The 288,358-nt window shown below is 37.9% G+C and overlaps 1 protein-coding gene across 3 annotated transcripts; it reads left to right on the top strand.

Moving 5' to 3' along the window:
• The first annotated feature begins 79,858 nt into the window (after positions 1–79,858).
• On the top strand, positions 79,859–243,617 carry LRRC4C (leucine rich repeat containing 4C). Of its 3 annotated transcripts, none has more exons than XM_042958575.1 (4): positions 79,859–80,816; positions 220,106–220,157; positions 220,414–220,475; positions 241,091–243,617. In XM_042958575.1, the coding sequence occupies exon 4, from the start codon at positions 241,133–241,135 to the stop codon at positions 243,053–243,055; it is 1,923 nt and encodes a 640-aa protein (XP_042814509.1). In that variant the 5' UTR covers positions 79,859–80,816; positions 220,106–220,157; positions 220,414–220,475; positions 241,091–241,132; the 3' UTR covers positions 243,056–243,617. The 3 variants fall into 3 exon arrangements, with proteins under 3 accessions (XP_042814509.1, XP_042814508.1, XP_015393007.2); XM_042958574.1 differs by having other exon boundaries at positions 220,409–220,475; XM_015537521.2 differs by lacking the exon at positions 79,859–80,816 and adding an exon at positions 130,787–130,858 and having other exon boundaries at positions 220,409–220,475.
• The last annotated feature ends 44,741 nt before the right edge of the window (positions 243,618–288,358 follow it).

Below are 288,358 nucleotides of genomic sequence, written 5' to 3'. Positions count from 1 at the left end.
GCATCCCAATATTTTATGTTTTAATGGTATTTTTCACCACAGAGCTCATGGACTCCAGTAAATATTCCATGAAGTATATAGCAGATACTATTATTAAATATATTTATTCTGATATAATCTCAGCAAAGAAACTTACAGACTTAAAGTCACAAGAAGGATAACAATTAATATGGATTATTTCAGTTAATCATCCCAATAAGCAACGGTCCTTTGGTATAGTTATTTTTATCTTACGCATCAGGAAACCCTATCATAGAAATGAATAACTTGTCTATGGGCACACAACTATTAGTTATACTGAAGTATGAAGAACCAAGTACATAAAAAATAACATTTGTGCTCAGTTCTCTCTGACTCAAATGTTTAAACACTATATTTTACAGTTCTCCTATTAGATTCTAGCTTCTTGCTTTGTTTTCTCTATATTAATGACTATGTTCTTCAAACTGGTAAGAATGTAACTGTAAAGCTTTAAAAAACAAACCAAGAGCAAATGTTTCTCTGAAAGATTTAAAACACCAACCTCCAAAAAATTCTTGCTTGATTACTATCTAGATTTGAATCTTCTGATTCTAGTTCTATTTAGGATGGCTGTATAATTGTTTTTTTCTTGAAAACTCCTACTCTCTCAAATTTTAATTGAAGCTTAGCCTCCTCTGTGAAGCCTTTCTTGATCTCCTAAGGGAGGAAAAAAGAGAGAAAAATAAACAGTCCTTTTTCCTCTTATATGACTCTTGTATCTTGCACACAGCTTCACTAAAACAAACATAAATGTTTGCACAATTATTTTTCTTAGAGTCTGTAGATTCTTTGGAGAACATTTAAAAATCTTCATAGCACAATGTTTCTGAGACTTCAGCCTCCATCAGAATCATCTGAATGAACCCTGTCACCCAGGGATTCCGATTCACTAGGTCTGAGGTGGGCCCACAAATGTGCATTTCTAACAAGTTCACAGTTGATGTTGATCCTGTTGGTGTGGTCCACAGTTTGAGATTCACTCATGTATCAGCTGAAACATAAAAACATGTTTAATGAACACCTTGCTTTAGACTGATCTTTATTCCTCAGAACAGGTTGCCCATAAGATTTCCATATGGAGACTGGTGATTTAATAAACATCGGGTATGAAGCTCATTCCCACACAGAGAGATGGGAGGATTATAAGAAATTATAGAAATATACTTCAGGTTTTGTCTTCCTCTCTAATCTCCTAACCTATTATTTCACACTGCAAGTAGGAAGTAGAAGGGCAGACTGTTACCTTGGGAAGAATCTTTAAAAAGGCACTTCAGATTTCTGTTTCTTCTCCTTTGAGTCTTTAGGTACTTTTGATGTGTTTACCAAAAATACAATACAAAACTAATTTTAGTTTGCATTTTTTTTGGTGGGGAGGTAATATCATAAAATAGAAATTAGACTTGGCTTTTAAGTACTTTATGGAGGCCACTAAATTTGAAATAGTTGTCTGTGCCTACACGAAATTAAATTAATTAATCAGTGTTCTTCACTAAAGTCATTTCATATTTTGTATTATAATTGATTTGTTATGTTTTATTTAAATGACCAAAATGGCCGATTGGGATATTATTTAGGCCCAGTACAGTGTTGCTCTCCTCAAGCTTTGGGTTTGGGTCTCTTACAACTTCCATACCTTTTTCCATATATTTTCAAGGTACTCTGATCCTTGATTTAATCTCCTGTCCTGTTCAAATTGGTTTTCAGGGAAGGTTCTAATGTTACTATGATTTTAAGTCACACTGCCTCCCTTGGTATTTGTTGGAAGTTTAATTCCTCATTTATTTCCATAAGTGTTTATTTACTTATCTTGAGAGAGAGAGAGAGAGAGAGAGAGAGATCACAACAGCTCGGAAAGGGCAGAGAGAGGGAGAGAGAGAGAGAATCCCAAGCAGGCTCCATGCTGCCAGCACAGAGCCCATCACAGGCTTGATCTCACAAACCACGAGATCATGACCTGAGCTTAAATCGAGTCAGACGGTCAAATGACTGAGCCACACAGATGCCCCTGCTTCCTCATTTATAATAGTTGGATAAATCAAGACTTTTGTCAAATACCTGTCATTAAAGAAATGGCAAACACACAGATGCACATACACACTAATATATTTTACCGCTAACTCCATATATTTATGAATCCCAATTTCTTATAAGACCTTCCTTGAATCCTGCAAAATCAAGTGTGACAGAGGATTTATAATCAGTTATTATAGCACAAGCATGGCTTTTGTGTCCGCTACTTATTTCTGTGTCCTTTCACAATGAAGGAATATAATCAGAATCATTAACTCCACATTGGAAGTGACACTTTTGGCTACCCAAGTCACCAAATCTGCCACCTAGGGCGATGTCTGACAATGTAGTCATTGAATAAAACATATGATGAGACACTATTCTGCAAGTTAACCAATAATTAATTCTAGAAATATGTTTCTTTTAATATTACATTTCTCCTCCATTAATTCTACGGTAATTAATACCATAATACATTTAACTACCCAAAAAACTACCTTTTAAAAGAGACATCAATATTAAGCAATCACTTTTGGAATGACCCCACATGGCCCTAATATGCCTGCAGGGCAAAAAGTCATAATTTAATTGTTCATGAGAATGAGAATTTTTGATCAGGTACTTAAATTATATTTATGATAATTTCCTGTGATTACTCCTGAAGTTAAGCAAGAGACATAACCCATGTCCTAAACACCAAAAGAGGATCCAAACATCTTTTTTTTTTTTTCAGTTGTCCTGTATCAATCCATTTTTTGCTTTGTGATCTGAATAGGTTTGCTTTATAATGGGGTGTCAAGACTTAAAGTTTAGGGCCCTACAAAATGAATCCAGAGTAGAGTGCTCAAGAACCTAACGGGCCCAGGTTAACAAAAATGCCATCCATCTGTTGGTGTTTACTGAGTTTATTACAGGTCATGGAAACTAAACTACTTCCTCAGGTTTTCATATCTTTGCATGGCAGCGGAAGTCTCTCAGTCACAGTAGCATTGACATGTTGTACTGGATAATCCTTTGTTTGGGTTATTTGCCCTTTGCATTGTAAGATGTTTAATAGTATCACTGGCCTCCACATATAGATACCAGTAGCACCTTTCTAGTTGTAACAACTAAAACTGTTTCCAAACATTTATAATCGTGCCCTGAGGAGGCAAAAATGTTCTAGTTGAGAACTGCTGTATTAAAAGATGTATCCTCTTGTATGTTTTCCTCTCAAAAAAACTTCCAGATTCTTTTTACAATTTATGCATTGTTTCCCTGGGAATCTTCAGGATGTGTATTCCAGAATTTCTCTCAGAAGGAAAAATATAATATTTCAGACTGGAGGCTATTCCAATACAGAAAATTATTTTTTAAAAAGTTATATTCAGATCACCAAACTATGAATTTGAAAATAATCAAATTTAGTACATTTCCTTATTGTTCACACCCCCCAAAATGTAACAAAATTTAATCTGATGATACAGTTTAAAGGAGAGGTTACATATGTAGCCCACAGAGAAATCTATACCAACATAACCCAAACATAAATGGGAAAAACGTTATTGATGGCATAAGTTAATCAATAGATCAGGAAGTGCCAATAATAGATTTCTTCATCATGAACTATACTGCATAACACACACAGCATTGCCATTACCGTTATCAAATAATGGGCTACAGCTTCCTGTTGTGTAGTTTAGTGATACAGAGGGACACCACACAAGAGTAAAGGTAATAGCCTCTGAGGGACAAACATGTGTCATTAGACTTTGCTAAGATTTTTCAAATTAAGGCTGCATTACATCCTCAGAGGCCAATCAACAAGAATTTCCCATTCTTGTGGCTTTTCATTGGCTTACAGTCTCATTGGCTTCTCTCATCCTATGCTGTTTATGAAACATTAAACCCCGGGTCAGGGTTTGTAAGTGTCATTTTAGAAATAAGATCTGTTAATGATATAATTTGATGCTCAGCGATCATAGGGACTTGTTTTTTCTTTGGGAAAATAAATCATGGACAAAACAACATGATATATGTGTTGCAAACCCTACATGATGTATGAGTTGGGAACCCTGACCTTTCTGACCATGTATTTGTTTTGTTCTTCGGGGAATCTCTAATCTTCTCCTGTGACTGACTCCTTTGTTAACTACAAGTTTGTATGTTTAACTAGTGTAAGAATACAGACCACTGTGTAGGTAAAAGACACATTCAACTCCACACCCCAGGTATACACATAGACATTGAAATGCCCAGACTGTCCCTGCTTCTGTCTCTAGGTGCTAAGGAACTCTCACAGACTCCCCTGCTCACTTTAAGGTCGGTAACTTCATCAAGTCCCGTACATGCCAAGCACCGAGTTACAGCATCTGGCTGCAAAGCTGTTTAATCTCTCTGGGAGTTTATTGGTTTAAATCCATGACTAACAGTCATATAAAAAATATGGCAAAACCAGATGTCTTTAAACTCCTATACTTTCTGAAGCTTGAGTACATTTCTCTGCATTTTCTCAAGCTTTCTCACGTTCCGAAGAAATTCAAACATAATTCTTCTCTGTTCTGCTCTATTCCTCTTTGTGTTTCCATACAAAGGCACCAGGGATTCAGATCTAGAAGACATGTACTCAGTTTCTTGACCTGGAAAACTTCTAAAAAGTTACTGTGCTTGAGGCTGTTACTATACTACAGCTCCATTTCAGCGTCAGAAGAGCTGACAAGAGGGTTTATCATGAATGGATACTGTATTATTTCTGCCTTGATTTTATAAATCTCTTAGACCATATCTCTACAGATAAAGCATATTTGTGAAAATGGATCTGAGAGGTAAAAATGACAAAACACGCCCTTAATTATCCTTATCATATGACTAATAGTGACTTGGTTCATATTGCTCTTTCTTGCGTAAGAGTATTAGTTGATAAGATGCACAACAGTCTTCCAGGACTGTCCTAAAAACATTAAATAAGTCTAGTCACTCAAGTTTAAATCACTCAAGTTCAGATAATTACTTCTATTGTCCCCATTTTGAAAGGTGATGAGGTACGTAGAGATTAAGGGACTTGACTAACGTTCATCGCTAGAAAGTGAAGACTGGGACTTGATACTAACCTCCCTAGTTGTAAGATTATGCACTTAACTCCCATGCTAGTCTTCCTAAATGCTTCAAATAGCTCATCGGGAACTGTCTGTGTATCTGTATGCATACGCATGTGTCTGTCTATATGTGATGTTATGCATGGTCAAATGAGATATTAAAAATATTCCAGAAACTTTGCTTAATGGTGGCATGGTCACAGGAAACATTGTGCCTTCAAGCATTTAAACTTCATTAGAACCTGCTGCATATTTGATTTTTCATAACCACCTGGTTCTAGTTTGGTGGTATGCCACAGAATGTCAAATCTTGGCAAAATCGACTGCACTTTTCTAATGTGGATCTGCCACTACTTGTAGGAAACAGGATACATTATTAATCTAACACTGAGCGCTATACTCATTTCTTCCAAATACTGTGTAGTGTTTGTGAAGGTTTGTTGATTTGTGTTTTGTCATTGTTCTTCCCGAGCTGTTAAAGAGATGTTTCATTTGCACCTTTGTTCAAACCCCCAAATACCTCAAACCTTACCTCTTGGGAATTGGTTGCCTCTATTTTATTTATATAGTACTTCAGTGAAGTAATGCTTTGAAGAAGGGATATTGGATTTTTTTTTTTTTGCCAATGTTATTTTTCCACCTCTAAGATGATATGTTGGTAATAAAGTGGAAAGTGTATTACCATGTATGGCTACAGACCCCTAAAGTTAATATCCAATAACTCAGTCAGCTATATATCTTAGAAACCCATCTGTTAACCTGATTATATTACCAGTAAATTCATTTTTGAGGTATAATTGACATATTACACTATATTAGTTTCAGGTTTACAATGTAATGAATTGATACACTGCAAAATGATCACCACAGTAAGGCCAGTCTCCAACTGTAACTACAAAATTGCAAAAAAAAAAAAAAAAATTTGTGTTTTTTTTTTGGTTGTGATGAAAACTTTTGGGAGATACTCTCCTGGCAATTTCCAAGTGTGCACTACAATATTATTGACTACAGTTATGATGCTGTACAGTATATACCCATGATTTCTTTGTTTTATACCTGAAAGTTTGTACCTTTTGACCCCCTTCACGTGCTTTGCCCACACCAAACCCTCCTCCCCACCAGAAACCACCATTCTGTTCTCTCTATCAATGAGTTTTGTTTTGTTAGTCGGTTTTGTTTCCTATGTTCCAAAAATAAGTGAAATCATGCAATGTTTGTCTTTCTCTGTCTGACTTATTTCGCTTATAGTGTAATTCCCTCAGAGTCCATTCATGTTGTCACAAATGGCAAGATTTCATTCTTTTTTATGGCTGAGCAGTATTCCATTGTATATATATTTACCACATCTTCTTCATCCATCATCCAGTCATAGACAGGTGGTTTCCATAACGTGGCTCTTGTAAACAATGTGGCAGTGAACACAGGGGTCCAATATTTTTTGTTCAAATTACTATCTTTGTTCTTGCTTAAATGCCTAGTAGTAGAATTGCTGGATCACATGGTAGTTCTGTTTTTAATTTTTTGAGGAAACTCCATATTGTTTTCCATAGTGATTGTACCAATTTATATTCATACCAACAGTGTATGAGGGTTCTTTTTTCTCTACATCCTCGCCAACATTTGTTATTTCTTGTCTTTTTGGTAATAGCTATTTCAACAGATAGGAGTTGGCATATCATTGTGGTTTTGATTTGCATTTCTCTGATGACTAGTGATGTTGAGCATGTTTTCATGTGTCTTTTGGCCATATCTGGATGTCTTCTTTAGGAAAAAAAAAATGTCTATTCAGATCCTCTGCCCTGTTTACTTTTTTTCCTACTTAGTTGTATGAGTTCTTTACATACTATGGATATTAACTCCTTATCAGATGTATGATTTGCAAATATGTCTTCCCAATAAGTAGGTGCCTTCTCATTTTCTTGATGATTTTATTTGTTGTGCAGATTTTTAGTTTGATTTATTCCCATTTGTTTATTTCTGCTTTTGTTGCCTTTGCTTTTGGAGTCCTATTCCAAAAAAAAATTATTGCCAAGACCAGTGCAATGGGATAAATTCCCTATATTTTGTTCCAGGAGTTTTGTGGATTCAGGTTTTCTATTCAAATCTTTACTCCATTTTGAGTTAATTTTTGTGTATGGTGTGAGGTAGGACTTTAGTTTCATTCTTTTGCATGTAGCTATCCAGTTTTCCCAACTTCATTTGCTGAAGATACTCTCCTTTCCCCATTGCATATTCTTGCCTCCTTGTCAAAAATTAATTGACTGTATATGCATGAGTTTACTTCTGGGATCTCAACTGTTTCATTGATGGATATGTCTGTTTTTATGCCAGTATAAAACTGTTTTGATTATAGTAGCTTGCAATATAGCTTAAAATCAGGGAGCATGATGCCTCCAGCTTTATTTTTCTTTCTCAAGATTGCTTTTGTTATCTGGGGTCTTTTGTTTCTCCACAGAAATTTAGGATTATTTGTTCTACTACTATGAAAAACTGCCATTGGATTATTTTTTGAGACATTTATTCTGTCCTGTAAGCACCTGGAATTTTGATAAGGATTTCATTGAAACTATAGATTGCTTTGGGTAGTATGGACATTTTAACAGTATTTTTCCAATCCATGAGCATGGAATATATTTCCATTTCTTTTGTGTCTTCTTCAATTTCTATCATCAATATCTTATAGTCTTCAGTGTGTATGTATTTCAATTTCTTGTTTAAATTTATTCCTAGGCATTTGATTCTTTCTGGTTCAATTATAAATAGGATTGGTTTTTTTTAATTTCTCTTTCTAAAAATTTGTTGTTAGTGTATAGAAATACAACAGATTTTTCTATCTTTATTTTGTACTCTGCAACTTTATTGAATGCATTTAGTAGTTCAAACAGTTGTGTTTTGTTTTTGTAAAGTCTTTAGGGTTTTCTATATATAAAATCATGTTCACAAATAGTGACAGTTTTACTTTTTCCTTTCCAACTTGGATGTCTTTTAAATTTTATAAATTTTTTGTATTTATATTTTGTTATTGTCTAATTCTTGATTTTAGGAGAAAAGCTTTCAACATATCACCATTGAGTATGATGTTAGCCATGGGTTCTTTATGTATGATCCTAATTATGTTGAGGTACATTCCCTCTACACCCACTTTGTTGAGAGTTTTTATCATAAATGATGTTGAATTTTATCAAATGCCTTTTCTGCATCTATCAAGAGGATGATACGATTTTTATTCTTTACTTTGTTAATATAGTGAGCCCGATATGGGGCTCAAACTCACGAGCCGTGAGATCATGATACGAGCCAAAGTCAGACACCTAACTGACTGAGCCCCCCAGGCACCTGTGTAATGTTCTTTTTAAAAAAAAAAATTTTTTTTTGTAGTGTCAAAGATGGTGTCCTTTGGCCTCTGTTCCTGAGAGCACCTCTGTAGCCTCTAGGTGTGTGGCAAAGCTCAAGTCTGCTCCTCAGGCTGATGTTACAGGGCAAGTGAATAGGAGGACTGTAAGTGTGTTTCAGTCTGTTGTCTGTGCAGTGTACCAGAAACTTCTGTTCAACTGCAAGTATCTTAGGAATCTCGGGGATCCATAGAGTTAATTTCTACAGTTTTTCAAAAATTAGCATGAAAGGAACATAAAGAACTTAAACTTAGTTCTTTGCCAGCTGTGTGACTTTAGACCTTTTGCTCAACCTCCTTATACTTCAGGTTTTCTCATTTGTAAAATGAGGAAATTGAAGAAGTGATCTCAAAGTATTTGGGGTCCTATTTTCCTTCCCTCAATAAATTCAAAGGATGCTAAAATTTAACACGTGATAAATGAGCCAATTAGAGAGATAAATACATTACCTAATCAGATTAATAGTAGTAGCATTTTTTACAGGATGGAGAGAATCTTGGAGAGATTTAGCAAATTTCCTCCTTTCTGATGTTCCTTCTTGCTGGGCTGGCTGGGTATGAAATGAGCTCCTGCTAAAAAGAATGTCTGAAATCTGAGAGTAAAATATGATAAGAATGTGGAAAAACTTCATTAAGAAATCTTAAACTTTCTCCAGAATCTTTGTTTTTGTTTTGCTATTTACTAATATGCTTTCTGTTTTCCTAGCACATATTAAGCATTCAATAAATTATAGATATTAAATACTTTTATGATATGAATTTCTATGGAGGAAACTTGAAGTAAAAATTAAACAAATGATTAATTCCATTTAAAAATAAGCAATTTGAGTACAGGCATTAAAACCATTTTTCTTAAATCCACATATGGATTTTCAGATTCTAACATGGGATCTAGCATAGAATAGGAAATTAATGAGTGCATGTTCAATGATTGAATAAGACTAATCCTACCTATGAGAGTCAGTAAAGTCATGATAATAACAACCACAACAACCACAAGCATTTATTTAGTAACTTTTATGTATATTAAGCACTTTTCAATTGTTATCACAAAATTGTTGTGATTCTCACTCTCACCAACAATGAATGAGAATTATCTTTGGTCCATCTTTTTGCCAGTGCTTATTATTGTTAAACTTTTAAGTTTTTGGTAATCTTGTGAAGGAATAATGATATGTCCTTTGTGTTTCATTTATTTTATGTTGGATGCTAATTATTAGAATATCTTCCATAAGTTTATTAGTTATTTGGATTTTTTTGTGGAAAGTGCTTATTGAATTCATTATCCATTTCCTATTGAGTCTTTTTATCTGTTGATTTACAAAAGTTTTTATTATATTCTGCATAGTAATCCTTTGCTGATTACGTTGAAATTGTGTTCCCCATTTCACTACTTGATTTTCACTCTCCTTGGTATATTTTGGTGAACAGAATTTTTTAAATTTTAATTATCAAATTCATCAAATTTTCCTTTATGGTTAATGCTTCCAGTGACTAGTTTAATGAGATATCATCCCTGTCCCCAAGGTCACGAAGATTTTTTTATATTATCTAACACATGCTTTATTATTCTGCCTTTCAAATGTGAGTCTCTATTTATGTGAAATGATTGTAGTATATGATTTGAAGCAGACATTAATATTTAACTTTGTACATAGGTCACCCAATTGTCCTTGCAAGTTTTTAAAGAATCTGTCCTTTAATTGGAAAGATCATACATGTGTGTTGGGAAAACTATGACACCAATACTAGACCTAGAAGTCCTCCATTCACAAATAATAGTTGCACATCTACTATTCCAGCTATTATTGACTGGGTTATTCAAACTACTATAAAAAAAAAATCCCAATTTCTCTGGCTTAAAAGCAATCCATTATGGGTCAGCAAGGATTCTCTACAAGAATTGGTCAAATGCCCCTACTCAATCAGTCAGAAGCCAGATATCCAATCCCACCAAATGATCAGAGGTCAGAAATATTTGGTGAATAGGGGTAATGAAAAATAATCTACTTTGCTGATCATAATGTATATAGCTTCCCATCCCTCCGGTCAGCAACATATTACTCTCTCTCCTCCCAGGGGAGGCAATTAAAAAATCCATTCCAAGTTTATGCCATCAAGCTCAAAGTCCAGGATTATGGGTATGGTAGGCCGGATGCCTTGCCTCTCTATTCCACTCCCCTCCTGCTCACCAAGTAACATCCTTGTCCTAATCTCTGGTAACTGTGAACATGTTATGTTACATTGTAAAAGAGATTTTAAGATGTAATTAAGATTGTAAACCTTAAAGATATTACCTACTGGCCAAATCTAATCTCAAAAGCAAAGCACTGTCTCTAAGTAGAGGCAGAATGGTGATAATCCAGAGCAGATTAGGGTGTTTCTCTGCCTAGTGCCCATTATCTATCAGGGGTTTCTAAAATCTATTAGACACTGAGAAGGCTCTTAATGTCCTTTGATTAGGCCCTAGGGTTGCTGTCTGGTTGGGGTCCTTGCTTTGCATTCCATATCCTCCATGGGCACTGAAAATTTGACCTCCTTTGCAAAGTTTCCTACTGTTTCCTATTGGTGGGGTCATAAGGTTGTTTCATGTCTCAGTCACAGACCTTTTGTCTGGACTGATAGCTTCTTTAAAAATACACCTGTTTTAGGAAACTATTTGATTCCATGTTTTTTTGATCCCATGAACCAAAGGCCACATCCATGCTTCTTTTAAATATATACTACTTAAATTTCTAGATATGCTTCTAAGACATATTTCTGTATTTCTGTTTCTTTATCTTACTCCTCTGTCTCCACCCCTCCCCAGCCTACCTAATTGTGAAATATATGAGCCTATCAGACTCAAGTGAAAAAGCAGTATTTTCCTGAGCCATGTTGTCCAATTTGGAATCTCTACTTTCATTATGTCTTTTTCTGATCCATTTGTGTTTCAATATTCTAGAACTAATTATACTTTTACATTTCTGTGAGGCCATGAAGGGCAGAGGCTTGGTGTGATTCACCTTGAATATTCATTTTTTAGCACATAGCTTTGTAAATAGTTGTTGGCTCACTAAGGTTATATTAAACTCATGATAGTATCTGAAAGGGTTAATAGGCCCAACTGCTTATTTAACTCAGAAAGGCTTCAGTTGCAAAAACAAAAGAGTCCACCATGGTCTATAATCATTTACACTCCGATTAGGGATTTAGGCAATTGGGAGGTTGTAGTAAATGAATTGATCATTAAAATAATGTATGGTTACTTGGGCCAATGCTGCAAATTCCATACCTCTGGATATAAAGGAAATGTTTTTCTGCCAACAGCATTGTGAGAAGTGTACAAAATATAGTGTCTAGACCTTTCCTATTCGCAAAGAACCATCCCAACTTTGCAGAGCAGACAAGGCCAAAGCATATATTACCCCAGCTGGAAAAGTTTGAATAGAATTAAGCTACAGTTTATAATATTGGGAAGCTGCCTGCAATTAAAAAAAAATTAACACACAAAGTGACAAGTACAGATGCAATGTCTGTAGAATTTTTATGCGATATGAAAACTAATAATCCTGTGCTTCAGTTTTTGTGGAAAGAATGCCTGTAATCTATTTTCTAATTTTTTTTCATTAATGTCTTTGTGATCTAGCAAGCAGCACTTCTTATGCAAAAATGAGTGTCTCTGTGTCTGAAGGTTGTATTTAGACAAAATTCTTCATAAAGTCAGTGTTCAGTGGCAATTAAATATGACTCACTCCACGTTAAAACTTTGCAAAGCATTTGCTAAAATGAGCTTACAAAGATCCATTTTAAAAGGTGGGCCTATAAAAATCTGGAATAGCAGCAATGAATTGAAAACAAATTTTATTTTAATGTTTTTATTTTCAGTTATGTATTGCATAATTTTATTTTAAAAACAATTTTTCATCTCTTGGAAAATACAATCTCGGTGAGCCCCATGTACTGTATCTTGCTCTCTTGTAAACCCCATGCTAGGATGATTTTACTAAAACATTTTACTAAAACAGTTGCCAGCTTTGTTTTACCTCTTGATGCAGAGTGTGGGCTGGCAGAAGCCCTCTCAAAATGTTACTTTGATTTTGTGTTCTTGGGTTTTTTAAATCACAGCTTGATGACCCTGAGTCTTAACAGGTTTGTTTTGAGACCCTTCTTCAACCTTGATATTCTTAGTGAATTTTGTAAGGTTGTTTATAATATATATTAAGTAAAGCCATTGTTGTTGTTGCTTGCTACTTTATTTTGCCCCTTGTCCCCCATCCTTTGCTAATTTAACTTCTGAGGATTGGTACCTTGCTCAAAATAACACCCTCCATCATCATCAGTCTTATTGCAAATGTAAAGAGCTTCCTATACCATCAATAGTGGTAGTTTCAGTGTTCAGTAGTTTCAGTTTGAGATATCACAAATGGTATTTAACTCTGTCTGGGCATTTAGTTGGCATTTTGCATCATGTGTGCATGTGTGTGTGTGTGTGTGTGTGTGTGTGTGTGTTCCCATCTAACCAACATTAATAAACCCTACTGGCCAACTCAGCTCTGTCTCTACAGGTGCTGAATTATGTGGGTCCCTGTAGGACTACATTCATCTTAGCAGGCCATTAAACTTCTTGCATCCTTACTCAGATACAAGAAATCTAAAGGTAATCACTTTTATAACTTCTCATGGATGCAAATCTTCTTGGAGCTATAACGTGCCATTTTGTTTTAAAATAATTACTTCTGCTTCTCCCTATTAAAAAAAAACTGGAAACAACCAGATCAATATGGAGTGCCTATGAAACATTTGGCAAGTCTGCCATTTTTTTTTTTCATTTTCTATTTGGTATGTACATCTTGCCTTATACTACAGTTTTGGAGATGGTGTTTAGGTAGTTGCTTCCTCTGTTTAGTCATCCTGGTAACTATTTAAAAACTACAGAGTAAAATGGTATCATAAGAAGAGAGAAAATAATGGGGAAAAAAAGCTTGGGTCCTTAAAGTTCACTGCTCCCTGGGAATCAAAGAGAAGGGCTGGCAATAGTAGAAGACAAGGCTGATTCCAGCTCCTATCCTCATGTGATTATCATGTGGAGTCAACTGGTATTCACCTTGGTGACAGGCTTGTGTCCTGATTATGACTGTATCACTGTACATCTAGCCACAAACTTGGTACATAATAGTTATCAATATATTTCTATTGAAGAGATGTAGTAAAAAGCAGCCCCTCTGCCTTTTTCTTCTTATCCATTAACCATTATCTTGTTATCTCATTAACCATCTTATGAAGCTCACTTATTTGCTAAGACAGTGTAGATACTTTGTTTGCAACATCTAATTAATCTTACCACATCCCTTAAGGTAGGCATTATTATCACTCTACTGCAGACTAGGAAATTGTGGCTCAGAGGGATTGAAAGACTGGCCCAAGGTGATACAACCATTAAATGATAGGACATGGATTTGAAACCTTGTTTGCCTGTCTGCAAAGCCTGTGGGACAGCTATATCTTTCATATTAGTACTGCAAATGGCAAACTTATCTTTTAGAGCAAAATATGACATCATGGAAATCTCTTGTTTGCACCAGACAAAAACCTACTAGGCTAGCAAATAAATAATCACAGGAATTTTATTATAAGAATGCATAATTTTATTCTGAAACCCAATGATGGCAGACATTCAGTTATTCCTCAAGAGAAGCCAAAATCAGGAATTGGGAAAACCCAGGAAATGAGATCATTCACTTATAAAGCTTTTAGTCTAGAGGGAATACAGGGGTTAGGTGAATAATCACACAACCACATGTAAAAGTGTCGTGTATTAAGGGCGTTGCAGGAGAAATCTGTGGGGCTGTGAGAAAATTTTGATTCACCCTTGCGTAGAAGATTTCATGTGCCCTGATATGAACATTGAAGACTAATTAGCTAGGATTAAAATAAGTAAGAACATTGCAACTCAAAATTCTCTTCCCTTTCAAGACTGCACCCAAGTTAGTACTTTCAGAAGATCTTCTTTAATCCTCCCAATGGAAATTGCATCCCATTTTTTGCTCATCCTTTTATTTCACGCCACAGTAGTGCAATTTATAATTATTTGTTTATGTGTGTTGATTTTTAAAATACCTATTTCTCCCACTCTTCTATATTATTAATATAAATGCCTTGGCCACGTTTGAGAAGGTACCTGCCTTAAGGCAATCATCTGTGACCACAGTCATAAGTCATGAATAAAAACATTGCTGCCCAGGTGATCAGTGGTGTGCAGGGGTAGAAGGTGCAGTTTACATTGAATATTTGAAATTTTGAATATTTGTTGAGATTCCACTTTAGCATTATGCTGAAGACTTGGGATATGTATATAAACACAGGCAAAGCTGCCCTTTCAAAGTTCACAATCTAGCAGGAGGAGCCAGATAATACCCAAACACATTTGTAACCCACATAATATTCCAGAAGATAATTGCTGTGGAGAAAGGGAAAAGGGAGCAAAAACAAGAAGTTGCAATGATAAATTAAGATTGTTTGGAAGACCTCTTTGAAAATATGATATTTTACCAAAAAGCTGATGGAGTTAGGGACACAAGATATGTAGATGACTAAGTCCTCAAAAAAGGGAGGTTCATGACTTGGAAGACACCCAAAGAGCTTTACATGCAATGCTGTGGCTTCTACCCTCTGTTTTTTTCATGTTTCCCCTTCTAGCTAAGGCCATTTTGCTTTTCTTCTCTTAGGTCTTTCCAGATTGCCAGCATGGCCATGTTGTAATTCAATGTAATACAACAGAGATGGTGACGGCAATTTTTCAAAAAATATTAGTGTACCATCAAAGTCTTGCACAATTACCAAGTGTACCATCAAAGTCTTGCATCAAAGTCTTGCACAATTTACAAGTGTACCATCAAAGTTTTGCACAAAATACAATTTAGTGGTGGACTCTTCTGTTATGAGCTAAATGTGGACTAACTACTGACACTGTTTCCACCAAATCAATCAGAAAAGATGGAAAAATGAGTATATATGAACTGGTATATGTCTATACTATTCTATAACAGAAGTAAAGAGCCAATAAAACTCTCAATATGGTACTAATTAGTTAACCAGTGTACTTTCATAAATGTATTCACTGATAATTTAAGTAAGAGGTTAACTTAATGTCTACAATGTAGTTGGTTCTATGTTAAGCATAAGAAATACCATGGAAAACAAGGTTGCCACATAAATGGAAATAAAATGTGTAGTGAGGATGCAGATATTAAAGAAACATTTGTAGTCTCAATTTCATATCTATGCATTGGTTCCCAAACCAGATAACCAACTCCTTCTGGAAGGAGCTGTGTGCCTCTGTATCTCAGAAACAGATATGATGCAATGATCACAGTGAGCACTAATTCAGTTCAAATTGTCAATATATAATGATAGAGCTAGCACTCATAGTCAAAACTCATCTAGTTTACTTAATACCCTCTACCACCACCATATTGTAGTGCTAATAACACTAAGAAATGTAAAAAGAGCTACATGAGATTGTAGACCTAGTTAGTTTCAGTGTTTGAATGTGAAATGAGAATATCTGGGTACTATTTGTACTACATCATCCCATTGCATTTGTCCTCATTCTTTCTCCTCCTCATTAAAATGGCTCAGTCAAGAGATGTGTGTGAATGTACATAAATTGCACACAGACACAGAGACATACACACATGATTTAAATAAACCTTGCCTATTATAAACCTTGCCTGTTTATAAGCATAATGTGAGTAAATATTATTCTTTTAAAGTTTTTGTCTAAAATCTTACCATCTGGGTGAGCCATATTCTCACAATACCCGTAGTTTAACACCATCCATCCTTCAAATTCCATCCTGCATCTCACCTTCTTTGCAAAGCTGTTCCTGAAATCCTAGCTGACAATATCTCCCTGGAGTTTATACTTATTACTTATTATAATTCAAGTAGCACCAAGCCTAATTCCTTGCACATAATCAACATTTAGCAATTAATTCTGAGTTAAATATGTATACAGTTTAGAAGCACCTGGGGTGGCTTAGTCAGTTAAGTGCCCAACCTGATTTCAGCGCAGGTCATGATCTCGCGGTTCATGAGTTTGAGCCCCACATTTAGCTCCACATTGGCATTGTAGAGCCTGCTTGGGATTCTCTCTCTCTCTGTCTCTCTCTCTCTCTCTCTCTCTCTCTCTCTCTCTGACCCCTCTGTCAAAATAAATAAATAAACTTTAAAAATATGTATATAGTTTATGACCTAATTAGACCATAATTTTCTCAAAGGTAAGAAGCATATTTTATACTGGTTTATTTCATCCACAGTTTCCAGCACAGCTGTAAGTAAAGAGACACTTACAAGACTTTGTAACTGGAAATGACCTTCAGAATAATATAATTTAGCCTCCTCATTTTTATAGAAGACAGAACATATTTTTAACAAAATAAGACTTTTTCTAGGTAATTAAGCTAGTTAGCTGTGTTGAGATTAAAATCCCGGTCTCATATCATTCTCATATACCATATTGAATTCCTCAATTGATATTCAATCAATATTTGTTGAACTGAACTGAACTTTGAAGTGTGTGTGTGTGAGAGACTATGTAAGGTGTATTTCTACTGAGATGAATTTAAAATATTATTGATAGTATGTATCTGGTTGCAAAGTCAGATATAATAAGTAAAATGGAGAGAGGTCTATACCTCATACAACCCACTCAGGTACTTTAAATAGAATAAATATTTGAAAAAAATCATGATGACAATGAAGATAGTTATTCTCATCGTGTCAAGACTGGCATTTTTGTTCTGCATCATGAATATCTGACAGTCGTCAGCTTGAGTCACCACCCATGACATTTGCTTCTCTTAAATACTATTGTTAAAAAAAAAATGTTCAACCCTCCTCCTTTCTTTGATTTATACATCACCCTGCTTAAAAAGTCTTTCTGAAGCTCTCCAAGCTTGCTTTCAGTTCTTCCTTAGAAGTCATGTGACAGGAATTTGTCAAGAAGAGACATTAAGAAGGGTGTACCATATGGTAAAAGAACCACAGAATTTAATAAAGGCCAATGCCTTTCTTTTACACAGGAGAAACAGGCACAGAATGAGAAAGCACCCCTTCTCAGGTTACATAGTTGGAAGTAGAACTGGAGAAAGAACTCAGGCCCCTCTTTTCAAGTTTTTAATGCACGTTCCCTCATAGGGATGAAATCAGGAAAAAATATAGGATGAGTAAATTCTGGTAGAGATCTTATTTTGTATACTTTTAAATCATAGTATATGTGGTAAATATGGTATATTGGCTTTAAATAGCCAATTACATTTTGTTTGTTTATTTATCACCATTTAAATTTTAATTTTTCCCACATACTTACCATGTGCCGTATACTTCACTCCTGTGTCTAACTCCAAATTTCGACGTGGTACCTGGTACCACTTTCCTTCTGTCTAAAGTACTTCCTTTAACATTTCTGTATTGCTTGTCAGGTAGTGATGAAGACTTTCACATTCTGTATTTATGGAAAAGATATTATTTTACCTTCACTGTGAAAAAATATTTTTGTGGGATATAGGATCCTAAGTTAACAGGTTGTTGGTTGTCTTTTTTTTTTTTTTTTCCACCAGTATTTTACAGATGTGGCTTCATTTTCTTCCATTTGTAATTTTCCCAACAAAGAGTCTCTTATCTTTTCCTCTATAGGTAATTTTTTTCTTTGCACTGCTTGTAAGATTTAAACTATTTTTTTTAATTTTCTTTAATCTTTGTTTATTTTTGAGAGAGAGACACAGTGTGAGCAGGGGGGGAGCAGAGGAAGAGGGAGACACAGAATCCGAACTAGGCTCCTGGCCTTGAGCTGTCAGCACAGAGCCGGGCGGGGGCTCGAACTCACGAACCATGAGATCAAGACCTGAGCCAAAGTCGGACACTCAACCGACTGAGCCACCTGGGTACCCCAATGTATCACTAGTTTTAAGCAATATGATTATGATGTCACTTTGTAGGTTTTTTTTTTTCTCATTATTTCCCTGGGTTCATTAGCTCCTTTAACCAGTAGGTTCATAGTTCTCATTAAATTTGGAAAAAAATATTAGTTATTATTTATGCAAGTTTTTTTTTCTGTCCATTTTTTTTCTGTCCATTCTGTCTCAATTCTGAGACATCATTACATATATTTTACGATCCTTAAGTTGCCTCATAGCTAATGGATGCTTTGTTAACTTCCTTTTATTATTTTATTTTATTTTATTTTATTTTATTTTATTTTATTTTATTTTATTTTATTTTATTTTCTATTTTAAAATGGATAGTTCCATTCTGGATTGTTTATATTTCTATGTCTTTGAGTTATATTTGCATCTGTAATATCTAAGGTGGTTTTAATCCTACCAAGTGTATTTTGCATCTGAGATAACACATTTTGCATCTTTAGAAGTTCAATTTGATCATTTTTTAAATTTTTATTTTATTTTATTTTTAAATATGAAATTTATTGTCAAATTGGTTTCCATACAACACCCAGTGCTCATCCCAAAAGGTGCCCTCCTCAATACCCATCACCCACCCTTCTCTCCCTCCCACCCCCCATCAACCCTCAGTTTGTTCTCAGTTTTTAAGAATCTCTTATGCTTTGACTCCCTCCCTCTCTAACGTCTTTTTTCCTTCCCCTCCCCCATCAATTTGATCATTTTCATATCTTCTATATCTCTTAACATATCCATGCCTTTCATTTACCTCCTTGAACATATGGAGTATATTTATAATAGCAGTTTAACATCTTTCTCTATTAGTTCTTTCATCTAAGTCAACTTAGGGTCTGTCTCTATTAACTGATGTTTCTTTCCACTATAGGTCAAATGTTCCTGCTTCTTTCCATGACCAGTAATTTCCTATTGGATGCCAGACATTGTAAAGTTTATGCTAGTGGTTGCTGGATTTTTTTCTGTTATTGTTTCTTGCAATATTTGTGGTCTTGGTTTTATATACAGTTATGTGGTATAATTTAATTTCTTTTAAAATTTTCTTTTTAGTTTATCTACTGGGTGCAAAGCAGCCATTAGTCTGCAGCTCATTAGACCTCACTACCGAGGCAATACCCTTTGTGGTCACTGCTCAACGGCCCATTTGTTAGGAAGTCTGCCCATTCTGTTTGGTGGGAACATGAACTTTTCCTCTTGTGTGAGCAACAGGGATTTGTGCATCTCCTCCTATCTGCTGATTCTTCTTCCAGACTCGGTAGTTTCCTCACACTTGTGTACTAATCAGTACTCATCTAATGGCTTACATGGAAACCTCGGCAGTTCTCTGGAGCCCTCTGTACGACTCTCTCCTCTCTGTATTCTGCATCTCAAATTCTAGCCTTTTTGCCTCCCCAAAATTGAAATACTGTCTCCTCAACTCAAGAAGAACAGGAAGCTCTTGGATTTCTTCTCCATGTACTGTGGCCTGGAATCTCTCTCCAGGTGGTCAGTTAGGAGAGTCATAGATATCATCTCATTTGTTTACCTTCTTTCACAGATCACTGTCCTACACTGTCCGTGGTCCACACTGAAAACTAGTGTATCTAAGTTGAAGCTGCCATAAAAAGTACCATAGATGGTGTGGCTCATGAATAAGAGGAACTGATTCCTCATAGTTCTGGAGGCTGAAAGTCTGAGATCAGGATGGTAGCACAATCAGGTTCTGGGGAGAAATCTCTTCTGGGTTGCAGATTGTCAACTTCTTGTTCTATCCTCATATAGCAGAAAAAGAGAGCTCTGTGCTCTTCATTCTTTTATAAGGGCACCAATTCATCATGGGTTCTCCATACCTATGACCTCAGCCAAACCTAAATACCTCCTAAAGGCTATGAATCCAAGTACCATCATACTGGGGATCAGCCTTTGACATAAGAATTTGGGGCAGAAGGTGGAGCACAGACCCTCAATGCATAGCACATTGCTTCATATGTTTTATTCATTTTTATCCATTTTTTATTTTCTGGATTCTCTTAACTTTTTATGGATACATAAAATGTTTAGGATTGAATTCTATTTTTAACATTTTGTTTAACCTAGAGAGTAGCCAGCTTAACTTTCAGCAAGTGATACTTTATTTTTTTAACTCTCATTCTTAGGCTCTCAAAAATGTGTCCTATTAAGTGTGGCTTGGGTATTTTCTTCTTCTTTAATTTTCTTTTTTTCCCCTAAATCCCATAGGCATCATTGTATCAGATGGGGAAAGGCTTTTGCAAAGCTACTAATTAGGTATATATATATTTTTAATTCTGACTTTGATTTTCAGCTAGACAAGTTTTAGAGGACATAAAGGATTCGTGAAAATTAAGTAGAAGACATAAAAGTCTAGTCAGGTGGACTGATTCAGATTGTTTACAACTTTATTGCTGTGTGAGAGAACTTGGATTATATCAGTAGAGAGTGGGAATCCAAGAGGTTCTGAAGCAGGAAGGTCTCATCAAACCTATACATAAGAGGATTAATTTGGCTACAGGGTAAACTGAGATGTTGTGATTGGATGCGAGGATGCTTGGAGGGTAAAGCTCATTCTAGGCATGAAATAAAGACTAGAATTAGCACTGTGATGTTTTGTATACAAATCCCTATTAAATTAAGGGATGAATTTAATTGACAAGCATTGAAATTAACACTGAGTCCCCAGTACAAATGATGGATGGCTTTGGGGAAAAAAAAGTGTTATCTCTACTGAGAAAGCTGAACTCATACTACTGAACTCATACTACTGGGAAGTTCAAAATGAAATGACGGCTTATTTCCCAAGCAACCAGGATGTGACATGCACCTCTGTCACCTGGATCTGTTCCCCAGAGCAGAGGCTTGCTGGGGAAAGATGGGATGTTAGGCTTGCACAATGCCACTTAGTAGTGCTAAGTTTTTAAGATGAGCACACACATCTAGACTATTTTCCAGTAACAAATTACTTCTGTATCACTTGCCCACGACGTTCCTTAAACCTACATGGCGCATCACTGTGGGGAAGAACATCAGCTTTACTTTTTCTCCTAAACATTTTATCAGATTGACTTGTGTTTTTTTGTTAAACAGGAGATTAATTAAACTAGCTCTTTAAATTGATGAAAATCATTAGCATGAGGCAAGTAAAGTATTTATGGTTGTGTGGGAAGAAGCATGAGCAGGAGAATCAGTGGAAATTCAAACCAGCCATGAACTCATATTTGGGAGCTTTCAATAAAAAAATAAAATTATTTCTCTGGTCCTTTCCCAAGGCCATGTCTCAAAAGATGATCACTGTGAAAAAGAAGAGCATGGAGTATTTTCTAAAAGGTAAGGGGAATTTTTTTTATATGGAAACAGAAGGATGCCCCATGATTCTCTATAGATGCACATGCATTTTGGGGGAGGATAGGATGATAGGCACTCAATGAGATCAGTGTGTGGGACCACTGAAATGATGAATATTGATCAATACTGGGCAGGTAGCCCAGTATAGGAGAGAGAAGGCTATATTAAGAGTTTGGAGAGGACAGCTTGATTTATGTTCCCAAATGATCACCTGCATGAGCCCAGGCTAATCACCTCACCTCTCAAGACTCACTTTCCTTATCTATAAAATGGGAAGAACAGAGTTAATTTGAGCTAAGGTCCCTTTTACTTCTAATTTCTCTCAATTCTTTGTTTCATGCTCAGGGCATTACGTCCTTAACGTGTAAAAGGACATTATATCCTTAACATGCTTTGTGGGCTTTGTAGAACTCAGTAGGGAGGCTTGTGTATAGATACACTGTGAAAGAGTCTCTATGACTTTGTGCATATGAGAGAGAGAGAGGAAGAGAGGAGGATGCATTTTCCATTTTTCCATTTTTGGTAAGATATACATTTGTTAAGAAACTATTTTTTGCTGGGTAATGGAGTTTTACAGAAGGAAATAAATGATTTGTGTCTATTAAAGAAGCAAGGGCAACAACTGCACATTTTTGAGAGCCCCATTAAATTGTGTTCTGTTTCTCGCACTGTCTCTGTTCATTTGGATGAAAACTGAAGTGCACAATAAAAGGCTGAATTAAGTGAAGAGCTAAATGAACCAATTAATTCTTTTTTTCCTCCAATACAATGAAGGTGCAAACAGAATGTAGAGTAGCCTGAAGTTGACCCTTGCATATCTTTTAATGTGACTTTTTCTGAAAGGCACAAAATCTGTGGTCCTGCTCCCCTCTAGTCTCAGACCTGTACACAATACTCAAAGTAAAGGGGCTTTGACAATAAAATATAATTATGTTTTTAATGAAGTAACAGTCACATTGAATACATGAATTTTCTTCAGCCCCCTATGTTTGGCCTGACACTGGTCTCTAATATTCTCAACTCTACAAAGCTTTAGCGTAGGACATTTGGCTTCCTCAGTTGGTGGAGCTTGCAACTCTTTATCTTGGGGTTGTTGAGTTCAAGCCCCATGTTGAGTGTAGAGATTACATAAAAATAAAATAAATTAAATAAAATAAATAAAACGCTTTAGTGTGAAGCTTAAATTTCTTGATAATATTCTCACCTCTAAAGGGCATCAATGTAATCCTAAATTTCTTGATAATTTTTCATGAATTTAAGAGACAGCAGTAGAATATATGGTTTGCCGTGTATCCATAGAATATTGGATTCAAACAAAGTTGATGTTTAATAAGAGCTTTGTGACCTTGAGCAAGTTATTTAACATCTCTGAGCTACGGTTACCTTAGCTGCAGAATGGTACAAAACAAATCCTTCCTTAGACAGTTTTTATGATTACCACATAAGATAATTCATTCCAAATGATTAACAAAATGTCAAATTCAGGTAAACACTCAGGCACTCAGGGAGTAGATGCTGTCCTTATTTTCTGCCCTATTCTTGGGAATACATAATAGAATGTCTTCCCCGTGGTATCATGTAATTTGCCTCCAAGGCAACAAAAATATCCCTGGGACCAAGGGACACTCTAGAACTGATAGTGGCAGTCCAGAGTGTATTATTTTACCAGGATTCTCTCCCCTTCTTTCATTCTGTAAGCATGCACAAACTCTTGCATACGCACAATGGGATGTGATCTCCCAAGGGCTCAGGCAAGAGGACGGTATGGTGCATCAGACTGGTCAAGTCTCACTTCTCTCCTTTGCAACCAGACACTGAAGCCCTTCCCACCTCATTAACCTCCTCTGAAATGTAAATAATAATAACACCAATCTCAGAATAATTGTGAGGAATAGATGAATTAATGTAAGTATCTCTTTTTAAAAAACGAACAAAAATGTTGAATATATGCACACTATCCCGGGAACTCCCTTCAGTGCTTATGATACTAACTTTAATCATCATAGCAACAGAAGTATGCTTGAGCTGGCTGGTTATGTCATAAGAATTTCAAGAATCTTCAGTATTCAAGGATTTTGTGAGCTGTTTGTTGATGGCTTCTAATAGGCATTGGTATGAGTGTTCACACCATAGGAATTGGCAGAGGCCACGTCACTGAACAACCCTGTGAGGCAGGTGTTAATATCAACCCCATTTCATGGCTGAGCACTGAAGAAGTAACCAACTTGTCCAAGACTCATAGTTGGTGAATGCCAGAGCTGACATTCAAAGCCCATGCAGTCTGACTTGTAAGTTTATGCACTTAAACGCTGCATAATTATACTATGTGTTTTAAACACTGCAGAGTAAATGCTCAATAATTTTAGCTTAACCTTGAGAAAAGCATTTCCTTCACTGCTCTTCTGTCTTCTTCTTCCCTCTTCTCCCCCATTTCTCAAATAATCTCTGGTCTTGACCTTGGGTGTGCAGGAAGGAACTATGTTTTATTATTGTTGTTATTATTTCCACAACACATTGAAATCATTAGAAGAAGTTACAGATTTGGATCACCAAGTCTATTTAGTATGCATGGGTTTCAGTGGTGGTGCAGTATAATTGTATATTGGCCATTGTCTGAGCTGTTGGGAGCAGGGATGGACATGGTGTTTGTGAGAATGCCCCCCATCCCTGCTGCAAATGAAGTCTCTAAGGAGGAAGATGGAGCCGCTATTTCACCTTTACTTACCTCTGCAGAACGTTGCTATGTCTAGGGCACCAGAAGTACACTGGCTCCCAGAACAACTTAGTGGTGTCATTTCCTCCTTGAGTCTACATAATTGATTGTAGTTTTAGATCTAAATGGCCAGAGAGTCAAGCTCAGCTGTGCCACTTGTGAGCTGTGAGCCCTTCAGGAAGATAAATATGCTAAATCTGTTTCTTCAACACTAAAATGTGAAGAGTGGTAATACCTATTTTTTCTGGCTTGAGATGATCCTTGAAGATGATAATGCAATGTAAGAGTTGTAAACTAGAAAGTGATACTCAAATGTCAAGGCAGTGCTTTTAGCAGAGACCATGGATGCTACACTTTATGGAAGTCTTCATTGTCTTTCTGAAGTCAAGAATCAGTGACAACATCCACAAACAATTACTGAGCACTTTTGTACCAGACTTTGCAATGAGCTGGGGACTCAGGACAAGATGTCCCTCAAAATTCTTGACTTCAAAATATTCGTAGATCATAAAGTTAAACAATCACATATAGATAAATTTATAAATGCTGGAACAACGTAGAATATGGAACAAGCAATTCTTCCTTCAGGTGTTTGGTGTCATCAGAGAGAAAGAGACATTGGAGTGCTCAGTATAAACAGTAGTATGGGTATTCTAGGTAAAGACTAGCTAAGCCTAAATTCAAAGAGTTAAAAGACCTCAGTTGATTTAAGGAAGTAAACTGGCCTGAATAGACTGTACAGTTCTTGCTGGATACATAAAATTATTCACTTTGAACTTCTGACGCCACCCCTCATTTAATATTTATCTTCCAGGTTCACTTTGGCTTGTTAAAGACATTCTTTTCATACCCAAAGTATCTGGAGGTAGACACATTCCAGATCTGGCGATACCAAGTTTTTATATATAATAAAGGCTTCAGTTCCTTCCCTTTATTTTTTAATTACAAAAGTAATGCATAAAACATCCTCTTATTGCCTCTTATTGAAATATTCAAACATAAATAAATAAAGAAAACATTAAAATCTTCCTATCATTCCCACTTGTAATTTCTTTTCCAAAGTTCATTGTAGGTAACTCTTGATGGACATTCATCCAGTACCATTTAGGCTTTAGCGTGTATGTCTACATAGACACTTAGTAACCTATACATGTGGGTTCTTTTATACTCTCAATTTCTCTATTTTTCTTTTTAATCTCAGTTTCTTGCATTCCTTTTATTTAACTATATTTTTCTACAACTTTCTTTTTCCCCCAAAATATAGATTGTAATATATAATATACATATATATTATATATATATAATATATATGTGTATATATATAATATATATATATATTATATATATATATATATATTATATATATGTAATCATTTAGAATAGCATTTAGAATAACGGTGTAGGTCTATATTATAATTTTTTCAGATGTTATTTCATGTTATCATCACTAGAAAAATGTCATAGACTCTAGGTCTGGAGTTCTCTCTTGTCCAGCAAGAGAGTGGACACAGGATTGAAATGCAAGAGATGGCTAATGTCCAGGAGAAGACAAGAGCCCCAAGTAAGGGTCCTTGCTCCATTTTTACTAGGATCAGAAAGCTTACAAGTGTGATGGACGTACACAAAGAGACAATGAAACTGTGAACATTAACTCATGGGCATGAGGGAAAAGGAGTTTTGAAGATATGTGGTGTTAGGAGTCTGGGTCAATGCAAAACAAAATCCTGGTGCAGGGTGGAAGGATGATTACAGCAGACATGAGGAGCCACCTCTGTTTACCTAAACTGGCCTAGGGGACAAGAAAGATAGAGCATGCTACCTCAGGGTCAATAAGACACCTTTGTTTTGCTCATTGGCTCCACTCTGGGCTACTTTGCCCTGCTGAGGTCTATAGCCCTGTTTACCTGTTTACCTATTTTGGTCCTTCCTTCCTGTGAAAGCAGCTTTCTGCTATTGTACTAAATTGGAGGGTGCTTCCACCCTGAATACCTGATCGTTTTTACCTAATCTTGGATGTTTTCATCCTGAGATTTCCTATTCCTATACCTTTTTCCTATACTGGGGGCCTTTGCCCTGTTTACCTAATCTTGTTTACCTAATTTTGTATACATTCATCCTGTGGCTATCTATTTCTTTATGCCTTGTTAACCCATTAGTGGAAGCTCAGGGAATTCCTAAGCTTATTCCCCACAGAAAAACGCCACATAAACATTTTAACACAAAGAGGCTAAAATTTAAAGAGTCTCTTTTCCACTTCATTCCCAACTTCACACTTTTTAAATGTAATAAGTATGCATAATTTTTCCTTCTAGAAATTTCTAATTCTTACACATAGATTTATATCTCTCTATACGCACACATGTGTATGTATAGAATGTTACACACATATATAAAAGTTTTAAACAAATTGGGATATTATAAACAAATATGTGTTTCTTGCTTAAGAAAAACTAAGAAATAGAACTTCGAGATCTTTAGCCATCACTCCATATAAATAACCATATTGGTTTTAATGGCTAATTGTATCCCTATCATATGAATGCCAAGTAATTTTTTTGTCCAGTCTCCTATTAATAAATTTTGGTTAACTCTGGATCTTTACTGTCATAAATATTACTATATTATATACCCTTCTATTCACAAGGCTTCATTCCTGTGTAAATTTGTCAAAGTATACATAAGCCATGTTATACTAATATGCACTTCCAACAGTAGTGAGGCAGTTTATCTATGCATTGTTTAATTGTGTACCATGTACTTATCTTTCAGTGACCATTTTGTGAATACCAATTTTCAGGTACTATTCTAGGCAAGGGACGGGGTGGTAAGTAAGGATACATTACTACTGAATTTATGGAGCCCGCATTCTATTTGACAAAAAGAAAAAAAAGTGCATAAATGGAGATATGGATAGCTAAAAAGATGGATGGATGGATGGGTGGATAGATAGATCGACTGATAGATATAAAAAGCAAATTACATAGTAATTTAGTATCATTAGCAATATGTAGTATATAGATAGGGTAAATAAAGTAGACATCAACTGGGGAAATGGAGCCATTTTAAATACAATTGGTCTCACCAGAGAGATGTTTTTAACAGATGCTTTAATTATCACAGTTAAAGGAGAATTACAAAACTAACCAATGATGTCAGTATTTCATTATTATTTGCTTCTTTAAGATAGTGATATGGCATAATTTTTATAACTTTTTTTAGCCAATTGTCTTTATTTTTCTATACAAAGGTTCCCCATATTCTTCACCTATTTTTCTCTTAAATTACAGATATTTTTCCCACTGGTTTATAAGGTTCACGCCATTAATTTTTTAAGTGCTTATATTAACTTTTCAAGGCTTAAATTTATCCCAAATTTATGCATTAATATGCCATAAATAAAGCTGAAGATTGTTGATTTTGTATAATAATACTCCTGAATTTTTCAACTATATGGTCCACATGTAGAAAGGCTTTTATATCTTTTTTTAATAATGATTAAATTGTCTTGCCTTAAAAAAAAATACCAGTAATATAATCTCTATCAAAATCCAAAGCATAACACTGAGCTATAATTTACAAAGAAACACTCAGAAAAAACTCCATATTATGGTTCAAATATACAATGTCATCCCTATATTTTTCAAGTGCAAGGAACATCAATTTATATTTCTTTTTAAATGTGAACACCAACCTTGCCACTCAGGCAAAGCAAAGTCGAGATATGAAAAGTGATGTATCAACTGTGATGACTGTCTTTGCTTCTGTCATTTGAACTCTGAAAGAAGATAAAACAACAAAATTAATAAAAATTTTATGTTTTTTATAGTTCATATATTTTAAGTTAGGAAATAAATGAGAAACATCAGGCATCAGTTGGTTTTAGGGTTTTCAACAGTTGAGTTTCAACAACCTGATGCTGTGACACCAGCAGACAACTTGCAAAAGAGCCACTGCAAGTTCAAGGTTTTCTTAGTTTCTTTTGTGTGACATCTGCTATAAAAATGTTGTATACCTAACAGGAATATATGAGCTTATGAGATGATCCCTACTGGTAGAACCTTGACCTTCAAATCTTCTCCTGCCATAGATAAGTCACCATATGGATTTAATTTGGGGCTTTTGAAATTCAATTTTTTCTCTCCCTATCCTCTTCTGTATTTATGAAAGACAAACTCATTCACCCGTAGTGAAGGGGAAGCAGAATAAACAGACCTGAGATTTAACCCCACCTATACTATGCATATGTGTGTCATGATATTATACAAGTTGGTTAATTCCTCTGATGTATGCGTTCTCTTTTTTATAAAATATAGGTAAAATTCCTATATGGTGGCATCGGAAGAATTAAATGAAAGAGTTGCAGTGTACTTGTGGGAGTGCCTGTGACAGAGTAAACATTCAATAAAAGTTATTAGGACTACTTTCATTGTATTTATTACTTTGTATCCATGTATGTATTACATTACAATGGATATATGTAATAAAAAATTTAGATTTCCAATTCTCTCTATATATCTCCCATCCCAATTTACCCTACCACTGTGGGGTAATATGCATTCCTTAATCACAGTGTCTTTAGAGGATAGCAATTTTCAACAAATTAGGTAGGTAAAACTGGGTGTACAATTACATCCTCATCTAGCACTGTCATTTTCTTATTTTTTCCTGTTTCTTATAGTAATGCAATGCAACAAATGCTAACCCTTGAGCTCTATATTGGCTCAATGATGAACTTCTCATGTTTCTGCCCATGGGAACAAAAGATAAATCTGATGTCCATATGCATAGTTTCTCTCACCTGTTAGTTGGGTACACTAAAAAATAGTAGAATAGTATAAAAGTAGAAATAACCATGTGCCTGGGCAGAATGGGTAGGGAGATTAAGTGGACAGTTACTTAGAAAAATAAGAATATGCTAGAACAATAGAAAACATAAACAATTATACTGAAATTTTTTCTCAAAATGTCCAGTTACTCATTTTAAAACACCATAAGAAAGAAAGAAGGACCTACATCTGTGCAATCTTTGGATTTTTGCTCTTTGAACCAACATATGCCAAATTTCTAAGTAAATTCTAGGTTCCTCTTTACTCAAAGTATTAAAATCACCTTTAAATTTTATGACTGTCCAAAAGCACAGTTATCCTTCACTATTGCTCTTTAGAGAAAGCTCACCAAAAAGGAGAAGACATTAGTAGAATTACCATTGATACAAGGAAGTTGTATTTAACTGTATAGTCACCTAAAGCACTTCCAGTGTTAAAAGTAGTACTACATGATAAATAAAAAGTTTTTTGCCAATGACCATATCATATTACTGGTGATCATGTTTATGTTAAGATCTATGATTTTGAGAAAAAGAGCTTCAGTATAGTGAGTATGTCCAGTCAACCAACAAGTGTGCTGCTTATTTCATGCAAGATGAGGCTCTTGGTCTTTGGTGTAAGACAGAAAGCAATACGGTCAGGATACTTGATTTATTGAACATCTATTCTAGAATATTAAAAATTTTATATCACATCAATTGACATTAGAGCTCCATTAAGTTTTCTGCCCCATTTCAAAGATGAAAACAAAAAACAAAAACAGGCCCACATGCATTGAGCACTATTCCAACTAACAAATGTAGAGTTGGAGGTGTTTTTTATTCTAAATCTCATGCTATTTTCACTATACTGTGGGGAGAGAAGGCATTCTGTAATTTGGGATGGCCACTCAACTGTCCAAAGTAAGTACAGCGTACCTGACACAAACTTCTGGATACAAAGAGATTGCTGATGGCAAAGTGATGTCTATCTATCCTGAAGCAATCTAAAATATCCAGTTCCCACAGAGTTAGATAATATGTTTCTGAGAGGACTCTGGTGTGCAGAAACACTACCTGTCACATTAGACTATAACATCTACCTTAATAAAGAGGAGGAAAAGGTACAAAAACACCCTCTGGTCTTTGTAACTGGTTACTCATCTTGAAGCAGGAATAAGCAAAAGGTGAATGCAAACATTCATCTCTGGCATTCTGGAGGCCCCTCAGTCACTGGATGAATCGCAGTTCTGCTCTACTGCAAACCTATAATATCAGGAAACCCTGTCCCTCTTTATACACTAGCGGCCAGAAATAGCGCCAAGCATTTTTCCATCAGACGCCCCCCCCCAAATTTTATTTTTAAGGAAGGTAACACTGAATACATGAGATTTGTGGATATTCCATACAGACCCCTAGAGAAAGTTTAGGTAGTATTAATTATTTCCCTGGAATCATTTTCATTTTGGAAATCAATTCCCAAATGGTTTTGTCATGGGATTGTTATCAAGGGAAGTTTTCTGAGGAATGAGATTAGTGTGGGTATACAAGCTGAGTGAGTGTTAGTTGTTAGGTACATTTCAGTTATGATTTTGATCACCAGGTTGCTGGTTTTTGATTACTTCAGATTAAACTTTACTTAAAACCACTGTCCTTCCAGAAGTCAGTAGCATATATCCAAGCAGAATTTTAGTTCCATGAATGCTCTATAAAAGTAAAACAAAAAGGTGTGGGGGGTTGGGGGAGAAGAGGGATTTCTGTAGTCAGTTGAGTTTGATAAATACTCCAAATACCATCTCATCTCATCTCATGGGGAATCACAATGCATAAAATTATGTTAAATTCTCTTAACTTCCCTGTAAAATGTTTAAAAAAAGGGGGGTGGCAGGGGGAAGGGAGGAATCTGATTAACTTTATTTAGTTAAATGATTCCAAAACTTATTTGACTATTAGACCCTTTTTTTCACATCAAACTTGTTTACTGTTTTAGAACATGTTCTTTGAAGGCCTGGACTAAATTATTATGATAGGTAGAAGTTGAGCTAAGTCTCCAAATAGTCAAAGGTTCATATGGAAAATATAGTCAAAAGTTAAGTTACATAAGCTCAGCTTAAAAAGAATTTTCATGGGAGCCTGGGTGGCTCAGTTGATTGAGCATCTGACTCTTGATCTTAGCGTAGGTCTTGATCTCATGGTCATGAGTTCAAGCCCTACATTGGGCTCTGTTTGCACTGGGCATGAAGTCTACTTAGTAAATAAGTAAGTAAATAAATAAATAAATAAAATGAAAATGGAAATGGAAATGAAAATGAAAATAATTTACAAAACCATCAATTGCAGAAACGTAAAATGTATGTGAAAGGTTTAAGGGTAAAAAATATAAAACAAATTTTCCATAGTTTAATGAGTTATGCAGCAGTGCAATGCCCAGCCTTAGGAAACCCTGAGTTGTACATATGTGGAGAATAATGTTTAATTCTGGCTGAATGTAAGAAAGATGGCATGAAACTGAAGTGCTTCTCAGGAAAGAGTAAACAGGATGGGGAATGATATGTGAGTTTTGTCATATGATGAACGAACAAAAGATCTAGGGTTCAAAAACATTGACATGAGAAAACTTGGAGCCACCATTTTGTTTTTTTCAAAGCTACCATAATAGCTTCATAGCTGATATCTCAGCTTCCATTCTTCCCCTAACCCAACCTCTATACAGGAGCTAGAGTGACTATTTTTCATTGCAAATTACATTGTGTCATCTCCCTACTGAAAATCTTCCAGTAAAATCCACAATCCTTACCATGGTCTATGAAACTGTACCAGTCTTTCCCATGGTTGCCTCTGAACTGTCTTCTTATTCAACTCCAATGCAGCCTGACTTTTTCCTTAAGTTTTGAAAATTCCAAGCACATTCCAACAGCCAGGGTCTTTGCTCTTCTGATTCCATTTGCCAGAGGTGCTTTTCCAATAGCAATGTATGTGTCTCTCTACTTCATTCACTCCAGTCTTGCTTCAGATGCCCACTCCTAAAGCGAGAACTTCCCTGACCACGCTCCTCAATTCTTTACTCCCTTTCCCTACTTCACTTTCCTGCCAAGAACTTAGCTTTAACTGATATGATCTTTTACATTACTTCTTTTTCCTCTTCATATTAATGGGAGGAATGTTAAATGCTATCAGAGATAAGCCTTGTTATTTTAGCAGCATAGTACAGTAGTAGATAGCTTTCCTAGTTGTACAAAATCTGAATGTTGGTGGGAGCATGAGGTGGGACTTAGGGTCTATACTACACAGGCATTCAGAAACCAGGACTGACATCTTTGACTTGTTGCTTTCACATTCACCCTGGCATAGAGCCAACAGAAATTGAAGGGAGAATAGATAGCAAGTGGGAAACATCTATGAGCCATACCTGCAAATAGTACACGCACTTCCTTTCACAACCCTTTTTCCCAAACACAGTTTTATGGATATATATCACTGTGGGGAAGATTGGGATCTGCAGTTCAACTGTCTGGCAAGAAGGAAGAGTAAAGAGGTTTGGTGAATAGCTACAGAGATTCCCTCATAATCACTCAAATTAGAAGATAATTTTATTAAGGCAGGGATTTTGTATTTATTCATATTATACCCTTTTGCCAAGGACAATGCCTAACGTATAGCAGGTGTTCAACAAAAATAAATAAATCTGAAAACCTAGTACATAGTGCTTAGTATGTCTCAGGCACCATTCAGAATGCTTGACACAGAGCATGTTACAAAATGACTCTGTGGTAGGTGCTATTATTGTCACATTTTACGGATAAAGTTAATGAGGCACATAGATAATGGGGAAGTTTTCTGAGGTCTTAGAGCTAGTAAAAGTCACAGTAGAGATTTGAATTCAATTCGCCTAGAACCAGAACTCATGTTCTTAACTATTTAGGACACAGCGCCATTCTAGGTATGTACTGAATGAATAAATACACAGTAAGAAATTTCAAAAATTTAGCAAGTTCCTTCTATTTTAGATGGATATATACTCAAAAAAGTGAGTTCTTTCTTGCTGCAGGCATATTATCAGAGTCAGGATAGCATCATAAAAGGAGAGAGAAAAAGAGATTCATACCCTGGGTGGACATCTGAACTGGGAGCATCCAACAATTAATAACTGCAATTCTAAGATTCTCTTCTCTATCCTGGTCATATAATATATTTTCCACACTACAGCAAAGCAAACACAATTGGAATTCATTCCATTTTTATTAAATCTTAATTCTTTATTTTCTGTTGTTTTGGTATTTCATTGGGAATGATGCTTGAAAAGCCCTGTAATAAGAAAGTTCACCTTCTGTCTTATATCCTAATAACAGAGGACTTATGTGTAGTAGAGTTTATAGACTGAAAGAGAAATGTTAAGCCTAAATTCTAATTCAGAAATCTATTTTTGTGATATACCTTTAAATGTCATCCACAAAAACCCCACTTCCTTCTTGATATAATATAAATACCTATAAAGTGAACCTTCTTCTAGCACAGACACAGGTCACAACCTGACTTCTGTGTTCATAGTAATAGTTTCTGCAAGTAAAAGAATGTAACACAAGAAACAGGAACAATTATGAGACATTGCAATGTATAAAACTTTTCAGTTTAGAAAAAGGTCGTGGACTTTTTGGTTTGTATATTTTTAAAATGGTATATAACATGTCATTTATGAGTAAAAAAAATCTATGGTTACTCCATTGTTTTAATAGTTATGAATACATAGAATATTGTGGACCAAATACTGATTAATAATCCACAAAGAATATTAATAACTCAGTGAATGATTTCAACAATTTCCAGTGGCCAAATTACTGCTATCCTACTGATGTTGCTGCTTCTGTTTTTGTTGCTAATTTTCTTCTCTCGCAATTTTACTAGGGATATAGAATGTAGAAGGACTTTGGACCATTGAATTATATGTCGCTATAATATTGAACCTTTTGAAAGTTTTGGGTCTGAAAGGGGATTCAATTCTTTCAAAATTGAAGAGAGAGGAAAAGTACTTTTGCTAGTAACTCCAAGGGGTTGTCATAGCCAAGATATCATTCCCATTTAGGAACGGTGTCATAATAGTGAAGAGTGAGCCCAGAGTAAAAGTTTTAGACAATGCTTTCAGATTACATTCTCATGAGTTATAGCTGGTGATCTGTAGCAGAGAACATACTGAAATGAAAAAAAAAGTGGGGGGAAGAAAAGAAGGGGGAGGGAGGAAGGAAGAGACAGAGAAAAAGAAGTAAAGTAAAAATTTGAGATAGATACCCCTAGTTAAGTTGATGTTTTATTATACCTCACTCTGCTGACTGGCTGGGTGGCTGGTTTGCTTACTTGTGTGTGTGTGTGTGCGTATATATTTTATATATATATATATATATATATATATATATATATTATACACATATTATATATAATATATAATAATATAATATATAATATATTATATTATATTATATTATATTATATTATATTATATATATTACACACACATATTATATATATATAATGACTTCAGTTTTCTTGTGACTTCAGTATTCTGCTTAATGCTTTGTTCATTGTTATGCATATAATTTCTGGATTCTTGCAAGTAACCACAAAATATTGGGTATTGAGACACAGGAAAGGAAGGATATTAAAAAGAAAAATCAGATACCCTAATTAATTCACACTGAAAAGTTGAATGAGGAAAGATGTAAGATTTCTTGTGGGTTTAATTATTTCCCAAAGACATATGTTGAAGCCCTTACCCCTAGTAGTTGTGAATGTGCCCTTATCTGGAAATAGGATTTTTGCAGATATCATCAAATTAAGATGAACCTATACTGCATTAGTGTGGGCCCTAAATCCAATGAGTAGTGTCTTTATAAATAGAGGAGCATTGAAAGATACAAAAAAGACACACAATAGAGGGAAGACCTAAAGATGGAGGCAGAAATTGCAGTTGTGCCGTCAGAAGCCAAGGAACACCTAGAATTACTAAAAGAAGAGACAGAGATTCTTCCACAGAGCGTCAGAACGAGCAGGGCCTGCCCACATCATCTTTTTTGGTAAAACTTGAATTTCAGACAAACAGTGCATATATTTGAGTCATACTTAATAATTTTTCATTGTTTATATGAGATTCAATTTTAATTTTTCCAACTTTTTTGAGATATAATTGGCATATTGTGTAAGTTTAAGGTGTACAGTATGATGATTTTATAGACATATATATTGCAGAATGATTGCCAAAATAAGGTTAATTAACACATCCATCATCTCACATAATTGTAATTTTTGTGTGTGGTGAAAACATTTAAGATCTACCTACTCTCTTGGTGTGCCTGGGTGGCTCGGTCATTTAAGCGGTTAAGTGTCCCACTCTTGGTTTCAGCTCATATCATGATCTCACAGTTTGTGAGTTCAAGCCTTGCATGGGGCTCTGAGCTCACAGCGTGGAGCCTACTTAGGATTTCTCTCATCCTCTCTCTGCCCCTGCTTGGCTTGTGCATGTTCTCTCATGCTCTCTCTTTCTCTCTCAAAAAATAAATAAATAAACATAAATTTTTTTAAAAAATATACTCTTTTAGCAACTTTCAAGTATATAATACAGTATATTAACTATAGTCTCCATTCTGTCCATTAGATCCTCAGAACTTATTCATCTTATAACTGGAAGTTTGATACTCTTTTCCTGGTATCTCCCCATTTTCCCTACCCCTTAACCCATGGTAACCTCCATTCTACTCTGTTTCTAAGAGGGTTTTTTTTTTTTTTTTTAGATTTCCCATATAAGTCAGATCATACAACATTTGTCTTTCTCTGCCTGACTTATTTCATTCAGCATCATGTGCTAAAGGCCCATTCATGTTGTTGCAGATGGCAAGAGTTTTATTCTTTCTCATTGCTGAATAGTATTCAATTGTGTGTGTATATGCATGTATATGTGCATACATGTATATAAATATATGTGTGTATCCGTGTATATGTGAGTATATGTATGTAATATGTGTAATGTGATATAGACATTTAGATATAGATATAAATATAGATATAGATATCTTTCACATTATCACATTATCTTTCTCCAATTCACCATTCATTCCATTCATGACATTTAGGTTGTTTCAATGTCTTGCGTATTGTGAATAGTGCTACAATATTTATAATGAACATGGAGATACAGATATCTTTTTGAGATCCTGATTCAATTCCCTTCATATATATACTCAGAAATACAATTGATAAATTGTACAGTAATTCTATTTTTTATCTTTTTAGAAAACTCCATACTGTTTTCCATAGTGGTTGCACCATACCATAAGTTCCTACAACCATGCACAAAGGTTCTCTTTATTCCACATCCTCCCCAGCACTGTTGTCTCTTCCTTTTTGATAATTGCCACTCAAACAGGTGTGCAATGATATCATATTATGATTTGGATTTGCATTTCCCTGATGAGTAGTGATGTTAAATATCTTTTCATGTATCTGTTGGCTACTTGTGTGTCTTCTTTGGAAAAATGTCTATTCAGTTTTCTTTGACAATTTTTTAACTCTATTATTTGCTTTTTCCTCTTGAGTTGCAGGAGTTCCTTACATATTTTAGATATTAACCCCTTATCTCATATATGGTTTGCAAATATTTTCTCCCATTCAATAGGTTGGGTCTTCATTCTGTTGAGTGTTTCTTTTGCTGCACAGAAACTTTTTACTTTGATTATTTCCACTTGTTTGTGTGTCCCACTTTTTTGCTTTTGGTGTCAAATCCAAAATATTGTTGCCAAGACCAACATCAAGGGATTTCCCCCTGTATGTTCTTCTGAAATTTTATGGTTTCAGTTATTATGCTTTAATTTTTAATCCATTTCAAGTTAATTTTTGTGATTGGTGTAAGATAGGGGTTCAGTTTTACGCTTTTGCGTGTGCATATCCAGTTTTCCCAGCACTATTTATTGAAAAGTCTTTTTCCTACTGAGCATTCATGACTGCCTTGTCAAGCAGTAGTTGACCACATATGCATAGTTTTATTTCTGGGCTCTCTATTCTGTTCCATTGGTCTATGTATCTGCTTTTTATGAGATTACCATGTTGTTTTAGTTAATAGAGCTTTGAAGTGCCTTTTGAAATTAGGGAGTGGGGTCGGGAGTGGCTCCTGAGTGGCTCAGTGGGTTAAGTATCTGACTTGGTTTCAGCTCAGGTCATGATCTCACGGTTTTGTGGGTTCAAGCCATGCATCAGACTCTGCACTGGCAGCTCAGAACCTGCTTGGGATTCTTTCTTTCCCACTCCCTCTGCCCCTCCCCCACTCACACTGCCTCTGTCTCTCTCAAAATAAATAAATAACCTTACAAACTTTTTTTAAATTAAAAAAAATGAAATTAGGAAGTGGGATTCCTCCAGCTTTGTTCTTCTTTCTCAAGATTGCTTTGGCTATTTAGGGTCTTTTGTACTTCCATACTAATTTTAAGTTATTTTAAAATTTTTGCAAAAAATTCCATTAAAACTTGATAAGGATTACACTAAAATCTGTGGATGGCTTTGAATCTAATATATGCCTAGTATACTGGCATATGTCTAGTATAAAAAATTTTTTTAATGTTTATTTATTTTTGAGAGAGAGATACAGAGCATGAGCAAGGGAGGGGCAGAGAAAGGGAGACACAGAGTCTGAAGCAAGCTCCAGGCTCTGAGTTGTGAGCACAGAGCCTGATGCAGGGCTCAAACTCACAAACCATGAGATCATGACCTGAGCCGAAGTGGGACGCTCAACTGACTGAGCCACCCAGGTGCCCCATCATTTTAACAATATAAATTCTTCTGGTCAACAATTATATGATATCTTTCCATTTATTTGCATCTTCTGCAATTGTTTTCATCATTGTATAATAGTTTCCAGTGTACAAATCTTTCAACTCCTTCGTTAAATTTATTCCTGAGTATTTTATTATTTTTATGCTATTGTAAATAGATTATTTCCTTTATTTTTTTAGGGACTTCACTGTTACAATATAGAAATGTAACTGATTTTTGTATGTTGATTTTGTATCCTGAAACTTTACTGAATTCATTTATTAATTCTAACAGCTTTTGGGTGGAATCTTTAGGATTCTTTTATGTATAAATTATATCATCAGCAAAGACACAGTTTTACTTCTTTCTTTCCAATGTGGATGACTTTTATTTTATTTACCTGTGGCTGGGATGGGCTAGAGCACATTACATGGCTCTTTTAGAATGTACAATCTGACCAAATTTGCTGGACTTAACTCCAGGGGCTCCCAGATTTATGGCCAAGAGGGACTGGTTTGTGGGCCACTTTAGGGTCCACAGCCAAGATCAAGGTCTATAGGTCTAGTATGTGATGCATGGACAGGCATGACTCCTCTCAGGTCTCTTGGCATATGCTGCTAGTGATAAACCCAAAGCCAGATGGGTCCTGTACTTGAGTTATCTGGAGTCCAGAACTGTTTGTGTTTCAGTGGCCAGGGCTGTGGTCAGGGACTCAGCTGCCTGGTTTAAAGCCTGATCAGCTCTCCTCAGTCTTGGATTTCACCAAAGTTTCATAGTCTCCTACCTGGATCTCAGAGTTCCCATGAAGGCACTTTTGTCTGTGCATAGATACCAGATCTGTTGCTGAGAGCGGGGGAAGGAGGGGACTTGTGTGAAAGGGACATTTTATTTGTCCATTTTCCGATATCATTCCCCACATCTGGATTTTGAACTTCGGGCTTCCAGCCATGTGAGGGAATAAATTTCTGTTGTTTTAAGTCACCCCAATTGTGGTATAGGTACCCCTTGCTTTTTTGAAAGTTCACATAATGCCATGCTGCTTGTATGAAAGCCCTTACTACCTGTTTTTGCTAACCAAAAGGAATCTGAAGAGGATATTTGCTTTTATGAAAAAAGGCCAAAAATGACAGTAGTTCTCAGCACCTCAGCATCAAGCGACCATAGCTTTGAACTGTGTCTGTGAGCATTTGTGCTTGTTTCAATTTATCTTGCGCATCCATTAGCAAAATAGCAAGATGTGTCCTAAGGTATCAGAAAAGCCTAAGAGAGATTATTTATGTTTTTTATGTGAGAATCCAAAAAAAAAAAAAAAAATCCTTACAAATTAATGGTAATCACTTCTTCACTTTACGCCATTTCAGTTTCCAAAAGATTAGAACACTCTGCTTAGAACACTAGAACATTAGAACACTCCACTTCCGGGGGCACCTGGGTGGCTCAGTCGGTTAAGCGTCCAGCTTTCATGATCTCGTGGTTCACAAGATCGAGCCCCACGTCAGGCTTCGTGCTGACGGTTCAGAGCCTGGAGCATGTTTCAGATTCTGTGTCTCCCTCTCTCTCTGCCCCTCCCGCATCCATACTTTGTCTCTCTCACTCTCAAAAATAAATAAAACATTAAAAATATTTTAAAAGAGAACACTCTACTTTCAGATAGCGGAGGAAGCCTGTACTGTGTTATGGCAGTCCAAGGAAACAAATCACTGCTAGAATGAACAGTATTCAATTTTGAAAGGCCACATATGTAGAGAAAGCTTCATCAGAATACTGTTTCTCCAGTGTTAATTTATATGTTATGGCACTTGGGCTAACGCTAGCAATCTGATCTTAAACTCTACCACATAAGCAACTGCAATTCATATATATTCATAACGCAACTGCCTCTTTTTCATTAAAATAATACCAAAATGGTATAGCTTATTGGATTTGGAGAATAACAGTATGCCAAGAAAGTAACTACCAAGGAGCCGTGCAGCCTCTACTTGAATACTCAAATGAACAATAAACTCACTACCTTTAAAGGCAGTCTCTTCCACCCTTGGATGTTTTGTGGCCTAGACACTTTTTGTGTTAAGCTGAACCTGCATCTCCTAACATTACCATGTTTGGTTCTCTTTCCATGCCTTGAGGCACAGGAAACAGTAGTAATTGCACTTTCCAGAACGACCAGCAAGCCTGATTCCTGGCCAGTGCCCTCCAGCTCTGTTCTTCCAGCAGACAGACTCCACACCCTCCTATCCTTTGAGCATGGCTCACGTGACTTGGTTTCAGTTCACAGCAGGGCTCCGGTGGCTCCCCTCGTCTTGTTTACATTAAGCAGGTGCCCTGGCATTCAGCTCTGCATCGTTTTGCGGCTAGTCAACGCAGTACTGGCTGCTGTTCTCCCGTGACATTGCTGCATGGCTAGCTTGCCCAAGTAAAACAAGGTTTAATTAAATCTTAATGTTGCACCCGGCTCTTGCAGAACTGTTGTTCTCGCGTCCTTGTGCTATTAGCAGAATACATAATGAGAGCAGAGCATATGAGCACAGAATCAGTCCCACTTATAAAAAGTACCATTTAAGCACTCACCCACAATTTCCTTTCACTAAGTTTACCTTGTGCCTTATCAGAGAGGTCTCAAGTTTTCCTCACTGACAAATAGACTTCTGTTTATGGCAGGGTTTGTTCTTTTTGAGTTATGAAAGTGGCATCGAAAAATCTTAAAATACATTAAGATCTCTCAATGAAAAGAAGCACTATTTAGTTCAGAAAATTTTGAGGGTTTCCCTGCTATTACCTCTTTTACACTCATGAAGTGTCTAAACCAAAACTACTCGTCTTCTGAACTCTACAAAAGCTAAATAGCCCCATAAGTTATTCTGTTTCTGAATGGCTGTCGTTTCTCTCTTGTTTTTAATTTATGAAAGAAATCATCATCATGGTTATTACTCTCTGGGAAAAAAGTCAAATAAAAAGTGATACCACCCAGGAATCCCTGAGATGAATAATTTTTCCATTCTGGTCATAAATCCCTAGGAAATGTCCTGTATCTCAATTGTTAAATGTTGATCCAATGAGAGTTATTTCAAGTTAACTGTTATTGCCTGCCTTGGAGAAGTAGAAGAGGAAATACGATAACATGATGTTATATATGCATGAAACTTGTCAACAACTTCAGTTGTGTCCAACGGCTAAAGACCAAAAAAAAAAACAAAAACAAAAAACCCGCAATGTGGACTTTTTTGTACCATATCATTGAACTGATAATGTTATGAATATGTTATTTCTGGCAATTCACCTCTCACTTTCTCAACCTTTTCACTTCACATAATACCAATTATTTGCTCTGTTTATTTTGTGATAAAAATCAAAAGGCATAGAAGACTTTCTGGACACCAGACTTCTGATTCCCATGTTAAGTACAAATATTTTAGGGGCACCTGGTTGGCTCAGTTGGTTAAGCATCTGACTCTTGATTCCAGCTCAGATCAGAATCTTACAGTTTGTTCGAGCCCCACATCAGGCTCTGTGCTGTCAGCACAAAGATTCTCTCTCTCCCTCTCTCTCTGCCTCTCTCTCTCTCTCAAAATAAGTAAATAAAATTTAAAAATAAATTAATTTTGGGGGCGCCTGGGTGGCTCAGTCAGTTGAGCGTCTGACTTCAGCTCAGGTCATGATCTTACGGTTCGTGGGTTCAAGCCCCACGTCGGGCTCTGTGCTGACAGCTCAGAGCCTGGACCCCGCTTCAGATTCTGTGTCTCCCTCTCTCTCTGCCCCTCCCCACTCTCGCTCTCTCTTCCTCTCTCAAAAAATGAATAAACATTAAAAAAATTAAAAAAGATAATTTTAAAAAATAATGTTTTAAAGCGGCTACATAGTATGAACCCCACTTTAGGTAAAAATACTGTGGTACAGAATGTTGAGAGGTCTCTTTTCAAAGCTTCCAGGCCATGGAAAACTAAAATATCATGTGTGGGTGTAAATGTCCTCCCTTTAGTTCTTCCTATGCAAACTAAATTCTTTTAAAGTATATGTGAAAATATTTCAATCTGAGTCATCTACAAACCTTTGTGTCTATTTTTTTTAAATATTTTTATTTAAATCCAAGCTAGTTAACATATAGTGTGGTAATAGTTTCAGGAGTAGAATTTAGTGATTCATCACTTACATATAACACCCAGTGCTCATCCCAACAACTGCCCTCCTTAATGCCCATCACCCAATTAGCCCATCCCCCCACCCGACACCCTGCCAGCAGCCCTCAGTTTGTTCTCTGTATTTAAGACTCTCTTATGGTTTGCCTCCCTCTCTCTTTTTATTTTATTTTTCCTTCCCTTCCCCTATGTTGATCTGTTTTGTTTCTTAAATTCTACATATGAGTGAAAACATACGATATTTAATTTTCTCTGACTTATTTTGCCTAGCATAATGCATTCTAGTTCCATCCATGTTGTTGCAAATGGCGAGATTTCCTTCTTTTTGATTGCTAAGTAATATTACATTGTGTATACATACCACATCTTCTTTATCCATTTGTCAGTCGAGGGACATTGGGCTCTTTCCATAATTTGGCTATAGTTGATAGTGCTGCTGTAAACATTGGGGCGCATGTGCCCTTTTGAATCAGCATTTTTGTATCCTTTGGATAAATACCTATGTATCTATATTATGTGTCTGTTAACATGTATAAAGATCACGATTATTTATATATAATGACTGATACCACTCTTTAAAAAAAATCTCTAGTACATTCACAACTAGAAATTGGAAGTATAAAATGAGAATAAAATCTGAATTTCTAAAAGATGTAAAGTTTTCATAGATCAAACATAAAAGCAATCAACTTTATTATTGGTTTATTGCTTTATTCCTTCATTTTTGCAATTGTCCCAGAGTCAACATAGAGTGCATTGAAGTCAATTTCCTGAACTGAGCTTGGAATATTTTTTGTTTGTGTTTGATAGACTAAACATCTAAGAGCTGTACAGGCAACAGCAGTGTTATATAAGAGTCATCTCTAATACCTAGCCCAGTGTAAGGCTAATTTCTAGTAAATATTTATCAAGTGAATTGCAGACTGACAGATGGATTGACTGACTAAATCAATGACTATGAAAATATATTCCATGCACTGAACTAAGAGTCAATAATTATTGTGAAGCCCCATAGTTTTGATTAAAATTATCTTCTTGATGATGACAAAGATGGAGATCCTCTTCATGGTAGTTCATTTTCTACAAGCAAACAGCAAGACACAGTGAATTTGAAAGAAATCTGAAACACTGAGATGTCCCATTTGGATCTTCCTATTTATTCATGGAAAATTGGATTCATTATGTGAACAAGGCATCTCACATGTGCCCTCCACAGGTAGTCTCTGTTGAAAGGCCAACTGTGGGAATCAGCAACTTTATGTGGGAATCCGTGGAGAAATCAACAGACTTCCTCTGCTATTTCTTATAACATTGTAACATTTCTTCCTCCAGCCATTGCCAGAGGCACCCCATAGCTGTAAGACTGAACCTCAGCCCTCCAACACAGACCTTCTCCAACAGCCACATTCAGCATGGAAGGTTTTCCAACAGCTGCCCCAAACCTAGAAGTCTTATATTTTGCACTTCCAATACACAAGCAAATCTTAATGGGATTTCTTCTAAAATACATTTCTAAGTCCTTTCACATTTTTCATATACATTTCTAACACTGGGTGTGAGTCTCCATCACTCTTGCCTGGATTTCTGTACTATTCCTCAACTTTCCTCCCTGCATTCAACCCTCACAATTCATTTTCTACACATTGGTTTATGTAATCTTTTAAAAATGCAAAGCAGATCAGTGATACTCTCTTCCAATATCTTAGAGAATGTCTATTAAACTAAAAATTAAATCCAAAAATGTTATCAGGAGCTACAAATCCCTGTATTCTTTGTTTCTTGCCTACCTCTCTGATTCCAGTATCTTACAGTATCTTTCTTAGAGCACTCAAGACCCAGCAGTTTCCTGTTTGCTCCTTGAACATGGAAAGTGTTGCAAATTAATCTAAGCTGAATTGGTTCTGCAAAACACCTAGGCACTATATGTAGATAATAATAGGGAAAGAAGCCTGAACTAGGTGAAGGTTAGTGATCCCCTCAGTATTATGTAATAGTAAAGCAAAGCCACTGAACTAATTTTGCCAAACACATATTTTTTAGACATACATGCTTGCATTAGTGAATAAACACAAAATAGTTTCAACAACAACCTCTTCTAAAAGTGCAACAAAGTTATATCTTTTTGTTCTTTGAAGTGCTCTGAATGTCACCTTTCAGCAGAGAGCATTCTAGAGGATGCTCTAGTATACCTTTGAAGTTGGATTAGTATACCTTTGAAGTTGGTATACTAAAGGTATACTAAAGAATATAAAGAATATATAGAATATAAAGAATATAAAGGTATACTAAAGGTATACTAAAGAATTAGTATACCTTTGAAGTTGGATCAGCAAATGAAATGTTATTCTAACTCATGCCTGGACAGAGAACCATTTATGGATCAAGCCTGGGGTATCTCCCTTAACCTAAGGATATAAGCTTCATGCCCCATTAGAGTCTTAAACTGTGTTAAAATAAATATGAGGATTATCTCAAAAATATATAGGTCAATTTCACATATCATAATTTTTATCAACAACAATAATAAATACCTTTAATTTTATCAATAAAGGCCCATTTCTATTATTCATAATGCCAAGTACCAACATATTTATTTGCCAACAAATACCAGTTTAGTATTTTCTAATATCAGATCACCTGGTGTTGGTTAACAGAAGGACTAAAGTCTTGGTAGCTATTGCTGGAGTGTGACTTTTCTTACATGATTCTAGCAGATGACCTCTGGATTATGGGTGTCTGATTGAGACATGTTATCTCTTCTTTCCTGGAGTCAAAGCCTAAGAAGCTGGAACTTACGTGAAATCATTCTATGTACCCTAATAATTTTAACATTATTTCAGGAAGTTTTCACTTGTTGCTGGTTCTATCTATAAATTTATGTAAACATCCTTCCTAAAGCTCTTCACATGGTAGGCTCCTTCTCATTCTTCAGGCCTAAGCCCAAAATTACCCTTTTGAGGAGGGCTTCCTTTGCCAAGCTATCCAAAGAATAGTGATAGTAAGCACAAAGTAATAATAGTAACCACAACTATAATAATAGGTAATAATGTTGACCACTTCCATGTGCCATGTACTAGGCTACTTAATGTACATTTATTATCTCACTTAATCCTCAGAACAACCCTATGAAGTGGAATACTTATCTTTATTTTGCAGATGGTGAAATTGAGGCACAGGATCTTGATGACATAATGGGAATTAGCAGAGCTGGGATTTGAATCTAGCGAGTCCCAGTCCAGAGTTCACCCGCTTTACAGTTAAAGCAACAGTGACTAACCCCACACTAATGACTATCACAATATCCTGTTTATTTTTAATAGTTTTTACCATATCACTAAGCATTTTTTATTTACTTAATGTTCTTTCTCACCTTTCACCAAAATATAAATTTCTTGAGGGCAAGCACCATGCTGTCTGTTTTATCATTCCATCACAGGATGTAATACTTTTCCTGTTACATAGTTGGTACTTAATATGTTTTTGCAAAACTGAATTAGGGTAGTAGAATACAGGTACAGCATTGCTAATTATGTTTCTCTCATTGACCCATATCAATCCACTGTCAAAAGGGAAGCCATAAGGACTGGATTTACTGAATCTATGACATTCTCCACCACCTGTGAGTTACGTCTGATATCACAAGAACTCCATCAGGGGTTTACTATGGCATATTTTAACATCTGACAATGTTATGGAGAAAGCACTCCTCAGATTTCATCTATTCTTCATAATATTGCCAGAGTGATATTTCTTAAATCAGAATTATAGGCAATTCAATAAGACAAGAAAATGAAATGAAAGATAGAATGATTGGGAAGAAAGAAAGAAAACTTTCTTTGCAGAGGACTTTATTTATTAGAAGGTCTGAAAGAATCAAAAAGCTCCTTTCTAGGAGCTTTCACTAATAAGTGGTAAGAGCAAGGTTGCAAAATACAAGGCTAATACACAAAACTCAATCTTTTCCCCATATACCAGCAATGAACAAATGGAATTTATAATTAACCACATATTACAAAAATGATATAGTTAGGTATAAATCTAACAAAATATGTGCAAAATCTATATGAAGAAAACTAAAAATCCCTGATCAAAGTTATCAAAGAAGAACTGAACAAAGGGACAGATATTCAATATTGAAAGAAAGGCTCAATATTGTCAAGATGTCAGCTCTTCCCAATCAGATCTATAAATTCACTGCAATTCCAAGGCCCCTGGGTGGCTAAGTCTGGTGAGCGTCTGACTTCAGCTCAGGTCATGATCTCGTGGTTTGTGAGTTTGAGCCCCGCACCAGGCTCAAACTGTCTGACAGCCAGAGGCTGGAGCCTGCTTTGGATCTGTGTCTCCCTCTCTCTCTGCCCCCGCCCCACCCGCTCACACCCTCTCTCTCTATCAAGAATAGATAAGGATAAAAAAAATAAATAAAAATTCCAATGAAACTCCCAGCAAGTTTGGAAATTCCCAACTGATTCTCAAGTTTATGTGAAATGGCAGAAGACATGGAATAGCCAACACAGTGTCGATGGAGAAAAACAAAGTCGGAGAACTGACACTACTCAATATCAATACTTACTATAAAGCTACACTAATCAAGACCATGACATATTGGTGAAAGAATAAACAAATAAAATAGAGAATAGAGAACTCAGAATAGAATAGAAACAGAGAATAACAGAATAGAGAGCTCAGATATAGACCCACATAAATATAGTCAACTGAACTTTGACAAAGGAAAAAAGGCAATACAATGGAGAAAATGTAGTCTTTTCAACAAATTGTGCTGGAACAACTGGACATCTACATGCAAGGAAAAAAAAAGAAACAAAAAGAAAAAGAAAAAGAGAAAAAGGAAGAAAAGAAAAAGAAAAGAATCTAGACAAAGACCTGGCACCCTTCACAAAAATTAGTTCCAAATGTATCATAGTCCTAAATGTAAAATGCAAAACTTTAAAACTCCCAGAGGATAACATATGAGAAATCCGAGATGACAGTGGATATGGCAGTGACTTTTTACACAAGGAACCAAAGGCACGATCTATGAATGAAATAAATGATAGGCTGAACTTCATTCAAATTAAAATTTTCAGCTCCAGGAAAGACACTGTTGAGAGAATGAGGCAACAGGCCACAAATTGGGAGAAAATATTTGCAAAAATCACATCTGATAATAAGTTAGTATATAAAATATAAAATATAAGTTAGTATATAAAATATATAAAATACAAAAGAACTTTCAAAATTCAACAGTAAGAAAACACCCCATTAAACATAAGCCTTATCAAAGAAGATATACACATGACAAGGGGCATCTGGGTGGTTCAGTCGGATGGGTGTGTGACTTCAGCTCAGGTCATGATCTCGTGGTCAGTGATTTCTAGCCCCATATCAGGCTCTGTGCTGATGGCTCAGAGCCTGGAGCCTGTTCACATTCTGTGTTTCCCTCCCTTTCTTTGCTCCTCCTCCGCTTGTGCTCTGTCTCTGTCTCTCAAAAATGAATAAACATTAAAAAAAATTTAAAAAGGAAGATATACAGATGACAAATATATGAAAAGATGCTCCCCATCATACGTCATCAGGGAAACGCAAATTAAAACAATAAGGAGATACCACTACACCTAATAGAATGACCAAAATTGAAAACACTGGCAACACTAGATGCTGGCGGGGATGTGGAACCATAGAAACTCCCATTTATTGCTAGTAAGAGTGCAAAATGGTACAGCCAGTTTGGAAGACAGTTTGGTAGTTTCTTACAAAACTAAATCATACTTTTATCATGTGGTTCAGCAATTGCATCAGGTGGTATTTACCCAAAGAAGTGAAAACTTAGATCCACCCAAAAACCTACACACAGATGTTTATAGCAGTTTAATTCATAAGCAACCAAACTTGAAAGCAACCAAGATGTCCTTCTGTAAGTGAATGGATAAATTGTGGTAAATCCAGACAATGAAATATCATTCAGCACCAAAAAGAGATAAGCTATCAAGCCATACAAAGATATGAAGGAAACTTAAATGCATATTTTTAAGTGAAAGAAGCCAATCTGAAAAGTTTATGTATTCTATAAATCCAATTATATAACATTTTGGAAAAGGCAAAACTATGGAGACAGTAAAAAGACTAATGGTTTCCAGGGGGTAGGGGAGGGGAGAATGAATAGGTATAGTGAAGAAAATTTTTAGGGCAACAAAACTACTCTGTCTGAATATGCAATGGTACTTCAGTATACATTTGTCAAACTTCATAGACTTTACAACAAAAAGAGTGAATTCTAATGTGAACTATGAAATTTGGGTGATAATGATATGTCCATGTAGGTTGATTAATTGTAACAAATGTACCATTGTAGTGTGGGATATCCATAGTGGGAGACGTTTGGCATGTGTAGGGATAGGAGATACATTTCTCTTTATTTCCTGTTCAGTTTTGCTGTGAACCTGAAACTTCTCTATACGATAAGAATTATTAAAACAAACAAACAAACAAACAAACAAGCAAACAAACAGACTACATCAGAATTTCTTCACCTGCACCATTTTAAGGATGGTACCCAAGCTCTTAAAGCTAGCATGTGATATCTATCTCTCATAAACTTGTCCCTGACCATCTAACCATGCATGCTAATTTGTTACACCCAAACATTTATGTGCACACACACACACACACACACACACCCTTAAGCCACCTCTCACACTAATCAGTTAAAACTTCTTGTTTATTTAAGCAAAGATGTAGTCTTATGTATAGGCTCTCCTCTCTGAATGGTGAGATTTCGGCTTTGCTTTGATTGACTAATGCCTACTTCTCTTTCAAGCCTCGTTTCTTCAGAAGCCATTCTTGATTCTCCTCCAGTCTTATTCAGGTGTCTCTCACTGCACCCAGTATGTATCTTCTTTCATTATAGAACATGTGATATTATTCTATAATTGTTTATATATGTGACTGTATCCTTCAATACAAGATGAGTTCCTTGAAGTAGAATCTGTGTTGTTTTAGCACAGTTCTGTGTCCATAGTAGGTGTTCGAGAAATATTTGTCGGATCATTTTAATGAGGGAAAAGAAAGGTGGAGCAGTAAGTGCTGATCCCAGAGCATTCTCAGGACTGACAACCATCTATGGCAAACTACCCTTCAGGGAAGGTGTGTGTCATTGCTGGAGGCATTTTACATATTTAATGAATAGGGCCAACTTCATTCCCTGGTGATGTCAATATGGCATCTTTCACCAGCCTGAAAATCCTCTGGCACTGAAAATACACAAAGTCTGGAAGCTGTTTATAAGACTGAGAAGGTGAGTCAATAGACTCTGTTCCAAGTTGGCAAGAAGGGACATAGTCCTAAACATCTAAAGCTCCATAATTCACATTAAGCTTCTCATTAATTTAAATGTTAATGTAAATGTAAAATATGTTGTATTGATTTAGAACTATTTTTGTATGAATATTGCATAACTGAGCTTTCTAACAGCAGAATCCAAAAGGACATCCCTTCACATCAGCTTACGATTAAGAAAAAAAGTGAGGCTTTCTATTTTTCACTCTCTTTTTATTGTGTAAAATCCTTTGTTTTAGTTACAAGTTCTAGCTATGAGAAGCTATGAGAACTTCTGCCTTTGAGTGCAATTGATTTGGACAGTCTTGAGCAAAAAGATCAATTTCTGAATCTCTTCTTTCACAGTAATACACATATAACTTCAAATATGTATAGAGATTAGTATCTTTCCCATGTCACTGAGGAGAAACCTAGTCTTTATGACCATGCTGGCAATTTCACTCTAGTCTGTTAGATTTCATCCAGAGTCTCCTTTCATTGGGATTTATGTTTCCTTAAAAGGAAAACACAATTTTCAAAGAATATCTCATTATGTTAGGCTCACTGTAATGAGTGATGAGATTGATAACTGGAAATTTTTGTATATGCTTACTTACTCTGTGCTGGAAAGTGCTCATGGGGCACCTGGGTGGCTCAGTCATTTAAGCATTCGTCTTTTGATTTTGGCTCAGGTCACGATCTCATGGTTTGTGAATTTGAGCCCTGTGTCGGGCTCTGCTTGGGACAGTGTGGAGCCTGCTTGGGATTCTCTCTCTCCCCTTTCTCTCTACCCCTCCCCTGCCGGGGATATAATATAAATATTATATATTTATTATATATATATAATATATATAATATAAATATTATATGTTTATTATTTATTTATTTTTATTTGTAAAGTGCTCATGTGATCCCTAAAGCAGTACAGAGATGTGGCTACTCTCATTACCCTGTTTTAAGGATTAAGAAACTGTCCCGTGGAGAGATTAAGCCTTTCCTAAAATTCCACAAGCAGAAAGAGTGATGTCGCTTGCCCTAGGACTCAGGGTGGTTTGACCCCATGGTCTTTCTCATAACCACTAAGCATTTTGGGTCTCAAACCACACAATGCTACAGACACATATAAACCTAGAACAGTGCATTCTGTTTTTAAGAGATGCATGTAAGCATACAGTTGAGGATTCCATTATACTACTGAGAAGCTGGGTGGGTGGGTGATATCCAGAAACCCGGTTTCTAATTTGTGGACACCTTGTTTCTTACTTCTTTCAACTAAACATTGTGAAATTTGAATTAATTGGTTTGTGAAGCTTCTTCCAGCCCCACATTCTATGACTTTGTATAATGATTCACTTTGTTCTGATCAACAAACCCTCTGCCCAGTTCTTCTCTTTACAACCACCCACCACGATGCTTTCTTGCATCCAATGCCTCTGCCCCTGCAGGCAGCCCCACCTAGCTCAGTTTTCTGTACAAAGATAGAAAGTAAGCATCCTGCTATCAACACATGTCTTTGAAACATGCTAAATATCAGGCAGAAAACTCAGGCTAAAAGATGGATAAGGCATTTTATTCCCCTGAACGTAGAAATGAAATACAAAAATCATAGTCCTGGGAAAAAATCAGACAAGGCCTTCCTATATCAAAATTACATTAACCAGTGCATTCAGAGGCTCACATAAATAACAGGCCTAAGAGAACCTGCTGAAATGGAGTATTTACTGGCCTAGTGTGGCCAACAAGCTTTGTAATATCAAGATATATGGGATAGGAAGGAGGACTACTCTGGAATCACACAGACCTGCTAACTTGGCCACCTTTTACCTCTTTCTGGGAAACTGACTCATGCCTCAGTTTCTTCACTTATAAAATTAAGCTCCTACTTCAAAATTTTTATAGGGTGATTATGAGGTTTATCTGTAAAATAATGTAGGTAGCTTATCCATGTCAGAAATCTGGTACAGGTTTATATGAGTCTCCATTGTTCTAATAACCAAAAGAGCTCATGGTTTAGTTTTTAAATTATCTTTGTAAGTGGTAATTTCAGCTATCACTCAGTTCCCAATTTTAAAAATTGCTTTGTTTTTTGCAAAACAAGACATATGAAACACCAATTAGGTATGGCTATTTCACCAAGAGACATTTCTCCCCTTTGGGAAGTACCTGAGGGTGTGGGCAAGTCATGGTATAATGACAAACTCTGTAAAACAGCTTACAACTTGCCATACTTTTCCAGCTTCTTCCCCTCAATATTAGGGCAGCAGAAAGATAGACAGAAAGTAAACCAATGGTCATAAGGTGCCAATGCATCATGAATCCTAGGAGTTAAAAATAAAATTTTATTCAGCTCCCTGAGATATACAATTGATTTTTTTACAAAATCAATAGATGAACCTGAAAGTAATTGACTACAGTCACCTTAGTATCATTTAACTATAAGTAACTAATTGTCCAGCAAAGATTGAAGCTAGCAATTAGGAACATATGATAAATTTATAAAAATTCAGGTTTTTTCTAGCATGATAGTTTTGTTGCTGCAACTCTCTCTAACCATTCTATCTACATCAAACCACATCTTTAGAAGAAAAGTTATCACAGAATTCAAAAGATGGAAGGGGCCTCAGTAGCAATTTTGTACAAAGCCCTTATTTTTTTATGTGAAGTGATTAAGACCTAGTGATGATTGGACACCCAAAATTAACTGGCTAATTATGGCAGGATTATTAATTGAATCTAGTTCCAGTTCTCAATTCAGTGCCTATATTTACTCATTTTCTTGTTGCTATATCAAACTGAGAAATCTGTAAATTACAGTGTATATTTTATAGTTTTCTATGTTCATTTGACCATTAGGTTTGAAATAAAGTAATAATTATCTGTATAGTTGGAACTCATCACAGAAGGATGAGGTAAGAACAAGAAGTCTCTCAAATATATGTTCAAAAAGGTACCTATAGATAAAAAGCCTATGTATGGAAACCAATTTGACAATAAATTTCATAATTGAAAAAAGAGCCTATGGCACATTTCAATAATACAATCCAATGAATATTGACAAAAGAAGACTAACAAATCTAGGATGGGTACACTAAACAAACTATATATATACAACTATATATATGCAACTATATGTATACATATATATATAATGCATATGTATCATACACATATATATGTATTATATATAGACCCATATATGTACCTATATATATGTGTGTATATATATATATATATATATATATATATATATATATGTCTATATCTATGTGTTTATGTTAGAAAGAGGAATATTTCATCAATTCATTCTATTGGGTGAGTTTGGCAGGCAGGAATGTCTACCCTAAATTTGTTCTCATTCATATAACATGGTTTAAAAATATATCTGTGTTGTCTCACTCCAGGTGTAAAATAAACATCATCTGCCGAAATCCCGAGCACTTCTTTAAATTCTTTGGGTTTTCTCAGGAAGATCAGGACCTGTTGGAGAAATTTTGATAAGGTAAGTTCCAAGCTACTAATCTATTCTCTCGGGGCTTCCATTCTAGCTGCCCAAGTTCAAAACAAAGTGAGGTTTAAGAAGTCAAAAGAACAGGCAAATGGAAAGATGGATGCCACTTTTATTAATAATGCAGATAAGGGGCGCCTGGGTGGCGCAGTCGGTTGGGCGTCCGACTTCAGCCAGGTCACGATCTCGCACTCCGTGAGTTCGAGCCCCGCGTCCGGCTCTGGGCTGATGGCTCAGAGCCTGGAGCCTGTTTCCGATTCTGTGTCTCCCTCTCTCTCTGCCCCTCCCCCGTTCATGCTCTGTCTCTCTCTGTCCCAAAAATAAATAAATGTTGAAAAAAAAAATTAAAAAAAAAAAAAATAAATAAAATAATGCAGATAACATCTAAGGATGCTGTTTCAATGCTTGGCTAAAATAGATTCTGTAACATTGAATCAAGAGTTAGATAGATTCACTCATCCAGGCCCAGGAAGTGCTGGGCCACAGCAGGCTCCTCTGATATGGCAGCCTGGCCATTAAATTTCCAGCATGAAGTAGCAGATATAAGTCAGCCTGCACTAAAGATACAGGTGAATAGAATAGGTTAAATGATAAGTGACAAAGTCTTGCTCCTGACTTCACCAGACAAATAAACAACTCTAATGACCAAGGAGAGGAGAGAGTAAATAAATGGAGTAAAAAGAAGCCAAGAGGCTTTCTATGGTGGAATTTTCTTCAGATGGAAAAAAAATAAGAAAAGAGAATAAATATTCTTCCCTCATACCACTGAAGAATAGGAGTGACCTGTAAAACAGAAGAAGGGTCCATTAGAAGTTGCATCAGGACTTTATTAAACTAGTAGCACACCAAGAGAATTTCTCCTGGGTGATGAAGACAACCACGGCACTCTGATCTCTCCTGCTTTAAGGATATTCAAACCAGATTCAAGGAAGAATTGTTGCCAATGGTTTGTTAGAAGTCACATGTTTTCAGAATCTCAATGGGCGTGTTGTCTGTATTGTCATAAAGCAGATAAGTATATGGTAGACATCTGCATTAATGGTTTTAGTTCATAAATAAAGCCTACTAGATAATGTTTGATTTTTCAAGCATACTATTAAATTATTCTTTAAAGAAGGTGTGGAAGGAACAGTTTAGGAAGTAAGTGAGCTTAGGTAACTCCTCAGGGTGCTTATCTCAGTGAGAATTTATAATTGTAACTTAATGAATCATCAATGTTACTTGGCTTTATGTGTTGGTAAAAATAAAACCAAAAAATGGAACTTATTAAAAGAATAGAAAAAGAACTATAAGCTTGAATGTAAGAGTAAAATAATAAACCTGGTAAAGGATTTTGAACAAAGCCAACCATCTGTAGACATTCTTGGTCATGGGATCCACTTAATACTTTCAACTGGATGATGCCTCTAGAATGAAGAAATGCTATTTCATTTATATTTATGTTTCTTCATCTGAGATTCAAGATCATGCAAGAAAAAATTTGATTTCTTTTGGTCATTTGAGTTAGTCTGATTTTGGTGATATCTTTGCCCTTTAGCTATACTAGCTAAGGATTAGCCAAGGAAAAAATATAATGGATTAGAGCAACTTTGTCTCCTATAATGGAAGGACGGTCATCTGGATTTACCAATACACCATGAATACATATCATGGGGAAGAATTAATCATCAAAAATGAGATAAGGTATCATCATGAAAGAGGAGTCTATATTTGATATTAGTTGATACTCAACACTTCATGGAATACATGGTGTATCATCTATTAACATGAGTAACCCAGAAAAATGTAAGGGGTTCACTGACATTTAGAAAGCTGATTATTAGCAAAGTTCTCTTTCATATATCCTTAAAGAATGATAAGGAATGTTGGGGTGTCCAGGTGGCTCAGTCGGTTAAGCCTTTGACTTCAGCTCAGGTCATGATCTTGCAGTTTGTGGGTTCAAGCCCTGTGTTGGGCTCTGTGCTGACAGCCCAGGGACCAGAGCCTGCTTGCTTTGGATTTTGTGTCTCCCTCTCTGCCCTTCCCCGACTTGCGCTCCCCACCTCCCAAAAATAAACATTAAATTTTTAATGAATAAAAAAAGAATAACAAGGAGGGTTAACTAAATTTGACACTCAAAACTTATACTTCTGTAAGTTATTATGAAAGTATGATTAAATCTATAAAGGTCCTGATCCTATCTTATATTCACTCTGAAAGGAAGGGCTATCCCTTGTCATCAAACCTCTGCTCCTACAGGGAATACGGACTTCTGATATTTAAAGGAGGAGCCTGGTTTCTCCCTCCATCCCATTCAAGTGTGGAATGGGAGCCCTTTTGATTTAAAATATTCTGCCAGCTATATTTAACCAAAAAAACAAAAACAAAAAAACAAAGAAACACAGCCTAGTGTTGTAATCTTGACAATGGGTATCTAAAACCATGCTTGAACTAAAGAAACCACAGAAGACAAATGGGAAGGAAAATTTAGTCATTGAGAAGGTGATCTCAAGAAGGGACATGTAGAGTGGTCCAACGACATTTCAGTGCCTAAAGGTTTGGAAGTCAGGAAGCATGACCATAAATGCACATGTTGAGGAACTTGTTTGACGTGTCTGCTGTTGTCAGTGAGGTGTGAATTGGATAGAAATGAGGCCATGCGTGTAATCTGTTTTCAGCCCTACAATTTGGAGCCATGGCTTCCTTCTGCTGAGATGCCAGATTAGATACCCAGCTATAATTATATCCTGGGGAAAGTAAAAGCCATTCAGTAAAGGGACTAGTCCCCCAAAACAAATAAACAAAAATATACTGAAAAAGAGAAGAGAAAGAAACAGTAAGGAAATAGAAATACTGGGGCTTCCCTGGGGAAGCCAAACCTAAAAATCCTTCACAAAACAAAGACCTTTAGGGAGGGATAAAGTGGTCCTAGGTCAGTAGGGTTACCTGCTGCAGAAAGGGACAAATGAAAAATCCTAATTTAGGACCCAGAGTTTAAGACCTAAGATTTCCTCCAGATTAAGTACAACCAAAGATGTGCTCATTGCTGATGTTAACAAATGTTCATTGAAATAAATTATTTGAATGGATAATTAGATTCATTATAAATTGATGAGACTATTTTCTAAAATATACATGTTTGTCCTTCTAGTTTAGAATGAGTCAATGAGTTTTTTTTTCCTTTTTCTCATATCCCCAAAACCTTAATAATATCATTCATTTAGCATATTAGGAGACAGAAATGAAAAATAAAATCACAGGTAACTAAAGAGAAAGCTTGTCCATCCCTGGTAGACCTATCCTAAACATTATGACCTCAGAAGTTCAAGGCTATTTGGTTTCTGGGCACCAAAAAACCACAGCATAATAAAATTAGATGATAGTGAAAACAGCCTAACTTTAATTTTTCCTTGAGATTTGTCAACTTTCTAATCACATTTAAACCAGTTAGTAAAATGATTGGATAACAGGTTCTAAAGAAGAGTTTGTATCATCAGGGAAATATTCCAAGAACCTTTTGCAAAAATATATTAAAATCTTAGGGGAGATCAGAAAATATAACTACCCCTTGGATTAACTATCACAGCTCTTCCCTTATGTTGTGTAGAAGTACTGGCATGCAGACTTTTGTCGCATTTGGAATTTTTATCTTAATAGGAATTGGCCCTATCAGCATTTAAGTCTGTTTCTGACTTCTGCTTGCTCATAGAAGGACTGAGAATTATTGTCTTCTATAAAGGTGGTTAAATGGACAGAGCAACAGATTGTAACAGGCTTCAAATAGTCTTGTCAGGTTTGTGATTCATATACAAAAACTAGACATCTATGCGGTTAAGTTGCAGTGACTGTTCCTTTATGATTGACATTTTTATTTAGGAACAAATAGAGTTCCATTTATTCCTGGAAACATATCTATAAATTAGATCCTCCAACGTCTAAAATGAGATACGTAATTTCAAATGAAACAATATTATTGCCTCAATCTAAAAACAACTAAAAGGATATTTGCTATTATCACATCCATGGGAATTTTTCGATAAAAAAAATATAGCTTTTTCCAGTTTGGGTTGTCTCTGAAACGTGGCTGTATTGGTAGTGACTGAAATAGTTATTAGATCTGATTCATAGAGTTCTTGGTAATAGAAAAAGCATGCCCACATTGTCATGACTCAGGCCCTAGTTAACAAATTCTTATACCATACATCTAATGATATGAGATGTCTCCTCCTTGGCCTTTAAATTGAAAACTGAATTAAAACACCCAGTGATGGCAAGAGTATAAACAAAGAGCATTTTTATAAAATGTTATTGAGAGAGTTACTTGGTGTAACCCTTGCAGAGACCAATAGGGCATTCTATCAAAAGTCTTTAATAGTCAGACTGTCCCTAACATTTCCTTTTCTAATATTCATCCTAAAGAAATCAGTGGCCAAATGGGTTAAGACATTGTACATGCACAATCATTAGAGCATTGTAAATATCAGAAACAACCTATATATATGGCAATAAAGGACTTGTTGTAATATGTCCTAATGATATAATAAGACACTATACAGTCATTAGTGATGATGCTGTTGCCCCAAATGTATAGACATGGAGATATTATTTATATTATTAATTTAAAAAATCTGATTATAGCAAATTATGTGTGTTACCAGCAATTTATATATTATGTATTTATATAATGCATGGATATGTATAGAAATATCTGAGTGATGAGATTTTGACTTATTCTTTTCATATATTTTCTGAAGAAATAGACACGGAAAACAAATTGAAAAAATAAATTGTAAACGAAAGGAAAAGATTTTCAAAGGGTAAGAAATGACCCTTTACATCCACTAAAAGACACGTACACACACTATCTTTTTATAATCCATATTGTTTTCACACCAGAAGGAGGCCTGAGTAGGAGGTCAATCTGTGGACCTACCATGTTTTCCCGGGAATGAGGCTGAACTATGACTCCTATTGTCCTGGTTTATAACAGTGACAATATCCCTTGCCTGTTGTTATGAGGACTGTGACCTCTAACAATATGCTAAAAAGCAAGGGGAAGCAGGGTGAAAACTAATATAAACGACACAGTTGATCTTTTACAAATAGGACTAAACAAGAAGAATGCCAGATATAATTCCCAGAGCCAGAGATTAAAAAGAGACATTGGAGATGGTTATAAGGGGAAGGCAATAATACACACTATGCATGTTGCTCAGCAACAAAGTGAAGCCAAGATTACTACTGTCGTGCTAGGTGTTTGGGGGCTCAGTGAAAGGAGTGCATGATTGGCAGAAGGACTGCATGACAGACTCACAATTCTACAATCCTGTAAAGTGCAGAAGAAAGTGTTCAGGGGAGGTGCAAAGGCAATGCTTTAGCCCTTATATAACCAAAGTCCAATCTCTTTAAGCAACTAAATGCTCAAGTAAATACCCTTCAGGCGAAGTCCCCTACTCTTTCATCTAGACTGTCGACCCTACCCCTTTCCCTGGGATGTTGAAACCACCACCACACTGCTTTCATGGAACAGTTAGTATCCCTGAGGTGAAGAATGAGTCCTTAGCACCCAAGGCTAAGACAGGAGCAGCCCAGTCTTTCAGCTGTAGATTCCTTGGAAATTGCTTTTCACTTAGCATTCTTGGATGGATCTGTGTTGGTGTCATGAAACATTGGGAATCCCTTGAAGAGGTTTTGAATGGGTCTGTTCTGGAGGAGTCTATTTACCCCAGTCTACTTAGTTAACCATCTTGATAAAAATGGCAAGTAAAAATAAAGGAGGAAGGGCTTCCTGTGCATATGACTAGACCTAAGCCTCTTTGCAGACATTATCTCAGTGAATCTTCACAACACCCTTTCTACCTTCCTTTCAAAGTTAAAGAGGAGTTAACTAACTTGGTCAAAGTCATTCAAATAGAAAGGAGGGTCGCCTGGGTGACTTAGTTGGTTAAGTGTCAGACCCAGGTCATGATCTCATGGTTCGTGAGTTCAAGCCCCGCATTGGGCCCCACGCTGATGGTGTGGAGCCCACTTGGGATTTTCTCTTCCCCTCTCTCTCTGCCCTGCCCCTGCTCACTCACTCACGTGCACTTTCTCCCTTTCAAAATTAATAAATAAACTTAAAAAAAAGAAGAAGAAAGAAAGAAGATGGGTATGGGATTAAAATCTAGGCAGTATTATTCCAATTGTAATTGTTGGCAGCTCTCCTGACTCTTGTAGAACAGGACACATTCTAGTGTTTGTGGATGACTATTGTTTAACGTAACAGTAATCCTTTGAAAATACTGACATCAGATGTAACCAAGCAAAAGGCACCCAGGACTCAGAATTTTGATTTTTCAGATATTCTTTTTGTAACAGAAGAGGGCAGTTGGTGAATTAGAACCTCGTTGTTCTTCCTTAGTTTTCTTCTTTTGCACAGCCATGATAAATAGCAATATATGAGTGAACTCCATAGCTTTAAAAGGGAAAGACATCTGAAAGAATCCAGCACTGTACCAGAATATTGTACCTGAAGGGGGGAAAGCACACTCTTAAGCATGCTGTATTTGGTAAGTGGTAACCATTTGGAAACAGAGGTGAAATGAAAATTACCTGCTAAGTCTCAGCCATTCTACAGCACATTTCAGCTGAGAATGCTTAAAACTAAAATACCCGAGAAGGCAAGCTATTTGCAGTTATATTTGTACGTGATCTTATTTTCTCTGTGTGCGAGGAGAGATTTCCCTTCGAGGTTGTCACTGTTATCATTGAGCGCTCACTCACTCATTCAATAAATGTTTATTGAACATGTACATCATGCCAGAGAGCTGAGCACTGGGGTTACCCAGGTGAATAAATGTTCTCTTCTGTGGAGGGAAGCAAGGACAGACCCCAGGATCTTAATATCTTAATAGTATATGGTAGAGACGAGAGGAACAGATGCACATTAACATAAAGATATATATGCTTGCCCACATATACGCATATGCTATCTTACCACACTGCAGGAGGGAAATATCAATCACACTGAAGATATTAACAGAATGTCTGGGTGGCTTCCACCTCGATCGCAGAAGATTTCATGGATGAGTTGAGTTTTGAAAAGTTTGGGGGAAAAAAAGAATAAAGTATTGTGGCACAGAATGTGGAAACATTTTCTATTTTGGCAGAGATAATTTCACAGAGAATCTGAAGAGTCCTCAGCATCATGAAAGAGTATAATTTGAATTAGGAAACAGCTCGGGTAAAACCCCCAGGTAGGAATCAAATATCAGACTTGATGTGTATATCTTTTCAGAGTATTTCTTTTTTTTTTAATTTTTAAATGTTTATTTATTTCTGAGAGAGAGGGGGAGCCCGACTGTGAGTGGAGGAGGAGCAGACAGAGAGGGAGACACAGGATCTGAAACAGATTCCAGGCTCTGAGCTGTATAAGCACAGAGCCTGACCCAGGGCTCAAACTCATGGACCGAAGATCATGACCTGAGTTGAAGTTGGATGCTTAACCGACTGAGCCACCCAGGTGTCCCATGTTTTTTCAGAGTATTTCCAAGTGAAGTCTTAGAAACAAAATTAGTCTTAGAAACAAAAGATCCCCTTCAGGTCCTTCATTTGAAATCTAAAGTCTTTGTATATGAAATGATGTGTAACTATTGCACTTCATTGTAATAAATAAAAGTAAGCCAAAACCATTTTTAAAGGCTTAGGCCTTAGATCAAACAGGGTTAAAGTCCCTGCTTTGCAAATTACTTTTTAAACTTGAAAAAAGCACTTAACTTCTCTTGCCTCCAGGTTATTTATGAAAGGAAGTTTACTGTGCATCACTGCATGCAAAGAACTTAGCACACTGGCACATAGTACATGCTCAGTAAATGTAAGCTAGATTATTATCAATAATACCTCTTTGCAGTTTTATTACGAATATGACATAAAAGTGATGTGTGCACTGACTGATGCAATTTGTTTTTTGCTTCAGTAAAACAAGTGTATTGAGACATTACCGTATCCTAAAAATTATGGCAGACAGTACAGTACAGTGATGGACAGGGTTGAGTCCTACCTGCCAGGGCATCTGAGTTTATTTAGGTCCCATTTTAAGCAAACCACAATGGCTATCTGGGGTTCCTATTTGCTCTTTATTTACCTATTAATTCCAAAGAAATTCAAAGATCCCTATAGGATATTTTGGTCATCAGAAAACATTTCAAAATGCCTCTAGAACAATGTAGTATTGAATTACTTTTGCACTTAAAAAATGTTCCCGTTACTTAGATACTTTTACCTTCATTAACATATGATCCTCGCAGACTTCAGTGAAGTAAACCCAGGGCTGGAGGGGATGAGTGGAGGGGTGAGGAGAGTTTTGGAGGGAACTGATAATTCAAGGATGTAAATGACTTGCCCAAGCTAACAGGACTAGTGAGAAAGGAATTCTTCTGCAGTAAATTGCCTCTGTACAGAACGCGTCATCTCTTTTTCCTCAGAGCCCAGGTGGGGCTAGGCCTAAGGAAGTAGATCAGTATTCGGCCTGTGCCCATGAAATTCTCAGCTTCTTTTACAGCCACCCTTTCCCTTATCTGGTCAAAAACAATTCCTCACCACTTGTAGGTTGCTGTACAGCCATTAAGATTACACCTCTGCTCTCTCTTCTGTTTCCTCCTCAGACAAAAATATTCTGTCCTGCACTAAAATGTGGTGTGTCCAAATAACAGAGTATCATTTGGTAATAAAAATGAATGAATACCAGGATATCCTATGACATGGATGAACCTTGAAAACATTATGATCAATGAAAGAAACCAGACACAAAAGAATCACATATGATATGATTCCACTTATATTAAATGTTGAATATGATACAGATATAAGTCCATATCAATATGAATATAGAATAAGCAAATCTATAGAGACAGAAAGTAGATTAGTGGTTGACTAAGGCAGGATGAGGGGGATGGGGAATGGCCACTAATGGCATAAGGAGTTTCTTTTTGAGATGAAAAAATGTTCTAAATGAGACTGTGGTGTGGTTGCACAGTTTTTAGTCTACTGAAAACCTTTGATTTTTATGTTCAGATGACTTATTTGTATGGTAGGTGGATTCTATTTCAATGAAACTGTTAAACAAATAATCATCGTGGGAATGGCCAACATTATTATAAACATGTCATATTTGCATGTGGCAAACATTTTACATATGTTAACTTTGCATCTCTGTTGAACTCTCAAAACAACATTCTTATGCTGGTTGTATTTTTATTCCCTTTTTTTTTTTTTTTTTTTAATGAGCAAGCAGAGAGAAAGCTAATCTTCCAGTCACACAGTTAGTAAATGACAGAGTTAGGCTCAGGAAGCCTAGTTTCAGAATTCTGCCCTTTCAACTGCTTTGCTATTCACATGCTTTCGACAGTCTTCCTTTGCCCTTATATCTCTGTGTTCTGAGCACACGGAAGCAGTTCCTGTGCCCGGATTCCCTCCCCTTGCATGTATTTGTATGTTTTCTTTCTTCACTTTCATTTTTCCCCATAGATAAGGTGTAATTGGTATACAATAAACTGAACACATTTCAAGTGTATAATTTCATAAGTTTTGACATGTATAACATTGTAAAACCATCACGCAGTCAAGATAATCTAATCAGAATAGTAAACTTATGCATCATCCCCAAATGTTTCCTCGTGCTCCCCTGCCCTCCTTCTGGCCTGATGTTCCCGCCTCCGGTTCATTCCAAGCCACTGCTGATCATTTGCTGTCACTTACAGAATCATTTTTATATTCTGGAGCTTTCTATTAAAGGAAGCATACAGTATGTATACCTTTTTTCTTCAGATTCTTTCACACAGCATAATTATTCTCAGACTTCCATGTTAGTGTGCGCCTAAAAGCCCATTTGCTTTCATTGCTGAGTATATCCCATATATGGGTATGCTGCAGTTCTCTTATCATTCAGACATTGGTGTACATTTGGATTATTTTCAGCTTTTAGCTATTGCAGATAAAAATACTATGAATACTGGTGTACAAATCTTTAGAGGGATGTATCCTTTCATTTCTTTTGCATAAATACCTAGGAGTAGAATGGCTGGATCACATGGTAAGCCAAACTCTTTTCTAAACTGGTTGTGGCATTTAACATTCCCAACAGCGGTGCACGGGAGTTCTAGTCCCTCCACTTTCTTGCCAACACTCTTTGATCTCAGTCATTCCGGTAGATGTGTAGCAGTATCTCATGGTGCTTACAACTTGCATTTCCCTAATCACTAATGATGTTGAACATCTTTTAATGTGCTCATTTGCCATCTATATGGCTTGTAACTTATTCACTATCTTTCTTGTATGAGTTGTCTTTGTTCTTACTATTAAGTTTTATGAGCCATATATACATATATACATATATGTATGTATACATATATATGTATGTATATATGTATGTATGTATGTATATATGTATACATATATGTATATATATACTGCTTACAAATCTTTTATGAGATACATGGTTGGCAAATATTTTCTCCCAGTGTGCAGCTTATCTTTTCCTTCTCTTAACAATATCTTTCCAAGAGTTGAACTTTTAATTTTGGTGAGGTCCAATTTATTTATGTTTCTTTCATGGATTATGCATTTGGTATCATACCTAAAATATTTTCACCAAACCCAAGATCACAAACCTTTTTCTCCTATGTTTTCTTCTGTAAGTTTTATAACTTCACATTTTACAGTTATGCCTATGATCCATTTTGATTTAACTTTTAATGTATGGCATGTGGTATGGACCACAGTTCATAGTTTTGCATATGGGCATCTAATTGTTCCGCACTTTTTGTTGAAAAGACTGTCCTTTCTCCACTGAATTATCTTTTTATCTTTGTCAAAATTCATATATGTGTGTGTGCGTCTGTGTGTATTACTTTCTCATCATCTTTGCTTATCAAAATCCCACTTATCCTTCAAAGTTAAGTTTAGATGCCTCACACTCTAGAAAACAACCCCCAAATTTTCGTATTTATTATACTTTGTAGTCATGGTCAAGGCAAATAACACTCATATATTAACAGTGATTATCTCCAGCTGTGGGATTTGGGATGATTTATAGTTTGGCTAATATACTTTGTCAGGATTACCTGAATTTTCTACCATCAGTGTTTGTACCTCATAGAAAAAAATTGATTTTATATATGTATAGTGTATTCTTTGCCACGTACTTTCACGTAGATTTTTTTAATGTTTTGAGTAAATAAAATCCAATACACACGGGGACACACACACACACATGTTATTGGTTCATGTAACCAAAAAAAAAAAATCGCAGAACAGAATAGCCTCGGCATGGAAAGATCTAGATGCTCAATAGCTAGTGTGTGGAATCTATTGCTGCTAATTTCATGGCCCTTACTCTTCTTACTGCCGGCCTTTTCCTCAAAGGTAAGAAATACCCAAACCACCACAGGATTAAGTTACTTTGGCAGTCTTGGGGATGCAGGGTAGTTCCTTTCTTATCGCTCTTGAGAAAGGTTTGTGGTTGGCCTGCCCGGTCACTTGCCCTCACACAACCAATAATGTGGACTCTGTGCTCAAGTTATTCCTCACTGTATAACTATATTAGGTACTCATTCCTACCTGAGTGTCTGAGGGTTAAGTCTGGAAAAAATAAACTGAGATGCTATATCAAAATACTAGCTAAAACACAGTAAAATGTCTAAACTAACCAGTGTCTACTACTTTCCTTTTTTATATCACCCAAATAATCTGGTTACATAGCTATCACCCCAAATTTTAGAAGTTTGGAAACTGAGATTATTCAAGTTCACTGTCGTAGTTTTCTATAGCTTCTGTAAGAAATCACCACAAGCTCAGTGGCTTAAAACAACACAAAGCTATTATTTATGGTTCTGGAGGGGATAAAAATCAAGATGTTGTCAGAGTTGACTTTCTTCTGGAGGCTCTATGGAAGAGTCTGTTTCCTTGCCTTCTCTAGCTTCCAGAGGCCTTGGTTTGTGGTCCCTTCCTCCATCTTCAAACAACTTCAAAGCCAGTAGTGTGGCATCTTCAAATTGCTCTCTCTGGAATACTAACCCTCCCGCCTTCCTCTTACAATGATACTTGTGATTAGGGGCACCTGGGTGGCTCAGTCAGTTAAGTGTCCAACTTCAGCCCAGGTCATGATCTCTTGGTCAGAGTTCGAGCCCTGTGTCAGGCTCTGTTCTGATAGCTTAGAGTATGGAGCCTGCTTTAGATTCTGTGTCTCCTTTTCTCTGCCCCTCCCTGACTCACACTCTGTCTCCCTCTCTCTCAAAATTGCATAGGTTCTGGGGATTATGATGTGGACATCTTTGCAGGGCCATAATTTGGCATAACATAGTCACTTGTATTTGGAGGTAATGTTGAGTCTTTAATCCATGTTTCCCAACTTGAAGATCTGTGTCTTTTCTACTTTATCATAACTGCATAATGTAACAGTGGTTGTGTATAAGCTTGTCTAGATTTCAAATTCTGGGAGATCAGGGAATTTCACCTACTATAGCAAATAAGCATGTATTGGGGGGGAGAGGAGTGCTTTTTCTCTAAGACACGAGGTATAGGTGGGGAATAGAAGTTCGATTTCACTTGTAACTTGCATCATTCCACACTGGCAGTTGCCTCCTTGGACCTCCTTCTTGATTAATAAAGCAATAATATAGATTTGTTTGCATCTCCTTTATTTGATGAATTCTGTTTCTAGCAGAAGACTACGGATTCCATCAGTAGGCAAATTACTTAATAGTTTCCAAATGACAACTATAATTCTTTCTCAGCTGTTCCTACATGTGCAATGAAAAGCAGAGAACTAAGGCAGTTGCATGAATAATTTAAACAGTGAACCTCAGTTGGCTCAATTATCTGATTATTTCTACAAGCATCTGGATATAATTTTAATTTTTTATTCTCTAATGCTTTTTAGTTTACTTTAACATTTGTAGGCAATGCCTTTTAATAAGTCACTTATTTCTTCCATGTCCTAACTTCAACTTAACAAACATCATTTAATGAGCAACTAATACATGCCCCAAACTGTGCTCACATCTATGGTGGCTAAAAAGACAGAAAACAAGGACTCTCTTTCTCTGGGAGTTTTCAGTCCCAAGAGAAGAGACAATACAATGACACCAATAACTATACAATATGGAATCATGTAAAGGTCATGACTGGGACACAAAAATGGTGATCAAAGTATTTACAGGGAGAGAGATCATTCAGTTTGGAAGAATTAGGGGAAACTTCTGGGAGGAGCAGTATTCTGGAGGGTAGGGAAGAATTTACAAAGCAGAAGTAGAGTAGGAGAGTGTAGCAGTAGAAAGACATGCAAAGCAAGGAGGCAAGGAAACCTAGGACTAATCGTGGGAGCCATACATCCTCTGATAATACTGGGGAATGGTAAGGTACAAGCAGAGGGGGTCCCAAGAACTTAGGACTGAAAGGGACCATTTATGCCCAGCATCTAAAGGTGTCTAATTTATTCATCCCAATACCCTAGTAGTCTTCAGTATGTTTGTTGTGAGGGGATGATCAGGCAATGTCTGGAGATACTTTCCTGTAAATGGGGGTGGGCGTGAGGTGGGGGAGGGAGAAGGGAGGGTGATACTGCCATCTAGTGGGTAGAGCCAGGGCTGTTGCTAAATATCCTACATGCACAGAGCACCCCCCAAAACAAAGAATTATCGGACCCCAAATGCCAATTGTGTCACAAATTAGAAACTCTGCAATGACCTTGTGAGGTTGTAGTATTATTATTTTCCTTATGTTACAGATGAGGAAATTGTGTTTTTTTTAAGATTACAAAACTTGCCTGAGGTCATTAAAATAGTGAAAGGCCTAACAAGATTAGGGCCACATTATAGGGCATGAAGAATGTGGATACAATTAAGTAGCTAATGAGATTCTCCGAATATGGGCAGGACATGCAATGAAGCTATAGTTCAATGACATTACAAATAAAGTAAGTAAGGGCGCAGTAAGCACAATGCCCTATGCATAGTAAGCGCTCAATAAATGTTCCTTGCTGCTTTGAATGATAGCTGATGCTTTCAGTGATGTGTCAGCCATTAGTGGGCTCCTCTGGGGGTAGGAAAGACCCTGGACTAAAAGTCGGTCTGGGACTAGGGCAGGTGCTTAGAGTGTGAACTGGAGAGAAAGCATGTGGAGTGCACAGGAAGGGAAAAAAAAATGTTGCCCACAGAGGAACTAGAGAGCCTGACAAACCAATGAATGCATTGGTGTGTGTTGGGGGACGTTGTGAAGGTGACTCTGGTTTTGAACATGAGAAACTAATTTTCACCTGACTACCATAAAGTGAACAGCTGCTGTGTTAGGAATCATTATACTTCCTTAAAACAGACAAACTAAGACACGGAAAGGTGAAGCAATTAGTTCAAGGGCATACCACATTTTCAGATTTCTTTAGAAACTTAGGGAGAAGGAAAATTTGACCTTTTTGAAGATATAATAACTAAATCTTTATAGAAGAGATAAGGGCAAAATGACATTTTCTTTAATAATTCTTCCAAAAACGGTTTTAACATTTATTTTGCTATATATTTGTATAGATTAAAGTTACTTTAACCTCTAGCCAGGCATTCTGGCTGAATGAGATATGTAGAGAAATCAGGGAAGACTTTCCCAAAAAGCATGGAGTGAGATTCTATCTTCTTTTCACGTTTGCTGCATTATTAAGAGAAAGCCAAGAAAATGGCCTGAATGGCCAGATAACATGTGGAAGAGAAAAGAGAACCCATGGTAACTGAAGGCTTGGTATCATTATGAATAGTAGAAAGTACCACTAATATTGAATCAGTACCCATTAGATGCTAGCAACTGTGCTAACTATTCATGTGGCTTATTTTATTTTATTCTTCATGACTATAGGATAGATATAACCACTGATAGATGAGGTCTTTGAGGCCTAGAGAGCCTACATGATTTACCCAAGGTCATACAGCTAGGAAGTAGTAGCAATATTCAAACCTCAAGTGTTGGTCTCAAGTGCCCAAGCTTTTACCCAATAGTATATATGTATGACTAGTAGTTAGGAACATAAATTCTTCCCTCTCTTTGTACTTGACAGATTATAAACAAGACTGGATGCCTAGTTGCCATTCAGGGAAGCCCTACCTAAGAGCGACCACAGAGTGGTTGCTAAAGGAACAGCACGCGTCCTTCTCAAATCTCCTACCTTAACTACTTATCGATGCCGCACAGTGACTTCCAGATCTCACTATTATCTATCGTCTTAGCGCTTCTTTCAAAAATTTGAATTCAGCATCTTCACCATGCATTCTATGAGTAGAGGATACAGCCATGAACAAGAATGGCAATGTCTCTACTCCCAGGAACAACACAGTCCAGCAGAGATAAACAATTCCACAGAGTTCTTAAAAAGAAAGATAAGTGTTTCACACCATGCAAAATAGAGTGATGTGATAGACATCGGGTGCCTACTTCAGCTTCTTGGGAGCGACGGCTTCTCTTAGACCAAGATCGGATCAGTGCCTGCAAAGAACAGGAAGGAGATGTTCTAGGCTGTGGGAACAGCTAGTGCTAAGACCCTATTGTCGGCTCAGAAAGAAGGCCCGTGAATCTGGAGAAGCTAAGTGCAGGAGCAGATGATGTAAAATAAAATTGAAGAAAGGTTAAGAGAGGTTGGTTATGCCAGGAAAAATAGGATTTCACAAGCCAATATAAGGAATTTCAATTTTATTCCTGGTACAATGAGATGCCCTCAGGAGGATCTACCCTCTTTCACCCAGGGACTAATGTTCAAAAGGTTAGCATTTGGGATAGAGAAGATTTTAAAGATACCAAGAAAAACTGATTTTACTTTGACTTTACCAGTTAAGATTTCATATGAATAAGAGAGAAAGTGAGAGATCCCCCCCCAAACTCTTTCAGTAGCTTCATTTATATGAAAGGCACATTTTTGACACTTCAATCAATCAGTGGGCGCCATTAATCTGCATATTGTGTTACAAGAAGCTGCCTTTCTTCTCAATTTTCCTTTCCTTTTTGTTCTTCTCAGGAAATTAATTCATGTCATTTCCATTTGAAATCCTGTGGCATTTGACTGCACAGGCACTTAGAGGCACCCTTCTATGACTTGAAGCTTAGTGTAATGGCATTGCTTGTCAGCAGAACCTTAAGAAAAAAGAGTCTGGACTGCCAGGCCCCTCAGGCCACTAAAGATACATAGAAAATGGCTGGATACAGGTCTGTAGTTTTGTATGTGGGGGGGTTCCAAAATAGTTGACTTTGGTGAGTGATGCTAGCAATTTGGTTCTTAAACATTTTTGCAATGATGTATTTTGCTATGAACAGAACATTTGAACAAGTGTTTATAATATGTCATCAATTTCACTTTAGAATTTCACTTTTTAAAAAGGCTGTACTTGGAAACTTTGGGAGCATTTTCTGCAGTTTAATAGACTGACACACTGATTTGTTTTATGAAAGGCTGAATAATGTCAATCATACTGTTCTGTTGATCTACATGAAAACACTTCTTCAGGTGGTCCTATTCTGACAAAAGCACAAAATTTAAGAGTCCTAAGGGCCCTCAAAGGCCATCAGTGTAGCGGGCCACAGACTTTAACACTTTTCATGTCATTAACATGAATAAATATACAGTGGCTCAACAGGGTGTTTCCAACTATTAATTTTACCGGATATTTACAGTTCAAACATTACTAAGTAAAAATTAGAAAGGAAATTATAGTTGTAAAAATGTAGGTAGGAATTAATCAGAAATTGAAGATACTTGCTTTCAATTCAACTAATTAATAGGACAAACCCACCACTTTGCCGTTACTTGTCTCATTTTGCTAGAGTGGACCAGTGGAAGTTTAATCCAGGACAATGTTTGGGAATTGCTTATCCAACCTAAGTCACCTTAGAGACCCACCCGCCACCACAGCCTATGCTTGAACAACTCCAATGACAATTTTACCTGGAAGCCCATTCCCTGTTGAGAGAGCTTTATTTTTAGGAAGTGTTTCACTATGTTGCATGGAAGTTATGTATAGTCTCCATCCAGAATGTCACACATATGAACAAATGAACATACACAAATGAATAAATGACAAGCATACACATTATTAAAATTTTGTAGATTCTAACACTTGGCATTTCTTATACCAATCTCTCCTTCTCTAACCCCAAGGCTGTTGCCTTTATTTGAATCCCTATAACCTCCCATAGTTTCCAAATTGCTCTCCAGTTGTTCTCTAATTCATCTGCATAATGCCCCTTGTAATGTCTTTTGAAAGTCCCAAACTTAACGTGTTACTCCTTAACTTAATATCCCTCAATGATACCCCTTTGCTTTTTGAACAAACTCCTCCCAAAACACTCTCTCACACACACACACACACACACACACACACACACACACACACACAATCTTTGATCTGGCTGCCATGTGTAGGTTCATTTTTTGGCATTTCATTTCTTTTCCTGTCATACATTCTCCTTAAGTTTAAGTAATTTCTGTTCTCCTAAAGTACAAACAATGAATGTTTGCCACATTCTAACTCAGGACTTTGCGATTCCAATCTTGCTGCTCTTGGCCCTACTCCATGTTTTGGATCAAACATATTGTCTTTTAGAGTACACACTAATCCTTTCTAAAAATGTAAGCACCTCTGGGAAATAGTGAAAAATTGTTAACACTTTGCCCAGTCACAGTATACAGAACCCACCAAAATCAGTACTCAATAAAACATTTGCACCGATATGCAGATGTGCTGACTTCATGTCTTACTTCCTGGAGAAGGGATATACCTATGATTGAGGCCTTAGGCTCATGTAAAGACAAATAAAAAGGAAAAGACACCCAAAAGGGGGATAGTCCCCTTCAAAGACAAGCTTTGTTCTGACATCATTATTTTGCCACCCTCTAACCCTAGAGATAAAAAAAAAATCAGACTTGAAAATAGAAGAAGTGAGAAAATTCAGTGGACTTTTTTATATAGCCACTAAAATAAATAAGAACAATAACAAAAATGTTGTTTTCCAGTAATATTAATAAAAATTCAAGTAGGAAGTTAAATTTCAATGCAGCATATTTTTTCTGTATTCTTTGATTTTTTTCCACCTTTATTGAGCTATAATTGGCATATAACATTATGTGAGTTCGCGATGCACGTTATCATTTAATGTATTGTGAAATGACCATCACAGTAACACTTCCATAACCTCACGTACTTACCTGTGTATGTGTGTGTGTGTGTGTGTGTGTGCGCGCGTGTGTGTGTGCGGTGAGAACTTTAAGACCTACATTTGTAGCAACTTATAGGTATATAACACAATATTGGTAACCATAGTCACCATTTGATCCCTGAAACCTATTTATCTTGTAACTGGACTCTTGTACCCTTTGACAAATATCTTCCCATCGCCCCCAGCCCCCAGCGTCTGGCAACCACCATTCAATGCTCTTTCTATGAGTGCAACTCTTATAGTATTTGTCTTTCTCTCTCTAACTTATTTCACTTAGCATAATGCCTTCAAGGTCCATGCATGTTGTCAAAAATTGTCTTCTTTTTTATGGCTGAATAATATTCATATCTGTTTTCTGTAGTGGCTACACCCATTGAAATTCCCACCAACACACAGTGCACAAGGGTTCCCTTTTCTCCACACTCTGGCCAACACTTGTCATTTCTTGTCTTTTTTTTTTAAGTTTGTTGATTTATTTTTGAAAGAGAGAAAGAGAGAGGAGGCAGAGGGACAGAGAGAGAGAGAAAGAGAGAGAGGCAGGCTCTGCACTGTTAACACAGAGGCCAACGCAGGGCTAAATCTCACAGAACACGAGATCATAAACTGAGCTGAATTCAAGAGTCAGACACTTAACCAACTGAGCCACTCAGATGTCCCTCTTGTCTTTTTGAAAGTAGCTATTCTATTTTTTTTTAATTTTTTTTCAATGTTTATTTATTTTTGAGAGACAGGGAGAGACAGAGTGTGAGTAGGGAAGGGGCAGAGAGAGAGGGAGACACAGAATCTGAAGCAGGCTCCAGGCTCCGAGCTATCAGCCCAGAGCCCGACGCGGGGCCGAAACCGTGAGATCATGACCTGGGCCGAAGTCGGATGTCCAACCGACTCAGCCACCCAGGCGCCCCTTTAAACAATTTTCTTTTCAATCTTTATTTATTTTTGAGAGACAGAGGGAGAGTGAAAATGGCTATTCTAATGGGTGTGAGATGGTATTTCACTGTGGGTTTAATTCCCATTGCCCTGATGATTAGTGACATTAAGCATCTTTTCATGTACCTGTTGGCTCTTCTCTGTCTTCTTCGGAAAAACATCTATTTAGGTCCCTCTGCCATGTGGGCATAATTGTTATCGTAGTGAAAATATGAACTCCCACATGATTTTTTAAACGTTTAATAAAAACCCGTTCCAGGAAGATTGTCAATGGCAGGTTGTAGTAAAATGCCAAACACTCAATCACATAGCAGCCACCCAGGGTTCACTCCATTCAGTAAGACCACAACTCCACAACACGCCTCACAATTTCCATCTGCCACAGGGATACTTATTTTACATCACATTTCCTTACAAAACTCATACAGTTGTGGACGGCTTTAAAAACCATCTGTGTCGTGAATCAAAGGATTCCCACCCCCCTCCCGTTTTGAAAGTTGAGTCGGAGTAATATTTCTTTATATATGCTTATTTTGGCATTTAGGGAATTATTTCATTCGAGTGATAAAGTTATTTTCACTTTCCATGTAAATACAATAGATGATTTTTTTTTTCCAATCTGCAGCTTCTCCTGGTCATTTACTTTCCTCAAAAACGCTGTGCATGTTAGAAACCTGGATATTTAAAAATGCAGATCGTTTAACATTATTTGAATCATGTGCTACTAAATCAGCTGGAAGCCTGGAATCACAGATGTGCTAATGCATCTTCAATGTGAAGAGAACTGAATTTTGAAATCTATGCACTTCATTTCCTGAGAACACAATGGTAATACGGTGGGAGAAACAAAGCTATCATTTCTTGAATCTGCACTGCATGGCTAATGCTGAAGTAAAGTGACATTCTTTAGGAGTTGTTTAGTATCAAGTGCTGATTTAGCTAGATAAAATACAGCTGTCTTCTCAAATTACACAACTGGATTCACACCATCAACTAATTCCTGGTGGAGTTTTAAAGATACCTTTATGGCCAATTTTCTTCTCGGTGCAAAGAATCCTAAGTTAGACAGTACAAAAATGCCACCATGTAGTTTCTATGCACAGATACCATCTCCCTTAGAAACATTTGATAAAGGAGACTATGTTCTACAAGTGCTTGGGTCACCATTTAAAAAGGATTTCCAAAATGTAATTGGATCTAAATTGATTTAGAATTGGTTGCCAAATTGTCATGCAATTGTCTCTGTCAGCTTTCTTCTTATTCCTTTAAGTCACTCCTAAAATTTGTCACGTTGCCTAGTGGGTCTGAGAAAGGAAGGATCCTCCCTTATGATCCCTTCCTTTCACTGTTGCCCTTCCTTCCCAGACATCATTTGCAGTTGATATTCTCTTAGAAGGAACATTTTAAGATTACTTCCAAAATCTGAACTCTCTTGATCTCTCCATGGCATCCAATAGTCTGATCACCTCTCCCATGGCTAAGTACATAATTTAGAGCATCTTAAGCCTTGCTCATCTTTGGGCCACAAATTGTTTTTTCCTGGAATGCACCCTATTCCTTGTTCTCTAGCTGCAAAATGTCAATCCTGCATCCATCAACCGTATGCTAACATTCATGAAGCTCTTAGCCCATTTACATGTCCTACTTGTGAAGTCCTCTAGGATTGCCCCCCCACACACAGGTAGCTACTATTTCCTCTTCTCCCCAAGCTCTGTACACTTACTGCTGGTAAAAATCTGTCCATATTGTATCACCATTGCTTGTAACTGGCAGACCTATTATTCACCCGCTTTCCTTCCCCAAGTAAACAGTTCATTCATCCATCATTCACGATGTTGTAAGAGGCCAAAGAACCAGGCACCGTGCTAAATGACATGGGTATCAGTAAGTGTTCAAATAGCCAGTTCTTCTGCAAACTGACTTGTAATGTATCTTTCTCCGCTCACCTGTAAGGCTAGTTTTGTTTTTCTCATTTATTTCTAATGGTTATTTCTAACAAGTAGTTATACATTTAGAGTAGGAATTCTTCGTCCTATGCAACACAAATAGTTTTCCCATTGTTGTGGTTTCTTGTTATTGCACATATGGAACCTATTTTTTGCTTACTGTCTCTTCCATTTAACTTTCTCGTCAGCTTTTCTCTTTCAGAAGCTAGCTGGAAGTAGGGATGGGGTGGCAAAGGGTCCACAGAGGAACCTGAGCCTGGTCTCCCAAAGTAATACAGTAAAAAGAATTGGGCAAATTGGGCAGATGTTGAGCCAGTTTTGAATTAACATCAACAGATGTGATCAGGATAATGGGGGTAGCAGAGGAGTCAGTGATAACTTTCATAATGCATGACACATAATGGGAAGTTAACATCCATCTGTTGAAATAAGTGACCAGTTGATCCCTTATGTAGAGAATTTTCTTTCCTATAAATCCCAGTAATCGTGAAGGAAATTTCTTATTTGTAGTGTATACAAGTTGGGGTTCATTGCAATGATTGCTCCGATTCTTCACTCTCTTTTATCTTGTAACTTTACAACTTGTCGCCCCCCATCGGGGGTAGAATGACCTGTCCCATCCCTGGACAATGGGCTCAACTAAGTGATTTGCTTTAGCCAACAGAAAGTCACCATATGTGATTCATCCAAAAGCACTCATGCCTTTCTGCTTCCTCTCTTGGATGTCTACTACGCCAAGAAATTTGCTTAGGCCAAGCTGATGAAGGGAGAGAGACATACAAAATGGGGCTGAGCTGCCCCAGTGACCCAAGTTGAGTCTATTTTATATCAGCTAACAGTGATCCCGGCCAAGATCAGAAGAGCCACTTAACCAATCTCTGACTGGCCTATAGACTCATGAGAGAAAATAAATGATAACTGATTTCAGCTACCAAGCTTTGGGATGGTTAACTATGCAGCAATTGCTAGCTGATACAAAAGTTATAATTCTCTGATTATTATTTTACGTGGTTACATCTTTTATTAGTTTTTTTTCTATTTAGTAATTGCAGTAAGTACGTCATCTTTCTAACATTTTTGTGTACCACAGTGAAAAGAATATCCAGTAAGAGGCAAAAGACATATATTCTCCCATTTCCTAATGTCATATACTCTTAGACACTTATTCAATTATGTACACAATATTAGAAATAACAAAAAAAATCTCATTAAATCAATCATGCTTTGGGCGGCAGGGGGTGGGGGATGAATACAGACATAAGCAAGTCATTTCCATCTAGTATCATAACAGGAAGTATCTGTTAAAACCATGATCTCTGAAGCAAAATAATCTGAGCTAAAAATCTTGCCTCTGTCACTTTCTAGCTGGGTGCCCTCAACTCTACTTTCATTATCTATAAAATGGGATGGTAATTAATTACACCTAACTCATAAAATTATTTACAGGATTGCATGAGTTGGCATTTATAACATACTTAGAACATACTTTGAACTTGGCATTCACAAATGTCATTAAATGCCAGTTATTGCTAAAAAAAATTTTAACGTAGGGAAGCACCAAAAAGTAAGACCATACGGGGTAGAAACTGGGTGGAGAGGTAGCCACTGTAGAAACAAATCTGCAAATCTACTTGGACTTTAGTATCTTCATCTGTTTTTCAAGGAACAAAGAAGGAATAACCATTAGGATATCTTATAGTTCTAAAATACAACATTCTGGTCTAGCATAACATTTCGTATGGCATAACACATGTAGTAAGTTCCCACGGAATACGGCATTTTTATCATTAAAGTAGTTTTCAAAAGAAGTTGATCTAAAGAAGTTAAGTCACGTGTCATTATGTGTGACGATAGAGGCAAGCTTCATACAATTATCCCACAGGATATTGTGACCCCATTTAATAGAATTGAGAGTGAAAGGGACTATCTATTCCCAGAATTGATAACCTAAACACCCAAATCCTAAGTGTTTGAATTGAATACAGTGGCCTCAAGCCTGTGAAATCAAATTAATAAACACAACAGAAATGTCCATGTTTTCTCAATGTTTAAGCAAAGTTACTGAATTCCTTCTGTTTGCTATTTTGTATTTCTGGTTACAAGATGCTGTCCTCTGCTGTTTGCTGAAGATCACACCAGGTAGAGTCACCAGCACACAGGGAAACAACATGGTAGTTTCATTTCACCAACCAAATGCCTATAAATCAGGAGAGGAAAACAAATACAGGATTCTGTATGCCCCCAGACAAACCTGGCATGTCAGCACCATGTTCCTCTTCGCCAGGGCTATCTCATTTTAATGGCATTTGTCCACCCCAAGCTTTTGGCAACTCAGAGGGACTAACCGGAAGTGTGACAATGGGACCGATCCCATTACTCATTGGGTAATTATTTCCTCTAAAAGAGCTTGTATAAAGAATTCTACTTGAACACATACCCTGTCTTTGTTGACAGTTCCTGGCAACTTCTAGTGAACAGATATTTATATATTTGTTTATATTTACATCATTGCTGAACAACAATTTAGTTTGCATGTGTATTTGTATGATGGTTAGCTTGTTTAGTACTCATTTCAATTCTCCTTGAGTAAGATCATTCAGGGACAAATGTGGCATTTTCGTCTCCCCACAGGTTACACATTCACCTCCAGAGCTGATAACTGTACCCTGAATGCCTGTGACGGTCTGAGATGTATTCCCCATACTACCTAGAAGTAGTAGCAAAACTAGGAGAATTGCTATTGAATAGATCTGGGTTCAAAACTTGTCTATGGCATTTACCAAGTATGTGGCTTTAGCGTCCCCTTCTCCATCTTTAAAAATCTCTCAAGGGGATGTTTTGAGTTTTAAATAAGTTGATGTATATGAGAAGTCAGCAAAAGAATATGCCATATAGATGCCCCATAATCACTGGTTTGAGTCTGAATCAAAAAATGAAAACCAAATGACTAATGCAAGGTCCCATATAGTGTGAATGGGTAGCTGATGTGGAAAAAGAATAAGAAGGTAAACAGGAATGGGAAGCCTTCCTTTTTCTTTTTCGGCTAAATAGCACTGATCCTTCCCTGCTGCTTTGTTTGATAGATTAATTCATTCTGAAAGGCTTTAAAGATGTCTGGTAGGTAGCTAATAATCAGCTTTGAAAAACAAATCATTGGCCTTTCCCTTGCTGTCAAAGTCCCTAAAAAGGAAATTTGCATTTCAAATGGCTTCTAGTTTACTTCAGAACCCGAGTGTAGACTCCTTTGAAGCTATCTAGAGTAACTAGTAAGTGTAATTTTTAATGGTTTATTAGTTGATAAACTATAATTGGCATATAAGGGTAAGAGCTTCAAAAGACAAAGTTACAGTCAACTGCCCATTAATGTTTTAAGTCAATCAATACAGCATTTATTTAAAACTGGAAGCAATGCCATTACCCCTCAAGAAATTTACATGTTGATGCAATTCATAACTCCATCAGAGCTTTTCAAAAAGATGGAGAAATTATAATAAATCACAATCCATGGGTAAAGAAAGGCCTTTCCCCTTGCCGATTCTGAACATTTGAGACACATATTACAGCATGTGCTTAGTACCCAAATACATGTATAAATGTAATTCTCTTTTCATTTTCAAATGCTAAGTGGAAAAAAAAATCCATGTAGTATAAAGGGAACAGGAAAGAAAAAAAAAAAAAAACACTTGGTGTCAAGTTGGATATGCCTCTGATGTTCCCTTAGGAAAAATCTCCTTTTTTTCTAATGACATTTCTCATTCTGATGAACTCACTTTGTTTAAATTGTTTTAAAGCCAAGTACGTATTCTGATCTCTCAAAAATAAAATCAGCACAAAGATCATTAATTAGGGAGCCTGAAATATATATATTTTCCCTTCTCCTCCAACATACACACTTTTTTATTGACAATTATATAGTGGAGAAAGAAACCAACACGAATGTAGTACTAATATTTATTTCGTGGGCCCTCCATGTTTCTAAGAATACCCTGTGAAATTGACATGTGGCACTTGGCCCACCCCACCCACCCCCACCCCGACCCCTTAACAGGAGTTGATGGAAAAGCCCACAACCAGGAGGAAGGATGTTGGAATTGAGTTGTCAAGCTGTCCTGGATGTCTTGTACAAACTGAACAGGCCAATTTACTGCAAGGCTGCATAGGCTGAAGGCTCCTATCTCGCCTTTACAGTGCTTTCTCATGTTGAGATTATCCTCCTGGACCACAATCTCCCTTCCCAGCAGCTTTTCGGTTACTCCTAGATGCCTTCTGATCAGCCTATCCTGTCCTGGGTAATAGTACCGTGTTAATCCTTACCTTGTGACCAGCCTGCTTGGCTAGGGAGAGGAGAGTCTCTTGCACAGCAATCTGAAAAGCAACAGCTTTGTGTGTTTGGTGATATTTTTGAATCCTAGTGGTGATTTGATTTCAATGTCTTCCCCTTTGTAGCTCCAACTCCTGGCTTTCGGGATGAAAACAGGCAGGCTTTTAGAAAAAAATTGACAACTTCTCCCACACAAATCCCTGAGTTTCTTTGCCTATTACTAACCTCTCGGAGCGTGGGGGTTGCTTTGAAATTCAGCTGTTCCGGCTCTGCCCTCCAGGTGGCAGCAGTGCCACACCGCAGAGGCTCCAATCCCCTCGTCCCCGACTTCAAGTGTTAATGCAATTGACCAATCAGTGCTAAGATGATGGGAGGTAATTGGGTAATTGTATTTTACTGATCACAAGCAGAGAAAGGGAAGGGAAAAGGGGAAAGAAAGAGGGGCAGAGGAGGAAAGGGACTGCAGTCCGAGAGGAGGTTTGGGGAGCTAGGACCCAAAACGTCAGGACGTGGCACTGGCTGGGAGAAAGGCTGCCGCGGGCACAAGGAGCGCATTTATTTATCGGGGGAGAGCGGGGAGGGCGGGGGGCGGGAGGGGAGCGGGCGGGGGAGGAAGAGAGTTGAGGCCGGAGTGGATGGAAGGGGACCGGGGTTTCTGCCGCGCAGGGAGCCGCGAGCCAGGGCGATGGCGCTAAGGACGGCGCGGAGCAGCTGCGCTCCCGGGAACGCGTCTCCTCGCGGAGGACCCGCCAGCGTCGGGAAGGTCTGCGCGAAGAGAGACCAACTTGTGGCTCCAAAATGCACCCGACGCAGCTGGAAATGAGATCAAAGCTGCAGTTTCCTTCGAGAAGGAGGCGAGGAGCCCGCGATTAGGGATTTAACAAAATTCTCAACCTCCTTCGTTCCGTTTTCTATTTTCCTTTTTTTCTTTCCTTATTATTACGATTTCTAAATTTGCCTCACACCCCGTCGGTCCCCCTCACTTCGCCTTGCCCGTTTGAAATAAAAGCCCAGTTTGAACTTCTTTCGCCGCGGCGCCCCCGGATGCGCTGCCCGCTGATGGAGGAGAAGGGGACCCCGGGGCTGGCGGGGGCCACCGGCGAGGGACCGCGTCACGCGTCTCCCCCGTGATCCCGGCGCTGATCGCGGAGTTCTGCAACACCTGGAGGGTCTGGACCGGGTGCCGGGGGTGGGGGCGGGGACAGAGGAAACGAAAGCCACCCCGAGCCTTAAAAAAAAGAAGAAGAAAAAAAAAAGTAGCGGGGGGGGGGGTTGGGGAGAGGAATGGGTTTCTTCTTGACAGCTGACGGAGCCTTGAAATTTTCCTCCACTACCCCCGCCCCCGCCCCCGCCCCCGCCCCCCGCACTCCATTTAACGTGAGATTATGAAATTGCAGAGGCGGTGGAGGGAAGGAGACAGGATATAACAGGGAGTTTGGAGGGAGAGGGGAAGGTGGCTGGCCGGGTGGCTGAAATCAAAAATCCAATTGCGCACTGGGTTGTGATGAGAAATCTAATCAGATCTTTGGAGAAGGGGCCGGCCGGAAGGGTGGCGAGTGGGGGGAGTTGATCCCCAAATTCTTCGAAGGGGGAGCAAGGGGTGAGGAATCAATGATGTAAAAGGAGACTTTTTCGGTGGCGGTGGCGGTTGGGTGCCTTGCAAAAATGAAGGATGCGGGACGCAGCTCTCTCTTGGAACCGAACGCCGTGGATAAACTGATTGTGCAAGAGAAAAGGAAGGAGGAAGCTTTTCCTTGTGAGACCTGGATCTTAACACAAATGTGTATATGTGCCCACAGGCAGCCTTGAAAAATGAAATAAACCAGTGTCGGACCCACGGGGCTTGGTGTGTTCTGACATAAATAAATAATAATAAAACAGCTGCCCCCCCCTCCCCAAAGGATGATTGGAAATGGAGAACGGAGGATCCACAAAGAAAAAGTATGTTCGTTTTTCTCTATAAAGGAGAAAGTAAGCCAAGGAGATATTTTTGGAATTGAAAGTTTGGGGCTTTTTTTTTTAGGAAAGTAAAGACCTGCTATGGTGGTGTTTTCTCTTCTTTTTGAATTTCCCACAAGAGGAGAGGGAATTAATAATACATCTGCAAAGAAATTTCGGAGAAGAAAAGTTGACCGCGGCAGAATGAGGCATTGATTGGGGGAGACAAACCAGCAGAGAGCACAGTTGGATTTGTGCCTATGTTGACTAAAATTGATGGATAATTGCAGTTGGATTTTTCTTCATCAACCTCCCCCCCCACCTTTTTTTTTTTTTTCTTTCTTTCTTTCTTTTTGGTGTCAAGATCATGCGTTTTCGCTTGTTCTTAACCACCTGGATTTCCATCTGGATGTTGCTGTGATCAGTCTGAAATACAGTGAGTGATCCTTATTTTCTTATTTTATTGATGAAGAAAATGCACATTAATTTAGCAATCCCGGTTCCTATATCCCCTCACCCCTTTCAGTGTGATTTTTAAAGACCTGGCTGTTGGGGGCCAGGAAATAAGGAGAGGGTGGCCCAGGCATATGTTCCCTCAGCTTGTGCTCACCAATGAGCCGGTTTGTTATAATGATGCAGGTTGTCTGCATCCTGGGCAAAGGCCTTTGCAAATCTTCACCAGGGGAAAAAAATCTCCCCAAGAAAGGCGCTGCAGTGTGGGGTGCCTGTGCTGTGTGATTGACACTCTAGAATGCCTTTAAGTTGCAGGGCAGCCCTGGAGTTAGATGCACAGATGTTTAGCCATTGGAAATCGAAGGGACCCAATTTAAATTTCATTATCCAACCTGACATTGCAGATCAACAGAATGTATTAACACAAAAATATGATAATACACCGAGCAGATGAAGGATGGCTTCTGGCTTCTGGCGGGTGGGTGGATTGAGGGAGGGCGAGTGGGCATGGGGGAGGAAGTGGTGGAAAGAGGTGGCTGCGTTTGCCCCATATGTATTGCACACACATGCTCCAGTGTGGTCCTCAGATTACCTAGGTTCTCACCAGTGCTAAGAAAGAGAAGGAGGACCCACTTCTCTTTAACCTAACCTCCTTCAAACTAACCACTTCTTTGGATAACGGAGAGGCTATACGTAGATCGAAGGTGGCTTGGGCAGTTGGCTTGGGTTTTGCCAGAAACGTTTCTAACATCACCAAAACGGGGCTCTTGAGAAAAAAGGCAGAAATCTACTGTCCTGTGGCAACTTAGATAAGGAGCTAAAGAAAAGGTTTGTGTGTTAAGCCCCAGTGCTTCTCAAGTGCCAGCTTTGTCTTGGGAGAGAGAGGCCACTAAAGAAAAATAAGAGAAGCTTGAAAATGCTTGGAGAGCCTGGGGGCCTGTAGGATCACCCCTCTTTCCATCTCCTGTAGGATCACCCCTCTTTCCATCTCCTTCCTCCTCCATAGTTTCCAGGGTCATGGAGCTGGCTTTTAATTTTTTGTTTAACAGAACTCTTCCTCTTCATCCTTCTATATTCCTCTCGGGGGCCTTTTATCAGAATCATAGACTCCTATAACTTTAGAGCCAGAAGACTCCTCAGAGGTCTCATGCCAATAAAAGGAGGAAACTGAGGCCTAGACAAGCTATAACTCTGGGTAACAGCCAAACCTTATGAGACAGGTGACTCACGCAAGCCTTAGAACTGCAGGCAAAAGTCAGTTTGGGATCCAAGCCGGATAGGAATCAACCGTATATGACAGGGCTACTTCTGTCCCCACAGCTGCCATTTTTATCTAGAAGGGTCAAGGAAGGAAACTGTCCTGAGAGCTTGAAGTAGACTCCTATTACTTTGGACCTTAAAAGTAGCCCATCTTCACTATTCATATCCTTTCTTAGATTTTTTTTTTTTTTTTAATAGCAGAGCTCAGATAACCCTAGTTTTAATACTACTAAAAAAAAAAAAGATCCTCAACTCTGGTATATCCCAAAGGAGATAAGAGGCAGAAATCTCCTGGGTCCCTTCTTGGTGTTGGGCACATTTAATCTGGTGAGTGGTGGTCCCTGGAGAGTCATTAAGAACCATGGAGTTAGATTTATATTAGAGAGATCATAACAGAAACCAGAAACACCCTGCTAAAAGCATCTGAGTCTGTTCCTACACTCACATAATCTATTCTTATCCTTTTCATTACTCCTTAACTAAACTAGCCTACAGCTGAGCACTTCTTTAATTTATTTTTCTGGGCACATGTTTCCTGTTGGGACATAGATCGGGCAATAAATTTACCAACCTATGAAAATAATCGTGCAGGATTTTCTTTTTCTCCTCTGAGTCCTTGTAGGTTTCAGCATATCTTAAAATTCCTTGCAGGTTTTCTGCAAGGTTTTCTGCAAGGTTTTGTTTGCTCGTTTGTTTTGTTTTTATGTGACCACAATGAAGTCACCACTTGTGATCATAGATTTACTCAAGTTATCTCAAGTTTCTGCTCAGTTGCAACTTAGCACAGGTGACAAAAGAGAAAAAGGAAAAATAAAAGTGAACTTTGATTGTTTTTACTGGACAGCTCAGCTCTGGGCTTCACGTGGGAAACCCATCCAGTCATGCAATCAGCCTGGCTCTGCCCATCAATGGAGGTCTTCCTTCCTTCCTTCCTTCCTTCCTTCCTTCCTTCCTTCCTTCCTTCCTTCCTCTCTATTTCTTTCCTCTCTCTCTTTTCTGGAATTCAGAATTTCTTCACTGCTACTCCAATTAGATCTCAGAGTGTGTCCCTCTCCTAAACCTTGTCAGCTCCTCTCTGTACCCTCCACACCTGCAAACTTCTCTGTAAGGAGAGGGGAGAAAAGAAGGGGATGGTGGCGGAGGGCAGACGGAGAGAGAAAAGGGGTATAGATATGTTTAAAGTCGTGGGCTGAAACGTGTTCTCCCACTCACCTCCACTTAAACGTGTTCTTCAGATCTAGAGATGATGGAGCATCTAAGGGTGTCATCATTTTCCATGCCGGTGAGTCACTTCACCAGCATTATAGTTAGGGACATGCCAGCTTGGGGGTTAGCCCCTTTCTTTTGGCGTTCAGAGTTGGCCTAATACTTTAGGCAACTTGCTCGTGGTCTGATGGAAGAATTTCGACCATGTTAGACTAGGAAAGTTACCTCACTGCAGCTTATCTCAGGGCTGAGGGTCGTACCCACTGAATAACATTCCTGAGTAGATACTTGTATACTGGGATTCTGCTGAGGGCCACAGGCCCATAACACTACTGGATTTTGCAAGTTTTGAGGTTGCCTTTTCAAATATCTTCCCCTCTCTGACTTATCACTGTGCCCTTTGGGCAATATCTTTAATTTCTTTGACCCTCAATGTTCTCATCTGTATGGTGGGGATGATAATGTCAGCAAGTTAGAATTGTTTTGTGACTTGAAAGTAATGTTATGCAAAGCCCCAAGCACAACAGACCCTCTGAGGAAGGCTGTTAGTTATGGTTGTTCTTGGATTAATTTGGATTAACTTGCTGGGGAATTAATAGAGGCTGGCCGAGCACTTTACCAGTTCTAGTGGCTACACTTGAGAACTAGGGAATGCGCAACTGACCTTACAGGAGTTGCCAGATTCTTCTTTTGATGTCTTATCAGGACAGATTGACTGTACTAGATCACTTTAGATAGGAAATGCTGCTTCAAGCCCGAAGCTGAAAATCAAGATTTTCTCCTTAAGTTACAGAAAAATAAATCTCAGCAAAAATAATACTTGAGAGAGATTTTAGCAAAAAATAATGCTGTTGTGTATACTTTCGGTCTAAAAGTTGCATGTGATAGCTCTTGTATATTAAATGTATAATTTTAGCTATAAATTACATTGTCTGCCTCTGGCATGCTCAAAGTAAAGACAGGTTTCTAGACAATTATATAACTTAAAGTAGCTAGTATAAAATTCCATTAATATTAAGGCCCCCAAGTCCACAGTTTGAATGCATAGCCTTCCTAATTATAATGAATTCTATGTTAGTTGAAAATCTTCACTTTATGATAGGATAAGGGCCTGACAGGGGAATGAAATCAAGAGTCCATGTAGACATGCTTGTCTTCTACTTTGTGTGTTCAAATCTTCCAACATCAACTTACCAGTGGTTTTCTGAGGCAGCCAGTCACGGTCATTGCTCATAATTTCATTGTCTACAACAGCAGCCCTGTGCTGTGTCCTTTTTGTCAACATGTTTCCAGAGACCTGTTCTCCGGGGGAAAAGGAGTCCTACTGTTTTAATTATTGTTATTCTTGATATCTTATCTGTGGGTGATAACGGGAAAGTCAGGCTGAGGAATTGCCCACTGGAATTCTATACTGTTTTCTTTCCAATTAGGAAAGCGGTTTGAAATCTGTGTTAATTTTGGAAAAGCATCTTAAAGCTAATCATTTTCACTTCAGTGGAAGTTCTTACCATTTCATAAATTTTACTTTTTTGGGTGCTTCTTAAAGGTGAAATGTGGACTCTGGTGTCATAAGTGAATTTGAATATTCAGCTTTCCACTGAGTCATGAGTGTTACATGCACTATCTAACCTCTCAGAGTCTGTTTGCTCATCTGTAAACTAGAGGTAATAACACCCGTATAGAACTGACTGCCATGAGGATGAAATCAGATCGCGTATGTTATGTACAGTAGGCATTTAATAAGTGCACATTTAAATTGAGCATCTATGATTTCAGTTTCATGCATAGTTTACCAAAAAAAAAAAAAAACCCTGATATTGTCTTGTTTGAGGGAAGCAGTTAACCTAAATTCATGTTGGTATAGATTTTAAAAAGGAGAAATACATTAATAGGGTCAGAGTAACACAAATGGGTACACCTATTTTTGGCGAGATCCTACACTTTTTTTCTTCTAAGTTTTTATTTGAATCTCCAGGTCCTCATCCTGACAAGTGCCTTCCTTAATCCCCATCACCTATTTCACCCACCCCCTCAGCCTCCTTCCCTCTCATAACTGTCAGTTTGTTCTCTATAGTTGAGAGTCTTGTTTCTTGGTTTCCCTCTCCTCCTCCTCTCTCTCCCCATCCTCCCCTTTGCTCATTTGTTTTGTTTTGGTAAGATAACACGCTTTTAAAGTGTATTTGGGAGTGCTTTAGTGAGTGTCATTCCCTCAGGAAACGACTGAAGCATACCTTGTGAATTATGGAAAACATACTCTGTGTCCACGTAAACTTTGTTTAGATTGCCAAGTACTTTGTCACACAGACATAAAAAATTAATGATTTATAAATGGTGTCTTGGAGGAGTCTCCGGGGAGATCAAGACTCTCTTGCCTCTTACTGTTTCTTCAAAAGGATTCCTCTGGAGAGATGTAAATTTGACAGTTGAAATTTGGGCGGGCAGATCCTGTGGCTGAGACAGTGTGCTTGTAACGCTCTCTGACGGCGAGGGTTGTATTTGTTTTCTGGCATGTTTTCAGCATCTCAGAAGAGTGTCTGACAAACAGTGTCCATGCGGTAGATAGTCTTTGAATGGCTAATTGAATTTGGTTTGAGACATCCCCTCCAAAAAACTCAAACGCATGTGTATCTGTGTGCTCGCACCTGCCTACCAACATGAAACCTGGCTTTCAGGAATCTAGGGAGGCTTAATGAGAAATGCCAATGGCTATACGGACTCTGTGTGTGTGTGCGTGTGTGTGTGTGTGTGTGTGTGTGTGTGTGTGTGTGTGTGTGGTGATATCTGTACCCACACATACACACAGATTAAGCATCTATTGAGTGGCTCCCTTATGTTGGAAATCTTGAGGTCCGAAAGTTGGGTGATACAGTGTATTTTTCCTACTCTTGATGCTATCAGTAAGGGACTGTAACAATTTATTTGAGTCATTTTACCTCGTTTAGGTCAGGTTTCTATTCTCCTCTATTAAATGTAAAAACTAAGATTTCTTCAAGCTAAGATTTTTGGATTCTGAATTTATAATTGACTACCTAGGAATTAAGGATTTCTAGAAACTGAAAATATTAATCCCTGATCTTGGGATACTAGTTGTTAAAATGTAGAGTATAGTATTCTAAGAGGAAAGCAAAATGAATGTTATAATGGTAGACACGTAGGATAAAAAGGTGAAGGAAATCTCTAAAGTGTTTGTAGGGGAAATATAATGGGATTTGGAATAGATGGACATTGAATTCCAAATTTGTTTCACACCTGTTAGCTGGTGGATCCTAAGTAGAAATTAACCTTTCTAGGCCTCAGTTTCCTCAACTGTAAGAATAGAGATAATTTTTTTTTGCAGTTATTTTGGGAGCATTGAGATGTCTATGCATTTGGCACATGATCAGTTCACAATAAATGCTAGCTCACTTTCTTTTCATTGAAATCTTTGGTTATTTTTCACAGAAATGGGAACGTTTAACTGAAAGTCTCTTGAGTGTTTTGCTTTATATTTATACTGAATATGTAAATGAAAGATTTTGCCAACTTACCATCAAAGTTGGTAATATTACTTTTGATAATGCTGCTAATGTCAGTCATTTTTATAATGAAGTCTAAAAATGATGAAAAAACTTATGTAAGATGAATAAACTTTTATTTCAACCTTGGCATCAGCTGATGGTAGATTTCTATGCTCATGGAAGGAAGCTTTTAACACTTATGGAGATCATGAGGATAATTTCCTGATAGCAATGGGAACTACCATTTATTGAGCATTTGGTATGCACCAGGCACTGTGTCGAAATTATACAGCTTTCTGCTTAATTCTCATCTAGAGAACTGAAACACAAAGAGGCTAAATAATTTGTCTAAGGTTATACAGCAACTAATGAATGCAGCTAGAAGTAGAAGCTATATTTCTTCTGGCTTTAGAACCTGAGAATCAGTAAATTCAGGCTTGCTGACTTGGTAACAAATAAACTTGCCAGCTCACCATCATCTAGCCTAGTACTCAGTCTGAATATTTTAATTGAGATTGAGATGGCTACAGTCTTTGTTTTCCCTGTTTCTTGAAACAAAGGTTATACCAAGATGCTCAGGTCACATACCTTGCATATTGTTATCAGTCTTCAATAATGTCCAAGTGTGTCCCTAAGTGAGAAAGGGACAAGTAAGAAACACTTGGGGAAAATTGCCCTACCTCACTCAACATACTGATAGAACGGCCTTGCAAATTGCCCTGAGAGTATCTGGAAGTTCAAAGCTGTATGGGAAATGAGGTCAATGTTAATATTAAGTTTGGTGTTTAGTTACAATATCATACAAACCAGAGATGCTCCTAATGGGAGGCACCCAATGCCTGATCTCAGGTCTCATCATAATTGATCTGTCTGTAGCTGTCGATGCCATTACTACCTCTGGCTTTCTGAAACCCCTCCAGAAGTTTAAGGTGCTGCTCACTATCCCTTCCTTTATTAATTTCACTTCACCCTCCTCCAGCCTTCCTGTTGAAGGCTTCCTCCTTTGAATCTATTCTTCTCTACTCCACTCTACTCTACTCTACTCTACTGTATTCTATTCTGTTCTCTCTGCCTGTCTGTCTGTCTGTCTCTTCCTCTCTCTGCATTCTTAGGAGATGTCACCTGGGCTTATTTTAAGAGATGACACTAAATCCTTGGCCTCAGCCCCCCTTGTGGCTCCTAAGTCTCCATTGCCAGCAAGCTCCTATTCACTTATCTGGTCTGCTGTAGACCTTACAAACTTAATACCCCAACTGTAACTGATTGTTTGCCCTCCGGAAGCCTATATATTTTCAGTTACAAATGATATCAATACCTCTTTTACCTCCTTCATATCCAGTGACTCATCAAATCAATCATCAATCTACTCTCTGTCTTAAACTCAGCTCTTTTGTCCCCCTGCCTGGATTCCATTGTTTCTCTCCTAGATGTCTTCTGATGACGCCAGCTCTTCTTCAGTGTAGTCCATTATTCATTCCTTCTTTAAAAGGATCATCCTAAGAAATAAATCTGGACATCCCATTCTCTATATTCTATAAATACATTTACAGGATAAAATCAAAATTCTTCTCTTGATAATAGAATCTGGCCAGCCTATTCATAGCAATAGGAACTACCTTGCCTGCCTAATCTACTGAGTATTTTATTCTTCTGGAGATACCCTAGGCTAGTTTTGGCTCAAACTTCGTGAGACCTCATCAATGTGCCTAGGATGTACTCATACTTCAAATCTCACAGCAAATTATCTCCTCTGGAAAAAACCTCTCCTGGTGTCCCCAGACCCTCAGAGTCCCCCTATCCTCTCTATACACCAGCATTTTGTTCAGAGATCTGTAATAGCTTTAGGGGCACCTGGCTGGCTCAGTACATAGAGCATGCAACTCTTGATCTAAGGGTCATGAATTTGAGTCCCACGTTGGGTGTAGAGATTACTTTAATAATAATAATAATTAATAATAATAATAATAAATCTATAATAGCTTTTATTACTGTTATAACACCTATTTATTTGGCTAAAACCTACAAGACTGTGACCTCTTTTAGGATATGGGCCTCATCTTACTCACCTTGTCATATCCCGTATCTAACTAACATAATGGACAGGAGTTCTCAATGAGTTTGGTAGCACCAACAAATGAGTGGACTGATCTAATGATCTAACGCATTTTTAGAGTAAAGAAGTTCCTTCAATTCAGTTTATGGTGTAGGCCATCATTTTTCCAATATTTTCACCATCGGAATCACCTTTAAATATTTTTTCATTTAGGGACCCAATGTGTCAGAACTACTTTGCAATTTGTTTCTCCATTTTCCCTAATTGAAAACATATACTTGCCAGTCATCCCTCTAGAACTAACCCAGGTAAGCATTGTTGCCATGACTGAGCCATAAACTGAGCCAAAAGGAAAGGGGTTTTAATTACCATATGCAATTGTAGGAGTACCTGCATGATTTCTAGTTGGCTTTTTGCAATATTGGTGATAGCTGTCTTTGAGGATAGCCGTTGTGAAAATAGTTCTATAAATATATTTTAGTGTGAATTTTATGCTCTAATTTATAGGTGCCAATAGGCTCACTATAGGCTTTGCCACGCAGACTCTTCGGTGGCACTGTTCACAAAGCATATTGTTTATGAAAAGGAAGGTGTTCCTTGCAGTTGGACATTTTGCACAACCTGTGCAGTTATATGAAGTGGCCCTTTTACTCATGAGTGACTATTGGAAAGAGACTATGCCTTTTAATTTTGCGTATTGCCCAAATATGGACTCATGCAGTGGGAGGATGAAAAAAGATGGTCTCTTTAGTGAAAATGCCTGGATTATAACATTTGGTGGGTTGTAGTCACCTTTTACACCATGGAAACAGCTGACTTTATGGAGCCTGGTATATCTCAGAAGATGTTCCAGCATCATGTTTCAGAAGGACACTTCCTCCCTTCATAAGAAACAGAAGACCTGGATTAGATGAAAAAAATAAGGTGCTAAATGGTAAGACACTGATTATGGCTTTATTTTATTCTTCAATGTTTGAATGTAAATCAATGTCTTGAATTTGTTGAATTCGATCATTTCCTTTTCCTTTAGACTTTTTTTTTAAAGTTTTCTTTTAGTTGTAGTTCTTTTTTCAAGTTTAGGGATTACCATTATTAATTTCTAATAATAGTAAATAAGAGAACATTAATACCAGTGCTTCACAGTGCTTTTTAAATCTAGCTATACCTTTGAATCCTCTCAACAAGATTTTGGTCCCAGAACTTCCAAAGCAATACCCTCTGCCTAGTAACTCCATCCTTTGTGATAAAGCATCGGGATCTGGTATGCGTGGTGGCGGGAGAAGGGGTGGTGTGCAAGGGAAGTTTCCTTTAGAAGAGCAAATGCTAAGTTTGGTCTCTGCTTCTTGCCAAATTACAAACTGCTGAGACAACACTGTTTTCTTGGAGAGGTCCATTTGTTTTATCCAATCAGTTTTGGCCAAGTCACTTACGGGATGTGGGAGAATGTAGCCATTCAATGATATTCCTGTGTTTGTTGCTAAGGTGGGTATCTGGGATGGGGATTGGTTTCACAGATTAAAAAAATAGTAAATAAGGTCTTTTTCTTATGACTAATACTGTCCTCCTGTTATTACAGTCATCTGTTATTGTGATGTGGTCCTTCCTAGAACAAGTTGATTGATTGATTTGTGATGTTTAAAAAGGTGTGCTGTTGTTGATAACTGCTGATCATTTTATAGTTTTTTGAGCCTAAGAATTGTAGTACTATTCTCAGGACAGTAGACAGGTTTTCTTGAACCGATGACCTAATTATGATGGTGAGAACTTTAGTAACTAAGTATGCAGAGGTTTTTAAAAAGGTGCGTGACATTTCAAAATGTAGACACGAATGGTTTAAAATGCAATGATTTACAATTGAACGGTTGACAGTTGAATCTGAGCCAGATCTCGTATTGTGCTGATTTTACAGCCTTACATGGGAATGAGGGGAATGGGGGAGCCGGGGAGGTGTTCGACTGACAGATTGAGATTACCATGAGCCTGGCTGTTCTGATCTGGGCAGAGAGAATGCTGATAGTGTAGTTAGCTGGTCTCTAGAGAGACTCACCTGAGAAGGGACCAGAGATGTGTGTGGCTGAATGAATTCAAATGCATTATGGGGAATGAGCCAGGGGACTGCTTTCTTCTAACTGAAAAGGCAGAAAGTCAGAAGCCACCCTAAAAGAGTTAACATCTACACAGTGGTGTTCAGGAAGGCAAGAATGGAACTATAAAGGCTTTCTCTGTATTGTTTGCACGTTGCCATGGCAATAGTTTCCAGCAGAAGTTACATGTTTTTTTTTCAATTCCCCAAAGCAGCAAACAGCCTTCCCCTCTCCTTCTCATCCTCGCTTCATCCCTCCCTGTCTCTCTCCATCCTTAGTCCTTACCTCCCCCTTCTTTCCCTCCTCTCTCCGTCCCTTCTTTTGTTCTCACTTTCTTAACTCACTCCCCATTAACAACAGAAATATTCCAACTCCATGAGGTTGGTTTTAGGCAGAAAGTGAGTCAGACATACAGCCCTCTATCCGCGTTTCTGTTTTCCCCGTCTGTTTACACATTAAAGACCTAATTAGATAGAAGCTGTGGATGGAAGCAGGGTTGGGGCTTTCCCTTGTTGGTAGGACATAGAACATATTATAATGGTTGGTGTTGTGGTGATATGTTAATTGGATGGCTCCAGGCAAGTGCAGAGCAGCAGTCCCTGACAATTAGAAAGAACAATGACTTTACTATGAAGGAGCCCAGTCTCTTAACCAGTGGAGGGATTAGCATGCACTGCCCGTCTGTGGAAGGTTCCCGTAGACCCCAGGAGAGATCTGCAGTTGGAAACGCCTCCTGTCTCTTTAAAGCTAGGTTGCTGCCTCTCCACTGGCTTCTTTTACTGCCAAAGAAAGTGAAGTGAGGGGACAGTGAGAGATCTGGTTTAGTGGGGGTAGGGTGGGGGTGAACCCTGTCGCATGCAGACCTGGGCCATAGGATAGATTGCAGGAATGTTAGGAAGAAATCTTTGCCTGCTTAATGCACGTGGCCAGTGAATTGTGAAATGGGTCTCATTAGAGCCTTTCATATCCCGGCATGTGCCAAAGTGCTTTGCCGGCACAGCGCCATCACTTCACGTCCTACCCTGCTGCTGTTCGCTGCGGCCAAGAAGGGACAGAGGCTCTGTCTGTATTAAAGGCTCCAGTCCCATCGCTCTCTGTGCACTGTTCATTGTGAGGCGCCTCTGGGCCTTTCAGTCTGGCCGGGGATGAGGCTCAACACATCCCCTAGGTGTTTGCAGTGAGGAAATAGGAAGGATTTGAGCATCACCGATAGGTTTGAGGCAGCCAGTGGGTGCTGACACCCAGAAGTTCCCTCTCTTTTCCCCGTGAAAGCTGTTTGTCGGCTCCCCTGCAAATATGCCCGGATACTCACCTGAAATGGAAGATGGGTAGTTCAGAACCAAATAAGTCATGAGGGACCTTTGTGTTATTGGATACTTTTTTGCTTTTTCTCAGATTCGTATACTAGAGATTTTAGAATCCCTTTTTATCTGCCAAAGCATAGCTCCATCAGTAACGCTAAGAGCTGCCATAGGCCGAGTACTAGCTACCTGTCAGGCACTCTGCATATCTCTTATTTGGGACATATGATGATCCTACAAGATAGTTGACGTAAAAGCATAGACATGGGAGCCAAATCAAACTGAGCCTTCTCACTTCTTAGATCCGTGACTTTGGGTGATTTACTTACTCTTTTGAACCTCACCTTTCTCATCTGCAACATGGGAATAAATACAGTGCAGACTTATGAATTATACTTGAGGTAACGTGTGTAAAACTTTAAGCAGAATGTTTGCACATGAAAAACATTCAAGCCTTTGTTTGTGAAAATATGAACAGTGTTTTCATATAACAGTGTTATGAAATAGTCACAAGGCATGTGCCTCAGGCAGAACAAAATTAAAAATAATTAAGGGCTGATAGTTTAGTGAAAAAGGAAAAGTCATTTTTGAAGATGAGTTTCTGAATTTGAAATTGTGAAGTTTCTGATATTTTGGGTATAACTGACAGCTTGGAAAGCAGAAAAGATAGAATCATTGAAATAAATTTGTGTTGCATTTGTTCTGGATAGATGGTTTCCATCCATCCGTATTAGGGTATTTTTGGTTTGTTTTTGTGGGGTCAGTCTCTTGGGTTTTACATCAGCTATGATGCCTTAAATTGGAAATAAGAAAAAATAACACTAGCTTAGTTAAGAAAAAAAAGAGAATTTATTGGCACACACAATTGAAAAGTACTGTGGTACATAGAGTTCAGGCATGGTTTGATCCAGATGCTGACCATGTCATAGGAGCCCCTGCTCTATTTTCTGTGTAATTCTTGTAGCTCAGCCTTCTTCCATGGACCATTTTCATCCTCAGACTGTTGTTTTGCATCCTGTAATTCACCCACCAAAGAAAGATTCACAAGTTTGTCCTACCATTTCCAAAGAGCATCCTAAGATCTACTCTAACCGGACTTTTAGGTTATATGCCCACTCACTGACTCATGATTGGCCTCAAGGGAATGGAACTGACAGTCAAATACATATCCAAATGGAATTCAGAAGTTATCAAGAGACAAGGGGAATTAGGTGCTGGAGAGATAATCACAGATAAATATCATGGGTCTAATGGTGGAGAGTGGGAAGGATGAGTTGTTATGCTTCAGACAGTAACTTGCTACAAGGGTTACTTTTGTTCATACTTGTCTGTAATCCTACACTGTGTATAGGTATTGAAGTTTTAATAACCACCTAAGGAGTTTTGTTCTTCCAGCAAATCATCTGGCTGTAGCCATCAATTTTTCAGAGGAACAACTTCATCTGCCTTCATGCTGTTTCTGCCTTGCCCCTTTCATCTCTTAGGAACACGTTTTTGTTTTTGAATGGGAGTTTACAAGCTTTTCTGGAAGTGTGGAAACAAAAACAAAAACAAAAGACTCCTCTTCAGGCAAGAACAGTTCATCGGTAGAGGTTCTTTAAACCGCCTCAAACACCCATGTTCCTGGTCACCTGCACCAACCAAGGGTGTGCTTCTATCCAGCTTTGATTTCATTTAATTGGTCACTACAAAGATCGCAGCAGTGACATAGTCCATGCCCAAACTCTCCGTTCTGCCTACCCAGAGATACTAATCCATGTAATATGGCACAATGTCCTTTGCTCCTTAATATAAGGCAAGGTGGAAGAAATACTTACTGGGCTTTGGATACAAATATTTGTTAAGGTGATCCATTTAAAGACAGGACTGCTCACCGAGTTCAAGGACTGGGAATTATTATCTGTGGTCCTCACACTGTGTGTACTGTATCGTGCACACTGTGGATACTTTACTTATACTTACATAGTGGCCTGCTTGAATTGAGACTCTAAGCAAGTCCAAATGCTTCTCATAAGAGCTGTTGGAGAGCAAAATGCTGGTAGAATAGGTAGGACCTAGAGATTTACAATAGTGAAGAAGACACCAATTTATTGACCACCTTTTATATAGTAGAAATGGTAGTGGGTTATTTTTCATGTTTTATCTCATTGTGCCCTTGCAAAAACTACTATAGTAGTAGTAGTAGTAGTAATAATAATAATAATAATAATAATAAAATGCAAAAAATGACAGTAATAGTTGACACTTGTTGGTCTATTGTTATGTGTAAGCACTGTTCTAAATGCTTTACCTCTGTAATGACATAGATCCACAAGCAAATAGGCATTTTTGTTTGTTTGTTTTTTGTTTTTGTTTAGACTTGAGGAAAGCAAAGTTTCAGTAGGCTCAGTTGACATATCCATGCCACAGAGCTGATGAATGACACAGCTGTTTTGAAAGTTTGGTCAGCCCTGTGCTTTTTCTGTTCTGGTAGGCTGCCTCTCACATGAGTCTACTTCATACAAACAACAACGACAACAACAAGGACAACAACAAAACACCACTTAAACTTGGTTTCTTTAAGTGTAAAGCAATCAAAACACCAAGAGCTGTAACTCTTTCCATTAAACCTCACTTGTTTTCGAATTTTTTTTCTGTGTCCTTAGCTTTGCCAGTCTGTTGTAGTAGTTTTTCAGACTCTAGTTTGGTTGAGGGCAGCTGCTAAGGCACAACTCTGGATAGTTGAACTATATCAACCATTTGAGATCACGTCAGGTAAACTACACGAGTGTTTTTAGGTGGCCTTATTGTTTGTCTTCTGTTGGGCAGAATGAAGAAGCATTTACTACCCTCCCCATGGTCCCTGGCAACTTTGAGTATCTCAGCAGATACTAGTGGTTGGTAGGCCTTCTTCCTGAAGACAGTAGGACACAAGCATCACATGCTTAGCTGCATACGGCTCTACTACGTATTTCTTGTCTCATTGTAACTATCAAAAGACACCCTCCTCTGTAGATAGAAAGGGGTGATTGGGTCCTTTCCTTATAGTCCCTAAGACTATTCTATCCGACCAGCATGGTATGCTTGAGAAGCCAAAGGGGAGATAGCTCTGGGACACTGTTTTTGCTGCCTTTCCCAAGAAGCCGCTAAACAAAATTGCTGTCCTCAGCATATCCAGGCATTGGGCCAGTTAGGAGGCAATGCCCCAAACACTTTCCTTACTCATTCACTGTATCACACGTCTTTCGCTTATGACACATACAATGCAAGAGCACAGAAAGCGAGCACACACACAGCAATTATAGGCTCTATGGACACAAACACTTGCTCATGCGTGCATGTGCGTGCGTGCGTATGCACGCACACACACACACACACACACATACACACACACACACACACACGCATGCATACACATAATCCCCACCAGTTTATCTTAGTGTTCTGAATTCCCACATGACTTCTGAAGGGCCTCTTAGAGCCTTGTGCTATTCATCTTTCTCTGTGATTCAAGATAGAGAAAGAATGCACACAGGGCAATAGATTGTGGATTCAGGGCCTGGTTTGACATCTGAGAATTATTCTCCTCATTGCCTACTGTATATTTGACCCAATATCCTCTGTTTAAAGAATATGAAGTGACTGTAATATCAGTTGCGGCTTCTTATCCCCAAATCTAATGCTTTTAGAAACAAACAGAAGAGGCTTTGGTGCTTTTCGCTTTTTTATGATATCTGAACAATTTCTTCCTGTCCCTGGGGGCTGACAAGACAGAGTGGTTCTTGCTTCTTGTTGTCTCCAGACTATGCCCCTTTCCTACCCTAACTCAGGCTTTTAGTACTTATCAGGCCCGGATAGCTATAATCATGCCCTGATTTGCCCTTCTCCTCCCCATCCACCTTTATCACCAGTTATTTATTTTCCAAAGGCATTGCTGTTCTCCTGGTAGCAAACCCTCACTTGGAAAATAAATGCCAGACCCTGAAGTCTGGCACTGCTCTAGAGGGCCTCTCTCTCAGCTCTTTTTCTCTCCACTTCAGTATATATTTCTAACCATATTGTTGCCATTTCCTATACACTGCTTTGTATGGGCAATTGTTCTATGTACTATTTGTTTCCTGACCTGGGGTGAAGGCTCCCTGAGGTCAGCTCCTTGACTGGCACTTCCGTGTCCTCCCCTCCATGCCTAACACAGAGGAGATACCCAATCTATCTTCATAGCAGGAAAAACAAAAAAAAAAGTTTGGCTTCATAAGCTTCCAACTCCCAATCTTAAACAAAACAAAACAAAACATTGCTTTCTTTTTCATTATTTTTTTCATTATTTTTCCTAATAGATGACCTCATAGACTCTACTTGGGGCTAGTCAACCTTCTCTACTAGGGGCACCCACCTAGCAGCATGCCGTCTTTGCAACAAGACAAACTCTGCTTTGCTGAGTGTCCTGTAGGATTCCTTGAGAGAGCTGCTATTCAAAGAGCAGTAATTCAGACCCCTAGGTTTCCTGTTGCTGTTTGCTTAGCAGGGATATGGAACTCCATAGTCAAAGCAATACGCTTCTGTGGGCAAAGGCATGCTTGTCTTCTTCACAAGCTTCCCTACTTCTGTTGTTCCATAGCGCTGACATGATAGATGGATTTCCCAAGGGGCACATTCATGTGTACATGATGTTTCTTTTTCCAACTTCTTGTTCTGTGACAGTTATAAGAGTGTAACGAAGTTGCAGCTATTAATGTTTTAAATCTCCTGCCTGTGTTTGCCCATTATTCAGATATGTAGCATTGATTTCTGAAGCTAATCCACAAAATGGGAAGGTGTCATGATGAAGTTTGCAAAAACAAATAGGGGAAACAAGCAAAATGTAGTGAATTTAGCACAAAAGGAAGCAGATAGGATTTACATTTTCTTTAATGTTTATTTATTTTTGAGAGAGGGAGAGAGAGAGAGAGAGAGAAAATGGGGGAGGGGCAGAGAGAGAGGGAGACAGAATCCAAAGCAGGCTCCAGGCTCTGAGTTGTCGGCATTGAGTCTGACGCGGGGCTCGAACTGACCGCAAGATCATGACCTGAGCTGAAGTCGGCCGCTTACCCTACAGAGTCACCCAGGCACCCAGCAAATTTATATGATTTAAAAAGTTGAACTTTTTTTTCTTTGTCATTTCATAGGGTCAAATGCCCCTCCCCCTTTTTTTAAAGGTGAATGACTATGCTATATATGGCATTATTTTTCTTCTAATGTCATTACTTGGCAAACTAAGTTATGTTTATGATGTGTGACCTCCATGTCTGTCATTAACTTCAATAGCTCAATAGTAGCCTATTGACACTACAATAAGATATAAACACTAGAGTCCTGGGAAAAAACTTTGAACAGGTGGTTGTAGGTAAAATAGAAAATGGCAGTCCCTATCACCATAGCATTTTGATAATGGCTTTTTCCCAGTGTCGAATGCCATTGTCAAAGAAAGGTAACATTCTGATGCTGCTGCTCCTACTTTCTGGCTATTGGACGCTAAGCAGGTTACCTCCCCTCTCTGAGCCTTCTGAATCTATAAAATGAAGAGTTTTGATTTAGATGCTCTGTAGTGTTCCTTTTAGCTCTCTCTTTCTGAAGTCTAAGACATTTCACGGAACTATTTGCAGGTAACAGGACTATATTTGCCAGAGAGAGTGGAAATGCATTTTTCTTGTTCCCCTTCTCGGATATTCCCGATGGCTAATTTCCTTTCTGCACATCTTACCCTCCTCTGCCTTTTTTTCCCATCATGCTTGTCAAATGTATTTCTTTCCTCTCCTATCTATGTCTAGCCAAGTCGTCCACATTAGAGTTGCCTTTTTGTGTGTGTGTGGCTATTCCGCAGGGTAAGCAGTTCATTTCAGACTTGCTTCCACTAATTAAACTACGAAATTAAGTAGGTGAATTCATTGATTCAGCACTTGGTTTGATGTTTATATTAACTCATTAAAAGGGAAACCCTGGATGTGGCCAGAGGCTTGACGGGAATCTTTCCCTCCCCCTGAAATCTCCTTTGACTTCCCACACTAGATAGCTATCTCGCTGTTTCTCAGAAGTATTCATGCATCTGGGGAACAGCCAAATGACCGATACTGCAGTGGGCAGAATTCCATTCTTTGTGACTTTGTGTTTATAGAAACAATCATTGCTTGTTCTTCTTGACCTTGCCCTGCTTACTGGCCACTGCTTCAATTCTACTTTTCATATACCTGGTGAATACTCTTTGGATGCTTACTGAGACTTTAGTGATATCTATTCCATGCCAGATGCCCCCGTGGCCACTGCCCGCCTGGCCCCAAGCCCGTGAGGAAAGTAGACCTCCACAGGGGCTGAAATCCTCACCTCCTTTCCATCAGAAAGGACTTATATAAGAAACTGTAATAGGGTTCCACACCTCGCATCAGAGCCATCTGCTGGTTTTCAGGAAAAGTATTGACTTGAAATCTATTTTCATGTTTGTTTCCAGGAATCACATTTTGTTTCATTCTTTTTTTCTCTATACATAGTAACCGCCAGTGAATGATAGGTATGGTGACCATTTGTCACAGAATTGTGCTTACCTACTTTTTTGACATTTTTTTCCATTTATATAGGGATTCATGTCTTTTTTCAAATCTCTGTAAATAGTATCTAGCTAATAATATATGTTGTATGATAAAATAGAGTGGAACATGGCTTGTAATAGAGTAGCATCCGTTGTAAGAGAGGCTTTTCTTGGAGCCTATCCAGGCAGTTCAGTTACTTGTCTAAAGTAATTGGATTAAAAGAAAAATGTACTAAATTTATGTTTCTGATTTTCTATACCTTCTGTTCCTTGCACCCCTGTTAAGAGTCCTGAACTAAGTGTCATTGTCTCTAGACAGTTCATTTATTTGTTCCATGTGCAGTGTGTGCTGATTGATAGCATAAATTGACCTTATCTTCCCATTGCTGCATTGGTAGTAGCCTCTGGTGATCTCCCCCAGCACTGCATACACACCTCTGCCATGGCACTTATCGCATCCTTTAGTAATTACATGATTATTAAATATCTTCCCCACAGCATTCAGAACTTTTCCTTTTTTTAAGTTTGTTTATTTATTTACTTATTTATTTATTTATTTATTTAGAGACAGCAGGGGGCGGGCAGAGAGAAAGGGAGAGAGAGAATCCCAAACAGCCTCTGAACTGTCAGCATAAACCTTGATGCGGGGCTTGATCCCATGAACCATGAGATCATGACCTGAGCTAAAACCCAAGAGTGAGACACTCAACTGGCTGAGCCACCCAGGTGCCCGCAGAGCTTTTTCTATGTAGGAAGCCAGTCTCATTCTTCTTTGTCTTCCTCTTTGATATATAGTGGGTACTCAGTCAGTGTTGAAAGAAAATAAATGGTATAGTGAACACTTAAACCTTGGAATTTGTTAATATAAAGATTTAATCTTTCTGATTTCAGTGCAGTATGAATTTGAGTAAATTTTCTTTTGTAAATTTCATTATCATAGTATTTTGAATTACTATGTCAAATAGTACTACTAAATTCATTTCATACATTTGTGTTTTAAGACACTACTTTGAGTTTTAAAACATATCTAGACATTGTTTTAAAATATTATTGAATGAATATAAATCCAAGAATTAGTTTTAATAAATTAGTTGTTAATCTTTAGTTACTTAAGAAATTTTTTTTCCAAATAGTTAGCTCTTCATTTTATAGTACAACCATTTTATATTTGTGACTTTATTCTGAAAGAAAAAGACAGACAAAAAGAAGAAGCCTAAGGTCATATTGTCTTCTCTTATATGGACCAAATTGAATTGATAATTGTTAAGTCCCTTTTAATTTGTCATAGAATAAACAAACATGACAGTTTTCCCTAATACATTGCATTTAAATTTAAAAAATTTCTAACTTAATATTTGAAATTTTTATGTGTGTATATATGCATACGTGTGTACACATATGCATATATATACACATAAATGCATATACATATATGCATATTCAAAATGTATACATTTTATACACACATAAACAGATATACATATATATTTCTTGGCAGATAATAACTCAGAAGTCTGGATTCTACTTGCAGTGTTTTCCTGTATAACACATTGCAATGTAACAGCATTATACTGTCATTAAAAATACAAATAGTTAGCACTGCTAGGAATTTACCCAAGGGATACAGGAGTACTGATGCATAGGGGCACTTGTACCCCAATGTTTATAGCAGCACTCTCAACAACAGCCAAATTATGGAAAGAGCCAAAATGTCCATCAACTGATGAATGGATAAAGAAATTGTGGTTTATATACACAATGGAGTACTACGTGGCAATGAGAAAGAATGAAATATGGCCCTTTGTAACAACATGGATGGAACTGGAGAGTGTTATGCTAAGTGAAATAAGCCATACAGAGAAAGACAGATACCATATGTTTTCACTCTTATGTGGATCCTGAGAAACGTAACAGAAACCCATGGGGGAGGGGAAGGAAAATAAAAAAAGAGGTTAGAGTGGGAGAGAGCCAAAGCATAAGAGACTCTTAAAAACTGAGAACAAACTGAGGGTTGATGGGGGTAGGAGGGAGGGGAGGGTGGGTGATGGGTATTGAGGAGGGCACCTTTTGGGATGAGCACTGGGTGTTGTATGGAAACCAATTTGACGATAAACTTCATATATTGAAAAAAAAATACAAATAGAGTGGCTCCTGGGTGGCTCAGTTGGTTGAGGGTCCGACTTCAGCTCAGGCATCGGGCTTGCTGCTCTCAGTGCATAGCCTGCTTTGGATCCTCTGTTCCCCCCCCCTCCTCTCTGCACCTCCCCAACTCACACTATCTCAAAAATTTTTTTAAAAGTAAAAAAATATATATACAAATAGAATGTGGGAGATAATAGAGTAATGAAAGGTTATTTCACATTTGTACAAGAATGACACATTTTTCATTATAAAGGGAATCTACTTATAGCTGGAATTAAGTGTGATAGAATCATTGCTCATTCTATAATTTATAATCAAAAACATGATTTCAAAACAACATTCCTTAGGGCACCTGGGTGGCTGTTTGTTAAGCGTCAGACTCTTGATTTCTTCTCAGGTCATGATCTCAGGGTTCATGAGTTCGAGCCCCACGTCCAGCTCCCCACTGACAGCACAGAGCCTGCCTGAGATTTTCTGTCTCCCTCTCTCTCTGCCCCTCCCCTGCTCTCTCTCTTTTTCAAAAATAAGTAAATAAACTTTTAAAGAAGTTTAAACGTTTTGCATTCCTTTAAAATATCATTCCTTTAAAATCCAGATACTATTGTTTTAACTGTTTCTAGCAGAGATATAGCCCAACTAAACAGTTGAAAGTAAAAAGAAAAAAATGTGTTAAAGAAATCTTCACATTGCTTTCCATTTGAGAACGTACTTTCTGCTAAATTTCAGCTTCTAATATCTTTCTGCAGTTGCATGAGAATAATTGATTAAAATAAACATTGGGTACCTTGGATAGTTTTGATACAAGTGTATAATTGTGGACTCAAGAGATACGTGTGTACATTCCACAAAGTAAGATATGTGTCTAAGAGTGGGAAAGCTAGTATATACAGATTATCAATTTTTAGTCAAGGAGTTTGAATTTTCACATATACAACCCCTTTTAAAAGGTATATTATCATTCAGGAATCTTTTTTTACCCCCTTTGAGGCAGTAATTCATTCGGTGTCTTTGCAGTGACAGAGAAAGAGAATGAATCACAGGTTTACACTCTGTTCATGCAGTCTGAATAATTTAATTAATGCTTTTGTAATAAGACTTGCTTTCCTCCAGGATGATTTTTGTTTGAGACTTTGAAGCAAATGAAGATGTTTCATTGAAATTAAGATTTCCACTAGCAACAATTTTATTCTTTCTTTCCTTTTGTTTTTATTTTAAACAATGTTGATTTATTTAGAGCCCATGTGAGTAGGGGAGGGGCACAGAGAGCGCGGGAGAGAGAGAGAATCCCAAGCAGGCTCCATGCTGTCAGTGCAGAGCCTGACACTTGGGCTTGATCTCAGAACCTTAGGATCCTGACCTGAACTGAAATCAAGCATTGGCCCCTTAACTGATTGAGCCACCCAGGCGCCCATGTTTTTTTTCCTTATTTTTAATGCACTAAGAGTAGAATAGGCCCAGGATCAACTGTTCTTTCTCTTTGGGTCTTACACACCTTACAAAGACAATAAAAGCTAACGGATTTTTCTCCTCCTCCCTCAATGCACACAATTTTTCAGTTATTTCAAGGAGAATCACTTCTGTGGATCTTTGCTAAAGGAAAGCTGTTTATTTTTTTTAATTTTTATGTATTTGAGAGAGAGAGAGCAAGCGAGGACATGGCAGAGTGAGAAGGAAAGAGAGAGAATCCCATGCAGGCTCTGTGTTGTCAGCACAGGACCCAGTGTGGGGCTCGATCCCATGAATCAAATTGTAAGATCATGACCTGAGCCAAAATCAAGAGTCAGATGCTCAACCAACTGAGCTATCCAGGCACCCCAAGGAGAGCTATTTCTTGAAGTGGATTTACCTGCATCACGTGTAAGGTCAGAACTCACAGCCACCCTCTTATATATCTATCACAGGCTTAAGTGTTTGAATCAGACATAGATGGATATACCAAGGAAGGTTTGGGTCTATTATGTTCCCAGATGTTCATTTTATTTTGTTTCAAGAGTGTATAGGATTGGATTCATAGTATTACACACTTTGTGGATGAATTTTATTGTTGCTATTTCTGGGGTTTGTTTTGTTTTGTTTTTTTAGGTTACTGGTGGGAAAAAGCTAACTATAAGGCTATAAGGCTAGCTCTTATGGAAATCTCAAAATATTTTTTCATTATTCGTTCCATCTTTTCATGTAATTTCCACCTAATGAAAACCTTCAGCTTTCTGGAACTCCTGAGTGTATCTGTGTTTGGTTTATGTTCAGTTTGGAGAATGCCTATTGTAATGGACTGATGATATATATCTGGAGAATGCCTGTTGCCTATTGTAATGTGCAAGAATGGATTGATGTGTCATGCTAAGGTTTTTAATGACATTTTTATAGCACTGAACTTCACTCAGAACCTTTAAGGATGGGACTTAATGCTAGACTGATTGGAATTATATTAATAAGTGAGTGAGTTGGGAAATAAAGCAAGTGGTCTGCATACTATGGTTCATTCCTAGTTTGTCACGTCATACGATGTGATACGATAAAATGCCATCATATGATTCCCTAAGTCTGGGATGCAGTTCTGAACGGAGCCATTGATCTCCACCAAGATGTCCATGTGTGTGTCACCCGTGAAAGAGTCCTTCCTTACGAGATCCTCATGTCCCCTCACCCATATTGACAAACAGTGATCTACATTCAGGATTGATGGGAGTGGAGAATGAGAGGTTTCAGGTTGAGCAGAAATGTAATTAGTAATTACTAAATTACTAATTACTAATTACTAAAAAAAAATTAGTAATTTTTTGTGGCAGGGCAGCCCAAGCTCATACTCACTGAGGCAGCTTCAGCTTGAGCCAGGATGTGAGCACATTTGATGTAGTCCAGTTCAGAGCAAGTTCTTAAATGCCTGCTATGCTATGCTAGCCACTACCAGTATATGTTAGGTATGAAATCCTCTCTGTTACATAGAGCTGTAAAGTTAGTAAGGGAAGAAATTCAACTTGCATTTCCGACCTTTTGTGCTCTGTAACTTAGGAAAAATCCTTTAACCCTTCAGAAGCTCCCTCTCTTCGTCTGTGAAATGCAGCTGCTCCCACATTCAGTGTTGTTGAAAAGATGGAAACAGATGGCAAAGCAGAGGACACTACATAATTTTTATATATGAGAGGTTTGGGGTTTATAGGCTGCTGGAAAGGAAAGGGTCCCTTGGCGACTGGTTCTGCAATAGCAAGCTAGTTGCTTTTCCTTGGGTAAGATATATATCTGGGTTGCACAGGGGCTAGGCGTTTTGATAAAAATTATTTTGAGACCTAAAGTGCATCTATCCCTTTAGAGTATAGAAAAGTCTCTTATGGTTTTTAAAAAGATACTCAAATTGAGGGTTTCAGACTCTGTGGCAACACCTGGCTTGCAGTGGGTGCTCCAAAGTCATTATGCTGAGCTTTTTCCCAGTAGCCAACTTATTGAGGAAACAAAAACAGAAAGAAAAAAAAGTATTAAAGCTAGCTTACCCAGATTGTTTGTGTACACTACTGTGATCAAAATCACCTGATACGCATGGTAACTTTCAACTTCGTTCTGCCTATAAACAGTCAATGATCTTGTTAGTTGCAGCTGTAGACCCAGTGGTAGCGGAAATCTTTGTTTATTGAGTTTCCAGCTTCCAATCAACTGTGCAAAGAGCAACTGTGTGAAAATAAAAGTCAATCGCCACGCTCTCCTCTCTTCGCCTCTGCCTTATTGTAAGAAGGATTCACGTTCTTAGATTGGTTGAAAAAGTAGACCTTCTATAAATAAAATAGAAGAGAATCTTTCTCCGTTTTTTTTTTAAACAGTCATGGGCTGAATTGTGTTCTCCAAAATTCATATTTTGAGGTCCTAACCCTAACCTCTCAAAATGTGACTGAATTTGGAGATTATGTCTCTAAAGAGGTAATTAAATTAAAATGAAGTCTTGGAGCAGCTGGGTGGCTCAGTTGGTTGAGCGTCCAACTGCAGCTCAGATCATGATGTCATGGTTCGTGGGTTTGAGGCCCACATTGGGCTTTGCACTGACAGCATGGAGTCTGCTTCAGATTTTCTGTCTCACTCTCTCTCGGTCCTTCCCCTGCTTGTGTTCTCGTGCTCTCTCTCAAAAATAAAATAAACACTAAAATAATACAGATGAAGTCTTTACGGTGGGTCCTAATTCCAAACAACTGGTGGACTTGTAAGAAGAAATTTGGACACAGACATGCATGCACACAGAGGAAAGATTATTAAGACGACAGTGAGAAGGTGACTATCTCCCAGTTAAGGAGAGAGGCCCCAAAGAAGCCAAACCTGTGACACCTTGATCTTGGACTTCTAGCCTGCAGAACTGTGAGAAAATTCATTTCTGTTGTTTAAGGCACCCGTCCTGTGGTATTTTGTTATGGGAGCCCTAGCAAAGGGATACAATGACTGCGCAGTGTTTCCTTAACTGGATTGTAGAGCTATCAATACCATAACAGAAGAAATGACCTGATTTATGTACCCGTCTAAAGGAATGCCTCCTCATCACCTCCAGCAAGCATGGACCATCAGCTTGGCTGTCCAACCAGAATGGTAAGGTGGAGGGCACAAGAGTTGCTCTTTCTGGAGAATCATTGGACTTGCCCTAGAAACCCACATGTGGACTAGTTTCATATGTCTTGGGTAATATAACCTCCTTCCATTCTGCACTTCTTTTAGAAGATACAGATGCTAGGAAGGAATTCTAAGTTCTAAAAGGAAATGTATTAGCCAGATGTTTCAGGATCTGCCTCAAATATAAGGACTACCACAGACCCCCATTTGATCTCCTGAAACTTGCTATTCAGGAATGTTTTACTCCGGGAGTGGTGCAGGGATGAGACATTTGCATCCTTTGGAGTATACAAACCCAAGGCTATTTAGCAATAGCCTATTCAGTATACGTACAACTTTGCTATTTACAGACATGGCTCATTTTATTGCACTTCACTTTATTGTACTTCACAGATAATTAAATTTTGCGTTTTTTTTTTTTAACACATTGAAGGTTCAAGACTTCCGTGGAGGAAGTAACTGCAGATGCGGTGGAAATAGCATGAGAAATTTAGAATTAGAAGTGTAGCCTGAAGATGGGACTGAATGGCTGCCATCTCATGATAAAATTGGAATGGATGAGGGGTCGCTTCTTAGGAGTGAGCAAAGAAAGTGGTTCCCTGAGATGGGATCTACTCCTGGGGCAGATGCTGTGAAGATTGTTGAAATGACAGCAAAGGATTTGGAATATTACATAAACTTAGTTGATTAGGCAGCGGCAGGGTTTGAGAGGATTGACTCTGATTTTGAAAAGGTTCTACTGTGGGTGAAATGCTATCAAACAGCATCACATCATTCAGAGACAGCATTCATGAAAGGAAGAGTCCATTAATGCAGCAAACTTCACTCTTGTCTTATTTTAAGTAATTGCCACGGCCACTCCAGCCTTCGGCACCCACCACCCTGACCGGTCAGCAACCACCGACATCAGGCAAGACCATCCACCAGCAAAAAGATAATGACTTTCTGAGAGCTCAGATGATGGTTAGCATTTTTAGCAATAAAGTATCCTTTTAATTAAGGTCTGCGCATTGCCTTTTAGACATGATACTACTGCACATGTAGTTCTCATATGCAGTGGGAAACCAAAAAAAAAATCATTTGGCTTGCTTTCCTGCGATATTTCCTTTATTGGTGTGGTCTTCAGTTGAACCCATAATAACTGAGGTATGGACGTATTGTGTAATATTTAGTGAAACAGGTCTCAGGTTAAATAAAAGAGAAAGAAATGGTGGGATTTTGTTAGTTTGATTTTGTCATTGTTGCGGAGTAGTGTTGATAATCAGTTTGGGTTGGTATGGTGGGATATGTCAGAGCAAGTTCGAAGGTAGACTTTGAATTTAGACATCATCATGTGTTATCACTTCGAACTCCTTTAGAACTCTATTTCCTAAATGCTGCTTTCTCACCATAAGTAGAGATAATAACAAATAGGTATAATAATAGTCATTGTAAATAGGGATGAGAGTCATACCCACCTCATTCTGTTATCATTAAGTGAAAAAAAAAAACAAAAACAAAACATGCACCTAGCAGATTATTTGGCACATAGTAAGAAATCAATAAATGTTAACTACTGTTATTCCTTATGGTATTCACTTTCAACACATTCTTTGTGGTGGAATACTTTTTTAGGGTACACAGACATTTAAATTTTATTAACGCCTATTTATTATTGAGAGACAGAGCAGGAGCATGGGAGGGGCAGAGAGAGGGGGAGACACAGAATCCAAAGCAGGCTCTAGGTTCTGAGCTGTCAGCCCAGAGCCCAACGTGGGGGGCTCGAGCCCACAAACGGTGAGATCATGACCTGAGCAGACGCTTAACTGACTGAGCCACCCAGGCGCCCCGAGGCTAAACCGACATTTAATGTTGACTTGACTGCTGGGCATCACTGCTATTACCTTTCATTATGAGAAATATCACGTTTCTAGCATGAGGAGTACGGCTGGGATGAGACTCTGAAAACTCTCTAAGATAGCAACATCAGCTGTAGATTTTAAATAAATTCACAGTAATCCTGTTTGAGGCCTATAAGCTAAAGTTCTATCTAAAACACAGAGCCTTTAAGTATCAATATTAGCTTCATCCTTCAGAAGGTGAAAGCTGAAAAGAACAGAATTCAAAACAGCTTTAAAAAGGGTTGAAAACAACAGGGCTTGGTAAAGTAAGATACTTATGTGATTCTACCTAGAGCCCCTGGACTGGTGGTTCTCAAACCTGACTGTGCCTCATGATCTCCTGAGGAAATGTGAAGTTGTCCATATCCCGGAGCTTCACCTGCTGATTCACACTCTCCAGGGGTGGGTTCTCCGTATGAGCATGTTTCCTTTTGGATCAGTCCATGAGTGATCCTGAAGTACATACATACAGCCTGTGGTGTGATCATGGTTCTATATAGATTCTCCATATGGGTCCCAAAATGTCATGTGTTAAAAGCCGTATTTTGAAACCTATTTTATTTTCTTACTGATCTTGGCAATGCCACAGTTTGATGTTACATAAATACTAATCCGGTCTCTGAAAATGATCGGGTTTTCCTAAAGAAGGCTTATTTATGCTTTTAATATTTCCCCATCTTCTTTTAAATGTATAATGCTGTTCAGAATGATACAATTTCATGACTTTTAGAGCTCTGTATGAAATCATAAAAGTCATAAACCATACACAACATTGCTTTAATATAAACTCAGAATCACAAAACAATTTTCTTTGTACTCAAATTAGGAAGCATGATGGTTTTTTCCAGGTTTTCTTGAATAGAAAGTCTGTGATGCAACATGAATCATGATCCTCTTGTATCTCGCTTTGAAGTGTCTTTAGCGGCAATAGTTAATGGTATTCATTTCCTATTATAAAAAGGCAGGTACTAGGTGATTTGATAAGTCACCAACCAAGTAGAAAGCACTGTTTGTGTTTAAAGACCTCAGCACCCAGTGATATGGGGCTGAGTATAAAATATTCCTCTCTCCCACAAAGGTATTCTTGCTCTTTCCTGTACTCTATGGAAATTTGGTGATACAAGGGTGCAGATCCTTGCTTACTAGGATGCCCCCTGCCATTCTCTTGAAGGTTTGAATCTCTCTTCTTTTTATTGGCTTGCTGTCCACACACAATTTCATCTCCAGATGGAATAGGAGCAGGGGAAGCAATGGAGGTTTGAAGTAGGAAGTTTATGAAACAGAAAGCCAGTGATTATAGAAAATTAAATATGTTCCCGGAGATGGCAGGGAGTCTATCACACTTTCTAGTATTTAAACCTAATGTTATTTTCACTCAACTTCATTCTGTATTTCCCTACTTTCTTTTCAGTGTACAGTTCTACTCCCATTTGAAGCAAACTTAATACTTGAACATATTATACCTTAAAGTACCATGATTAGTTTTGCACAAAAGAGCCCCACAAGGTCCTGTTAAGCACTTCATTTAAATACAATAGCTTCATATAAAACGTATTTGCCCTCAACTGCGTTGAAACCTTTAACATATGGAATGAAGTGCCACTCATTAATATCATACAGTTCAGTTATAATAACTTAGTAAATTAATAAGTTTTGATTAAACACTTATTAGGAGGCAAGATTACATATGCCACTGAGCATCTAAGGGAAACTTAGCATATTTCTTAGGTTGAGAATTATTATATTCTGAGGACACAAAATTAGGTCTAAGAATTAGTTCCCCAGTTTCCTGATAACAGTATGTTCTCACAACGTAACTCTGTATTAAGAGCAGTAAGTGCCATTGACAGTCAAAAAAGGGAAGGTTTTAGGGAGAGGGTAGTAACCATCCCTTGACTGAGAGGAGAAAAAGAGTGATTGTGTGTGTGTGTGTGTGTGTGTGTGTGACAGAGAGTAAGTGGTTCCACGCTCTGAAATACAACATTCTGAAATAGATTTTCCCAACTCGTCTAAGACCATGGAAAGAACATGCGTATTAGAGCCAAAGCAATCTTGTGCTAAATCCTGTCTCCTTTTTTATTTACCAGATATGTTCTGTTGGGAAAGATAGGAATCCTCAGCCTCAGTTTTTTGTTTTTTTTTTCATCTTTAAATGGGGTTAATAAACTTGCCTTAGAGAGTGGTAAAGATTTCATAAGATACCTATGCACGAGATTCAATAAACGTCTGTTCCTTCCTTTTCCATTTATAGTACTTCCAGCAATACTGTTCTCAGTATAACACGTGGATAGACTTGCCAAAGAATTTAGATGGTGCTGTGGAATATAAGACCTGACTGGAGTGGTTTACGTTTTTTTTAAAGATGCTTTGGAAAATGTGCTTCATATTTTGACTGAAGTATTATATTAACTATTCTAAAAATGCAGAAATGGACTATCTGTATATATTTTAAATCTGTCAAATTCTTCCTTCTCATCCTGCAAACAAACAAATTATGTTTAGATTTGCCATTGCCCCCGCAGCAACTCAAATCACCATGAATTGAGCAGACTCTAGCGGGAGGATTTTAATGGTTTATTTATGTATGCATATAATCCCTCCATCGAATGCCGACCACATACTTGTCTGCCTGAGCTGAATTTTATTGATATGTTTTTTTTTTCTTCTTCTGAACTCTACCATTCAGATTTTAATTCCTGACAATGCATTAGTGCCAAATGGCACCATTAGTGCTGTTCGGAGTTGAGTTTTGCTGAAATATTTGAAACCTGCTGCGTCTGTCCTCCAGAAAAGAGAACGATTTATTCTTCATTGGTTGTGACTTCAGTTGAAGTGTGGTCTTTAATTTGAGACACTTTGGGGTTGCAGATGGAGATAACGAAATACTTAGGCTATGGAGGATTCAGGAAGCAGGGAAAAATTGAAGCCCTTTTTTAAGTGTCTAAATCTGTGTTGTTCACTTTGAAAAATAAGTTTCCCGACGTTACGTATATTTTCAAAGCACATTTAAATTACTTCAACAGCTGCAATAATAAAGTGACACTGGAAAGCATGAACATGAAATACATGAGGCAAAGTAAAAGGGCAAAGTAATGAGATCAATCATGCCAAGAGGATAATGAAAGACAGACCTACAGAGCCTTCCCAGGAAAAAAGACATGGGAGCAGATATTTATAGCACAATGGAAGAAATTTTGATAGAATGTTGCACAAAATGGATGGGAAATTGGAAGGAGGAAGCATTAATTGTGCTAGAGGTGGGAGGGGGAGTGAGCAGAAGAGAAGGCTTCCTCTTAAATCTATGTTGCCTTCAAAACAACAGATTTCCCTGTTGTTCCCAGAACTAAAACCCACTTGGACTGCCCTTTAAATGTGTGGCATGAGACCCCTGACCTGCAGCTATTTAATTCAGTATTATAAAGCAATACTGGACAATGTGTTTCTCTGTTTCCCTGAAGTAGCCTATTAGTCATGCCATATATGTAGAAATGGATGGTCTGTGTATGTTTCAAATCTGTGAATTTCCAGAGCTGGGCAGAGGGGGACAGCTGAGTATTTGGGAGGGGCAGTGCCCCCCACTCTTGCCCTGGACTGGATGGAAAATGAGAGCAGGCTCTGGTTTATCCTGAAGCCAAAATTCCTCTTGTTGGCAGTTTTGCCCAAGGTAAGCACTGAGATGAGAGCAAGAAGGGTGGTATAGGAGTTCCCATGCAAATCAGGTTGCAGACTTGGCTCTTCAAGGAGAGCCTAGAGATTTTCATCAGTACAGAAAACAAACACAAAAAACAAACCAGCAAACAAAAACCCCACAAAAAAGAAATGAAAAAAAAACTTTTATGGTCCAAAGGATGCAAGTCCTTTATATGTGACAGCCAGAGAATTCAGCCTGAATAGTATGCGTATAGTTCTTTGGGGACCCTTATGTTTCTCACCATGACTGTGTTTTATGGGGTGACTCAGGTGGAGGGAGCAGAAGTTCAAGGGTCAAAGAATTTAAAGTGACTTGCCAAATTAAATTTAATATCAATTTTTTTAAATCATGAGTTTGAGACTAGCATTAAAAATTGGGGAATGTTGGGGGGCGGGGGAAGCAACTTCAACTACAAGAGGTTTTAAAGTGTTGGCAACTGACGTGCTTCTAGCAAATATCTCTGCCTTTTCAGCCTCTGTGCACTGGAGGCAGCGTTCTCTCCCGGAAAGGAAAGAACATGGGCTTTGGAGGCACACAGTGCTCTCTGTTTTCAAATACTGCCTCTTTCACGTAGAGAGCTGGACACTAGCATTTAATGAGAGCTTACTATGTGCCAAGCACAGTTCTAAGTTCTTTACACGTAGGTATTAAAGAGGAATCAGCCCCAGCTGTTACTACACAGAGACCTAAAGTAGAATGGATCAAGCAAGGTCTAGATTTCATGTGTCTCTCACATTAACAGCACAGAGGTGGGTAGACAAGGCGGTGGGGGTGAACTTCTCCACAGCATCCTCTTGGGACCTGAGTTCCCCCCATGTGGTTGTTCCCAAACCTGCCTGGTTTGATGTCCCTCTGCATGGGATTGGTTCTGCAAAACCATACTTACGTACCAGAATTCAGGACCCAGAGCTTCATTTGCAAACGTGACCCTGAAGGAACATACATCATTTACACTCATGTTCTGTCATTCAGAACTTAGTTACACAAACAGACTTTCCTGCCATGGCCCAAAGAGAAGCTAGACTCTTGCTGGGTAGCCGCGTATGCTGCTTAAAAATGTAGGAAATATTCCTACAGGTTATAATGGGAATGGTGACCTTTGAAGTTCGGCACCAGAGCATCCCTGCTTGAGGGGTACCAAAAGGAGAAGAGGAAAATGGATATGGGGAGACAACGAACAGTTTCTATCATTGTGTATTAACTTCTTTTACCCTCAAAATAACCTATCGGTTTAATCTTATCATTTTTACAGGGAACTGTTAAAAATTTTGTTTACAATCACTGATCCCATCCTAGCGGTGTGAAAGTCAGATAGACTTGCACGCAACTTGTGCTTTTGCTAACTGCTGTATTTCCTCTCTGCCTCAGAAGCTAATTTTGTAGCTACTCATAATTAGGAGCTGTCAATACATCGATATTATTAAGATTCTGCTCTCTTCGGGGAACTAGGTAGTATCCCTCCTGTTGCTTTTGGTTTCGGTTTTGATGTTTTCTTTTGTCCTGTTTTTCCAGTGGGGGACTGAGTGTCTGGCTCCATTGAGCATGTTGGAGATACCAACAGCTGACCGAAAAAGCCCTTTTCTTTAGCTTCATCACTGAGTGGAATTTTTGTTTCCAGCACCATATGGAGTGTTCAAGATAAGCGTCCATAATGGAACCCGGCTACTTGCATCATGCCTTTTCCATATCTCATAACTTTTGAAACTTGTTTTATCCCCCAGATTTATAATCTTGCTAAATATTGGGTTGGCAAGGTCGAAGTGGTTTCTATAGTCTTTCAGTAAAGGCACACGTATTTGCTACCCCACTGAAGAATGCCTTCTGATGCCTCTTCCTGAACGCTGGAAAACATATCAGCCACAACATATGGTCTTCCCTTCTGATAAAACCTAACCCTAACCTGCCTAATTTGGGGGAGAGAGAGAAATCCCAGTGAACTTTAGTTTGTCCTTCTCTTTTACACTAACATTCAGTGTCTCTTTATCCTTTTTAAATTTACTATATATTATTTTTTAAAAGAGCTGCTTCCTTTATATATCTAACAGAGAATTCGGCCTGAATAATATGTGTGTCGTTCTTTTGGGACACGTATTTTTTCTCAATTTGTATATGCATGAGTTGTATTGATTTTTCTCTAGTTATCTTCTGGAAAGAGGCAAAATTAACTTTAAAAATAATGATGTGGAGAGAAGAAAGGTGACGGATGTCAACGGTTGCTTGTTAGTGGGCAGTTCTATTCCTAGCGAGGTGCTATCTTCAGCGATAATTTGGTTGTGCGAATGATAGTGTTTGCTATGCATCCCTGTCATCTCTCAGGAAAGCTCTTTGTGCAAGCATTCCTTTTATTTATGGAGTTGCATTACCTGTGGAGAAAAGGACACCTTTTGTGATGGGTGTGTTTACAGTAAAAACTGCGATTCAGCCTGATTCCCTAAATTCTGGCTCTGACTCTCAACTGGCCCAGCTGTGAGACTTTGGGCAAGTCAGTCTACTTTCTGCATGTTAGTATACCTCATTTGCAAAATGGGGACAGCAATGGGATCAAATAGAGTTGTTACAAGGATTAAAAGAGCTCATGGATGTAACAGTGCCTGGCACATTGGTAAGCAACGGATAGAATGTAGCTCTTAATTATTTTCTTCGCTGTCGTCTTCATGTGGACTTGGTTGATAACCATTCCATCCTTCCTTACTCTGATATATTTGTTGCTGGGTGCATTGGTTTGTTGATGCAGAGAAATTCAGCTGCAGCAAGGGAATACTTCTTCTTGGCTTATGCTTCATCCATTATAGTGGGAGATGGACAGAGGGTTTTAAGCAAAGAATAGTTTGAAGAGTACAGGATTTTTCACTCTTCCCACTCAGACCAGATTTAGGTTAGAGTCAAATGTACTTGGAGGCTTAATAAAAGATAAGTTTAAACATTCATGGTAGAAGGAAAAAGGTGCTGAGATTTTTGTTATTTCCCATATATGGTTAGCAACTTAACTGGTCACAAAATATGATTGAATATGTTCTCTATAAGTAGCCTTTTTGCTAGAGCCTACAAGTGATATAATGAAAATATAGGAATTGTTTCTAAGGATCTTAAATTCTAGTTGGTGAAAAAAGGCTACACACATGAAATAAATTAGATATATTACTGCAATGTACATATACACATTGCTGCAACTGGATAGTGTAAATAATTATCACTCCCCAAATGCATGCAAGAAAATTGAGAAACAAACATTAGTTGAAAGAATTGGGGAGTTTTAGGCAGAAATTATTTATTTTTATTTTTTTTAATGTTTATTTATTTTTGAGAGAGACAGAATGCAAGCTGGGGAGGGGCAAAGAGAGAGGGAGACAGAGAATCTGAAGCAGGCTCCAGGCTCTGAGCTGTCAGCACAGAGCCCAATGCGGGACTCAAACTCACGAACTGTGAGATCATGACTTGAGCCGAAGTGGGACCTTTAACTGACTGAGCCACCCAGGCACCCCAGGCAGAAATTGTTTTGAGTTGGATTTTTCATTTCTAAACGTCAGAGCTATGGATGAAGCAAGTTTGTACAAGTATCTGAGCACTCACACGGGGTCCAAATCCAGAGGACCAACAGTTGGGTACATCACTATAAAAGGTCCCCCTCACTATAATTGTAGACAGAGATGAAAAAGTCAGGTAGGGACTCTGAAGCATGATACAAATGAGTCACAGTGCTAAATTTTGCTACTTTTAGGAGGCTGGTACATTACTGTAATATTTAACTATTCAGAGTAACTCGCATGGTATTCCAGAATTCTTGAAGGGCTAATGGTCTTACAGGACCATTTACTCTGTTGATGTTCTACCACAGCCTAGTGTAGGCTTTGATAATAGTTGTCTCTCCTGGCTTTTAAAAAAATAAGGAAATTTATTTCCACACAGCATGGGACATACAGAGGAAGAGTGCTTCTGGTTTATCTCAGTGGTTCAACAGCAGCGTCAAGGACAAACATCTTTCTATCATTTTGCTCTCCTATTGTCTGCTTGTCACTTTTGTCTTTAGTCAGACTCCCCCTGTGGTCACAAGAGATTACAACAGTGATCAGCATCGCATCTTGACATGAGTGAGCCCAAGACAGAAGAACTGATGTCTTCCTTGAGTGTTTTAAGAGTAAGGAAAACTTTCTCAGAAATCTCCACTAAGTCTGCCTTTATTGTATTTCCAAGCCAATCACTAGCAGAGAAAATGAAACACCAATAATTGTCTCAGATGAGTCAGGACCCACTCTTTGAGGTTGTCTTGAGAGCTGCATGCAGGGATAGATACCTGAATAAAATTGGGGTTTGCTTAGGAAACTGGAAAGAATGGGGATGTGAATACATGTGTTTTGGCATCACCAGTATCTGTTATACTTGACATATGGTAGAATGCTCTTATGTTCTTATTTTAATGAAAAAAATAAAGGAGGGAGGGAGGGAAGGGAGGAAAGAAAGAAGGATGGAAGAAAGGAAGGAAGGAAAACACTGTGTGTTGTGTTTTATTTAGTCTTTACTATGGAGCCAGTAGCATTTTTCTGATGTATTTCTGTCAATTCCAGGTAGAGCATAATAAACATATTGTTGAGCCAGACATTCAGATCATATTGTCAGAAACTGATTAGAATTGGGTGGCCACTGCTTTTTTCTTGGCAAGGGGCCAATTCATTGCAGTAATGTATTAAATAGTCCTTCAAAAAAGAAGAGCCAAAAAACAATGTCCTTTGGAACTAACACTCTTAAACAGTATCCAAATTAATGGAAAGTGCCTGCACTAATAAAATAAAACATCAGGGCTTTGGCAGGAGGTGATTGGCAGAAACACCCGATGGCTTGATACATCTGTCTCCTGAAGACCTAAATGAATTCTTCCTTGCAAAAGAGAATGAATAACTGTGGCTGAAGCTAAAGCCTGGTCTGAAGAAAATGACTTCCTGCCTTCTGCCAGAGCACCTAGGACCACATTGCTCAACCTGATATCTTTGTGCCTACTGAATTACTGTAAAGATAAGAAAGATTCTCCATCTGCAGTTGGGAATATTATGCCATTTCGTGTTTAGTCAGATAATATATGATGAAGGGGTATTCTGTCTCCCTTCCTGATTTGTAAGGATTTAGGAACTTTGGTAGTATAATTAGTGGGTTGATTTATAAATGTCTTTATTTGCTTATTTGTTCATTGATTCATTCATGCACACATTCATGTAAATGCTTAAGAGTGTTGGTTTTTTTCCAGGCATAGCTTTGTGCTGAGCATGTCAAGGTCTGCAGAGGCCGGGGTCTTACATTTGGATCCTGTGTGTAGAGCAGTGAAGGAAGTAAAGGGAACTATGCCATGCACTCTACTATGATGTTCCCTACACAATTCATTTCCAACACTCCTCACAACCCTGTAGGACCTTTATCATTACCTCCAGTTCCAAGAATAGAAAATGGAGGCTTAGACATTAAGTAATTTGTTCAGTATGACTCTAATTATTGGTGGTGATCCTAGCTTTGATCTCACACTTATGTTATTCAGAAGCTGAGACCTTCACCCCCCTTCCATGAATCAGATTGTTTTTTACCCTAATTACAAATTTACCCTGATCTGTAGATACCCAGATAGCTTTACTAACAATTCTGTATTGTTAGTTCTCAGACTTGGCTATCCAGAATGTGTGAGTGAATCCAAGCCAATCCAACATAACGAAAACAATAATGCATCCCAAAGCTGAAGTCGACCAGTGGTAGTACTAGAAACTGATGTATTCAAGAATTTAGAATTATGCCTGTGGAATGAATAATTGCACTCTAAGAGCTTTGAACTTTCCTAGAAGTAAAATATAGATGTTTGATGTATCAGTAATGTAATACCTAATTGGCTTTCTATGGAACATTTTGGCTTCCCTCTAAAGACTGAGTTGTCTTTCGTATAAGTGAAATGGACAGACAAATGGCCTTGGCATAAATGAGATTTTACCAAAATGTTTCACATTTGTGTAGCAAATGATTCTGCATCAAGTGCCTTCGAACCTAAGACTAGAATAACTCAGCAACAAGCATGGGACCCATTGCATTCCTCCTACTGTGTGAGCGTGTGGATTGAGATTCAGAGAGGCCAACTAGCCTGTACAAAGTCACACAGCCCAAGAGCAGATACATTGAGTTTTTTTGTCCCTTTGCCTAAACACCCTGTGGGTTAGCCTTATGGGGCTGAACAAGTTTACTTTGCATGTTAAAAAAAATAGCTGTCCCAGAGGTTGTACATAATGTTTGGGTGGTTTTCACGTATTTAGATTATGGGGACAGATACATCAGAGAACTGAGCATTTGTCCCCCTTGCTATGTTAATACTTCAGAGCAATTGCTGAAATTATCATGGAAGTTTCTAGAAATTTCCAGTGTTTCTCAGATATATCAGGCCTGCTCCGTACTCAGGGTTTTTGTACTTGCTGTCCATCACCTGAGTTCTAGAGAAGGAACCCTTATGGCACCAAAGAGTGCTCAAATCTCACCTTTATCAGGGAGATCATTGCTTGACCACTGATGTAAAAGTACAGCCCTATCTTCATGCTTCCTAGCTTTGCTCCTTGCTTAGTTTTGTTCAAACACTTATCATCACCTTAGATGTAATAGAGTGTACTCATTGTTTCAATTCCCATCTCCTCCTCTAGAATGTAAGCTCCAAGAGGAAAGGTTTTTGTTTTATTCACTGTTGCATCCTCAGTTCTGAGAAGATGCTATTTGGTAGGCATTCAGCGAATATCGTTGAGCAGTTAATTAAAATATGCATTCACATGTACACACACACACATATAATTTTATGATATGTATTGCACTTTTAAAAAAAGAAAGTAGGGGTGCCTGGGTGGCTCAGTCGGTTAAGCGGCCGACTTCGGCTCAGGTCATCATCTCACAGTCCGTGAGTTCAAGCCCCGCATCGGGCTCTGTGCTGACAGCTCAGAGCCTGGAGCCTGTTTCAGATTCTGTGTCTCCCTCTCTCTGAACCTCCCCCGTTCATGCTCTGTCTCTCTCTGTCTCAAAAATAAATAAAAACGTTAAAAAAATTAAAAAAAAAAGTATAGGAAAACCTAAAAGTGATCTATCACAATAGCAATACAATTATGAAACACCGTTCTGTGATTTCCTTTACTGGTCTCGACCGTATGGATTGTCAAGGTCATCTTCAGAGAATCGTAGAAGTGAGTTGCAGTTTCCCAAACCTTCCTGTCCAACCTTTCCACTCTGTTTACTCCCCTTACTCCACTTCATTCAGACCTTCAGTGCCCTTGTGTTCTCTAGCATCTTTCAAAGTCAACTTCCCTGCCCATATTTTAACTAAAGTGTAAACAACTAACATCATTGTATGTTATCAGTCCTATCATCCTTTCAGTAGGAGTTAGGATGAAAAGCTGAGATTCATTCTTGGCAGTGTGTGGTTTTATTTGGTTCAGCAGTGTGCGGCTTTGCCAGTCTGGCGGCATTGACACTCATATTTGGTAACACAACCATAACCCAACTGTCACCTCCAAGGAGACAGGGAAGATCAGAAAAGATTGGTGCCTGGAATTAAGCTTGCTGACCAGATAGCTATTTTCTCTATCTACCTTAGAGATTTGATGAAGAGAGATTGAATTCATTTCTCAGGATTAACACAGGGGGAAAGGACATGCTTTATTACTGTAACAAGTTATACAGTGGGAGTAACATCATTATAATGGAAAGGGCTCCTCAAAATAACACTATTATATGTTAAGCACTTTATAGGTATTAACTCATTTAATTCTTAAAATATCTCAATGTTTTCCCATTTTAAAGTCGACAATCAGAGATGGAGAAGGGTTAAGTGACTCACGCAAGGTCCCTCAGTTGAATTTGAACCCAAGGCAATGGGTAGCTCCTGGGCTATAGTGCATGTTCATGGTTAGGTTTACTAATCCATAAATCAGTTTATTTCTCTCACCTCGCTGACCAAGAATAAACCATGTTCACCCTAATCCTTTGAAGAGAAGTAAGAACAGGATAACACAGGAATTCATATACCCTGGCAATTTCATCTGATCATCGTGGGTATTTTTAGGGATGGTTACTGTCATCCTCATTTTGTATGTAAAATAATGGAGACTGACAGAGATTGAGTAACATGTCTTATGTCCCTCAGCTAGAAATATCTAGGAAGCGAAACAAGATTTATGTGATTCTACACAGCCTCTGCATACCAACCTGCCTTTTTGCTCGGTATTTAGTCAGAAACACCACGGAAACAAGCAAACAAACAATAGGAGATTGTTTTTGGTAGTGTTCTGGGATGCCTCTGATTTCCAAGAATACCATTATAAAGTCAAACATATTCCAGACAGTAAAATCTTTTATAACTCCTCTTGAATTCCCTAGTCCAGAAGTAGCCTTAGCTATTTGAACATAAAAGTATACACTGAGAATCTAGATGAATGATAACGTTGGAATTAAGCATAGATGCTTTTGCAGCCCCAATGAAAATATTTAGGAATTGCTACTATCTGGATAAATGCCAAGGAACATTTTATACATTTGAGGATTGAGAGAAATTTCTTCTGATACAAAATTATTTTCTGTACAGTCACAGACATCCCTAAAATTTCACCCAGGCATCATTAAAGTATTTGTGCCAACACTTCATTTAGTGGCAAAGAGAGAGACACTTAAATCCTGGGAAGATGAGTCTAAAGTCTTCTATTTGTCAAAAAGAAAATATTTATGTTTGGTGCAGCGATATGTCTATATGAAAGTGCTTTGACAAAACATTATTTATGAGTAAACATAAAACATGCTGTATGTTTTAATATATGAATTACATAAAGCTTTTGATTGCTTTATTTTCATTTCTCATACATTTTCTACTGCAACAATATAGGAGTTTTCCATTTTGTGTATTAAAGGTCATAGGGACAAGTAAAATTGATCCCAAGCCCACATTTATAAGCTGGGCCATTTTATCTTTGCCATCCTGTGGGCTTCAAACCATCTCTGCTCTGCACAGAAACCCTGAATGAAAGCAAAATGTAGTAAATATTTTCAGGAAGGCCTTTTTATTTTTTGTCTCCTCTTAGAAGGCTAAATCAATACTTGACCTTTTCACACCCCTATCAGAATAAAATGGACTCTTTCTGCACTGACTTGGAATTCTAAAGTGTGTGGTAAGATCCATTTGTCTTGAAAGCCATCTGTTCCTTGGGGTACTCTATGAGTGTGTGTGTGTGTGTGTGTGTGTGTGTGTGTGTATGAAATTGCTTGGTTGCTAGATGTGAATAATGTTTTGTGGGTTACACAATGCTTTCACCTGTAATATTTAATTTGTCCTCTGATTCTGTGAAATAGACAGGATGGAGGGTTGGATTGATGAATGAATAGATGATAGATAGGTATAGATAGATAGACAGATAGATAGAGAGATAGAGAGATATAGAAGATAATAGGTTGACAATAAGTATCAGTGAGTCACTGACGCCCAGTGAAGCTGTGTTCATGTAGCTGGTTAGAAGGGACCAAACGAAACTTGAAAAGTGGCCTTCCAAGACGCATCTACAGTATAGGGGCCCAGGTGAGCATGTGGTCTGTTCTATCACAGCACAAAATGCTGCAGCAAGAATAGCAGAAAATGACATTTGTCAAGGCATTCTAAAGAGCAAAATCCGTGTGAGGAATGATGTAAGCTCTTTTAAATTAAAGTAACTTATTGGAGCCCAGGTTCTTTAAACTGAAACCAGAGAACAGGAAACCCACTGGTGTAAAATGAGGAGGTGAAAGTATTGTTTCTTTGTTTGTTTCTTATCTCAGGAATGCAGGCCCCTCAACCTCAGAATCAAACTGTTCCAAAAGTGCATGTTCCTTCGCATTTTGGTGACCTTTACTTTCCTTTCTGCATGCCTGTGGGGCTGAGGACAGTCCGGGGGTGAGGGAGTGAAGATTGTAGAAATATCCCCGGTTATAAGTTTGAATCTGCATGTGGGTGGTATTTGCGGAGGAGTGGGTGCAAAAAGAACTACTGTGTACTCTGAGGTGCTTGCTCTTTGTACCTGAGAAGGATCACGGGGTGAATTTTGGTCCACTTCCTGAGTAGTTAAATGACATCACACGATTTTTTTATTGTCTTGGTATTTAATAACTTCCTCTTTATAGGAGCAAGAATAATCACCATCTCATAGTATTGTAATGAAAAGTATAATTCATGTATCTAAAACCAAAAAGAGGCAACCAATAAAACGTGGCAACTGAAAATATGGTCTTGCATAATTTCTCTGAGATCATGCATATTTGTGCTGAGTGACCACCTTTCTGACTGCTCAGGAGGGGACGGTCTTGTTTTTGCAATTCTTTCTTGCAAAAATTATCAACTTGCCAAATGCACCTGCTGCTGCTTACAGTCTACCAGTGAGAATAACAGAGAATAACAGACTCTGCAGATGTGCTACTAAGAGAAAAGACAAATATATCTCACTTTTAGAAATTTTTTAAAATATTTATTTATTTTTGAGAAAGAGAGACAGAGAGAGACAGAGCACAAGTAGAGGAGGGGCAGAGAGAGAGGGAGACACAGAAGCCAAAGCAGGCTCCAGGCTCTGAGCTGTCAGCATAAAGCCCTAAACAGGGCTCACAACCACAAACCCTGAGATCATAACATGAGCCGAAGTCGTTGCTTAACCAACTGAGCCACCCAGGAGCCCCTCACTTCTAGAACTTTAATAGCAACCTCAGCTCAGGAAAAAAATGAAGATATGCCAGGGCTTCCCTATTCCGAGGTGAGAAAAAATCTTTCATCATAAATTGATATTAAGATAGTACTGGTTCTGCATTTCAGGCCAAATAAATGGTTAACTAGTCCACAGAAATAAACAAAGTGAGATGACTTTAAATTGTTCTGCACCAAACTGGGAAGAGATGAATATCTTATCAGGAAGAAAGGCAATATCGTACTGTCTGCACTTCTTTATTTAATCAGGTCCCTCTAATTTTGAAATTTCAAAATAAGCATCACTTTTATCATGAATGAGTCTTTCAGGGGAAAAAAAAACCCTAGCAATTGGCTGCATATTGTATTGAACAAAGCATGTTAGGTATGATGTATTTAGAGATATCAGATTACATATATCCAGTTTTCTGAACGTAGTTTTCTATGAAAAGTTATTATATGTATGGGTGTATACACGCATTTATATAATATATTTCATATATATAATTATATGCAATGCATATATGATTTTTTGATTTCTTACATATATAGAGAAAAGTATTTTTTTCTTTTTAAATTTTCTTTCATTAATGTTTATTTTTGAGAGAGACAGAACATTAGTGGGAGAGGGGCAGAGAGAGAGGGAAACACAAAATCTGAAGCAGGCTCCAGTCTCTGAGCTGTCAGCACAGAGCTTGATGCATGCCTCAAACCCACAAACCATGAGATCATGACCTGATCCATAAACCAAGACTCAGACGCTTAAGTGACAAAGCCACCCAGGTTCCCAAGAAGTATTTTCTCTACTTTGACATCCAATGACTTTTGATCTCATTTTCCTTGAATCCAGAGTTTAATTTAGCAGTCGTGTTTGTTTCACTTTTGAACAAACTATGAATTTAATGCATTTTATAATGCAGTATGTAGTTATTGGGAAATGAGAGTAATTTCATTAAAACCAACAGATTTTAATTAACCGTTTGCCATGGGCCTGATATTCCCATGTGTATAGGATGAAAAAAAGCACAGTCACTACTCATGTGGTCCCCATGATCTAAAGTTGAGTTGTTAACTGGGGGTGATACTGCCCTCCCCTAAGGGGAAATTTGACACTATCTAGAGACACATTTGGTCTCAATTGAATGTTTGTCACAATCAAAGGGGAGCTGCTACTGGCATCCAGTGGGTAGAGACCTGGAATACTGCTGAACATCCTACGATTCACAGGGCATTAAATGATAGCTATATTGCTCCGAAAGCCATTAGTAATGAGGTTGAAAAACCTGGTCTGTAGAATGAGAAATATGTGATGCACTGTGATAGGCACTATTTTGGGGACATGAATAAAATGTTGGGGGAAACTCAAAGGAAAGATAACTAGGGGTAGGAAGGTGATGAAGAAAGCTTTGTGGAGGAGGTGACCTTGGGGCTTGGCCCAGAAGAATGAAGGATGGTTTGTTTTGCTAAGGAAGGATGGAAAAGCAGAGAGCATTCTGGGTAGGGGTGCAAAGAGGAGTGAAGCATAGGAAGCTAACTTCCCATAAAGCTTTCACTCTACACAGTTACCACTGAGGTTGACTTCAATTCATGGTTATAAACAAATCAGGCTACTAACAGAACTCTGTGTGAGAGGTATTTATTGTTGTGTGTGTGTGTGTGTGTGTGTGTGTGTGTGTGAATTTAAGCTTCATATGTAAAACTTCCTAAGAGAAAAGACCTAAAATAATTTTCCATTAGTGGGAGCAAGCTTTTCAGGCCCCCTGGCTTTAGCTTTTCCACAGTATAGTCAGTATGTCTACAGGGTGGCTGCTAATTCTTCCTGTCTTCCAAGCCTTTCTAGAACTGGGGCTGAGGGAAAGGGCTTTACACAGCTTAGAACTGTTTGGGAGTTAACATGGCCCCTATATCTGGACAACAGAGGGTATTAAGGCCTTCAAAGAGCTCTCTGACAGAAAAAAAAAGACCAGAATATAAGTCAACCTTTCCTTAGTACAAATGGTACTATGCAGTGACCCAGTGTGAACTCGGGAATACTGTCTCAAGAACTTGCCCATCGTGTATCTTGCGATAAGTGATAGAATATTTTTTGTTTGTTTGTTTGTTTCCATCATCTTTTTAAAATTGGTGTAACGTCTTCTGTATCATAGGACTGTTTTGAAGACTAAATACCATGCATTTATAGCCTGATATGTAGTAGGCACTCAGTGTTAGTTCTTTTCACTTCCCCCGTTGTGGTCTGGCAACATGGGGATTTTGTTAAAGACCAGTCCTGTGTTTTGGGAGATGCCATAAGCAAGAGTCTCGCCCTTCTGGTTGGCAGAGAAGACATTGCAAAGGATAGTTTTATAGCAGGAAAATGCTAAGTGCTGAGGGCAGATAATGAGGTTGTTTGAGAAACATTCAATTAACAAAATGAAACAAGTATAGTGGATACTCAGTGGGTGCGCTGAAGATGTCTTCTGAAATGTTGATGCCGATGGCACACATGGTGATTACAAAAAGGTCCATATTTAAATTAGTATTAAAAAAAGAGACAGAGAAGAGGAAGATGGTATAGGATCAGTGGAGGTAAGGTTGAAAGGAAGCAAGATGAATTCAGGTCAAAAAAAAAAAATGTAGCCTCTTGAGTGATTAAAAGAGAACTATAAACTCCACCTAGGGAAATCTTGCCACCTCATCTGCTGCTGAGCCGTTGGTATTATTCTTTGCTTTTGTGTGTGAACATGCTCAGTTTCCCGACAAGTCGTGGCAGAAATAGTAAACAAATTATTTTCGTTTTTTAAGTTTATTTATTTATTTAGAGAGAGAGAGGTGAAGGGGCAGAGAAAGAGGGAGAGAGAAAGAGAATCCCAAGCAGGTTCCACGCTGTCAGCATGGAGCCTGATGCAGGGCTCAATCCCATGAATTATGATCATGACCTGAGTCAAAATCAAGAGTTAGATGTTTAACTGACAGAGCCACCTAGGTGCTCCACAAGTTTCTTTTTCTGCTTCCTGTAAGTATTTATGCTTACAGGAAATAGAAATGCTATATCACATATATACCTTTTATTTTGAATGTTTATATTTTAGTTTGAAAAATCATTGAATAGTGAATTTTATCATGAAAGAATGATCTCCTTCAGTAATCTAAAAAAGATGGAAATCGGGGTTCCCCGGATGGCTTAGTCAATTAAGCACCAGCTCTTGATTTCAGCTCAGGTCATGGTCTCATGATTTGTGAGTTCAAGCCCCACATTGGGCTCTGCACTGGCAGTGAAGAGCCTGCTTGAGATTCTCTCTCTCTTCTCTACCCCTTCCCTGCTCGCTCTCTGTCACTGTCTCTCAAAATAAATAAATACATATTTAAAAAATTAAAAATAGATGGGAATAAAAATGAGACTTCTCCTTATATCCCTTTATATAAGCAGTGTTTTGAAGATTCAAACTAGAATTATTAAAAAATCAGAGGACTTAGTTGTTCCTTTTAGTTAATATCTTTCCTTTGGTACAGATATTAGGAGTGAGGGAAACCACATGCTTCAGTTCATATTTGTCCCCTAGTAATAGGAGATGAGATGACTTTCATCTCAGTTAAGTTAGAAGAATGAATCTGTCATATATGTCACCTCATGGAAACATTTAAATGAAATACCAGTGTTATCATTTCCACATCCCTTAATCACTATGGAGATTAAGCACTAAATCAAAAGTCTCCAGAGTTAACCAAAAACAAAGTAATATTGAGTATTTGGTGTCTGGAAATGTATGGACCAAACACTTTTTTAATGTTTATTTATTTTAAGAAAGAGAGAGAGTGTGCATGCATGAGCAGGAGAGGGGCAGAGAGAGAGAGGGAGAGAGAGAGAGTCCCAAGCAAGACCCAATGTGGGACTCAAACTCATGAATTGTGAGATCATGACCTGAGATGAAATTAAAAGTCAGAAGCTTTACTGACTGAGCAATCCAGGGGCCCTGGACCAATTCTATTAATTTTTTCCCTACTTATTGGTTAAAAAGTAAAGGATTTCCTAAAAAGTAAAGGATTTCCTAGTTTCACAATCCATGTCAGGTATATGAGAATATAAGATAAATTAACAGTCTCCAAATACCCTTAAGTAAAATGAATGATAATAATATAATAATCAAAATAGGTAAAATAATAACATGTATAAAAATAATATATCTGTATTGAACACTTAATGCCAAGCGCAGTGCTAAATAGTATTCTATTTAATACCAAAAACAACCCTCTAAAGACATGTTATCCATATTCTACAAATGAAGAAAATAATCCATAGAATAAATTAATAATGTGACTGAACTCATGTAGCCAGAGAAGGTAATGAAATCAATTTGATTATTCAAATCTGAGGTTTTATTTAAGGCAATAGATTGAAATGGGCTGGAATGGAATGAGGTAGCAGAAGACAGGATAGGATGGTGTGGGATAGGATAGAATAGAAAAGCTACTGTGTACCACGTTGCAAGGTTTGACTGGTATAACTTCGTTTTCAGTTTTGAGAGAAGGAGAGAAAGAGCGAGAGGGAGAAACAGAAGCTTTGCACTGTTTCACTGCATAGTGGATTTCTCACTGGGAGATTCGATACAAAAACTGAAAATTTTGGAGCAACTACACTAAAGAGTGTTCAGCCTCGCTCCAACCCCCATATTGCCATAATCCGAACAAAATAATTTTCTCATTTGTTGTGTTCCTGGTTGACTCTTGTAATATTTAAGGATCGGAAAGAATGTGTCTTCTGCAGTATTTCAGCCAAGCCCGTTGGGTTACATATGGAGAAATAGAAGACCGAATAATAGATTGACACCTTAATGCAGAATGGCACAGTTAAATTAGTGGCATATTTGGGAGTGGAATATGGGTATCCTACTACTGTTAGATGTTGTTCTTTGCTTGGTTGCTTGCTTGCTTGCTTGCCTTTTCTCCCAGGAGTTGAGGATTAAATTAATAAAGCATCAGAAATAACAAGTTGTAGGTTGTCAACTCCTACTCATTGACTAGTATATCTGTAACACACAGGGACCTCTCCTTTGCTATCAAATGACAGCAGTGACTATTTATTAAGTGCCTCTTTAGCAGATCATTGTATTTAGGTATAAGCTATGCCTTTTATTATCTTGAGCTTCTAGTATAGATGAGAGGAAAAAAAGGTATTTATTTATAAGTAATGTAGTAACATGTAAAGACCAGGTTAAAAAAAAAAAAAGATTTTTCAAGTGAAAGGTACAGACCATTACATTGCTCAGAAGAGGGAGAGGGCACTGTGACTTGGGTGACAATTAAGTCAAAGAAATGTGGAAGAGACGGCATTGAGTTTTCTTAGAGACTTAAGTGTGTCAGGATATGCCAAGATTGATAAAGACCTGATCAATTCTGAAATGCTTCCTGAGTTAATAGGTGAAAAATCAGGATTGTCACAAACAAAGAAACTGAAGAATAAAATGCTCAACTGCCAAATGACTCTTTAGGGGCCTGTTGATATTATAATGTAATTTTGTGCTAGTTGTTCATAAACTTTTAATTGGAGAAAAGTCTGTTTATGTAGTCATTCCAAAGAGCATTGTTAAGAAATTCAGGTGCAATGGAATATGCCAATGTTAATGGTAAATGTGAATAGTAATAATAAATTCTTTAAGTTAAAATTATCCCTCTTCTTTGGAGCCCACTCAGATTCTAAAGTCAGTCCACACTGAGCTTTTTCTTTTAAAGAAATCTCTTTAATACATAAATTGCTACATTACCCTCAGTACTTAACCAGTGTCCTGATGTTGTAAAACAAATGTTTTGTTTGTGCATCTCAGCTTCTTAGATTATAAATTTCTAGCTGGTCTTGGATTTTTCTAATCACATTCCCAGTTCTTTGTACATGCTACATGATAAATACAGATTTGATGATTGGTTAATAGATATAGGGTATTTTTTATATATGGCTAGGAAAATACTAAATTAACTCATCAAATTCTCTTGCTTTCTTATGGTATTAACTACCTGCTACAATTACTCTACCTCTGTACTCAGTACATCCTCAACTAGTTTTTAAGGGCTTGCGATAGGTAACAACTCTTACACTGATCTCAGCACCCTATACCAAACGTAGTGCCTATTCATAGTAGATATTAAATTAATAATTGCCAAGTGGAAATTGAATGAATTTTAAAACTAATAAGCACAATATCTATAGGAAGCCTGCCACAGAATGGATACATGGAAAACTCTCAATAAACATGAAATGAATGAACGAATGAATCATGGATTCTAAGTTTTGCCACTAACTAGTTTTGTAAATGATGAAATCAGCTTCCCTTTTGGGGACTCAGTTTTTTCATCAATAATATAAGGTGTTTGGATTTGAAGGCTAGCTTTATAACTACTTTAAAAATTCTAGGAAGGTACTTCAGGACTTCCTTGAAGAATGAAGTATTTTCTTACCCAATGATATGTATTTGAAGGCCTTAGTTTATGGGGGGGTGGGGGCATAAGATACTTTTTTAAAAAAAGAGCCCCATTGCTAAAATTGCTTGAATAATATTAAAAAATAAAGTTAAAGTATGGAAATTTGCCTTTTTAAACCAGTTGAGCACATGCAATTTAAAAGTCCATCTTGCTATTATTCCAGAAGCCACATTCAAATGAATTTGATATTAATTTCATAGGAAAATTGAAGACAACATTAATAAATTGCAAAGGCATGTAACAGTTCTTTCACCACATAAAGAGAGAAATGTATGTTCATTTGTCATGCATACAACAAGCATCAAACAGTAATAATTTTTAACAGATTGAAATAAAATATTTCATTTTGTCTTTTCCTCACTCCATATTCTCTTGGTATTTAAGAGAGAAGCATGGTGAAAACATTTTATTGAGTTGCTTCTTTGATGAACTCTTGGGTGGTTTGGGTTTGATTCCCCCTCCCTGGAAAATTTATATTGGCAGGTTGGCAGGTAAAATCGTGTTGCTTTAATTGATCTATTGGAATGTAAAACTGGTTATTGACTGATACTTATTAGACTATAAAATCAAGATTATGGGCCTAAGAAATGCATCTGTGGCTTAGTAATAATTACAAGAATAATGGTAGTAACAATAACTAAGAGCTCTATTTATACTAGACACTAGGCTAACTCCTTTCCATATAGAGTCTAATGTATTCCTTGTGACAATCCTGTATGATAGGTTCCATTACTACTGGAGAGGGAAATGAGTACTTTTCCAAAGGTTAATACTTAGTATGTGGTAAGTCATGATTCAGTGAACTTAGAGTTTACTGGAAATGAAGATGAAAGGACACACATAGATTTCACACAAGATAGAATGAGTGCTATAGGAGAGGCACATACAAAGTATCATTATCTAAGATTGTTCACCTATCTTTTGATTCATTCATGTATTTGTACAGCTATACTCCCAGTGTTCATATATTCCCCATATACTTTTACCCAGAATTCTAGAGCTGGCAGATCCTTGGTTCACTGCTTCCATCCATTGCCGGAATCCCTTTCTACACCATCCCTGGGATCTTGGTCACAGAACCCTGTTGCTGAGTACCTTTAGGGATAAACACGCTCCCTATAGGCAGGTGTATCTGCTGCTCAGGTTGCATAGATGGGAGTTGAGCTACACTTGGTTTCCCTGTACCTTCCAATCTTGGTTTTTCCCAGTATAGCCAGTTAACAGTTTAGGATCATCCTTTTACAACAAGCTTACACTGTCGGAGGCCATTGTTTGGCTTCATCCCATCTCTACATGTCTTTTTTTCATAGTTAATATTGCAGTGTTTCTGTGAAGTTAAAACTACGTAATCATGTAACTTGTTTAGAAGAGTGCACAATGCATAATAAGCAATCTGTAAAGAATAGATGATAATAATGCTAATAATAACATAATTGTTATTTATTGGATTAGGCATAGTTTATAGAATTCTTCCTCTCCTGGTTGGCCACATTTTGTATAAAATGATTTAGATATAGATGCCAGCTTTCCTTAAATATGTTACTGTTAATAGGACACAGGGTTTCAGGTTCACTTGTGTATATCATTAAAATGAGCCCAATAAATTAAATTCAGTTTTAATGATTGACTTAATTGGTAGGGATATTGGCAATGCCCATTCTTGCATACATAATTCCTGGGTTCTGCTTCGTGGAGTCGTTATATTTAAATACCCTTTTAAAAACCTAAACCACTGCCTGGCTGTGTGATTGCCCCATAGAAAATAGCAATAATGAAAAGAATAAAAAGAGAAAGGTGGAAACTCACTTGAACAAAATAGAAGCCATTTCAAAGATACAACCCTACATAAGAATGAGGGAAGGGAAATAAATACATGTACCTAAAGCATGACCAATGATCATGCAGCTCCTCCATTCAAAGGCTTAACCTACTTTTTTTTTAATTAAGCATACCAACTCTTTGTTTCTAACAGAATAAAATTGTAATAAAACAAAAAGGTTTCACTACAGACCAAAGCCAGACAGCTGCTTAAAAGATGACAAAATGTGCAGCTCCCTGGAGCCTAAAGTCTCTTTTAAGGTTGATTATGAATGACGCGTCCAGGCGGGGAGTCTTCCAGGAGGAAATACATCTTTGTCTGGGGTTAGGTCAAGGGCTAGACTCCCAGGGCTCTAGTGAACCTTGAGGAGAAATCTCTGAGGCAGAGCCCAGACAGATGAAGTCACTAGATCCTCAGAAGGGGGAGGAGAAGATAAAACCTCACCCTGGACTGATTTTCAGTTGCAAGACTTTTCTGGCAAAGGATATGCCCAAACTTGTTCTCTCCTGGTTTGCCTACTGTTCGTGGGCACCCATGCAACCCATGTGGTTCTAAAGTCTGAAGTTGAGATACAATACCAAGAAATGGTAACATCAGTGGCCCCCCCGGTGCCATTTAAATATCTTTTCATATTCTTGTATGTTGCTTTTGAAGGGTGGATATTCTAGGATGTGGCCTTGTAGAAAAATGTCTTTTTCAGGCTATATGGAATCTTAACATCATCTAGTCCAATCATGTCATTTTGCAGATGAGGAAACAGGCTGAGAGAGAGGGGACTTGCCCAGAGTTACTCAGCTAGTCAGTAACAGACAACAGTGGAGCTTGGGGTAAGTTGTGTGGCCTCTTCGGGCCTCTCAGTGAATCTATAAATTGGAAATGAAGGATAGGTCTATGTGATCTCTCTAAAATTCCTTCTTATTGTAACATTCTACTTATGTTTAATTTTAGATTTCTAACTTCCAGTGTGATTTCCATTTTGTAATAATCCAGAGCCTCTTATAAAAATGATGATAAATATATGCCTAAATGTCAGTGTTCAAGAATTTGGATGAAGGCTAAAATCTGGTTAATAATTTCATATTATGTACAGATACTTATCTCTGTACATGGCATAGATTTGGACTAAAGATTTTGAAAGTGCACCTGGCTTTGAATATTGTTGGTAATTTACTATATTATATCCTAAGACTACAGACAACTTCTTAATTAAACTATAGGAAATGTTTCTTTATTGCTATTGCCTTATGTTGTTTTACTCATTGCTGGAAATTTCGAGTCACATCAATGAGTAGGGTTGCTCAGGAAGTCCTGCCATTATAGGATAGAAATGCCCAAGTTGGTTTGGGTTCATTGAAAACTCCATTGCTTATAAGCAATAATTGGATCTTTTTTTTTCCCTCTCATTTCTTCAGTATGCACAGTTTCAATAAAATGACAGCAAATCCATTATGTAATGGAAGCTATAAAAGCTTTCATCAAGAGTGTGCATGTTTACTGTCTGTTTAGGATAGTCTGGGTTATGGGAGTGGCAAGGGCAAAAGATTCAAGATTAAGACCCACCTGGTGTTTCAAGTCCTTGGCTCCATGGACTTTGGCAGGGGGTTGTGAGGGTAATGGGAGGAGCAAGAAATTAATGTCCTCTTTTTTTTGTCTGTTTCCCCTAAGGTCCCCATCAGGTACAAGTCTTTCCAAACTCTGTGGGATACTTTAAATATCCATTTTCCCCTGTTGAATATGTGGATTCAATTCATTTTTAAAGTACGATTTATAATGCAGAGAATTTTGAGGGTAGGGAGTTCATTGGTTACAGGGGAAGCATCTTTACAACATTGGCATGCAAGTCAGACATTTATTACTAAGATGACATTTGACAAGTTACGCGTGATGGTGTTTACAGAGATATCAAAGGGATGAAATGGAATAATGTATATGAAAGAAATGTGTACAATCGAAAGTATGAAAAATTCTTTATGTTTTCTTATACTGCATATTAAAGGAAATGGACAGGTGTATAGAAAAGAGTGAGGGGTAGAGAAGGAGAGAGTGTGAGAAGAAAATATTTTACTTTTACAATCAAATCATGGTTTAGAGCAGAGACCACTATGATGCAGGTAAAATATTGCTGCTGGAATATTGGATGTCCATGCTTCTTAAAATATTATGTACATTTGAGTCACTTGGGCATATTGTTAAAATGCGCATTCTGATTCATTAGATCTGAGATGAGGTCTGAGAGTCTGAATTTCTAAAAAGCTTCCAGATGCTGCTGATGCTGCTGGTCCCAGCCCTCTGAGTAGCAAGGTTCTATGCCATCAGAGTCATAGGTGTAACCAAAAGTCAACTAAGTATTTTACTAGAAATCAAATTGTTTACATATTTTGGGGGATTTATATATCAAGGGAATACCATCCAGCCTGGCTAATGATGTGCCTCCTCCTTGCCACACAAGAAAAGAGCCTTCAGCCCTTTCTGGTTTTATTATTAAGTGTTGGGAAAGCACTCTGCTTCTCCTGGTTGGGGCTTCTGACTGAAAGACGGTAGCAAGATAGGGGTTTTATATACAGAACAGTTAGCAATAAAGAAGATCGAGGGAACCAACACATTACGAAGGCCGTTGACTTGCTTTTGGTTTCTTTACCGGGTTGTATCTAGTGGAGGTCATTGGGTCTTGCCATAGGAATTCTGGATATGTGATTGGTTGTCTGAAATCTCATTTTTGCCCTGGCACACTGCGTATTTACATTGTCTTATATCACTCATTTCCCTAACAGAAGTATGAACAGGGAGAAAGCATGTAAGATGTTTCCCTCTTTTTATTTTTTAAATTCAGTTCCACACACATTGACGGAGAACTAGGTTACACAGTGGTGAGCTAGGCTCTGAGAGGGGGCCTGAGGATCAGGAAAGGGATCCCGGGTATTGTCAGTTCACATTTAGACATTATTCACAGGCATAATAAATAAGCAAATACAAGGCAGTTTGAATTTAAGGAAAAATATGAGCTCTGCTAAGAACACGATGAAATTTGAAAAAAAAAAAAAAAGAGGCAACAGTGCTGCTGGGGAGGGAATTCAGAAGACATTGTAAAGGAGGAAGAATTGAGATCATGGTCACTTGCACATAGAGGCCAGAAATCAGTTTGAGGCAAAGTCTTTGTCATATTGTAGGTATGTAAGTGGAGAGCAAAAGCAGAGACATAGGTCAGTATAATTCAACTAACACAGTGCTAAGATTGTGTTTGGATGTCCTTCTTTGGAATTCAGGCTAAAGCCTAGAGCTTATGTGGGATTGTTGGAGGTGAGGGAAGCCAGGTCCGGTAGTGTTTTAGCTGGTGTTTCTCTCAAATTTCAGTTTTTTCCTACTGGGTGTAGTTCCCTAGAATCTGCAGGAGAAAAGATCACCTTTTATATAAACACCTCTCCTTGGCAATCGAAACACAACACTTTAGAAGATACATGAATCAGGGATGGGCGAGAGAGAAATGATTCCAAATTGCCTAAAAATATATTCCCTGGGGCACCTGGGTGGCTCAGTGGTTAAACGACCCACTCTTGGCTCAGGTCATGATCTCGTGATTGGTGACATTGAGCCCCACGTCGGGCTCCAAGCTGACAGCACGAAGCCTGCTAAGGATTCTCTCTCTCTCTCCTCTCTCTGCCTCTCTCTCTTTTTCTGTCTCTCTCTCTCTAAAAATAAATAAACATTTAAATATATGTATATATATTTCCATGATTCATTGACTCATTAGGTGCTTCCTTTTTACAACTCTGACACTCAGATGTGTTAAAGATGCTCTCTGCTCTAATTTATGTGAATTTAAATTTCTCTTTAAGTGAATTTTTGCCCTGATAGTTACTTTGGAGTATTATTGGTTGATAATAAAGAGCCTTTCATATCTCTTTTTTTGATATGCTGGTGCTTAGCTATTTCAAAAAAAGTGACTTTACAACCAATTTCTGAATCCTAATTGCCCTGGCTGGTGCCATTGCCTGGGTAGAATGGGGGATGTAAAGCTGGGATGTAAATCTTGGATCACTGTAGTCAATGTGGTCTGAGAATCCAGTGTAGATAGAGGGAGAAAAACCAAAGAACGTTCACCATTATCAAATCCAGGGACAAGTGTGGGGCCAGAGTCAGGAGGTGAAATGAAGTCGTAATTCAAAGGTATTCAGGCACATATCAGGAAACAGTGTGGACCAGTGCCCACTCGAGGAATTACAGTGTGAGGTGTTTGTTCTTACTGGATATTCACTTGTTGGCTGAGACTGGCTTACAGGCACAAGGAAATATTCAAAAACACCATTTCATCTTCCTTGTTATCCACCTTTTGAAGATACTCTCTTAAGAGCCCAGATGAACATGAAACTTCTGTAACAATATAAACTTCAGACTCTTCTGCATCCCAGTGGGCAAAGTGATATACCTCCTCCCAGTGTTGATTTGTTTTAAATTCATTTGAATTAATCAAAATCTAGAAAATATAGACAACAGAGACTCTAGGAGGCTCTAGTTTTATAAAACTCCATTTAGCTGTGGCTGCCAACAGGTCACTGCACCCTTTGTCGTTCATTCTGGCATTGCTTCCTCACCTTTGATGCTCCTGCTTGCCTGCTCAGGCCCGACTCCGGTGGTGTGGGATAGCGTTTTCATTCTTGTGGCCTCTGCTGTCAATTCCAAATTCCCAGTAACAAGCAAACTTCAAGGGCCTAGGTATTTCATACTGAGAGATGTTTTGAGAATCATCTAGCATTCACTGCCTTTGCTTTTCAGTTTAAACAACAAAGAAACAAATAATGCAAAACAAAAAACAAAATAAACAAACCCAAAACCCCTAGACATTGAAAGGAAATAAGGGGGAGGACCAAAGAGAGGGAGGTGAGAATAAGAAAAAGGAGCTGAAGAAATAAAACCAACATTTATTATGTGCTAAAATGTAGCAAACCCTATGCTAGGTTCTTATTATGCAATGTGCTACTTGATTTTGCCATGACCCGGTGTTAAGGTCATCATTGGGCCCACTTTACCAGAGGGTCAAATAGAGCATAAGAGAAAGTCTATTTAGAGGTCATAGTCACGCAGATACTTCCCCCCGTGAAGATACTCCCTTCACACTCCCCGTGAAGGGAGAACCTGGATCTCTCCTGCTTTCTAGAACCATGCCGAAAATGGCAGATGATAGTGGCTGCAAGGAAAGTGACATCCTTTTTTGTCACAAAGTAGCTTAACTATGATATGATACGCCATTTAGATAAAAGGCAGAAGTGGGAAGAGGAAAAGTCACAGATATGTTCCCTTCAACCAAATTACTCTCTTCATTCATTTTTAACCTAACGTATAGGGACTACTTTATGGTGGTAATAATCTTTTTACATGAACATGACCTGTCTTTTCCTTAGTCAGCAATATGCAGTCATGCTGGGTAGTCCCTGAGCTGTATAACGGTTGATATATAGTCTCTACATGCTTAATATGCAGAAATTGATTTTTTTAATAAATCAAGATGACTGTTTTTTTTTTCCTTCATAAGCCATGTCTAGATTTAGATGTTTCTACTAAATGGTGATCTCAGCCCTGCATGCTGATTCTTTAAGGAGCTACATATTAAGCACTTACTAAATACTAGAAACCATGTTAGGAACTGTATTGGTCAGGATTGTCTAAACTCGCTGTGATAACAGATCAACCCTTAAATCTCAGTGGATTAACACGACTTTATTGTTTGTGCATGCTAAGTCTACTGTGGGCCTCTTTTAACCCTCAAGTGATGTGTGAGAGGGTTGGTCTGCCTCTGTCTTATGGCTTTGCCTTCTGAACATGTGGCTTCCAGATTGCTATCACAGGGAGAAGCAAGCTGGAGATAGTTCAGGGCATTCCTCTGCCTTCCGCAGAAGTGACACACTTATATTCTATTTATAATCCATTTGTCAAAAGTCACCTGGCCCCACCTAACTCTGAGGGTGGAGGTGGTGAGGGAGCTGGGAAATAGAATCTTCTCTGTGTCTATAAAAGAAAGAATTAACAGATCCTGGTGAGTGCTGTCAATGATGTATCACAAGTTCTGAAATAACAAAGTTTACATATTTAAAGTTAACGCCTTCTATGGAAGCTAGGGAGACATATGAGGAAAATGAGAATTCCAGGGGAATATCGAGGGCTATATTACGATTTGGCAAAGCCTATAGCTTCTTGAGCCAACAACTGATGTTTTCTTTAGAGCATTTCTTTTTATCCATCTGAAATAATTAAGATTTAAAAGTTCCTTGTGTTGTGTTGTGTTGTTGTGTTGTGTGTGTGTGTGTGTGTGTTAATGTTGTCTGCTTTGTTTTCTTAAATAAAGGTCAAAATGTGTTTAGAAACTAAGCCTGGGTCTTAGACTTTCTCTTCTTGAACCCGTGGCCTTATAGCAGTTATTTCACAGAAGGAAGCGAATTTTCTGTGCTGTGAGTCAGGAAGGCTGGAATGAATCTGTGCAGCCTCATAGTTCTTTCTTTGCGGGGCACTTGTTCTTTATAGATGTCCCAATATTTATGACTGGCATGGCTGCATATCAAGACAGTTTTCTGGCATTCACCATACAAATAGCAAAGCATATGCAACTGCAGAAATCTAAACCTTCAGGAAAAATGAAAATGGAAAAAAAAAAGCCATAATAAGGCCATGCAGGTAAGTTTACGCTTGAGAGTACGAACATGGGTCTGGGTCAAAGAAGACGTGCTGCTAGAAAGTCTAGATGTTCTCTTTTTGTATTTAGTACATAGGTTTTTGTTAAAACTCTTGTTCTTGTAAACAATCAGTGAAGGACTGAAAAATTGGTACCATGTCTATTTGTAAGGAATAGAAAAATAAAATTCTGCACCATTTTTTGAAAATTCTTCTTATGGTGAAAACAGTTTTCACCCTTTGTGGCTTATTTGTAAATTTAATATGTCTTACCCACAGAGTTAAGAATTTGAGCTTTCACTGTCAAGTATTTCCTCTCAACAATTTTCTCTTTACCTTGATTTTCAACTTCTTTGACTTTAAATTATATCCATAAAATGGATTTGCTTTGGCATGTAGACATAGGTTATGACCTCTAAATAAATATTTTCAGTGAATTTGGAAAGCAACTACAATGGCCTCAGAAATTTTGAAGATAAATTAGAAAGAGCCAACTATGAAAATAACACAAGTAATAGTAATGATGATGAGGATAGTGATGATTATATAATGTAATGATGAACATTAATTGGGCATTCATTATGATCCAAGCACTGACTGTTTTATAAGGATATGTTCATTTAACCTACATATTTATAAGGGGCTATTATTAACCTCACTCTAGGAAAGAGCTTAGAGAGATGATAAATAAATTTCCCAATGTCACATGACCAGAAGTTACTGGTTGACCTACTTCAAGTTAACTGAGGCTTGTCCTGCTATAAAGTATCTCACTGGTTTCTAAATGTGTGGATAATCCACTAAACTGAAAGACAACCAAAGGAAACGTCAGCGTAAGTGTGTATTTTAACTTGCATAAAGAAAGTATGTTTTATCAAAAGTACTGTAGTCAGAAAGTCTGGAAACAGAGAGAAGGCAGGAGGAATATGTTCTGCTTTCATCCACGAGTATTCAAAGGAAGAATCTACTACCTAGTGTGGTGGCTCTTAATCAAGAGCAATTTTGTTTCCCCATCCAGAAAACATTTGACAAAACCTGAAGACGTTTATCTCCTCATGACTGGGAGAAAGGGTGCTCCTAGTATCTTGTGGATAGATGCTAGGGCTGTACTGAACATCCTTCAATGCACTGGGCAGCCATGTTGTCCAGCTTCTTGTTGACCAAAATGTCAATAGGACCAAGGTTGATCTTGTGTAAAAGTGTATTCTTATATAGGGAAACTTGTGTAATTAAGGGCTCAGTGTTTGGAGTCAGTGTACTTGATGTTCAGTTCTCGCTCTACAGTTTGACTTTGGGAGTTCAGCTCTCCAGGTTTTAATTTAGTTACTTATATGCTGGAAAGAAATATTCTTACCCTACAAGATTGTTCTGAAGATTAAATGAGAGCATGTATACACAGTGAGTAGCATAGTCCCTGGCTTTCATAGATGATCCATAATGTTAGGTGAGAAAGTGATAAACTTTGGTTAAACAATCATCGTAATGTTTTTGAGACCCTCAAAGAATGCTGTCGAATAGGTACTTTAAAAGACCTGTCTCCAGATCAGACAGCTGTGTTTTAAATCTTGTTTCCTCTACTTCTTAACAGTATGACTTTGGACAAGTGCCTTAGAACTCTGTGCCTCAGTTCCCTCATCTGTAAGATGAGGGTAGTAAGTAATATGTGTCTTCTAGAGTTTCTGTCAGACTTAAAAGAGAGTATAAGTATAAAGTGCTTAGAACAGTGCCTACCACTTAGAAGTGGACAGTTATTAGCACTTATTATTCATTTACTTAATATTGTTAGATAAGACATAGCATATAAATTAATTTTCTAAGTAACTGAACCTTGAAATACCAGCCTCTTAAATATGTCTTGAAATACCTCTTGAAATACGAACACTTTGTTTTATTTTAACAATTAGAATAATGGAAATAGCTCTAAAATTATATTTCAAAATTATTTTCTTATTTAAAAAGGAATGCTAAATAATCGTGATGTTTTATGGTTAATTCAAGGCCTGTGTCATCATGCTATCATGTCTTGTGGTAGATTATGGTACACGAAACTTCTAAAACCATTGAAGTAAGAAGATTTTCTTTACCCTAGCCTGCTGGATGGTTTCATTCTCTTGTCTGCTCTTAAAAAATACTGGTTTTGCTTCCTTGCTATCAAGATCAGCTATCTGACCCTCATAGTCTGTACTTGCCTTTTCTAAATATCTGCATGTTTATTAGTTGATCAGTATTTATTGAACATACTATATATACTGTGCTCTCTAAGGTATGTTAGTGACGAAAGCAAAATAATTCTTTCTTGGAGCTTACTATTTTTCAGAGGTAAACATTGAAAATGTAACACAGGTTCAACAATCATTTAGTTCCAATGTGACCTACACTATTGCTATGCATAGAGGCAGAGCCCTTCAGTGTGGGCTGAAAGACAGTCCAGGCCTTCAAGTGGAATTGATCACGAAGTATCAGCCTGAAAAAGGGAGTTAGCATGAGCAAGGCAAAAAGAACAAGCATTACAAGCAGATGCAATTACAGAAGGAAAGTTCCTTATTTTTGACAGGGTACAGTGTTGAATAAAGGAATTTTTAAAAGCTCGGTATGACTACAGACCAAAATGAATCAAAAGACAGAAAACAAACAAAAACAAAAACAAACAAAAAACAAACAAAAAGACAGACAAAATCCAGGTTTATGGTGGCATTGATGAGGCTCAAAGGATAGCCAGCGTCTCTATCATACAATCCTCTAAAGCACGCAAAAGTTGGCCTTATCCAGTAGGCAATGACAGGCCATTGGGAAGTTTAAGTTTGTTGTTGATATGGTAGATGTTCATGGGAAGACAGGCTTGGAAGTAGGAAAGAATGAAGGTAGAAACACCAGTTTGAAACTGCTGCAGTAGTCCAGGTAGGATGTGATGAAAACAGCCCAAATTGTGTCTGGAATAGAAGCGGTCTCTGATGACTAAGACTCTCCTGAGAGAGGAGGGCTGATATTTAGTTTATGGACTTGGAAAGATTTATTTGTCAGTTTACCTTCTACATTGTTCTTGGCTACATTCCAGAGCATTGAGGTTGATGAATAATCAATTTCCAAAGAGTAAAAACACAAATGTGCAGCAGTAACAAAAATGAAACCGTATTTGTATAATAATTGAAAACCCTCTATTATTGCATTTAATCAGCAAATTTTCCTAATGAGTGATTTTCACCCTCCTGGTTCCTACAAGACTACATTCTGAGTCGATGTACTTTATATATTGGCAGTAGGATATTTCTACCTCAGTAAGCCATGAGGCCTGATAGGAAATTTCATTTATCCTGTCTCACAGAGAAAGTTGTATGTATACATATGCAGACATTTTGCATAAGGCCTTGAATGCCGTATTTAGAAAATTGAATATTCCATTTTGAACATGTATAAAAGCTGTTCAATGGTCAACAGATGTCGATTTCTAAAATATGTGTCTAAAATAGATATAATAATTTCTTTTTCTTAGGATAATTGAGAGAATTAAATATGCTGGATTTAGTATCTAGCATCTAATACATATTTAATAAGTTAATACATTTAAAATACATTTATAATTTAAATATGATTTTAATATCACAGGTTAACTATATGGTTTATGATGAATGTGTATATATTGGGGTGCCTGGGTGATTGGTTGGTTAAGCATCCTACTCTTGATTTCAGCTCAGGTCATGATCTGACATCACAGTTCATGGGTTTGAGCCCCCATATCAGGCTCTGTGCTGACAGTGTAGAGCCTGCTTGAGATTCTTGCTCTCTTTCTCTCTGCCCCTCACTTTCTCTCTCTCTCAAAAATAAATAAACCTTTAAAAAAGATAAATATATACATACGTATATATGTACGTATATATGCACATATATACACTACATTTGCTATTGATGATTATAACAAAAATGGTTGTGCAATGGTATTCAAAATGATGAATAGGTGGGTTTTTTAATGTTTATTTATTTTTGAGAGAAAGAGAGAGAGAGCATGAGCAGGGGAGGGGCAGAGAGAGAGAGGGAGACACAGAATCTGAAGGAGATTCCAGGTTCTGAGCTATCAGCACTGAGCCCGATGTGGGGCTCAAACTCAGAAATGTGAGATCATGATCTGATCAGATGTCTAACTGACTGAGCCACGCAGGCACCCCTAAAATGACGAGTAGTCTTACAGCTATCCTTGGTAAAATTAGTTTTGTTTTTTTGTTTTTCGTGGGTTTTTTTTTTTTTTTTTTTTTTTTGGTTATTTTTGTCCTGGGAAGTTATCATGAATCAGAAGTTAAATGTTAGCTCTGAATATATGGCTTCACATGAGTTGAGATTCTGACCCAGTTTCTATATCCTGCTTTTTCTCATTTGCTTATTCATTTCTTTATTCATTATTTAAACAAATATTTACTGGATCTCTACTTGGTGCCAGCCACTATAACCTGTCTTACAGTCTGGTAGGGAACAAACATGAAAGCAAATGACTGCAATAAAATGGTGTGAACATTGTGTAATACATCCTTTTAAAGTAAAGAGGCATTCCACTCTCCTACATGACATATGGTTAATTATTATGTACATATTCGTCTGTCATTAAACTAAATAGAGAAGAATGGAAATTACATAGAGGAAACATAAAGGAGCATTTCTTTCTAAGTATTTGTTTTTTATTCATTCTCTTGTCTTCATCTACCACCCACCTGCTGAAGACATCCAATGATTATCAGTAATTGCTATCACTTTCTCTTACCCTGGAATCCTATTTCCATCTGACTTTTGGCAATCTGTAGGTAGATGTTCCATAGATATCTCAAATTCATCCTGCTTAAAACAAATGCATTATGTTCCTTCCTCTCACAAAAGATTGTTTCTCCTCCTATACATCTAACCCCTGTTAAATGTATCATCTATAAAGTCATCCCGACTGAGGTTTCAGGACCCCTGTCAATGTTCAGTGGCTGCCTGTAGCCCACAGCCAATAGGTCGTCAGATCTTCCTCACCCCCTGTCAGTTTTCTTCCTCCCCCTTCTAGGGAAACACTGCACACATACCTTATGCCCCAAATTAGTAGGATAAGAAAGCAATTTGCAAGTTGCTAGGCAGCAAGAGTTGAAGAGAAAATTAAGTCAGTGACTTGGTTATTAAGTGTTACCACTGTGTTGTCTCTTTTTCTGTGAGTGGAGAATGTTTCTCTTTAACATGGAATAATAACTTTAAATTATGTTGATCTGTGAACTTCAAAAACATCCTCATACACATTTCCACATTGATACACTTGCTGGATTTCTCTTTCCCTCCCATCACTGATATTTTATGCTTCCAAGGGCAGTTCCAGCTATGAATCTGAGTCCTTTGCCAATGCCCGACTGCTCAGGATCTGAATGGGAAACTCCTACTGTAGTTCATGTTTATAGAGGAGTATGTTAACCATTGCTATTAGTCACTGAAAAGAAGTGATTGACATCACAGTAATGAAAGATACCATAAGTTGGTTTTGATCATATTCTGAGTTGCATTCTGAAACTCATTCAGGCCCTGAAGTTTCATTCTGGTTTACACTCTTCTTTTTTTTTTTTCTTCTGGCTTTCTTTCTTTCTTTCTTTCTTTCTTTCTTTCTTTCTCTTTCTTTCTTTTTAAATTTATTTTTTATTTCTTAAAATTTACATCCAAATTCGTTAGCATGTAGTGCAACAATGATTTCAGGAGTAGATTCCTTAGTGCCCCTTACCCATTTAGCCCACACCCCCCACAACCCCTCCAGTAACCCTCAGTTTGTTCTCCATATTTATGAGTCTCTTCTATTTTGTTCCCCTCCCTGTTTTTGTATTATTTTTGTCTCCCTTCCCTTATGTTCATCTATTTTGTCTCTGAAAGTCCTCATATAAGTGAAGTCATATGATTTTTGTCTTTCTCTGACTGACTAATTTCACTTAGCATAATACCCTCCAGTTCCATCCACAGAGTTGCAAAATGGCAAGATTTCATTATTTTTGATTGCTGAGTAATACTCCATTATATATATATCCCACATCTTCTTTATCCATTCATCCATCAATGGACATTTGGGCTCTTTCCATACTTTGGCTATTGTTGACAGTACTGCTATAAACATGGGGGTGTATGTGTCCCTTCGAAACAGCACACCTGTATCCCTTGGATAAATGCCTAGTAGTGCAATTGCTGGGTCATAGGGTAGTTCTATTTTTAGTTTTTTAAGGAACCTCCATACTGTTTTCCAGAGTGGCTGCACCAGCTTGCATTCCCATGGTTCACACTCTTAAAGAGTGAATTCTGGGGTGCCTGGGTGGCTCAGTCAGTTAAGTGTGTGACTCTTGGTTTCAGCTCAGGTCATGATCTCACAGTTCATGGGTTCAAGCTCCATGTCGGGCTCCACACTGATAGAGTTGAGTCTTCTTGGGATTCTCTCTCTCCCTCTCTCTCTGCCCTCCCCTGCTCACCCTCTCTTTCTCTCTCTCTCAAGATAAATAAATACACTTAAAAATATTAAAAAAAAAAAGAGTCACTTCTAAATTCACACGTGTAAGTGTAAAACTGTCTGGAACATGGTAGGTCCAAAGTAAGTGGTACATCCTTCTTAACCTTGTAGGTTATCTTTGAAAAACTCAGGGAGCATCAAGTTCTCTAAACCACCCTAACCCTAGGATAATGCTAAGTTCCTAAGGAAAATACATTGGAAGAAGAAATATGACAGTTTTCTTTTTTCCTGCTTTCATTTTTTAAAAAGATTTTATTTTTAAGTAATCTTTACACCCAACATGGGGCTCAAACTCCCAGTCCCAAGACTAAGCGTTGCATGTTTTATCAACTAAGCCAGCCAAGCATCCCCTCACTTTTCATTTTGTGTGTGTTCTTAGTTTTTATATCCTGGCACACATGTAGGATGGGGTTAATATTAACTATAGATTAAAAGGAAAAGTTTAAATGTCTTTAAAATGTGGGGTTTTACATGGAATAGGACACAAGGCAGAGAGGAAAAGGCTGCCTGGAGAGGAGGTACAGATAAAGAAGACAATTATTCCTAGAAGAGGTCGAAGAAGAGAAGATTAAAATTTGCTTTGAGTATTTCTAAAGCAAATGACCTATTTATGAGCTCCCATGTGAACTATTTTTCCTTCCTCTTTTGAAGAATTGAAACTTCCAGTGTGTATTTTTTTAATTTTTTTTTAATGTTTATGTATTTTTGAGAGAGAGACAGACAGAGCACAAGCAGGGTAGGGGAAGAGAGAGATGGAGTCACAGAATCCAAAGCAGGCTCCAGGCTCTGAGCTGTCAGCACAGAGCCCAACAAGGGGCTCAAACTCATGAGCTGCGAGTTCATGGCCTGAGCCAAAGTCGGACACCTAACCAACTGAGCCACCCAGGTGCCCCTCTAATGTGTCTTAATGTTTCACATCTTTTTTGGCCCATGTGTCCAATCTGGTGTAATAGACTAGCATTGTTAGCAAACAGTGGTGTCATTGCTGTATACATGGCTGTTGGTCCTCAGCTAAAGTGAGCTTTGCTGAGCAAATAGGTTTTGTGCAGCCACCCTCGACAAATCATTTCCCAGAATGCCAAGGGAAACACTAACGCTGGGTCTTACTTCATCGTTCGTCAGTATGTTCTCCTATTGACCAAATGGGATAAGGGAAAAACGGACCAAAGGAAAAACTTATGATTCACTGACATAAGCCTCCCAAGTGCCACCAAGAGTCATACCTCTGAAGGGATGATTAGTGAACATCCTCACAGAGCAAAGGATCCTTGTTAGCAGCCACTTACAATTCATGGCGGGGCACTTGAGGAAAATATTGCTGCTGCTCACCGTGTTGCCAGTATTCCGCCTTCCGTCTAGATGAATGTAGGATTGTTTGTATAGTGCAGCTTTCAGCGTGGGCGTAGAAGGAAAGTTTATTACCTGTTCTCTCCCCTCCTCTGAGAGGGATTTGTTTCACTTTGAACGAAGAGTCTCTTAAAAAGGCTTCAGGTCGCAATGCATGTTGTAATTTCCTCGAAGTCTGAACGATAGTTCACTTGATCTTAGCCAAAAGGCCGAGAAGCGATTGAATGATAGTTCAAATGATAATCCATGCGGAAGCCACACAAACATGGGATCAAAATTCAACTAGCTTTTTGCTCTGTTGGAAGAATGCAGGGCCTCACACTTAGAGATCACTCAGCAAATCTCCTAGCCTTTCTGACGTTGTTTAGTTGAGATGGACGAATTGGACTCATGTAGCAGAGATGATTGGAGATGAAAAAAGACAAGCTGTAAGATAGATGTGAGTTCATGGAAAGAGGAAAGGCTTTTGGCTGGGGTCTGGGGACTGAGTCAGAAGCACCTGTTATTCTCCCTCCTCTTCTCGGTACCTGCCCCTCTCTCAGCCTTACTTTCCTCTTTTTTTTTTTTAATTTTAACCTTTCGTATTTATTTTTGAGAGACAGAATGAGACAGAGTGCAAGAGTGGGGAGAGGGGCAGAGAGAGGGAGACGCAGAATCTGAAGCAGGCTCCAGGCTCTGAGCTGTCAGCACGGAGCCTGATGCAGGGCTCCAACCCACGAACCATGAGATCATGACCTGAGTTATAAAGTCAGATGCTTACCCAGCTGAGCCACCCAGGTGCCCCCTTGCTTTCCTCTTTGCAAAACTCACTCATCTACCTGTCATGCAGACTGCTTACTGGATCACGTGGATAACATGGGATTCCCTTTGCCCTTTACCTTGCAGGCAGCAAGTCTACCCTGAGCAGTAGCATATCTTAAATTTTTTAAATTAAAATCTATATTCTATGTCCAGTTCCTTACCTTTCAAATAGCCATGCTTAGGCATCTGCGATATTTTGGGGTACTTTGTGTTTCTTTTCCTAGATTCTTACATTCTGTTCTTTTTTTAGCACCCATTGTTTCTACAGTTTGTAACCCTCTTCTCTCAACAAGAAACCACTGACTCAGAATGCGAGGGAATGATCCTGCATTCAAATGAGAAGTTGCAAACCCTCTATCAACCTGTGACTTTACACCTCCCACCTCCCTCCTCTCCTTCCAGAAAACAAACAGACCTGTCCTTCAGCTGTATGACCTTTTGAACCAGATGCATACATACATATTTGGGCAGGGGTAGGGGGGTGGGGGCTAGTGTCAGCAGTAAAGTCATTGACTTAATTCTAACTCTGCAGAGAAGCTGTGTTTGGGGGGCAGGATAGAAGACAGATGGAAGCAGGCTAAAAATCTGTCATCATCATAATCGTCTTCAAAGAAGCATCACCTGCTTACATAGATTGAGAAAGAGAAATATAAGGTCACTTTTACAGGGTCTGATAATCCATTGGATGGAGGGAGAGGAGGAAAGATCATTGGTTTAACATTTATGTAAATTATTCTCAATTTTAAAACCAACTTTATCTGCCAGAGATTCCCACAGTGAAAATTAGATATCGTTTTCTTGCAGCTTCTTCATTCAGTTGATTTGTTCATTATGCCCTCTGCCTGGTTCTTTCTGAGAGAGGACACTCTTTGTATGAGTTGCTAGGTTCTCAGCGCACTGTGTTCCAAAGTTAACATCATGTTACGGCACCATATGGGCAATGACAGAGAATAACAGTCTTTGAGGTCTCACCTTTCAGGAGGGGGAGATGTGAGACTTAATTAATGAATGATGTAAGATCCTTCACAGTCCTGAGATAAAAGATGGTTTGTAAAATCAGAGTAAAATTAGAATTATTTCTCTAGTTCTAAACAAATATGCTGAACTAACAGGCATTTAAATAACTGAATGCAAAATGTGCATTACGGTATGTGTACATGTTCATATATATATATATATATATATATATATATATATATGAAATATACTACATTTTAGTCCTGGAAGGGAATTTAGGCTCTCCCCTTATGTTACGTCTTTAAAAACTGAGGCTCAGAAATGAATTTTCCTAAGATCCTAGAGCTTATTAGGGCCAGATACCAAGCCAGAAACCAGATTTCTTAGACCCCCTGTTTTGTGCAACATGCAAGACTGCCTCATTATAGATGTTCTGTATAGAGTATATGGAATCTGACCAAGAACAAAGGAGAAATGCTTTGTGACTGGCCTTGAACCATTTTTAAGCATAAGTAGGATTATTACTGTTATATGAAAGATCGTAAATGATTTTCATCCCATTGGGCATAGGAGAAGATAGAGGCTTAGAGCCAACTCTGTGCTAGGGAAATATTACTGGCAGCAATCCATGTCATTTGCCAAGGCAACAACCACCTTCCACATTGAGTGGTGTTTGATGTATCATTGTGGTGGAGTGGAGGCATTGTTGAAAATTGCTCATAGGAAGTACATAGAGCTTTTTTGGTATAGCAGGCCAAAAAAAGACTCAGAGTGAATTTATTGGCCGAATATTGATACAGCTTTAAAATTGTTGCTGATAGGGTAGGAGCAATCTGAATCATAATGGAGTGAGCTCTGGACTTGAGATTCAATACCCAAACCAACATTCCCCTTACAAACTGTATGAGTCCTGACAAGTCATTGCATTTCTCTGAGTCTCAAGGTACTCTTTTCAGAAATCAAACTAATAATTTCTAGATCATATAGTTTAGGGAGAATTAGAAAATATAATTTGGATAAAGTTGCATTGCATAATGTTTATAACATATCTTGTATCTGAATCTAAAGAAACCTATCCAGAGACATTAGGAAGCATGTTTAGGGTTTGTTATGTAGAAGGCAGTCCTCCAGAGACCAGCAATGGAGGAGAAAGTATTTATGTAACCAATTAGGACATCTATATTATCTACTAATTATGTAGCTTTCCTCTAATATCACACTTCTAGATGTTATCATCCATTGCCCTCCATATGAGTGAATAACAGCTCTTGAAAAGAGTGAAACAAATAAATAAAAAGAATCTATTGTGTTGGAAGTTTTATTTTTATAGGAAAGTTCCATCTTCCTTGTATTTTATGTTACTTGGTGTGTGTGTGTGTGTGTGTGTGTGTGTGTGTTTAATTTCATGTTGGCCCCAGAGTCCGCTTAATCACTTAATCCTAAAGTTTTAAGGAAGCCATATTTATCTCTTTTTTTTTTTTAGAAATTTATTGTCAAATTGGTTTCCATACAACACCTAGTGCTCATCCCAAAAGGTGCCCTCCTCAATACCCATCTCCCACCCTCCCCTGCCTCCCACCCCGATCAGCCCTCAGTTTGTTCTCAGTTTTTAAGAGTCTCTTATGCTTTGGGTCTCTCCCACTCTAACCTCTTTATTTTTTTTCCTTCCCCTCCCCCATGGGTTCCTATTACGTTTCTCAGGATCCACATAAGAGTGAACACATATGGTATCTGTCTATCTTTTGGTTTGTATTTTTTTCCTCCAGTGGGGTTCAGGCTAGTTCATGACAAAGTTATAGATATTCATATAGCTCATTTTGTTGTTGTTGTTTCTGTCTAAGACTAATGGAATGTAGGCCAATGTTTCAGGTAGCTTCATGTGGATAATTCATGTTTTTATACAGGCAGCTTGTAGGGATTCATTTCCACAATGTCTTATTGGTCTCTTCACATTTTATAGTTACTTTAAGTCCTAGTCAATAATAGTGGCCTATTCAACAGTTTCCTATGGGTCACTGTGGTAATTCCATTTTATTTTAAGGGATGGATCCGTCTCTATCTATCTAACATTGTTTGGGTGAGGGAAACACCCATTCTGCCTGAGGGAAGATGACGGAAGACAAACAAAATAACCTTCAGGGATATTTCAACTTTACAAAGCTATGGAAGCAAAATCAGTAAAATTAAATTGAATGGATGTCATGAGTCTTATTGTGGTATTAATGATTTTCATTCAGAATGGCTTATTAATTCATTTAGTGCCTATGTTGTTACATTGCTCTTAGATTATGGGGAGACAAAATGAGTGAAAATTATGTTCCCTGTATGAAGTAGCTCCAAGTCTGTTGGGGCACAGGACCTGGAGAGGGACTTGTACTATAGTGTGGTAGATACAATGCAAATACCGTGACAAAACTGTTTTGTTAAGTTCTCCTAACTGATTTTGGGGTGGAATAGTTTCTGGAAATATTTTCCAAAGAGCTAATGCTTGAGCTAATGTGGTAGAAATTAGTCAGGAGAAAAAGATTGAAGAATATGAGTTCTTATGCTGTCCCATGCCATTTTAATCTGCCACTCCAGTGCTGGCGGATGATAAAACATTATACTTTCAGGTGGCCCTTAAAGTAACAACTAAGAGAACATAACAAAAAACAAAAAACAAATAGACTATATTGTTAGAATTACAAGAAGTGGTAGCAAAGGAAGAACTACTTGCCAGCAGGTATCTTGGGATGAAGGTGTCTTGGGATCAAATTTGATAGCAAATAGGCTAAACATTTTAACATGCTTCATAGTAAATGTGTGTAATCACAACAAATCTGTAGGTAAATTTATTACTATATCCAGTTAAGAGATGAAACAATAAATAAAGATTTATAAGAAACAGTACATTATTTTCTCATATGCATATAGATAGTTGAGCTAAGAACTGATTTACTTGAATCTAAAGATTATGATCTTTGGGCTATGTTGCCTTGTCTTTATAAATCGCATTTGTTTTATTACATTTATTTTAGGCCCCACAAGTCTTGAAAAGTGTAAATTGGAGAAAGTTTAAAAAAGCCAGGCAAATAATGAAAGAATTAGATGGAGGGGCATATAAAATAGATTAAAGGGTATTCAATAAAGCCCAAGTTATGGGCAGGGGATTTATACATACATGCTGAAAGATATAAATGCTAAATGGAACTGGAATTATATATAACCTAGATCCACATTATATAATAAGGATTTTAATAAATGTGGAGGCTATTGAGTATTTGACAGCCTCTATAGAATAAAAAGCTCTTGGATTTTGAGTCATCTCATGGGAAATACTGGAAGCTAAATCAGTTGAGGAGTATAAAACTAAATTGGATGAAACATCTCTAATCTCCAAAATGATCTCTCTGTGTAAAATGCATGCAAAAACACACATACGTTCAAACTTCTAGTTTTTATGAACTACATGTCTCTCTGTGTATTTAAATAATGGTTTTAATCTAAGTAGGTAAAAAAAAGTTAGAAGAGGAACTCTTTTTGAAAGTCAATCTGTAGGCAGAAACTAAAGCATTATAGGATAAGTTTTAGAAACTGAAGACTCCTTACAGTTGGATGGAAAACATGCAGTCATTTAAAAATAATTAGTTTTGCAAAGGGATACATGAATGGAAGGTCTTGGAAAGGAGGCAAAGAATTAATTTCCCAGAAGGCTCTGCAGATAAAATTGTGGTTGGCACATTTCATTCTGCAGATACACCTCTTATTGGTATCTTGTCTGTTCTCTTGGGTGACATTTTGAAATAGTGCGTGCTCGGATGATTGTCCAATAATGCAAATGAGAAAGACACCTTTCAGACATTTCATTCTAGACAGACACTCTGGTCAGTTCCTTCTTAAGGAGGTCTAAAAAGAAATAGAATTAGTTGCCCAGACTTCTGTTAAGTGGGAGTTCCAGACTCCTTATCCTATCTAATCCCCTTGGATTCTCACTATTTAGCATGGACAAGAAGTTCATGATACTGAAGGGAACCATCCATATGGCTTGATATTTTCTGTTTGTTTGCCCTGAATCCTGGGGTCACACTAGCACTGATGTTCTCTTTATGCTTACTTAAATGCTAATGCCCTTTCTATTTTTTAAAAAAGTTTTGTATATATTTCATTTCTTGCATCCTAAATCAATGCAGGACTCAACTCCTTCTCTAATGACATGATAAGATACGATGCTATTTTTCCCATTTTAACTGGTACCAACTGGACTCAGTGGAATCTGTCATGTTATCCCTATTGCAAACATAATAAAGGATGGACTCTTTATCCTGCCACTCAAAGTATTTTATAATATGAAAACAGTCTATATTTCTAACCTTTTCTTATATTTTCTTTTCTATATTTCTTGACCTTTTCCTACATATGCCTTTGCTCCAGACTGGTGACTACTCACTGTTCCCCAACCTTGGCTCATGTTTTGCCACTTTCCAGCTTTTGCGCAAAGTGTTCCCTCTGTCTCGGCAACATCTCTCTTATTCCTGTGCCCTCTCTGCTCTATTTACATTGTCTACCTATTGAAACTGTACTATCACCTTCTAAAAACAAAAACAAAAACCAAAAACCAAAAAACCAAAAAACAGGTCTTGATCTTCCCTGCTAATGAGGTCCAACCCTTCTTTGAATCTATATCGGATTTGTCTGGCATCTACCCTGTGGACTCATCATAATCCACTGTGGGCCCTCATTGTAATATCTGAAGTTTTGTTTCAGGGATTTTAACATGGAACATAACAGATAATTATTTATTGAATGTATAAGAATTATTTCTTTGAAATTTATTGTTTATTCAAGTGAAAACTAAATTCAGAAGCAATCTAAATGCCCAGACATAGGGGAAATGAATATCTGTGCTATAGCACGTTCATATAGAGACTGTACTACAGTCATTAAAATTAGGTTTACAAGGAAGGTTTTTTGTTCTTTTTTTAAAAACTCCAGTTAACGTACAGTATTATATTAGTTTCAGGTGTACAATATAGGGGTTCAGCAATTCTGTACATTACTCAGTGCTCATTGTGATAAGTGAACTCTTAATCCCCTTCACCTATGACATGCATGCCCCCTCTCACCTCCCCTCTGGTAACCATCAGTTTCTTCTCTATAGTTATGTGTCTGTTGTTCAGTTTGTCTCTTTTTTTCCCCTTGTTCATTTATTTGGTTTCTTAAATTCCACATATGAGTGAAATCATGTGATATTTGTCTTTCTCTATTTCATTTAGCCTTGTATTCTCTAGATCCATCCATGTTGTTGCAAATGGCAAGATTTCATTCTTTTTTTTATGACTCAGTGATATTCCATTAGGTGCACAAGGAAGTTTTAATGCTGTGGGAAGATGATTGTAATATACAGTAAATTCTTGCCATCCACAAGGAATTCTTCCTGTTGTCTTCAGAAGTGACTCTGTACAGTATAATATTGTCACTAACCCTTACTCCTTATTTCCAATGTGCCTGGTCATCTTGAATTGTCCTGTAACTTACTTGATCCGTCACTTGTACATTACTTGGCTCTCTGTGTAACTGTTTTATTAACTATGTAACAGGTAATAACCGTTACGAGGATCAAAAAAGATACCTCGATACAGTACTTACTTACCTCAGCACCGGAAACATAGCAAGTCCTCCTCGAAAGTAGCTACTTGTATATTCAGGATCTAGTATGGTGCTTAGCTAAATGAACAACTGTGGAGTGAATGAAGAGGTGTGACAGTATCTGAACTCAAGGCTGATCGGCAGTCTTCATTGTGCTTCCCTACCTCCCAGTGACATCCTTGCATTAATGCAAGCTATTACATATGCAGCAGTGAATACAGAGCAAAACAGCCACATTGAGGTCAAAATTATGGGCCACATAATAGAATCATTCATCAGCTTAAATTATTCATATCCCCTCATGATTCAAATATGTATCTTAGAAAAATACAAATCATTGCAAGTCAGGGGCATTTGAAATTAGGTAAGAACAGTTGAACATATGAATGCCAAGGACCGTTGTAGTGTTAAGAAAGGGAAGCTGAAAGTAAATTAGAGATACATAGGATTGTAAGTACTTATGTTAAAAAAAAAAAATAGGGATGGAAAAAGGCTGAAAAGAGCTAACAAATATGCCAAAATGTTAAGAGGAATTTTATTTTTATCATAAGAGTGTGTATTTTATTTAAATATTTTGTGTATTTTTCAATATTCCATTAGGTTCCATTCTATTTATAGTAAGAAAAAATATGATAAAAATTAACTCAGTTCTCCAAAAGTTCAAACATTGAATTTAATAGCCACAGATTGAGAGCTTTTAGAGGTTACATGCCATTTGAAAGCTGTTGCCTTGGCCAATAATATGGATTTTTATGCAGATCAAATGATACATTTTTATTTTTATGCATGTTGAATGTCCTATACAGTATTGACAGTGATGAATTAAAATTTCAGGAATACTTTGTGTTCTTGCAAGGTCACCCAAGGATGGTAGTGATCGCTCCCATGTAGGCTTTCATTCTAATGAGTATAATTAGGAATAAAAAATGGTTTTTACAAGTCAAATTCATATCTAAGCTGCAAAATCAAATAGATTGACTGATGGCCTCCATCCACCAGTACTCTATATGTATCTACCATGATGTGGGTATGAAAAGCCTACTGCAACAAAATGCTCAACTCCTAAAACTTTTATGATACTTAACAATTTTTGGCAGGCTTAAGAGTTGACAGAATTTTCTGCCATAAATCTTGACACATTTCAGTGATTTTCACTCCAGCACAGAAGACAAGTGATTATAAAAAACAAAACAAAAAAACTCAAAACCCAAAAACCAAAAAACAAACAAATGAACAAAACATAGTCTTAAAAGATTTACCATTGAGAGACATTTGGACAATTGGAAGCAACATGTAAAGTAGGCCTGGTGAAATGCAATTGAGGGTCATTTGGCGTGTTGAAATTCCCTTGAAGGAGGAGGGATACAACTCTTCCCTTATTTTTGACTTTTTTTTTTTTTATGGGAGAAATGAATGATTCTGTTGTAATCCATTTATCTACTATGGACAGTGGGCTATTCTAGGTACTGGGAATGCATCGGTGGAATAAAACAGACAAAACTTCTGCCCTTTTGGGAATTTACAATTTCGGGTGTACCATAGGTGGGTTGATAGAGGAGAGGATGATAGTAAACAAATAGATCAAGTATGTCCGTGTCTAGAACAGCGCTGTCTCATAGACATTTCTTCAATGCCAGTAATCGTCTTTTGCTGTGCTTTCTCATACGGTAGCCGCTAGCCAGATGTGGCTATTGAAATAAGCCTAGTATGACTGAAGGGCTGAGTTTTAAATTTTAACTCATCGTAACTAATTTAAAGTTAAACTTAAATAGCCACATGGGAATAGTGGCTACCATATTGGAGAGCAAAAGTCCAGACAGATAAAAGAGCTCAGAGTACATATGAAGACTGTAGAGGAGGGGTGCCTGAGTGGCTCAGTCAGTTAAGCGTCCGACTTCGGCTCAGGTCATGATCGCGCGGTTTGTGAGTTCAAGCCCGCATCGGGCTCTGTGCTGACAGCTCAGAGCCTGGAGCCTGCTTTAGATTCTGTGCCTCCCTCTCTCTCTGCCCCTCCCCCACTCTCACTCTGTCTCTCTCTCTCAAAAATAAACATTAAAAAAAATTAAGAAAAAAAAAGAATGTAGAGGAATGCCTGCAATTATAAACAGAGTGGTGAGAAAAAGCATCTTGAGGAGACATATGAGTGAATATCAGAAGGGATGAAAGAGGAAGCCATGCAGATATTTGGAGAAAAATTGTTCCAAACAGAGGGACTGGGAAGTACAGAGGGCTTGATGTGAATGCCACCCGGTTTGTAAGAGGAATGGCAGAAATGACAGTGTGATGTAATAGAGTGAGTGTGTGAGCAAAAGGTAGGAAGTGAGACCCAAAAGCCTGTGGTCATGGTGAGTAATCAGCAACTCCACCCTAGTTTTAATTAATTAATATCTATATACACACACACACATATATTATGAATAATTCATATATATACATTAATTAACACATAACATTAATGTATTAACCACATATATACATATACATATACATAAAACCCCTTGTTGACCTGAAGGTCAGCTAGAATATTTTATCAGGCCATATTTTTATTTTATCAGAGAGCCCAGAATTTTAAATGTTCTGTGATTCTGAGTAGCTCCTGGGTATTTCCCCACCATGCCGAGAAACATTTATGACCACAGCCATCCTGAGGTCTCTCCTTTCCCCAGCAGATTTGTTGTTTGCTTGGGATTGAGTTTATCTTGAAAATTGAAATGTAATGGGAACATGTTATGGGAGAAAATATGCCAGTTTTTATAAGCAGACAACTCTGTAAAATTAATGAGAATTATAGGTCATGGTGGAGAAGGAGATGTGAATGCAAAACATTTTTAGAATAGAGAGCATTAGTCACGTAAAACTGTACAGGATGTTAAAGAAATTGCAGGTATTCAGATTTTTCTTGAATTTCATCTCACTGAAATATACCTGTCACATTTTAAACCTTCTCGACACACATTGACACTTAGCTGCCATATAATAGACTTTTATCTTGGAATTTGGCTTTACCTGTGACTTTACTTGTTACAGGAAACTGAATTCTTTGTAAGGATAGTTATAATTCCCTCTTTCCAAAGTTTATTTTTAATCAAGAAGATGTATACACAGGGACATATTTTTCTTCAGTTAGGCTTCAATATTTGGAATTGCTATTCTCTTCATTTACTTTCTTATTTATTTAGTTAGCTTGTTATAGAATTAGTAAATAGTCCTTATATAAGGAGAAATGGGAAATGATGAGAAGAGGCATTAACATTATTTGAGTGCCCACTCTGTAAAATAAACGTAATTCTGTCTGTTAGGTTTGAGTGACATAACACATTTACAAAACAATGCACAATGGCTTTTATCATCATTGCCTTACGCATACATACTATGCACTGTACATGTATTACCACATTTCATTTGTATGACAGACTAGCTAGTGATGCTTTAGTTTAAAGACAGGAAAGTAAGGCAGTAACAAAAATTTGCTGAAATACACACATTTCTAGTACGCGATAGAACCTGGACTCAACCCAGAGCCTTTTTTTTTTTTTTTTTTAACCATAAAACCTATGTTCCTTCCATCACATTCTCCCTCTCCACTTATAATTTAATAACATCGGAATTATACTCTTTTACATCCTGGTATATTTACTCTTATTAAAGTTACTTACTCTTGCTAGGCTTTATTTTCCTGATCCTTAAAATAGGATACTAAAATTAAATGTTACAAAGTTACTGTACTATATGAGATAATTCATATAAACACACAGCAAAGTGCTTAGGATAAGTAATCACTCCATAAATGTTAGCAATTATTAATTATTTTATCTAAGCTTCTTGTATACATTAGTAGGAAATGGAAGAAATTATTTGGCGTGCTACGTCCATGTGGTATAATAAAACTGATTTTATAAATCTGCTGTTCCTTCAGTCTTTCCAGCCATGCTCCTCTTAAATTTGAATCTTCCATAATTTACAGATTATGAACAACCAGATACCATTATTAATGAGCTTAAAGGAAAATTGATTAACCGCCTAATGACTTCCTTCCTCAGAACTGAAAATTATCCTGGATTTCCTCAGATGCTCTGTGACTGCCGCTGTCTGTCTGTAATCAGGATTTTCGGAAAAATTGACTTTGGCATCTTATTGTTCACCCTGCATTTCCCACCCTTCCAAAAAAACTTGAGGTCTTCCCATTACTTAGTAACAAGTCATCAACTTATTACCAACCCTGTTCCTTTGTGCTTCAAAACATTGGCAGACACGCTGATGATGCCTTTGGTTTCTAAAACTTTCCTGTTTTCATAACTCGGGAAATTCACGAAAAGATGCTGTGTTGTTCTTCTAGTTTCTGGGGATCCCCCTGGGTCTTTCTCTTGCAATTCTGGGCTCTTTCTGGGTTGTCCTAACTCCCTTATTTCCCCAACTTCTATTTCATGGTCTCATTTTAGAAGTGAGCTAGCCTGTTGTAATCCAACAATCCATGGTCCATTTGGTATCATGGAAGCCTTGTCTTTCTACTGAAAAACAAAGCAAAAAACAAACAAAAAAACAAGCAAACAAACAACAACAACAACAAAAACACTTCCCTAGTCAGACAAAAAGAAAAGCCCTAGATGGCACCACTTTGCACCTCTCAGGTCACAGTTTGATCCACAGAACATAGGGATAATTAGGGAGAAAATAAGGGAAATCTGTGTTTTGTTGGTGTCTGAATCTTTTTGGCTGGCTAACTTTGGGAACCAGTCATGTGGGCATTTTAGCCCTGAGGAAACATGGGGGCTTGTGGTGGCTCGGAGAATGTTCTATCATCCAGCTTCCACCACAAATGAAATTGTTAGGTTTGTCTTCATTAGGCAAATACTAGCAGAAAATATGAGTCACAGTACAGGTGGGGTTCTAGTCATAGTAGAAATTTATAGGTTTACCAGTTACATATTTAAGTAGAAAATTTTTTAAAAAATGTAAGAAGAAAAGTAGGGGATGAGTGGGGTTTCTGTTCTTACAGGTAAGTAAAAACTTTCCCCAAAGAGTGGATGCTGAGAATAGGGCACAAAGATATTATATTAAAAAGGATCAGTGTTTGAATAGTAGTCTTTTAACAAGGAGGAATTTTCCTTCTTTTTATTTGCTCCACTTGTTCACGAAGAGATTAATCTCATTACCAGCTTTGAACAAAGAAGACCATGTTTCTAGACTCACAGACCTTTTGTCTCTCAGTTTTCTTGAATGCTTCACAAATTTCTCTCTCAGTTCTTTGGCCTTTGGGCTTGCCAGAGAGTATTTGTTCTTTGAGCCTTCTCCCTAGGCTTTTTGCCTTCCTAGAAGATCTTAATTCTTTTCTTTGTTTCTTTCTCCAGCCGTTCCTGAGCTTGGTTCTGTCCCAGACTGAGTGTTTTCACTCCATGGAGAAATTTCCATGGGCCCCCTCACATTCAGGCAGTCAGTGCCAGGATTATATCTTTTATTTATTTCTTGGACCCAGCAGGGGTTTCCTGCCTGTTTTTGTACGTCCGTTTCTGAGTTAATTGGACTAATCAAGCCAATGAATTTTCCCGAAGTTGTTCAACAACCATTGTAGCTCCAAGAGCTCTCTGGACAACAGTCAAAGCAGTTAATCGGTGGCACCCTCAAGGGCCGAGTTTAGTTTTGCTGGGCATGTTTTGAGAGCACACTGCACCAACTAGAAAGAGTTCCTGCCATCCTGAAATGTATTAGGCTTCTGGGACATATACTTCAAACATGATAAAATCATGGATGTGAAAGTGCTTAGTAAGAAAGATGAATATACAGGCAAGTTTAGAGGGTACGGCATAGGATGCGATGAATAGTGACCAGGGATCTGATTTTGAGCTTTGATCTAGCTTTGATCAGCTCTAGCTGAGTCAGTCTCAGCAGCTCTCCCATTGCCACTCATTGCATCTGTAAAGTGGAGAAGATACTTGGTGGTGGGACAGGGTAAAGACTTTTAATTAGAGATGAATTGCCAAAGTGGTGTTGTTGTTGTTTTTTAACTGTACTCAAAGTGGAGATGCTGGTAATGGATACAGAATAGTAACAATATTAGAAAAAATAGTAATAGCCTGAATTGTAGTAGCCCTGGAGGGTGACAATGTAAGCACTTGGCACCCAGTGTCGTGTTTATTTTATTAGTTAATGTTAATTATGCAGATGGCAGCTGGGGCTACCAGGTAAAGACATGGCATGCTGTGCACATCACAACTCAAGGGAGCGCAGATCACAACTTCTAATATCACATGTGAGCTCACCAACTCTGTAACTATTCTTCTGTTCATTTTTCAGGCATTTTTGAACACGCTGACTAGGCATGGCTTCATAAAAAGAGGAAAGAAAATCTTTGGCGTGTATTAGTCTTCTCAGCCTCTCCTAATCAAACACCACAGGGTGGAGGGCTTAAACAACAGAGATTTGTTTTCTCATGATTGCGGAGGCTGGATGTCTGAGATCAGAGATTGGGGTACCAACATATCGGTTCTGGGGAGAGCTCCCGTCCTGGCTTGCGGGTGGCGATCTTGTCTGGTGTGCCATCACACAGTGGAAGGCGAAAAAGCTTTCTGCTGTCTTATAAGGACACTATTTCAGCAGGATCAGTGCCCAACCCTTATGACCTCATTTAACCCTAATTACTTCCATAAAGACCTATATCCAAATATAGTCACATTGGGGGTTAAGGCTTGGATATATGAATTGGGAGGTGAGCGGGGGACACAGTTTAGCCCACAGCATGGAGTAAGACAAGTCTGAGTTTAAATCCCCTTTATTCTAACCAATAAACTCTGTGTGGGCTCAAGTTTTTCTCTTTGCCATTTTCTAGCTGTGAGCTTGAGCTAGTATTTAAATTCTCTCTGAGCTCCCTTTTTTCTTGTTTGAGATTATATTTGAAATTATATTACCTACCATGTAGGTTGTAATAAGGATTACTAAGTATGTAAAACATCTTACCGAAAACTTGGCAACACCTTAGATACTCAATCAATGTAAGCAGTTGGTAGGGAAGAAAGGGGAAAGAAACTCATTTCTTAATGTGTCAACCTCTCTCTGTCACTTAAGAGGGTATCTGCCTATTCTCATAGCTCACTGAGTAGGGGAATCATACCAGGGCATCATGATTTTGTGAGAGGAAGCAGGTCTTGGGGGTCAGGGTGTTCCATCTAATGCCCTTTTGTTTTGCCTATTAGGAAAGAGAAGGCACTATAATTTATGGGAATTTACTTAATATCATTCAGCTAATAAAGAGCAGAACCAAGATTCCTGGACTCTTGACTCCAAGCTAGTGTTCTTTCTACTACTCCTGTGCTCCCCAACTGCTTGTCTGCTGTTGATGCTCTCGTGACCTATCCCCACGGGTGCTGACAATCCCCTGTTGCATTACATTGTCAAACACCATTCCTTTGGCTCTGACTCAAAGGAAAAGAACAAACCGCAAGTGTGTGGGAAAAACTATTTCTAGGCACAACGTTGAATATCTTCCCATTGTAAGACTGAAGACATCATTTCCAAACTTTACTACTCTGACACTTACGATAACAAATTACTGGGGACACTCCTCAAAAAATATCGGTCTATTTGTATGTTTTCTAAAACATTTTAAAAAATGTTTATTTATTTTCGGAGAGAGAGTGTGTGTGTGCCAGTAGGGGAGGGGCAGAGAGAGAGGGAGAAAGAATCCTAAACAAACTCTGTGCCAATAGCACGGAATTCAACTCCGGGCTTGATCCAGGAGAACCTGGGGATCACAACCTGAGCCAAAATTGAGAGTTGGACGCTTATCTGACCCAGCCACCCAGGCACCCCTCTACTTGGATTTTGTTAAACAGGTTGCAAATTAGTGCTCTGAATTCAGCTTATAACTGTGGTGATACATGCAGCTTTTATCAAGAGAGCAGAACAGAACAACACTTGCAGATGTTGCTGGCATCCTGGTTCCAAGATGCTTGGCCTATACGGCTACATTTCAATCCCAATCCCTGTGGCCTGGGCATCGTTTTCTAGTTTCATTTGGTTGGCAGTATTTTCCACTCAGCCATTTTCCCTAGAATTTGGGAATCATTGTTTCTTCACACCCATTTTGCAGTAGTAAGAGCATGATGACTGAGCACATGGCATCTGACACTTCCCTGTGGGATTCCATTCTAGGTGCCAGTTTGACTAGATGTGGGACCTTAAGAAAGTTATGTTACATCTCTGTACCTACACATCTGAAAACAAGGATGAGAGTTGTATCCGTCTCATAGGGCTGCTGTGATGTTAATACCACTCATTATATATAAATAGCTTTTATGTAATTTATATTAATATATATGCAAAGCACTCAGGAGAATGCCATATCTAATAGATACTGTTGGACGTGTGGACTATTCCTATTCTTTTCACTGGGAGTGAAGCCCCAATCTAACTCTTTATACTAACTAGTATAGACATAACAATCCGTTTGTAATTCCCAGGTATTTAGCCTCCTAATAGCTTCAGAGATTTTTAAAGTACTCTTACAGTTCCTTTATTTTCCTTGTGTTTATCTTGTTTAGGCCCTGTAAAAGTTGTGTGTTTTTACAAACTACTAGAAGTTTCCAGTCTGAGCATGTAATTACCCTGAATGCTTTGCTCCTAAATCCACAATAGCAAGCTTTTAGTTTGTTTTTCAGAGCTATTGTGCTTAATTAATATTTATGCAGGACTTAGTGAAATCATGAACATTAACAGATGTCTTTATCTAAACAGGTGGTGAATGTATCAACAGTTGTAATAAGAACAGCGATGGTACAACAGTATTTCTTTAGATTGCTCAGACTCACTACCAGACTCAGAGTCTGGTAGGCACGACTTTCACATTTACTACCAATCTGATAATTGCATTGTCAGGCTAATAAACAGGGCTCACAGTATCTAAAAAATATTCACATGAAATATGAACTTTACTTCATGCATAGGACAAAACTAAAACTTACAGCAGCATCAGCTCACAAGGGTTATTCTGTTCCATGGGAAAGTCTGGGAATAGTGCAGAATTGGTGTGACAGCTCTACAAAATCATAAGGGATCCAGACTTCTCCTGTGTCTCCAGTCCACATTCTAACACAAGGCTTTCAGCATCAAGGTTAAAATATGACCCACAGTGGCTGCTAAAGCTCCAGCCGTTATGTCTGTATTCTAGGAAGCAGAAAGGAAAAGCGGAGAAAGGGCATGGTAAGGTCATCTCTAATCTGAATTTACTTCTTTAAAGCATTATTCTTGAAAGCATTATTATTCCCATGGGACACTTTGATTTATAGCTCATTTGTTAGTCCTAGATGACACCAAGGTACAACTGGTAAATTCACTCTTGTATTTGGGGCTCAGCGTGGGCGCCAAACTAAGATTTTAAGGAAGAAAAGTAAAATAACCTTTGGATGGGCAACTAGCACATTTAAAATTAACCTTTAATTTTGTCTCCTGGTATATTGTTGATTTTCCTTAGAACTTAAAATTTTAGGATACATTTACTTTCTGTGCAGCATTTTTCCATATCCTTTGATGTCTGTTTTTTATTTTATTCAAATATATTCATGCATAGCACTTGCTTTCAAAAAAACCTGAGAAACCGTCTATAAAAGCACATGTTAAAAGAGGGTAGTTTATTTATCTTATTTAACAAAAATGTACTAAGTGCCTTCTATGTCCCAGGCACTGTGTAGGTTCTGGGAATAAAAGATCGAGGAGCACAAAGTATCAGCCAATATGGGGCGTATGTTTGGATGGGGGCCAAGATAAAGAATAAAAAAAAATCTACAGCGTAAAGTCATGTTGTGGTAAATAAAGCTGGGTAAGGCATTAGACGGCACTGGATGACAAAGAGTGCTATTTCTGACTGGGTGATCAGGGTCAGCATTCCAGCAAAGAGAACAGCAATATAAATGCCCTCAGGGAAAAGTTCTTGAAGGGGCTTGTCCCAGCTATGCTCAGGAACAGCAAGTGAGGCAAGGCGCCTGGATATCAAGGATAGAAAGAGAGATTTGTACGAGATGAATTGCACAGGGAGAGAGGTCAGAGCCAAGGAGATCAAGAGGAGAGATCATTCCAGGATTTTGAAGGATACAGCTAGTATGCTACAGTAGCCGAAGCGAGATAGGAAAGGAAATGCCCATTTCTGTCTTTTAGTGCTTATTTTTCTCTTCAGTTCACCGGTTCTTTAATGATTGCCTGCCATGTGTGACACTCTTCACTTGGGCCCACAAGAGAAAACATGAGTATGAAACATTCCCTGTCCTCAAGGTGCTCTCATTATGGAGACTTCAGATGAGCTCAAGAAGCTCATAAATGAAAACCTTTGTACCTGTACATACAGGAAGTTTCATTTCTTCATATCCTGTTCTGCTTAGTGGAACCTTTATATACAAAATAAGTTTAAATACTATAGGTTAACTCTATGTTCATTTGTCTTCTCTCTTGAAGACATACGGACAGCTTCATGCCCCTTCCCATTATTGAACCTTTCTACATCGTTCCCTAAAGCATCCTATATCGTGCCCATGTGTAGAACTTTGTATGCACTGCCCCCTCTGAATAGCACACCCTTCCTCTCTTCTCTGACAAAATCTTAATCTTCCTTCACGTTGTCTCCTCTGAAAGGATTTCCTCCAGCTCTTTCTCACAGGCTTAATTGCTTCTATCTCTATTTGGTCCCTTACTTTTCTCATATCATGCATCATAGTGTATTAGGATTGTATGCTTATATTATTCTTTACCACTAGAATAAAAGTTCTTTAGGAATAGAATGTAATGCTTATTTATTGTTAAAACTCTCATACCTAGCAAAGTCCCTGGAATATAGTCACTGTTTATAAATACATTTTGTTACATGAAAAAAAAAAAAAAAAGCCCCATTAAAGACAAGGCTAATGTTTATGTTCACAGTGTGGAGTAGATAGAAAATTCACAAATTCTGTTTTGCTTGTGTAATCTTTTTTCCTCCAAAAATTGTTATTTGAGGAGAAGCTCTTAGCCTTTATCACAAGTTATTACTAAGTAAAATGTGTGTTTTTGCATTCCAGTTGAATCTTCTACATAATCTGCTGTTTATATCCTTTGAAACATCTAGTGACTTCACACTGCTGCATATTTCTCAAATTAAATTGGCTTAGATTTAATCTATTTTATAATAGTAGGCCAAGCCTGTTGTGAAGCCAGTCACCTTTGGGGAAGCATAAACCCAAGAAGGACCTCATGCTTATAAATATGTAAGTTTATTTACTGGATCAAAAGCTCTTCCCTAGACTGTGAACTCCTTAAGGGCAGGGAGTGTAGCTTATTCCTTCTCACCTATCCTGAGCAAGTTGCTGGGATACATGCTCACACTCCCCTATCTGAAACCCTTGGGGGAAATGGCGTGCTGGTAAAGGTTAACAGTGGGCTCTCAGAAAACATGTGCATGCGTGCACCCACCCACACCCACCCTGATTTGTAGCATTTGCCTGTTGTGTGAATACTCCCACCTTGGTTAATTCTAAGCTACCACATTGAAGTTACTGAATGTGGAGTTGAGAAGAGATGCCTACACTGGCTGAGGCTTACGCTTATTCCCACACACTGGCACACCATCACTAAAGGTCTAAATGGGTTTAAGAATTCAAAAGATTTCTGATTTTAAGAAGCTAATAGGTGAATATAGTATAGATTATGTAACACCTGCAGAGGCATCTTGGGCAATACTTGTAATAAAATGTAGAAATTAATATTTCTACATTACAATTAATGAATATTTATACTATGACACACATATAAATACTAAATGTATAAAAAAGTAGCTTTCAGTTTTCAGGGCCTTTTTCTGTAATTTAGAATTGCGTAAAAAGAATTGAAAGTCTATGTTCATATTTTCAGTGGAAAACCATTCATGATCTAGAACATACCCATCTAGGCTGTTTGAGTCTAGTCCTGTTCATTGTCTTTGAGCTATTTTGCACCTCTGTAAACTGCAAGTAGCTGATGCATCTTCTATCTTGTTCATAACATTTCAGTTGACTTCCCTCTTCCCAGTGAAAACATCAGTTTGTCTTCATTTGCAATTTCATTCAACTCTCCTTTATTCCACATAATTGTGTAGTATTTTGACTAAATTCATTTTATTTTATTTTGATAGAGAGTGCAAGGCAGAGGGGGAGAGAGAGAGAGGTAGAGAGAGAGAGAGAGAGAGAGAGAGAATCTTAAGCAGGCTCCACACTCAGCATGGAGCCTGACATAGATCTCGATCCCATGACCCTGGGATCATGACCTGAACCAAATTCAAATCAGATGCTCAACCAACTGAGCCACCCAGGTGCCCCATTGACTTTAACTTTAAACTGGTATTGCATCTTCTTTGTTCATATCATATGAGCAAATTATTTCTTGAACATGTAGGCGTTTTTGTATGTCCTTGATTTTATTTTTTTTCTGAAAATTCCTTTTAATATAACATAGGGAAGAGATTAGACATGTTCTAAGAAGCTTCTGAGAGCCAAATGTGGATTGATGTTGAACTATAAGAGAGGTTTCTCCAGTGTCCAGTTGCCTTGTCAGACATGCAGAGCCAGGTAACAGAGGCCTGGGCTTCCCTGGAAAGTTGATTCCCTTTACTAAGAGTGCTCCCAGGGGGCTTGGTGCCATAACTGACATACGTAGATGGTGCTATGGGACTGGATGAAATGCTATCTTTAAAGTTTAATTGAAGTCTAAATATAAATATAATTCTATTTTAATGGTTCTAACTCCTCGTTGGAGTATGAATCAGGTGACATAAAACACTCAAGGAATCATTAATTACCTAAGATGAGCAGGAGCTTCGATGAACCCATGACTATATATGGATAAAGCTGATAAGAGTCAGCCCCCAGTTCATATCTATATGACTAATGGATTGACTAAAGTTCTTTCTTAGGAAATCAAAGATGTTTTAGTTATCAGAAAAGTAGCTTTCACAAATCTCTTGACTGTCTTATCCTATAAAGCAGTAAAGCAATGGTATCAGGCTTCATGCACAATTGTGCCAGATTCAAAATTTCCCACAGCCTAGAAAGCTGCTCTGTGTTTATGTTCTCTCATTCAGAGTTCTCACTTCTACTTCCAAATGAATCCATTTGCAAGAACACCAAAGGGAAAAGAAGGAGCCATTTCAGCTGCACCGACAGTTTTGTACAATATATTAAGATTGATCAAGGCTTGGGTAATGAATTTATGAATATGGGCTTTCTTCTGAAACTCAACTGAAAGATTGAGTTGTGGATATAAAGGACTGCCACCCCTGTTTCTTGCAAAGTAAAGATCTAAGATTTTTCTTGTTTTTTAGGGAGGGTGGGCAGCATCCCCCTTTCCTCAAATGTATACCTCTCACTGGTTGCCTTTAATAGAGAAGTCCCTCTTTCTAGAGCCAAGTTGAATGAATACATGGGTTATATCTGTTCAGAACAGAATGAAAGCTAGCAAAATGCAACTTTGGTCCTCCTTCCCACCCCCACATAAACATACATGTGTACACATGGACTAAAACTGAGGATCTGGGCTTCTGTTGTGTCCCTCTAAATAACCAGAACTGACACACGTCTCCAACAGACGTGGAGTCTGGAACTCTATGGAACTCTAGGTTTTATTGCATACCCCAAGTCATCATCATCAGATTCCCATTCAATATTTAGGAAGCATAGCCTCCCACATTGATCATTGAAAAATTACTTAACATCTGTGAAAAGTGGTAATAAATAATAATTTCTTTCTCTGTCTTGCAGGGCTGTTGGGATGATTTACTTAACCAATTTTCTCAATTTTTATACCTTTAAATATATTTATTGAGCTATACTATGTGGCACGCACTACACTGGTTATAATGGGCTATATGGTTATTATGGGCTATTTATATAAAGATAAATAGCTTTGCCCTTGAGAAACTCTAAGCCTGGAAGAGAAGGTACCATCAATACATAGAATAATAAAATTAATTTGAAAGCATATTCCATAAGAAAGATAACAAATAAAATCCTATGCAAGTTTCAGAAATAGAGTACTTTTGAACAGAAAGGGCTATAGGAGGGAGCAGCAGAGATTGAGGACATATATTTTTTTGAAAATTTATTTATTTGGAGAGAGAGAGAGAGAGAGAGAGAGGGAAAGAGAGAATCCCAAGTAGGCTGTGCACTGTCAGTGCAGAACCCGGCATGGGGCTCAATCCCACAAACCGTGAAATCATGACCTGAACTGAAACCAAGAGTTGGGTACTTAACTGACTGAACCACCCAGGTGCCCTGATATAAATATTTTCTAAAGGAAAGTCATGAAATACTCCTGTGATTTCCATCCTTCCCTTGATGAGCACCAAGTGTGCCCCTCCGGGTCAACTATTAACACACTTGTAACTTACGGTATTTTCTTGGCTGGAAAACCTACTTAATCAAATAATAATGCCTGATCAATTACTTGTTTGATCGGTTGCCCCTTTATTTTAAACCAAACCTGATACAATGGGGCATTAGATGAGTAAGTTTTGATAGCGGTGAGAATGTAGGAAAACATTTAGAGTTGGGAAATGTCTAGAGCTTAAGGCGGGGGAATTTTCATGTAGTTAAGGAGGAAGGGTAAAGTATGAGTATGAATGACAAAGTCTGCAATGGAGAAATATAATAAGAGAACAGCTAATTTTGTGAACTGTATGGGTTTTTCCAGGTTTTGACTGTAGTCTTGATCAGAATTACCAGCTATTATCCTTCTTTCCCTCGAAATAGAATGTGTAGTATATATTATTGATGGTTTGAGAAGACTTAAGTACCAATAAGCATTGGTATCTTTACCCTGGGCTACTCACACCTCAACTAGATTGCTTTTGTTTATAGGGTTAAGAAAGCATTACTGAAAATTGAGTTCATTTGTAATTCATTCTGATGACCCCTGATCTGTGGGCCATACATTAGTTATCATGCCATAACTTTTTATTTTCCTGAGCTAAAACAAAACCCCTCCAGTTTTCTCTTCTAGACCAATAGGCCTCTGTATCCTTAGACATTACGTTCAGGAGATCTTTGACAAAGCTAAATTCAAGCCCTGAGGCTCAGAACCCTCTGTAAATGCCTGGGAAGGCTAAACCTAGGAGAGAGAAGTTTTCTTTAGTAATTTCTGAAGGATGTGTAAAATATTAAGCTTATTCCATTTGGACTCCAATGGCAGAACCAGAGTTGATGGGTCGAATTCATAATGATCATGACTGAGGTTCCTTGTAAGGGAGGATTATCTAAGGTCAGGGATGGTCAAAGGGGAAATGGCTGCCCAAGGATATTTTGGGACCCTTGTTCATCATTAGTTTCAAGCATGGGCAGGGTTAGTTTGCATCTTGGAACAAGGCACTCACCAAAGTTAGGTTTCTACCTTCCCACTGAAATTGGGAGAGTGGCGTTCTAACTCCTTTGCTGGTCACATTTCAAAGAGATGGGTTCCAGGTCCTAGAGAAAGAAAGATATTCCTGGTCTGTGACACTGGAAAGAGATTTTACAAAGGATTTACATGTCAAAGGGGCAGAGAAGAGATTTAAAATTGCAAGTTTTCTGACTAAATAGCTGTAAGAAAAGGCTGTTAGTGGTTCTGGAGTCAGGAAGAAGACTGTCTAAGGTTGAGTCAAACTGAGGGAAAGGGTAAGGCCATCTTGGTCAAATACATAACAAGGACATTATAACTGGAAGTCAAGAATAGAATGTGTGGTTAGAAAGGTTATTATTGAAATATTTTACAAGTTTGAAATTTCCTGTGTCCTCAGTTTAGCTAAAAAGATGAGGAATTTCACAAGGAATTTTACTCATTTGGATAAATGGTAATGGATAATCCGGTCACTACCTCCTCACAGTTTAGTGAAACTGCCTCCATTTTGGATGGAACTTTGGTTTAAAATCCAGCATCAAAATCTAGCATCCCAATCCCCATTCCTTCATTTTGGTTTCTCTGTGACTACTCTCTAGGAGCCCCAATTACTTCTCATTTTCTATTTGTAGAATCCAGAGATTTAAAATCTCATCCCTTTGCACCTGTATTCATCCACGTTAGGTAGAAACGTTTGGTGGTGCCTCTAATAAGAGAAGAAAAAATACTAACTTCTGCTTTTACTTAGAAGCTGACTCACTTTGTTAGGGAAACCCAGGAATTATGGATCCAATGAAATCCAGTACCCCCCTTCCCTTTTTATGGCACCTGAATCGAAGGAATTGTAAATACCAACAAAACCTGTACACTATTGTTTAAGAGTTTATATGATAAGAGGAGAGGAAAATGTCACTTGAGCATTTATTCTGCTCTTAAAAAGCTTTTTGGATGTTGTTTGGAGTTCTTATTTTTATTACACTGTGTGGTTCTTTGTTGTATATTGATATTAGTGGAGCTACTGCCACGAAACTCACAGTGTATTCATATCATTTCAGACTGACTGGCATCTAAGGTGGGTAAACTCCGGTTCTTTAAGGGAGCCACAAATAATAGTACCCAGTGGCAGAAGGATGATTGAATTTGCCAATAGAGTCTGTGCACGGCTTTCTAACAGAGAGGGGCATTTTCAAATATTGCAGTGGCTAGGATTTCCCTAGAGAGTTCACTTGGGCATTGCATGTGAATCAGTGTTTAACTGGTATTACTTTAGAATGATTTGCAAAGAAGGATGAAAAAGCAAATAGATGATTTCATAATTAATACTCTAAGTGTGAATCATTCAAGACCATTTGTCTTTGTGGAGAAGCAGATGAGCCCCTGCCGGTGTCGTGATGCAAGCTGCTAGGCCAGGGGAAATGATCCTGGGGAAAAGCAGTGAATTTGCCTACCAGCCTCCCCATTTAAATGGTCAGGTTTGTATCCTTACCCTTAATAGCTTCACCCCCTCCCCGCAGCCACAGACAGTCAGGTTTCAGACTGCTCCTCTTCTGATCCCATAATTGGAATTGATAATTGACCATCATACAGGAGCTGAGGACATTTGTCAAACGCCGTCATGCTTACAGAGGCAGAAATGGCCCCTCCTCTTTTGGGGAAATTAAGCAGAGTTTTAGAATTTGGAGCCTCTGAGCTTGGTCTAGCCCAACTCATTCATTTTACACAAAGGGAAATGAGGTCCAGAAAGGTTCTGTGACCTGTCCATGGTAGTATAATTTGTTGGGCACAGAGGGAGAATTATAACTCAGATGTTCTCTCCCTGCCTGGCTTTGCCTCCAACTGACACCATTTCTTCATGATTGAGTAATTTTCTCAAGGTTAGGGGAGAGGTTGGGGCTGATTTGTGAATGGGAGCACAGTTGTTAATCAGTTATTCTTTTCAAAACGCTGCTTTCCTTGGACAGCCTCCCTGTGGCCAGTCTACTGTGGAGTCCCTTTTTGTAGTAATCAACCAGATGCCCTCAGAGAAAGGCTGTTTAGGTACTATGTTGAATAAGCATTTCCCACACTTTGTTTTCCTTAATGAGCCAACCATTCTGTGACCACCTAGCTCTATTATACTATGAGCAAATGAGAGCCAGAGGTGTTAAACGCCTTGCCCATAGCCACACATTGCTTAAGTGCAGGAACTGGGATTTGAGCAAAGATCTTGGTGATTCTAACACCTGGGTCCTTAGCCAATATTCTGTGCTAATTTGGCCTCATTTCCATCCTCATATGAATAGCCTATGTAACTAAATGCAAGGAATGATTTAAACTTTTTGCAGAGAGGGTCCTGTGAGGTAGCAGTTCCTGCCTGGTAACATCTTCCTTTCTTTCTCCCCCTCCCAATGCCCCATAGGTATTTCAGCCTATGTTTGATTGCTGTCCCCCACCCCCACCCCTTGTCACTATGGAGACAAACACCTATCCTACAATCATCTCCCTTCAGGAACTGATTTTCCTCTATTCCCAGCCATGCTTCCTTCAAGCACTTATTGTTCAAAATGGACATCTGAGTGTTTGTGAGGATTCTTTGGGTCATACTTACATCTGTGCTTCTGAGGGCTCTGGGGACCTCACTGACCCTTTGAGAAGGAAGCCACCAGGGCATGAGTGGAGTTGGTGAATTGGAGGCTTTCATTTCCACTGCTGAGGGAGAAAGAAAGAAAGAAAGAAAGAACGAACGAACGAACGAAAGAAAGAAAGAAAGGAAGAAAGAAAGTCTATTCCAGTCTGTTTGGGGAGATAAAAGTGCAAGTCTTCATTTCTTTGAAGTAGAAGGAAAGATTTATTTACTTTTATTGCTGTATCCAGTAAGAGTAATGCATTTTCTTGTGTGTGGAGGTGGGAGGGGGGGAGAATGTTGGTTTAGAAAATAGTGAGCAAGTCAGTGAAAGAATGACAAATGACTAGGACAGAAGCAAGAACTTCACAGATGGATGTTTTGAAATACTTCATTTGCAAACTGAACTGTAAAGAAAATGAGGTTGGTCCTAGTAAGCAACCCCCACTGCCAAGTATGACATCTAAGCCTCAGGCTCACAAGTGCAGGCTGGTTGGTGTGTGCTTTTCTGCCTCATATGCCCTTGGGATGGGAGGCAGTGGTACGGGGTGTGGCTACAGTTTTGCATGACTGGAATCAAGACATTTCTGTCTCTTTCTCATTCTTTCTCCCCTTCTCCTGCACTCTTGTGCACATGTGCATATACATCATAAATACACACACTACACTCCTACCCAACTTTTTACATAAGGTTTTTTCAGCTGGGTACTTCACAGACAGCATACATTTTCAGGAATGGCTGTAGTTTTATGGAAGAACCAACAAAAAGGTATGATCCTCAGGAATACAGGTTTAGCAATAAAGCTTCATCTGGCCAGCCAAGGGTCCTGTGGTATTTGTTCATACTTATCAAAATTGTGGAAAACAGAGATTTTTTATATTTAAAAGTTATTTTAAGAATTTTAATTATCAGGGCACCTGGGTAGCTCAGTCAGTTGAGCATCCAACTCTTGATTAGGCTCAAGTCATGATTGCGGGGTGCTGGGATCTAGCCTTGCATTGGGCTCCATGTTTAGCATGGAGCCTGCTTGAGATTCTCTCTCTACCTCTCCCACTACCCCTCCCACCCCCAATTAAAAAATGTAAAAAAAAAAAAAAGAATTTTAATTATCAAGCTGGGAACATTGGGTCAGCACAGAAAGATCAAGGTCCACAAAGGCCTTGGATCCTGAGATCTAATTTTGTCACCTGTATTTCTAGCCACATGCCTTTGGGCCAATCACTCTCTCAAAGTTTGCTTTCTCATTTTGAGGAAAATTGCGTCTACTTTGCAAGGTTAAACAGAACATTTCTGTGGTCAGCTGGCTGGACATTGGAGGCTGATTTTTATATTCTGTCATTCTTACACTTTGCAAGAAAATTTCCCACAAGGGAAATGAGTTGAGCAGCAAAATGTTAACAGATTAAAACAAAAACAAAAACAAAAACAAAAAACACCAGAGTCAGATTTAGGTAATCTTTGCAAGATAGTGTAATTATGCTCTAAAAAACTTAATATCCCTGTAAAATGACCAGTCATTTCCATCCCACTAGGTAAGGTATTCTCTTGCCTAATTACTCACTCAAGCCCAATTAAGGAAGAAAAAGGGAATCCATTAAAAATAAGTCTATTGAATCACTTTGTTACTCAAAGCCCAATGGTTCATTTCAGTCCATGTAAAAGCCTTATTCTTTTTTCATGTTTATTTATTTTGAGAGAGAGATAAAGCAGGAGCAGAGGAGGGGCAGAGAGAGAGGGAGACAAAGAATCCCAGTAGGTTCTGAGATTCCAGCACAGATCCCGATGTGAGGCTGGAACTCACAAACTGAGAGGTCATGACCTGAGCCGAAATCAAGAGTCTGACCCTTAACCGACCAAGCCATGCAAGCACCTGTAAAAGCTTTATTTTTAATGAAGTCCCACAAGGCTCTATGCAGCTGCACCCCATCTCTTTATCAGCCGAAACAAAAGGAACACCTCGCCCTCAACTTTCAACTTCTTGGCCACATTCGCGTTTTTCCAACCTGTGAGGTAGGCTGCTGCCTTAAAACCTTTGTATGTGCCTTTCTACTGCCTGAATAATTATCTCCCATATATCCACAAAGTATATACTCCCTTGCCCTCTGGGGAGATTTCTGACGAAAGTAATCCTATCCACAGTTTATATTTCTGTAATTCATTTCTGTGAGAGGGTCCATTTCTGACCTTATGCCCCAATTCTGAAGTCCCCCTTAGCTCCCTTTATTACCTGGGCACAAAACAGCATCTATTTAGAAAGCTTGCTGAATAAGCAGGCTGGAAGAATGTAAATACATGTAGAATTATTCCATATTTCAGAACCAGGGAGGCCTGTGGACATGGATGGGTACATATGCTAAGTAAGAGCTGGCATAAATCTTCACCTAGAATTGGAATTTGAAAGTGAACTTCACTTGAGCTTCAAAATGGACTTTCTTTAATTCCCCCAAAGAAAGGAATGAATGAATGAATGAATGAATAAATAAATAAATAAATAAATAAATAAATTGATTACATGCTATGGTGCATCTTGACATGTAGATTGGGGAAATTTGCATTGATATTATAAGAAAGAATATTTGTGGAGGATCTGTCTATCTCATAACAATTGTTAATGGAGTAAGGAAGGTAATTGAATCGTTGAGCTTAGATTTCCACTAATTCATGTGTGTAATGGAATTGTGGTGTTGATTGTGGTGGAATTGTGGTGGAATCTACTGGCTGTAGATTTGTGAGTTAGAGTCAGACCTTACCCTTCTCACAGTAAGTAAGTAGATAGACTGTTTATGGTATATATGAGTGTGACTATCTCTGTATTTATTTCTCTATTTACCTACGTGTAACCACAGCGTAGCAACATGTAATTACCAATTTTTAAGGCTTAAGGCTTGCCTCTTCCTTGCTCCTTTTTTCCTTCCTTCTCTCCCTGATCCAATTATCCATTCATTCAGTGAGTAAATAGCACCTGCTATGTATGGAAAACCCTTTCAGATCTTCACTCTCACCACTGCTGCTACTTCCTCCTTCAGAACATGAATTTGTTCCCCACTTCCCACCTATAATTCATTGAAAGTGCTGATCAAGTAACTATCTCATTCTTATTAAATGTAAGTTACACAAGAACCGTAAACATGTCTACCTTGTTCACTGTTGTATTTTGAAGTAATAGCATAGTGGTTGGTATGTAATGGGTGCTTAATAATACTTGCTCGATGAATGGATGAATTGACCCAATGTGGACTAGTTATGAAGCATTGTGCAGGGCCCTAAATAACATTTATTATCAGAAATAGTTTTAGTCTCCCAGGAGCTTGCAATTTTGTTGTGGAGATAACACACATTCTCTCAGCAGAGTCGAGTGCAGTAGATTATAAGGAACAAACGATTGCTAAAATCAGTGTTGTCGGAGTTCAGAGATGAGCCAGAGCCTGTGTGCTGTTCCTTGGGGTATGACAGAGTAGAATTTGAATGGAAAGAATGGGGAAATGCGGTGGAACGGCAAGAGTTATTAGGTGCAGGTCAGGCTTCTCGGACAGTGGGTTGATGCGACAAATTTGTGGTGAGAAAATTTGCATTAGAGGGTAGATTCATTCTGTGGAAAGTTGTCAGCATGAGCTGAGCTTGGGGCTCTCAGTCCCACAGCTACAAGGAAACCTTGGTCATTTCTGAGCAAGAAGGGGACATTATGGCATCACCCTCTTAATAAGATTAGTATCTGGCCACTGAGTGCAGCAGGATTATCTGTTGCCAAATAAAGTACATTTTTGTGTGAATCCATGAATTGATAGGATAGGTGAGTGCCAGTCTGACTAATTATAAACTCCCGTGGGTCAGATAAGCAGGTAAATGAAGGGGGCTAATCTTGAGGTTAGCACAATTTATGAAGTGTTGCACTTGAGAGAATTATATTAGTGCAGGAAGCTTCAGAATACACGACATTAATTTTTCAAGCAGAAATAAACTTCTCCATCAATCTGGTGGTTTGTGTTTCTGAGTGAAACTAATAGAACTTAAAAGAGTGTCTGGCTCTGGATTAGGTTAGTTATTTTGTTATTGTTTGTTATTTTAACTTTTGGGTGGGGGTGGGGAAGGACATGTTTTTAATCTTTTCAGTATTCCAATCCTGTCTAGATATGTTGTTGGAATGCAGTTTGACACAACAGAAATAAACAAACAAACAAACAAACACAGGTTCCAAGGCCAGCTCTCCCTGGATTTTAATGACAATATTGTCCTCACTGGTGGCCTTGGGTTAATCACAACTTCAGCCCATTTTGCCACAATTAATACCCTCATAGGATCATTATAAGGATTGTAATTAGATTAGTATATATAGATTGATTAGCCTTTTTTGGCATTATTAATTCAATATGTAATTTATTTATGTATTTATTTATTTACTTATTTTAAAGATATTTAACGTTTATTTATTTTTGAGACAGAAAGAGACAGAGCATGAATGGGGGAGGGTCAGAGAGAGAGGGAGACACAGAATCTGAAACAGGCTCCAGGCTCTGAGCTCTCAGCAGAGCCCGGTGCAGGGATCGAACTCACGGAGTGCAAGATCATGACCTGAGCTGATGTCAGATGCTTAACCGACTGAGCCACCCAGGTGCCCCTACTTACTTATCTTTTAATTTACATCCAAGTTAGTTAGCATATAGTTCAGTAATTATTTCAGGAGTAGAATCCAGTGATTCAAACCCTATGTGTAACCCCCAATGCTTACCCCAACAAGTGTCTTCCTTAATGCCTTTTGCCCATTTAGCCCTTCCCCAACCCACAACCCCTCCAGCAACCCTCAGTTTGTTCTCTGTATTTAAGAGTCTCTTATGTTTTGCCCCCCTTCCCGTTTTTATATTATTTTTGCTTCCCTTCCCTTTTGTTCATCTGTTTTGTATCTTAAATTCCACATATGAGTGAAGTCATAAGATATTTGTCTTCTCTGACTGAATAATTGCACTTCATAATACCCTCTAGTCCCATCCATGTTGTTGTAAATGGCAAGATTTCATTCTTTTTGATGACAGAGTAATACTCCATTGTGTATCCATTCATTCATCAATGGACATTTGGGCTCTTTCCATACTTTGGCTATTGTCAATAGCACTGCTATCAACATTGGGGTGCATGTGCTCGTTTGAAACAGCACACCCCTATCCTTTGGATAAAATACTTCATAGTATGATTGCTGGGTCATAGGGCAGTTCTATTTTTAACTTTTTGAGGAACCTCCATACTGTTCCAGAGTGGCTGTACCAGTTTGCATTCCCACTAGCAGTGCAAACATATTCCCCTTTCTCCACATCCTCACCAACATCCGTCATTGCCCGAGTTGTTAATGTTAGCCATTCTGACAGTTGTGAGGTGGTATCTCATTGTGGTGTTGATTTGTATTTCTCTATTGATGAGTGATGTTGAACATTTTTTCACGTGTCAGTTGGCCATTTGGATGTCTTCTTTGGAGAAGTGTCTATTCATGTCTTTTACCCATTTCTTCACTGGGTTATTTGTGGTTTTGGGTGTTGAGTTTGATAAGTTTTTCCCAGCTTTATTGACTTATTATTGACTTAGAACATATAAGTTAAATACGATGCATATTGTGATGATTAAATACATGTATCTATCATGAAATGATTACCACAATAAGGTTCCCTAGCATCTCTGTCTCTTTACATAATTTCAGTTGTGTGTGTGATGATGATGATAACATTTAGGATCTACTCTCTTAAAAACTTCCGAGTACATAATACAGTAATGTTAATTATAGTCACTATACTGTGCAAAAAAAACAATGGCATATTTCAAATAACACAAATGTCCCTCAACTTATTGGTCAAATTACAATGCTACTATACTACGAAATGTTATTCATTTGTTTAGAAAATTAAAGTAGATCGATAATTAGAAAGATGTTCAAGCCCCTTTAACATAATGATAGCTAATATTTACCTGTTATATTTACCTGCTATATGTCAGACCCTGTGCTCAGAGCCCAAATCTCTGATCTACCCCAGTCCACCTCAGAAGAAGTATACCCCACAATGAGAATTTTATGCTTTGTCTTATTGTGCATATTTGTGCACATGTGAGTGTGTGTGTGTCTGTGTGTTGTATGAGGGAGAGAAATGAAGGTAGGTAAAGACTGGAAGTTAGGTTATAAGATATGGTGATCACCAAGAGGATCATTTCAGAAGATCAACTCATGGGCTGACCTATGTGGCACAGTAGGTTTTGCTTTAGTTTTCTTCTTTTATTTCTTTGCCTGGCCCAGAATGGTGCTGGCTGGTTTTCCTTCACTGTCCAGCTGGTTTGAGACTGGCTTCTCTAATTGGATCACAAATTCTATAGAATTAGTATATCTGTTCCCTGAAGGTTTTATTTCTTTATGTCCCACGTTTTCATTTTGTTTTGGTTCATCCTTTCCCCCCACCCTGTAGTGTCTTGCTAAATCTTTACTAAGCTTTCCTTATTAAAGCCTTTAGTTCATTTGCTTGCTCAATTCTTATCCACCCCAAGGAAAAAGCTCCTGCTAGACATAGGTTAGTTTGCAATGCATTCCAAAATTCTGGGGAAAGAAAAAAAAGAAAGAAAAAAAAGAAAGAAAAGAAAGAAAGAAAGGAAGGAAGGAAAGAAAGGAAGGAAAGAAGGAAAGAGCAAGAAGGAAGGAAAGAAAGAAGGAAAGAAAGAAGGAAAGAAAGAAGGAAAGAAAGAAGGAAAGAAAGAAGGAAAGAAGGAAGGAAAGAAAGGAAGGAAGGAAAGAAGGAAGGAAGGAAAGAAGGAAGGAAAGAAAGAGAAAGAAAGAAAGAAAGAGAAAGAAAGAAAGAGAAAGAAAGAATGAAAGAAAAAGAAAGAAAGAATGAAAGAGAAAGAAAGAAAGAAAGAAAAGAAAGGAAGAAAAGAAAGGAAGGAAAGAAGGAAGGAAGGAAAGAAGGAAAGAGCAAGAAGGAAGGAAAGAAGGAAGGAAGGAAAGAAGGAAGGAAAGGAAAGAAGGAAGGAAAGGAAAGAAGGAAGGAAAGGAAAGAAAGAGAAAGAAAGAAAGAAAGAAAAAGAAAGAAAGAAAGAAAGAAAGAAAGAAAGAAAGAAAGAAAGAAAGAAAGAAAAACTGCTTTCTAAGAAGCTTTGGGATTCTTAAACTTTATGATACCCATGGTTTAGGTAGAGTGTCTTTACCCAAAATATAAATTCACTTTTATGTAGGATGCTATATAGATTTTTACTGAAGTATATTGGGAATTCCATTTGTGGTGATTTTTGAGCAGTTGCCCAACATGGTAAGTGCTTCATGTCTCCACATTGTGGCTTTGTTCTTTGCCTTTTAGACAAGTTCTAAGAAATTATGTATATATTTGGACTTTCTAATCAAGTATGCTTTGTCCTCTGGAACTTAAGGAAATCTTATGATTCTTTATCATTTTTGGAATATTCCACATATTGGTATGGTCAGCATCTTCCAGAGTCATCATCGTGCCCGTGTAGTGTTATCGTAGACCCATATTTAAATACAAAATGATTCACAGATTTATATAACTCATATGGAATTTTAGATTTAAAAATCAAGAATAGCATTAGAGAATGTACAAACTCTGAATGGCAAGTAGGTTTCATCCTAAATGCCAGCTCTGATTGGGAAGATGTGATTATCTAAGTTGCTTTGAGGAGGAGGGCCCATGGTTGCACCCACAGCTCCTGTAACCACTTGGTGATGTGGCGGTGTGGGTGTGACAGGAGTGGGGACCTCTGCAGTCAGCCAAGGATTTTATAGCTGCCCCCTTTTCTAAAGAAAAAAACATGGGGTGCCTGGGTAGCTCAGTCGGTTAAGCATCTGACTTCAGCTCAGATCTTGATCTCACGGTTCGTGAGTTCGAGCCCCACGTCAGGCTCTGTGCGGACAGCTCAGACCTTGGAGCCTGCTTCAGATTCTGTGTCACCTTGTCTCTCTGCCCCTCCTTCTCTCTCTCAAAAATAAATAAACATTAATTGAAAAAAGAAACAAAAGAACTGAGGACACGAGAGAATGTCTTGTGACTTGCACGTTTGGAGTGTGACATAACTGTGTGTTTCCAGTGTGGATGTGACAAGATGAACGTCTATTTTGAAAGTACAGTTGAGTTTGGGAAGGGAAACAGGAAAGCAACTCCTTGGTGAAATCATTTGAGTTTGGGTCTCCATTCTCAATTTGGTGTGTGAGGCTGTTTATGGGAGGTGGTTGAGCAGCTGTCTTCAGGGTCACGTGAACTGTTGTTCAGATTCTAGTTCCCACCTCTCTGAGCCCGTTTTTTCCTCAACTCTAAGATTAAATACTGGGTTGACTGATGGGATTGTGTGTTGATTGACACATTCAGCTCCTTGACGTAGAGCTAAAGGCTTGTGTGAGTAATAGGTAGTGATAGCTGTGGTGGCTGTTGTTTTCGCTGACTAGATCAGAAAACTGAATGAACTAATTTTGACCAAATGAAAGACTTCATGAATGCAAGCTCCCTTTGATGTAACTCTTCCCTTCATAGAAATGGGGCAAGGGTGGCTTTTGAAAATGCCTTGAAATGCAGTTTTCAGCAGTCTACAAAAAATGATACAAAAATGAAATATAGCTTTCTATTATTATCATCATGGTTTTTTTTTGTTGTTAGTCTACCGTACCCTGGTTCTCTGAGGCTTGATGATGTTTGACTGTTAACTATTAACTTATTCAAGGAATTCTTACTTTCCAGATTACATCCCCAGGTGAAATCTTTTCATGTTTTAATGACTCCATTAGAATCTCCCTCCCCTTTTGCTTCAGGAATCATCACTTATAAAAAAAAATCTGTGTTCAAAGCGTATCTAAGCAAGAAGGTGACTTTTCGGGTTCATGTTCTAATTGATGATACAAACTGCTAATTAAATGCATCTGTGTCTAATCAAAACACACCTAGAATTAAGCAGTGCAGCTGTGTGCCACGGAAGCCACATGATGGAGTTGCTTGGTAATGACATAAGGACATAATATGCCCTTCGTCCAGTGGTTCCCAAATCTGGCAGAACCTCAGAATCAGCTGGAGGAGCTTTTAAAAATCATTGCAATATTCTCTCTGCTCCACCTCCGAAACTACTACCCTAAACAAAATGTAATGATTTTTTTTTAACCTTCCAAAGAAAAGGCTGATGACCAGCTAGGATTAGAAACTCTGGGGTCTAGATTGAAAGTATAGTTTGATGAAGTGGGAAACAAGGCCTGGCCTGGTGCAGAGTTCTTCATTTGCCTCTAAATTCTGTCTCTGTCTTCAAAATCCCATTTGAGTCCTGCTTCTTCCATCTTTCCTGCCATCCTCGTGGGGTTTTGTAGCCTGCTGAAAACTGCAGCTGTTTTTATTTAAACAGAAAAGGCAGGTGAGTCTGGCTTTGTTTCAGTGTTGGTGAATGTGAAGGTTTCATTTATAATACTCTGCCCTTTGGAAATTTCACTTATTGTCCTTCTTTGCATGCGCATGAAAATTTGGTACTGAAAACTGTAGGTAGATCCCATGTGGAACAATGGCTGGTTCTGGGAAATGATAACATTTTTAATAGCATTTATATTTGAAAAGTTAACTGATATTGCTCAAGCTTATCCTCATGGATTGTATTTTATTATAAAAAAGCATTCCTATAGTGTTCATACTTACAGTCTTTTCTACCCATAAGATAATCCTGCTATCAACAAAATCTAAATGCTGCATTTGTCATCTTTTGGTTTTTCTCACTACTTTTTCAAGTTATGGTTTGATCTTTCAGCCAGCTTCTCTTCTGGTTGTCGTTTAAATCTGCCTCCCATAAAAGGGTTAATAAGTGATATGCCAGGTCTACTGCTAAGTATGTTCCTCTGTTATTTTGCTTTTCTTTATAGAGGGCTCTGCAGAAGGCATTGTGATTCCTCTTTTCTGCAGTTTAGGAAACTGAGATAAGCAGTTTGTCAAGCATTTTGAACCCAAGTCTCCCTAACCGTAAACCCCATATGTACCCATTACATCTAGATCTAGATAGGACACATAAAAACATCTATAGATATAGATATTTTTTTGTCTCATTTATAGGAGGCAAATCCAGTGTTTTACCCTTGGAGGTAAATAACCTGGATTTAAAACCGATTGGCCATAATTTACGACAAAGAATGATTAGGAAATAGTTTTTTCAAAAGTCCTGACCAGATACCATTAAAAGGAAAAATGAAGAAGAGGAACAAAGGCATCACCTCTTTTTATCCTTACTAGATTGTAACAGAAGTGGAAAGAAGTGACTTACATGTGGGTGACCTGAATCTGAGGCCCCAAGCACGTTAATACAGACCTGGCCTAGACCCAGAAAGGGGGCAGCAGACATGCTGGTTTTGTTGACACACATGACATAATAAATTTTCCCCAATGCAAGCACATTTCAGAGATTGAAAGAAAGCCTTCATGACTGTTTGGGGTAATTTAATGCCAAAATGTATTCCTTAGAGAAGTTATGAATCAATAGAATATCAAATACTTGTGCAGGTGTGCACAAAGAAAGCTTTCATGTCAACTATTTTTGTGTCCTTTTCATTTCATATCATCAAGGTCCACTTTGAAGCTTCTTTCCAGGAATCAGGACCACAATTTGTATTCGGAATTGGATGCAGATGTATTTTTTTTTCCTTATTTGGGCTTAGTAATTCCCTGGTTTGTAGAGCACGAGAAAGAAATCTTGCTGTCTTCTGTACTAGTTTTGAATAGAGCAAATGCTGCTATGATTTAAATCTTTTGTGTTCAAATCTTTTGAAACCATCAAAATGATAACAATAACATACATGAACAGAAATTTAGAAGGTGGAAGGATGGTGCAGTCAATACAGTAAAATGCCTTTAAATATTAAGAAATAGTTTGTATTTCTCTTTATGCTTTTGGTAGTAGGACCTCTATGGACATTCATTCTGATTTTCACTAAAAATCCCATTACTTGAAGCCAAGTATATTATGTTCACATAGGTCCTCTCTAGTCAAATATGTAAGGACAGTCTTGAAATGGAGAGAGAGGTAAAAAATACATCTTCTGCAAGTACTATTTAGGGTTTTGGTACCAAAAAGAAATCAGAATTTTAATTTGCTTTTTATAACCAAGATCTTTGCATTTAAAAAATAACTCAAGGTTCCGTTGGAGAAAAGACCCCATTTGATTCTTGGTGGTGGTTCATCTACACTATTTTGATACTAACTAAGTTGGCCCCTTGGTGCTTTGGGCTAGATTCTTCCATCTTTCGTTAGGACCTTTCACTTTAAAAGGTGCGCCTTTTAAAGGCGCACCCAGGGGCGCCTGGGTGTCCCAGTCCGTTAAGCGACCGACTCTTGATTTCAGCTTTTGGTTCCTGACATCAAGCCCAGCGTTAGGGCTCTGCACTGACAGGGAGGAGCCTGCTTGGGATTCTCCCTCCCTCTCTGCCCCTCCCCTGCACATGCTCTCTCTCTCTCTCTCTCTCTCTCAAAATAAATAAAATAAACATTAAAAAAAAGTCATCAGATTAGTTGTTTTACACTATGCTGTGGACAATAGATCTTTAAACCTAAGCACTGCACCCTAAGGTAAGATTCCTGAATATCCTAATATCCTGTCTTTTCAATTTGTTTTTTCCTTACTTCTTTGGTCCTTCCCCCCTCCCCTCCTCCTCTCTTTCCCTCCCTCCATCATGCATTTTTTCCCCCTAAAGGCTGATTCTAGAGTAAGAACAGGAGCTTTACACCTGTTCTCTACAGGGTATTGATTGTAAAACCTCTTCATGTATGAAAGTCGTTTAGAATCCTCTAGGCAACCAAGTGATTGGAGGGAGTGACTTTGCCTTCCAGGAGGAGGCAGCAGGCTTGCAGGGAGGGCCCCGGGAGTCAGGACACATAAAAACATCTCACTTGCAAGAGCCCCTTCATTCAGTTGGTTAATCTCCAGGGTCCTTCTCAGTGGTGCCAGTATCCCCGTGCTTGCAACTGGGCAGCTCCTTTTCAAGAGATCAGAGGCAGCGCCGTGGATGGAGGGAGGGCCCTCTCTGAAAGCCTGGAAGTTAGAACTGGCCTGAAGAGGGCTGTCAGTCCAAACACTTACACAGACACCAGATCCAATAGAAATGCAGGAAGCTAACATTTGTAGCTGAGAACCTTGATTCAGCAGCTAAAAAAAAAAAAAAAAAAAAAAAAAGCCTCCTGAAAGGCATTTCACCTTGAAGTGTTCTCATCTGCAACAGAGTGTGCCTCTGCTACTCGGAATCAGTGCTAAGAGTTCAGATGTAATTTTGCATTTGGCACAGAGCCAGCCATCAAAGCCAAGAGAGAAGTCAGAGTTCAGGCTTCCTTAGGCTTCCCCCACCACCTCCACTGCTGAGTGGCTGGATTTTTTTTTCCCCCAGACTGAGAGTGATGATCCGATTTGAGCCCCAGGCAGTCACCGCGGCTCCTTTGTTGGCTTCCCTGCTTGGCAGAGGCTTGCTACGGCTTGACTGAAATGTGACAGTGGCAGCAGAAGCTGCCAGCCTTCTGACACAGCCCTGCCACTCTCGAGCCACTGAGGGCATCGTGCACAAAATGCTTCCTGACGGAGGGGCCACAGCCACACAGAGAGATCAAGTGGCAGGGTGCACAGGGGTGGAGCATTTGCTTAAAGGAGGAAGCTAAATCTGTCCATCAGCCTCTTTTCCTCATAGAGCTCTTAACATGGAAATGTCAGAGACATATGGGCTTTTAGGAAACCTACCTTTCCGTGGCAATGACGTGCCATCCATTGCGTGGACATGAGGTCATCTAATGTAAAATTAGGCTGAGCCCCAAAACTCTGGGTCTTTGTGGCATCGGCAGACCAAAGATTGCATTGGCCATGCCTTTAGAAGAGGAGAGTATAAAGGTGGCGGTGATTCATAGACTCCAGCATCATAGCTTCCGTGTGATGCTTCAGAAGGGATGTTCCGGTTCCCAAGGCCTCCGGCTGCATGGGAGACTGTAAGAAAACGTTTCGTACTTTGTTTTTCCGAGACTTGACCATATCCAATTCAGGGAGACCTGGTCTGGGAAGGAGATGGGAGCAGGAATGAAGAACACCCTTGTCATGTACTATTCTTCATCCGTTCGGTGTATCTGTGTCATTCTTCTCCCTGGCTTCCTTGCTGGGCAGGGTGAAAACAGGAGATAGTCCCAGACACTCAGAGAAATAAGAACAGCATTAAGCAAAATTGTGAAATAGGATAAATCTGTCCTACAACGTTCTAGACTTCCTGTTTTATGTCTTTGTTAGTCTTTTCATTCACTCATTCCTTCATGTATTCAAACATCCATTAATTCATTCAACAAATTGTTGAGCATCTACTACAGGCAAGACCCTCAGGTAGATCCAGTCTGGGGTAGTGAACAAGAAACAACCAGGTCACTGCCTTCCTAGAGGCTCTGGTAAACAAGTAAATGACTAAGCAGGCTAAATACAGATTGCAGGAAGTGCTGCACAAGAAATAAATGGGTTGAACTGGGAATGGGGGCAGTAGGAGAGAAGTGGCTGCTGGCAGTGGAGGGTGGGGAGGGCTTCTATAAGGACAATGAAGGACTGAGATAGGACAGTTAGCTACCAAGGGAAGAAGGAGGGGATGGGGAAGAACATTCCAGGCTCCTAGGTGCTACCATATTCTCAGATGTTTGGGCTTTTGATGATGTTCTTTCTTCTATCCTTACACAGGACCTCAGGTGGCCAATTTGGTTTCCATGACTTGCTAACTGTGTTACCTTGGGCAAGTTCCTTCACCTCTCATGCACTCGTTCTTTGTCTGAAAAATGGGGATAATAAAAACTCTAAGCTACATATTGAGGGTTATTTCAATATAAAATGAAAAATTTGTAGAAGCACAGCAAGTCTTTGTTCTCTTTCTCACTCTTGCCTTCCTGTCTGCATCAGCCTGCTTTAATTCAAATTGCCAACTGAAGTGTATTTTGCAACTGTTCCTAGAGATGGTTGGTTAAGACAGTGTAGTGTTGGTCCTCTGAGAAAGGTTGAGGTTGGAGGTGAGGTGACACCAAAGCCTTTCTTGGGCTCTTGACGTTGAACTTTGCTGACAGTTGCCTACAATTTGTGAAGTGCTGAAAGCTAGAAATCATGGTTTTTCGGTCCCATCATCCTTTGTCTTTGGGTAATTAAGTTCAAGGTGGCTCATTCTTGCTTGGGAAAATGGCAGTATTGAAGGAGAGCCATTTCTTTGAGTGGCTTCCCAGCCTCCTTGTCAGGTCCCTTTTTCCATCTCCACAATCACTCTGCCCCTCGTAAAAGTGCCCACATGGTGTCCCATTATTGTCCCCAGCTGGCTATCAACGAAGGTGTTAAGCTGGTTAACAGATTCTTACTGATAGTTTCCATAGTAAGGTTTTACACCTGTCATGAAACGTGTTTAAAACTCACTTTGCACACTTTATTTAAATTTTATTGTGTGAAAGATTCTCTCCTGGGAAGAATTGGGATTTGTAATGACAACCACTGTAAAAGGAAGGCAACCTGTGAGCACAAGCTGTCCCAACAGGAGTACAATAGGACTAATTCACTCTTTCATTAAAGAAAGGTGGAAAATTCTTTTGTTCTGATTGAGGACTCTTGGCCAAAAGATTACATATCCTCCCTTCAGTGATGTAATTATCTGACAATTCTCTACCCTTCTCTTCTGAAATAAGAAAGAAATGCGTCTGAGTGATTCATGTGTTTTGTTTGTTTAATGATACTCTGACATTAGCTGAGATCAACCTCTTTCTTAAAATCAAGATGAGACTTCACTCTACTCAGTACTGTTGGAAGTCCAATGCCCTTTCTAAGACTACCACAAAATCTCTGTGGCGTTTGCATTTCTACTATCTTCTGGCTCCCTTTTTATCCAATCTATGTGGTATTTTCTTATTCTTTACTCATTTTTTCTATGATTATTTCCTTGTTTCCTTCTGGTATCAATCCAAATACTGACCACACGTCTTTCTTGATACCCCTTTCCCTCCTTCTGCTTCCACTTGGATGAGACAGTGTAGGCAGAAGATTTTATTGGCCAATGAGTAATAACAGAAGGGGATACATTTGAAATCTCAATATTTAACATTCTTCCTAAAGAGCCTCTCAGGCATTCCCATTTACAGGGACTTCCGTTTCCTTTTTGATCCTATGAGCCAGTTTAACTTCATTACACATACATCAGCAATTCTTACTGTGCCCGAGTAGTGTGCCTTCCAACTCAGGATACTTTTGTGGACAACAGGATAAACCAGAATTGTCCAGGGCAGCTGGGATGCAATGTCACTCAAAAAGCACAAACACAACTGAGCACCCAGCTTAGCATGATTTTTACCGCTGACTCTCCTTCCTTGTTACTGATATGCTCTAGCTGTGATTCAGTTCTGCCTTATTCTTTATTCTAAGCTGTATCTTCTGTTAATGATCCATATTATTGCCTTTTTTAGAAATCTCCAGCATTCAATTCTTGACCCCTCTCAAGGACTTTGGCTTACACTGCTGATATTCCCAAATTCCAGCCACGTTTAGAGTGATAGCCAACCTGAGGCATATCCACAAGGTTTAACATTTAGCCCCAGACTAGGGATAGGAGGGCAGAGGATGAGAACCCGAAAGGGATATGAAGCCAAGTTAGCCTTTACTGAAATTCCCATTTTCAAAATGCACATTCCACATAGTGTGTTTCTTTTTTCTCTTATCTCCCAACCTTTCAATGAATAATAATAATAATAATAATTGATAATAATAATAGAAAAAAGAAAGCTGCACAGAGTTTCTGCTTGGTTTTATAATGCGATCATTATCCTAGCTTGATCACGTTGTGGAAGCCACTTTTCCAGTCCATAAACTGCAATGTAGAAGTGAAGGTCTTGAAAGAACTCACCTGAACGGTGGTGGGCCTCTCCATAATGGACTCCACTCTCCCACCCCCTTCGGCGGCAGGTGGTATGAGGTGACTAATTATTACAGGAAGAGCATTGAAACCTGCAAGCTCAGCTGTGTGGTGCATTTCTGGAGATGGGAGCAAAGAGAAAGCAACACAAACACTCAAATGTCTTCCTCCCCTCCCCCAAACAGGGACTCCATGGTAATTTCATTATTGATAATTAGAAAGGAAAAAGCACTCAAATGCAAAAATTAATGTCCAATTTGCCTTTTAATGGCCCGAAGCAAATCTGATGGCTATTGCAATCCAATGAAATGACAATTTTAAAAGAGAGAAAAAAACAAAACAAAACCTTGATTAAATTCCTTCTGCACTTACCACAGTATGTGCATCATTTCTTTTCCATGATTATCAGGAAATTTGCAGAGTACATTAAAAAAATAAAATATTCTAAGTGTTTTTTTTCTAATTTAAAATTTTTAAATGTTTTTATTTATTTTTTGAAACAGAGAGAGACAGAGCATGAGCAGGGGAGGAGCAGAGAGAGAGGGAGACACAGAATCTGAAGCAGGCTCCAGGCTCTGAGCTCTCAGCACAGAGCCCGACACGGGGCTCGAACTCCTAGACTGTGAGATCATGACCTGAACTGAAGTCGAACACTTAACCAGCTGAGCCACCCAGGCACCCCTTTTTCTCATTTTAAAGCTCTAACATTCTTATGATTAGGCAGGAGCATGTAGTAGTTAAAAGCTCAGGTTCTGAAATCAGGCCTCCTGGGTTCAATAATTGCTATGCTATCTACTGCCTTTGCAAGCTTCTTACCTTTTCTCTACTTCATTTTGCTCATCTAGAAAATGGGAGTAATAATAGTCCTACTTCCTAACATTGTTCTGAGAATTAAGTGAGTCAGTGCATGGAAAGTTCTTAGAATAAAACCTGGTTGGTGTTCAGTAAATGTTAGCTACAAATAAAACTGCAGGAAAGTATGAAAATACAAAGTTAATAAATATAATCACCTCTCCACCCAGAGCTAAGGGGTGTTTTCATTTTGGCTACTGTGTATTTGTGTGTGTGTGTGTGTGTGTGTGTGTGTGTGTGTGTGATACTGTAAACGTGGCTGTGTCTTTTTCTTTTTCACTAAACATTGTCATTGAACATTTTACATTCAGTTAGAATTGTTTTCATACGTTTTGGGTTGCATAAAATTCTAAAATAAGAACTTTTTTAGGGGCACCTGGGTGGCTCAGTCTGTTGAACATTCAACTTTGGCTCAAGTCATGATCTCACATCTAGTAGCTTCCAGCCCTGCATTGGGCTCTCTGCTGACATCTCAGAGCCTGGAGCATGCTTCAGATTCTGTGTCTCCCTATCTCTCTGCCCCTCCCTCACTTGCACTCTGTCTCTCTCTCTCAAAAATAAACATTAAATAAAATTAAAATAAGAACTTTAAAAAAAATATTTATTTTGAGAGACAGAGAGAGAGAGGATGTGAACATGGGGGAGAGGCAGAGAGAAAGGGAGATAGAGAATCTGAAGCACGCTCCACACTCAGTGCCAAGCCTGAGGTGGGGCTCGATCCCATGACCATGAGATCAAGACCTGAGCCGAAATCAAGTCAGGTGCTTAACCGACTGAACCACCCAGGTGCCCCTAAAATAAGAACTTTTCTTTTTAAAAAAAATGTTTTATTCTGTGGCATTTAGTTGTGTAGTTATTTTAATTAAGTAAAGTAGTAAGCCTTAAGTTGGGAGGCTAAAGAGAAAGAAATTCAATAGAGTTGTTCTTCCTCAAATTTCTGTGTACCCTCAAGAACCCAGATATGATTATTTTTTCTTCTCTCTTTTTGATCTTTTGTTTCCTATGGTGCTGAGGGCAGGGTGGTTTGTGAGATTTCTATCTGGGAGTTGAAGCCAGGATGGATGATGCAGTGGAGAGAAAGGAGAGAAATAGTTTGGGAAGACAGAACCTAATAATATCTATCTTATAATAGTGTTATGAGGATAAATAAGACTGGTATGTAATGTGCTTAGCACAGTAAGTTTGTAATAAATTATAATTATTATTGTTAATAATTTTTACTTATTACTTCAGAGAATATGTTTCAAGCACTTTCAAATTAATACGCAGAAATAGATTTAAATATTTGGGTTTGCTTCATTCTGACTCAGTTAACCCCTCTAATAAGAGCCGGGGGGAATCAAGGAATGGCATTTCCTGATGATTACATTTCCTCACACTAATGAATATTTCAATCACTCTTGTTCCTTGTCCACCATTTAGAGATATGAGAGGAAGGAATTGACCACAGGAGGCCATGGAAAGGGACAGGTGGAGTCCAAGTCCTGGGCTGGGCGTGGCTACCAGCCCTGGGATCCTCTGACTCTGATGAGCAGAAGTCCGTTGCCCTTCTGCCTCCTTCTGACTGTTCACTTACGTGCCTCCGTGGCTTTCTTATCTTACTCTCTATTAAGCTCTCTCCTCATGGTTGGCTAAGAATGGACCAGAATTGGATTTACTAAATATTCAGTTACCCAAATTATCTTTCTCTGTTGCCATCAAACGAAGCTGAACTAGCCTAGCTCTCAGACAGTGGATAGCAAGTGGATAGTTCTTTTTCACTTAGCCCTATATGACATCCAAGATAGTCATCTACATGAGAAGCCCATCACAAAGCACATTGCCTACATTGAACATGAACCCTGCACTGACCTAATTTTCTGTGTTTGTAGCTGGCCCTATAAACCTGAGGATTGGATGTGAGCCCAAGACAAGTTAAATCAGGGAATTGTTTGCAGTATGCCTTATCTTCAAGTGAAGTGTAGGTAGAGTGTAGAATTTTAGCCTCAAACTCACTGGAGGGAGAAGAGGAGAAATTCAGAATGACTTTCTTCCCTTTTTTTTCTTTCCCTCCTATCTCTTCTTTTCCTCAACAAATATATGTGGTGTCCTATATAGTATTGTCAAGTAGTGGAGGGGTCAGAGGGAAGAGGGACCTACTTCTATAACATCTTGGCTAGAAATGATGGTAGTGGGATTGTAATGAACCATCTCCGTCTGAGGCACAGAGAACATATTTTTCAGGCTGATGATTACTGCAAAAAATTATTGAAAAATACCCAAAAGGCATTATATTTTATTGTTCATACTACTGTTCTTAGGATACGTAGAGATAAAACTACTTGGTCAAATGAGTTTAGTATGTGTGAAATGCCATATAGCCCCTTTGTGAGAATATTAATTCAAGCACATTAAGGGCCCTTCAGTAAAGAAACAGGCTAAACTTTCTGTACCTATGCAGGCAAAGCTTATTCACCATGGACTGTCCCCTCCCTGCCTTGCCCTCTGCTTCCTTACCCTCCCATCTTGCTTCCCTTCCTCCCTCCTTCCCTACCTCCCTCCTTCCTTCTTTCCATCCTTCCTTCCTCCCCCCCCCCCCCTCCCTTCCTCCTTACTTCCCCCTCTTCCTTCCTTCTTTATTTTGTAGCCAACCCATTTCCCTGTTGTATGGACCAACAAATTAGGGACTTTTGCTTTAGACCTCCTTGTTGCTTCCCAATATCCATTATTCCCTGCTCCTGGCAGCCTCTTGCTTTGCTCTTCAACTTGTGTGTGTTTATTTCTATATGAATTACCTTCCTGAAGATACCCTGTTAGATATATCATGAAAGACAGAGATGTGAATCAAACATTAACATGCCATTGAGGAGTGTATAGTCTAAGGAGACAAGATAAGACATGTACACAATTCTGAAAAAATTCAAGGTAGAAAAGGAGAAATCTCATTTGAGGAATGCAGATAAAGGGATGTGGGTATTCAGGAAAAGGAGATGTATGCCTCTTGTCTTTTCTCTCTCTGTGACTATTAGAAATGACTGAGGGAAATGGTATAATTCTATTTTTCATGGATGGGCAAGGCTGGAATTCTTAAAGGACTCATCATGTTATTTTTTCAGAATAAATACTGTGTAAGTGACCACTGGGCCAGGGCTAAGTTCCCTTTACCAGGGTTTCTATTGAATAATGGGAGAGCTATGTCTTTTCCCTCCCTTCTTGTCTTTCTCCCTCCTCCCTCTATCCTTCTGACTCTTCCCAGATTTTGGCCATTCTGATATTTTATTGCTTTTTTTTCTCCTTCCTTTTCTGTCTTCTTTCTTTTACACCCTGTTCCCCTCCATACTTACTATGTGTAAAAATATCATGTTACTATGATAAATATCTTACTTATTCCTCAAAACAATACTATGAAGTAGGTACTCTATTATAATATGATAAATTATATAAAATGCATATTTATATAATAAATTGTATAAAATAAATTATGTATTTATATAAACTGTAAATATGTAACTATGAATGTATCATACTTTATTAAATGGAGAGAACTTGGGGAGAGGTCCAATGACTTGCCCATAGCTTCCCAGGGAGTAGGAGAGAAGCTGGTCTCAAAGCTAAGTGTACCTGCCTTAGGGGTATGCTTAAGCACAGAGCTCTACTTCCTGCCTCTAGCAGTCATTGAACTTCCTGTACTGCTGATGTTCACCATCAGAGACATAATGCTGCTTACTTCTGACCTAACTTCACTCTTCAGCCGCTGATGCTACAAATTAAAAACTGTGGCTTGGGACTCAGTCGGTAAAGCGTCCGACTCTTGATTTCAGCTCAGGTCATGGTCTCACGGTTCGTGGGATTGAGCTCCACTTTGGGCTCTGTGCTGACATTGAGGAGCCTGCTTAGGATTGTCTCTCTGCCCCTCCCCCACTCATGCTCGCTTGCTCTCTCTCTCTCTCCCCCTGTCTCAAAATAAATAATAAATAAACATTTTTTAAAAACTGTGGCAATCTTATGAAACATGCAAAGCAAAAATGGCAGGATGGCATTTCCACTGAAAGGTACGCATGAGTACTTACTTACAAGCTATAGCATGTGCGCACATGCACACACACACACACACACACACACTACAATAATGAAATTCAGCAAAAGAAGCTGCCACTTGTTGGTTAGCAGAGGGGCAGTGACAAAAACAAAAGAAAGAGTTGCTCCAAAAGTTGAGGAAAGGAGTGATAATCAGAGTGTGAGACAAAGATTCTCAACATTATTACTAGCTAGGTGGGGCTACAGATAGCAAAGTCGTCTTTCCCATTCTGCTCCTCTATCTAATTATGACATCTGGAACTTCGGTGTCTGAAGCTTTATGTTCTAGTTTCACCTGGTGATGTCTTGGAGTTCTGTCTTCTCTCTGCTGCTGGTGTGCCGTATTCACTCACTGATCATTTAACTGACGTTTTTAGGACACCTGCTGGATGCACACGTTCAGATCTTTGTGCCTGTGGCCCTGCCCCTAAGGAATGCTCCATCTCCAGGGAGAGGCAGACAGAATAAGCAAGTGCTTATAGCACAATGTGATAAGTTACAGCAAGGCAGGCCAAGAAACTCTTGTTTGAATATTCCTTCCAGATCAGCTACTTTGATAGGCAAAGGTTGTTTGATTTAACGATCACTATAGCCCTAAGTGGTAGACATTAATTTTACTTTACTGGTGTGAAAACTAAGCCTCAAAGAATTTTTGTGTATTATGGAGGGCTCAATAGGAAACTCAACAGCTGGCACATTCAAATTAGAATAATTCAAATAAGGTTTGAGGAAGGGATGGCTTTTCAAAGGTGTGAGTGGTTTGGTGAGCCACAAGGGTTGATGCGGTAAGTAACCGTTGTTAATGAGAGAAGAGCTATCACGAGTTTTAGGCCTGGAGAGACACAGGAGGGAGAAGTTACTGATAACCCAGAAGGACACAGTTTTACAGAGAAGGTCACCTAAGAGCAATAGCATTTGCTTGAAGGTTACAGGGAACCCAGCTGATCCCACAGGGAGGAGACTAAGGGCCTGCCTGCGCACTTCTGCTCTCCTCTCCTGCTGATATCCCCCATTGGATGAAGCCCATCCAAACAAAGTTAGAGGGCTAAGGAGCCCATTGATTTGGTAATACAAGCCTATGTCCTATCAGGTATAGTGTGAAGAGTGGATCTAGAGGGGCAAACATGAAATATATGAGACATTTTGATGTTTGAAGAAGGTCATACAGTAGTTAAAGAATGGGGCATCCTTTATATTCTGGTAACTTTCTGGCTTACCTTCCCCTTAAGCAACAAATGGATATGTCCATTCTCGTTGGTTCCTGGCTGCTGTAGTTTTGCCACCTTGACTGGCAGTGTAACCATCATTTCCTTCCAGTCTTTCCTTTGAGTCACCCATGTGGCATTCTCCCTTCTGCTCATCATTTCACAACTGCTCATTCATCTACCTTTTAAAAATATCCAGCTTAGTTGGGTAGAATTGGCACAGGCTACCCATCTGTCCAATTGTGTTTATCAAGTGAATGAATTTGCATTTCCATATTCTTTGGACACTCGTTTTATTTCTTTCTGTTCTTTTCCTGCCATTGAGGAGCCTGTCTCCAGATGTTAATAAGATGAGTAGAGGGGTGCCTGGGTGCCTCGGTCAGTTAAGCATCTGACTCTTGATTTCAGCTCACATGCTGATCTCAACAGTTTGTGAGTTTGAGTCTGCATCGGGCTCTACACTGACAGTGCAGAGCCTGTTTGGTATTCTCTCCCTCCCTCTCTCTCTGCCCCTCCCCTCCTCATGCTCTCTCTCTCTCTCTCTCTCTCTCTCTATGTCTCTCTCTCTCAAAATAAATAAATAGACTTTAAAAAAGAAGATGACATGATGGTCTGTTGTGGCTTATGCTGTTTGTGATGCCTGTGAGAAAGTACTGTCTAATAAGCATAAAGGATCTTATACTCTCGTCAGGATTTTAACATTTATTATAGCTTGGCAAGTCATATGCACTCCCTACTGCTATATATATATATATATATATATATATATATATATATATATCCCCAAACTAAAATCCTTATTTAAATATCTAAACATTCAAGGCAATTCAACAATCATAGATAAAACACCTACTATGTGCCAGCCTCAATTCTAGTATAAACACTTAGGGTATGTCAGTAGGGGAAAATGTAGGCACAGATCTCTGTTCTTGTCAAGTGAGAGAAGATGGAAAACAGATACACAGAAAGGAAAGCAAATTATTATAGAGTAATGGTTGAGTGAAGAAGTGCTATAGAAAGAAAAAGCAGAGTTGGGAAAGGGAGAACAGTGGTGGGGAAAATGAAGCATACAATTTTGAATTAATTGCTCAGGGAGGACTTTATGAGAATGTGACATTTAAGGATAGACCAAAAAGAGTTGAGGAAGTGAACTAAATGGCTATGGGAAAAGATAGTTCCAGACAGAGAGAATTGTGCCTGGTTTATCCAGGGAGTGCCAAGGAGTCCAGTATGATTGAAAGGGGAAAAGAGTTGGAATTAAAGATAAGGAAAGTAAGATATACTAATAGTGTAAAGCCTTTCAGACCATTGGAAGATGATGGTTTTTACCCTAAGTGAGATGTGTGGCCAGTGGTGGGTTTTGAACAGAAAGGGTCCTGATTTGATTTGCATTTTAAGAGAATATTCTCATTGTTTTGTTGAGAAGAGCTTATAGCAGGACAAAGGTCAAAACTGGGAGACATATTAAATAATAAAGTATATGTTATAAAAGGAGCACATTTAAAATTAGAAGGAAAAAATCAAGGTAGAACCTAAAGTTGTCTTTTAAGACCCAATCTATTTGTTATTCCCTTGCTTGAATATCATGCTGGGCTTTCTTTGTCTCTTGGTCATTGATTCATTCATTCATCTAGTTATTTGAAACAAAAAAGGTTCCTAAATAGCTACTATTTGCCATACACTGTGCTATATACTGGTAATGAAGCATTGAAGGAAACACATTGTCTCTGCACTCAATGAGTTTACATTAGAGCAGGGAAGACAATCCAGAAGTATTCAGTTTCCTTTACTATGTAATACCATTCAGTTAAATATCTTCATTCTGTAGTGCAGTCTCACTGCACCATGTGACATTGTTAAAACATGCCAAACCTACTCTTTAAAACTAGGTGAATTTGAGGCGCCTGGAGGCTGAGTCAGTTGAGGGTCCAACTTTGGCTCAGGTCATGGTTGCATGGTTCGTGAGTTCGAGCCCAGCATTGTGCTCTGTGCTGACAGGTGGGAAGACAATCCAGAAGTATTGTCTCTCTCAAAAATAAATATTAAAAAAATTAAAACTAGGTTAATTTGGTCATATTTTTCTTACCTGAAATACCCTTGCTTAATCCCATCCTTCTTTTCTACCAGGGATCATCACATTGATTATTATGTCATCTCATTCTCTCTTAAACTCCCCAAACGATGTGTTTATCCTGCCCACATAGTTCTTGTATTTTATCAGCGTAAGCTATAAATGTGAGGGTCTCTATTAGTACATCGGGAGCTTCTAAAGGACAAAGCTTCTTGATCCATCGCATTTATAGCCCCAGAATCTAGTTCAGAGCATAGCTCAGAGTCATTGAATTCATGTGCATAATAGTGACAGGATGAGGCACTTCAGGAATGAAAAGTGAATTAAATGACTAAGGAATGTGTTGGAGAAACAGAATGGGAATACACAAAACAAATAGAGAGCAGAAGACAGTATGTAATCAAGTACTGAAATGCTGCAAACTGCATCTATAGGGAGGAGACCTTGTGTTCTGGAAGCTTTCAGTGAGCCTGTGGTGCTTGGGGATTGATTGGGTTCCTGGAGCTAATCAAGGACAAGCTTTTGCATTTAGTACGTCTGCAGCAGTACTAAAGGGTCAGGGTCTGGTTATCCAGATGGTGAGAAATTACCATCACTCTATAGAAGAGACTGGTGTGCAGTTCGAGGCTGCCATGATATGAGACCGTCTCTAGCATCCCCTGAAAGATGAGGCTCTGACTTTGAATCATTTCCCTGGGTGGCCTGTCAGCCTGGATTTAGACACTGTTTTGTCTGGGTAGAAGAATTAAGCTGGGACTTTGACCAAGTGGAAGATTTCCCAGAGATAAGCAGGACATGATTTCTAGTTTTCCTTGTTCACTGAGCTAAGACAGCAAAACAACGATTCACCACCTTTTTTTACCAATTTTGCTATGAATTTTGAGATCATTTAGAATATCTAAGCAACTTTCTGAATTTTCATGTAATGGCAAATTTAGTCAGTGACATTAAGTCTCTTGCTTTGTGGGTAAATAGTATCATGTAAGTTTAACACAATTAAGTCTATTATGCAGCCACAGTTTTATGGTATTAGAACTCAAGATGGGCAAGATGTAAAGCTTTCAAAGCTGATAATCTAAAATTATCTTACCTTGAAATGGTAGGACTAGATATATTCATGCAGTTTCTCTCTAGATCATCAATCTGTGCATCTCACTTATTACATAATTATTGCAGCAAGTTATAATGGGAGGAAAGGAGATTTGAGGTTGAAAATTACAGATTTAGTACCATCTCTATGACAGAGTAGCTCTCTGACTTTAATAAAAGCATTTGACCTCAGTTCCCCCTACTTTGAAATGGAAATATTACCTGTAATTATTTGACCTGTATACTAAGAGGATCAAGTAAGCTAATGAGTAGAAAAATCCTTTATCAACTATAATGCAGTAAAAAATCCATTGGCTATTGTTATGACCATTGCACTTTTTCCTGTGTCTCTGTGGTTAGTATTGTCATCTGGTAAAAGACTAGACTGCTGTTATAACATAGGAAGAAAATTTAAAAACACACGTGGAACTCTTCCTGTGTCTGCTTCATAAATATGGCTTTATGCAGAAAAAAAATAACACACACACACACACACACACACACACACACACACAGCTGAATCCTTCTTTAGATTCATCATGAATCGTAGATGTCTTTGGCCTTCTAACATGCTCAGATGAGAATTTTGGGAAAGAATATTTTGTTTCTTCAGCATTTTTAGATAAATCAGTTATTTGGAGATTAAACAATAACCTGGGTATATGACTTCTACATGCTAAAGTGATTCCTGGTCTTTAATTCCATTTAAATCAATGAACCCTAAGTTAGTGGTCAAGGCCAACAGAAGTAAAAATAGGTTTACATTGTACACCTGCAATATTTCATTCATGTGTGAGTTAAAGAATATATTTTAAATTTGTGTTTATCACATACTACAAGACATCAATTTTGTCAGTGGAATCTGTGACCAGAGAACTCTGACAATGACAACATTTACTGCATTTTTACTGTGTGTTTAGTGTGCTAATACTTTGCAAACATTATCACTTTCCCATTAACATTTTAGGGTAGGTACTATTGTTTCTTGCCTTTTTTCTGTCAAGGGGTAGGGGATGGGAAAAACTGAGGTCTAGAAGAGAATGCAGCATGTACAAGATCATAGAGTTTGTAAGTAAAGGAGCCTGAACTCTAACGAGGGTTCTCAATTCCAGAACCTGTGCTTTTAATAGTAATACCTCCATGCCTCCCCAAATGAAAGACAGATAACATATTTTACCACTGTGAGTATTTACCAAGTGGCTTGATTTAAAAATATCTGTGATCGAGTTTCTCATCAACAATTGATCCATGTGTGATCATGTATGGGATGGGTGGCAGAAAGTAGTTTCTATTTTTATCATACTTTTCTTTCAAAAGATTCTTTGCTTTTTCCTCTTCCTATGGAACATCAGTGATATTCTATAATTCTCTGAGCCCTAAGTAAGATCCACTGAGGTTTTAGTTCTATAACAATATATGGACGTTTGTAGACAGTCATACTATTAATTGTACTCCTGGGAAGTCTTGGATTTAAAGGATACTTAGAGTAGAAAAAGCAAACAAGCAAACACACCAACTAGTAATGAATGATTGTAGGTGTTCTTGTTGCTTGTCCCTAAAGCTTGATCAGTGTTTCCCTTCAATTATACTATCCATTAATTGATGGTGAATATATTGAACACCAAATCTCTGCCAGAAAGTCTCCTAGAACCAGGTGATACGACAGATAACCACATGAGCAAGATCCCTGCCCCTTCTTGAGTTTCCATTCCAAGGCTGAAAATAGGCAAAATAAAAAAAAAAAAAAACAGATAAATGATTGCAGTTGTCACAGATGCTACAAAGAAAATGACCAACACTGTCTACCAGTTTACTAGGGCTGCCACAAACCGGGTCGTTTAAAACAACAGAAATGTATTGCCTCACACTTCTGGAGGCCAGAAGTCTGAAGTCAAGGTCGGGGTAGGACCATGCTGTCTGTGACTGTTCTAGGGAAGAATTCTTCCTTGCTTCCTTGAGCTTCTAGTGTTTCTTGGAATTTGTGGTGTTCCATGGCTTATAGATACATCACTGCAGTCACATGGCTTTCTCTGCCCTGGGTGTCCTCACATATTCACCCCTCTTTGCATGTCCCCTTTGCAGGAGGACACCTGTTGTTTCAGACTGACACCCACTTTAATGACCTCATTTGAAACTGATTACCTCTGTAAGTACTAAGTAAGGTTACCACTTAGTTCCTTTTCCTTACTTCTAGGAAGTCATTTCCATACTCATAAAGATCCTAGTATTTAAATTATATATGGCATAAAAATATCAATAATAACTGAAAATAGGTACTTCTAATAGGTTCTTATATGTGTCAAGCACAATGTAAACCATTTTAATGCTTTGCTTCATTTAATTAGTAGGTGTAGCAAAAAGCAATGCCCTAGATCCACAAGTCTCTAGATAATTCTAGTTATTACTAGAATTTTTATTCAAATATTTTTACCCTGCTTCTCTAAATTCTGATATGTTAAGCTTTTAAAGCTAAGTTTAATGCTGCACTTCTGAGTGATTTTATTTCATGCATTAAGTAAATGATATCAACATGCAGAAACGACAAAAAAATGTAGAAATCAGTTTGTGATCAAATTAGGTTGTTACAATAATTACCGAAATCCACCAAACAATGTAAAAATCAATTCCTAAAGTAATGCTAGAATAACATTTTCAGGAGGGTTTTTTTTAATGGCTTTTGCAAATCGTGCGTTCTTTTTAGTCTAAGATATTGTTAGATATCTTAACTGAAAAAATTAATTCAGCTCTTCCCAAAATAAGCTTTGGGGAGCAAAAATAAATGTAAATGCTTTGTATGAAGGGAGGCTTGATCCACTTTCTCACGATATATTGCTTGCCTTTCCCGCCTGTCACATTAGCATGTAGAAGGGTCTGAGAAGTTCTGCAAGTAAAGCAGCCTGCTTTAATTTAATGCCTTGTCCCTGAAAAGTGTAATCACAGACATCCTCTTCAGATTATATCTATCGCTTTGTGAACAAAAATACCCTCGTTTTATTTCTTGCTCGTTTGTTGGGAAGACAAAGTGAGCCTGAGATTTCAGAGGCAGAATTGTTAATCCACAGGTAAACTCCCACTAGGTCACCAGTTAGAATGTTTCTTTTCTCATACCTTGGATTTCTAATGTCTTAGCAACAAAATAGTATGTACAATAGACCTTGGATTTCTTATAGCATCTGCCTAACCTTGCACACATTAGCGTAGCTTCTATTGCACTCTGCTGATATTCTGGAACATCCTCCATTCTTTATCTCATGTTTTCTTCCATCCCCTTTTCCTTTCCTCTCTGGTTATTCCTACTTTTTTCTGTTCTCTTCATGTATCTCCATTGTGAGGCATATGCCCCTTTAGTTCACTGGGCAATGAGTAGCTTACTTTCACCGAAGATGCCATTTTGAAGTTTTGATTTAGAATAGGCACTGCAGGGGCACCTGGGTGGCTTAGTCGGTTGAAAGCATGTGACTTTGGCTCAGGTCATGATTTCATGGTTTGTGAGTTCGAGCCCCGCATCTGACTCTGTGCTGACAGCTCGGAGCCTCGTTTGGATTCTGTGTGTCCTCCTCTCTCTGCCCCTCCCTCACTTGCTCTCTCTCTCGCTCTCTCTCAAAAATAAACATTAAATTTGTTTTTAAAAAATAGATAAAAATAAACAAAACAGGCACTGGAGATGTTTTCACTAAGTGGGCCCTCTAAAACATCTCCTTGGGTGCACAATGTTTTCTGCTTTTGCGTTTACCACTGGAACAGAGTTAGCATCCAAACTAATGTGCAGCTATGACTACTCTGAGCAAAGCAGGGGTAGTGTGATGGCTCATCAAGGAAACTGTTTCTACTTCTAAAAATTCGTATGTGTGTGTTGGGTCGCAGGAAGATGTACACAAATATTCAGAAGCCCACTCACACGTACCACCTCTTTAGGTAGGTTTTGGGCATGGCAAAAACAGGACTCTGTATCTAATAATACCTCACGTTCAGGCTTTATCAGGGACCACTACGTGCATTATATTATCAGAAAACCATGCTAGCATTCCTAATGTATCCTTTACACAAAAGAAATTAAATGTGTCTCATAACTAAAGTCTAACATTAGCTTGTGTCTGCAAAAGGGAAAGATAATTAGAAAGTTCCCAAATTAACGTTCTAATAATATAGCAGTAATCAACACGAGTCTGGGGTTTGGTTGAAACAAAATGACCTGTCTTTATGTATAATTAGTGCCTATACAGAAATGATGTGAAGTGTGAATTTCACTGGTGATGTTGCAATTTATATCTTTTTTTTTTCTTTTTTAAATAAGAGACTAGGTCAGGACAGTTATAGGGTAAGGTCCATCGTAGATAACAGATTCTAACTCTCCACAACAGAAAGATAAATGGAATCTCAACTGACAAACATGTGCTTGTTTTTCCCAGCTATAAACATAGCATGTTCAGCAGGCTTCATCAAAGTACTACTTTGCAAATATATACATATATATGTGAGCTATATATACACACAAACATTCATATACCTACTAAGAGACAAAATTTGCACATCCCTGTGGTGAAAATTTGCTAAGTAATCAAATAAATATATTTCATGTAATGTTCATACTTTAGTGTTGACTCTCCCCACCTCCCAAATATTTATACATCAAAACCGTATCTCATATGCTCTAAGGATTCCCCAGGCAGAGTTTTAAACTAATATATGCATGTATATTAATACATCGTATCCTCTCCTGGACCAGAATTTCTCTCTGATGGAATAATATTGAAACTGTTTCTGTGGAAAGAACTACCTACAAATTGGCCAATGACTCAGTTCACAGGATACATAAACTCTTTCAGAACACCAGGGTCCTACTTAGAGCTTACAACACCTCAGAAAAATAACTCTCAATGTTATATATTCTCAGGAACTTATATTCACATATAGTGTATATAAATGTATTCATATAAAGGTGTATAAATCCATGTGAGGGCATACTCATTAGTTTTTATACTGTTGTGAACTAAAATGGTTTTTTGCAGCTGTTTTATAAATAAATGTCTGTTGTTAGAATTGTTCATAGGAAAGTTAAAAGGGAAAAGCTGAAGTAAATATGAGATCCCAGTGACTCCAGCCTTTGCCCTTATGTGAAGTAATAATACAAAGGTGATGGCTTCTAATTAAAATAGAACTGCCATGTCATGGTAGCACTGATTTGATTTTGCCTACCTGCACTGATCAGAAATTATATATTTAAAAGATGTAATTAACAGACAATTAAAGATTCTCCTTCATTCGTGTTATGTAAAAGATTCCGTGCTCCCTTTCTCCCCCAGCCCAGACTCCTCAGCTGGTGTGGAGCCTTTTAAGTTGTGTCTTTACGCCACATGAGTCAGTGCATTAATTAGCTAAGCAGGGCTGTGATCATTAGCTCCCATATGAGGTCTCTCTTCCCCTTCTGACCTGTCACAGGGCAGGACGCCTTTGGCTGCCGAGAAGGCAGGAAGCCTTTGTCCTCTGTGCTGCCAGCTTTAATAAGCTCCAAGGAATGCCCCTGCATGCTGTGGAGATTTTCAGGGTCCTTTCCTTCTATTTAATATGACTAATCCACACAGATGTGAAGTGGGTTCATTAACTTGAAACATGGGGGAGGTTTGGAGCCAGACTAGAGCAAATCTGAGAGAGCCCCTCAGTCCGAAACCATCTTGTTACGTTGGCCATTGTGCATCCCTACCTTTTTCTTTTCCCTCTTTGTCACTTGTGTCCAATCTAAATGGCTTTCCCTAAAATTTTAGTCTTTTTAAAATTTTAGTCTTTTTAAAAATTTTTTAATGTTTATTTATTTTTGAGAGAAACACACACACACACACACACACACACATACACACACACACAGTGCGAGTGGCGGAGGGACAGAGAGGGAGACCAGAATATGAAGCAGGCTCCAGGCTCTGAGCTGTCAGCATAGAGCCAGACATGGGGCTCAAACTCAGAACCTCGAGATCACGACCTGGGCTGAAGTTGGACGCTTGACCGACTGAGCCACCCAGGCACCCCTAAAATTTGATGATCTTGCACACCTTATCTTTGCCCCTTTGAACAGTCCTCCTTCAAACAAATTTAGTCACCATTTGATTTTGCCAGGAGCCGTGGAATAACCTCTGACCCTCAGTAAAACAATCTCCCCTCTAATCATGTTCCCTCCTTTGTTTCCTTATCTCAAATCTTCTTTCCTTGGGGAAGAATGGTATCCATAAATGGCTTTGAAGCAGAATGGCCCCCACCTCAAGAAATGGCCCCTTTCTACCCAGCATTAAATCTGAATTTTACCAGGACTCCAGTAACATGTCTCACCCTATGCAGTTGTCCACCCCTTTATTCTACTTGGCCTGCTTTCCCAGTGTCTCTCCAGAGCCTGTTTTGTCATAGAATATCACCACTACTGATTTCTCTGGGTAAACATGTCCCAAACTGGGACATGGGGAACTACCTAGGCCCGCCTTCTGCTAGTGGAGTTTTTTTATTTTTCCTTAGTGCCTTGTATTAGTGACTAATTTTCACATTGACACATTTATCCAAACATAACATCACATGTTTACAAACATCTTAGCTGGAATTAATTAAATCAAGGGGTATAAAAATAGCTATTAATTATTATCTCCATCCCATTATTTTGGGAATATGCAAATGAGCAATATTTTCCATTCTGCGTCTTCACTGATACACAGTGCTACCACTTGCTGCTTCTGCTACAGTGTTACAGAGAAAAATGGTTGAAACAGAGTCTGTGGACTTTCAAGAAAAAGCTTCGATTTGGAAGACAGCAATTTTCCCTGTTGTGGTTGGAATTGGGAGTATTATAGGCCCTATTCTGGGTGGAAAGCTCTAGGTGTTCTGGTGAATAGTCAGGAATGATAAATCCGATGGTTAATATTACTGATGGATATATAGTAGAAGTGCCTTAATTGTACTCTGGAATTCCCCAGATGAAGCGTGTCTTCATTTTATCGACATGGACTGAGTGATTCTCTGGTCCAAGGGGTCATAATGTAGAGAAGGATATGCAGGAGGCATTCAGGGAACCCAGGATGCTGCTATATGTACTTACATCACGGGTATGTCTAGCAATAATTTCAACCCTTTTTGGCTGTGACACATAATAAAAGTACATTTGACATCTCTACCCAGTTATGAACACATATATTTATAACACAGTTAAAAACACGTATATTTCACAAAACAGTTTCCACTATGCAATGCACTCTGATATTTTCTGTTCTATTCTCTTTCGTTGTGGTTAATTCAGGTCATGATCCATAAATTGATTTCGTGACCACCTAGTGGTCATTACCCAGTTTGAAAACCATTTTCTTGTAGAACTGCACTGATGCAACTTGTTCACATCACATTCATCCTGACAGTATGAGAGCTTTAAAAAATTTTATATTAATATTTAATGTTCTAACAAGAAAAAGTACACATATCAGAAGCATACATATCCACTGCATTTCACAAATTAAATGCACTCAGGTAACCAGTGCCCACGATAGGAAGCTGACAAATGTCCTTACCTCGGCCCCTGCCCCCCAGCACCCACCTTATGCAGTCCCCAAGGATGATCACTATCAGGACTTCTAAGGGTCCAGACTAAGTTCACCTATTTAGATTACATTTACTTGTTTGTGCACTTTATGTAAATCATATGATACTCTTTTGTACTCAGCTTCATGTGTTCCCACTATATTTGTGAGATCCATTCATATTGTTGTGAGACTATATAGGTTTGCTCATTCTCATTTCTACATCGTATCCCATTCAGTGCCTGATCCGTTCATTTGCTGATGGTCGTTGGGACAGTTCTAGTTTGGGCTTATGAGGACTAAATCACAATGCTCTGTGTGTTCTAACGTGTGCCTTTGGTAAACATACACTCATGTTTGTATTGGCGATAGATACCTAGGACTGGAATTGTTGGGTCATAGGCGTGAATATGTTCAGGTTTATTCAATACAATCAAACTTTATTCTAAAGTGGTTGGACCAGCTTATACTTTCACTAGCAGAGGGATTATTTTAATTTTTACAATCTAATTAAAATTTTTATGTAGGAAAAATAAGTCTCAGAATTGAAGCAGGTTACCAAAGTCACAGGGCTAATACAGTTGACCTTTGGATAACACCAATTTGAACTGTGTGGGTCTACTTACATGCAGGTTTTTTTTTTCTATAAATACAATACAGTACTGTAAATGTTATTTGCTCTTCCTATGATTTTCTGAACATTTTTTTCTCTAGCTTAATTTATTGTAGAATATAGTATATAATACATATAACATGCAAAATATGTGTTAACCAATTGTTTATGTTATTGGTAAGGCTTCCAGTCAACAGTGGCCTATTAGTAAAGTTTTGTGGAGGTCAGAGGTTATACATGGATTTTTGACTACATGGGGGTCAGTGTGACTCATCCCACATTGTTCAAGAGTCAATTGTATATTGCAGAATTGGAACTAATACTAAATTACAGGGTACAAAGTCAATGTTTTTTGTTTGTTTTTTCCTCTCTATTGCTTATTAATATTTATGAAGTCCTCTAAAGAGGTCCCTTTGTCTTTTTTTCCCATTTCTCCAGGCCTCCTCACACCCATGGATACACAGACACACACAGACAGATACACATACTCTGCCCCATGCAGATACACACATAGACTCCCACAGTACTCAGATTCAAACAAGGACAGAGGTATATACTCAGACACGTACATACACATACACAGAAGCATATATAGACACATACTACCGTGGGCATAAAGGCACTTGCAGACTCATACACAGATACACATAGACACACATGAAGACACATACCTGGGGGCGCCTGGGTGGCTCAGTCGGTTAAGCGGCCGACTTCAGCTCAGGTCATGATCTCGCGGTCTGTGAGTTCGAGCCCCGCGTCAGGCTCTGTGCTGACAGCTCAGAGCCTGGAGCCTGTTTCGGATTCTGTGTCTCCCTCTCTCTCTGACCCTCCCCCGTTCATGCTCTGTCTCTCTTTGTCTCAAAAATAAATAAATGTTTAAAAAAAAAAAAAAAGACACATACCTGAAAATGATATACTAGGTTGTATGTCATGTTTCGCATTCATAATTTTGCCCACCACAGAACAAATTCCTTAAGCTTATATTTGTATGATGCATGGTTTTCTAATAAATATCTGTGCATATTTTTACTTTGAGGGAGATTTTTTAAAATATATTTTTAAGATTTCTAGAGAAATATATTTATATTCTACTTTGGTAACATGCCCTGAGCTTTAATTACCAGACGGGTATCAATTATAAATTCTTCCCACAGCATCCACAGGACATACCTATGTCCACTTAATTCATAACCTATAATATCTAATTTAGGGTGTCTTTTCTCCCCCCCCCCAAGAACATTTTCTATTCAGATTCTACTGAATTATTGAAAGGAGATAGTTTTGCTAATGATTGAAATGTGGCCTCTGTAATTTCAAGAAATAAATAGAATATATATATACGTATATATATATACGTATATATATACGTATATATATATACACATATATATAAGTTTCCTATTGCTGTGTTACAAATTACTACAAATGTATTAGCTTAAAACAACATATATTTGTTATCTCAATTTCTGGGGGTAGGATTCTGGACACAACTTGATAGGGTCTTCAGTTCAGGTGTTCAGAGAGCTTCAATCAAAGTATTGGCCAGGGTCTAGATGAAGCTTGGGGTTCTTTTCTGAGTTAAAGGAGTTATTGGCAAGATTCAATTCCTTGTAGCTCAGGACTTAGGCTTCATTGCTGGCTGTCCACAGGGCCACACGCTCAGCAGCTAGAGGCCACTTACAATTTCTTGCCACGTGGCCCTTTTACAACAACATGGCAGGTTAATTCCTTAAGGCCAGCAGGTGACTCTCTCACTGCAGTCTCCTAAGACAGGTCTTACATAGCATCATGTAATTGTAGGCATAACCTTCTGTTACCTTTGCCATATAATGTACTCCAATCAAGATAGTGACTGTCCTGCCACTGTTGTAATTTTACATTGGTTGGAAGCAAGTTACAAACCCTGCTCATACTTAGAGGGTGGGGAGAGTATTCAGTGGTGTGGCTTAGGATCATCCTCAAATTGTGCCTACTACACATGGCTTGAGAGTTTTCTTTTACTTGGTATTTCTTTTTTTCTTAAAGTTTATTTTTATTTATTCTGACAAAGGGAGAGAGCAAACAAGGGAGGGGCAGAGAGAGAGAGGGTGAGATAGGATTCCAAGAAAGCTCCATGCTGTCAGCACAGAGCCTGATGCGAGGCTTGAACTCATGAACTGTGCGATCGTGACCTGAGCAGAAATCAAGAGTCAGATGCTTAACCAACTGAGCCACCCACGTGCCCCCTTTTAGTTGGTATTTCTAACCTGGTAAGCATAATTGCTGTTATGTTATTATAAGCAATTTCTATTTATAGGATATATTGAGTCTAGAAGCAACTTACAGTCTAATTTATATATGACAACATACTGAATTTCAGAATATACACATATTCACACATACATAGATACAAATATTTATGTATGTTCTTTTAATTTCACATCCTACTATAGAATTGAAATCAGCCACAGTTCAATATATACATTGATACCTTGCCACCAAATGTCTTTATAGTGTAGATATGTTACAACCCAGTGATTTCTTTAGGAGGGAGTTTATATTACCTTACTCTCACCTACAGTATGAATCAGAAAAGATTTAGAACATCAAAGGATGTGGTGACTCCTTTTGAAATACTGTTCGCTTTGTTCTAAACCCTCTGAGAGACAGCCAATCCTTATTAAAATCAAACCTTCAAGATAACGTGAAACTATCATTCTCTCTGGGCCATATTATAAAATTTGCTTCAAAATAGATCTGAAACTTTTAATGGGTATAAATGTTCTTGCACATGGTATGGCGGATTGAGTATGGATAAGATGCACTGTGCTTTCTGGGAAACATGCCAAGCTGTGGCTTAAGGGGACCACTATAAGGACTTTTCCTGCTTGGCTCCCTGACAAATGGCGTGTCTGCTTAATCAAGACTAGCTGCAATATGGTTGCTGCCCTTTAACAAAACTATAATAGAAGACAAAAGACAGAAGAGATAGGTAGTGGACGTGATTAGAGGGATAATGAAGCTTGTAGATGGGGTGAGATGGCAAATGAGAACATCTCATCCAGAAAGGCTATGAGGAAGTTGGGAGTTCAATCCTGTTTCATGAAAGTGATCACAGTAAAGATTTTCCAAGCCTTTCTTTCTGAATAGGTACTTAGAAATACAAGTTAAAATGCCCATCTTTGAGTTTGGACAGCCTGGACAGGAAAACTGTCTTACCAGCTTTCACCAAGTTGGTTAACCTTATTAAGTCACTATTACTTTCCCATTGAAGTGGATGGAAATGACACGCCTTACAGAGAGAGTTGGGCATAGTACTTGGCCCCCAAAAACACAACAAAACGAGGAAATAAGCAGAAAAAACTTGTGGCTACAGAGATGACAAAACCCTTGCAGGTTTCTTCAAGAAGTTCACAATCTAATGGTGGGGATGGGGTTGTTACTCAGGCAAAAGAATAATTACAGAGCAACCTGCTAACTCCCATAATAGTGGGGAGAAATTGTAATCTTCGAGAGAGAGCAAAGATAATCAAACAGGCATTGCCTTGCCCTCTCTCTTACCTTGGGCCTAAAGGAAGCATTTTTTTTAATCCATTCCATTTGTGTCTCCTTCTCCAATTCTGTACCAAAAATTCTTAGAATCCATTTTCCTTTAACCTTTCCACCAAAGAAAAATGCCAAAAGGGAAGCAAAGGTGAAGAGAATTTGCAGCTGGGATGTTTATGAGCTAATGAAGGTCAGACTGAGTCCCTGGAGAGGAGACAACAAAATTGGGACTGCAAATGACATCTGGTACAAATGGTCAGTCTTTTTTTTTTTTTCCCAGAACCAGTTTTCCAGATAATAAAAAGATGATGACAATGAGTAAGAAGTTAAATAATGGGAACTATGAGTATGATCCATTGTCCCCTTGCACTCATTCATGAATATTTAAAATATTGAGTTCTTAGCCAGATTAGAGTCTTTATAGTTTTTATGGTCTCCAGGGACAAATGTGGGGGTAAAATTCCTACCTTTGCTTCGCTTCCCCATTTCTCTCCTTCACCATCGGCAATGGTTTCTAGGATTGCAAATCAATAATGAGGAAGGGACAAACCTATCACACTCTCGATTGCTTTTGTCTCTGTAGCTCTGCACAGAGCATAGAATATGTGGCAATATTTTCAAATCGGTTGGTGTGAGAACATATGAATTGCAACAAAAACTTCTATGTAGGGTGGGGTTTATCCACATAAATTAGAATGTAAATGTTTGTGGGTTTTTTTTCTGTTAATAATACTTTAAAATTGCATTTCTCTTTCTTGCCTTGCCAGCTTTTAGAGACACCAAAAGCCTATATTTTTTGCAAATATTAAGTTGGGATAGGCTTGCAACTTGGCCTTTTTTCAACCTTTGGCCAGTCAGATCAGCTGATTAATACAGGAAATTGATGTTTCAAACACTCCTATAAAGAGTCAAGAAAAGGGAAAATCTGGGACAGACATTAAAAATGAACAACCAAACACAAAGTCCAAAAAGTTGTGCAAGCCCTACATTAGGTAAAATTATATCGTAATTATTTCTGGTCTACTCTTTTCTAAAAACATGAGAACTCACAAATACCCATTGAGGCTAACAAGAAGTACTCTACTGCAATGGGAGAGGTCCCATTCAATGCCTTATTTAAAAAAAAAAAAAAAGTAGTGTTTATTTTTTGAGAGAGAGAGAGAGAGAGAGAGCGAGAGAATGAATGAGCATGGGAGGGGCAGAGAGAGAGACACACACAGAATCCGAAGCAGTCTCCAGGCTCTGAGCTGTCAGCACAGAGCCCAATTCAGGCTCAAACTCACAAACCTCGAGATCATGACCTGAGCTGAAGTCAGATGCTTAACCGACTGAGCCACCCAGGCGCCCCTTCAATGCCTTATTATTTGTTTATTTTTTTCTTTTTTACCAAAAGTATTTACCATTTTGTATTTTCCAAACATCTGTGTCTTATGTATTTCACCCACTCCCAAGTCTATACACACACACATATATGGATATTTTATCTTATTTTTTTAGGTTCTTTACATTTTTCTGTAGTAGTGTATGATCCAGACAATAAGACAAGAATTATTTATTGCCTCTAATTTTCAAAAAAAAAAAAAAAAGAAAAACTCCTGGATGTATCCTCTGTCATGATCTCTTTTAGAAATACCAGATACTTTAAAAATATTTAAGCACTAGGAATTGTTTATTGCTGATTACAAAATAATTCATATGAATCAATTTGAGAGCCCTTTTTTCAAAAACTGCTGTTGTCTTCATTATCAAACATTAGCAAAATGTGAAGCAAAACCAGACAGAAATAAGGTTAAAATTTGAAATTTAAAATCTGAGAGTGGATTTCTATCTGAAAATTCATACTGTGGACCCCTTGTGATTTTGAATTCAGTAAAATTATTATAACTATCATTTTGAACTAATACAAACTGTAGATGTAATTATAAGGAGATTTCATTTTTTTTCTCCCATTTAAAATTTATTCATTGGGTCTAGTTTTTTCTTCTGCACTTAGATGAAAACTATCTGGAAATGTTTATGTAATGTAAGACACCATGGAAAGTAATTGACATATCCAAGTTATATAATATTCAAAACTTTGAACTTATTTCAATACTAAGATTCCTGCCTTCCCCAACATAGTCCCGATTTCAAGTAGGAAGCCTGATGTCGCAGACTGGGGAATGGACATTGCTGGTTTCTTCTCTGTATTGTCACAGAACCTTCTATTCTTTCTCTTCTCCCATCTGCCTACCTCTAATCCTGACTTTTATTTGTTGTATCATGGTTAGGGAAAGGAGTTAGGTGTTGGGCATAATAGCTTTTACTTGCCTGGTGCTGTCTTGACTTGATATCAAAATCTTTGGATTTGCCAGACATTTGAAATTGACTTTCTTAGGGTAGCTTTCTTCTACATGTGTTCTTTGGTGACCGACCCCTTCTCTTTGACTTTTCCCACATTTGCTTTGGTGAGAGTGAGACTCTCTTCCCTGACATATCACTTACTCCATCAGCTCCTAGACATCCAGAAATACTTTCAGATTCCCTCTGGTAAGTTGTTTACCTCATCAAGCAACCCTTTTGCACAGGATCCAAAATATCTTTAAGGCTGTCTCATCAACTCCCTCATATGTGTGATCAACATTTGGTCTCTTGCTTTTGAGATTTTTTCAGATGGGATTTAGATACCACCCTCCTATGTCTACTCTACTGTGCCATCACAGCCTTATATTCTTAGTCTTGAGGTGAAGGATAGAAATCCTTGGAATTCTCTTTGGAATTGGTCTTGGAATTGGTGATAGTAAGTCATAACCCACTGAAAGTTCCTCAGAAAATTCTCTAATATTCCTAATGCCCCTAGGTAAGCTGAGGGTTAGGCCGTAGAGACTACCTACCACTTTCCTTAGGAGTAGAACTCACAGTATAGGTCTCTCCAAAGAAATCCTCTTCATGAGCCTTCTCTGGTTCAGTGATGTCTTTGTGAGAGATTATTAACAAGAGATTATTAGCTGTGCAAATATATGACAACCACCACTGTAAATTTGTGCCCTCTTTGAAATGTATCATCTTCTATGTCTTGGTTCCTTAGCTAAAACCACCATTTCAATATTCTCTCATTTGTATAACAATGCAGAGAGGTATCATTTAGGTATAGTTTATAGTTGATTTTATGAAGACATGAGAACGGTTCTTAGTGTTTTTGATTTAATAATTATCTGAGTGACTTATCATGTACCAAACATTATTCTAGGCATAAGAAATAAGATAGTGAATAAGCTATATAATGCCCCTCTATGCATGAATCTTATAGTCTTCTGAAAGCAAGAATATAGTTTTAAAAAGAGGAAAGTAAATAATGTAATTTCAGAGAAAGGAGATGAGAAACAGTATGCAGGTGATTAAGGGGTCCTTTTAGGGAAATTTCTGAAGGAAAATCTGTGAGAAGCTGACATTTGTACAAGAGTTACTTAAATTAATTCGGAATAATTGAATCCATATCATGGAAGAAAAATATACATAATATACATAATATACATATGCACATCTGGAGAACTATGAATAATAGGCATTGGAAAGTTTCATATGCATTTCTGGATCTTCCTCCATTAGGACTTGGGAAGAAACCCTCTTCTCTTCTAGGGAAGATTATTTCCTGATCAGGTTCTCCATCTTTCTCTTCACTGGGTCCCACACATCTGGCTTGCATTGGGATGTTTGTGACCTTGTATCAGGGCTCTTATTACATTTGTAGACTATTCTTAGTCTCTGCTAATGAGATCGCTCAGAGTTCGCTTTGAGTATCACATCTTAATCACTTGATTTCTGCAGACGTTTCCTTTCTCCAAATAAACTCCTCAAAATGCCTGCTGCTCTGCGCTCATTAACCTGGGAATGGCTTCTCTAATTCCAATTTGAAAATTCTCCCCGACATCCGAGACGCCTATCCTGGTCAGGATTCTCCAAGCAGTCACAATGGGAGGAGGATTTTAGACTCTTGAGTGTGAAAAAAAAAAAAAAATCAATGACCAAATTTCCATCTGCAAGGGAAGTTTCCCTCTATGGAGACACGGGGACTTCACTCTTTTGCGGTGCAGTGCAGCATAGTTAATATCCACCCAACTCCACTATCTGCCCCATTCCCACTTAATCATTTTGTGCTCAGTACGGTTTAGGTGACTCAACGATAACAAAATAGTTAAGGAGTAAATGAATGAGTAAAGAGACGAATATTCATCAACTAGGAAGTTTTTCTCTCTTACAATCTTTTTCTACTTGTCATGTTTATTTATTTATTTTGAGACACAAAGCATGGAATAGGCGAGGGGCAGGCAGGGAGGGAGAAAGAGAATCCCAAGCATACCGCACTGACGTGATGCGGGGCTCCATATCACAAACCCTGAGATCATGACCTGAGCCAAAATCAAGAGCTGGATGCTTAACCAACTGAGCCACCTAGGTCCCCCTCTTTTTCTACTCTTAACCCACAGTGGATTTGATACAGCCTTCATGACAAAGACAGTAGCTCTCATTTAAACAAACCCAAAGTAAGAACAGAACTACACGTCAGTGTAAACATCAACAACGTTTTTCCACTTGCTGATGAATGTTAGGTTGGTGACCTGTATTTCTACACAATTGCCACTTGGGGTTACATTGGATTATATTAAAGATCTTTCAGATGCATGGATGGTCTAACCAGAGAGGAGCAGCCCCATGTTCACCCTTGCCAAATATTCACATGCCTGGGAATGTACAGGCATGCCCCATTATTGTGCTCTGCTTTGTCGCATTTCACAGATACTGATTTGATGGTATGTGTTTTTTGCTTGTTTTTGTTTTTATTTGTTTGTTTGTCTTTTTACAAATTGAAGGTTTGTGGCAACCCTGCGTCAGGAAAGTCTGTTGTTGCCATTTTTCCAACCACATTTGCTAAGTTCATGTCCCTGTCACATTTTGTAATTCTCACACTATTTCAAATGTTTTTGTTGTTATATTTGTTACGGTGATCTTTAATCGGTGATTCCAACTCTCCGAAAGCTCAAATATGGTTAGTTTTTATTTTTTTTAAGGAAAACCGTATTTTCAGTCAAGGTACGTACATTTTTTTAGACATAATGCTATTGCATACTAAATAGACTAAGTATAGTATAAACAGAACTGGTATATGCACTGGGAAACCCAAATTTTCATTTGATGTGTTTTATTGCATTAGTCACTTCACTGTGGTGTTCTCCAAGGAAGGCCTGTATCTTCTTGCTATGCTTTAAGCTTGCTCTAATAAGACTATTTCTAAATACTGTTGGTTTTAGAATACCAAATCCTAAAATTGAGTATGCATTTAAGGGACAAAAGAACAATTATATACCATAAATGATACATTGAAAATATAGTTGCAGATAAATGTCATTTTGAAATCAAAACTGAAAGTTGAAGTCATTCTGAAAACTTGAGCCTATTTAAAAATAAGCTTATTATGGCCCTTAGAAGAAGAAATACTACTCAGGCACTCTGGAATGTCTTGTGGGAACGGCTCATGGGGAATGAGGTCAGGGAAAAAGGAGAAAGATCTCATGTTGCTTTATTTGTCCCCTAGAACCCAACAGTATATTATTAGGCTGCCAGCCACAATCCCATAAAATGGCTTGCTCAAGATGAAAATTTGGCCTTTATTAAGGGATTTCACTTATGAACTTTAGCCCACTGCTATCTCTTATCTCTACCTTTAGCATGCTACTCAGGACACTTTAAGGCTCTGTTCTCTATCAGAACTTCAATCTCATGAAGGAGATACGTTATACTTGACTTGAAATTATTTAAGGAGATAAATTATACTTGACTTGAAATCCTAATTTCTTCAGAAAACATAACTAGCAGAATAAGTATTGTTTTTATTAAGCCAGTCGCTTTGTTTATTCATAAGGAGTCCCCGAAGTAGAAAGACAATACAGAAGCTATAGTTCTCTAGGGGTTTAAGTACAGACCATATGTAGGCTCCTGACATGGTAATCGTTGTATAATTAGGCTCTGAAACTTTGTTAGATCTGTTCCCGGAGAGTTTTCAGTTCCCTTGACCTGAAGAGAATGGGTAAATCTCTCACATTCCAGGGAATAATCTGAATGGTGTACCATTTTCAGGGTATAACCAAATCACTCACCTTCTGCTTGGATGCCCCAGGGAACTGTATTGGAATGAGAAAGAATTGCAAAAGCCTTGTTTTAAAATGAGATCGGTTACTGGAAGGGCAGACTCTTGAAGTAAAGTTAGACAAAGCACACCCAGCCATAGGAACTGGGACAAGAGCTAGACTTGTCCCAGAGAGGATAATATTTTCAAAGGTCTAAGAATAGCTAGGGAAGTAGAGGTGATCCCTTCACACAAATACTCTTCTTACAGGGCATATGGAACATGGCAGTGGTGAGTTCAAGAGCAGATGATATTTGGACAATTGTACTGGGTCGGTGGCATGAGGTAGTTGTTTTGGTTTCTTTAACCACCATCCCCATATGTTATTCCTAAGCAGATATTCTTGATGCCGCCTCCAGAAATAATCTTTAATTTTCTAATTCTCTCTATTCTTACTGCTGCCACTGAGTATCAAGCCACTCTCACATGCACTACTGATCTGTTGACCCCTTCAATCACTTCTCATGTATAGCCAGAGTGATAGCTTAAAAGTCTAAACCAGACTGTATTATTTTCCAACGTGAGACTCTGCAAGAGCTGGTCATTGCATACAGAATACGAAGAAATTGTTTTCCCTGGCTCAGCAGGGCTAACTCTCTGTAGTGGATTGAATGGTGGCTTCCTAAAAGATATGTCCACATCCAAACTCCCAGAACCTATAGATGTGACCTTATTTGGAAAATTATATTTCCATATGTAATTAAATTGAGGGCCTTGAGGTGAGATCATCCTGGGTTATCCACTTGGGCCCTAAATGCAGTGGCAAATGTTCTTATGGGAGACAACCCATAGGAAAGACATATGGAAAAGAGAAGAAGGCCATCGGAGGCAGAGATCAGAGTTATGTGTCCACAAAACAAAGAAAATCTGGAGCCACTGGAGCTGGAAACAGCAAGGAAGAATTCTCCCCTAAAGTCTTTGGAGAGTCCTGCTTGCATCTCAGTTTTAGGCCTCTGACCTCCATAAGTGGGAAAGAATCAATTTCTGTTGTTTTAAGCCATCAGGGTGCAATACTTGTTGTGGAGACCAAAGGAAACAAACACACTCTCCATCCACATCTCCTACTCTTATGCTTGCCTACTTTATTCCTACTAGAGTAGCCTCTTTCTCCCCCTTGCTATTCTTTAAGTATAACATGCTTCTTGTGTTTGTCTGTTTGGCCTGCTGCAACAAAACCCCACAGACCAAGTAGCTTATAAGGAACAGAAATGTATTTCTCATAGTTCTGGAGGAATGAAATCAGATATAGGGAGTCACCATGGCCCTCTTCCAGGTTGCAGACTCTCATGTCTTCATGTGGAAGAAGGAGCAACAGAGATTTCTGAAGTCTCTTTTTTTAAAGGTACCAATTCCATTCAGGAGCACTTCATCCTAATGACTTAAGTACTTCCCAAAGGCCCACCCCCTAATACCATCTCATTCAGCATTGGAATTTAACATATGAATTCAAGGCAGGGGACACAAACATTTAGCCCTCAGCACTCCCTTAAACTTGGAGCCTCTATATTAGCTGCCTTCTCTACCTGCAGTGGTTTCTTCTAGATCTTTCTATGTCTGGTTCTTTCTTGTCATTATTTAAGTTAAGTGTTCGTTTTCTTTTAAGTTTATTTATTTATTTTGAGAGAGAGAGAGAGAGAGAGACAACAGGGGAGGGGCAGAAAGAGACAGAGAGAGAGAGAGAGAGAGAGAGAGAGAGAATCCAAAGCAGGCTCTGCACCACTAGCACAGACCCCCATGCGGGGCTCAAACTCACCAACCATGAGATCATTACCTGAGCCAAAACTAGGAATCAAACACTTAATCTACTGAGCCACCCAGGTGCCATAACTTTTCTTTTGCAGAGGGATATTACTAGACCAAATCAATGTAATATTTCCCTTCAGTAATCCCCTATCTTGTCACTCTTTTATTTTCATTTCAATACTTATCTCTACCTGATCTTTTCTGGTTTGTTATCTGTCTAACCCCTAAGGGGGGATGCTCTGTGAAGTGAGAGTTTCTCACTGTCTGACTCACTTCAGAATTCGGAGTGTCTAGAGTAGTCCCAGATATTCAGTAAGCATTTAATTAATGTTGAATGAGATATATAACTGAAGGCTATCAATTCTGATGAGGATTAAGGTGATATGCTGGATATCTAGCACTTTAAGAAACAAGCCAGGTCTTTGGTCATTGAGGTCCTGGGATCTGGGTTATGTTATACTACCAAAGACTTAGACTTACAGAAGAGGACAGGAATCTCATAAGAGATCACAGATACATATGGAGGCATGGTCTTGGGGCTCAATTGGTACAATTTCCCAAAGTGGTGTATAGAGTATAAGCTATTAGAGCGTAAGATCAGAGCTAAATCTGGAACAACAATGTCATGAGGTGGAGTGTGAGAATGAAGCTACAGAAGATGGCCAGGATTTGTTCTGCCTGTAGCTGGAGTCCATTGCCCACTATTAACTGGAAAGTGGGACTCACAACATTGGGAAAAGTCAGGCACGGGCAATAGGAGACAAAGACCATGACTCTCAATCGCTCTGGTGAAAAGAAAACTTGGCTTTCTAATAATCTAGATGCAATTTTTAGGGAACTAGATCTAGGGGACTAGATCCTTCCAAACAGGGCCAGCTTCAAATTAGGCTTAAGTCTGAATGCAATAATTTAAAATGATCCCATATGATCTCAATGGTACTACAGCATTGTAACCTAAAAGAGGCCATATACAAAGGCTGACACTGAGTACCCATGTTATCTAGCTATGAGGGTGGGGAGGGAAGAATATCCCTGGTGATGCCATTATTTAGCCTTTTTTCTACCTTGCCAGCTGTTTAAGAAGCTTAATGAGGACATCCTAATCCAACTCACAAGTTAAGGAATGCACATCATTGGAGGATAAAGAATGTCATCTGAGAATAAAGTAAACCAAGAAGGACTACTGTGTAATCAGGAGGTCTTGGAAGCTATTCTGTTAGAATCACCATCTTAGTGAATTTTCCACAGGTGGGAAAGTAATCTAGTGCAGTATCCTTGGAGGGTCTTTGTGATTTCTCATAACATTAGCTTAATGACAGCAGCCAGAGACCCGTGAAATCCTATTTGGAGGCATGCAGCCATTTTAGAGTTCCCAGAGATAAGGTCTGTTGACATATCCCCTCACTGGGTAAAGCTTGTCCTGTAGAAGTTACTTTAGCATTTTTCATTGCCTCTGACTTTCCCAGAGGTTCTCTGTTGTTATTGTTAGCTGTATATTTTGAAAACAAAAAAACAATCAGGTTGAAAAAAAGGCCTCCTGTATGTTTGTGTCTGTGGGAGTAAATGTGGAATAAAATATATATAATGCATGGTGGTTGATATTTTGTGTCATTTATCTTCACTTGTGATGAAGAATGGAATAAGTCACTCATGACTGTGCCAGTCCTGATCCATTCTTCATCTGTACACTCATGAAGATGAATGCCACATTTACACAGACCACAGTAGCATGTGTCCTTTCAGACCATAGATTTAGATCAGATAGAGCAGGAGGTTGACTTGGTGCTGTTATTTGAAAATCAAGGACACTTTTGTTGTATCCTCCCCTATTCCCACACATCCTGATCTCCAGTGTTAAACTAGGATACCACTAGCAGCGAAAGAGATATTTAAGTGGCGTATAAAATATTTATATATTATTTATATATATAAAATGTTTGTATAATATATAAAGTATATTTTATATTTTATATGCATGTCTCTACTTCAGATACTCAGTTCCCTTTAATTTAAAATTTTTATTTTTTGTGTATTCCCAACACAGTGTTCTACAGCAGCAGTTGATTAATAGGATGTCTTGGTTCTCACATGGTGATAAGTGGTACAATCAAGAAAATACTATGAAAAAATGATATGTATGTGGTTAATTCTCTCTTTGGGCAAGTCAGATGACAAAGGAGCAAGTCAGAATAGAACTATTGAGAATTAATAATATTTGAGCAGCTTTATTAAGAAAAACCAGCATGGACGCCTCAGTTTTCCATGATGTATGAATGGCTGTCCTATTGGATTTTAAGGCTATGGCAGAGCAAGTGTCCTGTCTGCTCTATGCTTGCGGACCCTGCTATAGGTAATCAATAGAAAATGAACCTTTTATAACTCAGTACTGAGTGTCCTTATTCTGGTTTTGTTTGTAATTACTGTTCCACAGATTGACTATCTGAAGTTAGGAGACTTTGCATTGAAATAAAATTATTGGCTCTTTTTCCCTTGATTGGTACATGAAAGTTTATATAAACAGAAGTAAACTGAAAGGATGTCCATGAATTCCAGAAATTTGATTGACAAATTGTACATTTCCAAAATCACTGTCCCTCTTTGGAAACTTAGCTTGAACCATAAGAAATTGCTGATACCAATAGTTTTTTATTTAGAATATGGAAAGTTTATGATTTTACATACTGATGAATGTTATAATTCTATAATTTTATATACTGATGGATTGTGTGATTCAGATTCAGCGTGTACGTTCAGTTGGTTCTTTCTGTATATAACCAAGTAAGCTATTTAATTCACTTATCCAAGAAACATTTATTAAGCATATACTGTATGGCAGTTACTGGGCTATACATGCACATAAAATGGAATATAGTGCCAATCTCAACAGAGCATGTTGTCTAAAGATGCAGAAAGACACATGATAGGCAAGTACATCATGGATGGCTAACACAGTAGTTGATAATTGCTCAATAAATGTTCTTTTTATTATTCCCATATTGTGCAATGTGTTTTAAAAAAAGCACAAAAAAAGTAGGTTCCTACAAATTTAGAGAACCTTGTAATGATTAATGGCTTAAGTACCTCTTTCCCTTCCTTAGCTTGTTCACGTTGAAAGACTATATATTAGGCAGAGCACTAGCTTAGATCTCTAAACACTTAACTTCTTGTGTAACAGTTATCATATATTAGTCTTGTCCCCTTGAAACTTGATCACATTACTTAACTTCCTTATACACTTTAACATTCTCATCTGCAAAATGGAAAAGTATAACCTATTTCTGCCTACCTCCCATAATTATGAGGGTCAGACAGGATAATATATATGAGGAAATTATCTAATCTGTAATGTATAATATAAGGGGTCCGATAGAACCCCTCCATGTGTGAGATAAAACTGAAGAAGCACACAAAGAGAAGCAGAGACACCAGATATTGGACCAGGCTATAGGAATCACTGAATTATACAGATAGAAAATGGACTAGGATGTAGCAGTGGAAGTGAAGAAAAGTGACAAGATTCTTAATATACAGGATTTCCAATGTGTAGGCAATAGAGTGTCAAGGTGATAGGGTGTAGAGGTAACAGGATGCAGTAGTGAGTATGAAGTGAAACAATGGAGATTTAGGGGGACTTTGGTCTGAGCTGCTCAGAGGATGATCCCCGGAATGGTGCTTGGCATATCTACCGGTAGGAGCTTAAAATTTTTTGTTGAATGAATGCATGAACGACTGGAGTTGCTATTAGAAAATTATTGGGAATGAATGTCGAGTTGGAATCAAGAGTGTTATTTTAGACAGATTGATTTTCGATGCCTCCATTGGAGGTCTCAAGTTAGCAGTTATATGTATAAGTCTGTACTACAGGCTGGAGGTATATGTTTGTCGATAGCATTTAAAGCCACCATGGGATCACTTGGAGAATGAATATAGACAAAGAATAGGTCCACTAACTGAGTTCTGGTGCACTCCAGGGTTTCGTAGGCCAAGAGATAAGGCACAACTAGTGATGGAGGCAGAGCAGATTAACCAATGAGGTAGAAGGAGAATTGAGAGTGTGGTTTCCCAGCAGCCAAGTGCAGACAATGTTTCAGAAAAGACAGGGTGGTCACTATGTCAAATACTGCTAATTCTTGTCTAATATGAGAACTGAGAATTAGCTACTTATTTAACAATTAACATGAGTTTTCTCCTCCCACCTTTTCTTTGCCCCCCTACACACACTGATTGTTACCCACCTCCTTGCTTTCACATTTTCATAAACCCCTGACCTGTTAACTTGTCACTCACATTTCATGATGTGTCCTATCTGAAGTTGTTGCAACCATGAGACTTGGGGAAAGTTTCTATACAATTGAGTTACATGTCTTTTAAAACCAATAACAGAAAATCCACAGATCATCTCTGAAATAAAATTTCATTATAGTCAGTTGTACTTATGTAATAAGAATAATATTCACTAGCGGTATGTTGCTTTGAAGTTTGAGAAGCACATTTACTTGCATTATCTGTTCCAAACAAAACCATCTTAACACAGTAAAGTGCCCCACTTTGAAGCTTACACCATCAGACTATGCCACCTGCTAACACCTCCTTGTAGGAGTCCCCAGCAGACCCACACTTCACTCCTCCTCATTCCTTGAAGATTTTAACACCTGCCTCCCTGCTGTTCTTTCCAATCCTACTCTTGATAGAATCTTGGTGATTTCAATATCCATGTCAGTCCCTTGATCTTGATTACTAATTGTGTGGGCTTTTCCCATCTGTACTTGCCCAGGGTTTCCGCTTTGTATAGTTCACACCAACTGTGTCTAAGCTTTGGCTGTAAAGACCTGTGTTTGTGGGAATTAAAGATTCTTTAGTTTTCTTGACGATGCTTTGCAAAATGCCAGCTCTACCTTTTCACATTTCTTTGCTCCAAGTCCTGTGTGGCCCTCAATCTCAGATTCTAATTTGCAATCTGCCATTGCTGTAGGAATGTTGGGAGGGGATGGGCAGGAGGAGGAGATGTTAATATCTCTCTTGTTTTCGGGGTGTGGAAAAAGAAACAACTGGAGTTGACAGCTGATGTCTCTATCAAAGTCTTAACATCCCATTCGACTTTAGTAATTCAGTGTGTTCTGTTTTACTATTTCCTGTCCATCCTCAAAGTGTATTCTCTCATTTTATCTTAAGGGGCAGTTTTGATAAAGACTGGATCTGAGAGAACATGTGACTTGTTGAAGGGCATGCATTGGATGAGTCAGAACCAAGTGGAGACGGCAGGTCTTCTGACTCCAAACAGCATTTTTTCATGGGCCTTAAAAAATGCATTGTTCAAAATGGCCAGTGGTTAAAATAGCTGCCTTGGCCCTCTGCCCAGGAGAATGTTAAAATACAGTGGCAATTCAATAAATATTGTCACCAGTGTCGTCTGTGGCGATGGTGGTGGCAGCAGATCCAGAAATGTGCTGAATTGTTCTAATGGATGCTTTCTTATTTTTTTATTTTTTTAGATTGGCAAACACGTTGCCTGTTTACAGCATAGAGACCACAATGGAGAGCTAGGTGGGTGATGATTCATGCTAAATCTTCCCCACAATATGCTGAACACTACAACAGCAGCTAATGTGAAGCGGCTCATTATACACTGTCGAATCCAATAACAGCAACGACTGGCTTTGCTAGCACGAGCAACTTGTGGGAAGCCCAGTTACTGCAAACCACTACTGGATTTCAAAAAACAGGCTGCAGCATAGTAGAAAAGACATATTCACTGAGTCATATTTGCAAATTTCTTGTATGTTTCTCTTTGCCAGCTTAGAAACAGCCTTCATGTTCCCAGCCTGACACCAGAGATGACTCTCCTTGGGATCCACTTCTCTTGTGAGTGCCTCCTCCTTTAGTTATGTTTTATGGACTAAAGATTTTATAAGGGTAGGGGTGGCTCATAGACAAATCTGGAAATGTGGTTCCCCTATAGAAATATTCCCAAAGCTCCCTCTCCACCCCATCTTCCACCAGCCAGTCATCCCGTACACACAAACACGTTTACCTTCTGCAGTACAGCATCCATAGGAAGCATTTCTATACACAGAGAAATCGTGAGGCAGCAGGCAGGAACACTGACTCCTTGCTGTATGACTTATGACAATGTGTCTTTTTGTCTCCATTTAATTGTAATCTTCTGGAAGGCAGAATCCGGGATTTATTGATCTATTTAGTTTAATGCCTATGAGCCATAGTTGTCCTTCCCTAAATATTTATCAGTAAAATTAATGCATTGCTTTCTAAAAAATCCATAATTAAGCTAGGGACTAGGATTTAATCTTCTTGTCTCCCTTGTCCCTAGCACAGTGCCTGATATACAGTAGTTAGAAACTACATGTCCATTTAGTGAGGGAACAAGGGTATGAGTGAGTTCATCAATCACCTGGTTCCCAGTGGCCAGATGAAAGGCTAAGCAAACCTTTTCCAACCATCAGGGACAGAGAAGTGATGGCTTCCAGTCTCATTCTTCTTTGGGCCATCAGGAGTAATGCCCTGAAAGTGGTTGTTTATTTTGGAAGGCAAAAGCTAATCTGAAGCGATTTTCTTTATTTTTATATTCAAATATCTATAAAATAGAAAAACACCAGAGACCTATTCATTGCTCACAAATGATCTATGGGGTAATAATGTGCTTGCTTTTCCAGCTGGGCTGCACTTTGGTGCTATCCTGGGTTTAATTGAAAATATGCTGTGACCTTGGTTTTGTTCACTGGGCATGGGGGGTGTATAATTGGCATGAGGCCTCTGAAGAACTCCCTTTTAATGAATGTCATTTGGCTAATTTGGGGTTTGCCTGCGGGAAATAATGTATGAAAACAAGATGCATTTTATTTGCATGCAATTCACATGAAGGTAATGGTTTAAAAAAATTTTTGTTAAGTTTTTATTTTGCCATACCTATTCGTTGAATTCTAAATGCTATCAGTATGATAACAGTATTGTCCCTAACAGTCTCATGTTTCATCATAATTAAATAAACAGCTTGTGAATTGCAGTCCAAAAAATGTCTGTGTTCCACTCTTAACTTAAGGGGTTTCCATAGAAACCGTGGGCAGCAAGTTTAACTGACATTCATTGGACTTGATGCTACATGTAGTGTTGCTATCTCTGTTTTCCCGTTACTGTGTGTGTACATCTCTTTCTCTTCCTTTAACCCTGGAAACCCTCTCCTGCTTGGTCTTCCTCTGGTCTCCCCCTTGGTTTCTTCCTCCTCCTGCTCCTCCTCCCCCTTCTCTTATTAGCAATGAGGAAGTAATTTGGACTCAGTTAGATTTAACAAATGCAATAATACTAAAATGAGCTCTGATACTTAAGTGTAATTGTGTTATTAGCTGGAAATGTTTTTCTTCAAAAACAAAAGAATTGAGAGTGAAGTTTACCAAGGAAGCACATGCTGGTAAGAAGAAACCCTTGACTGCGAGTTGGAAGTAAGCAGGCTTTATATCATGGGCCACATTTCCACCCCAGCTGTGGCTTTTCCTTGATTTAGGCAGCTCAAACTGATGTTTCTTTCTCCTCAGTCCTGATTTGCAGTCTTCTAACTGGAGCATGAAATCATTGTGCTGATCACATTCCGAGAGAAGGGAGTTTATTTAGGAAAGGAAAAAACATACTATATATTGTGTACCTACTGTGTGCCAGATATTTTTCTAGGTACTTGCATTTAGCTTGTCTTCATTAATCCCACAAAATTCATTGCCAGGCAATGTGCTGGAAGGAAAAATGGATCCAGGCTGAAGTTTAGATCCCACAGCCAGGTGGTGGTAAAACCTTGATTATAGTTCTCAGATGCTCTGTCTTGGCATGTCAAAGGCAAAATGAATATAAGCACTTCTAAGAAACGTTTTAAGAAACTTCTAAGAAACGTTTCATTAGGATTAGTTTTAACTTTTTTCAATGTTTATTTATTTTTGAGAGAGAGACAGAGCGGGCACAAGGAAAGGGCAGAGAGAGACAGAGACACAGAATCTGAAGCAAGCTCCAGGCTCTGAGCTGTCAGCCCAGAGCCCAATGCAGGGCTCCAGCCCAAGAGCCTTGAGATCATGACCTGAGCCAAAATTGGACACGTACCAGACTGAGTCACCCAGGCGGCCCTGGGATTAGTTTTAATAATCCAGCCAGTACACCGTGGGAGTAGTGTTTTTCTTCATCCCTTTAGAAATGAAGAAAATGAGTTGCCAAAAGAGTAAATTGCTTATCCAAAGCAACATAGCTAGCAAAGAGTATATATCCATACTCTGGATGGTTATGGTTAAAGGGGAATATTAAGACAGACCTGAGATCAGTGGCTAATTGCGTGATTTGTGGCGAGCAACAGGAAGCATCTATTTCGTGCAGCTGTTATGAGAATTAAGTAAAAATTGGGTATGTGAAGTAGGCAGAGTATCTGCCACACAGAAAGCTGTGGTTTTTACTCTTTCTGTCTCCCTCCTCCCTCCCCTTTCTGATTGATTTTATTTTTAGTTTGGATTCAAAGTAAAAAAATGATTGGTCTCCACAAAGTCTACCTAATATTTATAGTTGAAAATTTTTTTTAATGCTTATTTATTTTTGGGAGAGAGACAGCAGCTGAGTGGGGAGGGGCAGAGAGAGAAGGAGACACAGAACCTGAAGCAGGATCCAGGCTCTGAGATGTCAGCACAGAGCCCGATGCAGGACTTGAACTCACAAACTGTGAGATCATGACCTGAGCTGAAGTCTGGATGCTTAACCGACTGAGCCAACCAGGTGCCCCTGTATTTATAGTTTTAGAAGTTACAAGCCATCTCACAATTCATAAACTATCTAAAGTTGCCCTGATAATGAGAAGGGAAAGACAAAAAATATCACATCCACTTTACAGGTGAGGGAAAATGAGATTCAGAATTATTGACCACATCTCCATATAGTGAAAGAGAAAATGGAGTTTTTACCTAGGTCTCTGGGATTCCTTTTAAAATTAAAACTCTCAGAGTCTATTATTTTAATTTGGGTTCTATGTTCATGGGTTTTAAAGCTTCAGCCCAGCAGATTTTAATTCATCTTTCCCATGAATGGTAAGAGGAAGACACTTAGCAGGAAGAGGGGAAAAGAAGTAAGGAGAGGGTAGTTACAAAGTTTCTTTCTTACAGACCTGTTGTTTAGTCATTCTCCAAGAGAAATGAGGAAACACAGTTCTTAATCCCAGGGACAGAAGAGGCACTGATTTTGCACAGCAGCAGGCTTTGGTGGGTGGGGTCAGGTGGGGTGGGGAGAAAAGACTGATGGGAAGCCAAGAGGGTAAACAGCTTGGATAAGAGTGTGATGGGACATGATTGCTGGAGAACATAATTGTTACCCACCACCCCACACACGTGGACATGCATATATACACAAGATTAATCAGAATGAACATTGCTTTAATACATAAGTGTTGTAAAACTTCGAAGAGGTCATACTAGGAGAGAAGAGCTTAGCTCTGCCATTTTTAGCTGTAGTGTGCCTATCTACACTTGCTTTATTTTGAGAATATTCAGTGTCGTCTTTGAAAGGATCCTTTTAAGCTCCTTTCTCCATTTTGTGTTAGTTTATTTAAATCTAAATAAGAGAGGGGCACCTGGGTGGCTCAGTCGGTTAAGCGGCCGACTTCGGCTCAGGTCATGATCTCGCGGTCCGTGAGTTTGAGCCCCGCGTCAGGCTCTGTGCTGACCACTCAGAGCCTGGAGCCTGTTTCGGATTCTGTGTCTCCTTCTCTCTCTGCCCCTCCCCTGCTCATGCTCTGTCTCTCTCTGTCTCAAAAATAAATAAGTGTTAAAAAAATTAATAAAAAAAATAAATCTAAATAAGAGAATCCCTGAAGCCACTTAGGTGGACACACAGAGACTGTAGTATGGCACTAAGTGCTAAAAACATGCGAGCAAGTAAAGGTACCACGGACAACCCCGCTGTGTTGTGGAACTGCCTCTTTTGCTCAGGACTCCTCACATATGTTATGTGACACATGGAACCATTGCCAGCTGAGTACAACTGAATCTCTTTCTTATTTCTGAGATGAAAGATAGTTTAGAAAGCTGACCTTGCAAAGCAGGGCCAGCAAACTTTTTCTGTAGAGGGTCAGTGAGTATGTATTTTGGGCTATGTGAGCCTTATATTCTATCACAATGACACAATGTGGCACTTAATGTGAAAGCAGCCATAGATAATACATACATGAATAGATGTGGAAGTATTCCAATAAAACTTTATTGACAAAAACAGGTGTCAAGCCAGATTTTGCCCATGGGCAATAATTTTCCAACTACTGATCTTAGAATTTTGCCTACATCTCTATCCACCTTCCATTTCTGTTCACAGGGCAGTTGGAGCTTAAAATACAGGACTGGAGAATGTAGGATTGACAACGATATAATTTATCCTCACTTTTTTGGATTTTGCTTTTTGTTACACTTATTTTTGATTAAACTTCATCTTTCTAGTATTCCTTTGTCATGGAAAGAGCAGCTATTCATTCTGTCTTCACTTTACAGAAGGGTAGAGAAAGTTTAAGTTTGCATTAGTGTCACCCAGCATCTTTGATATCCATAGTAGAATCTGTCACCCTTGTGTTTTTTCATTTGGATTATTCTTTCTAAGATGCATCCTTTAAAGAATAAAGAGAGATAGTAGGAAAAGTAACCAAGAAGTAATTTTCATTACAAACCAAGGAAAAACTAGTTAACTAATGACTTAAATAGGGACATGCACTGGCTTCCCTTTCTTATTCCATTAAGATACCATAGGGGATGCAGTTCCTTATTGCTTTTCATGTATATTCCTGATTTTTTCCCCTGGTATGTTTTTGGAAATGATGCACTGTAAGCAAATAAATACCGGATAATATTGGGAGTTCTTATTTTGCACAGAACTGTGTTAACTGAAGCTTGTTCATATTGGAACTGAGTCGTCATTTTGCATGGTTCCATGGTAACTGAAAGCAAATCTGTTATAAGATAATGTGCAAAGAAGAGAACTTGGTTCCAATATGCATGACCTATGTTTAACACGGCACCAAACAAAATGAGGACTGCCTTAAGTAAATAAGTAAGAATCCAATTTCCAAATGTCTGCATCTGCCATATAATTCCCTCTTTTGTGGCCATTAGGGAGAAACAAAGAAATCACTGATTACAGTCATTCCCATTATCTGACATGCCATCACCAAGGTTTCCTCATTATGCAATGTTAACGGTGTTGAGGTTACTTGAAACCAACTGCAGTTCCAATTAGAAGGCCATCCCTGCTATCTGCATTCTGATTAAATGACGTTGCCTGGAAATCACAGAAAGAGTCTACTCTGCTTCCTCCCCTTGCTCAGATCTCATAAACACAGACTCAATTAAAGAGAGTTTCCTTATCAGGTTTTTGTGGGTCATTTTGGTGAATTTATTAAAGTCTTGAGTCATGCTGAAAACTGGAAGGTGGGGGCTCTGAGATCTGCAGCAGGAGCCAGGACTTGATGGATGGGACTTGCTCTGATGTTTCAGGGAGTCTGAAATATACAGAAGTCAGAGCAGCCAATCATGGGTCAGGAATCAAAGAAGCTGGTGAAATAGGAAGGGAGTCTCGGTAAAGATTGCTGAGCAGAGATGTGAAGGTCATAATGTCGCGTCAGCCTATATTTTAGCGAAAAAGCAGAGCCTAGTCCAGGCCCTCATTCTTCTATTCCTCAATTATTGAAATAATTTCTTAGTAGGTGTTCAGAGCATTCAGTGTACTGTATCCCATCCATGCTCTATACAGTGCAAATTTGCTTTTCCTTAGATACTCTTCCCATTATATTATTCCCTTCCAACACAAGGAGAAAAGCCAAGTCCCTACAACCCACCTGATGACTTCATACAAAATCTAAATTTCTTTGGTCTATTTTTCACAATCTGGCATTATTTTACTTACCCTACCTTCTCTCCCACTGGATTTTAGTATAGATTCTTCACAGGAGTCATCTTGTGCCTCTCTGCCCTACATTCATGTTCACTTACACACATTTCCCACCAACCACATGCCTCTTCTCCAACAAACTCTCTCCCTTCTCTCTCTTTTTCTTCCATCTGTTATTGTGTCCTCCTTAAACACACTGTGCCTTTTTCTCTAGCACTTTCTGCTGTATTAAAATCCCTTTTTATTACTACTTATGAATCCCACTATACTGTGAGATACCTGATGAACAATGGGAGACATTTGTCCTGAGTGTCAACAGCTGAGAACTGTACTTATCCAAATCCACATCTACTAAAACCCGTGCCCTCATAGCCTTCATTGACTGTCCAAACCTTACTGGGTCCCTCTGAACACCAGACTACTTCTAATTATCCACATAACCACCTATATACTCACTCAGTATAACACTTTGGCATTGGTTCATGACTTTGTTGTTTGTGTTAGGCTTGTCTCAGCACAGTGTTTCAAATGATCAGTGATGGGGAGTTACTGAGTGGAAGGGGTTCTATCACAGGTAAAGGTCAGGTAGTGTTGGTGAACATAGCACTGAAATGACTTTAAGATTCTCTTTCCCAGATCCTACTATGAAATGAATCCGAAACACCATTAGCATTTTGGCTGGGGAGATATATATGTGTGTGTATATGTTTGGTTACTGTCTAGGAAATTTGGGTTTTGTAGTGTTTAATAATAAACAGGGAAGAAAGTACATGATAAAACATTGGAAGATGATTTTAAAATCAGAATGGCTCTCTATATGTGGTAGTTATTCTCTGCAGATTCCCTTGGATGGTAATTTAAATTGCATTACTCATTACAAAAATCTATATGCCTTTTGGATGCTATTGTTGGTTTGTTTGTTTTCAACCTATGAAGGCAATGATGACCTTGCACAGGGCATTTCCTAAGGATTAATGAGTGGTTGAGGGTTAATGGCTATCAACTCCTCCTAGCTAGTCATCAATCCAAAGGAAACATGGGAAGCAAGGTCATTAACTGCATTACCATCTTTCTGAAATCAAATCCTTCTCTACCTGCCTTGCCAAGGGCTTATGTTTAAGATGGACTTGTTAGGTTTTCAAATGTTTCTGTAGTTACTTGCCCTGTCATTAACCTGGATGTAAAAATATTTAAATATTAATGTAGATAAAAATATATAAAAGAATAATCATTAGCTTCTGTGGACTGATAGAAGAATGTCATGAGGAGGAGAATACTTTTCCATACTTCAGATAAACATAATTTAAAATGTTGAGCCTCTTTTATCTGCTTTCTTTTTATTCCCTTTTTCAAACTGAAAGCCTAGCATCATCCTGTTGTGCATCCTGAGAGTCTAAAACATTGTCCAATTTCTGCAGTTTAACCTCATTCAGAAACAGATTTTGTGTGTATGTGGGAGCGGGATTCTTGTTGGAGGTTTGGATGTATTAGTTGTAATGGAATATTAATTTTTTTTACAGTTGATCTTCACTAATATTAATAAGCATGATATTTCCTCTTCTGGCATCAGTCAGAATTACCCCCAAATATTCTAAGAGATAGATAAACATTAAAAATTTAGTTATATCTCCTCAGTGCATTTTCCTTTGAGAAATAACCTATGGCCAGATGAAGGACAGTTCTGGATCAGAGAAGTCCCCATTTCATCATGTAGCATCCTGATTCTTACATTAACACAAATTCCTTTAAAACTCATATGGAGTGAAAATTTCACCTGAATACCAGTGTTAATGCATGTGGTAAGGATCATTGTCACCAGAGAAGACTGCATTCCAAGACCTTTCCCAATGGATATTGGTCTTGAAGAATTTCTCAAGATGTGGGACTGGTCCTTAGTTTTATACTCCCAGAAATTTGATTTTGTTAGCTCTTCATGAGAAAGTTGTAGTCACACTTATAAACACATAAGAAATGAATATAGAGAGTAGAGTGCCAATTTGTTAAATTTTAGCTAAAACTATAACAGACACTTCAAGTAGTTCAGTCTGTCAAATCTTTTTATGTAGAACTTAAACTTTTTTGGAGTCATAAATCTCTTTGAGAATATGATGATAAAACCAATGAATAATCTTCCTATAAAAATATACAGTTTCCACATTTATACAAAAATTTGCATATAATTTAAAGAGATTCATAAATGGTTTGAAGTCCATTTGTGAGCTTCTTAGGAACACTTGGATTGAACTATGCATTTTCATGGAAAAACATTATAATTAAATAAGGTGGTTGATGAGAAATCAAACTAAAAAAAAGTTAATTGTATAATTCAAATTGCTTTAGCATCAGATTATAATTGCCTGATATATCAATCATTCTCCATAATTGGACTTCAGCTGTCACCAGGACTAGACAAATAACAATAACCATAATACAACAAATGTTCATACAGTATTGGCTGTGTACCAGGCACTGTTCTAAATCTTTCTTTATATAGTAACTCATGTATCTTCACAATAATAGAGTATATAAATCAGAGTATCCAACCTCTAGGCAGTTTCACAGATGGATAGATACAACACACATTTTTATCTCTGATTTTTTTCCAAATCTCATCTTCCATTAGCCTTCATTTAGCTATGTAAGTAGTTGATAAGTACCAACCTTTTCTTGAGCTTCTTTCTCTTTCTTTCATTTGTTCTTTCATTCTTTCTTTCTCTCTCTCTTTTGCCCTGTCTTTACTTCTTTCATTTAGTACATGCATCTATAGATATATAGGTAGGTAGGTAGATAGGTAGATAGATAGATAGATAATTATAGTATATACACTGTGGTATGTACTCTGGATGTAATATTTAGGATACATACAGCTTATTGCTGTTGAAGAGAAATCTTTAGCTAGTATGTTGTTTTCAATCACCCATTTACAGGCTGATTTTGGGTAATCCTTTTTTCTCAATGTTAATTTATTTATACATTTTTATGTGTATGGGGGGACAAGGAATAATTATTGAACCCCTCCCCCCTTTATCTTTTATACTAACTTATATGCCATTTTATTTATTTTTTTGTTCTCATAAAGGTGTTGTCAGTGGACCTTGATTTGTTATTTGATGTTATATAATTAGCTTATCATCCTGGCTCCTGACTATGAATTAAAATGTAGGCTACATTCAGTAATGCAATTCAACAAATATTTTCTGCGTTCCTAAACATCATCTAGTTTCTGTCTTTAAGAAGTTTATGATAAATAAGTTGAATACATACCCAAACATTTAGATTCAAACACAGATTTGATAAATGTCATAGTCTTAGCATTACAGACACTTCTGGAAAGATGGATTACTACCAGCCAGTAAGACCAATGAAGGTCAAATAGAAATGATCATTGTAAAATTGGCTCTGAAATTGGGTACAATTTTGAAAGAAAACCCAGAGTAGGACATTCCTGGCCATGGGAAAAACAGGAGCAAGGCTCTGAAGAGGAAAAGTAGGAGGCATATTTTTAGAATCAGGAACAGACTGCAGCCTAGACTGTATTATGGAGAACAGTAGGAGATAAGACTGGGAAAGCAGTATGGAGCAGCATCATGGAGTGTCTTACGGGTCACACTAAGGCAGTAGTTTACAAGAGGGCAAATTTACCCTCCAGGGGACATTTGGCAATGTCTGGAGATGCTAGATCATTACAACTGGGGGTGCTACTGGCATCTAGTGGGTAGAGGCAGTAAGGGATTTAGGTTTTATTCTCTAAGCAAATGGGAACTATGGGTGGGTTATGTTTTCTTGAACTGTGATTGCCAAGGTTCCTGTGGCTTCTTACACTAAATCTGTAAAAGTGTTACTGTGTAGATCAGCCCCAGAAAAAGTATGAGAAGAAAAGGCCAGTTTTGGAGATAAAGAATAACATGTATTGATCATTTCTTGGCCCCTAAACCTAAGAAAAGAGAAAGAACTAAAGGAAAAGGAAAGAAGTGAGGTTTTCATACATTGATAGGCTCCAGACTTAAAAATATTAGTGCAAAGGAGAGTGCAGGCATTGGGATAAGCAGGCACATTTCTGATCATTGGAATGGTCTGATTTCATTTCCTGAAGAGTAAAATATCAAGCAGTATATGGAGTTTGAGGTTTTAAGCTTTTTTCTTTGGTTATGCATTTCACAAAACCAACAGAGCAAACATCTATCATAAAAATACAAACATATCCCTGAACACCTCAAATCCCACCCTTTAATTTGAGAAACAAGTCAGCCATCTATATTTCATTTCTTCATAAATAATAAATGTCAAGAAGTGAATATGATCAAAAGGATTCATAAACAGCCAGAAACTTCATGCCAGGTATGTTTATCCCCCTTGCATCATGTGAGACTACACAAGCAGGAAAAAACAAATTAATTTTATTTTTAGTCTTGCCAAGTCATTGGCTATATTTCTAGTTCTGCTTTTCTAACATGAAGTAGATTTGACTTTTTGTAGCTAAGACAAAGTTGGAGCTGTGACCGCCTACCCTAATCCCTTGCCTATTCCATCTTTAGAATCCAAAGGAATCCTCCTTTGGATTGTAACAGAAGAATTAAGAGATATTTTTCACCCATGGATTTTCTAATTAACGATTCAAATGAGTTCTAGAAGCAGAAATGTGGTGATCAAGAAGCTCTTCCATTTTGAAGGAGATTTGAAGATTACTTGACTTTCTGCCATACAAATTCTTGTTCTCTGCTCTAAGTGGTCTCATCCAATGGAGTGACCTGGAAAATGAGTCAAATCTCCCTACTTCTGAAGTACATGTAGGTGCTATGTGAAGAAGCATACCAGGAAATCAACTTATATATTACCTACATTAGAATTTTCAAGGCAATCATGTTATTTTAGGCACATACAGCAGAGGGCATTGTTTGGCCAAACTTAAACAGGGCTGCTTTGACAAGAATAGATAAATAAAGAAATAGGGAAGCCTTCCCCTGCAAAGAAACAAACAAAAACAAACATAAAAAAAGAGAGTGAGGAAACAATGCAATGGCTTTTATATTGCGTTGTGCTCCCTAGCTTTTCTTTGTAGGAAGAACTTCTTTGAAAATCATTGAAAACGAGACAGGCATCATTTCAGAAATGGATGAAATTCCTACTATGTGAGTTGGGCTCTACTAGATGCTAGGGATCAATTAGTGAATGTGACATCATTTAGATTCTCAATGAATTTGTAGCCTTAACTATCTACAGGCTGCTTCTGTGTACTTAAACACCAGATCATTCATTTCTTCATTCATTCATACACTTAACAAATACTTGATGCACATTATTCCAAGTGGAAACCACTGAATAGGACAGAGAAGTCTCTGTTCCATGGAACTTAACATTCCACTCAGACGAGACAAGCAGTAAGAAAATAAGCATCTAAGTATATGAGAAAAATATCAATGAGAAGTATTATAATGGAAATTAAATATGGTGACGTGATTAACTTTGACAAGGTGCTTCTCTAGGCTGGTGGTCAAGAAAACACTTCTAAGAAGGAAAACTTTAAGGGATGTTCTTAAGGACAAGGAAAACCAACCATGCAAAAAACAAAGGACATGTGTTGCAGGCAGCAGGGACCCTACTGCAAAGGTCCTGAGGGAGGAACAAGCTTGGAGCATTTGAGGAACAATGGAAGAGAGAAAGGAGACGCAGAAAAGCTGAAAGGTATGAGATGCAGGCAGGTACCAGAACATCATGATTTGGGGACCAAAACAGTTTGCAATTTTGCTCTAAAAAGATACGTAGCTAATAGCATTTCAACTGAAGAATTTTAAAAATTCATTTTAAATGCTGTCTGTAGCATTAATTATAGTGAGGAAATTGCAAAAATAGAGAAACTGGTAAGAGGGTATTTTAGTGGCTCAAGTTAGAAATGGAGATGATTTGACCTAGAGAGGTACAAGGAGGAAAAGTAGATGGATCCAGTTGTATTTTAGTAATAGAGTCAGATGAATAGTGTTGGGCGGGTTATAAATATTTTTTTTTAAAGTCAAGGAAGATTCTTACATTTTTGCATTGAGCCAGTGGGTGTGTGGCCGTGGCATTTTTTGGAGGTGAGAGGTAAGTTTGGGGATTTGTTTTTAGTATATGCTATGGCATTTAATTCATGTAATCCTCTCAGTGTCAACTTAGTAATGTTTACTGTCACTCCCACTCAGAAAGGTGCAACTCAGAGGGAGACGGTTTGCCATAAATCGAATAGTCAGTAGTACTAAGCCAACCCTCCAACCCTCCTCATTTCATTCTTGATCTGTTTTTTTGTTCCTCTAGGTTTTGCTAATATAAGTCTCTGGGCCTTTCTGTACTTCAGCATTGTTTCAAGTTGGAAAGTGTAATATGTCATTAGGGAACCAAAATTGAATGTGTGTTTAGTTGTCCTTTGTGTACAATTTACAGAGTAGACATGAGCAGCACCAGAGGTCAGAGATGCTTCTCTTGTGCACATCAGAGTTTCCAAAATGATATCTTGTTCTCTGTGTACAATGTTATTTTTTAACCTGACCACATACAGAAGCTAATTTTGCCCTCATTAGTATTTCAGACTCTGGATTTCAACTAGGGCTGATTAATTTCAACCTGTACGTATCTCAGTAGTCAGATCATCAGATGGAAGATTGAAGATCAGTTTCGTTCAGTTTTAGAGTAATGCTAGGGATGTCGATTATTAAAGTCATAGGACTTTTCTATCAACTATTCCTCTCTCCAATTTCTTTTACACACAAGGACAGATCGTTCTAAAACAGTGCTCTCTCATCAACCCTTTCCCACATAAAGGGATGGCAGTTTCTTCCTAAATCTCTTTATTGAAATGAATCCAAACTTCTACCAGACTTGTCTGTAACATAAGCCCTCTCCTTCTAGCAAGTCAGTTTCCTTTCATTTCATGCTCCTACTCCTCTGTTTTTACAAGTAATCTCTTACCTCTTCCACGACCACCCTGCCTCAATGCAAGTTTATGTATGTTAAAGACTTACATAAAGTCACAAATCCTCTTCTGAAAACTTTCTCTGATTATGACTTCTGACAATGCTTTATGACACTTAAATACTGAATTTGTTGATTTGTATTAGTACCTAAAATACATACAGGTACACTTTTTATTTTTTTATATGTATCTATACATTTGTATTATAGCTTCAACAAGATTATAACGTTATAGAAGGCCTGGCCAATTTCATTCTGATAATCCTGATTATACTGTCCAAATGATAGCAACATGTCGGCCACAAGCTTTTAGTTTTCATTTTATTTTTTTTCTTTGATTTGCTTTTTTAAATACATAGTTCTCTCTACTCACTGTTTCTTCTCATCTAATAATTTTGTCATGCTGTCACCTCTAAACACCAAATATATGTATTCTTTTACTATAAACCAGATAAGTCTTCTAGAAAAATGGCAGTGTAGACCCAGGTATCATCATCATCATCATCATCATCATCATCTTCTTCTTCTTCCTTTTCAATCTCAGTTTCTTACAATTTTCTAGAAACATTGCCAGGTCAGTGTGTTCAGCGAAAGAACCTCCTGTTGACTTGACAGGTTGAGTCCCTGGGTTACAGCCATTTAAATGTTGTATCATTTCCGTTACATTTGCCTAGAGGGTCAGCCCTAGGCATGACAAAAATTACAAAAATTTTCTTCTCCCTGAAAATCTGCAGAGCCACATGCTCCTGTATAGGAGTAGAGAAAACTCAACAGATTTGGAAAGCTGGGTTGCAGATGGGAAATAATGAACTAATTAGAAAATATTTGTAAAATAATTTTGACTTGGGAGAGATAGCTACTTTTGACAGTGGTATTATTTAAGGTGTTGTTTTTCCTTCTCCAATGTATTCTATCACTCTTTAAAATTTAGAGTTATTTGGGGGTGCCTGGCTGGCTCAGTTGGTTATGCATCTGACTCTTGGTTTTGGCTCAGGTCACGATCTCATGGTTTGTGGGTTCCAGCCCCACATCGGGCTCTGCTCTGACACCACGGAGCCTGCTTGGGATTCTCTCTCTCTTCCTCCCTCTCTGCCCCTCCCCTGCTCGCTCTCTCGAAATAAATAAATAATAATAATAATAATAAAATTTAGAGTTATCCAGAGAAATGATGGCAATAGAATGCCTTCTTAGCATGATAGGGATGAGCCTCACCTCCTTTCTGATAAGCAAATCTTGTTACCTCAGCTTACTTTGTTTCCTTTGGTAGGTCTCAAATTTATAATGAATGATTTATAAGAAATCAGAATTTTTCATTTGTCTTTTCTTTGCTATTGGTTTCAGAAAGGAGAGATATCAAGAGAAAAAGAGAGGGAGAGAGAGGCAGGGGGAGAGAGGGGAGGAGAAAGGAGAATGAATATATAAGTATCAAGATAGGTTTGGCGGTAAGTAACCAGAAAAAAAGTTAACAGTTTATACTGTGAGAAATTGATTATTTTATATAATAAGAAAATACAGAGGAAAGATAGTGACAGGATCCATTAGTTCAGCTGCCCATCACAAATATCAAGAATATAAATTCTTCCCCTCTTTCCATTTTTCTTCCTTGGCATAACAGCTTTGTCCTCAGGCTTCCTTGTTTCTTGGCCACAAGATGGCTTCAGCAACTCTAGGCATCTTGTACTCACAACAATATCCAAAAACAGAATGAAGAACTATTTCTTCCCTATATATTTTTCTTAGTAGTGGGAGAAAAAAAATTCCCAGAACCCCCTCAGCTGACTTCATCTTACATCTCATTGGCCAAATTGTGTCACCTGTCCAGACCTAACGAGTCTCTGGCAACAGAAATCGTACAACCAACATTTGTTTAGATAAACTATAGTCCAAAATTTAACCCTGGGAGCTAAGAATGTTTTTGAATTTTTACATAGTTAGAAAAAGTGTTAAGAATAATATTTTGACATATGTGAAAATGATACAAAATTCAAATGTCAGTGCTCATAAAGAGTTTAATCAGAACACACCCATTTCCATTCATTCCCCTTTTCTCTATAACTACTTTCAGGCTTTAATGGCAGAGTAGAGTAGTTGCAAGAGGAGACCATATAGCCTGCAAGGCCTAAAATATTTACTATCTGGCTCTTTACAGAAAAAAATTGTCTAGCCTTAGCTTAAACCAAATTCTCTTTACCTACCAGTCCTGGGTCAGTGTCTCTCAAAACAGATAATATAGTTTTGTAACTTTTCTAAGAAGTGAGTGAAGTTTCCTGCACAAAATTTTCTAGGTAAGGGATTAGGATGCTGGGTAGGCAACAAATGTGAAGAAAGAGAAAGCAAGGTTCAAGCACAGTTAAATGAATCCTTAGTGCTATAAAAAAGCTGACTCCCCAAATATTACCAGCACAACCTGTTGAAAAGACAGAGCGAGTTTATTGCTTACTATGTTAAGGGAGATCACTATCTTCCAAGAGTTTGGGAGTATCTATGAGTAGACTGGTGAAAAATAGACCAGAATTTATGGGGAATTGGGAGTCTGATTCAAGAAAATTTTTCAGTGTGGGAAGTTGATTAGGACTGAGTAAGAATTATGGTACTGCAATCCAGGATGGGTGAAAACAATGGTGAGGCAAGAGATTCAAAGAATCTTAGAGGCACACTGCTATTAAATGCTTTCCATGAAAGAACTTATGGATCTATGGAACTACGGATCTTTGGATCTTTGTCCTAGAAGGACAGTGAAACCATTTGCTTCGACAAGAAAGTCCCCCCATAAAGGATAGAGATGCTAATAAAGATAATGGAAGAGCAAAGTCGTGTTTATGTCAGTAGGAAGGAAGATACGGTTTGGAGGTCTCAGTATCCAGGCTGAGTGTGGGGAAATGGTTTTGGTTCTCAGCATTTGCGGGGGGGCTTGTTAAAGATACATATGGCTGTGAGTGTGTGGCCTGTGAGGGAAAGTTGGTTGTAGCTAATAAATTCATCTTTCTTTCACCTGGCTTCCAAACTAGTTCCAATATGTAAACAGTTTCTGCTAACTGAGCAATGATACTGTGCTGACTAAAGCACCCCCTGTGTCTCAGTGCACAGCAGCATGGGTAGGGAAAGAAGAAAGGTCTGTTGACAAAGTCAGAATATCCTCTGGGACAAGGCTAAAAGTATTATCATTGAATTCCAAACCCAAACAGATCCATTTGTAAATAAATGCTGTCAGAGGACATTGTAATGGATAGCACGTACTTTTAAATTGATTTCTTTTTAATGGGATAAAAACATCTTATGAGAGAGATGTTGAAACATGGCTTTTAATGTAAAGTAACGTAATTTAGATTTTAAAATAGAAAACCTTTTGTTGATAGCAGTTTATTTGATTCAGTGCATGTACCAAGCGTTATTTTCTATGGGTTATAAATTAGCTTTGAACCAGCTATAATTCATAAATCGTTACTTATGACTGATTGATAGGAAATCTCATTAATAGCAATAGCAAAAAGACCTTGAAGTAAGCAAGAAGTAGAAAATAAAACAGCCTGGGGATTGGAAAAGGAGAGACACATGCATTCTAGAATTAAGAGAAAGGTGTTGTATTTGCATATGAAAGCATGCTTCTGATCATTATAATTGATCCTTTCCATAACTTTGAATAATAGATATTAGTGTTATTCTTATTTATATAAGAGGAAAAAACTGAGTGTCCCATCACTTTATTTTTATTTTCAGTATGTTTTAAATATTTATTATATATTGCTTATTATGAGCTGGTAACTTTACATACATATATACATTAATATATATTAATTTACATATATATGTATATATTTACATGTATATACATTAATAATGTGAGTGCCAACAAAAACCTTTTGAGTAGATAACAGTGGTGTCCCCCTTTTACAGATGGGGAAAGTGAAGTAAGAGACGTAAAGTAACTTTCTCAATTGTAGAGTCCTACAAGTTTAAGCAGGCATTTAACTTTAGGAAGTCTACCAGAGCCTTCTCCCTTGATTACAGGACATGGATGCCTTTGCTGTTTCTTATTTTAATGAAAAAAAGGTTAACAAATGGTTTGTCTTAAGCAAAAGGCTTACCTTCTTCACTTCTGTACTATTTCTGGTCAATAAGTTATTTCAACCTGTATTGCCAGAGACCCTAGGATTCTAAGAGTCATAGGGTGGGAGGTGGGAGGTAAAATAGAGGAGCAGGACCCTGGGACCCTCACCTAAAAACACCGGTTAGGAACACCTGAGTGGCTCAGTTAAGCGTCTGATTCTTGGTTTTGGCTTAGGTCATGATCTCACGGTTCGTGGGTTCAAGTCCCTTGTTGGACTCTGCACTGAGTGCTGAGCCTGATTGAGATTCTGTCTGTCTCTCGCTGCTCTTCCCCCTCTCGTGCTGTCTCTGTTTCTCTCAAAATAAGTAAATAAATAAAAATTTTTAAAAACACCAATTAATGTATCAGAGATTTTATGTTCTATTTTTTAATGCCCAATTACCTTAAAACGTGTGGAGCGTATGTAAAACTATACCAAATCATATGAATAAAAAGTTTTCAGTGGCCATAATCACTGGAAATTTAAGTAGGATTCTGTTTAAAATGGAAATCTACAAGGGTTTTGAAGGTCGTGTTTAAATTTACAATAAAAAATAACTCCTTCTCTAACTCAGGGTGAAAAACCTATCAAACACATCATTGTCACAGTATAAATGGGACAATAGAATAGACCTGTAAAGCCATCAACAAGATTAATAAGATGAGCAGAGCCCTGCTATTTAGTGATTAGTTGTTTTAAATGTAGACTTTATTATTATTTTGGTATGATGGGACAAACAAATCAGGAGACAATTGTCATTGAAGAGATATATTTTTTACTCCTAGTTCCCAAGAGGAGGGAGCATGCCATGCCACACAGGGGCCACACAAGGAAGCAGCAGGGTCACCAGGGGGTAGAAAGAACAAGGGAAAATCTGAGCAAGAGTCTTTATCATGGTTTTTGAGAGAAAGCAAGAGAAGGCAGAGGAAGCAGGCTTGCATTTGACTAGTATAAATAATTTCAGTGGATTCTGGGACCTAGGGGCTGTCCCGAGGTGCCTGATTCTAGCTCTGGAATCATTGGGGCAGAGGGAGAGTGGCCCAAATATAAGAGCCCTGGGAGATCCTGATAAATGAGGTGGTTTGGGGCATAGGCTTCAGGTTGATTGGTTTGAATATGAAAGGCAGGCTTGTGGTCAAGTCCTTTACTATCCCTAGAAATTGCCTAGCCCTTGGAGAAGTCTCTCTGGAACAACAAAGCCCTGCATATCAAAACATCAGAAAATACAGACCATTAGAAAGTCGTGATTAATATACTGGTACCTATCCCAACGCATACACAAAGAGTTGTTAATTAGGTATTAACTGTTTCTGTGCGTTTGCAACAGCCATTATTTAGTGCCTACAGTGTGCTAGGTACTGTGTTGGCAGTGGGATGAGAAAAAACCATCAGACATGGCCTCTGTCCTCATGGTGTTGTAGGCTAGTGGGGAAAATAGACCCAGGGGCTGATGATCATGTGCTAGATGGTGTGAAAGATCAGTCTAGAGCTGCAACAGCCCTGAGGAACGAAGTCTCTCTCCCAGGCCCTCCATTCTCCTGCCACAGGGAACTTTTCACTGTTCCCTGGATGTATGAGCATCTTTTATGTGTCCTTATCTTGGTTCAAGCTGGTCCTTGGCTAAAATGCTTTTCTTTCCCCTTTTTTTTTTTTTAACATCAACTTCTGTAAAACCTAGATCAGATGATCTTCTTCTTCGAAAATCCTCTGATTTACCAGCACAGATTGAGCTGATCTGGTATCAGTGCCCTTGTGCCAGTGTGGCCTGGTCTCATACCAATGAACATATATTATTGTACTTCATCTGTTTGCCTATCTGTCTCATGCTTTGAATCATAACTACCTCAGGCATAAGGATTATATTCTTCATCTTTATATGCCCAGTACTCGACAAGATGTCTGTAAGAGCAACAACAAAAATGGTAACGATAGTAATAACAATAACAATAATAATAATATTTAACACTACTGAGTTTTTACAACGTGGGAAGCATTATTCTGAGCCCTTTATCTGCATTAACCAATTTTATCCTCACAACACCACCAAGGGGGTGTGTAATATTGTTACTGCTATTTTGCAAGTGAGGAGAATGTGTCATGGAAAGAAGATAAGTAACTTGTCCAAGGTGACACATAGTAAGTACTAAATCAGTGCCGTTTTGAATTGGAATGTAGTGATCCACCATCACTTTCGTCATTTGTTTGTGTCCAAGAGATTTATAGAAGAAATCCTGTTTATTGAGATGAGACATTTGGAAGAAGTCATTACACGGGTGCCCAGTTCATAGTAAGCCAGCCGAGTGGGACGTACACTGGGTAGCCCAAGATCCTTTAAAATTCCTCCTTGTGCTGGAAGAAATGCAGAAAGCAAGTTATTTTATTTCCCTTCACCCAAATCTACTTAAAATCAGTCAGAGTAAGGACCCAAGATAAAAAATATTTTTTTTATATTCAGGTATTCTCTGTACTTAAAAATTAGATATCATAGGAATGACTTAATTTGTATTATGTCTGCCTATAGGTAGCAGTTAGCTATCTTATAATGAGTTTCAGTTTAGGAGAATCTTCAAAAGTTTATGTACATTTGCATGTACCGCTGTTTCAGTATGTCTTCACAGGTACTATAAGTCAGGTTGCCACGGTTTACAGATGAGGTCACCCCTGCCCAAAACAGTATTTTAAAGAAATTAATTGGGAAAAAATATTTTGCCTTGCCATCATTCTCCCAGAAGCTCTTGCATAAAGTATTTGAGACCATATGCTCTTGGACCAATCGGATATGTGTGTGCGCCCTGGTTCTGTACTTACTAACCTTGTGACTTCATGCATGTTACTTTCCCTATGATTAAATTTCTCCCTCAGAGGAGTGCTGTAAGGGCAGAAAGGATCAGGACACACAACCTTTGCAATTGAAAAGGGCCCCATTCTTTGGAGGACCCATGCTTGGCTAATGCTCTGTTGTTATGGATTTGAAATTCTTCATAATTTTGAACAAACCACCCCCCAGTTTCATTTGGTACGGGGCCCTGAAAATTACGTAGCCATTCCTGGATAGGTTGGTAAGTCTGTATACCATGGTGCCTAAAAGTAGCCCTCAATAAAATTCAACTATTACTAATTTTGCCAGGGAGTTTTTAGTTTGTTGGGAATAGCCCCAAATCCTGTTTTCTGATCTTTTCCAATCTGGTTTGGACATTCAACCTGTTGTTGGGGTACATTTCATATGTCCTTATGCATTCAAGTCATAATTGGTTGGTAAACACTATATTAAGGTGTTTTACCTCATGCTTCCATTTCCCTGAGATTGCATATTTGATGGATATGGGCTGTGGATGGCTGCTAATTTGCAGTACAGAAACATTTTCTATATAAACATGAGCCGCATCACTCTACAAGGGATACTTGATTTGTTGTTTCCTTAGTCTGAGAAATGATGGCTTTAGCTGTTACACTGCATCACTGACATTGCTCCAGAAGACATTTGGAGGAGAGCTAATACTTCTTTTCTTTTCTTTTCTTTTCTTTTTTTTTTCTCTTATATTGCAGACTATTTGAACTCCAGAAGGACCAACACCAGATAAATTATGAATGTTGAACAAGATGACCTTACATCCACAGCAGATAATGATAGGTCCTAGGTTTAACAGGGCCCTATTCGACCCCCTGCTTGTGGTGCTGCTGGCTCTTCAACTTCTTGTGGTGGCTGGTCTGGTGCGGGCTCAAACCTGCCCTTCTGTCTGCTCCTGCAGCAACCAGTTCAGCAAGGTGATTTGCGTCCGGAAAAACCTACGTGAGGTTCCAGATGGCATCTCCACCAACACTCGACTGCTGAACCTCCATGAGAACCAAATCCAGATCATCAAAGTGAATAGCTTCAAGCACTTGAGGCACCTGGAAATCCTACAATTGAGTAGGAATCATATTAGAACAATTGAAATTGGGGCCTTCAATGGTCTGGCAAACCTCAATACTCTGGAACTCTTTGACAATCGTCTTACCACCATCCCAAATGGAGCTTTTGTATATTTGTCTAAACTGAAGGAGCTCTGGTTGAGAAACAACCCCATTGAAAGCATTCCTTCTTATGCTTTTAACAGAATCCCCTCTTTGCGCCGACTAGACTTAGGGGAATTGAAAAGGCTTTCATACATCTCAGAAGGTGCCTTTGAAGGTCTGTCCAACTTGAGATATTTGAACCTTGCCATGTGCAACCTCCGTGAAATCCCTAACCTTACACCTCTCATAAAACTAGATGAGCTGGATCTTTCTGGGAATCACTTGTCGGCCATCCGGCCTGGCTCTTTCCAGGGACTGATGCACCTTCAAAAACTGTGGATGATACAGTCCCAGATCCAAGTGATCGAACGGAATGCCTTTGATAACCTTCAGTCACTAGTGGAGATAAACTTGGCACACAACAATCTAACATTACTGCCTCATGACCTCTTCACACCCTTGCATCATCTAGAGCGGATACACTTACATCACAACCCTTGGAACTGTAACTGTGACATACTTTGGCTCAGCTGGTGGATAAAAGACATGGCCCCCTCCAACACAGCTTGTTGTGCTCGATGTAACACCCCTCCCAATCTGAAAGGGAGGTACATCGGGGAGCTTGACCAGAATTATTTCACATGCTATGCTCCTGTGATTGTGGAGCCCCCAGCTGACCTCAATGTCACTGAGGGCATGGCAGCTGAGTTGAAATGTCGGGCCTCCACGTCCCTGACCTCTGTATCGTGGATTACTCCAAATGGAACGGTCATGACACATGGGGCATACAAAGTGAGGATAGCTGTGCTCAGTGACGGCACATTAAATTTCACGAATGTAACCGTACAAGATACAGGCATGTACACATGTATGGTGAGTAATTCCGTTGGAAATACCACTGCTTCAGCCACCCTGAATGTTACTGCAGCAACCACTACTCCCTTCTCTTACTTTTCAACCGTCACAGTAGAGACTATGGAACCTTCTCAGGATGAGGCACGGACCACAGATAACAACGTGGGCCCCACTCCAGTGATCGACTGGGAGACCACCAACGTGACCACCTCTCTCACGCCACAGAGCACAAGGTCAACAGAAAAAACATTCACCATCCCAGTGACTGATATAAACAGTGGGATCCCAGGAATTGATGAGGTCATGAAGACCACCAAAATCATCATTGGCTGTTTTGTGGCCATCACACTCATGGCTGCAGTGATGCTGGTCATTTTCTACAAGATGAGGAAGCAGCACCATCGGCAAAACCATCACGCCCCTACAAGAACTGTTGAAATCATTAATGTGGATGATGAGATTACAGGAGACACGCCCATGGAAAGCCACCTGCCCATGCCTGCTATTGAGCATGAGCACCTAAATCACTATAACTCTTACAAATCTCCCTTCAACCACACAACAACAGTTAACACAATAAATTCAATACACAGTTCAGTGCATGAACCGTTATTGATCCGAATGAACTCTAAAGACAATGTACAAGAGACTCAAATCTAAAACATTTACAGAGTTACAGAAAACAAACAATAAAAAAAAGACGGTTTATTAAAAATGACACAAATGACTGGGCTAAATCTACTGTTTCAAAAAAGTGTCTTTACAAAAAAAACAAAAAAGAAAAGAAATTTATTTATTAAAAATTCTATTGTGATCTAAAGCAGACAAAATTATGTGTATTCCTCAGAACCTGTTTTTGCTGCACTTATTTACTATTTTCCCACATTTCATCCCTGCCTACCCTGGTTGCCATATTTTTCATAGGACATCTCAAGTCCCTAAAGAACTGGCCTAGGAAATTTTGTAAGAATTCTGTTACACTTTGAGGTTTTTATGGTGAATTCTAGTGGTGAGATCCAGTCTATTTTGTCTTTCTTTCTTTTTTTCCCCCTTTCCTTTTTTTTTCCTCATGCCCTTATCAAGTAGTCCAATGGGGAATGCAATATTAGAAATAGATTTTTAAGAGAGAACGAGATAAAAAAAAATGCAAGATCTTATATTTTTCATGTAATGACCTGTTCTGTATTTATGAGGAGAACCATTCAATGGCCAAGCAAAAAGAAAAAAAAAAGAAAAAAAAGGAGAAAAAAAAAAGAAAAAAAAACGTAAGCAAACAACAGATTAATTTACATATGAGCATCTATAAAACCCATGATCTTTTAAACAACTCTAGAACCAGAATTTGTAGTTCAAAAACTAAAAAAAATAAGGTTATAAATAAAATATTGTTGGTTTTTCTGTACCTGGACACAACTCATTTGTAGTATGGCTCAAATGTGAGAAACTTGAAGGTAATTAGATTTTCTACTTTCTAAGAAAGAAACAAATTATTGTATTCTTCAGTCACAGCATCAATCTCTATGGGGTCCTATTTCATTAGCTGACTTGAGTGTTGGATCTATATTCAGGGATGCTGTGGTATTTTTTTTTCCTTCTCATTAGGATCACCCTTTGTAGAATGCTCAGATTAAAAAAATAATGATTTTGTGAAGTAAATTCAATTCCACTTGGAAGAAAGTTTCAGTATAATTTATTCACTGTCTCCTAAGTAAAATTCTACTGGCTAGCTAAAGTATAACAAGAGAATGTGAAGGTATTCTAAATTATCCAAGTTGAAAAATAATTTTTGGTGCTATCAGCAAATTCCATTCAATTCCACAATAATTAATGCCCTTCTATGTTTTAAACACTGATCTTAGTGCCGTGGGTACACAATGGACAAGACCTGCTTCTTGTCCTTAAGTCACACATGATCTGTATGAAATAAGATTAAAGAAATTTCAGCTTATGATTGAGGGCCAGCTCCAATTTCACTGTTAGGTGGAAGGCTGTGCATTGCAAACCCGGAATTTCAAAATATTGGGTTACTGACATGACAGAAACCCCTTTGCTTTATGGTTTCTTCCATCCTGCTGAAAGAGCTGACTCTCTTCTTTCAAATGCAGATTGCATAGCTGTAAAGATGTGGGAGTATGGATTTGCCATGATGGATGTGTGCATACCAAGAGATAGCAATGCTAATACAGTGGTAATTCACTAAAGGTACTTTAAAGAACTGGAGAAATTTTAGGTATGAGAACATACACTAGGTTTCAAGTAAAAAAGGAACTTGCTGGTTACTGGTACCTCGGCACCCTCCTGATATGTTAACATAGTATGTGTATGACTTCTGTCTTTATCTGATGTGAAGCAAAACGAAGATAGACACTTTATTTTTCCTAGCCCTTGAAATCTGCCACCTCATTGGTGATGTAAGTGATGCCCAAACTGGAGAAAACTTTATCACCTAGTGGATGGGGAGCTTCTATACTCACGGTTAACTGCAGACTGGACTTCACACCAGGGTTTTGTGATCTCCAGGTGTGGAAAATAAATCATTGCTGGCAAAGTAGGTCAGAGAACTGGAATGAAGGGGAGGCAAATGCATAAGACCACACAAGGGTTTTACCTCTATTTTTTGATCACCAATTCTCTAGTAGCCGTTTCTGCCCTTGTATTATATCTCCCTTTGTTAGGAACACAATTCACATTTTACTTTTACTGTGGAGAAGACCCAAGAAAAGGGAAAACACGTGTTGGTTGTCACTGGCCAAGCTGTTCAATATAGAATGTACTTAATATATTCCCAAGCTTCGGATCACAAGGCAAACAAACAAACAACCCACCAAGGAATATTCAGCGAGTGTTAGTACAAAGAAGAGTGGTATAAGCCAAGAGGGAAAAGAATCCTGCCTTCTCTACTTGATTTGTGTTCACTGAGCTCTCTCTTTGCTGACTCCGAACCTCCATTCACTCTGAGCTGATAATTCTTATGGAGTTAGTCCTAGCACACAATTCCCCTTGGCTGCGAAGGTTGGCTGAACAGGTTGATAAATTCTAACTAGAGTGAAAGGTGAACTCAAAAAAGTTAGGTAAAAAAGCATACCTTCTGGTCTTATAGGAGATTATAATTGCTCTAAGGAATATATTCTAGAAGAAAATATATTGATGAAAGACTGGTTAAGCCAAACTTGACTTTCACAATAAATTTGACCAAAGGTCCTCATTGCAGGTTTTTGGGTTGAAAGGTGGAATGCTATAAATGCATTATCTAGATGTATGTATGTAGAGATTTATGATTAGCGGTGTCTGTATTTGCTCTGCATAATGTACTTGGCTTTTGGTCCTTCAGTACAGCAGCTGCACAGATGTATTAGAGACCATCTACACACTGTGGACTTCTTGGTCCTTGCAGAAGGTTCATATGACTGTTTAAACATCTGGTATATATCTTTGTAGCAAAACACAATTCTATGCCAATTGCTCTTTTCATTCTATCCAAAGGCATCCAAGTGGCAGTATTCTTAATACTCATGTGCACCAAAAATCTGCCATTTACAATTAACCAAGTTAAGGCAACCTGATGACAGGCAACCTGATGATAGTGTGTATGTGTGTGCGTGCGTGTGTGTGTGTGTGTGTGTGTACATATATATTTTTCCTACGTAAGGTATGCAGTTTGCTTCAGGGAAACATCGAAGATGTTTTAGAAAGAAGAATCTGCAACATTTTCTACTCAGGAATCCTATATACCTGATGATTACATCAATTACCTAAATTCTTCTGAATGTGTGCAAATACATTCTCAGTGACAAAATAGAAGAATTTGTATAGCTCATGCACACAGGCCCTGATACAGCTTTGCTAATTGTCCTTCATATTCTGAATATTCTGTAATCAAGTAACATCTTTTCCCAAGGTTTAAATAGGTCATTTGATCTTAGAACGTTGATCAGTGTTTGAGGAGGAAAATGTTGCCAGTCCATGATTGCTCTGAGCCCTCATAATCCAAGAGTTAAAAATCAGGATATTTGAGACTGCACACTATGAAATTTTGAATGTAGATTGCTGGCAAATTACTTGACAATAGAAGGGTATTTACATGGGAGAAGGAAAAGAAAGGCTTTTTTAGAATGGGAGTTACTGAAACATGAAAATAAATAAATAAATAAATAAATAAATAAATGGATGGCTCTAGAGTATCCAACATTTCCAAGGTAAATATTGAAAAGTGGAAAAACACCACCACCACCAACTCTGATTCCTCTATCCTTTTAGGGTAAACTTCAGGATGCTTAGATAAATAGAAGAGTCAAATGAGTGGTGGTTGAGTACAGTGTGGTGCTCTGAAACAATGTAATTTTTAAATAGTGTGTTCAACTGTTGATTTGGTTTTCAACTTACTAGTTTTAATAAGGATATTTCAGAAAATCATATCATTAAATATCACGCACATAACATTCGGGTGACTGAGGAGTCAGACTCTTCTAGGAAACCATCATTGGTTTCTCATAAAATATATTAACACAGAGTCAAATCATTCATAAAAGCATCTCCCTCTAAAGTATATGCATATATTATATTTTATTAGAATATGATTTCTGTACAAAAACTATTTTATTCATTTATTGTTTAAGATTTTAGTTTTAAGTAATTTCTACATCCAGTGTGGGGCTCTAACTTACAAACCTGAGATCAAGAGTCACATGCTCTTCTAACTGAGCCAGCCAGGCGCCCCTGTACAAAGCTACTTTAGATAAAAATGAGTTTTAAAATTGCCTTTAAAAAATCAAAGTATTTTGTATTCTTTTTCTTCTGCCATAAGGAGAAATATAAATTCTAAGAAACTCTGTATTAGGTAGAAACCAGCTGTGACACCATTGTCTTTCCATGCTCTATCAGGGTACAAAATAAGATACATCTGGCTCCATGAGAGAAGAAAGAAATGCAGAATGAATGACAGTGCACTATCAATTAAGATCCAAATTTAGATGCTGACTGAAGCATTCTTACAGCACAAATCAGTTCACGTCCTTTTATTTTTTCAAGTGCTGCCAGAAAACTTCGGAGACTTCAACCTTACTTAGCATTAAGAAACAAATTATGTATAAAATTGTAGAATTACATCGTATAACAAGTGTTTAGCAGCACTAGGTGAAACTGGTGTTCATTTTGCTTTTGCCCAAAATAAATAAAAATAAAAATAAAAAAGGATGGGTGGGGGGGTTGCAGCATGATCAACTCAGTCTATTTTAATGAAACACATGATATTGGAAGATCCTTGTGTTTTGTAAATTTTGTCATGCACAATAAACAAGGATACTCATGTATCCACTGAACAAAATATAGAAAGTAAGGACCTACGAAACTCCAGACCATAAAGCCTTATCTTTCAACATTTGGCCCAGTAATTTAATTTCACTTTCCAGATTATAAAGACTGCACTTTATTATCTATTAGATGCTAAATTGCTGAATTTGAATTTGTTCGAATGGCCTCAATCTTGTCTTTATGCGGTTGGCAGAAATAGTGGCTTTTAACCCAGATGAAAGGGAATCTTCTGTGTCATTTGAAGGAGAGGGACTGGTCTTTGTGGTGGCCATGGAATCCCTCCTGATTTATGTCCCATAACCCTGAGAAGTTGGCAGAATATCCACCTAACTCAGCCCCAGGATATCCTAATGAAAATCCATTATGAGAACCCCTAGCATTTATTGTGACCATATATCAGTGAAGCTTCTGAATGACAATTAGTAAATCTCCTTACTCCTCAGCCCTTAGTTCCACCTTAAAGAGGTAAAAATATAGTGGAACTTAATTTCTATTTAAGCACAGTCGTTAGTTTTGTAACATGTATAGTTCTCTAAGAGAAATAAGTGACACTTAAACCCAACTCAGACACAAGAGTAATTATGATATATTTTATGGTATGTACTTTTTTATGAAAGCTACTATAAAATTTTAAATCAAATAATTTTTAATACTAGGGAGATCATAAGTTTCTTTAGTGATGGAATCATGATGAAGAAAACCTTAACAAAATGTGTAAAATGTCTCACAGTTCCCAGTCCTATGGCTAGTTCTATTTTGTTTTCAAAATAGTAAAGGTTTATAGGGGCGCCTGGGTGGCTCAGTCAGTTAAGCATCTGACTTCAGCTCAGGTCATGATCTCACGGCTCGTGGGTTGGAGCCCTGTGTCCGGCTCTGTGCTGACAGCTCGGAGACTGGAGCCTGCTTCGGATTCTATGTCTCCCTCTGTCTTTCCCCTGCTTGCTCTCTGTCTCTCTCTCAAAGTAAATAAACATTAAAGAAATTAAAAAAAATAAAGTTTTACAAAATGAAAGAAGTAATAAAGTTTCTCTCTCCAGCATCCCTCAAGCAGACTAATACAATTGTAAAGATATTTCTCGGCATAAACGGGCTGTTACAGATGAACTTTAGTTAAGCCTGACATTAACAATGTCATGTTGTTTTGTATTCTCACCTGAAATTTTTTTGAGTCTTGCAAACAAGTCACTCTTAGAAAATTAATGCCAGCTTTTAGGTGCTCAACTGCATTTTTGTTTTTCTTTATGTTAATGTTTATTTTTGAGAAAGAGAAAGAGAGAGAGAGAGAGAGAGAGAGAGAAAGCACAAGCAGGAGAGGGGCAGAGAAAAAGGGAGACAGAATCCCAAGCAGGCCCCATGCTGTCAGCGCAAAGCCTGATGCAGGGCTCGAACCCACAAACTATAAGCTCATGATCTAAGCTGAAGTCTGACCCTCAGCTGACTGAGCTCCCAGGTGCCCCACATTTTTGTTTTTCAACAACATATACTCACCCCATGTGGACATATATTTTATCTCCGCATGTTTTCAGATTCTCCAGAAGTACTATAAAATGAGAATCTGTCACACACAGCATTTAGTTACACAATCTCGAGTTCAACCCTAATAATATTGGGGACAATGTATATAGGTGAATAAATTATTGCCTAGGCTTTGTAGGAGTACCTTTTTTTATTTCTACTTTTGAACTCCACTTAAGAGATTTGATATTTTTATTATGATTAATATAACCTCTACCTCCAAGAAAAGTGAAGAAACCAGGAATTTCATAATGTTGAAAATATTTAAAAGCTGCAGAATATATATAATAACTTTATATATATAATCTATCTCTCTCATCTATAATTTTATAAACACAAATGTATTACCATACTTCCTATCAAAGACAAATACCAATAGGTATTGATTATTTATCAGAAAGTATATGCTAATGAGATAAAAATCTCATTAATTGGCCAACATGATTTCAATTTGTTGACATTATCATTAAACTCTTATAAAACTCAATTTATAACAAATCCTGAGAGTGATTTGTAATAGTTATTTAAAAGCCATTTTAGTAAAGAGAGTAAGCACTGATGTTAAGCAGTAAAAATCTACAATTAAATTAATGTCAGAAATAAACTGGGCTTGTGAAAATTAGTGGGATACCATTAAATAATCCTAAAGTAATTCAAAATAAAAATTGTGTGCTTTATAGCTTAGAAAGTGCTTTCACCTGTTTTCTTATTTGTTGAGCCTTGAAAGAATGGTATGTGAGTGTATTTTAATTAATGTGTCAAATTTTCCCTGAATAGTGTGTTTGTATGTAAAACCATTAATATTTTTGAAGCCATAAAGAGAAAGGAAGAAAACAAAACCCTGGGAAAAAGAAAGTAAATGGTAGAAGTAGAAAACATGGTTAGATTATTTTTATGTTAGAATGTATTAATTTGCATACAGATTATGAATTCAACAACCTAAAGTCCAGGCACTGTTCAAGACTCAGGATGTACAACAGTGAACAAAACAAAGCCATGGCTTATATGAGAGGGTGACCAATTGATCTTGGATTTCCTAGACTTTCCTGGTTTTGGCAATAAATGTCCTGTATTCCTGAAACCACTTGATTTGGGGCAAGCCAGGATGGTTGGTCACCCTTCTCCAGACCTTACTTTCTGGTAATTGTCACCTTGATTCCATGATTGAAATTAATGTGCTAATCTCATTGCTAATGGGAATGCCAGATTACGTTGGTCACAAGTAGGAAGTGGTCAAAACACCTTATTTCTAAGTTGAGCAACGTCATCACATAAACAAATGCTGGCAATATCAAATTCCCTAGAATAATTTCTAGACAGCATTCTGTAGAGTGCAACAGAAGTGCAGAAAACAGAGCTTGTCCTCAAGGAGCAGTTATAGTCTGAACATGTCAACAATCATATTACCATAGCTGCCATTTACAGGACCCCTGAACTCCTCATCTCCAGGATGTACACAACTGTGTAAGGTAGGTACTGCTTTCTTCCTTTCAGGGAGGAAGAAACTGAGAATAACCTCTTTCCACCACACAAAAGTTGGAAAGAAAACCAAGTATGAAAGAGAATTGGCGTTTTTAGGGAGCTATCACAGGCCTTAATTTAGCAAATACTTTTATTCAGAATAGAAAACCATGAACACTCTCCTCAGAATATATCATGTCTTGTATTCTACTAGGTGATGTCCTCCTGGAAAACAGCCTTTTCTTGGAGACACGTTTTGGTAATTAGTCTTATTTGTTCCTTGAAATGTATTAATAAAAATGGTAGGCCAATATCTTTGAAGCACTTGATTGGCTACTGTGGCAGCTTTTGAAATATTGCTATGTTGAATTTCACAGAGGAACTTCAAGTGGGAAACATGGGTCAGCTAGAATTCAAAGGTGAAGTGAATTAATACTATTATCATCATTAATCAGTTTTAGGTATTTTTATTTTTAGTGTTTCATTATTATTCACTTTTATATTCTAATCAAATATCATTGATGGATATATTCATGAATAAAACAGTAACTAAAGGGTCATATTCCAGTTCCTTCCCATATAAAAAGTCCTCTTTATCAACCTCAATAGCTCTTTAACATCTCTTTAAGTAAACTGTTTTCAGGAAGTCAATAAAATCATCCAACTTATCTTTCCTAGAATATAACACACTGTTTAAAGTTTTCTAAACTACAAGAGGTAAACACTAGGCAGTATCTTTTATAGGCTTTATTTATTTTTTACTTGCAAAGAAGCTAAAAGAGACAGAATACCCTAAAACATAAGTTATACCCCCAAAGAAAGAGGCTTAACTTTTGCAAATTGAGGATTCAAATGAACACTTCTAAATAAAAAAGTTAATTATTCCAACCAAGTGCTCCTGACAAATTTAAACCTCTGTGCTTAAGTTTTTGTAGTTATTGTTCATACTAAGTAAAAGCATTACCCTTGATAAGTAATGAATGCAACCAAAGAGAAGATATGATAAAACTAGATGAATACATGAAAGAATTAATTGGTTTTATGAACCAGGATTAAAGTACAGTGGGAAAGTTGTCTCTCCACATAAAGGTATAAGTGCCAGACTTGAGAATCGGACTCCAGGTATATATATGTATATATATATATATATATATATATATATATATACATATGGATATATATATATATATATACTGTATAACAGTATTTCAAATAAAATATGACATATTGAATAGAAGAGGCAGTGCCTGTTATGTAAGCAGAGCTAAAGGCAACAGACCTAGGGTGTGTGGTTGAAGAAGGGGAAATCACGTTCACTTCTCATTTGAAGTGATGCCCGCGCTGAGCCCTAATGGATGAATAGGAGTTAGCAGGTGGGAGGAGGGGATACATTAGCTTTTCCAGCACAATGTACATCAAGGTCAAAGAACAAGCCACATCATGTATGATAGAACTGTAAGTGGTTTAATGTTGCTAGAGCAAAACATGCAATGTGGGGATTACTAAAGACAAAGCCAAGACAATGATTAAAGACCTTTCGAGCATGATGACCCTACTGAATTTAGCCTATAGATGGTGATGAGGTATGAATATTTTCTAAGTAATTGAGTGGTATCTTCAGATTTGAGCTTTGGATAGGTCACTTGTATGGCAGAAGAAGAAAAAATTAAGGCTAACAAGACTGGGGCAAAGAGAAACCCATTTTGAAGGTGTTTTACTACTCCAATGAAGAGACGGTTGGTGGAAATCATAGGATATGTTAAAGGATCCAATTTACAAAAAATCAAGCTTAGCCGGACTTGGTGTCTCATTAGATGTTGAGGAGAGGATAGGAAGTCAGGATTTGTTCCATGTGTTAGTAGAAATATGGAGGTGAGTGGGAGGTAGATGATAATGTTTATAGTTGGCAGCTGAATTAGAATATGCTCTTCTAGATGGGTGCTGGGGAAAAAGGTTACATCTTCACTAAGTTCTAGCTATATGGAGTTTGAATACTGCCCAATACTAAACTCTGCACAAGGAAGAAAACAAAGCAGAAAGAGAATTTATTGCAAGGCTTTCCACCTGCAAGCAGAGAAATGAGGCTACGGGAGCAAGGACTTCCGAGATGCTCACCGACTAAGGGATGTTTATGGGATAAATGCAGAAATTATTTGGCTTTTTTAGCTGCTAGGTTGTCTACTGGTTTTCTTCCAGATTTGGACCAGGGTAGCTGAAATCAAGGAAACAAGGAAATCTGGAGACAATATAAACAGGCTTGGCATTTGGTGATTGGAGTTCTTTGCTGATTTCTGAGAAGAGCTGTAAATTCCTGTAAGGTTAGGTCAAGTTTCTTTTATGCACCTGTGTTGACCATCTCCATTTTGTCCTTGCCATACATGACTCCATTTTAGTTTGGTTCTACAATACCTATGACAAATCCAGGTAGAGTTGTTCAGCAGGAAACTTTCCTGGACTAGCAATATGAATCTTGCCATCATTAATAGAAAATTTGTAAAGAAAGCTGAGAAAGTGGATGTGACTACCTAATATGCAATACAGGAAATCCAGTGGGTAAAAGAGAAACATGAGAAGCAATATTTGATAGATATGGAAAGGAAGAGAAAATCATTTATTCAAAATCCATTAAAAATATTCATTTAGTATTTGCTACATGCCCTATTGCTAGAATTTGGTGTTATCCCTTTAAAGATGAGTCCCAGGCTAAAGATGAGAACGATGATGAATGGAAGTAATGAAGGTTTTCAACTTGTGAATAGAATAAAAGATAATTCAAAGGAAAGTAGTAAAGTTGCAATATGGAATAAAGGAAACTTCTAAAGACCAGATTACAGGTAACTATCTTACTGTGGACACAAAATACAGACAGGAAGTGATGGAATACATCTCTTCCTTCTCAAAGGCTTCTCATTAAATGTGTAGCTGCATCACATGTATTACTAATCCAACCATCTGAAAGTACTAAAAAGTTTTGGTACTTCTTCCAAGGGAAATTATATTAAATTGGTAAATAAATGACAAAGATTTCTAATTTATTTTTACAGAACACATTATTTACAAGTGATCTGCTCATGCTGGTATAGCAAGATATAGCATGATACATTTATCAGAAATAAATTTACTGTTGTATTAATAATTAGCATTTCGAAAAGCATTTAAGAAGCCCAGAACCTTCTTGCTGAGCCATGATAACTGGGTTTTCCATGATTGGAGGGCAGGTCAGAGTAAAATATTTCCATATTAACCACTAAGTAATGAAGAACTTAAAAGCCATGAGCAGGTAACCTCACCTGAATCAAGATGGTAATTATTAGAAATTGGGGACACAGTAGAGAGGGGGGAAAAATAAGAGGTTTTCACTAGACACAATGTGTTTATTTTTATTTAAAAAAAACATTTAAAAGATGGAATTGGTTTCATTAAGCTATTCATGACTTGGGCAGCATACTTTTTAACAAGTAGAGAGGTGCTCCCCAGACACAGCGTGTATAAAATATATATATATATATATATACACATACACATATAGTTATATATATATATATATAACTATATGTGTATGTGTGTGTGTGTGTGTGGGTATATATAATTTCTCAATTTGTAAATTGTTAACGTTGAAAATAAAACTATGAGATATTTTACCAGCAGGAATAATTTTATTTTGGAATGCTAGAGAATTGCAATTTGTGACATGCAAGCTATGGAAAAACCGTTGGCAAGTCCAGAGAACCAAGGCGAGAACCTCTTTTATAGAGGAAAAGGGGAAGTGAGGTGGGACTGTTGTAAACAGCCCATTGGAGTAAACTGGGTGTTCAAAGTGTAGTGGCTTTTCACTGGCTGAGGTTATGATAGATTCTCATTGGCTGGGCTATTGAGGGTAAGGAGAAAGTATTTTTTTCCTCCTGCTGGGGTAATAAAGTGTAAGAATAAAGTGTAAGAATGAAGTGGTAGGGAGTGAGAGCCCTTCTGGCCTCCCAACTCTATTTTAGTAAGGTTTCCCTTTATTAAATTTCACAAAGCCTACATCAGTGGTTTAGAATCTCCATTACTTTCTTTTTCACTTCCTCTATTGGATTCTTACTAGCACATCATCCATGGAAGTCCATCATTATTTTATTCCATGGGTTCTTAGCATGTCATAAAATGGAAATTGTAGTGTAGTATTTAGATACAGTCCCTCTCTGAAGTTGATCATCTTCAATTTGTTTGATTATTTTAAGTAATTGACTGATTAAAATTTAATGGATTAATTAAAATGCCTTAAGCATCTCAACTCTGTCTGTACCCAGTGAATCAAATGTATGAATTGAGTTTTGACTTTACTCTTTATCTTTTTATTTATTTAGTTTTTTTGGTCCCTAAAAAAATGACCAAAACATGTTGGCAAAACAGGTGATTTTACCGTGCTTTATTTATCTTATACCTGGAAATAGTTCAACTTTTTCATACTTATTGAAAATGTCCTACATTTTAGAATATTTGTTTTATATGCTTCCTTTAACCATTGGGCACAAACACCGTGTGATTTAGCCATACTTTTTTTTTTTAATCACATCATACCCTATTAGATTTACCCATTGGTCATTGAGCTTCAGTCATAAATTTTGGAATAGGCATATCACATCCTAAAGGAAAGAAGTAGACTATCATCAAATAATCATATCCGTTCTAATTGCAACTATTCAAGTTTTCCATTTCAAATTTTTTTTGCCTTAGTTGCCACCCAGCCACTAATTACAATCTTTTTAGCTTTTATTTTTATTTTCCAAATTTCCATTAAATGTTTTGACTTTTTTTTTAACTGTATGACTCTAGTATTTGGGTGAGTGGGCATATGTGCGTGTATGTATGTGTGGGTATACATTCATGTGCTTCTTTACCATACTTATATTCTCCTTTCTTTTGCTATTCCCAGGCACAAATTTCATCAGTTTTTAGTGAATTTGTAGAATAGTTTATCTCTTCCAGTAGTGTCCTACCTTAAAACTTCAGAACAGAAGAGGGACATAGAATGTACTTTTTCTTCTTTATTAATTTGTGCACTTGCTTCTGACATTGAAAATATTGAATATATGTGGCATCAAATTCAAAGCCACATTATTTTTCAATATACTTTTCTTAATTTTCCTTTTCATTCTGAGAAAAACAGGTCTTTCCCGGTACGTAATTTGTGTATCTACATCATTGATAGTAATTATTAAATATAATCTTAATAAAATTATTATAGCTAATATAGTCACTGAGTTCTCAGCTCAGATCACTCTTAGGTTCATGAAATTGATTCTACATTCCACAAGTTTTCTAATTGCCTTCCCCCCTATATTTAAGAAAAAGCACTATAAGGCATCTGGGTGGCTCAGTTGGTTAAGCATCTCATTTCAGCTCAGGTCGTGATCTCACGGTTCGTGAGTTGGAGCCCCACATCAGGGTCTATGCCGACAGCTCAGAGCCTGGAGCCTGCTTCAGATTCTATGTATCCCTGTCTCTCTTCCCCTCCCCTGTTCATGCTCTGTCCACCCCCACCCCTGTCTCTCTCAAAAATAAATAAACATTAAAAAAAAAGAAAAGAAAAATCACTATGTTATTTTGGAAAAGTAAGGAATGAATTTGAAGATTTCATCCTAGAGAAAATTAGAACCAGAATTGCACATCGTCTTGATTCCTCTTCTCCTAATGCCTATTTTTAAGGAATAGGAACTCTCCCACTATATTTGTGACTTATAAAGAGACTACTTTGTTAAATCCTGTTTGATAAATAAGTCCCTCAGAGAAAGAACTGAAGAAAGTGGTTAGTAAATGTATATTTAATTTCACTCAGCCTCTCGTAGGTCCGTAAAAGGGAATATGACCTACAAAGGTTAATCACACACAAAAATCTCTCTGGTCCTAAACTATTTCTGTGTTTTGGAAATGTGTTACAGAGTTATAGAACGCTTTCAGTTACCTAAAACCAAGACCTTGAAAATGTAGCCATGAAGAAATCCATTAGGGATGTAATAAGGAATAAATGTGAAAAGCATGGTTTATAATTTTGCAAAGTTGATGGTCAGTCCTTCTCTTGTCCTGATATTTCTAATGACTATCTTGCTAAACGGAACTGAGCTAATATGAGCTCCTGGGACTTCACCTCCTGGCCTCAATCATATTTCTGCCAAGCAGTGTGTTTTCAGTCTGAAGGTTTTTAGAAAATATTTAATATGATGCAGTTTTAGAATTTTTAGTTCACTTTGTTTTCCTCTAAAATATGGGGATCTTGAAAAGCGAAAAACTTGATCACATGATACTAAAACACACAGGTGTCACACATAAAGGTGCAATAAATTCTAAAGTAAAATGCATACACCAGTTACCAAATACCATAGAATTATGTCAGTGAATTCAGAAGAAAACTTTTACAAAACTCAGCTACATTTGTTTCATAGCTCCATACTCTTATCCACAGTTTATAGGTATTTCTGCCCAACATCCTCCTTAGTCTTTACTCAGCTAGACTCTAAAAACTCTTTTTAGGGGTTAAAACGGACCTTAAAAACCATAGATTTTCAATGTGGTCTCTTTTCTCTCAGGTTTCCCTTTACAATTATTCCATCCTTATGATTTCTCTAAAATATGCTAGCAGAGGTACGCCTGGGTGGCTCAATCAGTTAAACGTTGGACTTTAGCTAAGGTCATGATCTCACATTTTGTGAGTTTGAGCCCCACATCGGGCTCTGTGCTGACAGTTTGGAGCCTGAAGCCTGCTTCAGATTCTGTGTCTCCTTCTATCTCTGTTGCCCACCCCCACCCCACTCATGCTCTGTCTCTGTCTCTCAAAAATGAGTAAATCGTAAAAAAAAAAAAAAAGATTTTTTAAAAATACACTAGCAGAAAGCCTTTAAAATTTCAAATCAACTGACCAGAAAGTAACGGATAAATCAGAAATCTTGCAACTATATAGAGTCAATCTGCAGATCAGTTATGTGGTACTAAAAAGCAAAACTTCACTTTTAACAAAGTTTGTTTGAATTAGGGTCCGCAAACTATTACCTACCCGTCAACGACCACTACTAGTAAACAGAACCTTATTGCAATACAACTATTCATTGTCATAGTTTGCTTTCATACAATAGCAGAATAGTTTCAATTAGGACTATATGTCTTGAAAGGCCTAATATATTTACTATTTCACTCTTTACAGAGAGTTTGCCAACCCTTGCTGTAGAAGAAGGAAATTAGTTCCTGCAACTATGGGCAATCACTTATGTAGTATTAAATGATTTATAATAGTTTGGCTCTGAAGTCCCACATCTATACTCTTCAAAAGAAACTTCCTTCCACCGTCCCATTTCTACAATGCTCATTAGCACAGTAGGTTGAAACAGCATGCTATCTATGAATAAGTGAAAGTTTGCACTGGACATGCCCCCATGCCTTAAAATCTTGTCTTTGAGATTCCTCTCGTATTTCATTGGTTGCAGAATTTATTACCCCCTTCAATATTTTTAATTGCATCAGAGCAAATCAACAAGAATGTCATTATCAAAAGAAAACCAGCCAATGGATTTTCATCAAAAAGGCTTTATTTCTGTAAGGAAAGGAATAAAGGCCATGTCTTAAATGTGAGTGTTCCCTAGAAACTTTCACAGTCGTTTATGCTTAGCTTATATGTTGGATAGATTCTTCAGTTAAATGCTGTTTTCCTGAAGAAATATTTATTTCCCTGTGTGGATGATTCGTTTTCAACTAGAATTATCAGGGAAATATAGTCAGGCCTAAAAATAAAAAAGACAGGTGTTCAGGCAACCATGACAAATTTAAATGGCTTGATTACTTCTCTGTGGTAGATGATTTGTTTTATTGTCTGAAATAACACAATTACATTGCGTTCTACTTCCATCTATAGTTACATCAAAGAGAAGATAAAAGAATAAATTAAGCTGGTTTCAAGTACATTTTGGATAATAATTGCAGAGGATTTGAAAGTTGGCAGGGCAGTTGAAATGTGCCCACAATTCACTAAAACTAATATCTAATATTTTGAGGAGTCTGACTTCACATCTATCTTCCAAGTGCTTTTGAACAAGTTCCAGATCTCCATTTGGAATAATGAGCAATAAGGAGATTTTTCTTTGCCTAGTAATCCAAGATAAGAAAAGCTCCTTTTCAGATAATTTTCCCATAACGATTCTATCCATAGCCTCTGCTTTCTTAAATGTCTCACTCAGGCTCTCTCAATCCTGACTCTACATTAGAAAGCCCTTGGAAGATTTTACATAATAGTGTATTCAAGATCCATGCATACTTTAGAGATTCTGATTGAGCTGGTCTAGGGTAGCCAAAGCATCTGTACTGTTTTAAAGATCCCATTGTGGTTATAATATAGACTAAAGTTAAAAACTGCTGATCTAAATGTTTTAATAACTGCAGGCAGATTCTATGGAATGACAAACCCAATAGACTGTCAGTAGAAGCAAAGCGTAAAGTTTCTGATGGAGTTGGAATGGACTTGAAATAGCAAAGCAATGCATGGAAACTTAGTTGCTACACTGCATGTAAGCAGATAACTAGAATTTATCTTCCAGATTAATAATATTATCATACATGCATATGGGATGCCATTTGCCATGCAATTTCATACTCAACCAATACTTGTGATGGCTTAATGGATATAAGTATATATGAATATAAACTGACTACTTGTGCAAAACAGTAGTTGTCAACTACGTGCTTTTACCTATTACAATAATGAGTTTAAATGCTTAACGTAATCCTTGAGGCTAAAAGTAGTACATTTCAGATTGTGAATATAGACAGGACCTGGGATGTAGGAATAAAGAAAGTTATAATCCCCATCAATGGACTGTCTTTGAGAATGAGGGAGTCATATGCCTTTTCTGGGATAAGAAAGATACAAGCTTCACAGAAGACAGGAAGTTGAATTTCTTAGATAACTAGTCAAGGGTTTCCCTATCATATATCTCTCCTGGGGCAGAGGAAGATAAGCAGAGGATGGCAGAAAGAAAAGCTTAACCTTCAGCTGTAGCAATATGGTATGATCTTGTGATTCAAGTCTCAGATGTTTCTAGTGAAATCCATGGTGAAAATAATGTCATGTGGTGATGAGCTAACAGAAAAGAAAGAACACCCAAAATAGTTTTATTCTTTGACTGTAATTCAATGAATTCTAACACTGATCTTTTTTATTGTCCTCTCTCGTTAAAAAAATTCAATCTATAGCTCTTTTTGAAATATTGTGTTTTATACCAAATATTTATTTCACTATCAATGTTGAAATTTCTTACAGGTTTAATACTGTAATTATGATTCCTTATTTCCTTCTTTTTTCTTTCCTTCCTTTTTTTTCTTTTCTTCTCTTTTCCTTTTTCTCTTTTTCTCCTTTTTTTCTTTGTCTCATTTTTTTAGTTACAAAATTAATACTGTTGTAATAGAAGGTCCAATCCAATACAAGGATATTAAAGATGACACTTAGTACCCATGAGTCCCAGGTAACCAACATTAACAGTTTGGTGTTTATCTTGCACATGGTTAGTTTGCTTAAGCTACTATCATGATATATAAAACATTGTATATCATATCATACAATGATTTGTTTCCTTCCAGGGAAGGAATATTTCCTGTACCAGCAGCTAACTAAACAAGTCTATAGTGAAATCCTTAAAAGTTAGCCCCCTGGATGTAGAATGCCTCTTTGTATCTTTCCTCCAACACTCACTAGAAAGGAAACAATTTAAGGTCTGAAGGCCCAGTTCATTTATCTGCAAGATGAGGATAATAGCCTAATTACATCACAAAATAGTTGTGAGGCTTATGTGAGGAAATGTATATATATAAAATGTTAGGACGGGGTCTGGAACATAGACAATTACAAATAAGGTATGGCTTTTGTCACCAATCAGCTATTATACTGACTAACTTATGAATTTTAGAAAAGAGAAAGCTCCCAAGTCATTTTTCTCCAATCTGTTCAAGAGATAGTTTCCAGTGTACTAAGCTAGAACATTTGACAGCAAGACCCCTGCAGCAGCCAAGTGGGACCAGAGCTTTATTTCTGGGAATATCTTGATTTAAGCTCGATATGAATGGGTATTTTAAAATAATTCTGTATAGAAGGATATTCAAGTCAAAAGCAAGCAGTGGTGCTGATGGAACGACACAGTGATTATTTTCCAGTTGTTTTGTTTACTGGGGAGAGGTCATGAGTGTATGAGTGAAGCAGACCAGTGAGAAAGCAATGACTTTTTTCTTTTTTTTTAATGTTTTGTTTATTGTTGAGAAACAGAGAGTGCAAGTGGGGGAGAGGCACAGAGAGGGGGACAGATGATCCAAAGTGGGCTCCATGCTGAAAGCAGAGAGCCCAATACGAGGCTGGAATTCACAAAACTTGAGATCATGACCTGAGCTGAAGTTGGATACTTAACCACCTGTGCTACCCAGGTACCCCGAACAATGACTTTTTTCTTAAACCCTTTCCTGAGAAAAGCTTATACTTTACCTTTTAGGAAAAAGAGACACACCCATAGTTAAAGCACTAGATACTCTATTTCATTTGGCTGGTATATATTTTATCCTCAATGCTATCTTTAGAATAGGTTCTCAGTACACATGGATGAGTGGATGGACAGATAAATGGTTGGATGAATAAAACACATGGCCTTCCATCCCATTCCTGCTTTCTACTAAAAAGACTAAGAAAGCCCACAGAGGGCTGGATGTAAGAGTATGTCTTTGGGTCAGTCAGAATGTCTCTAATAACTTCTCATTCATCACAGGGCTCTAAATTTTCTCATCTCCTAATTGGGGCTCATATTCCCTCAGAGTTACGGTATATGGATTAATTAAGGAAAAACAATTTCTCATATAATAAGTATTATTATTAATTGAATAGTTTTATTAAAAAGAAATGGAGTGGAATGATGCACTAAAATTTGAGTTTTATATGGGCCTGGCACAATGCAGGTGATGATGAAATATTGAATGAATGAATGAATGAATGAATAAGTGAATGGATGAAAATATCCAGGTAAAATGAAATCTAAGCTAAGCTTCTGATATTTCACACTATATCTAGAGGTGATGGTGAAAAATGATTATTCACACACTATAGCACGAGCCATCAAACTGTGGGCCAGCTGTGGGACAAATCCATTCCCCTGCCCTGTTTTTGCATGACTCATGTTGATATAAAATTTATGGAAATATATTTTCCCTCTGGATGTCTAAGTGCTGACATAATAGCCTTTGACCTACAAAGCCTAAAATATTTTCTATCTAGTTGTTTGAAGAAAAAGTTTGTCAAGCCAACACAATACTATAAGCTCCAACAATGGTGGACTAAATTTGATATCAACACTATTATCTACTCAGCACCTAACTCTCTGCCTGGCATATAGTACACCCTCACTTAATGACTATTTAATGGATTATTAAATAAATGTATCAACATACTCTTTCCTCCTCAACTCCCCATGGATTAATCTTCACCAAAGGAAATATTTGCCATCAGAGTTTGCAAAACCAGAGATTTTAAGTTTTACTAATGTAGGATAAGTAATTTGAGACCGAAGACCACATTTTTAAAGTGCAAAGTGTTCCAAGAACATCTTAGAAACAGAGTGTATGTAACGATGGGAAATTATTTTTCAGTTGCCTCTAGAGACAGTGGTCCCCCACTTCATGGTTGAGGTTCTGGCACTGTGCACTTCGTCATGTGGATGTCGCATGAAAGATGATTTTAAAAAGTGGAAAAGCTTCTTAAGCATGGAGTTTACCTGGGAGCATTTGTCTTTTTCTGGCCCTTCTTCTGCTCTTGAAAAATTTCAGGTGGGCAGAACTGCATATCCAATTATGCTAATGAAACCACAGAAGAGGCTCCCTGGCTTCACACTGTGTGGTGTTCATCGTTTGGAAAGATTTCCTGTTAATACGGTTCTCTGGACTGCAAGAGCTGTGTGACTTAAAGTTAAGCACTTTCAAGATTGTCAATATAAATAGAAGAGAGTCTATTAATGCTATATGCCCTTTACTGCTATTTATAAAATCTATCAGCCATTTTTTTTTCACATTTCCCTCTTTGTTTTTGTGCTTGGAAAATTTTCTACTTTGGTTTCCTTTGGTCTTTTAATATAAATCACTGCAAATCCTTTTTTGAAGTAGGTAAGGTAACCATAATTGCTAAATATATATAAACTGTACTTATGCTCTTGCTTCTAAGACATATCAGTTAATGATTCTCTCCCCTAAATCAAACAAGCAATATATATTTATTTACAGGTGATGACCCCAACACAATAACCATGGGATTCTAGGTAAGCTTACAAATGGAAGCCACATACCATGCATCTAAATATTTAAAAGTTATAAATTAATAAATAGGCAAATAAAATATATACTATTCTCCTACATTGACAAATGTGCCTTTATTCTAGCTGGTATGAATTTAACTTTCTCGGCCTCTCAGAATGTGGTGGCTCAGGGAGAGTCATGGTAAAGCCCTATAGCCCTCTCTTCTCCGCCTCCTTGTACTATCAACACTTCTAGGGACCAGGGAGACAATAAACCCCCCAAGCCCACCACACTGCCCCTTCACCATCCCTCAGGACATGAGATGTGCCATAGTCTACCTTAAGTTGGCCCAGGGATGTTTAGGTAGAGAAGTCTAGGCTCTCGGTAACTGAAGTATGGATTAAAATGTGGGTGTAGGCTTTGATGGGCATGTTCTTTTGACCCTGTGGTTTCTTCACTCCATGGGAGTTCTCCAAGAGAGAACCAGTAGACCAGAGCAGGCCTTCTAGATCCTTGGGACCCTGGCATGGGCTCCTCCAGAGTGTGGTACTGTGTAATACAATGGAAAGAACGTTAACATTGAAGTCAACTGTAGGTTCAAATTTCAACTCTGCCTGTTATTGAAATTCTGACCCCGGTCAAGTTACCCAACTCTCTGAAGTTGGTTTTCTATCTGCCAACTTTCCTATGAATTTGTTGTGACATATAAATATAATAATGGATATAAAGCATTAGCATGGGGCTTTATGTTTAGTAGACATTTTAAAAATGTTGGTTCTTTTTACTGTGGTGCAATTAATAAATATTTAGTAAATAGCTATAAAATCCCCAGGCTTGTGTCTGGTAAAAGCTGGTATACAAAATATTATAAAGAAGTAGCATTATATACAAAGTAATATAAATAAGTGATATTATAAACAAAATATAATAAAGAAAGAAAAACATATATAGAATGCTTGTTGTATACAGTGCTAAGCTTTTTACATAAATGATGTCAAATTAGCCCACAGGTTAAGTGTTATTGGTAGCCACTTTATCGAAGAGCAGATTGTGTTGGCATATGGTTAACTGATTTAGAAAGAAATACAGCAGGGACTAAAACCCAGGTCTAAATCCATAGTCCATGCTTCTAACTATTCATAACCTCAAGGAATTTGGTAGAGTAGGACTAACATAAAGCAAATCACCAAGAAAGCATTAAATAATTAATTATTAAAGTTAGTATAGCAAAACCCAGCTTTCAGTTCTCAGAATAGTATTTATAACAAAGGCTTGTTTAAAGGCATTATCTTCAGGGTGCCTGGGTGGCTCAGTTGGTTAGGAGTCTGACTCTTGATTTCCGCTCAGTTCACACTCTCACCATTCATGAGATCAAGGCCTGTATGGGGCCCTGCAGTTTGGGATTTTCTCTCTTCCTCTCTCTCTCTGTGCTCCTGCCCAATCCACTTGTGCATGCACTCTTCCTCTAACACTTTCAAAATAAATAAACTTAAAAAAAGAAAGGCACCGTTTTTAAATTAAAATGTATTGTTTTCTAGAATGGGGTTTTCCCCCTCAGTTTAATGAATGCACAGTTTTTGTGAAGACATCTCCAAACTCCATTAACCTTTTCAGGAAAGTGTCGAATCCAGGCATAGCTTTACTCGGACACATTATGCCGGCTACTAAATCCAGCACCGCCATTCCACTATGAACTCTGAAGATCACAACCTAGGCAGCACTTGTCTTAAAATGCAGACTCCAAGGTCCCACCTAACCCCAAGGAATCGGATCCTCTGAATGTATGTCCAGGCATCTGAATTTAGCAAGCATTTCACGATAATTCTTAACACGTACTCCTCTGTGACCCTTCACTCTTTCCCTGACTTAATTGGGGAGGGGCCAATTTGTTTTTGTAAATCGCTTGTCAGATGATTTTAATTTTGTAGCCAAGGTTGAAAACTCCTGGCAGGAGAAACTTTTCTTTAGAATGGAAGATCTCAGGTAGAATGAAGTTGAAAGTACCAAAGACTGCCCTGATGTATTCAGCACGTCTATTCTTTAAGGCCTAATTGTTCACTACGTGCCAGACCCTGTGCGGGAAAGTGGGCCTAGGGAAGAAAGGGACAAGATACCTGCTTTCACATATCATGAAGCTGAAGGAAGAGACCCGTGAACAACTAACAGGTAACAAAATGATACGAAATTGAAGAAATGGAAAACATCATTTTTCCTCTGTTCATGGAGGGAAGTATTTATTTTTTAAAAAAAGGGGTGGGAGCATCTTATGTATCTTACAAATACAAAGCCCTTGAGAGAGAAGTTTAGGACAAAAAACAGTGGTGGTGTTCTGATTTTTAACAGATTTTTTGCAACGAATTTATTCATTGTTGACTTGAATGACTTCCATTTTTGTTGATTTTATTTTATTGATTATAAAATTTTACTCGCATTCCCCTGCATGATTCACAACCGGCAACTCAGGAGCGGCTTCAGTTTTTACGATGATGTAAATGGAAAGTTCCTCACGAACCTCAGTTTTCAAGGCTGAAAGTATATGAGCCCTGGCACTTGACTAGTAACATCTGCTTGCTTCTCAGTGTATAATCAACTGATACCTAGTTTAGATTGGTAGCTGGCTGAGTTGGGACATGTTTGATCTTAGAATAAAGGTCCAATAACAAATATCCCATGGAGGCCTTTAGGTTTTACCTAGGTGAAAGTCTCTTTTATCACCAAGATTCTTTGATGTAGGTGACTCTCTGGTCTTTTGATGTGCCAAACGCCCAGAAGGAGAGAGCGTCTTAACAAACCAACAAGTCCAGGTTTGGCTTTGGAGAGATCAAGAACTAAATGATTTCTTGGCAACTGAGTACTACATACACGTGCAAATCCACACTCCCATTCCTTCCTTCCATTATATTCTCCAGTTGCTCTGTCAGCATAAATTGGCTAAAAAGCCATTGGTTTTAGATTGATTTCTTGCATTCTTTTTTTCTGTATCACAAACTCACTGTTATACATTTTATCATGACTAACAAAAAAATCACTTTCAATTTTCACCAGTAATTTAAACATTTTTATCTATAATGACTAAAAAAAGTGATGAATATACATTCTGGATCAGCATATAACAAGGCATGGAGACCCAATTATAAAATAGAGAGAGGTGCACTCTAGTGGGGGATGCTGATACCTACATTAGGAAGAGTGCCCAGGAATGGCTTCTATCCCACACTCAGGGGACCACAGAAGACTGGAAAAAATTTACTTAAAGAATAGAGATAAGATGGTGGCCTTTTAGAGTATTCACATGGGAATGGACAAAAGTGGATGGGTTCAGGAGATTAGTAGGTCTTCAAATAGACATAGAATCGAGTATATTATAGGTTACAAAGGGAATGGAAAAATTAATGGTGAAACTATGATTCTGATGTGGGGAAATTACTACAATGTCGCTCCATTCACTGATTAGAGAATAAAGAAGGGTGAGTTTGGATGGTAGAGGAAGTGGCAACTCTTTGGTCTGTTTGAATTTTAAGAACTGTGAGACATGGGACCTGAAGAGGAGTTATAAACATTTGAAAACATGGTCTGGAGCTTAGAAAGGAAAGCTGGACTACCGATAGGGATGTGAAAGTCTCCAGCATAATGGTAATAATTCATGCCATCAGAGTGGATAAGAGTTCACACAGAGGGATCAGCATCTTCAGGGGCATGTAAGTGTAGAGTATTTTTTCCAAAGCGGGAAGTCACAAGAGAGGAAGCTGGTAAGGAGCCAGGTTATACAGAGCTTTGAAATCAGTAGTAAGAGGTTTGGACCTTTTTCCTTTATGCATTGGAAGTATCTTTTTATTTGCTTTTCTTTTGTTGTTACTGTTCTTTGTGTATGTGTTTGTTCTGAGAGAGAGGGGGACAGAGGAAGGGAGAGAGAGTGAGAGCGAGAATCCCAAGCAGTATCCATGTTCAGTGCAGGGCCCAATGTGGGGCTTGGTCCCATGATTGCAAGATCATGACCTAAGTCAAATTCAAGAGTCAGATGCTCAATTAGCTGAGCCACCCAGGCACCCCTATTTGTTTTTAATTATTTGTATATGGTACTTAAGCAGTTGTGAATGTGTGTGGTTTTTGTGTCTGTGGGGTATTGTGAGAATTTCTGTTCATGCTCATGCAGGCAAAGAAAACGAAGCAAATGGCAAACTTTCAGGCAAAGAGATATCGGAGATTCCAAGTGTATCATTACTGGACATGGTGGGGAAATACTAGTAGTGGAATATCCTGCATTTGACTCAGAAGGAAGAATCATACTCAGCATCTGGGTTATATAGATGGAACACAGCAGCTGCAGTGAGGCATTCCTTCCTTTAGAAAAACTGGATCAAACTTATATTCTCTTTTGATGGTACAAATGTCTGGAGTAAGCTCACTATAACATTAGTTTTCTAATTAGTGACTGTTTCATCAAAAGTGTTCATTTTAAATATAGAACCTGTCACTAGGTTTGGAACAAATATTTGCAAATGCAGTGATGAAATGGTATCATGATAATTAATAATTACACTTTTCCTTTGGGTTTGCAAAATCAGATTTACAATTTTAAATTGTACACTTATATTGTAATATAATAAAACAAGAAGTTTTTTTTTTCCCACGGATGTGATCTTTCTGTTTTCCTTCGAGCAAATAACATTCAGCAGAATACATGTAACTTAGTCTGAAGAGGTGTCTCAGAAATATGGTCAGTTCCCTAGGCAATTGCTAAGAAAACAGAGAAGTGGTAGGAATAATCCAATAGGACCAACCACAAAATAGTCTTCAGGTTTTTAGATTTAGTAATGTGGGAATAGTTAATACTTTGAATGAATGGACACAATGATTCTGGAAGGACAAAGGTTTGGGCAAGGTAATTGGGAGTGCTTTTCACCAAAACATATATGCCCCTTGCTACTTCAAATTGAATAGGTGTTTATGGCTAGATTTTGTTGTTTAACATTGTCCTAAAGATGAACTGAATTTGGTTACCTGAATTTCAGTACATTTTTCTTCCCTTATGAAAAAATATTATTCAGAATTTTCAGGATAGGGGAAAAACAGTTATAGTAACTGAAATTTAAAATGATTGGAAACCACTAACTGACCTTTAGAAATATTTAGTCATATCCTTGTTCATATTTCTGGTTTCAACTTATTGCCACATGCATGTAACAAGAGCTTGCTATGTGTGGTACCCTGTGTGATATGTCAAAAAGGACACAAGTATGGATGAAGCACAGTCCTTCTTGACCTAATTGGGGGTGAGGTGAGGATATAGGAAAATACTAAGAAAGGATTATGTATATTCAACAGAGGTAGGATAAAACATTTTAAGGAAAATAGGAATATAATGAAGAATTTGTGTGTGAGATTAATGGGTAAAATTTCACAGGCAGAAGAGTTAAGGGAGGTCATTCCATATAAGGAATGTACTGAGAGCAAAAGCACTCACATTGGAAAGTTAAGGGGGTTTGGGCTACATTTTGGTCTCTGTGTTTGGCAGCATCATGGAGATGCTTTTGGAAAGGGAGTTCAATAATAGCTTGGAAGACTGGAATGCAAAGACAAAGAAGTCATCCTTAATCTGGGAGATATTGAAGAGTTGGTAAGTATTTGAGCAAGTTATTGTCAGAGATATAATTTCAGAAGATTAATCTGGTTGCAGGATGTTGCCTTGGAGACAAAGAAGGCGGTAGACCGGTGAGAGGGCTATTACAATGACAAAGTAGAAATGTTATAAAGGCCTGTATTATAATGGGTAATGTAGGTGAGAATGAACAAAATATGAAGGGCACTGAGAGTGTAGAATCCATGTGATTTTAGTAAGTGATTAGATAATAGAAGTCAGAAGGAGGAATCAAATCTCTGTGACTGGTGCTATTAGCAGCCATTTTAAGGGAGAGGTGACGAATTTGATTTTGAACATGATGTGTTTATGGTATCAGTGGCCCTTGGGCAAGACACTGAGATGGAGAAGTCAAACAGTCAGTTAGAAATGCAAGTCTGAGTGTCTGAAAGGTATTGATGTCAAGAAAGAGAGATGCAAAAGTCCAGAGAAGTATACTTTCAATTAATAAATGTCCCACATTCAAATAATCAGGCTTTCAACTTTGATTAAACTGTTGTGGAGACTCAATTTCTTTCAATTTGCTGTGATTTTCAGTCATATATTTGTGTTCTCTTCAGAGCTTTTCTGGCGAACTAAGGACCAGCATAGCATTTCCAGTATGACCAGGGTTAGAGAGTATGTTTAGTAAAAAACCTGTTCTTGGGCATTTTTCCAGTCCAATTTGCAAACCGAGAAGTTCTGATCTGCTTTCTAAACTTTAGGTGCTCATCCTAGCAAACAAAGATAGATATACTGCCCGTTAATCTTCATACTCAACTCAGCTGTTCTTTCTTCCTTAGAGCAAAATGATTTAGGGTAGTAATATGAAAGGAAATGAACTAACATGATATAAAAAATGGTGCATAACTTGGAACCTTAACTAAGTTCGAAGTTGCTGCTGATTACTTTCCGATCTCATTCTTTATTTGCAAATGCCACTGCCTCATGGCCACTGAGTTCTTATTATATTATTGCATCATTAATCATTATAGGAATCCCAATACAGCTCTAGGATAAACACAAGCATACTCTATCTTTCACTTGTGTCTTGCAATGTCTCTCCTTTTCTTCATTACCATATTGGAGCTTGCATTTAAATAGCCACTTGTTTCTGAAATATTTTCAAAGTGCTTTGCGATCACTGATGTGAGATTCTCTGGAGAGAAAAGCAACACATATTTGGAATTACATTGCAGTGTGAATTTAGAGACAGCAATAGAAAACCTCCAAATCCATTTGAATGGAAGGAGACTCAGTAGGTTAAATGAAATTATGTTTGTATTTAATAAGGCAGTGAAAGTGTGATATCCTGATAGAAAATGAAATTTAATGTTAAGTGAAGGCTTCTGGTCACATACACACTTCAAGTATGAAGAAATTAATGCTTTACAAGTCTGACCTAACAAGAAACAAATAAGATACCATGGACAATATTTAGTCAACAAATATGTGTTGAGAGAGTGCTATGTACTAAGTACTATATTAAGATACTTGATATATCAGCAAACAAAACAAGGCAAAGATAATTTTTAAAGCTTTATTTATTTTTGATTGAGAGAGAGAGAGAGAGAGCGCACACAAGCTGGGGAGGGGCAGAAAGAGGGAGAGAGAGTGAATCCCAAGCAGGCTCCAACATGGGACTCGATTCCAGAAACCCATGAGATCATGACCTGAGCTGAAATCAAGAGCTGGACGCTTAACCAACTGAGCCACCCCACTGCCCGAAAGAGCATTTTTATTATGGCAAGACAGGCACTTAACCATAGATAATATGAATAAATATGTTATATATTAGAAGGTAATAAATACCTTAGGAGGGGAAATGTAGAATAGGGAAAAGGGGATCTATCATGCAGTTATGACAAATATGTTATAATTTTAAAGGGTTGATCAGGGTAGATTTCATGGAGAAGATCAGATATGATAAAGACTGAAAAGAGAAAAGGAGCTAGCTGTGTAGATATAGGAGTTGGGGGAGAAGTAGCATATCAGGAAGGGAATAGTAAATGAAAAGTACCAGTATGAAATCCAATTCATTCTTAATTATTCCTTCCATTAAATCTTTACCTATACACAGAGAATAGTGTCCGTTAAGCAAAGCCATTTAATAGAATTCCCTGTGTTTAAGCTCCTATATTCTAGAGCAGTAGTTAAAAAACCATACCCATAGGCTAATTCGCTGCCAGAATTATTTTTGTAAATAAAGTTTTATTTGTTAGCTTTTTGTGTGTGGCTGCTTTTATGCTACAATGGCAGATTTGAGCATGAACAGAGAACACTTGGCCTGCAAAGCCTAACATATTTCCCATGCAGTTCTTTTTAGAAAAGTTTGTCAACTCCTGTTCTATGCTCTTCAAAATATCATATTAATGAATCAGAACCACTCTCAGATCCTTGAATACAAAGACTGTGTCTTAAGTAAGATACTGGAGACTTTTGAACATATTTGAGTACTTTCTTCACCAATTTTTGGGTGACTTTGAGAAAGCTACTTCCTTAATCCTGGGTTGTCTTCAATACCTACTTCAGAGAGTCAAAGAGATGCTTTGAATCATGTAGTAAAACGTTTGATCTAAGTGTAATATAAATAACGTTATCTGTTTCCCATTAATGGTATAACAAATTACCACAAACTTAAGGATTTAAAACAACACTCTTGTAATTATATTGGGTCTACCAGAATTATACAATATAATTTGTCATCTCAAGGTTGGCTCATTAGCAGCTTTTATTCCACCTGCGGACTTCATTCCTTTTTGTCATATAACCTAACATATTCACAGGTTCTGGGGATTAGGACCCAGACATCTTTGGAGAGCCATTACTTTGCCCACAACATTAATATCACAAAGGTCTTGCCAAAGGCCAGTCAGCTGTTCACCTGTAGAGTCAAGACTAAGACCTAAGTTGCCTGACATTTGTTGAATATTCAATGTCCTTTTAACGTTTTTATGCTGCTTTCAGTAGTGGAAGACATTTGCTTAATTTGGTAGAAGGCATTGAAGCTGCCCTATGTCAATAGAAAGTGTATTTTCCTTACAAAAAAAAATCCTGGTTTTTATTTTAAAGCTTTCATCCATTAAGACCACATTAGCATCTATAGAGATGGCAGAGTCAAAAAAAAAGAAAAAAAGAAGAAGAAATGTTTACCAATGCTGCAAGATTGCTATTCTAAGATTTGACTCAAATAGTCTTTCTTTATTAAATTCTAACCAGGGATTAGGTGAGATAGGTCAGGAAATAGGATCAAGGTGGAAAAAACTGGAACTGTGTCTCTTCTGAACACTTAACAATGTTTATCTTCAAAACAATGGGGACAATGACAGAGGCTGGCATTGCCTCCCCCTCCATGTCCATATCTATCTATATCTATCTATATCTGTATCATCTATATCTATATCATCTTTATCATCTATCTATCCTACCTGAGCACATGGCTATACATCCAGGCCCCTACTGTACAGTCTTGTAGGCACCTAGGTATGGCCATGTGACTAGGTTCTGTCCAATGTAAAAGAGATATGAACAACTTTTTGGATTGTGGCCTTAAAAGAAAGTAGTACTCTCTCTCTCTCTCTCTCTCTCTCTTTCTCTCTCTCGCTCTTTTTCTTTTCTTATGGCTCTACTGCAAGTCTGGGTAAGCAGTAACCTTAAACCATGGTCTGTGTACAACACAGGCCCCCTGAATTTATATTTTTCCAAATTCAAGATTTGAGTAGTTACTATGATCATCTCAACTGCGTTTAACATTTGGTAGCCTCTTGTTGAAACACCAACCCAATGGAGCTGCACATCTGCAATAATAATAATATGCACTTATAGACAACACTTAATAATTATTTTCCTTTCATAATCACCCTTGAAGTAAGTTAATACCATCCCCATTTTACAGGTAAGAAAACTAGAAATCTTATTTGCTTATGTTTATAGCTTATAAGCTATAAATCTTACATATATGTATATATGTATAAAAGCTATCATAGATATGTGTGATTTTTTAAAGATCTGTATAACATTTTAAATAAATCTTTTTTTAGTTTTTTTTTAAGTATTTACTTTTCAGAGAGACAGAGAGAGAGCTAGAGCATGAGTGGGGGAGGGGCAGAGAGAGAGGGAAACACAGAATCCAAAGCAGGCTCGGGGCTCTGTGCTGTCAGCACAGAGCCTGATTAGGGACTCGAACCCACAAACCATGGGATCATGACCTGAGCCAAAGTCGGATGCTTAACCGACTGATCCACCCAGGTGCCCTGTACATTTTAAATAGATCTTTAAAAAAACTAGTCCCACTTAGGAACTTTTACATTTTCTCTTTTCAATTCTTCTTTTCATGGACACAAATCTTGAAATTTAAGAAGGCTGAATTTGTCTTTAGTGCTCACCAGGAATCCTATGCAGTGTGAATTTCTTTCTAATATCCAGGCTGAACATGAGGAATATAAGGAATGTGTGTGAGTTGGAAATGTGGAAAGAACCAGAGATCTTTCTGAATGAGGATCAAGAAAATAGAGTGTTTGTTGACTATGCCACAGCAATTCTGTCTCAGAGTATTTGTACCATTTCTATTTTAAAGAGGAAGTCAAATTCCAAAGAGGCATTTAGAAGAAAGAGAATGAGAGATACTTTTCATACTTTTCAAACAGAGATAATTTGAAACTGATGGGTTGAGTGAAAGAAGACCAGAATTTTGTTAAGATTTCAGGACCAAAAAATGCGTATCCCAAGTGGAAAGCATCTTTTAAAAGATTATCATATACTTAAAAGTGTGTATTCATAACAACCCTATCATCATGAGCCAATTCAAAATTATAGATATTCTAAGTAGTGCATCATAAATCACTGTGGTGTTACACATGAAGCCCACTGAAGACTAACCACAGCCCTTAACAAGATGCCACTGTGAGCTGGTGAACTAGGGAAGCTGGTGGTGTAATTCAAACTGAGGCCAGAGGCTGGAGAATCAGGAGCTTCAATGTCCAAGGGAAGGACAACGTAGGATGTCCCCATTCAAGAAGAACATTGGACGTTCCAGCTCAAGATGAGAGAGAGAGAATGTGTCCTTCTTCGACCCTTTAATTATGTTTAGGGCCCTCAACAGATGGGCTGATGCCTGCTCACACTGGTGAGAAGGGAACTTCTTTACCCGTTTAAATGCTAGCCTTTTCTAAAAGCACCATCACTGACACTCCCAGAAATAAAGTTTACCAGCTATCTGGGCATCCATTAGCCAAGTCAGGTTGATACATAAAATTAACTATTACAAAGACAAAATCCCCCAAGTTTGGTTGGCTTTTACCGACTCATCTATAAATATTTTTGACTTGCCTCTTAGTTCCACTAGCCCTAACTCCTATTGCACCTACCCTCTATGTTCCAATGTGCATTTATCTGTGTGAATTTGGCCTTGACTGGAGACTTCCTTGATCTGGATCTCTCTGTAATCCAGCTCTTTTTGTTGCTGCCCTTAGGAAGTCAAGGCTCTTCATAGCTCGATCACCAAGAAAACTTTTGCAGCTTACTCTGTGCCATGGTTTTGCTGGTCTCTCTAGTCAGTGTAGTTAACTCTTTGGACCCCATCTTTGCCCATCTTCCTTCCCAACCTTATCATGGTCAGATTAGGTAGATGATCTTTTTCCTTCCTTTATTGATGTAAAAATAGTTGAATGCAAAATCTATGTGGATCTAAGGAAAGTTTAAATCCAGTTTTACATTCTTTTTTTAAAATGTTTATTTATTTTTAGAGAGAATGTACACAGGAGCAGGGGAGGGGCAGAGAGAGAGGGAGAGAGAGAATCCCAAGCAGCCTTCTTGTGGGAAATCAAATAGCTATGTCCTGGTTAAGGAGATTATAGGGAACGCATTACACTGCTTTCTGGCCCTGCTGAAAACAGCAGACCAGTATCTAGTTAATGCGTATACAGGGATTGGATCCTGCCTGTGCTCATGAATTCCTTTAGACCATGTTATCTATGGAATGTCTTGTTCTGCTTTCTGCATCTGTTCTTTTGTAGCTGTGGGGATGCCTTGTTTGTTTGTTTGCATGCTTTCTATACAATCTTACTGGCATATAGCCACTGACATATTGTGCAATGTTTTCCCTATATGTATGCCTAATAAATGCAGGAGCTTGAGAGTAGCTCGGGGAGATTTCCCTTGGCCTCCCCCTCTCCTCTCTTGTGAAGTGTTGAGTAATCCTTTCTGCCATTCTCGGCTTTGCTGGACAAAGCTGGAAGCCAAACCCACAACTGGTGACCCTGACATGATCCCACAGCTCTGTGCTGTCAGCACAAGCCTGGGGCAGGACTCGATCTTGCAAATTGTGAGATCACAACCTGAGCTGAAATCAAGGGTTGGATGCTTACCTGACTGAGACACCCAGGTGCCCCCATTTTTACATTCTAAATGTATTCTTTCTGTATGCCTGAAATGTAGGCATTTGATTGAAGGTCATTTTAAAACCTTTTATGTACAGTTACAGCTATGGTAGAATTCACTATTACTGTAGGTATTAGGACACAAAGAAAATTCAGAGTTTTATAAATTTCCTGGATCATATAACTTTGTATGTAACTAAGCATATTAACCTGTTTTAAATTCCAAAGCTGTTGGTTCTACCTTTATCTTTCTTCGAAGATTGCATACTCTAACTTAGCCAATCCTAAATTAACTCTTCCTCCAATGTACAAAACAGTTTTACCGACACTGCATAGGCCCACAGGTGAAACTAAATGAAAAGTAAAGATCTAGAATTACTGCATTTTTCTCTTACCATATGTGTGGTCTTGGATAAGTCTCTTAGTTGTATCATCTACAGTGAATATATTGAAACGTTTAAATATCTTACTAATCTGAAAGCAAGATTCTGGATAAAAATAAAAATCAGTGTTTCATCAGGAAAACTAATACACGTGACAATGTTGTGTGAAGATATACAATGAATAATGAAGAAAACATTTTATCTCTAGAAATGTATTTGAAAACATTTTTTATTAAAAATTTTTAATGTTTATTTTGAGAGAAAGGGAGAGCACAAGAGGGGGAGGGGCAGAGAGAGAGGGAGACACAGAATCCAAATACCCAGGCTCAGAGCTATCAGCACAGAGCCCAACACAGGGCTCAAACTCACAAACTTCAAGGTCATGACCTGAGCTGAAGTCAGATGCTTAACCGATTGAGGGACCCAGGTGCTCCTCTAGAAATCTATTTTCAAATAGCTCAGCCTACAATAAGGGATGCATCATTGAAACTGAGATACATGAAATACAACTAAAATAACAATTAAGAGGAGACAAATGGTACTCTAAGCCTATCTAAAGAATCCGAAAGTTTACTCTTACACCCGGACTTGAAATTTATGATTGGCCTTGTAAGTGACCAGTTGCATTGTCTTCTCAGACCATACCCTCCACTGCATTTTAAGAAATCCTGTTTGTTTGCATTTCAAGGTGTATTTGGGAAAATATGAACCAGTCACCTTGGCCATTTTTAATTAGATGTGAAATGGACCTGAGATCTAAACTGAATCAGATTCCCTTCCTATTACAAAGAATTGATTTATTCTCTTGGCAGCTGAATATATAACATATTAAATGGAAACTCAGTGGAAATATGCTTTTTCCCATATAAAGGCAAAAATGCAGTCAAGAACAGTTTCTAGAGCAGGAGAGAATAAAGAAACAAACATGCACACACAGAAAAAGCAGAGACTGAAAAAAGACACCCTTGAAAATATCCATTCTACTGTTTCTAGTACATTCTAGAGGACAGCTATTTTCTTTTCATATAGATTGTCAGGAGCCTACTGTCCCTTTCCCCATGTATGTTAAAGTACAGAAAATAGTAGAATATGTAAAATTATAAAAGTTTTCAAAGTTTCCCCTTTTTAATATCTCTGTTGAGGTCATCTCTCTCTTTTCTCCTCTTTTTATTCACTTTCTAAACTTGATTTCAAGTTTTCCACCTAAGTTCCCTTGTTTTTGTATTACTGATTCTGAGTGATTGGTAGATAGACCTGAAACTTTAGGAAAAAGAGAGCTTTACTTTACACTTTACTTTACTTTACACTAGAAAAGACTGTAGAATTTTCAAAAGGGGAGGAGGGGAGAAATGGAGATGATCTGCATGGCGGGGGCGGGGAAGCTTGGGGTACTGTTTGATTAGGAGTGGCCTCAGGGGCGGTTGAAAGAGGGACAGCAAGTTGGCCCCAGAATGTGAGAGTTGTTGAGGATTTGAGAAGTGGAGAATTTTCTGAAATACTTCTGTGAATTACAAATCCATCTCTTTGAATTTGTTTGAGAGACTTCAGTGAAGATTTTAATAATTTTTTATCAATAACTAAATTTGATTTACAGACCTTATTTCTTTGAATGTGCAAGATGGGCCTATATGATTTTCCAACTTTTATTCAGCTAATATGTGTAAAAAATTTTGTTTTCTTTTCAAATGAATTCAAGTGATATTTTATTACTTCCAGCCAGAAGAACCTTGATTAATACAGGCTTTGTAAATGCCTCAGTTTTATATCTGGCTGCAACAACAGCATGTTATGCAGATGAAAGAAAGAGAGAATATCTATCATATACATTTATTAACCATGTAATGTTATCATGGAAATGGTCAAGAAAGAATAGAGATATTTCCAAGCTCCTCATGTTATAGAATAAAGCTGGACAAGACTATAGAAATTATTTAGCTGAATTCCAGAGAGCTAAAGATATGTACTCCCAAGATTATTTCACAGATGAGATTAGAAACCAAGCAGATTGGTACCCAATCTTGATCTTTGTCCAATCTTCCATACTGTGTTATCTTTCCCCTGCCTGAAAAGTTAAACCTTGTGATTATCTTGGATATACGCTAAGGCATTTGTTTGGGAATGTTGAAGAGGTAAACTTAATATTTTGAGAAACACTCCAGACATGTGGGACAAAACATGTTCAAACCTTTACACACTGGAGGAATTTTCACGTGGTACCTGGATGCAGAGTGTGACATTGTTTTTAAAATGATCGCCAACAAGGGTTGCTTCATGCTTTTTAAGAGCCATAGCCCGCTACAGACTAGCAACTGTTGTTAGAGTTGTAAAACTTTCCAAGAAAAACTGGATATCGTCAGAAACATAGTGAAATTTTCTACAGAACTGGCTATGTTCACAGTAATTATGCTGCAAGATAACAACTTGAAGGTGGCATGCAGACTTCCCCTTCAGAAGAGCAGAAATTATTTTTTTCCCTGAACTCTCTTTGGCCAGGTTGAAATCTTGGATCCTGAACATAAATTGATCCAAGCCTAAATGAGGGAGGTATAAGAAGGCTCCTGTCTTTGGCTACTATTCCCGATTTTTCAACAATCCTGATTACAAATATGGCCTCAGCAGACAGCTTCCAGATTTTTGGGCTTGGCAGTCATGACCAATGTACCCATGACCCGTTGAATCCCAAAGTAAATCCCCAGCTATGGAAGGATAGAATAAAAAATGTCAATTTTACAAATGTTGTCTTTTTCTCATTTCTCCCCAAACTTGCAATAATTTTCCCTCAAAGATCCTCTTTGGAAATGTTGCATATAAAAAGCATGGACTTTTTCCCACTTTAGAAAACTTTATAATGAATACAAACTGTCGGTTTTGAGTTCTGCTGATTTATCACCCATGGCAACCATTATGAAAGTACTCAGCCCCTAAACAAATTATATGTGGTTACAATACTGGCTGAGTCAAATATCCTTGTGTGACAAATATGGAATCCCTGGTAAATACATTAAGTACGATGACTCAGGTTTAAACTGAAATATTTAGAACCTTCTGTGCATAAGATACTATATTGCATCCTAGGTGGGTTGTAAGGGAAGCTTCTTCAAGAGTGTATGATCTAGCTGGGGAATGTCAACCCACATCAAGATTTATATATCCTACTTGAGAATATAATCTGGGAATAATCTGAGAATATAATATGAGCAGGGAAGAAATTTGTATAAAACTGGATTGATCTCTGAACGCTTCATGGAGGTGGCCAGCTAGATGAGTATATGACAGCCCCCACAAATGTGAGGGCTTTTGCAGAATGACTGACTCCATTCCATACTCTTAGAGGCATTTCTCCAGAGCAACACAGAAACTTTTGGGTTTTTCTGCCTTAGTTTAAGCAAGGTATGAGTAGATTGTATCCCCTTAGTTTACATTCTTTTCTTTTTTTCTTTTTTCTGATATGAGTAAAGAGTTGGCAGGCATAAAATGCAGGGAGACACTTACAATGCTGCTTTTAATCTTTCTCTTTCAATATGCTTATAAATAGCATGGTAAACTGTGAACCTCTTTCCTTTAGAAATGCTGATACCCCAAGGGCTTAGTCAGTTTCAAGGCTTTTGCAGAAAGCTGCATTACTTGGGTTTCTTTGAAATGAATACAGTTATTAAAATAGCAATGATTGTAGCTACTTGGTGGATTGGCACTAAAAATTGGTGCAGCCTGGGAGCTTCTTTTTCTAAAATTCACATGCACATAAATGTGTCCATGTAAAGATGTCAGTCAATAGTGTGGTTATAGCAGTTTAAAACTGACCAGTTTCTCTCTCCTTATGTAGGTTTACTTGGGAGGTTTGATATTGTTCTAAAAATTGCTTTTAATTAAAAAATAACAATGATCTGCTTTTGTAGTGATATTTATTAAAGTAATAAAAGTCTGAAAATGTGCTCTTCCTTGTGAAATTTGGAAAGAAAAGACAATTCTTATAATAACATGGTACATTACCATGATTTCAATCCTGTGTCCCTCCTGGGTAGGATTTTGAATTTTGAGTAGATTGTTATCTTACCCTGGAGGTGATACTTCTCCCATAGAAAGCCAGGGAATGGTATCTTAAAAGCAGACTTATTATTTTTAACACTTCCTACACACCAGGACAAAAATGCCATTAGAATAGAGTTCCAAACACAGTTCTCATCCTTCTCCTTTTTGTCTGTAGTTACAAGCGAGAGAAGGGTGGGCAGGAAACACGTGAATAATCCACATACACCTCATTGAGTGTCTAAGCAATTAGGAAGCCCCCATGCAAGGGGGCTAAGATATATACTTAGGAGTTTACGTGTCTTTGACTAATTGCCTATGTTTGGTACATGGGTTTATTAATGGTCCTTTTGTCCTTTTCTTCTACCTCTGGCTATCTCCCCATTGACTCTCTATCTCTAGCTTATTTTTTTTTTTTTATTGTTACTGTCACTTTTCTCTGTGTTTCAAGGTCTATTTTCCCTTCTGGTCAATATTTCTGCTTTATAACTTGCCAAATGTATGCTTTTCTTTTTTTTTTTTTCTTAAACTTTTACTAAGTCGTAGTGCTTTCTTTTCTTTGTAATAAAGCATTAGTATTCTACTTAAGAATAATTCAGGATATGCTTTCTTTCAAAAGGTTTTTCTCAATATTAGCAACACTCCCAAGCTGTCATCATATTCCTTGACTACTGAGTTTTTTTTCTTGTGAAGAGATTAATTTTATTTGAATTTTTATGACACACTCATTATTTGTCATAACTCACATATTATCATGCAAGGATTTTACCTCAGATATATGCCAAGTTTCTAATGTATAGTTGTATACCCAGGGCACACTCATTAATACCACTAACATGTCAACAGTGGTCACTTAACTCTGTGAAATATGAAAATAAATTAAGAGATATAGACTCTAAATCCAGAAGAATTTATCTTTACATCACATGTGCTAACTACCCACTGTATCTGATTTGACTGTAACAATGTCCCCTTTAAATGGCATTACACTTTCAATGTTTGAAAATAAAAATTCTAAATATTTTACCTGCCTTTTAAAGACTTTACCTAGACCAAGTCTTCTCAAACTTTAGTCAGTGTACAAATCACCTAGAGATTTTATTATTTTATTCCTGGTCCCAACCCTTATGTATTCTGATTTTATGTGTCTGTGTAGGACTCATGGACTTCAGTTTAAAAACAAGTCCCAGTAATACCAATACTGATGGTCCAAGGAACACATTCTGGGCACAACTAAGACTATTAAATGGCATGTGTAACCTTTTTTTTTTTTTTTTTTTTGGCTACAGACTAGCTTATGTGTCGGGTATGGTACTATGTATGTCAGTAGTGAATAAAACAGCTGCAGTGTCTGATCTTGAAAATCCCAGAAAATAGTGTATGTATAAACATTGTTGATGTAAGAATGTGGTGATAAGTTTAATACATAATGAATGAAATATGACTTCAGAATGTTCTGGGCCTTAAGCGGAGTTAAAACTTATTTATAATTATTTGGAGTGTTAGAGTATTCAGAATTTGACTATATGCTTACCTTAACAGTGAGTTTTATATGTTTTCTTGTTGTCTTTTCATTTTGATTTGAGGAATCCCCTTTAGCTTTTCTTATAAAGCAGGTGTAGTCATGATAAACTTCCTGTGCTTATGCTTCCTCTTCAATTTTGTAGGACAGCTTTGCCAGGTATAGTTTTTTTTTTTCTTTTTTTTTTTCTTTCTATCAACACATTGAATATATTGCCCTACCCTCTCCAGGCCTGCAAATTTTCTATTAAGAAATCCAGTGATAGCCTTATTGGGGTTTCCTGGTATGTGACGAGTACTTTTAGAGAACCTTTCATGTTATCACAAATGTAAAAGGATTAAATTTCCTAATCAAAAGGCATAGAATGGCTAAATGGGTGAAAAGAAAAAAAGTCAAATAATATGCTGTCCACAAAAGATTCATTATAGCTTTAAGGACATAGATTGGCTGAAAGTGAATGAATGGGAAAAGATATTCCATGAAAATGGAAACCATGAGAGAACAGGGATGGCCACACTTCTATCAGACATTTTAGATTTTAAATCAAAACTGTCACAAAGAGACCAAGAAGTCATCATACAATGAAAAATAACTCATCGTCAAAAATATATAATGGCCCCCTTCCTCCTTTCTCCACTACCTCCTGCAGCTGCTTGTGTAGGATCAGCTGGCCATGGCCTGGGCAGTGGAACAGGCAGGTGTTCCCTGCACCCAAGTAGGGCTATGGTACAGGCCTGGGACATGGACAAGTCTGCCCACAACCTGATGTGGCCCCACCACGCCAAGCCATCCTCTGCCCATACACCTGGAGCAGCTGTGCCAGCTGGGAGTTCTTTACTGTAAGCTTGTTGCTGACATATATAAGAATTAACCAGAATAACAAAATATTCAAAAAGAGAGAAACTACTACTGGCTAGACATAATAACCATATTCAAGGATAAATTACCAAATAATGAAGAAAAGATGAAGATCTTCTACAAGGAGCATTTGTACCTCAACGATGAGATCTGCTACATCTTGGATGGCAGTGAGTACTTTGATGTGAGAGACAAAGAGGACAAGTGGATCCACATCTTCATGGAAAAAGGAGACATGATAACTCTTCCTGTGGGGATTTATCACCACTCCACACTGGATGAAGAGAACTAAGTGAAGGTCCTGTGTCTGATTGTGGGAGAACCAGTGTGGACAGCATACAACTGGCTAGACCAATTTGAGGCTGGAGGGGCAGTACATGAAAGTTTTAGCACAGACAGAGCAGTGGTGCTCCCAGGGCCTAGCTCACCCTCTGCCTTTGTGAATTTCCTGAACATGATCACAGTAGAGAACCTGTCCTCTCTCCTTGCTTTTATATTGGGGGACTAGGTGAACTTTTCGTTGCATGATTATTTGATCACAGTATGTTTTAAGGAAAGGAGATTTATTATAAAAGGGATTTTTGCATGGAAGCAACTGTGGAAATGTGGACAAATCACATTAATTTTACCTTATTCAAGATCAGTGGTCACCAGTTCTGTATTTAACATATGCATTGGACTTTAACCCAAATGAGAGTCATCTCCCTGACTGTAAGCACTAAGGTGATCCATCCAGACCTGGTCCTTCTACTGTAGACAGATGTCAGTCTGTCTCCTGCCTGCCTTGTAAGAAGGCATCATAGTAGATTACAGGACTGGCCAGATAGAAGACACTTTTCTCCCCTGAGTGGGAGTGCTGTCAGGGTGAGCTCTCATATTCATTGGAGGGATACTCAGAATTGTTGATGCCATTTTCTTGTTCAAAATAAAGGAACTGCCTTAAGTTTATATAAAAAAGTTAATAACAACTACAAACATATACTCAACATCAGAGCACCTAAATACATAAAACAAATATTAACAGAAGAGGGAAAGGTAGATAACTATACAATAATAGTAGGGACTATAATACCTCACTTTCAACAATGGATAGATCTTCCAGATAGAAATTTACTAAGGAAATTGTGAACTTGAATAAAATTATAGACCAAATAGACCTTACAGACATAAACAGAACATTCCCATCAACAGCAGCAAAATATATATTCTATGCAAGCACCCATGGAACATTGGGTCACACAATAAGTCTTAACAAATTGAGACTTATTGGGTCACACAATAAGACTTAACCAATTGAGACACAAATCAAGTATCTTTTCTGACCACAATTGTATGAAACTAGAAATCAATAACAGGAAGAAAATTGGAAAATTCATAAATATATGGAAATATTAAACAACATGAAAATGAACACCCAACAGGTCACAGAATAAATCAAAAGAAAAATATAAAACCATCTTGAGACAAATAATAATGGGGAGACACAACATACCAAAACTTTTAGGATGCAGAAAAAGCGCCTAAATTACAAAAAAAAAAAAAAGGATCTCAAATAACCTAATTTTACACCTCAAGGAACTTGTAAAGAAGAACAAACCAAATTGGCAAAAGGAAGAAAATAATAAAGTTTAGAGCAGAAATAAATAAAATAGAGATGAAAAAACAAATATAAAGGATTGACAGGATTTATTTGTTTTTTTTTAAAGATAAAACTAACAAACCTTTAGCTATATTAAGACAGAAGAGAGAAGACTCATTAATAAAATTATAAATGAAAGATGGAGACATTGTAACTTTTATTTCTGATAGCACAGAAATAAAAAGGATCATAAGAAACTGCTATGGACAATTCAATTTGGAAGCATATTAAAAGTATTATACACCATGTTCAAGTGGGATTTATTCTCTGGGATGCAAGGATGGCTCAACATAGGCAAATTATTAAATGTGATACACCATATTAACAGAATGAAGGCTAAAAATCATATAATCATCTCAATAGATGAATAAACATAAAACATTATTTCATGATAAAAACTCCCAACGAATTAGTTATAGAAGGCATATACCTCAACATGATAAAGGTTATATATCACAAGCCCACAGCTAACCTCATCATACTCAATGGTGAATAGCTGAAAGTTTTTCCTTTAAGATCAGGAACAAGATAAGGATGCTCACTCACACAATTTCTACTCAACATACTACTGGAAATCCTAGCCAGGACAATTAGGTAAGCAGAAAGAAATAGAAGGCATCCATATCAGAAAGGAAGAAGTAAAGTTGTCTCTGTCTATAGATGACACAATTTTATATAGAAAACCCTATAGATTTCCCTGGGGGTGGGGGGGACTCTGTTAGAAGTAATAAACAAATTTAGTAAAGTTGCAGCGTACAAAACTAACATACAAGAATTAGTTGCATTTCTGTACACTAATAATGAATTACCCAAAAAAGAAATTAAGAAAACAATCCCATTAATACTAGCATCCAAAAGGGTAAAATACTTGGAATTAAATTTCACCAGGTAGGTGAAAATTTTGTACACTGAAAACTAGAAAATACTGATGAAATATTGAAGAAGACACAAATAAATGGAAAGCTGTCCTATGTTCATGGATCAGAATAATTAATATTGTTAAAATGTCCACACTACCACAACTGAGCTACAGATTCAATGTAATCCCTGTCAAAATTCCAGTGGAATTTTTCATGGAAATAGAAAAAAAACCATAAAGTTCATGTGGAACCGCAAAAGATACGGAATAGTCAAAGCAATCTTGAACAAGAAGAACAAAGCTGAAGGCATCACACTTCCTGATTTTAAAATATACTGCAAAGTTACAGTGTGGTTCTAGCATAAAAAACAAACATATAGACCAATGGAACAGAATAGAGAGCCCAGAAATAAGCTCACACATTTATATGATCTTTGATATATGTATAAAATACATAAATTTATAGATGCAAAGAGTAGATTGGTGGTTGCCAGGGACCGGGGTATAGGGAACTGGGGAGATGTTGGTCAATAGGTACAAAGTTTCAGAACTGCAGGGTAAATAAGTGAAATAATATACAGCACAGTAACTGTAAATACTGTATTTTATATTTAAAATTTGCTGAACAGTAGATTTTAGGTGTTCTCACCAAAAAAAAAAAAAAGAGTTAAATATGTGTTAAAAGTTAAATATGGGTATTATTAGCTTGATTGTGGTGATCATTTTACAATGTACATATATATCAAAACATCATGTTGTACCCCTGAAATACAAATAAAATAATTAAACATACCTCAATAAAGCAGGGGGGTGGGCAATGAAAAGCTGTGACATTAGCCCTTTCTTGACTACTTTGAGTACAGGAGTCGGTCTTCCATGTCTAGCAACTGAATGGTAATAAAGGAATGAGGCTTTAGAGCTGCCAAATGCTGAATGAGGTATATAGTATTATAATGAACAAGCAGTTATTTCAAGACTATAAATGTTTGATCAGTATAGTATGTCAGTGATAATTCAAATCAGCTCTTTTGTCTAACCTTGGGGTGGTACTTAACTTAAGTAACACAACTCTTGAAGGTTTACAGGAACATATTCATTGTTGTTACTTTCTAGGTAACTAAACAGAACCTAGGAAAGTTTCAGTGAATTGCCCAAGGTTACAAAAGTAATAAGTGAGAGATTTTTAAAACTAGAAATCCCAACTCCCCAACCAAATCAACATTTTCCACTTTGTGCTGAGCTTTCATAGAACGTCAGGAAAGTAAAGTCAAGATCATGGGCACTAACTTTATACTCTGCACCTGTATTAAATGACATTTTGAATGCACTCAACAACTGAATAGATAACGTTTCATTTCTGTTTTAATGCTTACTGAATAAGATAGAATTATAATGACTCCTCTCTAATCCTGATGTGTTGTATCATTTTGTGTATGCTTCTGTTAAACATATACAAATACGCTAGATTTGCTTCGGGTTAATTGGCACAAATTGGGTTAGTCTTTTTGAGCAGGGATTATGTGGCTCTGGGGTGACATTCAATAGAAGACTTAATTAATTTTATGAAGCATAATGGCATTTTTCATTAATATTGTTCCTTAATTTTTCTTACATCTTTCTCACCTTTTTTCCAAACTTCTCTCTTCCCCCATTTTTGCTATTCTCTTGAGTGATAAAAGAATGTAGTCATGTATTATGAAATGTATTTCTCTGTTGTTTGAAGCTGAAATTAATGCATTTTCATATTGAATTCCCAGTAAGGCATTTTACAGATCACCCTATTACTTTTTATTTTCCTCTAGAGAATTTACCGAAAGGGCTAGCCTTGTCCTCACTCTTTATTACTGAGAGAAATCACTAACAGCTTATGATAGTAGAAAAGCAAACTTTTTATTTATTTTTTAAAAATGTTTATGTATGTATTTAGGTGTTTATTTTTAAAGCTTATTTGTTTATTTTAAGAGGAGAAGGCAGAGACACAAAAAGAGAGAATTTCAAAGAGGCTCTGTGCTATTAGCACAGAGCCTGACCGGGGCGGGGGGGGGGGGCTCCATCTCACAAACTTAGATCATGACCTGAGCCAAGATCAAAAGTCAAACGCTCAACTGACTGAGCCACCCAGGTGCCCCTAAAATGTTTACTTATTTATTTTGCGAAAGAGAGAGAGTGCAAGTGGGGGAGGGGCAGAGAGAAGGAGAAAGAGAATCCCAAGTAGGCTCAATTCTCCCAGTGCAGAGACTGACGTCGGGCTTGAACCCACAAACGGTGAGATCATGACCTAAGCCAAACTCAAGAGTCAGCTGCTCAACATACTGAGCCACTCAGGTGTTCCCCAAAACAAACTTTTTGAGAGTTAGTGTATGGCATAAGGCTCAGGACATACATGTTCTTGCCCTACTTGTGTCATACAATGTAGGAATGTGATTCTGGCACTACATATATACCCTTAACTCAGAAGCAATGGTGATGAGTTTGGTCAGGATTCTTCACCTTAGGTAGTGACCCTTTTATAGCTTGATTCTTAGGCATATTAGGTAATGACCTGTTCACAGGTCCAAAACATAATTTCAAAACTTAGTGTCCCAATGACCTTGAGTTTGATACGTGCTATTGACAGAGTTTTGATTTGCTTAAAATAACTTCTTTTTCACATGACTCTGGAGTACATACCCTAACGTTAGTCCCAGGGAGGGAAATCTTTATTTATTTAAAATAATGATGGTGTTCCTAATCCCCTTGCCATTGATTGGTCAGGTGGTAGGTGTATGTAACTCACCTCATGTTCAATGGAACACGAGGAGGTAGGACTGTTGAGCAATTCTGGGCAGTAGTGGATCTGGATGTGAAGTCTGTATCTGGCATGGCCAAATGAGTATGAGGAGAACCAGCATAAGGCAAAGCTGAAACACAGGAGAATAGAAGTATTTTTTAAAAGACAGATTTTGAAACATCATTGACATATTCAACCAGTTGTGAAACATATCCAACTTATTCTCTTCCTATTATGTGAGATAATGTATTTCCATATTGTTCAGACTAATCAGATTCTGGCTTTTCTGTTACACCTTGCTATAGGCAACCAACCTGATGCATGGTATAAATAAGACAATACTAGGCTATGCTGCAGTAAGAAATAAATCCCTGTAACTCAATCACTGCATGTAATAAAGGCTCACTTCTTGCTTAAACTAGTCTCATGTGGATCAGAGAGCTTTTCTTTATCTTGTTTTCATGTCTTCTGGGATACATGGCCTTCAAGATTGCTTTGTAAGAGAAAGAGTGAGTTGGAGGGTTAAGTAAGATGATTTTAAGGACTAAGTCTGGAAGAGGCTTACATTACTTCCACTGACACTCCACTGGATAGAATTCAGTCACATAGGTTCAACACAACTACAAAGGAGGCTAGAAGATATGGTCCCCCTGAGTTGCCATGAAAAGGGATTGATATGAGAGCAGAAAATATTGTTTACCATAGGTAGAGATTGTTAAGTCTTAAAATAGCTAAAATATGTCAGAACACAAAATATGATGTTTCAAAGTTTTGCAGAGAAACAGAACCAGTAAGGTGTGTGTGTCGCACGAGTGCATGCGTGAAAATCTATATCTTCCTGTGTATCTATTTATCTATCTGTCATGTATCTACATAGAGGGAGAGAGAGACAGGGAGACACAGAGAAGGAGAGAGAGAGGAGGTGAGAAAGATTCTAAGGAATTGGCTTACAACATTGTGGGGGCTGACAAGTCTGAACTCTGGAGACCCAGGAAAGATCTGATGTTGCTGCTTGAGTCTAGATGTAAAAATTCCCCCTCTTTTCCTTGAGGGATCTCAGTATTTTTCTCTTAAAGCTTCCACCTGATTGGATGAGACCCACTCATATTATGGAGGGTAATCTTGTCTACTTAGTCTAATATTTAAATGTTAACCTCATCAGGGGCACCTGGGTGGCTCAGTCGGTTAAGCGTACGACTTCAGCTCAGGTCACGATCTTGCGGTCCGTGAGTTCGAGCCCCGCGTCAGGCTCTGGGCTGATGGCTCAGAGCCTGGAGCCTGCTTCCGATTCTGTGTCTCCCTCTCTCTCTGCCCCTCCCCCGTTCATGCTCTCTCTCTGTCTCA

Source organism: Panthera tigris, chromosome D1 (assembly GCF_018350195.1).
Source record: "Panthera tigris isolate Pti1 chromosome D1, P.tigris_Pti1_mat1.1, whole genome shotgun sequence".
Taxonomy (NCBI): Eukaryota; Metazoa; Chordata; class Mammalia; order Carnivora; family Felidae; genus Panthera; species Panthera tigris.
The sequence above is the reverse complement of the archived record's forward strand: the minus strand, read 5'-3'. Positions and strand labels throughout refer to the sequence as shown.

Bases quoted from the DNA above. Each gene is read 5' to 3' on its own strand.
- LRRC4C (XM_042958575.1), top strand. From the start codon at position 241,133: ATGTTGAACAAGATGACCTTACATCCACAGCAGATAATGATAGGTCCT.